Source organism: Triturus cristatus, chromosome 9, assembly GCF_964204655.1.
Source record: "Triturus cristatus chromosome 9, aTriCri1.1, whole genome shotgun sequence".
Lineage (NCBI taxonomy): Eukaryota > Metazoa > Chordata > Amphibia > Caudata > Salamandridae > Triturus > Triturus cristatus.
Genome location: NC_140592.1, coordinates 305,771,391 through 306,059,748, shown reverse-complemented (window position 1 = coordinate 306,059,748; position 288,358 = coordinate 305,771,391). Strand labels below are relative to the sequence as shown.

At 44.5% G+C, this 288,358-nt stretch overlaps 1 protein-coding gene across 2 annotated transcripts; it reads right to left on the bottom strand.

Moving 5' to 3' along the window:
• Nucleotides 1-51,499: 51,499 nt before the first annotated feature.
• Nucleotides 51,500-240,364, bottom strand: LOC146797787 (cytoglobin-1-like). Of its 2 annotated transcripts, none has more exons than XM_085627636.1 (7): nucleotides 240,337-240,364; nucleotides 239,404-239,543; nucleotides 228,668-228,920; nucleotides 142,008-142,110; nucleotides 90,481-90,606; nucleotides 55,521-55,601; nucleotides 51,500-54,627 (listed from the first exon to the last, which is right to left on the bottom strand). In XM_085627636.1, exons 3-7 carry the CDS (start codon nucleotides 228,886-228,888, stop codon nucleotides 54,493-54,495), a joined length of 666 nt encoding a protein of 221 aa, XP_085483762.1. In that variant the 5' UTR covers nucleotides 228,889-228,920; nucleotides 239,404-239,543; nucleotides 240,337-240,364; the 3' UTR covers nucleotides 51,500-54,492. The 2 variants fall into 2 exon arrangements, with proteins under 2 accessions (XP_085483762.1, XP_085483764.1); XM_085627638.1 differs by lacking the exon at nucleotides 240,337-240,364 and adding an exon at nucleotides 240,001-240,197.
• Between the last annotated feature and the right edge of the window lie 47,994 nt (nucleotides 240,365-288,358).

The following is a 288,358-nucleotide window of genomic DNA, read 5'->3' as shown; positions in this document are numbered from 1 at the left end:
GCAACAGAAGCAGAAACAGCCGAGACAGTAGAACCGGGTAGCTGGGCCTGTGAGTGAAGAGTGGGATAAATCTTCTGCAGGGCATATGGGGGTGGGGGTCTAATATCCAGCAATTCTTCCACAAAAGTATAATTTTCTTCTCGGGCTACAGAAGACATCAATATTCAATTGAAACCTCCTATCTTCACATTCATTTCCTATCTCTTGTTTCTCTTTATCATGTGCTACAGCCTACTGAGTCAATGTTTAAATTCTCATCTTTCACGACTCTTACTCTGCTTTCATTCACCTCTGCTTAGCCTCCTTTTGCCACGTTCAAAGAGAATCAAACATAGACTGTCTACTTCTTCTTGCCATCAACTTCTCCTGTATAAAAACAATTTTCTGTTCATCATAAGTGCCCGTCAACGGCCACTGCAACTCCGCGGTGTCCCTTCTATATTTGTGCCATAGTGTACTAAACATAATGGGGCCAAGGCCATGCTTCACATACATATCAAAGTGCCTTCTGGAGGAGCTGGCTGTCTTTCTTCCAATCGAGCAACAACGACAAAAAAAAAAAAACTGCTGATCCCAGGCATTTTCAAAAGTGAGCCAAATTGGTTATGCTGCCTGGCGAGGTGTTCACAAACACCTTGTACCAAAATCGGTCCTCAGACCGTACCAAATACACACCAAAATGGTACCATATCCACAAAGAACCAAAACAAACTCACCTGGTGCACACAGGTCAAACAAATTTATCCTCCACTGCCGACTCTTCGGACCAAGTGGTCAGATCCAAGGGTTTCCCATTCAGGACCCCAGTCGGGATGACCGCTGGGCGAGGCACCGACCTGTCAGACAAACGGCTCAGCTGCTAGTTCAGGACCTCTCTCGTGCAGGGATCCCTGTCCGCCCGTCCGGCCTGACGATGGCCCCTACCTCACCACCCGTCTGCAGGAGGAGAATGGTCACCCAATGGGGTCCCTGTTCAGGTGTCAACTGAAGGAAGTGACCCGATTAGGGCCACCCGGGTCACTCGCGTCCACCTCTCAGCCTTCAATACAAATGAAGAGTCGGTCACACAGTAGAGAATACAAATCAAGTATATGTTTATTCAGGTACACTTGATTGGAGCCACGTCTGCCCAGTCCCTCAGGGGTGCTGCAGAGAGGACTGACATCAGAAAACATGGTGATACATTATGTACGATTCAGAATCCCAGAAGACATGCCCAGTCTGGAAATTTCCAGATGGAGGCAGCTACACAAAGGAGGTACAGAAGAATAAGTTTCGATCCTGAGACCGGGCACTCACTACCTTCAGGCCAAGGTCGTTCTGCCTGCGCCCATCGCTGGACTAGTGGGAGCAGGCCTCTATCTAGTGGGAAAGGTAGGAGCTAATAAGAACAGTGTATTTACTAGTACAGCAGGGCCTAACCTTGGAGAACAGGAAAATTACCAAAGCTGCTATTTGCAGAAACACAGAGAGATCTGTTTCGCCCATGGGTCAAAATGGCGGGCTAAACATAAAATGGTGCCGCAAATGCTAACTTATGCAGAACAATATGTAACAACACATCGAAGACAATTGTATTATATTCTAACACAGTGTCCGAGGAGCAGGTATTCTCATCAGGGAGCCGCTGGACAAAGTGACAGTGACGATTTCCACGTTTGGACTTAGTCACTTTTTTGGAAGTCTAAAAACCCAGAGTAAAGAAGGTGAAAGGTGTACCCAGGGAGGGCTCCACAATGCTGCATACTCCTTTGGTGAAAGACAGCTGAACAGGATATGCTGGGGAGAAAAACACAGCAGGAGCTGCTGTGCAGTCAGCGATGCACCTTGGGCTGATCAACAAGCAGGTAGTTCCTAGTCTCTACTTGGTTCTTAGGAGCAGTTTTAAGCCAAAAAATGCTTAAGTCCAAGTTTTGGGTTGTGGCTGTCTGGGCACATTTTGCACCACTTTCAAGGATCCAGCACAGGAGAGGTGCCACTTGGAGGGTCAGGACTAACTCAGGCTGGGTTTAGGTGCGGGTTCAAGATGGTTTGAGCCTCTTCTGTCACTGAGGCTCTGATCAGGAGGCCAGACAACTAGCCCTTGGAGTCACTCCGATAGTCCTGGGTTTAAGCAGTGGAACAGGCCCCAAACACCAAGGCAAGTCTCTTAAGACTCAAGGCAGGCTTCAGGCAGCAGAGCAGTCCTCCCAGGTGCAGCAAACTAGTCTTCTAAAGACAACAGCAGGCCACAGCAGCAGGCAGTCTTCTGAAAGACCTTCCACAGGTCCAGAAAGTGAACTGAAGAGTGGGTCCGAGCATTCTATTTATATACCTGGTGTCTTTGAGGTAGGAGAGGTTTCTAGAGAATTATCTTTGAAGTGCTTGGAGTTTCTTGCCTCCCCAGCCCTTGCCCCAGTCTGTCTTTAGGAACACTGAGGTAGTGTGAATTCCTTTGTTTAAAGGCAGGGCACAACCTATTGAAATGCAAGTGTGGCAGTTCCCAGCTTTGCCCCATCCTACCAGTGATGGCCCATCCAGGCACATCTCATCCTTCTATTGTGTGGCTGTGTGGGAGGAATATACAAAGTCCAACTGCCAAATACAACCAGTCATTTGACATGACACAGGAACAGGCTGCAGGCAACAAATAGGGCAGGGAAATGCCAAATTTCTAAAAGCGGCATTTTCAAAATTGTAACTTAACATCCGACTTAAACATAAAAGAGGGTTTTAAATTACAATTTCTCAGACATCAAATATGAATTCCCTACCTGCTCCCAATCAGAAGTTAGCATCTATTAAATGTAAAAGGTAACCAAATATTAGCCTATGGAAGAGGTAGACCTCATAGTAGTGAAAAACGGATTTTGTGAGTTTTTCACTACCAGGGCAGGTCAAATCTAAAAGTACACATTCAAACTATTAATTACAATGCACCCTGCCCTATGTGCTGCTTAAGGTCTACCATAGGGGTGACTATATTTAATAAAAGGGGACTTTGAGACTTGGTGAGGGGATTTCTTTGCCAAGTGAAATTGGCAGTTTAAGACTGCATTCAGGCTGCAATGGCAGACTTGGACATGTTTTACGGGGCTATTTAAGTGGGTGGCACAGTAAGTACTGCAGCCCCACTAGTAGCATTTAATTTACAGGCAGTTGGTATATGGTATACCTCTTTTCTATATACGTAAATTATATGTGCCAATCGGATGTAATCCAATCTTACCATATTTTAAGCTCTTTAGCACCTTTTTAGCAGTGGTAAAGTACACAGAGTCCTAAGGCTAACAAAAACAAATTCAGCAAAAATAGGAGGGGTGAAGGCAAAATGTTTGTGGGTGACCCTGCAGAGAGAACCAAGTCCAACAAAATACACATCTGAAAGCATGTCCCAAGGCCTCTCTTACAGCGTATATACACATTACACAACTTTCTACCCCTTGGTGGCCATGTTTTTTAACCTCCAATTGGGAACAAACTCCTTTTGGTTGTGGGAGGGGCAGCAGGAACTTTTACTGTTTTCTGGGCACCGGCAAAGCCCTGAATATTGGAGAGATCCAAGTTGGGTTCCCTAGCGACTCGAAGTGCCTTTGTAGGTATGAGGTGCAGCCATTACCACTTTCAGCACCTGGATTTCAGCTTTTGGAGAGGGGAGGAGGTAGAGGGAAAGTGGAAGGAGCTGTCTTTTATGTCTCAGACCCTCATTCTCACCGCTCCTCTCATTTCGCCAGCTGTTGAAATAAAACTGGAGATAGAGATTGAAAAGAAGGGATGGGACAAGGATTAAGACAGTTGTTGGTGCACTCAGAAGAGATATGAGAAGAAGGCTGGGAGGGTTAGTAAGCCCCCCATTGCTTCCACCCCCATTCCAGGCAATCTCGCAAACAAGGAAGTGGGGAAAAAAGGGAGGGTCTGGGAGACCCGTAGACTTTCTTTTTTTACCCCCAGGTTATTAGGATGGGGGTTTGCGGGGAACATAGGAGGTTGAGAGGGGCTCAGAAGCCCTTCATAGCAGGCTTCTTCCTACCACTCACCCAACACCAACAAAGAATCTGACATGCCCAAAGGCAGGGGTGCTCAGCAAATTTTTCTGATGACGGAACTCCCTACCACCTTGCTGTCATTATCACTGTTGAGTTTCAGTGCATGTGTAAGGTTGGTCTGGCTATGCCTTCTCAGTTCACTCACGGCTTGACCCAAACCCAGCAGGGCAAATTGACAGCACAATGGAAGATGATCAAGGAAAACCCACCCCCTAATAGTGAACATTTCTCTGCGAAAATATCAAGAAATGGTTTTAAAAATCAAATCTTCAACTCATCTGCCACATTCCAATGGTGCATTGGGAATGGTGGTGAATTTGCATCAGAAATTCAAAAGCACTCATACACATCAGCATGGGGGTTTAGAATACATTTTGTTTTCAGAGGTACGAATGATGATGAATATGAACAACTAAGGAAGAAACTTCAAGAATGATTTCTTGCAGTCACCTCAATGTTTTATTCCAACTCGGAGGGGGTGCAAAATTGCCAAGTTTTTCCTCCACACTCTTGGTCAAATTTCCTTCAAAATGTTGCAAGTTTCAGTATTTTAATTGGAAACATTAAACTGCAAAGTAAATGTAAAAGCGGTATTCTAAAGTACTTGGTTGCCACTCCCATGATTTCTGTGACAAAGTAGCAATCTACTTTCAGGACAAAGTCCTTAAGATCTTCCACGACTTTACCCCTACTGGAGATGATGATTCTGTCAGTGTGGGAAGCCATGGAGGATGGCGTTGAACCGATTACTGGTGAACTCCTACAGGTCACCAGGAAGAGTGTCCTGTCCTCTTTTCCACAAATCTTGGTCCAATAAACTAAAGAACTTCTACTTGGCCTAAAACCCGAGGCGTCCTTGGACCCCGCATGCCCTCTACACTTAAACTGGCACCTGATCTAGTAGCCAACTTTCTGTGCAAGGTATTCAATGGAATACTTTCATACGGTAGCTTCCTGGTATTTGGAGGGAAGCCATTGTTTCCCCGCTCCTTAAGAAACCCAACTCCGACCCCTCTGAACTGAAATTTTAATGTCCTATTTCCCTTCAAATCTTGGAGAAACTCATCAACAACGAATTGATGAAATACGCTGAATCCTAGGAAATTTTAGATCGATCCCAGAATGGGTTCTGTGCCAGCCACAGCACTGAGTCTGCTCCTATTGCGGCCACGGATTGTATCCAGTAGCAGGTTGATCAGGGTGGTTCGGCGGTGTTGATCATGATCGACCTGTCGGCAGCATTCAACACCGTCTCCCCAGTGCGCATGGTTGAGCGCCTGTGGGAAGTGGGGGTTATGGGAAAGGCCCTGCAGCTTCTCTACTCTTTTATGACAGACAGAACGCATATCGTTAGCTGCAGAGGCTTCAGAACTAAGGGGCAGATTTACAAGCCCCTTACGCCACTTTTGCGTCACTTTTCCCATGTTAAAATGGATGCAAAAGTGGCGCAATGGGCTTGTAAATCTGCCCCTAAGTCTTTCGGCCTTCCTTGTGGGATCCCCCAGGGTTCCTCACTAAGCCTTACCCTTTTTAACCTCTATGTGACTCCTCTTGCCGAGCTGGTGAGATTTTTCGGATTCCAGGTGCTCTCCTATGGGGATGACACACAAATCATTGTCTCCATCTCCAATGATTTGCAATCAGTCGCAGAGAAGTTTAATCAGTGTATGTCAAGCATTGTTTGCTGGAGGAAGAGCAACTCATTAAAGATCAATGCAGACAAAATAGAGGTGCTAGTATTCGACTCACAGAACTCCATCTGGTCCAATGCCTGGTGACCTGGAGACTGCGGGCCCCTTCCTGTCCCGGTAAGGACAGCAAAAAATCTGGGGGTGATTGTTGACAAGGGTTTAACCTTTGATGCCCAAGTCAGCTGCAGTCAGCACCTGTTTCTATATTCTAAGAACTCTGAAAGGTGCTGCCGTATATTCCATCTGAACTGCACCGGTCTACCACCATTGCACTGATCACCTTCCGTCTGGACTACTACAACGTCCTGTACTTTAACATCAATGCGGTATTACTGAATAAGCTCCAGGTGGTACAGAATGCAGCGGCAAGACTGATCCCTAACCTTCCTAAACATCAGTCCACCATGGAGGGGATTCGAACCTTGCACTGGCTCCCCATCAGGAAGCGTAATTTCTTCAAGGTCCTGAGCATGTTATACAAGGCCATGCATAGACAAGGTTCGCCCCAGCTAAAAACGATGTTTCAATGGTACACCTGGAGGACCTTGAGATCATCCACACAGAAAAAACTGGTCTCGCCCAGAGTTCGCAGGTCCAGATGAGGCAGCCGCTCCTTCCTTGTTTCCGCCACCAAGCTCTGGAATTTGTTGCCCCCTTCATTGCCAATGCAGACTCTCTGTCGGTGTTCAGAAAACTTCTGAAAACATGCCTATTCTCTTCTTAATTGGCTGATAGCGCTCCTGTCCTTGCTTCTGTCTGCTCAGCGACTTGACACCATCGGGTATAGTGCGCTTTACAAACACCATCCTATCCTATCCTACTGAGAAGTCTTAATACTCTTCCTGCTGAAAAGTTCTAGTAATCTCCCTTTCAACTTCAAGAATTGCAAGCACTCATTATATGAGAAAACCTGCCTATTTCAAGCAGTGAAGCCTTAATGAAGTTTGCAAAGTTTAAATTCCAAGAAAAAGAACGAAAAACACGCACATTAATCTTTTTTTCTAACGAATATTAGGGACACAAATCTAGATAATTGACACCAGAGGGCAGTGATTAGGAAGTTCTCCCTCTGATGGATATTAGTTTCTGAGCTCAAAAGTATACTACTAGACCCCAATAAGAAATTACGAGGATTAAAGCGCAGAGATACCGCGTGGCCAAAAAAGATCAATTCTCTGGACCTAAATGTTTCAATTCCGAGTTCATTCTCACAGTAGAGGGAATAGAAATGCAAATTCAATTTTACCAGGTGAAACTCATCTAGGTAATCTCTTTTTACGGCTCCCATTTATCACCTGCTCTGAGCAGTTGCTGGGGGAGGAGGTGGTCTAGATTACATGCCCAGGAGGAGGTAAAGTGGGGGCAGAGTATGGAGCTGGCAGGCCAAGCAGATGCGGCCCGTGCAGGTAAGAGCGGTGGGGGTGTGGGGCTGGTTGGGGGAAGATTTCGACAGACGACCACAAGGGAAAGTTAATTATTAATTCAAATTTCCCTTGTGGTGCTCTGTTGAATCCCCACTAAACCGTCCCACCGCTCTTACCTGCACGGGCCGCGGCTCAGGCCAAGCCTAAAGTGAATTCCCAACCAGGTATATCAGGCTCAGTGTTGCTGCACCCAGGATACCCAGATGCAGGAGCACCGGGCCAGTTATGATGGAGGCTACTGCTCCGCCTCACTTGCAACCAGTGCCCTAATGCTAGTTTGTGCCCTGCCGTCTTTGGCGTTTTGGAGGATTAGCAGCTTTACGGCTTAAACAGTGTTCTCCCTCTATTGTCCCCAGGTGTACTTTACTGACTGACAGGATTGGAGCTGGTTGCTTATGCCCCAAACCTGGGAATGAAAAGTAAACTCCATCTTTATCTTCATTTGTTCATATTTATTAGGCTAGGTCCTATATATCATTTACCACAATATAGTCCCATTGGGTGTAGATTTTCTATTATTAATTCTTATGGGATGCTATTTTTGTAGTTGATATCTAGAAGATAATTGGCCCGATTCACAAAGGTAAACTGAGACGAAAGTCCTAGTCTCAGTTAAACTTAAGACCAAAACTTAAGTTTAACTGAGTAAAAAGTCTACTCGTAAATTAACTTTGTGAATACCGAAAGTCGTAAAGTTAGACTTTCACCTTAGTTTACCTTTGTGAATTTGGCCTAATATTTCTATCAGGTGATATTTTTGCCACTATGTTCTGGTGCCGCAACCTCCCCGACACAGCATAGGCACAACTCCTTCCCCTCCTGAGAGTAGTAGTCTCATGAACTTTGGTGTTGTAAAGCTCCCTGTAGTCCCCTTCTTAAGAGACTGGTTGTGGCAGGATCCATTTTCGGCACCTGGCAGTCATTCACCATAGCTTTCTGGCCTGCATTTCTTGCTCTAGACATAACATATGATATTCAAGTATATCAATCCTATTTATTTGTGTTCCCTTCCTAGTACCTTCATTTGAATCTCACAAATTAGCATCAATAGTAGCGTTGTTGTTTTTATTTTATAGAAAGGCCCCTTTTCATTTAGTTCTTTTGCTGCCACTAAGGCCTCTATTACAGGTGACCTGTAAATCCCAAAAGGGTCTGGTAACCGGAGTTACAAGTTTTCATTTTTGATTTGACTGATTTGATTTTGAATTTTCTAAACCATGCGCATGCCCGCAGGCGTTTGGCGCTAGCATAATACTATGTCCTGCATCCTGTGTTCCGCCATGCCAATGGCAGTAAATGAACAGTGGCATATGGAAGCTGAAAACAGCCAGGTTTTTAGCTGCTTTCAAAAGCCAAGAATATTGGCCAGGCTTTTAAGCCACATGGGCAGTCTATCCTAGAGATTGCAAGTGGAATGAACAAAACTCGAGCCACCCATGTAACTTTCTTGATTCTGGGAATAATCCAGCAGTGGCGGATATAAATGAAGGGTGATGGGGTGGGAGGCATTCAATATTAAGAAATAATAATAATAAAACGTACCTTTTGCCGCCGGCCGCTCCAGCGTCTTGTCTCATCATGCCGCCTCTCCTCTTCCAATCTGCTGGTCCCAGCAGCCCCTGGGATAGACTCCCTGTCCAATCCCCATGCTCGACAGACTCCCTGTCCAATCCCCGCACTGCAGAGCAGCACGGGGATTGGTCTGAGCAGGCAGAAACGATGCCCTGCTCACACCAGGGAGTCTGTGGGGTTTCTCCAGCCCGGCTGCTCAATGCAGCTGGGCTGGAGAGAACCTAAGTGCGCATATGTGCACTTAGGGAGCGGAGTGCGCTAGCACCCCTCCTCCCCCTCCCATACCTAGGCCCTGCCCCTCCCAACAGCGCTGGTTGATAGCCAGCAAATGTAAATTAAAACGATGCAAAAACATTGTTTTAATTTACATTTACTGTCTCTGAACCAGGCAGTGGGGTGACGCTCCTCCGCCACTGGAATGATCGCTGATCTTGATGTGGCAGATCGTAATGTTTTTTTTGCTGAGCACCATCTAAATTTGCTATTAAGATACTCTGGTCAGGTTCAATGTGGTGCTTTGTATGACAGGCATAGCGCTTTGAAGGCAATCCTTTTCTTGGCAGGGAGCCAAGGATGAACTACCAAGTCATCCTTATGGACTGATGTTTAGGAATTTTCTTGAGCAAGAGACAGGCTGTGTTATGCAGTATCTGAAGCTTGTTTAATGGACTCTATTTAATGCCCAAATGTAGGGCATTACAATAATCAAGCCTAGATACGACTAGGGAGATGATCACAGGTTTTTGCACATCAGCCAGCATAAAGGGACACAGAGATTTCAGCTACTGAACCTCTGTGTAGTAGAGGGGGGTAAAACATGCGGTAACCAGCACAGAAACACCGACTCCTCCATGTTATTTCTCAAAATACTATAACCCCTGTTACTTTCCCAACCCAAGATTTACAAATACCGCAGTAAAATAAAATTTGGGCTGGGATGCAACGAGGATAATTCAGCACCACTCGTAATTGAGGCCGAAGTGTCTCACTGGGATTGGAGCTTGCCCAATAATGGTTATTTGAGTTGGGAAGAGTTGAGAAGAAAAATGTACATGTTGAGCACACAGAAAGTTAAAGCCTTTGGGGGCCTATTTACGAGGACTTTGTGTCACATTTGCACCATGCAATGTGGTACATGCACAATGCAAACCTTGAGTTAGATTTATGAAGCCACGCACGGCCACTTTGAGTAGATCTGGAGTAAAGCAATGCAGCGCATTACTCTGTGTAAGGAAGGAGTTCCATGGGCTTTGCATGGGTGTTCTCAGTTCTCATGCAATTTTCATGGTTTTTACATATTCCCAGATTTACCAGAACTGGTAAACCTGGGAATGCGCCAAAAAAGATACGACTTCCCAGAAGAGGCATAATGAGGAGAAATATCTTCATTCCTCCCATGTTACTGCCTCTTTCTACGTCTGCTGCATTCTGCCGTAGACATAGAAGGAGGAAAACGCCTCTCAGGGTTGTTTTTGTGCCCCTTCCTGCACAAAAACCATCCATCTTACAGTGCAGTCACCTTTACACCATGGCGCAAGGGTGCCTGCGCTGGCGCTAGGCAGCCAAAAGGGTGCCAGCACAGGGAAAAGAGCCGGAATGCAACTATTGCCTTAAATACGGTAATTTCTGCCCTTTCTCCGTCATGTAGTGCAGTGCAGCAAGGAGACTTGCTCCGCTGCACTGCGTGACTTTTTCGTAAATAGGCCCCTGAGTATCTTCTGTACCTTTACAGGCCAGAGTGAAAGGCAATCCACTAACTGGGGATGGACAAGGGTCAATAGAATTAAGTTTGTGCGTAAAAGTTGTAATTCATAACTGTAATATTTGGTCTTTCACTCATTCAGACACCCAAAAGATTGTCTACCGCTCCGTTTCTCACTGCACAAAACGTTTGTAGGATTAGTCAGCCACAGAAGAGGTAACCCGGAAGCACACTAGGCTGCTGTTCTTTTTCACCCACTTATCAGATCTACGGATTTATAAAGAGCCCATACATTCTGCTTGGCTTATATCAATGGGCAGAGTGCCCCCTACTGGAAACGTTGAATATTACACCGTATTCCTGATTTAATTTTTCATGCATACATGTTGTTATTGCCTATGTGCTTTTATAGACATGAGCTGTCTCCTGTTGCACCTGGGAAAATGAAATGCAGGGGTACAGTGCAGCTGTTGGCAGGCAGCAATACTTAAATATATAAATGGTGGTACAGATCTTTCAGCAGTTGCAGATTTAATTGAAACAATTACTGATGTCTGGTGTTAGTTCAAGCTTGTCTCCTTAAGAACAACACAGAAGGGAGATTCTCCCAAAGATCACCACTAGAATGCTTCCAGGATTCATTGACATAATTTAGGCGTCGCCAGGGTTTGAAGTTGTGACCCCTGGCCTCCCCATTGCGCAGAGGTAGACAAGTCACTGAAAACTTGAGCTAGGTTGGAGCCTGAAGCCTGCTTCTGGTTCAGCTTGAGATCCTGTTGGCGCCTTGAGCCCATAACGAGCTGAACTTTCATATGGCTTCTGCTTGCCACTTTCGCTCTGCCCTCACACACAAAGAGATAATATTAAAGCATTACCATTTTAACTTTAAAAGTGAGACAAATAGATACCCATTTAGTGGCTGATTTGTGCAAAGTGAAACCACAAAACCTGGATTAAGGCTTCCCCGTTTAACCAACTTTTGTGATTTTAGGCAAAAATTGTATTTTACCAATCCTCCTTTTTCTTCACTGTCGCAGATGAAAGCATCTTCAAATACGTGAGTTCACAGTATCAGCAGTACTAAGATCTATTGTGTTTGATTTAATAGCGTATAATGTTGCTCTAACTTTAAGAATCTGAGCCACATACAGGGTTCACGTGACAACTGCCTTGCCTTTTAGGGGTATAATTACAAGGAAGTGGCAGAGTGCGGCGCTAGCCTCCTTGGCTCAACGCCGCGCTCCACCACTTCTGAAATGCAGGGCTGCACTGTTTATACAAGAATACGGTGTAGCCTTGCGTTTCCCCCTGTGCTGGCACTAATTTAGCTGCCTAGCTCCAATGCAGGCACCATTGCACTATAGTGCAAGATTGCCTCCCCTGAGGGGAATGATTGTTTATGTGCGGGAAGGGTCCCTTCCTGCACATAAATAATCTTTGAATGGTGTTTTGTCACTTCTATGTAGTTGCAAAACGTAATATTTTTACATGATTGTTTATGTGCAGAAAAGGACACCTTCCTGCACATAAACAATCAATGGTGTTTTGCTGTTTCAATGTGTGCCGCACAATGCAGCAAATATGGGAACAGCAAACACGAGGAGAAATTAAAAATTTTTCCTCATTACACCATGGTAAGACCAGGTTTTCTCTGGTCTTAATTTTGACGCTGTCCCATATTTACGCCACCCTTCTAAATATGGGGCAGCGCCAAAATCAATGGTTGTTGCAATGGAACGCCACCACAACACCCATTGCTCGCTCCTTACACGCTAAGTATATCATGAAAGGGTGCCTTATTCACATGGCGGCGTTCAGCCACGTTGAGTGGCTTAATGCTACCTTGTGAATAAGGCGAAGCCCCTATCGCCACCACAACATCGAGAAAAGTGTTGATGATAGGAGCTTGTAAATATGCCCCTTATTTTACTAATGACATTGACACCAGGGTGGGGTCTGGGGCAGGAATGGCTCTAAGTTCATGTTTAAAAACAATCCCTTTTAATAAGTACTTTTCAATGCAGTGCCATAAAGTGACGTGTTAATGTCAAAGCTTCCACATGTAAACAAAATCACAGTGTTTTGCATAATTTTAAAGAGACTCCATCCTATTTTAAGTGATATTTGTTATATAATTTACATGGCAAACATTTTCAGGGCTCGACTCTCTCACAGGCTCTAATAGCCAAGCCGGAGCCTTGGCTTAGCTCTGGCTCAGCTCGCCCTGTCAATTTGTTGGCTTCCGCACCTCTACCAGTGCAACCCCTGGCACTGCCTTTTCAACCCCTGGCATCAATGGCAGCGAAGGCAATACCAAGTAGAGAAAGGAAACAGTATTGTGATGTGCATTGTTTACTTTCCGCAGTTTCAACTGTGACATCATACATTAAACTATTAGATCTGAAAAACAAATACATGCAGCAGTTCAAAGTATATTCTACTAAATGAAATAAAGAAATTAAATAAAAAATATACATTTTTAAACATGATGATGCCGATTTTAAATATTGCGAAAGCAGGGAAAATGATGTGAATAAAAACCTCACCTCTGTAGCTTAGTGAGTGATATTGCCTTAGAAGTGATGGTAAAAGAAAATGTAGACAATGCTAAGGAATACTTTATGTCAATAACTTTTAAACATGGATAGTTGTAGGTGCATTTGAAAGCAAGAATTATATTTCTCAATATAGTGCGTAAAGGATCCTTCCTGAAATAATTTACTTGGCAAATCAATGAGTAATGATGATAAATTTTTTCCTGCATCATCATTCTCCAAAAATGTGAGCCGCGCCCACCACCGGCACAAATCAAGCACTTAATACATCCTGCTTCAAACAGTAAAACGAGTAAAATTAATCAATGAATACTAATGTCCGAAGATTCCTTTCCCACTGTTCCATCCTCGTAAAAGGGAGCATCTGGGGTCTTCTTAGTTTGACATTTGAATTTGATCCCTTCTGTCCCCTGTTGCACATGGAAGTTGCACTGACACTCTACAAGGTGATACCCAATATATTGTTTGGCTGAAACTGTATATGGTGCAGAGACTGAGTCAAAGTACTGTTGAGAGAGGCTGTTAGATCCGAGGCGAAGAGGAAGAGTGAGGGAGTTCGTGCAGAGGCTGTTCACACGTGTGCACCAGAGAGGAAGTGACGTCTTCTTGAAGGTGCAATGCATTGGAGCCCTGCATCGAGGTGTTCGCCAATCTTGGACCAAGCAAGTGCAGCTGGGAAGTCAGAGGAGGGCTGGGGGTGTTTTCTTGCTAAACCAACGATTGGGTGCCATTGGATTTGGAAAATATGCATACAATCAATCATTACTACACTGATGGGGAAATGGAACAGGCATGAGGAAACAACCCCCCCCCCGTTTAAAACAACCACGTACCGCCCTGTGGTCATGGATTCAAGGTACAGTGACCCCTGTGAACACGGCAGCTCGTTCAACTTGTTTCAGACTTGGTGATACATCAATTGATATTATAGTGGACACTGTAAGTGGACACTGTATATGAGCGTATCAGAGACCTTGTAGATACAAATTTCACTGCACTTTGGAAACACTTAGATGGCTTGGAGTCTTTGACAAATAAACTAAGCACAAACACCAAGATTCCATAGATTGACCGTCCAACAAGGGGAGGTTCCAAATTGCAGTCTTCTAGTGTAATGAGCTCAAACCAACAACGGCACCTATGCCCGCTCCCTCTATCAGTGCCTGTGACACTTGTAGCAAAGCCAAGGAATGCTATTTATCTAAATCCCTTCCCGCTCCAGAAAAAATCATTGCCCATAGGATGCGCTAATAGTTCACACCCGCAAACTCGCCAAGCCGATTATTTTGCAGCTACCATAAATCCCGCAAATAAAGCCACTCCAGGGTGTAACATTCAGGGCGTGAGCACAACCGTTATTATTGAAAACCATGCTAGCGGGATGTTTGCTGAGGCCAGGAAAGAAGCGCTTAGCCTACCACCGGCAGAATGTCCCTATGTCTTAGTCTTAGGAGGTGTTCCTCCCCTAAGAAAAAATCAGACTGAGACATGGGACCAATTGTGTAATAAAAGCGCTGATTGGCTTGTCAAACATAAAGTGTTTAGGGTGGCAAACATTAGCGACATCATAATGGTACGCAGGGTAGGGTGAGTTGGATCCTCACCAAAGAACATTGAGGGATACTGTGTTGTCATTAATTTTCGACGACCGTCACTGGTAAGATCGATATTAATGACACAGGAACTCATTAGTACTATCCCAACTCTTATCTGGTCACTGCCCCTGGGCTTTTTCTACAAACTGACCCGGGGCCAAACACCTTTGCTATTCCCCCGCACATGGTGCATAACAGGTTTCCCACCCTTTCTGGATTAGACAGCCTGGACTGACTGTTGCCTACCCCAACATCAGTTGAGCCCGTTCTCACTAGACCTACGCCCAATTCCTTAGGACATGACATCTCAGAACCACATTACCCAAACTTACATGTGCTAAGCTGGAATATTGCTGGCCTAGCTTCTAAGATAAACTCTGTAGATTGGGTAAACATAGTTTGAAATTATGATATCCTCATGTTTCAAGATACCTGGGCTACAAGGGATTTATATTTAGAATGGTTTGCTTGTTTTAACATCATTGTGCCTGTTCCCAAAGTAGGCTGCCCATCTGGCGGTCTCTCCATTTGGGTCAATATTTCTTCAGGCAGCAGTGCTAAGACTCTTGCCACAAACAATGATAACTTTGAAGCCCTGATCTACACACGGGGGGCTTCAATTTGTTTCATTAAATTTAACAATAACGACTTTCTGACCACACCAAATACGAATTTTATTAATTTGTTTAATTTTATTTCTAATCTACAAAGTCAAAAGACGGCCCACAACTTAGCTGGAATCTGCTTAGGTTGCCATTTCAATGCAAGGATCCCCAGGGAAAATGAAGTAGTTACTGTTCCTTCGGTTTACGTGCATCCATGTAAAAGGGGGACAGAACTGCTGGATCACTTGTCTAACCAAAACGTATTAAATGTGATGGAAATTGTGGCGGTATATCATGACGATACCTGTTTCTTACCTACATATAGAGGTCGTGGTTGTGCCTCAACCATAGATTATGTTTTTATATCGGCCTCATTAGAAGACTTTTTATTAAAGGCTGAGGTCATACCTACTGTGCAGGGCGACCATAATCCAATTTCGACTACAATCAGATTTGCCCCATGACTGGATTTTGATAAAGAGCTTGGGGCTAGTAATTTAGCGCCCTCGACTGACAATTTGAGAGTGATTTGGAAAGGCATTGATAACAATTTGTTTCCCAAAATGATAACATCATACCCATCACTCATCGATATTTGTGTGTCATCTATCGACCCCAACCCAAAGGCAATTAATGCTTTTAGTCATCTATGTGCCGGCATTAAACAACTGATTTCCAGGCCCGCATTAGACATTACCCAGAGCCAAAAATGGTTTAACAATGCTCGCTCATGAGCAAACAGAGAGCTCCGTGCAGCACTTACAGTGACATCAAGGGATGCAACCCTAGTTAAGTCTCTGAGGCGACATTATAAACAAGTGGGCAGGTAACGAGAAGATGAGATCCTAAAAGAACGCTGGGACAATCTTGCTTGTGCTGCTAGACTTAACAATGGAAATGGTTTTTGGGCAGCAGTGAAAGATATGAGATCTATGGGTCTTAAACTCACCCCCTTAAGCTGTAACATAACTAGAGAAGCTTGGGAAGCCCACTTCTCTAAGATTTACACAGCCACATCCAAGAGTGAGGACCCCTTTAACCTTCATGCTGCTTCGCGGATTCAGATATCCGTGTCAGAAATCGAGGATGCCATTCACCAAAACTTAGGTAACATGGCCCCTGGCCCTGATGGGCTTTCCATTGACCTTATCAAGCATAATCCGGAGTTCTGGGCGCCCCTTTTACTTAACGTTTTTAATAACTTAACAAATTCCTTTATACCCAGCACATGGTCCACCAGCATTATCGTTCCGATTTTTTAAAAAGTGGACCGATCCAACCCTAGCTGTTACAGACCAATCTTCCTGATTGATAATACACTTAAGATTCTCGGGAGGATCCTGTTTAACAAAATCAGGTTTTTGGCAGATATCTTAAATAAGTGCCAGATGGGTTTTTAGAAGTAAATTGGGAACTGTGGAACAGTGTCTAAACCTAAATTTGATATTTGGCAAATATACTGTAGCTCGGAAAACTCCCATTTCCTTGGATCTTATGGACCTCACCTCAGACTTTGATTTTGTCAACAGGTCACGCTTGTGGTTGGTCCTTTTAAAGTATGGGTTGGATGAAGTTCATTTTTTACTTTATTTGCAGAGGGACTTAAAGGCACGGGTGAGGATCGGTAAAGACGGGAAGGTCTTAGGGGACATTAATATTGGTAGAGGGGTCAGGCAGGGGTGCGTACTGGCCCCTCTCCTATTCATTTGATATATTAATGATTTACATACTATATTGTCCGAACTTACCAACGACGTCCCGAGAATTAATGATAATATACTCCCCGCCCTACTGTATGCGGCTGATGCGGTCCTAACGGGCCGCACACCGAACGCACTACGCACTTTAGTCTGGGGCTTTGTAGATTTTATGGCTGGTTTAGATCTTTGCATTAATTTTAAAAAATCGTTTATAATGACTTGTGGCCCCAAAAAGCACCTTATTAACTCAATTACTTCTGGATCTGATCGCTTGTTACGCATTTACACTTTCCCATATTTGGGGTTAGTATTCTCTAGCAACGGTTCTTGGGCAGCCCATGTGGCTCACAGTAGGAATACATTTCTAAAGAACACCAACTCAATTTTGTGCCTCCTGCAACCTAAAAGAACTGAGGTATTGCTATCTAAAATAAAAATGTACAAAACAGAGTGCATTCCCACCACAACATACGGCGCTGAAGTTTGGGGCTTTGCAAAATGTAGTAGTATACAGGGAGAGGAAAATAGGTTCTGCAGGAAACTTTTGGGGGCCCCAATCTCCTCCTCACATTATGTTTGCCACAAGGAATTAAAACTGTTTATATTGAAAACTATATAAGGGCTCGCCCCGCCATATTTTGGCTAAAAGTTTGCAAAATCCGGCAGCGACCTTTTTTTTTTTTTTTTTAAATTTTATTTTTAGTTTTAAGCTTAGAACACAACAGTACAGTTGGACATCCATGTGGTAATTATAACACATCAAGATATTATACCATATACAGTCTGCTGAGGGACATAACAGCGATCACCACTGACATATATTATTCAAAGCTGCCATCAATTCTGGTCCATTCATCAACATGACTCAGGAGTCCATCATATGCCATTAGCAGATCAAACCATAAATACAGTGTCCTCACCTATCCACAGTAGGGGGGGCATCCCCCAAGCACAAGAGGAGAGTTATTGCGGCCAAAACAAATTAAAAAAAAAAATATTCAGACTTCACATCCCCCCGCTCACGAACCGCCCACAGTAGAAACGCCCGTGTCGTCCTCCCGCTGCTGAAGAAGGAAAGCCTGAAGCGGGCCCCAGATGTCCTTAGGTCTGGAGGCAGTTGGCTGTGTCTCAGCATAGACCGATAGTTGTTCCTGACAGTACACCAGATCTGTTAACCACTCCGTAAACTTCGGAGCTCGGCCTCTGTCCCACCGGCAAGCCACCCTGCACTTGGCCAGTAGCAAAGCAATTGCACAAAACGTCCTATATTTATTGGGGATTTGCGCAGTGTAGCCTAGCAGTGCTATCAACGGATCCCTCTCATGTGTACTATCTGTCATTTTGTCAAGGGCGTCATAGATCTGCATCCAGTACTTCAATATAGTCGGGCACTCCCACGCCAAATGTAAAACACCCGCCCCAGCCTGGCCACATCTGTCACATCTATCATTATTGGACAATTTCAGTCGATATTTTTGGGCTGGTGTATAGTATAAGCGCTGCAAGAATCTGTAGTGTATCACTTTCAGTCTACAGCTAGCAGAAATCTGCCGAGTTTGTGTGCAGGAGTACAGCCATTGTGCGTCCGTCACTTCCCATCCCAACTCATCACTCCAAGACAGACGCGCCCGGCTGCTAATACTTTGGTGTTGTGTTCGCATGCTACGATACAGACCTGCCACCAAATGCTTACCATCTGGAGAAGTGAGCACTAAATGCAAGGGGACAAAATTCTTTGGTTCTCGGGGAAAATCAGGAAGAACCGCCTCCATTCCCTGCCGCAGGCGCACATATAAAAAAACTTCAAGGGGCGTAGGCTGCGTTGCCTGAAACAGATGCTCTAAAGATCGGAACACACCTCCGTGAAATAGGTCCCCCACGTACCGACATGCAATCTCCGGCACATATTACGAAATCCCGTTTCCTGCAGCAACGGCATATCAGGGTGATATACCAGCGGAAGTCGCGAGGAGTAAAACAATGGGGGCGACTGAAGCAAACACGCCATACGCCTCCAAGCGGCCAAAGTACTGGTGATCGTCGTGGGCGGTGTCCCACGCGTGCTCGGTGGTGCATGTATATATCCATTGAGTGGGATAGGTTGCGACAGCCAATCCTCAGTAGCCACCTGCGGCATGTAAGCCGCGGGTCGCAGCCAATGGTATGCGTAATGTGCTTGCGCACATGTATAATACATTTCGAAATCTGGAATATCAAATCCCCTCTGATTGTAAGGCTTTGTGAGCACGGACCATTGAAGTCGTGCCTGCTTGCCTCCCCAAAGCAATCGTAGTAGCTCAGTACGCAGAGTTTTAAAAAAGAACGTCCCAGGGTGGTAGGGAATATTGAGGAACAGATAAAGAAATTGGGGAAGGACAATCATTTTAATAAGGGAAGCTCTACCTGCGAACGATAAGGGTAGCGATATCCACCGCGTGACATTGCTGGCTAGTCTCGTAATGGCCACCCCATAATTCAATCTGAGCGTGTCTTCCTTATCCCTGGTCACTTGTATGCCAAGATAGCGGAGGTCAGAGGCACACCACTCTAGTGGAAAATCCAGCTGGAACTGAGGAACCGCGGCCGTAAGGGGAAATATCTGCGACTTCCCCCAATTAATATGCACTCCGGACAATCTTCCAAACACCAAGAATTCTCTAAATAAGGGATTTATGTTTTGCTGGGGATCCCTAATGTATAACGTGACATCATCAGCGTACAATGATATAAGAAGCTGATGCTGATAACACCAAAATGCCTCATCTTGGTGTTTCTGACGTAGCCGACATGCAAGCGGCTCAATCGCTATGGCGAACAATAATGGAGAGAGCGGGCACCCCTGCCGGGTGCCCCTCGAATAGGGAACGAGGGGGATATGTGACCATTTATCAGCACCTTTGCAGTGGGTCGACAGTACAGCAACTGTACCCATGAGATGAATACCCTGGGAAATCCCATCTTTTGTAACATACCGAATAGATAATCCCACTCCCAGAATCAAAAGCCTTGGTGGCATCTAAAAATACGGCAGCAAGTGGGAACTCCGGGGCTACATTCTGTATTAGCGAAAACAATGTGCGCAAATTATGGGTGGTCGCCCGCCCAGGGACAAACCCAGACTGATCGGGGAGAACGATCCTATCCATCAATAACGTTAGGCGATTAGCCAAAACCTCGGCCAGAATCTTAGTGTCGCAATTTAGGAGCGATAGGGGTCTAAAGGAGTCACAGGATTTGCTGGGTTTACCCGGCTTCAGCAGTGACGTTATCAGCACTTCCCTCATTGATGTTGGGAGCATACCGACCTCAAGGGATTCCTCACAGACTTCCTTAAGTACCGGCGCCATAATATCTATATAACTCTTGTAGAATTCCACAGGGAGGCCATCCAATCCAGACGCCTTCCCGTTCCGCAGGGACATAAAGCATCCCTGATCTCGTCAATCTCGAACGGCGCACTCAGGAATTCCCTATGTGTATCACTGAGCCAACACAATGCTATATCTCCCATAAACGCATCTAAGTCCGCCGTGCCCTGATGCTGTGCGGTATATAGGGAGCAGTCCCTCTGTCAATTCACTACCTTAACACCCGATCCTTGGTGAAACATCAATTGGATATTTTTTTACTCCTGACTACGGACAAACCTGATGTTCTGCTATTGACTGAGACATGGCTTACCGATGATTCTGCCCCGGATAAACTCGCTGCACTACCTCCTGACTACTACATCATGTCGGCTAATAGAGGCCCGGGCAAGTCAGGTGGCAGTGTGGCCGCTATCATCCACACTGACCTCTCTTTTTGCTCTCTGGAGTGCCTATCTCTCATAGACACGGATAACATCGTGATTAAACTAGAGTCAGCTTATGACTCTCTGGTCTGTGTCCTATTGTACAGACCACCTAAGCTGATGCCTTTCTTCCCAATGACTTTGAGTGAACAGATAGCTACATTAGTGACAGAACATGCTAGGGTTCTCCTGGTAGGAGACTTCAACTACTGGTATGGCGACCCCAACGAAGGGTCTCACTCTGTAGAAATGTCTGACCTACTTAAAAATCTCAATCTATCTCAGCTTGTCCCCTTCCCAACTCACTCTAAGGGCCGAATTCTGGACAAAATTTGGGCTGCTAACCTGAATATCACCATCCCATCTGTGTTACCTTGCATCTGGTCCGATCACCATCTACTGAAATTTCAAATCATGAGATCGGCCCCTCCAAAAGCCAAAGTACGAGAAGGAGGCATGGCTAGAAAATGGAACCGCATTAACAAAGAAGATTTTTTCAATACCTTAGGAGACACAACTCCAGTTTTACATCACAATGATGTTAACATTCTGGAAAAAAAGGTATCCAGGTGGCTTCTTGAGGCCAGTGATAAACATGCCCCTTCCAAAAGAGTTAAATTATTGCGTCAGACTGAAACAAACAGATGGTTTTCAGATGATCTTAAAGCACAGAAACTGACGGTACGTCAATTGGAGAGACGATGGCGCCAACAATACTCTCCTGAAAAAAGATCTCAGTACATCATTGCGCATAAAGATTATAGGAAAAACATTCTGACCGCCAAAACTGCTTTTTTCTCTGATCGCATCCTAAAGTCTAATCATAGCTCTAAAATAATATTCTCTGTAATAGACGAACTTTCAAACCCGGAACGCACCCTAAGAAAGGCCGCTCCTTCCCAGGAACTATGTGATTCCCTGAATGATTATTTCATTGATAAGATTACTCTAATAAAAAGCAGTATACCGTCCCACCCCCCCCTGCAGAATGCCCCGGCTCATCATTGTAACAACAGCACCCTCAACACTTTCCCTCCGATCAGTGAAGAGACCTTCCTGTCTCTTTTAAAGGAAACTAAATCAGGTGCACCCGCGGACTGCTGCCCACCTCATATTCTAAAAGAGTGCTTTGCGATCCATCCTGGCCCGGCCCTTGCCCTACTGAACAAATCTATTACATCTGGCACAGTTCCCTTAGCTTTTAAAAAAGCCACAGTGGTCCCCCTCTTGAAAAAGTTGGGAGCCGACCCGGCGCTCCTCGCCAACTATCGTCCCATATCCTTGTTACCTTTTTTGGCCAAGGTATTGGAGGGTTATGTAGCTAGATGCCTCTCCAACTTCTTGGAGATGTATAAATATTTGGACTCCCATCAGGCCGGCTTTCGTCCCGCGCATTCTACTGAAGCCGTGATCCTGTCAGCTATGGATAGTCTACGTGACTTCGCTGATAGAGGGTGTCCTCGAGCCATGGTCTTGCTGGATCTGTCTGCGGCCTTTGACACGGTCGACCACAACATCTTGGTCGACCGTGTCAGGGGGACTGGAGTCTCAGGCACAGCGGCGCGCTGGAGCTCCTCTTTTTTGAAGGACCGCTCTCAAGCAGTGCGCCTTGGCCAATTTTCTTCTGCCTCTCACATTACCACCTGTGGGGTGCCTCAGGGCTCGGCCCTCTCCCCACACTTATTTAACATCTATATGTCCCCTCTGATTAAATCACTGAAAGAGAGAAAGGTACTGGTCCTTAATTATGCTGATGATCTGCAGCTTCTCCGCAGGGTTGATGGTACCAACGATTCCGTCATGGAATTCCAGGATACTATGTTGTTCATCCAAACTTGGATGGATCTGAACCATCTGAAACTTAATCCTGGGAAAACTGAGATAGTCCTTACCGGGGATAGCTCTAAGCATTGGGGCCCCCAATATTGGCCTTCTGCACTCGGTCCACCTCCCATCCCCTCCAGCTCCGCCAAGACTTTGGGGGTACTTTTGGATAGCGGCCTATCCTTAAAAGCCCAGGTTGGAGCAGTGGTGTCCAAATGCTTCTACCAACTGCGTAAAATTAGGAAGATTCATCGCTTTCTCACTCATGAAGCTATGGTCCAAGCTATGATTTCTACTGTACTATCTCACTTAGACTATTCCAACTCGGTCTACTTGGGAATGCCCCATAATCTGTTCAAACGCCTTCAGCTGGTCCAAAACCAGGCAGCCCGACTGATATACCACCAACCTAAATGGCAACCTGCCTCTCCTCTCTTGAGGAAATTACATTGGCTTCCGGTGTCACGTCGCTGTGCTTTTAAAACTGGTTGCCTTATTTTTAAGGCTTTACACGGTACCAGCCCGGAATTTATTAACAACATCAGGTGGCGAGCCCCTACTCGCCACCTAAGATCCACCCATCTTTCTCTTCTTACTATTCCAAACTTCAAGAGGGTCCGTCTTGGAGGTCGCAGGTTTGCCATTCTTGCTCCCAAGCTGTGGAACTCTTTCCCTCTTGAGATCCGAACGTACATTGACATCCTTCCATTTAGGAAACTCCTGAAAACCTGGCTGTTTAGTCAGGATTAGCTTCCGCTGCCTTGTCAAGCTGTTAGCACCATGAAGCCAACCCGGCGTACGTGCGCTTTATAAATCCCCACTAACATTAACATTAACATAATGTAGTATAATGCGAGGTGAATGTGTCAAGGATTCGCAGAGTATCTTGAGATGTCTGACCCCCAGGCATTTCTATTTCTAATATCTGCGTATTGGTACACGGACATCGTGTAATTTCGGCTAATGCCCTCCCGGGGCGCTCACCCTCACCATACCGTCGAGCCACCCAATATCGCCCTTTGAACTTGACCTCCCTGGCAGCAGTGTTTTCATACTCAGAAAGTTTTTCCCTGAACTCTGCATGCACCCGACCTGCTTCCCCTCGTATCATCCGTTCCTCCAGCCCCTTTAAATCCTGTTCAAGATTCTTAAGCGTACGCTGTAAATCACGTAAGCCGCCAAAACTTTTGGAGATACAATACCCCCGAATAGTAGCCTTAAAGGCCTCCCAGATAATCTCTATGCTATCTACTTAGCCGTTGTTACGGAGGAAAAAATCCCGGATTTCTTCCCTCAACTCAGCCTGAAACACTGAGTCTAGGAGGGCGTGCGGCTGCATCCGCCAAGTAGGTCTAGGCCTGTCATAGCCAGGAGGCACAATAGTAAGACATACAGGGCAATGATCGGAGTAGGTCCTTGCCAAATGTGTGACAGCTCGTATGCTTGGCCCTAGTCCCCGAGTCAAGAAGCAGTAATCAAGCCTAGCCCAAGTTCCAGTGCGAGATGTAAAATGAGTCCCTTCCATCACCTGTGCATGAGTGTGACGCCATCCGTCTATTAACCCTCCCTCCTCCATAATACCCTGTAGCGCCTCCCTAGATCTAGTGTAATGACATGGAGCAGGATTGGACCTATCCTGCATAGGATTCAAGGCGACATTAAAGTCTCCTCCCCATACAATGTGAGTAGTCCCTAAAGCAACAATCTTCCCCCACACATTGGTAAAGAATTCAGGAGTATCAACATTGAGGCCATAACAGTTAACAAGCGACACCGAGTCTCTACCCAGTCTCCCCCAAACTATTACATACCTCCCCTGCGGATCTGTCAACGTGCCACCTAATACAAAAGGCGTCCGCTTCTTAACCAGAATGGCAGTACCACGAGCATATGATGAGTAAGAGGAAAAGGCCCTAACCGACGCCCATTTCGATGCAAAGGTATTGGGGGAGTGCGGATTGATGTGCGTTTCCTGCAGCAGTGCCACTTGGATCCTCTGCCTATCCAAATAGGCCAATATCTTTCTGCACTTTCTGGGATCCCCTAACCCCCTAACGTTCCAGGACAAGATCTTCACTACGGAGTCATTCTCCTGAATCGTCATAGCAGACTAGGTTATGTGTGTAGCAACCCTGCAACATGAACCAGTCCCTCATAGACCTGCAGTATTCATCGCTTGTCCTGTCACATAACGCCATCCAGCATCGTCCAAGCTGTAACAAAACACCCCTGCTTCCCCTCCCCTCACCCACTGAAGCACCCCAACTATGCCAGTACCAGTCATCCCACCCCCCCACCCTTCAAACATCCCTGCAATCATACATCCCAAAACAAGCCCATACCATGGAGGAACTGGGCTGAAGGAAAACATACATCCAACCCACAAACTATGCAACTTCTGGGGTATACCCGTTTCGGGGGTAGCTCTACTAGGCGGCCCACGAATACCCCTCGCCCAACCAAGAGACCCGCAGCAGGTAGCAAGTCTCCACACAGGTGAACGGTATGTCCGACTGACTATCACGTCCATACATTCTCCAGGTGCACTGCCTCCAACGTAAATGTCAGCACATTACAGTGACAATGAACCAAACATTATCAGGAGCTCCAGCTGGGTCACGCTGCGAGCAGCACAGCCCCCCGATGCCCATTCCCACCGCCCACGGGAGCTGTCATTCCACATCATCCAAAGACGCCCCTGAGGGCCCACCACGCTCAGATGCCACCCTCTGTCGTGTTTTTAGTGACTTGAGAAAGTCCTCCACCTGCTGCGGTTTCGTATAGATTGTTTGGGTGCCCTGATAAGTAACTGGAAGACGTGCAGGATACAGTAGTGCATAGTCTATCTGAGCTTGTCTCAGCTTCTGCTTGACCGCAATGAATTTACGCCGTTCCTCCTGTACATGCGTGGTAAAGTCAGGAAAGACAGTGAAGGTCACCCCGTTATAATTCAGTTGCTTTTTTTCCCTGGCCACTCTCAAGACCGCATCTCTATCTCTAAAATTTAGGAGGTGCGCGATAATGGGCCTGGGCGCAGTCCCAGGCGGAGGTCGGGGGCCGAGGGCACGATGCGCCCTTTCCACAATAAAGTGGGAGGACAGGGACTCCACCCCTATCACTGCAGCAAGCAACTGTTCAATGTATTTCTCCATCTGGCCCATATTCGTACTTTCTGGTATGCCCAGCAAGCGGACATTGTTACGGCGACTGCACGCTTCAATTTCCTCATTTTTAGCAGCGATCAGCATCAGGAGCTTATCCATCTGGGTCAGCGCGCTTTGCATTTGGGCCGTGGTGTCCTCCGTTTCTGAAATCCTCTGCTCCGCCTCTTTAATCCGAGTTTCGTGGCCATCGATTTTGTGGACGATAGCATCCATACGACCAGTGAGCCCGTCCATCTTCTCCACCATTGTTGCAAACCCCTGCCGCACCTCCGATAGAATCGATTGCACGTCGCCGCCGAGCCCCTCCTGCTGATTTGGAGACATGGCATCTGTTCCGTGCTCCCCGTCCGCCATTTGCTGGCGAGCGCCCTTCTTAGATTCGAAAGTGAGCCTCTGTTGGCGCGCATCCGACTTTCCCATCTTGCGACTGATACCTAGGGCTAGGCCCAGCAGCAGGGAACCTTCAGTCAGTAATATGGCCCACTGCACTCGCTCTCGGGCGCCTTCTGGTCCGCAATCCCCCTATGTAGGCAGACGACAGGGCTGCTATCAGTATAGTGGCACTGAATCTCTCCTTTCTATGTCGCCACCAACTGCGTTAATCCACATCGCCCGCTCTGATCTGTTCCGTGTCCCACCTCCTCCTTCATGCCAGCAAGGAACCACGGTTCAAGAATGCCGCTATGCACCTTCCCACGTGGCCGACGAGCTCCCGACCAGTGGCGCAAGGTGATCAGCAACGCTCCACTCTTAAGGGTGCTCTGGGTGCCCTCAGCCAGTCCGTCTCGCACTCATTCGGATGGACGCTGGGCTTTTCCGTAGCACCTCACCAGCAGCTGGCATCGACAGCAGTGGGTCACTCAGGGCAGGGCCGACAGGCGCAGCAGCAGTGATCACAGTGCAGTAGGTGAGGCCAGGGCCCCCCAGCACCCAAGCAGGTACACCCCTACCAGTCTCGCAGCCTCCAGGTAGGATCAGTCGACTGTTGTGCATCACAGCCAGCAGCCACACGCCGTTAATGCCGCTACATGCGCCAGTGGCAGCAACCAGTCTGAGGGCCCCTCTGCTCACATCGGCCGTTAGCAATCACCAGCCGCTCCAGGCCTCAGCACGCATCCAGCCGGAAGATCTCTCACTCGCCCCCTCACACTGCGCGGAGAATACCTGCAGTCCTGCACGGGCGATGTGGCAAAGGGGGGGATTCACCCAGGGCCGGCTTTCAGCTCCTACATTCCAGGATGAACGTGATTGCACTTCCGCGGCCCGCCGGCCTCGTGGGATCCCCGGTGCTTGCGTGCCTGCCGCAGCCACGCCCATGCTCCAGGCCACTTCTGCGAGACTCTCGGCCAGCCGCGACTCGGCCGCTGGTACCGCTGTCCCCCGGGTTACGGCACACCGATCGTGAGCCAGCCATGTGTGCTATGCCTCAATAGTGTTTTTGGGTCAGAACAGCACCGGAATGCAGAATAAATGCCGTATTATGCAGTCGGAGTCTGGGAGCCTCACCTAACGGTGGCCATTCCAGTCGCGCGCCACCTAGCGCCCCCCAAAATCCGGCAGCGACCTTAACGAGAGACATAATAGCTGACTGCCTTAAATGTGATAAGGGCGGGGACATACCTTGGCTTGCCGCTGTTAGAAAAAGTTTGATCAGCGTGAATCTCAAACATATCTTTTTAAATCCAAGTGACTTGGAGGGTATAAATAAAAAGACCCTTCAAGAGGCTCTATATGAACAATATAGTAACACAAGACATGCATTAGAACTCTTGAAATCGTCAGTTACAAGGCATATATCTTTGGTGGATGCTAATTGCCCCCATCACATTTGCCAGCCAGTTATCTTTTAAAGAATATAGGTCACTGGGAGAGAAGTTTGCTCTTCCGCCTTAGGGTTGGCACCTTAGAATATTCATTTTGCTTCCCTATAGGCTTTAATATCAATCTTGAGCAAACACCCTGCCCCTGCGTCAACTGCAGCAATCAATCAATGTTACATTTTTTAGTCTTTTGTAATTTTTATCAAACATACACTAAACAATTTTTGATCCCTTTCTTCAAGGCAAATGCCTTCACTGATTATAGAATAGCCTACATGGAAATTCTAAAGCTGCAGAGGGATGATTTGATTTTTTGTGTAAGTTCCTTTTTGAAAGTGGCATTTCGCTCACGTGCCTCAATGAGCACCCCATAATATACCTGATTGCACTTAATTACATCCTGCTGCTAATCGATACATATTATATACTCTTATTTCGGATGGCATCCTGTAAGAAACTGCTGCTCTGTATACTATGTTCTTCTTTTTACAGTTTGTATCTGAATGCACTTTATATACTATGCTGCTATTTGTTTACATCTGATTGCACCTTAATTTATTATGCTGCTGTTCGTTAAACATTTGACTGCACTTTATTATACTATGCTGCTACCTGTCATGGGCCATTTTTCCAAAAGCTTTTTATGAAGTTGCTGATCTGCATATCATGTCCTCTTTTATGATATATGTATCTTTAATGTTGTTTGATATATACCACAAGCCCCTATTTGCTGACTGTTTTTATATTGTGTATTGTTTGCAAATGTATGTATTTCTGTTGGTATTTTGACCTGTGCTTTTATGGATATTTTATATCCGAATAAAGATCTATTGAACTGAATTGAATTGAAACAGAAGAAATCTGACACTCATTGAGACAAGATGATTCGGTTACATGCTTGTTGTGATCAGATTCTCGTGTGCTTCTGTGATAAATATATGTATTATTGTTGGGCACTTGTGTGCACTAAAAATATATTTAGGCGCTACTGTGTATGCCTTGTGTGTGCATTCGCCTGCCAAGGTTGCACATGCATTGAGAGCCTCAGATGTAGTGATTGTGCTGCAAGTACAAACTTCTAATGTGGACCAATGACATAGGGGGTTAGCAGGTCTACCTGCTCCAACTGTTTTTTCTAATCTGCAAATGGTTGGAAACTTGAGGGCATATTATCAAGGGCTGGCGATAAATATCGCAAAGCGCACTTAGCGCTTGCATATTTATCGCCGAAAATGGGCTCTAAAGCGGCAATAATATTATCGCCATCCCTTGTTGATATGTGAGTGATTCACAAATCCACCGGCTGTGCAACTGCATATTCACAAAGATGTACATTTCCAATGTAGTTTTGTAGTAAGATAGCTTTTGTGACCCATTCTGGCTTGCAAGGAGATAGCATAAAAGGGCATTTCCATCCATTTGTGAGCCACAATGTTTTGTATCAATGACTTGAGACCGCAATTTTATGTGCAAGCGATTGAAAATTCACAAACGCCTGACTTGAGATAGTAAAGAATTTGCATTGTGGAAGATGTTGTGGGACAGTATTTAGAGTGAGGAAGACAGCTGTCTAGCAGATCACTGCATTCTTTCCCAATGTAATTATATTTTTAAGCAGCCCTTGTACCTAAAGGGACCATGGGAATTAATAAATGTGCTTTTGAAAATATGTGCGAACCCAGTGATTGAGGAGGGTGGTCCCTCTTAGGCTACCATCGCTGCAAGCCATCTTGCTGCGCAAAGCTGCATCATTTGGAAAGTGCAGGGATGCATTGTATTTACAGCAATACGACGCATCCCTGTGCTTTCCCCTGTGCTGGTGCACAATTGGCTGCCTAGTGCCAACGCAGGCACCTTTGCAAGCAAGGGTGGCTGCGTTGCAGGGATGATTGCTTTGTTACAGAAAGGGGAACCTCCCTGTACAAAAACAATAATTCATAGCGTTTTCCTCCTATTTATACTGCGAAATGCAGCACACATAGAAAGAGCGAAAAACGAGGAGAAATAAAGGTACTTCTCCTCGCTGCATCACTATAACACCACCCCTGAGGAGGTGTTAGAACTTGACGCATTCCCAGATTTACTAATCCTTGTAGGTGTCCCTTCCGGCACAAAAACAATCCTGCATGCATGGTGCAAGGGTGAGAGAACGGGCAGTAGGCAGCCCATTGTGCGCCAGCACTGGGAGAAGGCTGGAATGCACCTTATTGGGATAAATACAAGACGTTCCTGCCCTTTCCCTGGAACGTTAGTTTTTGATAAATATGCCCTTTAATTCACAGTCATTTCCTGAACTGAATATTTTGAATTTGAATGATGTGCCCAGTAAAAAAGTGCCTAAGGTTGCTTGTGAAATTTTTGGATTAGTTTAGGTCTTCTATACCAGAAGGTGAAAAGTCCAGAGTATATTACAGCATTAACAGAAGAAGCAGACAATGGCCTTAATTGAACTAAGGTTAATTGGGGTGGTCATCATAGGGAACATTGCATCGTGTTTTGATTTGTATTCCTCTATTTAATTATAACTCAGGATAAATACCAGGAATACCAGTTGCTGAAAGGCAAATATCAAAATCATGGTATTACCAGGAAGATTTCAACTAACTGCAATAGCCTTTTACTTAAATCGCCATAATTTAAACGAATTACAGTAGCTATGGAGACTGTTCCAGATTTCCAGATAAAAGTATTTGAATACATTACTATTGTATGCAGCTTATTTGAAATAACAAGTTAACCTTGGTATGGACCCTGTAAACAATAAGAAATGTAAAAGGCCTGATGTAGATAAATTGAGTCTGATTTTGGTTTTAAGGGGTGACATCGATAGATGAATATTTTTGGGGAATTGGCAGAATTTCAACACATCACATGGACTTACATATGGACAACGCATACCTAAAATATTGAACTCCTTGTTTCATATCACTCATTTCTACATTTTACCACAGTCACAGAATCTCTTTCTGAGATTAAGTAACAGTTTACTTTCCATGTATTCCTGTACAAGAGGTTCCATTAAACTGCCACTAGATGGCAGTCAGAGCATAGTTCTCACTCTGAAGGCTGGGCGCTTTTGAATTTAAAATCAGAAAATCCAGAGGTTCCCTTCAACGCTGCCACCTCTACCCACCGATAACTGAACTTGCATTTTAATACGAAATATCAGTATCTTTGAAAGGGCACCAGCATAATGTGCAGTTAAAGAGCAGAGGAAAGAAAAAGAGCACCTGTGTTAGTTCTGTTTTTATTTTAACATATTCATGAAGTAGACTGATGATGTTACTGATTTAAGATGTCATCAAAAATGTATTCTGTCTGCCTCTAAACAGGGCCCTCGAGCGGCGTGGACCGCTAGCGAAAGACACCCACACTGAAGGAATGATGCTAGTAGCAGCAGGACATAGTCATTCATCTGATGGGCAGTTAAAGGTATGAACGCTTGTTGCGGGTGTGTCCCAGCTGTTTACACTGAACGAATGATGCTGGCTCTGCAGGACATAGTCATTCATCTGATGGGCAGTTAAAGGTATAAAGGTATGAATGCTTGTTGCGGGTGTGCCCCAGAACGAATGTTGCTGGCTCAGCAGGACATAGTCATTCATCTGATGGGCAGTTGAGGGTATGAACGCTTGTTGCGGGTGTGTCCCAGCTGTTTACACTGAACGAATGATGCTGGCTCAGCAGGACATAGTCATTCATCTGATGGGCAGTTAAAGGTATAAAGGTATGAACGCTTGTTGCGGGTGTGTCCCAGAACGAATGATGCTAGTAGCAGCAGGACATAGTCATTCATCTGATGGGCAGTTGAGGGTATGAACGCTTGTTGCGGGTGTGTCCCAGCTGTTTACACTGAACGAATGATGCTGGCTCAGCAGGTACTCTGGCACAGAGTACCTGCACTTCTATTTTTTCCATTTCAAGCACTGGTCCCAGCTGTTTACAGTGTCCAGTCTCCAAGGGCATCCACCGAAGGGCAGTGCCTAGAGGGGTTGAGGTCAGGCCACTTTGCCGACACCTGCAATAGCTCGCGCCCAATGTCCAACTTGTTCAGAACCATGCATCAGAGAAGGCGGAGTGATACCAGAGCCATGTAGTGTTCATTCTGATGCTTGACATCTGAAGGCAACTTTTGAGGAAGCCAGAAATGTGTTGAAAGCTTTTCTGAAGCCTCCTCTGAATCCATTATCTTGAGTGGAACAATGCCAAGTTCTTCCCTGTTGCAAGACGGCTGATGAGCCGCTTCCAGGTCACTTATTGGACACTTGGGGCAGGTGGCTCATGATCAAGGCATCCTCAACAATGCATCAGGGTACCAATGTGATGAGCAGATTGAACATCGGTGACCGAGCTGGTGCTTGGGAGTGGCAAAGACGATTCTGGAGCTGAGCCTCATGGCACTGATGGTCTGCCTGACTTCAGCCAGTTGGTGAGTTACTCAGTAGGTCATATTGGTAAAGCATCCCTGAGTGGAACTGGCGGAGTCGTGTTGTCAACAGTGCAGTCACCCTTATGCACGGGTATCTGGATGTGTTCCTAGATGGATGAAGCAAGACAGTCCATTTTGTGACACACAGGGAGGTGGAGTTACAGTGTAAAATGTAACACTTGTAATTTGTTTAACTGTTACAAACGTTTTACCTTTTTTACTATTTTGATACCATGCCCATAAACAAAGGTATTTTTTTAATTGCAACACGTTCCTCTTTTGCACTGAACACTATGCTGCTACTTGTATGCGACTGTTGGCTGGCTGGTGGTTTCTTGGTAGTAGCGGGATTAATATCATATGGGTCTATGAAATGCTTCGTATGCATGAAAATCTTCAGAAAAAACAAGGTGATGGAAGAAATGCCTGAGTCAATCTCCACCACTGATGATAGGTCTGGTCCTATTCCAGACCACTGTTTTTCATCCACTGTGTCATTCTAGACAGAGACCTACCTTATGCAAATCAGTCTTGGTATTGCTCCAATAGTAAAAGTCCAGCATGGCATACCAAGCCATGTCCCCCCCAGATGGGAGCACAAGCAACTCCAGATAGTTTCAACCTACTTAGGTCTCATCAGTGAGGTATAACACGAGTCCTATGGCACAGTGAGCATGGGACCCACGTCTCAGCCACTGGTGTTCAACCTGGGATGCATTTCATGCCACTGAATTTTGCCCACTCTGCTACTCTAAACATAGACCCACTTTATTCAAATCAGTCTTGGTCCTGCTCCAATAGGAATAGTCTAGCACAAACTGCGAGGCCAAGTCCCCTCCAGATGACAACACAAGTAACCCCCGAACAGTTTTGACCTACTTACATGTCATCAGTGAGGTATTGCTTGAGACTTATGGCACAGTGAGCACGGGATTCACATTTGGGTATACCCATTGCAACTTAGTGCGTCGACTGCAAAAACAAGATGATGGAAGGAATGCTACAATTTACCGCAGCCACTGGTGATTACTCTGATCCACATTCCAGAACATAGTTTTTCGCCCTCTGTGCCATTCTGTACATAGACCTGCCTTAAGCAAATCAGTCTTGGTTCTACTCCAATATGAATCATCCTGCATCAATAGGAACAGTCCAGTCCCAACTGTCAGGCCAGTTCCCCTCCAGATGGGAACACAAGCAACCCCAAATGGGTTTTGAACTACATAGGTCTCATCGGTGAGCTATAGCTTTGTTCTGGTGTCACAGTGAGCACGGGACCTACATCTGGACAAACCAATCAAATGTATGTTTTCTACTGCAAAAATGCCGTGGCATGGTGGGAAAAAGAACGATGGGTTGGAAAGCTACACCAAACGATTGCTAGTGGTTAGACCTATTGCAACCATTTCTCTCCTCACCTTTTTGTGTCTGAAGTAGAACATTCCTCCTATTACCTTTAGTTGTCTGATGTAGTACCCAAAGAGATAAAGGTATACCCAGATGTGGGTCCCTTGCTCACTGTGCCATTGGAACCAAGCTACACCCAACTGATGAGCCCCAATCAGGAGAAAATCAGTCTTGGGTTGCTTGTGCACCAGTACCTGGAGGATCTGACCTGGCATTTTGGGCAGGGTTGTTCCTGCTGAAGCAGGATCCAGACTAATTTGCATATGGCTGGGCCGAAACTGAGGTTGCATGATGGGCAAAAGAACGATGGGTTAGAATGCTACCCCAAGTGATTGCATGTGGTTAGCTTATTGCAAGCACTCCTCCCAACACCTTTGGTGTGTCTGATGTAGAGTCCTGAGTGGCAAGGTTATGCCCAGACATAAGTCCCATGATCACTGTGCCACTGGAACCAAGCTAAACTAGACTGCCAAGCCCCAATCAGGGCAAAATCAGTCTTGGGTTGCTTGTGTTTGGGTTAAGGAAGGATCTGGGCTGGCAGTTTGGGCTGGACTGTTCTTATTGGAGCAGGGTCAAGACTGGTTTGCATGTGGCTGGTTCAAAACTGAGGGGGCATGGTGGGCAAAAGAACAATGGGTTGAAATGCTACCCAAAGTGATTACCAGAGCTTAGAATTATTGTAGGCATTCCTGACATCATGCTTTGTGTTCTTGATGTAGCGCCCTATGTGGCAAGGGTACACCCCAGATATTGTTACCGGACTCACTTTTCCACTAGACAAAATCTACAGCCAACTGATGTCCCCAATAAGGGTGAAACCAGTCTTGCGTTGCTTGCAATTCAGGGAGCACATGGTCTGGCAGTTGGGACTGGACAGTTCCTATTGGTGAAGAGCCAAGACTGATTTGCAGATGGCTAGGTCCTAACTGCGGTGGCATGGTGAGCAAAAGAACAATAGGTTGGAATGCTGCTGTGAGCAAATGCCAGTGGTTAGACTTATTGCAAGCATTCCTCCCCTCACTTTTTGAGTATCTCATCAGTAGCTAATCTTGTCATGGACAGAGGCTATATGAAACAAAGGGTTAAAAGTCTAAAGCAGCTCATGTGGCTTTCTAGAGCAGGTCACTTGTCAAATCAAAGTGTGGTGTTTTTCTGCAGATTATTGCCTGAGCCTTAAATGGGACCTGCAGAATGAGGGTGAAAGGAACAATCGTTTCATGTTTGCTTGGTGGTCCCCTTCTCTGCTGAGGAGAATGGCACTTAACTTTAGCCTTTGACATTGCTTCTGTTGTTTTGCTTGTACATTCTTGTGCTGTGGTTTCCTTGGGCACAATCCCTTGTTCCTTTGGGTCTACGCTCTATTACCCGAGGCCGACTCTCACCTCAAGGAGAGGTGTTTCTGTTTCCACAACTTAACTCAGGAAAGTTCGAGTATTTCTATTCCAGATCTCCTTCCCCACTGTTCCCTTCCTTTCCTTCCCTCGCTTGATCCGATCAAGATTCTGTGTTGTTTATGTGGCAGAATTGAGACGATCAAGAGGTGGACCCTATTCGAGCATCAAAGCGCCTCCGAGGTATTCGCAGATGACAGAATAATCTGCCCACATTTTCTAACCTCCCAGTCGATTAGCTGCTTAAAATATGGGCACCTTAGATGACGTAATAGCTGCCTTGCACTTAGTACAAACAGAGTTAGTAGCATCAAGAGATCAAACTGCAGCATTGCAAGAAAGGGTGGATAGGTTACAGAGGAATCCCTTTGATGCAACAGGTAGTCGTGCTCAGGAAGGGTTTACATGGTCAACGAGGGGTCCCACGATGGCATCGGCCCCAACACACTACAAATGCCAGTTCAGATACCATTAGCAGTCCCTGAAAGGTTTAATGGTGATCCTACTAAGGTGCAGGTGTTCATGACACAGATATTATTGCATTTTTCTTGTCGTCCAAAAGTTTTTGCCACGAATCAAGCCAGAGTAGCCTTTTTGATTTCCTACTTGGTTGGTGATGCGGCGCAGTGGGTGGTTCCATTGGTCAGAAAGAATGATGCATTATTGTATGACTGGGATGGTTTTGGAACGGAGTTTGAGTGCATGTTTGATCGCAGAGCCTCCACATTCATGGCTGATAGAGATCTGTTGGAGTTGAAACAGGGTCACAAGTAGTTGGTGTGGTATATAACTACATTTCAGAGATTGATTGCTGAAACCAGATGGCCAGAAGAGAAACAAGCCGCTCTGTTTTACCAGGGTTTAAAAGAAGAGTTGAAAGATGTTCTAGCACAGATTGATCCTCAACCCACCTCTTGTCTTGATTTAATAAACCTGACCTTGCGACTAGATCACAGAATTAATTAACCTAAGGGGGACTAAAAGAGGGGGGAGTATCCTTCTCTTCGGTATGATTAAGGCATCACACAAGGGGGGAGAGGTCCTGTTAGTCCCGAACCTACGGAGATACGAACGAAGAGAGAGAACATCGCAGGAAACTTGGTCTGTGCTTGTATTGTGGCAAAAAAGGCCATTATGTGAGGAGTTGTTTTTCAAACCCAAGGGGAAATATAGGGGGAAGCAAAAGATCTCTGCTATCCCCCTTAAGGGATTGGAAAACTAATACGCCCTGGGCTGGTGGTAGGGTATCCCAAGGGCAAGGTAGAAATCACTTCTGCGCATCAATCAGTTTGCTCCTCCAAGGATCACTTCATTTAAACATCCAGTTGGTTGATGGTCTAGTTCTCATGAGATAAAGGCATTATTGGATTCTGGGGCCACGGGGTTATTCATGGATGAAACACTGGTAACCCAGTTAAGTATACAAATAGAAAGGAAAACAGAGTTGGAAGTCGTTTTTGCAGTTGATGGGAGATAGCTTGAATCTGGACCCATACGATGGCAAACACACGAAGTAGAATTGACATGTATGGGGTCTCATGTTGAAAGAATTTCATTTAACATCATCAAGGCACCTCAGTATGGCCTTATATTAGGGCTCCCTTGGCTGCAAAACACAATCCTACCATAGTTTGGGTGAAAAAGACAGTCGTGTTCGAATCACTGTGTTGTATGCGCTATTGTGTAGGACAGATGCCTTTTCTGGTGCAAGAGTTGGTTACAGAACATGTAATAGCTACAGCCGCTGAACAAGATATTGTGCTGCCTGTGCAGTATCAGGGGTATCAAGGAGGTGTTTTGTAACAAGAAGGCAGAAAGACTGCCACCTCATAGACAATATGATTGTCAGATCGATCTTGTCCCAGGGGCTGTAGTGCCATGTGGTCGCATCTATGCTCTTTCGAAATCTGAGAACGAGTATCTGAAGAAATATTTGGATGCATATTTGGCCAATGGGTTTATCCGCCCATCCAAGCCCCCCGCTGCTTCTCCTTTGTTTTTTATATCCAAGGCGAATGGTGAGTTGAGATCTTGTATTGACTTCAGAGCACTTAATCTAGTGACCGTGAAAAACCGATATCCCCTTCCATTGATCAGTATACTTTTGGATCAGGTAAAGAACGCAGTCATTATTACTAAACTATACTTACGTGGGGCTTACCATTTAGTGAGGATTAGACATGGTGACGAATGGAAGACCGCCTTCCGCACCAGGTACGGGCTGTTTGAATATAGGGTGATGCCCTTCGGCCTCTGTAATGCCCTGGCGGCCTTCCAATATTTCTTGAACGAGGTACTGAGAAACTATTTAGACATATTCACCATAGCCTATATCGATGACATTCTCATCTACTCCCCCACCACTAAGATCCACTGTGAGCATGTGAAACTGGTACTACAGGCCTTGCAAGAGAACAATCTTTTCTGCAAACTCAGCAAATGTGAGTTTCATGTTTCCCGAGTTGAGTTTTTAGGGGTGATGTTATCTGAACAAGGGCAAGAAATGTCAGAAAGGAAAATCAAGGCGATACAGGATTGGCCCATTCCTAATACAATCCGAGACATACAGTGTTTTTGGGGCTTTGCCAAGTTTTATTGTCGATTTATTGACCAGTTTTCTAAAGTGGTGTCACCCATAACCAGTTTATTGAAGAAGAAAAACAAATTTGGGTGGACGGAGGAAGCTCAACAGATCTTTGCGCTATTAAAATCTGCACTCACCTCGGCCCCCATATTGGCTCATCCTAACCCTGAGAAACCTTACACAGTAGAAGCAGATGCTTCTGATGTTGCCTAAGGGGCGGTGTTATCCCAAAGATATGCGGATAACGGGCTATTGCACCCCATAACTTATATGTCTAGAAAACTCAATGACGCAGAGCAACATTATACGGTGTCCGAAAAAGAACTCTCGGCCATAAAGCAAGCGTACAAAGAATGGCGTCATTATTTGATGGGAGCTAAGCACGCCTTCACAGTATACACTGACCACCGTAATTTACAACACATGAAGTCAGCTCGAGTTTTGTCTCCCAGATAATTACGATGGATGCTCTTCTTTGAAGAACTTCAGTTTCTTCTCACTTTCAGACCAGGGAAGGACAATAAAAAAGGCTGATGCATTGACTAGACAAGACCTTCCAACTTCACTCACTGATAACCCAATGCAAGCCATCATCAGCCCTGAAAAAGAGGTATGTGTGTTACATACATATCAATTTCTACAAAGGGTGAAGTCTGAGGTAAAAAGCCTTACATGGAAAGTTTGGTTGGAAAAACATAGCTACTGGTGTTTGAACAAAGGGATTCCAATGAGAGGAAATCAAATCTTAGTTCCTTCTCTCAGGTTACGTAAGGAGGTGATGGGATGGTATCATTTTACTCCTGCTGCTGGTCACAATGGGGTGGAAAAGACCTTAGAAAGAGTGCTGTGGCAGTTCTGGTGGCCTACAGTTCGAATGGATATAACGGCTATGGTTTCAAAAATGTGAGATCTGTGCCCAAACGAAATCAGAGTGGGATAAGCCGTATGGTTGTTTACGTCCTTCACCAACTGCTGTGAAACCATGGGAGCATATCTCTTTGGATTTCATCGTAGGGCTGCCTAAGGATCAAGGGTGTACTACGATACTGGTGGTGATAGACAGTCTCTCTAGATGGGTAATTTCATTACGTGTAGTCACGCTCCTTCATCTGGAAAAGTAGCTCAGCTGTTATTATCTAACATAGTTCGTTTACACAGGCTCCCCCAGGTAATTATATCAGACAGGGAATCTCAGTTTATCGCACAATTCTGGAAGGTGTGGTGTTCTGCCTTGAATATATCAGCCGCTACCTCCACAAGTTTCCACCCACAAACCGATGGGCAAACTGAAAGATTAAATCCGACTCTTAAACAGTACCTACAGTGTTATGTGGATACTAACACCGAATCATCGGTGGAATGGTTGTGGATTGCAGAGGTGGCCTATAACAGCGCTCAACATAGCACGACTCGATCCGCACCATTTTACAGCACATATGGGTTTCATCCTCGGTTCATACCTTTCGTGCACCCCCAACCCATGGACAAACTCCCTGAGGTACAGGAGAGAGTGAAATTCATAAAAAAACCTTGATCAAAACCAGAAAAAAGGTAGTCGAAGCTAAGGTCAGGTATAAAAAATATGCAGATCTCCATCGGAGAAGAGAACCGAGATACAGGAAGGTAGATGCAGTATGGCTGTCCATTAGGAATCTACGTGTCCGAAGGTATAGCATCTTTAACCCACGTTCCATTGGTCCATACAGCATCCTTAAGGTGATCAACCCAGTTGCTGTTAAACTGGCTTTACCTAAACACTTAAGAGTTCACCTGGTCTTCCATGTTTCGTTCTTAAAACTATCGCTCACCCCAGTTAAGAGGATACATGCTCCTGTTTAGGTTGATCAAGAACTAGAGCATGAAGTGCAGAGCATTCTTGACTCCAAATTAATGGGGCGTAAACTATGGTATTTGGTTCCCTGGAAAAGGTATGACCCGGAGGAGAATTCCTGGGAACCTGCTTCTGGGGTTCATGCCCCGAGATGTGTTTGGAGATTTCATGCCCATTTCCCTCGGAAGCCTGGCTCGTGACAGCGTTCCCGAGGGAGAGGGATGTACTGTCATAACATACCTTGTGTCTGCATGAAATGACGTTGTGGCTTCCCCGTTTCGGGATGGACGAAATGAGGAGGAAGCATTACAGGACCACAACTCCCATGAGTCCATGTGCCACTTCTTGTTCCGGGTTGAAGGACGGCAAGGATTTTAAGTCAAAATCCTTAAGATGCGCTTTCGCGGTCAGCTCGCGGCAGATTATTCATTCCTGCCGATCGAGCATGACCAGTGTTGGAAAGCCGTTCCTGCGGACCCGTAATTGCCTGTTCTGCGCTGGTATTGTATCTTGGATGGTGCACAGTTGCACCTCGTGTATCTTGCAACTTTAGACCTTGACATTGCTTCTGTTGTTTTGCCTGTACATTCTTGTGCTGTGGTTTCCTTGGCACAATCTCCTTGTTCCTTTGGGTTTACGCTCTATTACCCGAGGCCGACTCTCACCTCAAGGAGAGGTGTTTATATTTCCAGAACTTAACTCAGGAGAGTTTGAGCATTTCTATAAACCTCAAGGAGAGGTGTTTGTTCTGGGTTAGACGTGGAGGAGTCTGCATTATTTCTTGGATATCATTGTGTTTTGTTTATTGTGACTTTGCTTTTTCGTCCTCTGCATGGGTGGGAACAACCCTGCAGGTGTTACTTTCAATGGACATGTTAACATGATTTATGGTATATGAACACAGATCCATTGAGGTTCTAATTGTACCATATGTTCTCTATTGCCAATTAACAGGGGAGGATCTCTGGTGAAGTATCTTCTCTTCCCCTGTGACGTTTGGCATTTTATACCTTTTGGTAGGTACAGGTTCTTCCATAAGGTTTACAGGATTAGTGAGACATTTGAAGGGTGTATTTATTATCAACATTTTGTGCCTTCTGTGTATTACAGGATTCAATTTGCAGGGTGCGTAAAGGGTTGTAAAAAGGACGTATTGCAATATAGCCTGCCTTTATTTTCTTTACAGGTATATAGACATCCTTACTTCTGCTTGCATCGTGTGGTATTGGTACAAATAGCTAATGTGTGTATTTCTATTCCAGATCTCCTTTCCCGCTGTTCCCTTCCTTTCCTTCCCTCGCTTGATCCGATCAAGATTCTGTGTTGTTTATGCAGCAGAATTGAGACGATCAAGAGGTGGACCCTAATTGAGCATCAAATCGACTCCGAGGTATTCACAGATGACAGAGGCAGAGTCTGCGCCCCATTGGCCGATAGAATACACCGCGGAATATGGTGCTTTCCTTAGCCCTACCAAGACTGAGCTTTGGCTGTGGTCAGCAACTCCACCATCAAACACTTACAGCATTAGGGTCAAAGGGATATTTTAACGACCTGCCCTAGTTCTTTTTCCCAAATATACCATATCAATAACACAAGGAACTGGGGGTCTCGCAATAATGCCACCAAATGCAAAAAAGCAGATAGAAGAAAAGTGAAAGAATAGGAGTATTGTGAAAAACAAAGAACCCTTGAACAGAGCTTGGATTCCCATCAATTCTCTCCGTGACCAGTATTATCATCTGGTCATCCACCCAATTGAATGATATGTCTCTTGATCATAGAGAATATCATCTTGGGAAAAACTCTCTCACTTGGGTCAACAAGGGAGAGCCAGACACAGTGAACAAGAAGAGCATTTGTTTCTATAATTAGTGATCACGAAGAACTTGTCCAGTGCAGAAAATAGTGAGTGCAATATTTAAAATAGAGTTGTTTGGAGAAAAACAAATTTTATTCCAAAAATCCCCTCACACTCATTAAAAACAGTGCAAACAGCAGTGTTACCAAATAACTGCTAGCTATTAAGGTTGACATGTTTCAGCCATATGGCTAAAAATGCCCAAAGCTTTCTTTAGGACGTACGTTAGTCAAAGATTTGCTACTGCATCGCCACACCAACAAAAACCCTCTAAAAGTGTCCAAAGTAAAATGTATAATAAGTATTATCACAAAAAAGGTTGGAATCAATACAACCTTGCTTATTCAGATCCTCCGCTTCAAGGGGTGCAGATGGCACCCGTCTTGATCGGGGACTAGACCTCGACATGTTTCAGCCATATGGGTAAAAATGCCCAAGGCTTTCTTTAGGACGTACGTTAGTCAAAGATTTGCTACTGCATCGCCACACCAACAAAAACCCTCTAAAGTGTCAAAAGTAAAATGTATAATAAGTATTATCACAAAAAAGGTTGGAATCCATACACCTTGCTTATTCAGATCCTCCACTTCAAGGGGTGCAGATGGCACCTAAATGAAACAAAACAACAATCACCAATACTCCTAATTAGTTCACTTATACAAGGACCGACAGGCCTCTACATTCTTTGTCATACTTGACTTTCCAGCTAATTGTCTGGTAATGCCAGTAAACATGTATGCATATTCTGCTTACCCGTCTTGATCGGGGACTACACCTCACTTCACCTCACCTGGAACCTTTCCCAGGAATATGATGCCCCGCTCTGAAAAACGGAAGGTGATAAAAAGAGGGTCCTTATCTCAGTTACTACCTCCCCTCACCAACAGTCTCCCCACTTCTATTTAGATCATATTGAATCTTAGTGTTCTAGAGATACACACCATAGTTATGCAGAACCAATCCTACCATTCAAAGCACTTAAAAAGCAAAAATCTTGCTCGGTATCTTCCTCTGAGGCAGTGTCTCTCTTGCTAAGTAGCGAACCATGCCTTAGACAATTCTACTGTTTACATGTTATCCTGCCAAGAACCTATAATGGCAGTATCATATAGAAAGGACTATCTTTGCCTAAGATTCCCAAACAAAATATTGTTTTTTAAAAAAAAAAGGTAGAATTCCAACTAATTCAAGCATTGTCTGCCCATGCCACGGCATGAAACAAAAAAGAACAGAAAACAAACCAAACGCTCAGGCACGTGGGGAGACTAAATGAGAACGCCGTTTTCCTACCTGTCCGTCGTTGCCTCCGGCATCTTCTGAGTCAGGGATGGAGGTAACGATCGGTACAGAAGCCCCACTTAAATACTACTTAAGAACACACCTGTTGCCCATGAACAAGAAACCGGCTCACTTCGATGTCGTCACCGACAACTACAAAATGACCTCATCATAATTAAAACTGTAGTTCTGTTAGTATAAACAGCCCTCAATTGATTGGTTAAAATGACGCTCCTTACGTAAACTGCAACTTAACGCTCCCGATACCTAGGAACTACAGAATGGCGTCATAGGAGTCGAAATGGTAGATCCATCAGTAGACTTGGTCCTACCTTGACAGATTCAACCCAAATGCCCACTCACTATACACGGCATACATATCATCGTTGATATATCGAGAGCTCATCCTCATTACTCCCTTTTGTTTTGTTGACTCCTCTCAGGATTCTAGCCAAATCTTGCCAGCGTACCGTATTGGACTACAAAGTGACATCACTGCACCAGGAAACTGTAGTTCTGTCATTCACAAAGTGTCTGTACTGTGTCACCTAACACGTTCCTCAATGTGAAAATTATATAACTGATGTTATTGATGGAGAATTACCCTCCGCTGTCATATCTCCAGTCACCATTTCTTCATTTGGGCGTTAGTCATATATTAAAAGTACCTCCAACCTAGGTGTCTCTCTCGGGCTGCACTCAATCCTTTGTACCCATAGTCAACTTTTGATAGTATTGAGCCTTGCTCTGGCGGCAAAGAAACAAAGCTACATCTATAATAGGCAATCTTAATAATTTGCAAAATAATGCCGAGCCAGACTGTATGGAATTATGAGTGTAGCTGTTACCACCAATCTGAAGAAATTATTATTGGACCACATAAATTGAAAAGACTATAAGCTGGTCCACGGTATGTCGTCATTCAAACCTTGTACATCACTGTGAAGTCTGAAAACCCATTTCTGTTCTTTAATGAACAAATATCTGGAGACATCACTAATGTGTGCTGGTATAAATGGTTTCTCCAGCACTGTCCCGTTAAAGTCTTCTACTCCATGATTTTTTTCAACAAAGTGTCTGGTTAGCCTCTTAGTGGTTTTCTTGCACCTGAAAGTGCTCTTATGTTCGAGCATCCAAGCCCTAACTTTCGGGGTAGTCATTCCGACATATTGAATTCGACATGGGCATGTTAGCAAATAGATCAAGTTATTTCTATTGCAGTTTGTGAAATTGGACTGGACCCATGGTCTATTTATTCCTATGTCTATAGTCTTCGTATGTTTTGTCTGAGGACAAATTGAACATACCCCACATGGGTGATGGCCTTCCACTGCCGGAAGATCCCATAATGTTCCTACCGTCCTCTTAGGTGTAGATTTGGGACGTGTATGTATCAGTCTATCTCGTAAATTGCCAGCTCTTTTGAAGGCAAACAGAGGAGGGGCAATCTTTTCATTACAGCAGTTCAAAATCCGCCAATGCCTCTGAATGCTTTTTTGTATATTGTTAGCCAACATGCTGAACGTATTGACAAAAGTCAAACGATCCAATGCTGGTTTTTTAACCGGGGGTTCCAGAAGGGCTTCTCGATGGTTATTCATGGCCCGTTTTAATGATCCTTTGACAAGTTTACGGGGATAGTGTCTTGCTATCAACTGTTCAGTCAGACACTCAGCATGTTCTTTGAATTAGCTTACAGTTGAGCAGTTTCTTCATACTCGAAGAAACTGCCCATACGACAAATTATCTCTTAAAGCTTTGGTATGTTGACTGTCATATCGCAGTAAAGAGTTGCGTGACATTGGCTTTCGGTATAATTCACTCTCTAAGCCAGATGGAGTGGAGAAAATGGACAGATCTAAAAAAGCCAGTCTTCTCTTGTCAATTTCTACTGTGAATTTCAAAAATTAATTCCTTGTATTTAACCATTGATGAAATAGAAGAATTGAATCACGATCACCGCGCCATACTACCAACACATCATCGATATATCGCTTCCATAAGCGAATCAACGTAAAAAAAGGTTTGATGGAACTACCATTTCGACTCCTATGACGTAATTCTGTAGTTCCTAGGTGTCAGGAGCGTTAAGTTGCAGTTTACGTAAGGAGCGTCATTTTAACCAATCAATTGAGGACTGTTTAAACTAACAGAGCTACAATTTTCATTATGATGAGGTCATTTTGTAGTTGTCGGTGACGACATCGAAGTGAGCCGGTTTGTTGTTCATGGGCAACAGGTGTGTTCTTAAGTAGTATTTAAGTGGGGCTTCTGTACCGATCGTTACCTCCATCCCTGACTCAGAAGACGCCGGAGGCATCGACGGACAGGTAGGAGAACGCCGTTCTCATTTAGTCTCCCCAGGTGCCTGTGCGTTTGGTTTGTTTTCCGCTCTTTTTTGTTTCATATCGTGGCATGGGCAGACGATGCTTGAAATAGTTGGAATTCAACCTTTTTTAAAAAAAAAAAAACAATAAATATTTTGTTTGGGAATCTTAGGCAAAGATAGTCCTTTCTATATGATACTGCCATTATAGGTTCTTGGCAGGATAACATGTGAACAGTAGAATCGTCTAAGGCATGGTTCGCTACTTAGCAAAAGAGAGACTGCCTCAGAGGAAGATACCAAGCAAGATTTTTGCTTTTTAAGTGCTTTGAATGGTAGGATTGGTTCTGCATAACTATGGTGTGTATCTCTAGAACACTAAGATTTAATATGATCTAAATAGAAGTGGGGAGACTGTTGGTGAGGGGAGGTAGTAACTGAGATAAGGACCCTCTTTTTATCACCTTCCATTTTTCAGAGCGGGCCTCATGTTCCTGAGAAAGGTTCCAGGTGAGGTGAGGTCTAGACCCCAATCAAGACAGGTAAGCAGAATATGAATACATGTTTACTGGCATTACCAGACAATTAGCTGGAAAGTCAAGTATGACAAAGAATGTAGAGGCCTGTCGGTCCTTGTATAAGTGAACTAATTAGGAGTATTGGTGATTATTGTTTTGTTTCATTTAGGTGCCATATGCACCCCTTGAAGCGGAGGATCTGAATAAGCAAGGTTGTATTGATTCCAAACTTTTTTGTGATAATACTTATTATACATTTTACTTTTGACACTTTAGAGGGTTTTTGTTGGTGTGGCGAGGCAGTAGCAAATCTTTGACTAACGTAGGTCCTAAAGAAAGCCTTGGGCATTTTTACCCATATGGCTGAAACATGTCGAGGTCTTGTCCCCGATCAAGACGGGTGCCATCTGCACCTCTTGAAGCGGAGGATCTGAATAAGCAAGGCTGTATTGATTCCAACATTTTTTTTGATAATACTGATTATACATTCTACTTTTGCCACTTTAGAGGGTTTTTGTTGGTGTGGCGATGCAGTAGCAAATCTTTGACTAACGTAGGTCCTAAAGAAAGCCTTGGGCATTTTTACCCATATGGCTGAAACATGTCGAGGTCTTGTCCCCGATCAAGACGGGTGCCATCTGCACCTCTTGAAGCGGAGGATCTGAATAAGATAGGCTGTATTGATTCCAACATTTTTTTTGATAATACTGATCATACATTCTACTTTTGACACTTTAGAGGGTTTTTGTTGGTGTGGCGATGCTTTAGCCGATCTTTGACTAACGTAGGTCCTGATGAAAGCCTTGGGCATTTTTACCCATATGGCTGAAACATGTCGACCTTAATAGCTAGCAGGTATTTTGTAACACTGCTGTTTGCACTGTTTTTAATGAGAGTGTGAGCGGATTTTTGGAATAAAATGTCTTTTCTCCAAACAACTCTATTTTAAATATTGCACTCACTATTTTCTGCACTGCACAAGTTCTTCGTTATCACTAATTATAGAAACAAATGCTCTTCTTGTTCACTGTGTCTGGCTCTCCCTTGTTGACCCAAGTGAGAGAGTTTTTCCCAAGAAGATAGTCTCTATGATCAAGAGGTATATCATTCAATTGGGTGGATGACCAGATGATAATACTGATCACAGAGAGAATTGATGGCAATCCAAGCTCTGCTCAAGGGTTGTTTGTTTTTGACAATACTCCTATTCTTTCACTTTTCTTCTATCTGCTTTTTCCGTTTGGTGGCATTATTGCGAGACCCCCAGTTCCTTGTGGTCGGCAGCTGCCTGAGGAAGGCAGTGGTGTAACGAAATTTGAGGGGGCCCACCTGCAAAGTGCATGAAGGGGGCCCCCTCCGACCACACTCAGGAGCTCTGCTAACAGGGTACTAGGCTGAAGGGGCCCCCTGGAGCTCGGGGCCCCCCCGCACCGCGAGGGCTGCGGGGGCCTTTGTTACGACCCTGGAGGAAGGACAGCTTCCCAGAGGAAGCTTCTTCTCCCTGGGCGTGTGCATTGGAAGCTTTGGGTGGTCACTCACCGCACCTTTGAAGGCCATATCGGCATGCATTGAGGGCTCAACTTAATTTAAGTGTCATTGGACCAGAATTCTGAAGCCATAGCACAAAGCAAGCTTTAAAATGCTGAAGGTGCTGTGGCAGATGCAGTCTAATCTACTCTTTACCAGTGAAGTGTGTGGCACAAGTATACGCCTCACTGTTGAAAGACATGGACACTGAGGTCTTGATTTACTAACACTGCGCGCCGGGTCACAGAAGTGATGCAAATTAGCACGAAGGGATGAATTGGGTGTTCCAGGAGAAAACTTGTTTTGCACTGGTAAATAGGCCTAAAGGAAAGCAAAGTAATGCTAAGGGCTACATTACATCAAGGGGGCATACCATGGGTGTTACATGAAGTGGTCCCAGTCCAAAACATGTGGGCTTTGAGGCAAGTCCCTATCTACTTACAATAGTAGATAGAGACTTGCATCAAGAATAATGTCTTCTGGAGGAAGGAGTAGCAGTGGAGGAAAGTTTTCTTTTTTCCAAACTTTTTCAACTTTGCATGTGTGCAGTACTGTTTAGTGCACATGCAAACTTGAAAAGGTATTAGACATTCTAAGCATAGTATTCTGTATCGGAGATTCAGTTCAAAATATCTTCCAGGACAAAACCTACGCTAGACTTCATTCCCACACCCTTGCACTATAGTGCAAGAGTGAGTGCTGAGCATACAGCCTAAATCTCACCCGTGCAAGGGCAGAGGCAGGGCCATATAGCAGAATATGTATTGCTGTTCTGCTCTCTCCCTTTGGTGCAACGTAGCACAGCAACTTTGGTTGTTCCACTGCATTGCGTCACTTTTTGAACATTTCCCCATGTTTGTACGTAACAGGATGGGAAACGAGCCCCCAAAGTCTGATTTTATTAGCATCATCAGCTGACCTGGGTAAACGTGTGGAGGTATGGGTTTAAGGAGATAAGCGACAGTTGTCAAGAGGATGGGGCAGTCCATAGTAAAGGTGCGGATGCTGAATATTGACTTCAGAATATTGTAGGATGCTAATATCGTGGAAACAATAACAAGGGACAAAATATGGAAAGTTAAGTATGTATAGCTTTTCTAAACACAACTCCACATAAATGTACCTTGACAATATACATATTTTCATGTTACATAGATGTGGAGTTAAGCATAGCAAACCTATACTTGCCTATATTCACTTATTTTTCAATATTTTGTCCACAATATTAGTATACCACGATATTCTTGTACTCAATATTTCAAAGTACAAACCCTAGGAAATGACCTCAAGGACATAATATTGATTTAGATTATTCGGTTCCCTTATTATCTAGCACTTTCCTCCTAATAGACCCTCTTACCTCCCCACCAGTCCTTGCCCTCACTCTGCCTTATGCACACCACCTAGGCTTTTCAGATTTTAGCACTTCATTAGCTCCAGAGTGGATGCTTGGAGGAGGTATTTATGAAAATAAAGGAAACATGAACAATAATTACTGTACAGTGATTTTACTGGCCTTTGCTGTCCTAATGCCAGGACCATTGCCAATCTATGTTGATTCAACTGTCACTTTATTAAGGTTATTAAAATACCACTTATCTTTGAAAGTGTTAACCACCAGTTCTTTTTGTGTGGGTCAGGCAGGCACAGACAGTTTTCTTAAGAGGAACTACACAGTCACACAGAGTGGCGCATGACCATTTCAAAGGCTTTACATGAAAAATAAAGTCCTTTTTTAAAAACATATAATTTGGTAGTATTGCTCCAAGGCAGTTGCTTCATACATTTATTAGAAATAATTCTGGGCGGATCAGTACCAAAATAACTGAGGCAGACAACTGTGCTGAGCATTGTGTAAACCAGTGCAATAACCAATACCACATTAAAAGGTTTTGTAAGACGAGGTTGTAAGATATTGGTTTAAAAATATTTAACAAATAATTAAAATAAATCTGGTCAAGGAAAGGCAGAAAAGATTTTAGAAGCTGAACTTTTCACACTTGCAGTATGGATTTGTAATGTTTCTCCTGGCACTCTACATGATTTCAGTAAAGTTGAGCACATGCCATATAAGACTAAAGGACAGCCTGCAACACTGACAATGTGCACAGTAAAATGTTGCAAGACTGACAATGTGTCTAGTGAGATGCTGTCCAGTGAGATGCTGCAAAATTGATAATGTGCCCAGTGAAACCCTGCAAGTCTGGCAGTGTGCTCAGCAAAATGCTGCAAAATTCATGTTGTAGCCAGTGAAATCCTGCAAGACTGACAATGTGTTCAGTGAAATGTTGCAAAATTGATAATGTAGCCAGTGAAATGCTGCAAGACTGTCAATATGCCCGGTGAAACCTTGCAAGACTGACAATGTGTCCAGTGAAATGCTACAAGACTGAAAATTTGCCCAGTGAAATGTTGCAAGGCTGGTGGTGTGCTCAGTGAAATGCTGCAACATTGACAATGAGGCCAGAGAAATACTGTAAGACTGACAATGTGCCCAGCGAAATGCTGCAAGTCTGACAATGTGCTCAGGGAATCGCTGCAAAATTGACAATGTGGCTAGTGAAATACTGCACTATTGGCTGTGCCCAGTTAAATGGTGACAGTGTGCCCAGTAAAATGCTGACTATGTGTCCATTGAAACACTGCAAGACTGACAATGTGCCCAGTTAAATGCTGACAATGTGCTCAGTAAAATGCTGACAATGTGTCCATTGAAACACTGCAAGACTGACAATGCGCCCAATGGAACACTGCAAGACTGACAATGTGCCCAGTGAAATGTTGCAAGGCTGGCGGTGTGCTCAGTGAAATGCTGCAAAATTGACAATGTGGCCAATGAAACACTGCAAGACTGACAATGTGCCCAGTGAAATGCTGACAATGTGCCCAGTGAAACACTGCAAGACTGACAATGTGCCCAGTTAAATACTGACAATGTGCCCAGTTAAATGCTGACAATGTGCACAGTGAAATGCTGCCAGTCTGACAATGTGCTCAGTGAAACACTCCAAGACTGACAATGTGCCCAGTTAAATACTGACAATGTGCCCAGTTAAATACTGACAATGTGCCCAGTGAAATGCTGCCAGTCTGACAATGTGCTCAGTGAAACACTGCAAAACTGACAATGTGCCCAGTTAAATGCTGACAATGTGCCCAGTGAAATGCTGCCAGCCTGACAATGTGCTCAGTGAAACACTGCAAGACTGACAATGTGCCCAGTTAAATGCTGACAATGTGCCCAGTGAAATGCTGCCAGCCTGACAATGTGCTCAGTGAAACACTGCAAGACTGACAATATGCCCAGTTAAATACTGACAGTGCTCAGTAAAATGCTGATAAGGTGCCCATTGAAACACTGCAAGACTGACAATGTGCCCAATGAAACACCGCAAGACTGACAATGTGACCAGAAAAACTATACACGACTACTGACCAGTGAACCCTTGTGCGACAGACACAGTGTCTTGTGAAGCTGCATATATGCACTCTTCTAAGACTAAGTGGCACTTAATACAGAGAATGTGCTCTGTAAGACCTTATTTGTGCCATGTGATACTGAAATTTGATTAATCATGTGACATTTGTGGTTGTGAATAATGGGACACATGGTGCCATGATGGTGTGCACCTGGAATTGTCCACCCTGGTCCTGTGAAATTAAATGTGTTCTGTGAGTCTGAGATTGTGCCCTATGAGACAAGAAGAATACCCAGCAAAGCTAAATGTGTTCTGTGACACAGGGAATGTGAACAGCGAGACCGTCAAATGTGCAAAGTGAGACTTTAAAGATGACCTTCTGTGAGGCTTGGAGGATGCCTAGTGATCCTGAGAATGGGCCCACTGCACCTGGGAAGGTGCTCAGACATGTGGTGCATAATGTTAGGAGGCCCCAACAATTGCACGCCAAAAACAAATATTGTGGTCTGTGCACTGGGAATGTACACTATGGGACAAAAGTTTACCTCTCTGTATGACTTTAAATGTGCCAACTGTGCATGTTGCCTGTGAGACTGCTTGTACCATATAAAATTGATAGAGTTTTTGTGAGAATGTGAATCTTCCTCACGGGACAGCAAATGTGTTATGTGACACTGTGAATGAAACCTCGATATTCCGGTTTTAAGTCATGTAAGATGGTGATTGAACCTGTGAGACTCTGAATGTGGCTTGTGAAACTGACAACCTGATGAGTAAAACTGTGAATATGTCATTTGAGACCGTTATTGTATATGTGAAACTTATAATGTAACTTGTGAGACTGCAAATGTTTCTGTGCCAGTAAGAATATGACCTGTGAGACTAGGACTCAGGTGCGTGTTAAAAACAGAGAGGGGGAAGTGTGTGCATGTCCTACTGATTTACTTCTATAGCATGTGAGAATGAGATGTGGCCTTTGAGACTGTAATGTGCAGAAGTGGTTCCTCCAAAAGGGCGTAGGAGCATCGCCTCGCCTGTTGCGAGCACAGCTGGCAAACGCAAATAAATACATTGTCATGATAAAGCCAGGTTTTTTTTGCCTCTGGTCTGGATCATGTGAGTGTGAGGGCAGGGGGCGGGGCTGAATCCTGCGATTGCAGGATGACTGCTCCCCCTGTCAGTGCGCATGTCTGATTGGTCAGCTGTCTTGCGAGGGCCAGCCCAACATTTCCACTGTAGACACAGCAATCCCAGGGATGTGAAACAGCCAGGGGATTGATGGCACAGGCCCACAGCATCAAAATGAGCGCAGAGTTAACCTGCTACAACCAATCCTGGAGCTGCTCTCATGCTGAAAATGGCATGAGAGCAGCTCCAGGATTGGTTGCATCCACGTTCCACTGAGCAGGATTGGAAGTTCTTCCCTTTCCTGCTCGTGGACACCACCATCGCCAGGAGAGAAGTGCAGCACCGGGCAGGAGCAGCATTTATGGTGAAATGTGCACCATTGCGCCCCACCATATTTATGTATTGCTGGTTATTTGCCATGTCGGAGTGCAGAGTGAGAATTTGACCTGTGAGTATTCAAATGTGCCTGGTTATAAGTAGCTGTGCCCTGTTAATTCACTATCACATCACCCCACACTGAGAATGTGCCCTCTAGGTATGTTGCATGTACGTTCCCTATGACATCATCTATGTATGTTCTCCATCACTTTGGATTGCTGAAGTTCAGGGATTCTCCTTCCATTGTTAAATCTACACCCTGTAGATAGTTACTCAGCCCTTCATCAGGCACCCCAAAACCACGTAGTGCTGTGTATTTCATTATTCTTGGCAATTTAAACAATTGTCCATTATATAAAATGACACATTTCTGCATTTGAGAAACAATTAGTGACCTGAAGCAGAAGACTGTGTCATACCAGTAGATCTTAACCTGAGATCTACGTCTGTTTATAAAATAAAATAATATTAGCATGTTAATAATGTAAATATACAAGAAAAGTGAATTTGCACATTGAAAATTTAAAAATGCTCTGTAAAAGTGAAGGAATTTGAAATTATAGGCTAAAATTAAGTTGTATGCTTATCTTGCTTCATGGGACCAGCACAAATACAAAAAAGTGAATCTAGTGTGGATGATTGGTAGCCTCAATAAACACACTGTTATTTGACGACAAAAATAGTGAATGCTTTAGGAGCAGAAAAGGCAAAGTGAAATGTTAGAGACTAGCATATTGCTTTCTCTTTTAGAAATAAAACTACATTTTGTAAAGCTCCAATCTAAAATTTAAATATTTTTACTTTTGCATGTTTTAGTTTGTTTATAAATTAAATTAAATCTTCAATAATTTGTGTATTTGTGGATGCATACTTGTTTCAGTACTTTTTGCATATTATTTTGAGGTTCAAATTGTAAAAATTGCTGAGGCGGAGATCCCAACTAGGGGATCACAGAAATCAAAAGGTTAAGAACCACTTTCCTAGGCAGTGCCCAAGCTCTTCCTGCCATTGGTGTCTTTACCCCAAGCTAAGATGATCTGAAGACCTCCTAATGGAAGACGGAGAGAGTTATCTTCTTCACCAAAGGCTCAGGTGCCATGGGATCAGCCATCTCTACTGCAATGACAAAACAGCCCAACATCTGGCTGCATTTTTCCAATTGCCTTATGTTCTGACCTAATTCTTAACTCCAGGTAAACCACAGCTAAAAGAAGTGCATTGAGGGCCAAAATAATTCACAATGTTAGCTAGTACCAATAGGTAGGTGATTCTAATGACGAGGTCCTATTTCCTGCACTTCTCTGTACGACCTGCCTTTGATAGGTTTAAGAAAAGCCATCCTAAGGATGAAGAACATGTCTTTTTCACCTGTCCCGGGATAAAGGTTTTCTGGGCAAATATTGAGTCCATCTTAGAAGATATTCTGGGAGTCGCCATTGCATTAAATTCTGTATTAGTTCTATTGTGGGTGGATAATACCACACATAGCACATTGAGTAGGGATCAAACCAGTCTCATCTTTTATCTGATATTGCTAGCCAGGAGGGAGATTTGTAAACATTGGATTGACCCATCACCTCCGAGTGTAATAAATTGGATTAATGCAGCTAAATGGATCTGCCATCTACATATGGAAGGCACTCCAGGAAAGATGTCTGCTGTGTGGGGTGAGTTTTTCAGATGGTCCGACCTAGAGGGAAGAGCCACAGATAGAACATAGTAGCCAATGATTACACCAATGACACAGTTTAAGATTATAGCCCAGCAGGCTGGATCAGTGCGGTAGTAACAACGTGAATGCAAAAGACCGAGTAGCGGTTCGAAATGGTCTGGTGGTCTAAGTATAGCGGACACTGTGGTGATATGAGGACAAAAAAAAAAAGCCATCCCAGAAAACTTGAGATTTTGCTACAACCTTTCTCAAATAATTTTTGGCATGGCTACTCGTGTTTCTTTGCTGTGACTTTATCCTGATAACCAGTTTGCTTACTCCTTTATGCTGCTATCTAGTCTGCTTAGTCCTTTTAATTAGCCCAGCTCCCCTCATTCCAGTTCACCATGATGGACCATCAGAATACATGGACTTTTGTCCCAGGGTCAGGTGTAGAAATTCAAGAGCCTTTGCCATGTACAGGAGGCAACTATGTTCTCTTCCTTCCTATTCCATCCTTCGCTCCCACAAGCTGCTTGCAGATGATGTGGTGTGCTATTGTTACATGAGATGGCTGCTTCCTCAAAGGGATGTGCTGAACAAATGAACTCTGGAATTATTTGCTCATTCAAGTGTAACTTTGTCTTCCCTGAGTCCTTGGTTGACTGTAACCTCCAAGGACTTTGGAGACCCCAAGAAATTGGGCAGGTTGTCTTTTCTGAAATCACTGAGCCCTGCTGTGTGTCCAGTGAGCACCTTCATTACCAGATCCCATGAAGCTGAAGGACAAAGACTTGCTATCTTACAGTATGACCTTGCGTTACTGAATAGCCTAGCTTAAAACTGATGTTGAGTCCTTGGGCCAGTATATAGACATTAGAGAATTGAACAGTTGTACAACTGGATCGTGTCTGAGCTGACCAAGCAAAGCACGGGAAGAGATACCATGAACCAGGAAGCTGGTGTCTTGTAGACTAAATCCAGTCATGGGCAGAGTCTGTACATATGGCCAAGATTCTGTGGAAGTCTAGACAAGAGTCACTGTGCCTTATCTTTACCGACTGCACATCTTGTTGAAGTAGAGAGAGGAAATTAAGAATTCATATGTCTTCAATACATGAAGTCCAGGATTTCCCATTTGTGTCCTCATGGGGTTAGGGATCCAGAAGATATGCAGCAAAGCCACTAAGGCATCCTGCCCTGGTCTATGAAGATAGTTTGAAACTTGACTTAAAAGGTAGAAAGAGTCCTGCGTAGAGCTTTGGTGCAAATTCTCATTTTCCAAGAGACAAAGTCAGACGCTGTTCTGAGCAGTGCTGGCAACAGGAGATCCAGACTTCTGTGAATAAGTTGTTTGGTTAACACCAGTTGTCCGCTCCTCTTCATTGTATCCCCACTTCATCACTGCCGTGAGGTACCGGAACAGACTCTAAAAGAGGCAATAAGGGTCAGGACAAGACCGGGATCGAAGGGAGATAAAAAATCTGACAGTAGTGAATGTAAAGGTGATTGAGGAAAAATTGAGAGGAAGGAAGTGAGGTGCATTAAAGAATTGGTGGAGGGGGAGAACATATAAAAGGGTAAAAGACAGAGAGTAGAAGAGGATGAAGGTGGTATGGAGGAATGGTTGGGGAGGCAGGACAATGTAATATGAGAGAGGGGTGAGAGGAAGTAAGGGGTAGGAATAGAGTGAGAAAGAATGGAGAGGTAGATTAAAGAGAAAGGAATGGAGGAAGACAAGAAAAAAGGATGGGGGTAGCGAAGAGTGGGCAAAATGGAGTAGAATAAGGAACAGAGTAAAAGAGGAAGAAAAGAGGGAAAATAGTGGAAGATAAGGGCAAAGGAAGAAAGAGACAAGGTCACATAAAATGAAAGCGAATGAGAGAAAGTAAGACTTGCAGAGGTTTGTAAAGAAAAGAGAAAGGCAGAACATTATACCAAGTGAGAAGTAGCACCAGAGGAGAGATAGACTGAAAGAGGGATGAGAAGACATTTTTAAAGAGGATGAAAGTGGAAAATTGAGATAGTGATGGATTGAAATATGGAGAGAGAATGACAAAAGAAGAATGATAGAAATACAGTGACAGAATAAAGTATTGAAAGGGGTACTAGGAGGTTCAAACAGTGAGAGAGGTTAATGGGAAAGAAATAAGAAAGGAGAATGAGAGAAAAAGAAGGGATACGATGGACAAAGACATGTGAGAACAGGAGCAAGATAAAGCAGTAAGGAAGTAGATAATTAGAAAGATTATCAGGTAAAAGAAAGCAAGAGATTCACGATAGAGAAAGCAGCAGCAACTCCTGAACTCCTACTCCGCTTACCTCCCAGGCCTCCTGAACCTCAGATGTCCATCTCTCCTTCAGGATAGGCTTCACGGCGCTAATAAACTGCACACCTACATACTAGAAACACAAAGCAAGGTGTTAGCATGACCCTAAAATTACACCAGTTCTCAAGGTACATTTAGTCCTTCATGTCAATGTGAGCAAAACAGGTTGTGGCATTTACTTCACATGATAAACGTCATTATCGTACAACTCGCAATTCCAATCCCTGTGCAAACTCTAATTTGCACAGGGAATGGGATTTAGCCATTAACCTAATAATAGTAACAAGGGCCTTAGGGTTGAAGTATAAAAACATTGTGCAATTGCAAATTAAATATGGAGCAGAAGAATATTCAGAATGGCTGCGGGAGGGATTAGGAAGGAGTGGGTAGATGGCGGAGACTTCAAGATTAGGGGAGGGTTACAGAAGTGGGTCTGCCAAGACTGGTTTCCAGTTCAGAGGTGTTAAGCATAGGTCCAGGAGGACTGGATCCATGCCAACCATGCATATATTTTTAATTAAGATCAATTCAATGTACATGACATGAGGTGGTCCTTCTGGAAGTTTGTTCAGTTCTCCAGCATAAGAGCTGTGGTGCAACTGTTATGCATAGGTGAGGCCTCCGTGTCTAGTAAAGCGGATTCATACAAGAAGGAGGGATAGTGTTCTCCGACAGTTATAGTGGAGATTGGCTCTGGCACACCGCTATGGCCGTCACCTACCCAGCCGGACTTCGGACATTTGTCTAGTTTTCTTCCCCGCTGCTGTCTCCTTCCTGTGGATTACCAGCTTTCCCTGGTCTTTCTGATCCTGATTTTCGTGTTCGTTAAACCACTCGTGTATTGTGTATTTATTCATTATGTAACTATTGTGATACTTTTGCAACTTGTAACATGCTGTTCCCTTATGTAAAGCGCTCTGATACCTCCGGGTCTAGCCAGCGCTATATAAAACTCAAATAAATAAATAAACGATGGACCATTACTAGTCTTGTTCATTGGTCTAAAGATATTGTTTTCAGGGTAAAATGAGGGCTGTTACAGAAATGGCCTTGGTGGATCTTTGTATAGCTATTTCGGGCAGGTGTACTAGTGAATCTGGTGTTAAGGTCATTAAAAATCATCTTATGAAATGTTTCCATTGTAGGAAACAAAACTATACATTGCCAAACCTTTGATCTTTCAAAATGCGGCCATTTTGTACGTTATAAGTCGGTACCACTTCAAGTGTTAGAAAAGAAAGGTGTAGAACTCACAAAGGAAAGATCTCTTGGTAGTTTTCATCTTAGACAAAAGAACATTGCAAGTGAATTTCTTCAACCCACTAGAATGCTATATTGCCCTCTGAAATAGAAGTACTCTAACAAAGTTATGGTTTAAGGAAATTCCACCCATGCTGCCCCGGGAACTGAAGCAATATTGAGACTGAGTTTCTCTTCCTTTCTCTCCAATGTCCCAGTACAAGCTTGGTATGACTACTGTACAGTATTTGAGTGCAATGCAGTGATTATAGACCGATCTTAATTCTTCGGGCCACCCAGGCCAAAAGATTCAAGGGCATACGAGCCCCCTTCTGTCACTCTTGCACTACGCAAGTGGTGCAAGAGCGATGCAATTGAAAAATTAGATTTATGAAGAAACGCAAAGCTACCTTGCGTGGCCCTGAGCGGCTTCATAAATCTCGAGTAATACAACGCAGCGCAGAGCAAATCACTGTATTGCATTGCTCTGTGCCAGGGAGGTGTTTCCATGGGTGTTCCCATGCAACAGCGATGGATTTTGACACATTCCCAGATTTAACCAGAAGTGGTAGACCTGGGAATGTGCCAAAAACCTACACCTCCCCAGGTGAGGTGTAACGAGGAGAAATATTTTTATTTCTCCTCGTTGCTTCCTCTTTCTATGTGTGCTGCATTGTGCATCAAAAAAGTTTAACAACAATGTCGCATCCGGGTTTAATTGAAACTAATATATATGTAGGTACATGACATTACAAAAGGGGAAACAAAAAAAAGAGGGGAGACTCCAAGTGATTTGTTGAATGTGCTCATGGCACCATATATTTCAGACATAAATTACATGACAGTTATAGCAGCACTGTTAGCATAAATGCAACGGCAACCCTAATGTACTCTGTGCACGTTGTGCTCGTGAAAAAAGGTGACGGCGCAAGTGACGAAGTGGAGAAAACAGCGATAGGCGCAAAAAGATGAGGTGATATAAAATATATACAAAATAATTGGTTCAACACAATGATTATTCAAGATAATTGATCAGGTTTTAGAACAATTTCGTTAACCAAAGTTGAGTGTGCGCCATAGATTTCATTGAAATAATGGTCGACTGCGTTTCGATCCTAGTAAGTCAGGATCATCTTCAGGACAGGGTGGGCGATTTGGTGAGTGCTGTGGCACATGAAGAGAATTGGACAGGTGAGATAAGGAATGAATCAAGAGGTATGGCGTGTCCAAGAGCGGGAGGCAGCGTAAACGTACGTCTGTGTGTATTTGGGTAGTCCGCAAGTAAATCGACGACGGGATCGTCGGAGGGGTGCAGGGTCAGAGCCCCGAGCATCTGCAGTGAACGCGTGAGGTGCCGACACCGCACACGTCCGTGGTGGACCGGCAATACTCGCCTACCTTCCCTACACCGGATTAATTCCTGCACGCCTCCTTACAATACAAGGACGCTGCCCGTTTTCACTGCAGAGGCTCAGGGCTCCGACCCTGCACCCCTCCGACGATCCCGTCGTCGAGTTACTTGCAGACTACCCAAATACACACAGACGTACGTTTACGCTGCCTCCCGCTCTTGGACACGCCATCCCTCTTGATTAATTCCTTATCCCGCCTGTCCAATTCTCTTCATGTGCCACAGCACTCACCAATTCGGCCTCCCGGTCCTGAAGATGATACTGACTTACTAGGATCGAAATGCCGTCGACCATTATTTCAGTGAAATCTATGACGCACACTCAACTTTGGTTTACGAAATTGTTCTAAAACCTGATCAATTGTCTTGAATAATCATTGTGCTGAACCAATTATTTTGTATATATATCACCTCATCTTTTTGGCCTATCGCTTGTCACTTGCGCCGTCACCTTTTTTCACGAGCACAACTTGCATAAAGTCCATTAGGGTTGCATTTGCATTTATGCTAACAGTGCTGCTATAACTGTCATGTACAATTTATGTCTGAAATATATGATGCTATGAGCACATTCAACAAATCACTTGGAGTCTCCCCTCTTTCTTTTGTTTCCCTTTTTGTAATGTCATGTACATACATATATATTAGTTTCAATTAAACCCGTTTGAAACGTTGTTAAACTTTCTCGTACTTACCCAGATCTCAACCTGTTTTATGGGTTATACTCCTGTGGTTTCTACAGCATTGTGCATCACACATAAAAAGAGTAAAAAGTCTCAGGGGATTGCTTTTTGTGCAGGAAGGTGCGCCTTCCTGCCCAAAACCTATCTTGCGTGCAACAGAGTCACCCTTGCACCATGATGCAAGGGTGCCTGAATTGTGGCTAGGCAGCCAAAAGGGCATCACCGCAGGCGGAAAGACATGAATGCGTTGTATTGACTGAAATACGGCACAATCCTGTCCTTGCACTGTCAAGCAGTGCAGCGCAGCAAGGTGACTTGCTGCACGGCGTGACAACTTTGTAAATATGCACCCCCGGGTCTGATTTAGAATTTGGCGGACATTTACTCAGTCACAAAAATGACAGATATCCCATTAACCTTATTGCAAGTGCCACAGGATACAATGCACCTGTAGTAAGGCGGAAGAAATGTCCATCACATTTGTGATGCAAACTGTAAATCAGGCCTCAATCTCCAATTCTATATCCATGCAATGTCTGGGAGTGAATATTTCCAATTCCGACTCTTGTAGAGGATCATTCAATTCAACCCAGATGAGGTTTTAAGATCAAGCTACAATCTCGTTGTTGTCTCCAGGCTTGACTATGGCAGTCCCACATACCCGGTATCCCACAAGCGCAGACCTCTTATTTTTACATGCATCATGTCAAGCGGTCATCACGTTTCACACCTATTTAAGAACCGCTTCAACCAATTCTCATTCAAGCTAGCTCAATTTACTAGTAAGCTGTTACACACTGCAAGCCCTTTCTTTTCACCCAAAAACACAAGAGCACGTTAGAGGTCAACTGTGTCTCCACAATGCTGAATCGCTTCTTCTGAAACCCCTGGCTATCAAAAAACAATGCACCTTGGCCCAATCCTATCCTGACCGTGGACCCTGACCCTGCATTTATAAGGGAATAGAAATAGTACTCTGGCTTACTGCTGTTTTAGTTTGAGCAGAAGTTTGATTTGTGGTGAACTATGCTAGCGTAAATTTCCACGCTATAGTGTGACTGTAAAAGTGGCAGGGTTTTAGGAACTGGTTATGTAACTGGTAAGCTCTGACCAGTGGCGTATCATGGGGAGGGGGTCTGCCCCAGGGGCATGAGTTTTGAGGACGGCAGCCATCCCCCCCGTTGTGACCTGTGGCCGTGTTGGGGAGTCACAGGCAGGAATTGGCAGCAACCCCCCCCCCCCGCCGCTCTTACATGCGGCCGCCATGGGCGTCAAATGCAGGGAACGCCACGGGCGACTAAAGGTCTAGCTACGCCACTGGCTCTGACAGGAATGTCGGCATATTGTGCCTTACATGCATGGCTTCTGGGAGTCGAAGTCCCGTACTACTAAGAATTCTGGGAAAGATGAATCCACCCCCCTCTCGCCCCTCCCTCCCCCCCCCCACTCTCCTGCCTCTAAGCCCACGTATCTGACTGACTAAAATAGGCTGAAAAAACTGGCTAGAAGAAATACTCTCTTGGTCCACTGCGGGGATGGTTTTTTAGGTCCCGCCTGAGCCAGCGCTTTAGCGCTGCTCTCGTGAGAGTTTTTGTAAAAGGGGGATTTGGAAGTGCAAACCAGTGCTTTCAGGCCGCCAACTACAGTGCATGTGCGCCGGGCGCGCGCACCATTTGGCAGCCTGCGTGATCATTTTGCGGCCGCTTTGATGTTCTCAGTGAGCCGCGCGGCCACTGAGAACATCAAAGCGGCCGCGAAAGTGTACACCATTTGCCAGCCTGTGCCTCTCTCCCCTTAGACGGCGCAACCTACCCCCTCCCTTATCCCACTTCTTGCTTGTCTCCATATATATTCTTGTTATAATTAAGCACCACGGCAGGCAGCTTGCTCTTAGTCAGCAACAATAACGGCCCGCCTTTCTTTTTTTCAGGCGGGCTCGCACAACTTCCTTTATTCCCTCCACCCCGGCAAACAATTATCCCTTGGATGGCTGGCGTGTAATCTCTGACCGCCCTCTTTTAACAATTCTGCCTGTACTTTAATAAAGTTTGAAGTTTGACTCTTCTTTTCTTGTCTGTTTCAGACTAATGCCCTGCCCCTCCCCCCCGCTTTACCTCTTACCGGGGCTGTATTCCTATTGTCTTTCTTTCCCTCGCCAACCCCCTTCTTCCGGATCTGATCGGGTGAGGGCACCAGCGATGAGTGCCTGACTGCAGGCGTGGACACTACTGAGCAGTGAGGCAGTTGCAGGATACCTCTTGGGTAGAGGCGCCTTCTCCCCACCTCCCGTTATGCATGTTTCCATACCTGCTGCAGACAGTTGCAGGACTCGGTGGGGGTTGCAATCCCTGGCTGTGGCTGACAGCACATTTAAACAAACCCAGAGCAGCTGGCATACAACCCTGTTAATTAATCGCAGGCCAAACGCTTTCCCTAGCCTGGTGCATATTTTAATAGATAACATCACCTATTGACCTTTCTGATGCTGCTTCCCACTTACAGCTCCCATCCCCATGTGCTTTCGAGGTTATTCTCCCACCCCTTCGTGTTTTTTCTTTTTTTTATTAAAAAAAAACAAAAAAAAACGCTATTGGTTCCCAACTCAACACTGCACACATCAATGGTATTTACTAGCTCCGCTCCTACTTCCAGCTCCTCCACGCCTCTCAACAGTCTGTCACATTTGTAAAAAAAAGTTTTTAGGAAGGCCAACAGCTACAACTTCCTAACAGGCCACTCCTTTCTGAAAACACACTTTCAAGTACCTTTTATCATTCTTTTTTTTAGGCTTTGATATCCTACAATAATTCACTAAAACAAAATGGTCACCACATGGCAACAAATGCGCACGTATATGTCATTATGCTGGGGTTTGCTGTGTGTCTGTGTTGTCTCTTTGTTGATGGCCTACAGAAACGCCCTGACACGGGAGATTTCCGTGACAGAACAGACAACAGGCGCCATTCGCAAGTGTTACAAATACAGTAAACACCGGCGCCAGGACAGAAACAATACCAGACATCCTTACGAATTCAAGTTGCTACACCGGTTCCGGTTCAGCTTTTAAACACACATTAGAGTCGCAGATTGGAGTGTTTTGCTAACGATATACATGCAGAGAACAATTTAGGGACTTTAAAACACGCACTAAGAACTTTGTAGTAACTTTGTCTTGGGACACTCCAGACAGTCCTCGTGTTTTACGTTTACATGCTCCATGCTCCATCCTCCAGCTCTATTTATTTTATGCCATTTTATCAAGCATGAACACTACCTGGGGATATTATTAGAGGGCTTTATATGAACTACACTTACTTTACACAGGACGGAGCTTTTTATGAGTGACAGGGAGAATCAGTGAGTTAATGAAGATCACAGGATGGACAAACTGCTGCCACTGGCCACGGAAGTCCAACACTCATACAGAGTGCTTCCACATTGGATGTAAATTCGGGAGCTGGGTTAAGGGAAGCAATTTTCGCTCACACACAGAGCATTATTATGCACATCAGCAGGCATTGAAAGCGCAGGAAAATGTTGAGTTCCTTAGAAATTAATAAGGTTACATGGTGTCATCCAAAACGCCACCTTTCTTAGAGGGCCTGCTCTAATAGGAGTCAAGCAAGGCCTGCTTTTGTCTGTATGAAACTTGCCACTCTGACAATTATACATAAATGTCTACAACTTTTTTAAAAACTGCAGTACTGAAACAAGCATTTGCAATGCAATAGTTCTCGCTTTTGCTAAATTTTAAGATATTGCCATTGTTCATGACAATGCCTTTTTAATCTATTTTATAAAACAAACACATAAAGTCATGCCATTATCATTTACAATGCCAATAGCTAGTATTGCATTATTAATAGCAATGCCAACTGCTCACACTTTCCTAATGCGAGACCTATTGCATTGCAAATGCTTGTTGTGCTTGATACCAATTTTTCACTATGGAATGGGGAATAATGTGAGGTAATGGTGTTTGAGACCCATATTTCCACACAGAATTCTTGTTTGCACACTTTTGATGCTGTGGAAATTCCTCTAGCTGATATCTGAAGAATCTGCAAGAATAAAAACTCGGGTGGAAGTACAACATCCACAGTACCAGCAGTAACTGGTGAAAAGTGAAAAATTGGACACATAAGGCATTTGTGCTCAGGTTTTCACTTTGCACTGACTTCATAATAAGACCATACGTTGGCACTAACCTTCACTATCCCTTACTGAGTTGAAAAACCAATAGCTCTCAACCAATTATTCACAAGAACACAATCATACTTCATTATGCCAACCTCACAAACAAAACCCGCTACAGTTCCCTATTTCATGCCCTCTGACCTCACCATCGGCACTCCTCTCACCATGGAGAACCTCAGTGGCATCTTCACCTCAACCAAAGACACTCATTTGAGGATTGCTTCCAGCCTCGTTTTTCATCAAGTCATTCACTAAATATCATTAATATACCACTTGTCTAAGGTGATTTCCCACCTCGCTATAAGAAGGATTAATCCGCCCCATCTCTTCTGAAAAAAAAAGTGCCTTATGTATCTTAATGATCTTTCCAAGCACTTCCCACATCACCCATCAAGCTGACAGCAGCATAGTCCTAGAGATAGCAGCAACATTTCATTTACTAACAAATGGAGAGGAGTTGGCCTAATGGCTAGGGCACTCGACCTCGGACCTGGGGAACTAGGTTTGAGTCTCCGTAATGACGCTGAACATCCTGTGATTCTGGGCAAATCACTTAGGGGCATATTATCAAGACAGGCGATAAAATTATCCATGTTAGATGTGAAGGACATCTAACCTGAGCTTCAATTGGAATTCCATAGAGCATATTATCAAGCCCATCATCGCCGTTTTAGTGGCAGTTTTCTGCCGCTAAAGCGGCGATAATTTTATCGCCTGTCTTGATAATATGCCCCTTAATCTCCCCGTGCCTAACACAAAAAAATTAATGTGTGTCCTCATGCAACTTAACTGGTGCTATGTAAAGCGCTCTGATATCTGATTGGATTCGGGTCAAGTTCGCGCTATATAAAACTGCATAAAAAAAACATTTACTAACTCCTCCTTCTTCTTCACTAATTTAGATTGTACCTTAAAGTGGGCCTAACCAAAATTGAAAGTACAATGCCGCAATTCACTCAATTTCAAGATTTTCACATCATGCTTGTTATGTAAAATTCCCCAAATTATGCCATTATACCCCTTCGTGTAATTATACACCATTTGAGGTAAAAAATATTGTGAACGCGCCTTTGCAAGTTTATCATGAAAGCACAGGAACAACAGGAAACAAGCGGCTGTTGTTTGAGGTGCTTTTGGTTTTTTGCACTATTTTTTTTTTTTTGCATGAATCATCCTCGCAGTAAATATTGACACAAGGAAGCATTTTGCAGCAAAATATTTTGTGAAGTGACACATATTGCGTTATTACCTTTAATTCCGTATAGTTTTGCAGAAATGTTTCATGATTATGCAAAAAGAAATTATGTGAATTTCGAACACCCTGCCATGGATGTCAAATGCCCTCCAAGCAAGTTGATATGTTTATTGATTTCCAAGCATAATATAAAGTATGGCTTTGAGTACTTAATGCTCTGTGCTGCACTGCACATACTTTCGAATACATCATCATTTCTACCCAAAACATTTTGACCACAGATGACAAAAATAAACCATTCAACAGTAACACAAGCTGAAAATAGGGTACGTGTCATATGCCTGTTGGCAGATAATTCTCCTGCACAAGCTATTTTAGGGTAAATCTTATAATAGCAGATAGCGTGGCTTGACAGCAAATTTAATTGAAATACATTTTTTTATCCATTGCGCTTCATTTTCCAGCTATAGTAAGTGTCAGGCGTCGTCTATGAAATCTAAAGTGTACATACACGTTTAATTATATTTCTGGATGTTATCGTCTATAGTGCTTTACCGTGGGATTTCAGTTGATCGAATTCTATAAAGAACTCATTACGTGGATGCATATTGGGAGTATTTCCCTCATTTTGATGTTTAATTCTAGATACTTGTAAATCTGTCAGCTTCCACTCATCCCAGAGGTAAACAACGTTTACCCCGAAACTTTTCCCCCGCTTGGAATCACAACGTGGCATTACAACGACCGCATGTGATTCCGCATACCATTACTCCGCAAGTCGGAAGAACGACTTGCGGGGGGGAGGGGGGGGGGGATGTGTTGGATTTAAAATCCAACACCTTCCCTAGTGTCCGCACAGACTGGAGTTGGAATAGTAAATTATTCTATTCCAACATCCAGCGGCCCCCCTCCGCAAGTCGTTGTTCCGACTTGCGGAGTAATGCTATGCGGAATCACAACGCGGTCGTTGTAACGACCGTGTTGTGATTCCAAGAGGGGAAAAAGGCGGCGGAATAACGTCGTAGATTCATCCCAGCAGATCACGGAATCACTGTACCAGTCCCAGGGTATTATCAAATTTCCACCGCGTGTGTGTTAAGTGGTTTGCTAAGAGAACTACCAGATGTATACATTTACATTTAGGTGTGTCTTCCTTGGTCATTAAGAGTAGAAAGTAAACCTCTGAGATATGTAAGCCCATTTCCCCTTTTGGATTGTCCATAGTATCAATAGTAACTTACCAATTACATACAGCCGCCATGCAACTCCAGAACATGTGGCAAAAGCCGGAATTCTGAGTCAGACATTGGGGGCATATTTGTGAAGCATTGGGGTGTGTTGCCTAACCTCTCAGGAGATAATGAAATGAAATTAAATAAAAAATAAAATTAAATAAAAATTGAATTTATAAAGCATATTAAACCAGAGGGTATCTAAGCGCTACGCCCGAAAAACAGAGCGCCTAAGCACAGAAAATCCTATGATAAGAAAAGTCATGCTGTTTATGTTTTTAACAATTTCTTGAATGAGGCAAAGGAGTCAAGTCTAGTAATGTGGGCAGGCAGGGAATTCCATAACTTGGCAGCAGCCCAGGAGATGGACTGACCGCCCCATCTGACTTTCCGGAACCTGTGCATGGAGACTTTCCTAGCTAAAGCCGATCTGAGTGACCTGACTGGAGTGTACCAGTTGAAGAGGGAAGAGAGATGTTTGGACTCTTTGTGATGGAGAGAGAAGAAGACTAGGAGAATAGCCATAAAAACAATATGCTTCCTCAGAGGAAGCCAAAGCCACGCTCTAATGCCATCTCTGTCAGGCACTTGTTTGGGAGTGTTAAGAATAAGACGCACTGACACGTTTTGCACCACTCGTAGCTTGTTAACTGAGGAGGCATTAATATTTAGATAGAGCACATTGCAGTAATTGAGTCTGAAGGAGACTAAAGCAATGGCCATGAGTGATGCAATTCAACTAGAATAAAAGGAAAGACCTTCCAAAGAGTCCCGATTGTGTGAAAGAAGGTACTTGTGATACGATTAACCTGTGAGTCTAAATTCAGGGAAGTGTGGAAGATTACTCCAAGATTTTTGGCCACTTTAACAGGCATTGGTAAAGGGCCACATCCCTCAGGCCACCAACACGTTTGTTTTGTGTAATTAGTTGCATTAAGATATCTTAAATCATGCATTCCTAGATACACTGGGCAGTTAAAATCCCTATCCTGGTTCTCTTTTTATGAAGAGACGATCAGTTTCTTTTTCTCCCCTATTGTATGCAATAGGTATAGTACTCTGTGTCTGGGTGAATTACAAGAGCTCCGTTTCCAAGGTAACTGTACTACATGTGATGAACTCGTAAGTTAGGAACTGTCCTGCTTGAATTAAATGTTTGCACCGATAATATCAGTAAATAATCTTATACTGCCATTCTCATATAAGTCACCAACTCTTAAGATCTTGGTCCTAGGCCGCACTGCCTTTACTATCGCCTTTACTTACGTCTTGTATTAAGGGTGTGCCACCACAATGGTAAGCCAGTAGCATATAGTGTGCTAGTGTCCCCCTCTTCATTCCTCTAACAGTGGCAGGCTGTGTGAACTAGTCCTTAGTGTCCCACATAGTCAGCCTCCTGCCATAGTTTGGGTCAGCTACCATTGTGCCCCATTTGCTCTCCAATGATCTAGTTTTTTTCTGTCTTAGAATCCACCATCCATCTAGACACCCATTGAAGATGGGCCACTAATTCAAAGCTCCCAATCTTCCCTTCGCAGTCGGTAAATGCAGCATACACGAGGTAACTATGCAACGTCCAGAGCCCCAAATGAAATCCATAAGAAGTGAATTGTGTTCCTCAAATAAGGACGTAGGAAATACCACATCCAAATTAGTGAAACAGTATAGCAGTTTCGACAATACTGCCATGTCAGAAAGAGCTATTCTCCCATCACAGTCAATGGCAATTTCTTCCAAATAGGGATGCATCTCATTAGACCTAATTTAGTGTGATCTGTACTTTGCCAGAGATAACTTCCTTCTCATTGTGATATTTGTGAACCTCTGCATACCAGCATCTGTCCAGTTTCAGTTCGGGGTAGAGATTAAAGGTTCAATTTCCAGGGGTGCTAGCTTTCAAACCCAAACATTAACAACTTGTCCCTAGTTGATGCGTAGACCTGACAAATCACCAACGTTTTGGAGAATTTGCATTGAAGGCACCAGTTGATGTACCCATTTGCCTCACTGCATAAGCTAATGGTAGCACTGCCCATGCAAATGAAAGAGTCAACAGGGGGTAACCTTGTCTAGTATCCCTCTGAACCCGTCAGCATTACGATATAGTCCTTCCCTGCAAATATGAGTTGTGGTATCAGCAGCAGTTTGACCCAGTTAGTTTGTCGCTGCCCATGCCACAGTCCCTATTGCCTGTAATTTAAATTTTCCATTTCAGGGTGTTATCACTTTTTCCACTAATTTCAGGAGGCGGCCATTTACTGAAGATGTCTCAAGCACATGAAACAGGTGATGTATGTTTGCCCATGTGTTCTTCATAAGTATGTGCCCATTTTCTTTGGGGTGATCTAACCTTTTAGCACCAGACTTTTAGCCACGATCTTGGTGAAGATTTTGTAATCTGTTTTCAGTATGGACAGCAGATTATAGGACTTTCTTTTCAAGAAATCTCATTGGGACTTGGGGTGAAGCATGATTATCTCCTCTTCGACACTACTGTGAAGCATGCTGACTGAGCTCCATTAAACTCGGTGTCGTGATGTCAGTACAGGTGACATGGAACTCAACTGGGAATCCACCCAATGCCAGAGTTTTCCTCTTGGCCAGTTGCAAGATGGCCCCTTTTATTTGTGTATATTTAAGGGCACATCCAAACCTTCCCTATGCTCTGGTGTTATCCCGTGTTTGACTGTTGAACCCACTTAGTGGTTTGTTTTTTTATGTTAAAAAGATTTCTAAAGTGCACAGCTGCCTAGGAAGGGGCTTCACAGTGCTAAATCACTGAGATGGCAAAACCAGCAGAATAGCACCAAAGCACCGAAAAGAAGAACAAATCCAGCCTAGGCTGAGAACAGCCAGGTCTTTAACTGCTTCTGAAAACTTAGATGATTCTGGATCTTTTTTAGCTTAAGAGGCATAGAATTCCATAAGATCGGAGCTAGGACTTGAAGATGTCATCCTCCCGTTTTGGATCTTCTAGTATGGGGCATATGTGCAGGGTTCAGATCTGCCAAGCGTAATGCTCTAGTAGGCAGCTATGGTTGCATCAAGGTGGCTAGACTGGGTGCCCCTTGCTTGTAAAAATGTTTGTGAGAGATACATAGAGTTTTGAACCGAGTATGCATCTTGAGGGACAGCCAATGAAGATTTCAGCAGAGCCGAGAGGCCAAACAACATTTGGGAGAGAAAACGTAATCTAGCAGCTACATTTTGGACAACCTGGAGCCAATTCAAGACAGACTTTTTGGTGCCCAGATATAGAATGCTGCAGTAATCCAGGCGTGAAATGATAAGAGATTGTAAAATCAATTGGCAGATTTGTCATGTGAAAAATCCCATGATCGGTTCCAGACTTCTCAAAATGCCAAAGCAAAATCCGCTTAGAATTCTGACTTGCGTTTCAAAAGATTGCTGGTCATCAATCCATACGCTTAGTGTTTTTTATCATGCATTTGGGTTCAGGAGGGGGACCTAATGTTTTTGCCCACCAATGATCTCCCCACAAGTGGGTGTGCATGCCGAACAGAAGGATCTCAGATTTATTAGCATTTAGCTTTAAGCGGTTGCCATGCATTCAGCTGGCAACAGCTGTTAAACAGTTTTTACAATTGGCACTACATTTTAGTGTACAGTTGAGAGTAGTGCTGCAAGAAGACCCAGTTAATAATTTAACGTCTCATTTACGTCCCTCCTTATCATTGTGTTAGGCAGTCCATATGAATCAGGTCTATCCAACCACGCCAACAGATTACCTGCTTTTTTTCCTCATCATGCTAACTCACAATGTAGTGTAAACCAAATGTTTCATCTTCTCAAGTACTCATACATATTCTACATCAGTCCAATTTGTTGACGTTGTTCTCTGCAACAGCAATTGAAGAGTATGAGCAGATTATTGAGTCCTGCTGCAAGCGTTGAGGGGCTGCCAAGAGGCCAGGGCAGGCTATCTTTTCATTTAAAAGCCATCTTACTGCTTTGTAATCGTGCTTTATTGTCTTCACCAATGTAATTACATACCTATGCGAAGACCATTTTGTTAGATCTGATGGCGCTGCATTTAATTTACTGGTACATCTCCGTAGCGTATGAGAGAAGAAGAGTTTGCACAAGTCTATAACTGCAAGCTCGCTATGGAGCATAGAAGTGCCTCAGAGGTTACAGGAAGAAGTACCATCTACTCTGGGTTAGACTTTAAACTCATAAGCAGACTTGAAGATTGTCTTGGTATTGTGTTGTTACAGAATTGCTTACCTGCTATTTTCTAGCCCACCTAGGACTGGAGAAAGACCTGCCTTACCTCTCCACTTACAGCACTGAGCTTGGAGGCTTGGGCTGATCACATGATTTATATGCCAGGAGCCCCCACAAGGCTTACCCACACTATGAAACTTCTTCTCCAACAGCATCCTGCCAGAGAATCTAGATAAAGGGTGGCAAGATTAAGGACATCTCCCTAAGTCATCTCCCCTCTGTTTGTGCATATTAGGGCATTAAAGGGGCACCATGTCATCTCTTTCGACATCAGCCTCCCCCAAAAAAGAAAAACTATCAACAGTAAAGACCCATAACAACAACAATAGCTAAAAATATGGGAAGAATTACAAACCTTGCAACATTGCACTCACACCTCACCAAAATCTCACCCAAATATCACCAGTATCATCAATGCCTTGGACAGGCAGACACTACTGGGGCCTTCCACAGGAAAGAACTGCGAGGAAAGGGTGTCTTGGATCAATGGAAAGACAAAGAAATATAAAGTTGAGTTTGGTGCTCGACACCGCAAATGGAGAAAATCACTCAACAAGAACAACAGAATCCATTTACTGCATCACAATATGGTATAAAAAAGGCAATTAGAGTGAGAATGATGCTACTGATTTGCACACATAGCCAATTTTGAATGTCATGTACATGAATTACACAGGGTTCTTAAAGAAAGAAATCACACAGAATTCACCAGTTCCATTATTCTACACTTAAAAAGCTTGTGATGCTATCTCAAAAGAATGTTGAGAATCTGAAAGACCACTTCAAGAAAAAGATAGGAAATACACACTGTAGAAAATACTAACAGAGCAAGCAGACCAGACAATCAACCATTGTTCATCATCCTTCATACAGCCACCTCTCTCTGAATCTAATATGCTAATCAAAGTAAGTAATCCAACATGATCTTCAGCAGAACCTGTTCCAGCAAAAATCTTCAAAAGCTGATTTTCTAAATGCATGTTCTGTATCCTCTGCAAGGAATACTATAAACAATTCACTAAATATAGGCTCTTTAACACCTGACCTGAAAACCTCCTTCAGTTGACCATTCCTGAAGAAAAAAAATCAAAAAATCATGATCCATCAAAGAATGACAACTATATGCTGTTAACCAATAGACATTTTCTAAGAAAACTGCTAGAAAGAATACTTTCCCGAGCTCTGGGTCTTTGTGGGGGAGAATAATCCAATTTCAGACCAACAGTCAGGGCTCAGAGACAGCACTGGATGCCTCTGACGATGACAGCGGACAAATACGGAGTGGCTTTACTATTAGTGTTGGGCCTATCTAGAGCCCTCGAGTACCATTCACCATCAAACACTTCTACAGAGACTAGAACAACTCAGCATGAAAGGAAATATGCTAAAATGGATCACGTCCTATTTCAAAGACTGGTAACAATGTCTCCTTTCCCCCTGCTAGCCACACTGTGGCATCTCATAAGGTTTGTTCATCCCTCCACTCTTATTTAATCCTTACCTCAATGCACTAATGGACCTCATCAGATAAGTCAGTCTTGCATGTTACAAGCAACACAAAGACCATCCTAAAACTGAAGAACCCACTTAACAAATGTGCTTAGAAAAGAGTAAAGACAAGTGTCTCCTTGCCGTTAGTGAATGACTGATGAACGACCATCTTAAGTTCAACTCTCCAAAAACCAAGATCATGACCTGTTGTCAACAGAACGATCATCAGCCTACATTGATACGGCATAACCCGTTGGGGGCCACACAAACAACATCAAGGAAGTGACAAATCTTGGAGTACCTATGCACTCCTGCCAATCTATGACTGTGAGTGGTAACTCTGCTAGCACTAATGCACACCTTCTATTACTTAGGTTATTAGCAGTTACTACAACCAATTCTCCTCTTTGGAATTTCACGGGTTAAATATGCGAACAGTCTGTATTTGGGCACTCTCTGCTCTACTGTATGAAAACTAAAGAGCATACAAAACACTGCAGCAAGGGTGTTATTAGACCCAGACAAATTTTTTAAATATACTAGCATAATTTTGAGACTTTTGCATGACATTTTTTATGTGATATTCCCGAGATTGTGCATTATGCCAGATTGTGCATTATGCCATTCACATAATTAAGACACCAGCAGCTGTTCACTTGAATTGTATTTTTCTCACTTTGTTCGCGTTGAAATACAGTGCTAAATGATGGATTTGAATTTGGCATCATTATGCTTAATTTTCCAAAACTTTCACCTAATTTCATGAAAGCAAATTACTGGAATTTGGCACATCCCTAATTCTTACTTCACCTGTGCCCACGGGAGCTCCTAATGCCAGTGCTCCAAGCACTACATTCACTACAGATAGCAAGACACCGCATTTAGAGCACTGCAGCATGCACAAAGTAATCCAAGGAAAGGTCCCAGAGTACATACAATCAAAGTTCCTTAAATATTCCCCAAACTGGACATTATACGAAAGATTAACACCTCAACTGGTCCAATTCTGCCCATCAGAGGATCCTCGGTATGTGTACAGACTGGTCGGTCTTCCAAACTGTGAAACACACAAGAACATTTAAAAATCAGGAAAGAAGGGGCTGATCCAAAGAAAAAAAGCTACTGGACAACTGGATTCCCGAAATCATCATCTAGTTAAAGCCATGATCATTACAGAACACTGTACCTGAGAATAGGCATAGGCCTAGGAATGTTACAATCAAACCAGTCATGAATGAATCTAGCACAATATGTGTGAGAATGACCAAAAGTCCAGGTAAGCCACCTTATGATTCTCTCCTGGCTGAACATGATCAATTCAGGCCTGCCAACAGTGGCACAGAAATTGAGTAAGAATTACTGCTGCACAAAGCAACATTAAGATTTCTTCATGACCGACTGTGATCAGTGCAGGCCGGCGCATAGATCGAAAATGAATCTTCGCTATTGGAGTTTTAATAGTCAACAGCATTCATAAGGCCCAAATACCCTGGTAGGCCTAATAAAACACTCATAATAGGCCAGAATTGGTTTTGAGACACACTATATGATAATGTATCTTATATAAATGTATCATGTCCAAACACTTAGTACCAATAAAAGACAGGCAACCAAAGGCTTTAGAAATCCATAGTCCCTTGTTACACATCCTGAACAACAGAGCTCTCAACCAATTTGGACATCTCCTAGTCACATAAATAGACCATCTAGTTAGATCTCTGCCTCTTTTCCCTTTCCTCCTTCCTCTGCTTGTCCTCTTAGTCTTATGTTATATTATGTTATGTTAGTTGCACTTTTAGAGCACACGGTTACCCTCGGGTGTCCTGGCGCTAAGCACTGCCTGCTGGAGAGAGCAATGGGATATTCTACTGATTAAAAAGCCAAGTTTTCAACCCCTTAGCAAATGGATTGAAAGAAAAAATAAAACAATGAAACAGCGACTGCTAACTGCAATTATATTTTGCGTACCTTTCACACCTCCTGCTCCATCACACTGCTAGGCACTGCATCCCGAGCAAGATAAGAGCATCTCTTGTCACTCACGCACAACACCAAAATGCTTCCCCACAGACTTACAACAAATTGAGCACCCTTCCAACCACAGACTTTCCATATGGTGTAGCGAGTGTGCTCATGGTCACTAGAATTATGCGATTTTGCTGCTGTGGCATTTTCTGCATGATTATGGATTTGCAGCAATTGTCACATGAGCTATATTCTACGGCATAAGCTCAGATTTTAACAAACAAATGTTGTTTCTAACAAATGGATCAAAAGTTACTGACATGTGGCAACAAGTTGCTGCGTAGTGGAAGGCCCTTTGCACAGGTTCACTAGGGCTGTATGATGGAACAACGCTCGTATTCATCATGCATGCTTTTACAACGTGTACAGTACCACACATGGCCCACTACCAGGCATCCCATTACACACATACTATTACAACGGAAAATGCCCCGATTACTTACCGGTAATCTTCATTACTCCAAGTATAGTATTCCTCGCCACATGACTAACGTAGTGAGCTTCAGCTCCACACCAGAACCCTCCAAAGCAATAAAGTCAGCCACCAATGCCTCCCATCCCTTCCCAATATGGCCGACCCATTACACCCTTGACCTCTATAAGAGGCAGGCCGGCCCAACCCTTCAGCCTGAAACTACCAAGCATAAACATGAAGCAGATAGCCAGACAGGGAGGGAGGGAGGGATGGGAACTCATGTGGTGAGGGAGACTATACTTGGAGTAATGAAGATTACGGTAAGTAATCGGGGCATTACCTCCTCGTAAGTCTTCTTCGCCACATGACTAACGTAGTGAGCACATACCAAAGCCAAGCGGCTTCATGGAAACTCACAACAAACCAACAGACCAGAAGGCGAAGGTAAGGAAGCAAGCAAATCCAAAAGGCCAGACGAGTGGAAGGACCACCCAAGAGAGAGGCAACCACGAGCCGAAAAAAACAGCCAGGGACAGAGAGACAATGGAAGGGCTGAGAACCCGGACCCCCGGGACATACAGGGCCACCAGAAAAACTGCCCAAACCAACAACCGAAGGAGGACAGAGAAGGCCCAGAACCAGACCGTATGGGGCCACTAAGACCACCCAACGGACAGCCAAAAGCAAGAGGGGAGAAACCCAGACACCGGACCAAAGGAACAGAGGGCAACCCAACCACCGAGACCGAACAAAAAGCCACAGCAGGAAGAGACGCAGTCCGTCCGAAACACAGCAACACCGCACAGCCGACCAGCAACATCGAGAGAGTGGAACTCACTAGAGGACAGAAGCAGCGGAACCAGACGAAACAAAACAGACTGGTAGGAGCCGCAAAAACGGAAGGAGGTGCAAAAATAAACCAGCACTTCAACCGAACAACAAAGAAAACGATGGTCACCAACACCCCACCAGTAAGGAGACAAACAGGTGGGACACGGACCCCAGTCGCACAAAGGACCCCCCGGAAGGGAGCGCGACACCAACGAGACAACCCAGGAAGGGAACCCAACTGGCCCACAGCGAAAAGCATAAAGCCCAGAAGGACGCCCACGGAGCCCGTCGAGCGTAAGGGACCAAGGCCAAGCCACCAGAAAGGAAGCAAACGCCCACCAGGGGCACCAAGCGCAGGAAAACCAAAAGAACCCGGCAGGGAGGGAAACGCAGTACGGAGGAGCGAGACCACCCTGCACAGGAGCCAAGTAAAGTGCCCCCGTAACAGACCACAAGCAGGAAGCAAGCAGCCAAAGCAAGCACCCAGGAGGCCATACAGCCGGCCAACAACCAGGCCCGACCCAGCCGACCAAGGAAGAGCCGACAGAATAGGAGCAGACAGGGAGGCAAGGGCACAGGCACAAACATACCAAGGGCAGAAGAGCCGGGCAAAACAAGCCCGAACAATGTCAGCACCGCCAGGAAGCCAAACCGAGCCAGCAGGCCCCAGTACCAAAACCAAGGACAAAGAAGAAAAGGAAGCAAACACCACACAGGAACCATAGGCCCCACCCGGGGAAGGAGAACCGGGAAACCCTAGCAGCCCCGGACAAGCAAAAGCACCGCCCGAACAGAAACCAACGTGGGAAACATCGAAAGCAGCGGCAGGAGACAAACCTATGTCCAAGAGAAAAGCACCCAGGCGAGCACCACCAACAGGTCAAGCGCCCCACCCAGGCCAGACAAGCCCAGACCCCCTTAAGCAGAGGGCCAGAGGAAAGCGCAAAAACCAGGAACCCGGAAAGAAGGCAGAGAGAGCCACCATCGGGGACCCAACTGAGACCGGAACAAAAGCGACCCAGTCAAGGACAGCACAAACGTGCCAAAAAACCAAAGGGGCCAACCCAGTAATCTCCCGGAGAACAAGGCCCCGAGACAAGCCAAGGAACGGCCAACAGAAGCCAGATGAGAAACCCGCTCGGACCAAACGACCCCGCAGCGACTGGGAACCCAAGCATGCCCCCCAGCCCCACAGACTGGAAAAGGCCGCAACCACCCAGCAGGGGGACACCAGAAAGGAAAGGCCGCAGGCCACACCTGCAAACAGGGCGGAAAAAAGGGAGCAGCACGCCCGACCCGTGACCAAAAGGAAGGGGAAGGAGCGAACACCACCAGCCAGACCGGCCAGAGAAGGGACATCCCCAGGAAGCAGAAGCAAAACCGGACCCCATACGGGGACCCAGGGAAGAAAGGAAGGTGCCAAAAGCAGCCCAACTCAATAGCCACACAGAAGCCAAAAGCCCCAGGAAACCCCAAGTGGCCGAAACCAGGGACCAACCAAGCCAGACTCCGCACAACAAAGGAGAGCAGGCGGGACAGGAGCAGACAGGGCGGAAGGACCCGAGGCCCAAAGCCAGGGAAAGGGAACAAGCTGGCAGGAAAAAACACAGCCAACAAAAGCCACAGCCCCACGACACACACCTCAAACGTCTGTAATATGGGGAAAACAGCCCACCAACGCAGCACTCAGGAGCAAGTGAAGCGGAACGCACGCAAGCCCCTGGGAAACCAGGAGCCGTAAAAAAAAGGTGGCCGTGACGGACCACCAACACAAAGGCACACATCCCAACAACCCCAGAAGGAGGAAAAGAGAAGCAAACCTGCCGGGAACTGAACCCAGGACCAAGAGGCCAACACAGGCTGCAGCAGAGGATGCGGACCAATAAGCTAACATGGACAGCTGCACTGAACGCGGACCAAGAGGCCAACACAGACAGCTGCGGTGACCGCGGACCAAGAGGCCAACACAGGCCGCAGCAGAGAACGCGGTAGTCCACTGAGCCACCAGAGCCGGCAGCGAGGTGGGGCCAAAGAAAGCACCATGGCCAACAGCAATGACTGAGAACACAAGCAGTGAAACAGCCGGACTCCACCTGCGGAAGCGTCAACGATTGAAACCACCAGCCACGGACACCTACACAGAAAAATGACAGAAAGGAGAGTGCCAAATCCTCCCCCACCGGAAATGCACAACAACCCCCCGAAAAGCACCCCAAAACAGCGAGGGAGCAACAGGCACGACGGCAAAAGAGACGAAGGACCGCGGTCCTAAGAGGCGCAGCCCCCAGAAACACAATGCCGAAAAATGCAAAAGGGCACAAGCAATTGCCTTACGGCAACAAAAGAGGCGCCATGCAGAAAGCCCCGCGGGAAAAGCCTAGATCCAGACCCACAGGAGGATAACCGAAGGCACCAGAAAGGCAGCCAAAGGAGCCTCACCGCCCCGCAGGACGACCCGCCAGAAACCCCGGCCGGAGCCAGAGGAGGCCGGTCACAAAAAACGCGGAATGCACGCCCCACCCTCCCCCGCAAAACACAGAATGGTCCGCCGTGCGTGACCTGGGCGGGAGAAAAAGGAGTGCTGCCACCCGCCCGTGCAGGATGACAGAGAGGGAAGTGATGAGTGGAACGGCGCCGGGAACAGCCACCGTCCCGGACGCTGACATAGGAGGCAAGGCCAGGTGCCCAAACACGGCCCCTCACGGTAAGCTCCAGCTCGCTACTGCCCTGCGTGACCCGGGAGAAAAGGAGCACCGCCACCCGCCCGTGTAAGACCCACAAGCCTGGGTGGACAGAGAGGGAAGCGATGCATGGAACGGCACCGGGAACTGCCACCGTCCCAGATGCCGACTCAGGAGGTAAGGAGTGAGAAGGGATACAGAGGCAGCAAAACCGCCCGTGAGCACACAACCACAGCGAGCGCACATGGAGGCCGGCCGATACTACGGGCGCAGAGCGCGACCTGCGGGATAGAAGTCCATGCGTGCAGGGCAGGGCTAACGCCATCAACTCCAGATGGGGGAAATTGCAACTGCATCCCCGTGAACCAGGCAGGACGCCTCCACGGCCGCAGGGGAGAAGGCGGGCCAGGAAGTCAGAGCCCGACACCCCCACAGCTGCCCCCTGTTAACCCGTGGCTCACTACAGCAGAGCCTAATTGCCCCCAAGCAAGTGGAAAAAGGGGAAGGAAGGGGGAGGATCCCCACGCCCATGGGCCCGCTAGAGCAGGGCCTCCTCCCAGGGACCCAAGCTCCCTGCTAAAGCAGGAACACACTTACCTGAACGCGCCACGGAGAGTCAGCGCAGAACTAAAAAAACGGTCTGAAGAGTTGGGCCCGCCCGCGCCCGCCTCTTATAGAGGTCAAGGTTGTAATGAGTCAGCCATATTGGGAAGGGATGGGAGGCATGGGAGGCTAACTTTATTGCTTTGGAGGGTTCTGGTGTGGAACTGAAGCTCACTACGTTAGTCATGTGGCGAGGAACACTTACGAGGAGGTAATGTATCAGGACACATTGATTGACACATGGCATACACTAACCATGCATACAACTTCCACTCAAACCTTTATAACGAAACTGTGGTAGGCGGCAAACATGCACTCTTGCCACCGAACTCACCTCTCATGCCGATGCACCCCCACTTATCCATCATTCGCCCTTCTCAAAGTCCCTACCACTCACAATCTCCTTTGACTTACCTAGCCAAGGCTGGTTTGTTCTATTTTTACCCATGCCTCCCCATGCCTTTCTCGTATATACTATCCTGTATTTTGCTTCCATGCCTCTCTTCAATGAGTCTCCACGCTCCTTTTATGCCCTTTAGGTCCCTCCCCATAATTACTGTTGTTATATTCCAGCATAGCTGTTATCAGTGTGACTTGCTGTCTCAATGTGGCCTGTAGAGAGGCTCTGCCTACCCTCTTGTTCTTTTGGTGTACGCGGCCTTAGCCGTTTGTGCAGACAGACAGCTCCGACTGATGGAACAGCGGCCCTGTGCTGATGACATAGCGGCGTCAGACACTCCACTCAAAGGAGACAAGCTTGGTCTTTCTGCTGTTGCTACCTGCCTTCAGTGGCCCACTACACATCTTTTATTCTTTCTGACCTGCTCCCACTTCCTCCACCAGTGACCAGTGCCTACTCAACCATCTCCATACGGCTGCTACAGATGTGGACGCCCGAGGTGAGGGATCTGCTAGCCATGTGACCTCACTTCTTCCATTGCTGTAACCCTGACTACCCAGTCTGCTCCAATATTACTGCCATTTCCAAGGCAGCACTACTCACTGGGGCCACAAGATCAACCTGCCTGGGGCGCCGAACCAGCAGTGCAGAAGGAGACCGCCGCCATTGATAGTAGTGTCTCACTGTCAGTCTTAACGGGTGTGCGTGTACGTCTTCATTGCATGGTTGGCCATGCCCCCACAACACTAACACTAACACTAACTTCTAACCCCTAAACTTGAACACTATCCCCCTAAAAATCAATTTATACCACAGAGCCATTACCACGCATATATATATGCCTCTATCATTCATGGCCTTACAACGAAATTGGTTATAAAGGCATGCGTAATAAATGCATACTCGTGGTAAAAGCATGTGTGCTAAAACATGTGTGCTAAAGGCATGCGTGCTAAAGGCATTTGCGTGGTAATGGTTCAGTGGTTACGGTCACGTGTGGTTATGAATGGGTTGTAATGGCTAGTTTCCAGTGATTGGTCACCTCACCGTTGCTTATTGATCAAAATAATTTTGTAATACTATCACAAAATGTGCAGCACTATGCCGCATAATTTTCATTTTGCCACAGAATTTATTCATCCCTCCCACATAATTTGATCCTCCCCTGTTGCCTAATTCCAACGTCCTGAGTATGCTACCTGCCTACTAATGAGGTTTGGCACCATGCAATGGGGTATGAGGAGCTACATGAATGCTAAAATGCAATACAATACACTTAGCCAGTCCAACTTCTGATCTAACTTACCAAGTCCTACAATTCGATGTGGAATGCACATGAATGGAAACAAGACAGCACTATGCATTTACGTAGTTACATGAAATAAATGCGGACCTTTTAAGGGTATTTCAAGAAATATCTATTGCTGTCCCACACAGTATTCTCAAAATCATAAAATATCCTAGCTTAATGAGCACATCTACATTTTAATGAAGAAGCTCAGTTTGAGGAACTAATTGCCCTTGAGTCCCTCAAGGGAGCTTTCAGCTTCTCTGTCTCACAATGGGTTGCACAGCCAGGGAGCCCCGCACATGCACACTGCCCTGAAATGTGTCATCCATCAGTAAAGCTCTTCTTTCCAGAATGGCTTGACTTCTGTGCTTTCTTTAGCAAACAGAGGTGTGTTGATATCTCAGAGGAACTTGAAACCCAATGTAGATTCAAAAACTTTCTTCCTATGTCTTGCTGAAGGGGCTGGGATCATGCTTCGATGAGAGGGTTAACCTGCAAGTGAATCATCATCATATGATCCAAGCTGCCCTTGCAAACGCTTGCCTCCTTGAGTCCGTCAGCCCGCATCAAGCTCTTCAGCCTACATGCCAAAACTAGTTTTTGGCTATTCCTTTAGATTGGGGCTTGTTGGACTGACTTTATGTGGCAGTCACAAGTTGAAAAATATAAGTTCACAAGTAGTGTGATTATTTTGAAATACCCCTCTGGTATCTCAGTTCAAATGCATCATCGTCATTTGGAGGATCCGTGCCTACCTGGCACTCTTGTGTGTGCACAACAGGTTAAGGGCCTTATTATGAGTTTGGCGGTGCGGAAGTGGGATCGCTGTGCTGAACTCCCTCACCGCCAGACCCATGTTTGAACCGCCTGCCAGATTAGGAGTTTTCTCCTGCAGTCCATACAGTGCAGGTACTGGGGTGCAGGCACACACGGGGCAGAACATGTGCCCCCCTGCATGCACCCCTTGGCGCAGAGGCACAAGGGGGCCCTGGAGTGCCCCCTTTGTTTCCTCACTGCCACACTTTTCATGGCACAACCATGAAAAGTGTGGCAGTTAGGAAGCTTGTAAAATGCTTGCCCTGCCAAGCATATTGCGGCCTCAACCGCCGCACAGTGGTCCCAGGGCAGTCCAACCACCCTGGTCGTAATAGGGCGGTTGGAAGACTGCCACTGCCACACCCCTGCGAGTGTGGTGGGACGTGGACTCGTAATAGGGCAGTACGCAAGACGCGTAATAGGGCCTAAGATGTCGGTTGTGCAGCCTTGATGGCCATTTTCATCCTGAGCAACTTATCTGAGCCATAATACATGGGTTCTTTTTGACTCTTATTATAGCGTCATCATCGTTATATTCATGTTTTATTTTCTTTCTTTGGTTTTAAGCAACAATGCCTGAATTACTTATGATAATTCCCATTATCCCCTATCTTGAACCTCCTTGCACCATCGGTTGAATATTGGGGCATTTGCCTCCTATTAGACCCTACAAAAAACATGGGCTTTTGATTGCGTTGTTCTTATAATGTTCCACCTTTCTTAACCCTCACCCTCTCATGGCGTTTAGCCATAAAGGAGGAGACGGAGATATGTAGTTACTAGTTATACTAAAGAAGGCCACCTCCTTTATCTGTACACTGGGGAGCTTGGCTGGGATAAATGAATGGTGGGAGGAGTAAGGGTGACAGATAGGGAGTAATGGAGATTACCTTCAGTAACCCTGTCATTATGTTCTTTTAGACTTTTATATAGTGCGAACTAGACCCGAGACAATGGGTATCAGAGTGGTTTACATGAGCACCAGTTTCGTTAAGGGACACATTCATTTTTTTTTTTTGGGCACAGGGAGATTAAGTGATTCGCCCAGAATCACAGGATGTTGCCATTGCCTCCCCGTCCTACTTCCTAGCACAATTCATTACTTTCCAAGGATATACCCAAGCCCAATTAGCTGTAGGGGAAACCTGTAATAAAGAAAAATAAACAAAGACTTAATTTCATAGTATGCAAAAAGTTTACTTAGTTTGGGAATACATTATCTAAGCAAGCAAAATCAATTAAATTATAGTTTACAGATTGCCCACTTGACAAAGAGATCCCCCTAGAGTCAATGGTCGAGAATTAGCCAGAAACGCAGGCATATAGCTCCATGTAGCTGCTCTACATTGATCCAAAAGGAAGCAGTCACTCCCCTGGGTAGACTGACCTTGCATAAAAGGAGGAAGAGATATACCAAACTCAACCTAAGACTGTTATCCCTGATCTGACATCATGAATGAGAGTAGATGTAGAAGGTTTGAAACCTGTACATCCAAGAAAAAGGTCTCAAAAAGAGATCCCCAGTCCTATCCAAATAGGTCAGATCTACTTCATGAACATTGAAACTGTCCAAATCCAAGTCAGCTTTTCACACTCCGGTAAACATTACTTCCACGTTTAATAGAAATGAAGAGAAGACTTTTGAAAAAAAAGAAGCACCAGGATGTCAGAAACGGTCCATTATAACTCCCAGCTAAAGAGCGGAACAGACTAAAGATCCTAGCACCCATTCTCCCAAGGGAGGTTATAGCAGCTAGAAAAATCACTTTGAAAGTCAGTAAATGTAGAGATATGTATCTTAATTAACAAAAGGGGGAGCCATAGGGCACAAGGCACCAGAGGAGGATCCCAATGTGAGACTAATAGCTTTTTGGAGGGTTGATAAGAAACCGCCCAACCTGAGCAGGAATAGTTGACTTTGAGAGAAGGAGGGAAAGAAGAGGCGAGGGAATGAAAGGAACCATGCAAAAAAAGCCCACAGTCAACTCTAATAAGGGAGAATACCAAACTGTATGTACTCTGTTAGGAGCTCATAATATAACTTGCACGCCGGCTTGACAAACTGTTAGTAGGGGAAATGGAGGGAAAGTGTACAAATGGCCCTTAGGCCAGGGAATCATTTGATCATCCACCCAAAGCCAGATCCTAAACCAAGGAGCAGAGCACGAGAACCCTCCTGTAGACCCTAGAGACAAAAAAAATCCAGCCACAGAGTGGTGAACCACAGACGTATTTCCTGAAATGCCTCTGAATAGACAATAATCCTTTGAGGTGGGGAGAAATTCTGTTCAACTGATCCGCCCTCAAGTTTATTTCCTTCCTTAGATAAACCACCTTCAGGGGATTATACTGATGGCTCTACCCATCTGACTATATAGGCTCCACTAGAGACAACGCTGTTGATTGAGTCCCTCCCTAACATTTTACATGTGCCTTGGACACAGTGTAGACTGTCCTTAACAAAACCCCTCTGCCACAGAATTGGTGAGAAAAGTCAAGAGACCCATCTTGATGGCCTCTAGATCTCTCCAATATGAACGTCAGTTTCACTCTGTCATAGGCCCCGAGGATCCAGAGACGCCAAGTTTGCTCCCCACCTTCATTGCGGGGATTGGAAGTTAAAATTAGAATTGTCTTAAAGACCTGAAGAGGCGAAGCAAAGCTAAGGTTTTGAATAGAAATGTAGGAGCAGTGGTTGACATCTCTAAAGAAATTATAGAGCACAACCGACCAAAAAACAATAACGTCATAACACAAACGAAAATTATAACACACCAAAACGAAGCCAGTCATCAAAACGTAAGGCAGCACAATAATCACAACACAATAACACAATACAATAAGGGAACACTAAAACCAAGCAGCATAATAACAACACAACACAACAGCACTACAACACAATGCAAGGCAACAAATCTACACAAATATTCTTATCGCACATTGCCATCTCCACAAATCTACTTTCATAACACACTAATAAAAGGTATTTGCTCTAAGCGCTGTTGTTCTTTCAACGACAGACACATAATAGCCACAGTCAAAAGTTTAGGAACTCTTGTTGCGTCTTTTGAGGTTCCTGGAGGATAAGTGGGGGATATAAGAAAGGTGACCTGTCTTCGGATTACTCAAAAGTCGTTATATTAAATGGCAGATGGCGACGTAGCCATTCCTCGTCCCAGGTTCTTCCACTGAGCGTCTCCCTCTGTAGACCTGCAAGATGTCTATGTGTGCTGGACCAGATCCAATCCGTGTCACCAGTGTTTTCCAAGGGGGATCACATACAGATTATGGTGCATATACATCACAATTGGTATGTTGTGCCTAGGCACAGGGCTCCATCAGACCCTTTTCTTACAAACTATAAACTCATGAAGCACACAGTTTGGTCCTCAATGGCCAGGTGTAGATGTTGAGTGAAACGTGAAATCTTCCAACTGAGGTTTGGAGCATCCAGGTTTGAATATTGATGGGGACAAGCATTCGCTTTTGACACTGGATATGTCATCCAAACAAGAAGATTGAGTGGCTTTTTTTACAAGAAGACTTGTGAGAGAAGAGCTTGTCAGCAGGCAGCACAGTCATGAAGCTCCCGTGAGCTGAGGCCACCAGTCGTCACTCGCAGCACCAGCCCGGAGCACAGAGTGCGGGGAAGGTGGACATCCGCAGCTGTCAACTGTCTTTCTGCAACTCTCACAACTCTGTTGGGACAGCCTAGTGTAGAGACTCCCCTCCTGAGTTCAAAGGTTATATACAATTTGGGTTGGGTGGTGCATTTGTGGCAAAGGTCGGAAAATAACGGATTTTCTTTTTCGAGTTTTTACTCTAAGATTTTCCAATCTGCTCCTTGGACACCCGACCTCTGTGCATCCAGGTGGAGAAATACCTTCAGTTTTTAAGTTTGACTTTGTTTAATTTTGTGATTGTTTTGTGAACAGTAGTCAGCTTTTTGAGTGTCTTTATTCTTCTGAAGAGAAAAGGCGTATGTGTCTGTATGTCTGTGTGTTCTATAACTGAGTTTGCTTTGTGAACAGTACTCACCTTTTTAGGTCTCGCCTAGCAACGTAGCGCTTGCGCTGCTCACTCCCGGCGAGATCTATTGTTGTCGCTTTAGCTTGCGAAGTGAGGGTGGAAGCTCCATCCACGCTTCTTAGTGGGGCGCCTGCCAAATCTGTGCTTTCTATTGGGAGGGTAGCATGTTTGGTTCCCTCCCTATCTCCTTTTTGCCGTGCCTGCCAGGACAGGGCATGTGCACGTGCACGGCGGCTGTTTTGCTGGCCCCGTTTCAGGCAGTCCAGTCATGAGGCACAATGAGCGCATGGCGCGATTTCACTTTATGATTTTTTAAATTTATTTTAGCTCTGGCAGAGGACTCCACAGACCAGGCTGCTGGTGGACGCCTTGTTTTCTGTATTCGATGATACTGATATTTTACAAATTACTAAGACGGCGTACATTGTTCTACTGAGTTTCACCAATCCGCTTCCTCTCTCGATATTCCTCCGTGGCTTAGCAATAGGCTGCTGCCAAGCAAGGCGCCTGGACGCGCACTCCGGTTCCTTTGACGGACGTCTCCTTGACGCTGCACAGACACTTTCTCCCGGCAGGGAGCTGTGGACGCACTCGTTTCTCGCCGCCGCGTCCAGAGTCCCTTGAGTCGGTCTTCTCCCGTAGCCATGTCAGTGTGATGTGTGCCGCCCCCTAGCGCTCCGTGCCCCATGCCTCCACGGCCGGTGCTCATCTCTCACCCTCCGATCCCCCAGAGTGTCCCCCCATGCTTCATCCCACCTCCCGGACCCTGCGAGCCTGCCCTGCCCCAACACTCCTCTGGCCACTGCCGGCTTTCGCACCACTAAGTACATTCTGAGCGAGTGGGCGGTGCGGGGCGCAGGCGGCATGACTCCAAGCGGATGGCGGCGGAGACCAAGGCGAGGTCCCAGCGCAGCCAGGCCGGGGTGACGTAAGCCCTGGGCGAGGGGTTGCAGGATCTGCACTTCTGGTGCTCCGAGCTGTGCCGCGAGATTGGGGACCTAACATCCGAAATCGACCTGCTGCTGGCCCAGAAGAGGCGGCTGGCGCGTGCCCTGAATGCCACTGAGACCCCGGCCAGCATCGGCAGCGACAACCTGCAGTGCCGGAAGCGCCGGCTCGGGCCCAACCTGGTGCGAGATGAGGTGGAAGTGGAGCTGATTAGGGTAGGTTTATTAACTACCATAGACAGGGTAGACACGTCATTGATGGGCATCCAGGTGTAGGTAAAACTCTGCAAGGACTCAAGACATCTGGACCGGGCACATTGTGCTCAGTAGAGGGTAGAAAGGAGGCCCACTAAAAAAACATCGATTTTCAATGGTGTCAAAGCAATTTCACTGATATATAGCTCACTAAAGCCTTTTGAACGATGCTATACTATGTTGGTTGTATGCTAGTTATATTATGGTTGGAATGGACCGGCAAGTATACAGTTGACTACGTCATCAGTGAGGCCTGAAAGAAGGAGGCTGCCTGTCATATTTACTTTGTTAGATGCAAATTTGTCTCTAAGCTTTCTCGGTTTTCAGTCCTATTATCATTCGGTACTAAATTCTCGAAACAGGTTTAATCACTCAAATGCGAGGCTTCCGTAATCATTTGGCGCAATAATTCCAACTTATATTGAATTCACAATTTCTGTGGTGACATCATAAACCTTAAGCTCTCGATTTTTGTCAAATTCCCATCACTCTCTAATTACTTTTCAGATCTTGTCCTTCTTCAATCTTTTCTGACACTAAAATCGGTCTCTGGCAGTGCTGCCAGCTCCTATTGAACACTTAGCCACATATTTACATCATAGCGCTTCACAAACTACTGTAGCACAATCACGTCCTCTCTCCTAGGTTAGACTTCGACCTTTCCTTCTGTACGGAAATAACAGCATCGCAATCAGCACCTTAGAGCAAAATAAGTATAAAACGTATCAAGAAACCATGACATGATACTTCATCACACCTACATAGAGGACGATGCTCCCTGCAGAAATAAACGTGTGTGTCAAAAGCAAACAACATCAGTGAGCGTGTGTCCAACGCCATGTAATGGCGATTCATTTATGCTCTTACTTCAAAGCATGAGCCAGGCGCAAAGTACTGGAGGACATGGAATCCATTGTTTGCCGTGATTTTTAATTTGAGAACGATTGTAGTGGGTCAGGGTGTAATCTTCATTAAAACTCAAATTACACATCTGAATGCACGCAGCGCTGTAAAGCCTCGCTGAGCTGGTAAATCATGGCGCCCCCTCTTTATGCATCTGTGGCCTGCTCCACTGCAAACGAAAACACATAGGTAAAGCACACTCACATTTACAACGCCAAAAGCTCTTACTCTCCCAAATGCGAGACCTATTGCATTGCAAATGCTTGTTCTGTATGTTGACTTTGCTGAAGACGAGAGTTGGCATAACCTTGTACTACCACACGGGGTCAGAGGAGAGTTTGTTAAAATGATAGCGAGAGAGTGGAGAGTGGGGAGAGGGGAGAATGGAGAGGGGAGAGTGGAGAGGGGAGAGGGGAGAGAGAGAGCGAGAGAGAGAGAGAGACGGCTGCTGTATGGCGTGAGGGGGGGGGGGGAGGGATCACTTTAGACTGAGGTTATTTAAGAATGTATTTCAAGTGACAAATTACTAACAGAAACCCCGAATATAAATAGGTCTTCTTAAACTCAGCACTCATCTCCCGAAGCTATAAAAAGCAGCTCAAAACTCATCTCTTCAACTCCCTGCCTAAAACTTAGTGAATCATTCCCACACTGTACCAACTAGTATCCTTCCAAGCTTGGTTTGCACTAAGTAATGTTGCAGTGTATTCATACACGCTCAGTCCAAATACTCGGGTAAATCCAAAAATACAGACTTGTGTGCAAAAACTACTGGGGCTAGAACCATAAACCTACAGTAATATAGGTAGCAATGTGCTATGCAAGCATCTTAAAAACTGCACTAGACAGCACGTATTCAATGCTTTCAATAACATGAGTTGCTGACCATGTGGGGCTCATGCAGACTATATTATGCCAATGATGGAGCAGGGTCAAGGCTGATTTGCATATGGCTGAGTCAAAACTGAGGTGGCATGGTGGGCGAAAAACAATGGTTTGAAATGCGGCCCGAGGGATCGCCAGGGCTGAGATTAATGCAAACATTCCATCATCACTTTGTTCTTTGATGCCCTGAGTGTGATGGGTATGCCTAAACGTGAGTCCTGTTCACCAGTGCCACAGGACTCAAGCTATACCTGGCTGATGAGTTACTACTAAGGGGGAAACCAGTCCTGGGTTGCTTGTGTTCCGGGTCAGGGAGGACCTGACCTGGCAGTTTGGGTTGAATGGTTCCACTTGGAGCTAGGTCATGGCTGATTTGCATATGGCTGGGTCAAAACTGAGGTGGCATGGTGGGCCAAAAATGATGAATTGGAATGTGCTCCGAGTGATCACCAATGGCTGAGATTAATTCAAGCAATTCATCCATCACTTTGTTTTTTGAAGCCCTAAGTGTGACGGGTATGCCTAAACGTGGGGAATCAAGCTACACCCGGTTGATGAGCCCACAATAATGATGAAACCAGTCCTGGGTTGCTTCTGTTCCGGTTCAGAGAGGACCATGCCTGACAGTTCTGGTTGGTCTGTTCCCATGAGGAACAGGGTCATGACTGATTTGCGTATGGCTGGTTCCACAATGCGGAAGCATGGTGGGCGAAAAATGATGGATTGGGATGCAGCCTGAGCGATCGCCAGAGACTGAGATTAATTCAAGCATTTCATCCATCACTTTGTTTTTTGAAGCCCTAATGATTGAATTCACATCAAGTTTTTGTGTTACCGACCAAGGGACGCTTAGTTCCTGAAAATATGGATGGCCTTACAGGGGGTGTAGATACTTTAAAGGCTATACCTACAACAGAGGTTTATTCATGGCCCCTGGTAAACTGGGGTTAATACGCCAGAGGCCGCACCCGCTGTCCAATATCCAGCCTGGGTAGAACTCCTTCGATGGTGGCGTCACTGGGTCCACAAGAGCTACTTAAAAACTTGAGTTCTTCCAAACAGGCCCACGCCAGTTCGGAGGAGTTACCATATACAGGCATCGGCTTGCATCTTAAGAGTGTCGGCCAAAGAGGTCTTGATGAGAAATCGACTCGGTACTATGCACGTTGAGCATATCATTGCGGTTGACATTTTCCTGATTAATAACAGCTGTCAGCATTTTGTCTACAACATGGCACAATCATACTGTACACACTGCAGAACCCTTCTTCTCGCTGGAATAATGGTCAGTATAAGCAGCGGCGGCTCCTCCGCTATGGTGGAGGAGAGTTGCCCCACCTGCCAGCAGCCAAAAAAATGAAAAAACGATAATAAACCTTTGTTTATTATTGTTTTTTTTTTCTCTTGGAGCCGAGGCTTGGGCACGGGCCGGGGTGATGAAAGGCTGGTGGAGGAGTGGCTGCACTGCTATTCAGTGCACATGACGGTCTGGCCGGCAGTCTCAGGCGGGCCAAGCAGTCATGCGCACTGAAGCTCTCTCCAACCCGAGCTGCGTTGCCGGGTTAGAGAGAGCAGGCACAGGCTCCCAGTCTAGCTGGGAGTGCAAATCATTGGCGCTCAGGCCAACTTGACGCTGCTTTCAGCAGCATGAAAGCAGCGTCAGGATATGTCTCAGGGTACCCTGGGAGCCTGCAGACGAGGGGGCGCGGCGCAATGATGCGGGTAAGTGTTTTCTAAAATGTTCTTTTATTTGGCTCGTCTGCCCCTACAGCCCAGCCACCCTATCAACACACCGGCCGCTACTGATAAGAAAACAAGAAGATGCTGCTCATGTGTTATGAAGACAAATTTACCTAGAGGTCCCTCTAGTTTCAAAGAATGTCGAAGCTCAGAAAGTATTAAATACTTAGGAAGTCATGGTGAGGCTCCGGTAAACCCGATTTGGCCAGTAATGGGCATCACCAGCAGAATCAGAATTACAAGACCCATCGATACTGTGTTAATCTGTGCAAAAGCAGGTGGAATCAACGGCTGATATACCACAGAAAAAATAGGCATTATCGACGGTATCAGAGCAATTCTTAATATGAGCCAGTGATGCCCAGTGCTTTTTGCACAGGCACTTAATTGTTGAGACCAGCACTTATGATTGGACACCGCATGGTGGCGCTGTTTGTCTACTTTTTTTGATGAGCACAAAAATTCTTTCATAATTCAATATACATGACTAATACCTGCCACCCAATGCTATGAAAGCTTGGGCGACAGGTACTAGCCATGCTATTGGCAGCGCTGGCAGGGGCAATTGGCCGTATAAGCTGCAGTGGCCTACTGACAAGGGCCCTGGCACTTATGTTTTTTTTTCAAATTAAGCGATGTCTGGAATTAACAGTTCCCTACGTAATTTCTTCATTTTGAAAGGGACCCTTAGGGCCCCCTGTGTAAACTTTGGTAACTCTGCCCCCCGAATTTACTCATAGGCCCCACTCTAAGACATTAGTAACTCTGGAGGGGCAGGGGCCACTTAACGAGACCTTTAATGCAGTGTAAGCTATTGATCTTACTGGCTTTAGAGCCTTCCAGAAAAACGAAGAGAGATTATTAGTATATGCCTTTATGGAGCTCAAGAACAGACCCATGGATAGATTTCTTGTAAATACAAAACAAGCACCACTCTTACCGAGTACCAGCAACACTTGGAAGGACGCTTTGTAGAGGTGCACAAGAGCCGGTGACGACACCTTGCAAAAGCTCGGTGTGTACGGGGAGGGGGGGTATAGCCCATACTCATCCACAAATACACACAACAATCAAATGATGGAAGAATCGATTGGTTTTTGCCCATGGTCATTACAAACAAATTCACAACCTCGAACAGATTATTCAAATTATCAAAACAAATGAGGGTTTCACACACTTGCAGCAAATGTAGCACTTAAAGTTCATTACCCTTGCCTCAGAAGCATGTTCTGTAACTTTGCCATCCTATAACAATTAACAATTGTATATGTAAGTCACATATGTTACCTTGCCATCAACCCATTTGAAGGGAACACTTCATGTAACAGTGGCATCATGCAGAAAGAGGGAGAGGTCAGTAAGGTCAAAGGGTAACCAGAGGACAAGGTCAGGAAGGCTGGAGGTGTTGGGAGCGAGGGTTGTTTGCTTCACTTACCTCATAGTATTTGGGGGGAGCGTTGTATCTGTAGTGGCTTCGGCCGAGCTCAAAGGCCAGCAGCTCTAGCTTGTCCTCCTGTCCCAGGCGGGCCACACTCTTCTCAATGAAGGACATGACCCTGCGGTTCAAAAACACACAAGGCAATTAAAAGATGGAGGAGAAAGTGGCCTTATGAATGGATCCGACCAAATTCCACTTTCCACTTCATACAGCTGAGAATGTTGAAAGAGTTTGCAGATGACGTCATCGGGATAAGACATCTGATATATTTTGTTTCAGACTTATGCCCACTGAGATGGTGACCATGTGTTGATGTTTTCAGGAATTTTCTGGTCTCAGTCCCAGGTACTGAACGGTGACATGAGGGCAAGCAAGGAGCCCTGTCTATTACACACCCACAGTGCTTAATTTGTAAAATATTAAGTGCCAGGGCTCTGACCAGGAGGCCACTGCAGCTTCTACCACCCATCGCCCTTGTCATTGCTGCCAAAACAACTACTAACCATCTCTCTCACATGAAACTGGGACAGTTCAGATTATTCAAGGTCCCCAAACTAAAGGAATGGCTGGGGAGGCAGGTATTAGCACTTTTAATGTGTATTGTATTCCCAAACTACAGCTGTTCTGCTCATCTCTAAATTAGATGAGCAGAGCCACCGTGTGGTAGACTGTTCTTAGTATGGTGTTAACCAATTAAGGACCAGTGCTGAGCACCAGAAAGCACCGGCTCAAATTAAGCACTGCACACCCAACTTAGTTAAAGGGATTCATAAACCGAGGCAATGACAGGGCAAAGGGTGGAATTGAGTCTTGCAGATCGCAGGTGCGTGTTAGAGATAATCCATCGTAGGAGGTGACATGGACATCATATAGGGGTCATGGGGTTGCAGCTGTGACCCCTGGCTTGCCCCTTGCAACCCTTAACATTGCCTTTGCGACCCCTGGGCCCAGAGGTGGCAAAATCAGTGTTAAAACACAGAGGCAGCAGAACACTCCTTGTTTTATGTCAATTGTTCATACTTCTTATATTAATATTATATAATTTACTATTAGTGTAATAAAAAGGGAGGACTATTAGCTGAAACAGGATCTTTGGTGCCCACGTATGTAAGTAAAAAACTGCTTTGAAACTCATGTTGTGTGCATGCTTGAAGTGAGAGTGTGCTTATGTGAGTGTGTCTGTGTGTATATGTGAGCATGTGCCAATGTGTAAGCATGTGTGTCTATGTGTAAGCTTGTGTGAATGAGTGATAGTGAGGGAGAGTCAGTGACAGATAGTAAGTGGGAATGAGTGCCTAAGTGTGAGTGAGTCAGGGGGAGTGACGAATGAGTGAGATTGAGAGAGACTGATAGTAAAAAATGCATCAGTGTAAGGTAGTGTTAGAGAATGTGAGTGAGTGAATGTAAGTGAGTGAGAACTTGGTGTCGTGCTTGTGAGTCTGTTATTAGCCCTGGCACACAGAAGGCAATTCTTGTCTTACTGAAAACCCCCCTGCAAAATACTGGCACTGGCATGCATAGTTGAGGCAATTCTTAACATGACAGACTCCAGTGACAGAAAAGTAATTCATGGCATGATTGGTACCCATAGTAAAATGCTGGTACTGGCATACTAGAGGTAATTATTGCATGTGGGTCACCCGTGTCAAAATGCTGGCATACTAGAGAAAATTCAAGAGATGGAGGAACCCATGGCAAAATGCAGATACTGGCACATGGAAGGTAATTCCTGGCATAAAGTAGGACAGACTGTCAAAGAGAGGAGCGTTTTCCTTAAGCTGGCAACATGTAGACACCCCCCCCCCCTTTATTTCTATTGTCTCTGCACCTTCAGAGATAGCACAGGCTGACAAGAGACTGCCACACGTCATGCCCCACATCTCTTTACAAACCTAGGGAACTGAGATGAGTGGGATGCTTTTACTTGGATCCGTTAGCATCTTGAATTCAAGCCGAAGCAAAATTCAGTTTAAAAAAATCGTTCAGCCAGCACACAAGCACTCGGAAAGACCATTTAGTAACAGAAACGATCTTGGAGCATGTGGCATGCCCGTTTCTTACTTTTTTGCTGCACTGTTCCTTCATGCCATCTTTACCAGTTCTACCATATGTTTTTAGCAATGCCAAAGACGACCTGTTCAACAGTGTAGATGGATCAATTAATTGTCCTGCCCACGAGGATCATCAGTTCTTGGTGGGCAGCACCCAGTGTGTGGTCAGCACATACTATTGGCAAAGTTGCCGCTGCGTTTTAATTAGGGCGTCTACGATTGCCCTCCATCAACTGTGAGCGTTTATCTGTCTCCATTAGCGATGCCTCGGTCGATGTATAGCAATACGTCTTTCCTAATTGTCCTATCTGCTATGAAGTTCAGCCACTGATTTAATCTTTGTAAGTTAATTAGTCTCTCCACGAACCTCGTAGCTTGTTCTGGGCGCTAAGAAGAGGACCAACTGATAAGAGATAGGACTAGCGATCGCCATGTTGGACGGAAACCAGCTCAGCACCTTCTCTAAGGCGGTGGAGCGTCGCTCCATTGTTTTTAGCAGTACAAAATGCAAAATAAAATGTTAATGACAAAGGTTATTATCGTTTTATTTTTCCTTGCTCCCTTCCTGCAGCCGAGCCAGGGGCGGGTCCGTCCATTCTGACACAACACGGCTGCAGGAAGGAGGAGGAGTGGTGGCACTGCTTCAAGTGCGCATGACAGTTTGGCCGACAACCTAAGGCCGGCCAAACCGTCATGCTCACTTCGATCTCTTCACCTGAGCTGTGCTGTACAGCCGTGTTCACAGCAAGCACAGGTTTTTTAGTCCCTTAGTGAGTGCCTAACTAGGGTGCTCACACCAATCATGGCGATGTTCCCTTGCTGAGTAATTCAGTGTCTGGATTGGCGTTGTGGACCCTGTGGCATGCTGGGAGTGGAGAAGCAGAGGCCAGAAAAGCATTGACGATGCAGATGGCAGGTAAGCATTTTTTAAAATTTGATTACCCTGTTTCCTTGCACTACCTCCCGTGCTGCCACCCCTTGTGCTGCCTACCCCATGCTGCCCTACTACTTTAACGCCCCAGCAGCCGCCACTTAGCAAATTTCTTTTTCTTCTTGAGACTAAGTAGATTCAGTGGTTGGTATATCCTTTCATGACTTAAGTTTGCAGCTTTCTGAGAGTGGCAAAGCTTTCCAATAGTCTCCAAGAGTTGATGCCTCGGAAGAAGATGCCCGCTGGAACAGATGCAGTCACTGAAACACACAAATTATTCTATGCAAACAGTGCAATTTTTTGTTTATTTTTCAAAAACATTTTAAGATGTGACTGCGTCCAAATCAGTTTTGGCCATGTCAATAATTAGGGAAGCATCAGGTGTAGTTAGTTTTCCTATGTTAGAGTAGAGACCTTCATACAGTCAATAAATAAATGAATAATAACTTCGTGTTTTTTTCCTCTGCTTCTCTTTCTGCTCTTTGCGCCTATATTGCGTGTTTGTGTTTTTTTAACAACTAGGGTAGGCATAACATATTCAAAGTGTGAATTACACAGCATGTGGACCATCATAATTGCAGAGGTAATATTGCACAAGTATATACATTCAGACAATTTATGATCAGGCTGGAATTATCAAGAGACCTAGCATTCCTGCATCATTCTTCTTGCGTGCAGTAAAAGGACTGGATAAATTTCATAACATTAGATCCACAATGCAGATGACTAGTCTTCTGAGGGCGGGGATAAGTTACACAAACCAGACCTACTGACCACATTTAGCCATGGGGCTTATTTACAAGCCCCTTGCGCCGCCGGTGCGTCACAGTTAATATGGCACAAGGAGCTTGTAAATAATCCTCATAATCTACACTCACTAGGGCCTTCACACGCACTGCACCCAACGGCTAGGAAAAAAGATGTCTGCCAAAAAGTCCCATCATGGGTGCCGATCGGGTATTTCAGCGACGACCCGATGAGGAGCAGACCCAATGATGAAGCAAGACACCTAGCTGACTGGGTGTGTGAGGGTCTTTTTTTCGAAAGGAGGATATCTTTCTCCTGCCTGAAGTGAGCACATCCGTGTTCTCTACACACACATCTACCTGCACTACACAGTAGGAACGGCATACCACTTTGTTTTGTATTGCGTTTGGGCTTGTATGCTGGACCTAGTTAAAATTGTCCCTGAGTCCCTCTTGTTCTTGGAAATCTTGTAAATAAGCCCCCATATCTTTGCCAATCAAAGGGCCTGTTTCAATTCCTGGTTCAGAAGGAGCCCGTATTTGTTGCACATTTAGGTGCCGATCACGATCCGGTAAAAAATTCCCCCGTGCGACTCGTATCCGGTCTTTTTACCGTACGAATCGTACAAGTGCCGTACGAACTGGCAATCACGATTCGCATGGTAAAAAGTCCATACGAACCGCATTGGGAATCATTCCCCACACGTCCTCGGGTCGGAAAATGTGTCCGACACGTCCTCGGACGATTTACCGTACAAACGTGAAAGGTGAAGTCCGACCGAGGAATCACGATCCATCCCGTGCGTCCTAGGCAACAACCGTATGGACAAAACACCGTCCGCACCGAACTCCTATAGCAACCATGGAGACATGTGCCCGCATACGCGCCCAGCACTCCCCCCAGCCCCCGTACGTCCGACACGTACCCCCCGTGTATGTACACCCCCACCCGTCTAGGTACACCCCAGTACGTTCGAGTCGTACCCCCACCCCTGTACGTGTCGTACCACCGTCCATGTACACCCCAGTACGTTCGAGTCCTACCCCCACCCCTGTACGTGTCATACCCCCGTGTACCTACACCCCAGGACGTTTGAGTCCTACCCCCACCCCTGTACGTGTCGTACCACCGTCCATGTACACCCCAGTACGTTCGAGTCCTACCCCCACCCCTGTACGTGTCATACCCCCGTGTACCTACACCCCAGGACGTTCGAGTCCTACCCCCACCCCTGTACGTGTCGTACCACCGTCCATGTACACCCCAGTACGTTCGAGTCCTACCCCCACCCCTGTACGTGTCATACCCCCGTGTACCTACACCCCAGTACGTTCGAGTCGTACCCCCACCCCTGTACGTGTCGTACCACCGTCCATGTACACCCCAGTACGTTCGAGTCCTACCCCCACCCCTGTACGTGTCATACCCCCGTGTACCTACACCCCAGTACGTTCGAGTCCTACCCCCCACCCCTGTACGTGTCGTACCCCCGTCAATGTACACCCCAGTACGTTCCGGTCCTACCCCCAACACAACCTCCTAAGTACGGAGCGCACCCCAGGCCCCAACATCACAACCGCATGTACGAGTCGTACCAAGCCACACACAAGGACAGCACCGTACAACCAAATGGCCCATGTACACACCGTACACACGCTCAAAACGCACGTACACAACCAGGAAAAACCAAAAAAACACAAGAATACACTATTCGAATGGCACAAAGCCACTAAACATGGCCAACAAACACTAAAAAACACACCTTCACTGACCTGCAACTGCCAAAAACAAACAGAGGCCCAAAACACCACCACTCCTTATAACACACCCACCCAAACTTCAAACACAGCCACACCCACCAATGGACCAATAAAAAGGGCCCACACACACAAACCATGAGCCTTTGCAACAGACTCACTGCTGCTAGACACCACAGACAACTTACAGCACCTTACTACAAGCTTCACCACACCTTACACTTGCACATCTCCACACAACCACCTTCACAAACACACCCTCATCACATTCACACATACACACACCTGCACACCCACACACCCACAACCATCCCCCCCCCACCATCCACACCCCCCCCCACCATCCACACCCCTCACCATGCCCACTACCAAGAATCCAAAGTTCAGTAACCGAGAGTTGGAGGTTCTTGTTGATCAAATCCTCAGAGTCGAGCCACAGATCTTTGGAACATTGGTCAGAAACACCAGCCTGGCAGCAAAAACAGCCATGTGGCAGACCATCGTCGATGCTGTGAATGCTGTTGCGGACACCAGAAGGACCAGGCAGGAATGCCAGAACAGGTGGTACGATCTGCGGAGGAGGGTCCGAGCCAAGAGGCAGGAGGAACACGACCAGGCCAACGCCACCGGAGGAGGGCCCTCCCGCAGACCCGTACACTACCATCCCTGGGATGAGAGGGTGATGGCCATACTGCCGGTGGAGGCAGTCGAAGGATTAGAAGGACTCCGAGACCCGGGTGAGTACACAAACAACGCACCTCACATGGGGGGAACGGCATCCACAACCAAAATCACTAACAGGCACGCAACCACCACAAGCCATCGCATGACTCAACCACACTCCATGAGCACGCACATGCCACTGCTGCCACCATGCCCCATGCACCCAGCTGGACAATGTCAAGTCACAGGCCACAGAAGACAACAACACATGACACGGTAACCCGGATGGCGGGAGGCTGGGCCCCAAAAAGCACATAGTGCAACTCAGAAGCAGACAACAATTCACTCTACCCATATGGCCTAGGTCACAGCCAGACAAACAGTGTGTCCCAACACAGGAATGACTTGCCAGCAAACGGCGGACGCCTTGCATCAACACATGGGGGTGAAGGCACTGTTTTGCACATGACAGCAGCTAATGAACAGCCAACATTGTGAAAGAGTGGCAGCACACACCACCACAGCAGCAGCGCACAGACACACATCACACCCAATGGGTGCCTGGAGATCAGAAACAAACTCACATCAACAAGCCAAGGGCCACTCAAAGATCTGCTAACAGTGTGTGCCCAGGAAGCTGGGCCGAGGTGACAGAGGGTGACACACGGAGGGAGGGAGAGGGGGACAGAGAGGGAGGGAGAGGGGGACAGAGAGGGAGGGAGAGGGGGACAGAGAGGGAGGGAGAGGGGGAGAGGGAGGAGGCTGACACACGGAGGGAGGGAGAGGGGGACACAGAGGGAGGGAGAGGGGGACAGAGAGGGAGGGAGAGGGGGACAGAGAGGGAGTGAGACGGACAGAGGGAGGAGGCTGACACACGGAGGGAGGGAGAGGGGGACACAGAGGGAGCGAGACACAGGGAGAGCTAATCAGCCGTGTTGCGTGTGTGAATGTCTGCTCGTCAGCAGGTAGACTGCGTGCATGTAGACAAGGGTGGCCAGTGCCAGAACCCCCCCTCTTCACCATGGCAAAACACAGGGCCATGTCACAACCTGTTCACGAGCACAAGGACAGCTACCTGGATCATATAAGTGTGTGGATCCACTCCATGTGCACATGTACAGTGCTACACGGAAGGCGCCAATGCATGGCTCGCCACACCTGCCCACTCCACTGCTGACTGCAGTCACACTTGACGCAGCAAGTAAGACTGTGCCACACATAGTTAAAGGGGCCAAAGTGGTGCCCAAGGGACACACCCATGCACAAGTGCACTGTGAGTGGAATGGAAGACAGATCCAAATTCCAAGAGGAAATGTGCCAACGTTGAAACTGATGAAACATGGAGGTTGCATGGACCAAAATTAACATTGTCTCTCTCACACACAGGTCAACGTCGTGGTGCACCCCCCAACACTGGGGGGGAACACTCACAGGACCTGGATCTGCAGGAGCCCGATCCCACCGGCAGCGACCACTCTCACCACTCTGTGGACGACCCCGACCGACCTGGCCCCTCTGGTGTCCAACCACCTGCAGCACCTGCGTCAGGTACAACTGTGCCAACCACCACCCCCACTCCTGCCACATCCCAGGAGACACCCAGGATCCCTGCCCCAACACCACAATGCAGCCAGGCTGGCCAGGAGGGACACGGTGTCCCGGGCACCCAGGAGGAGGCAGGCGACAACGCTAATGCCACCCCTCAGGGGTCCCGGAGACCCCATGTGCCCACAAGGGCAGGCCAGGCGCAAGTGGGCAGGGGTGGTGGGAGTGGAGGACGGCGGAGGCGCGAGCCTGACCAGTTGGCTGGGGATCCGGCATTGTCCCATGTCCGTAACATCCTGGACTCATACCGGCAGGACACCACGGGCATGGCCCAGGTTGTGTCCGTCCTCGAGGGGATCAAGGCCCAGCAGGCCCAGCAACATGCGGAGCTACATGCCTGTCTACTGGTACACCAACGGAGGATGGAGGACAGACAGGCTGAGCAAGTGACGGCATTCCAGGGGATTCACGCTACACTCCGTCGGATGGCCGACAACATGGCCGACCCTCCCTGTGCCAGAAGGCGGAGAATATCACCACCCACAGGGAGGGATCATGAGGAGGAGGAGGAAACATCCGACGGAGCATCCCAGACGTCGTCACGGCCTGCTGCTGAGGTTCCCCGCAGGAGGCCGGGTCGTCCACGGAAAGGACCGTGAGGGTGGCTGCTACATCACCATCTCCCAGGACACCTGGCCTGGCACCTGGCCCACTGGAGCAACAGCATCACAGCATCAAGAGACATTCTCTGCCACATGGCCCTGCTGGTCACTGGCTGACCAATGTTGACAAAGACTGTGGCATGGACTCTGAGGATTTCCAATGGCAAGGACCCCAACTCCCCTACTGAACTTTGGATTCAAACATCCCGGAAAGACCCTCACTTTGCCCCCCCCCCCCCCCACTAATAAATCACACTATGAAGAGTAGATGCCTGCTGGTAGCATTATTAACTAACATGTGTCTTGTAAAGTCTAAACATGCCTGAGTCATCTTTTGTCTTCAACCATCCACACCCTGGGGCCTGAGTCTGGCACAACACCCATGGGTCACAGTGTATTAGGCAAGACAGACATGGAGCACCATACACACCCGTGATGGGCCCGACCAGCTGAGGGGGTTGCCGAACAACCGTGCTGACACACACATTGAGTACAGCAACAGTCATGCGCAGTGGTCAGGGATCCAGTCCAGTGTCCTGGGGGGCACCCAGGTATGTGTAGACAGGTGGCAGAACCATGTCCTGCAAGCCGGAGTCCGGTGGATGCAGAGAATGGGGGCCTGGCCAACGTTGGATGCATGGGGATGGCACATGTCACAATACCAACACAGTCATGGACATCATGCCCAATACACAGCCTCAGCCCACACACACAGCTTGCATCTTGCAACTCGACACATTGACACATAGCCACAATCAGGGAATACCATGCCAGACATGCAGGATGCACCGTGGCAACACACCAGCATTGACTGAGAAGAGGCACCTTGGAGGCATAGGGACACCTTTATTAGTCATGTATTCGGGATTGCAGAGGCTACTCGAAGTACACATGAACACATCATGTGGAGTAACATGTGTGTCCAACACTGGCACCCCCCTTCTGCAGCACACATGCGTGTTTGCCATGGAACTGGCACACAAGCGTCGGCTAACAGCTAAATACCCACAGCTGCACACGGAGAGCCTGCCATACACCATAGATCCGCTGATGTCGAAGTCCCACACCATGTCAAGCCAATGCTAACCGTATGTGGCCGAGGGCAGTGTCACACACATTGATGCCATCATCACAATCCCCTATCCCATCACTGATGCCTGTCAACCAGGCAGACCATCTATTCAGGTGTACACAGCTGCATGTCGTGTCCCATGGGGATGCGACATGGCTGCAGAGGAACAACACATCGACAGGGGCAGTGTGCATACATCGTGAACAACTGCCACACCCAATACACCCCAGATGCATCCCTTACCCCATGGAGACTTCCAAACGTGTCCGTGCCTGTAACGCTGAGTCAGCCCACGATGTCATGTCCATGAGGAATAGCAGTGCCACAACAATGCAACCAGCAGACGGCATGCGCAGGTACCTGGGGAAGAGAGACACACAAGAAGTCAGTCACAAAAAGCACAGCCACTTGCATGTGCATTTACTCGACACATGTATGGATGACAACATGCTAGGTCATAATTATGACTGGGGAAATACTACCATCACTGCCACCATCACTCCAGTGACACACCCACACACACCTCTGACTCACGTGCCATACATGCAGGTGGAGACACACATCACAATGCATGCCACACGGGGACCAATGCGTGCACACTCAGACACTGGTACTCACCACTAAGCAAAGAAGTCGCGTATGAGCCGAGTCCAGATGTCCTCTTGCGGCTCCACATCCTCCACATCACTAGCCCCATTGCCAAGCCCTTCGTCCTCCACGGGTGGATGGTCCTCGTCATGTTGATCCAGGATGAGTGGCACAGCTCTTTCAACTGCCATGTTGTGCAGCATGCAGCAGACCATGAAGATCTTGCAGACCTTCGCCGGGGCATAAGGGAGTGCACCGCCGGTCTTGTGGAGGCACCGGAATCGGCTCTTCAGCATGCCAAACGTCCTCTCTATCACTCACCTTGTCCGGCCATGGGCGGTGTTGTAGCGGAGCTGGGCCGGCGTGATGGGGTTGCGGAGAGGTGTCAGCAGCCAAGGCATGTTGGGATAGCCAGCGTCCCCTACATGGGAAGCACATGGTCATCGTTAGAAGTGGTGAAGCGGTCGTGCTGGTAGGCTATGCAAAATACAGGACAGACAGACTGTACCCACCAACAACACATGCCAGTTCGTTGCGCAGCTGCATCATCATATCAGGCATCCCGCTACGCCTCATGATGTAGGCATCGTGTGCTGATCCTGGAAAACGAGCACAGACATGTGAAATCACCATGTTGGCCTGACACACCACAAGGGCATTGATGGAGTGGTAGTGCTTCCGATTGCGGTACGCCACCTCCCGTGCGTGTGGTGGTACCAAAGCTACATGTGTCCCATCTATGGACCCAATGACATGGGGCATCACTCCCAGGGCATAGAATCCACGCTTGACCTCTGTCATCTGTTCAGGGGTTGGGAACTTGATGAAGTCATCCAGGTGAATCAACATGGCCTCTAAGAAATCTTGCAGCACACCGCTGAACATGCTCTGGGACATGCCACCAACATGAGCTATGGTATATTGAAAGGTACCCGTGGCAAGAAAATGTAGGGCAGCCATTACCTTCAGCTGGGGTGTCAGTGCCGTGGGATACCTGTGCAGCGGTTGCAGGTGTGGTGCCAGTCTCGCCGTCAACTCCAGAATCAACGGTTGGGTGAAGCGGTAGAGCCGGATGCTGTCATTCTCCTGCATGGCAGCCAAGTCTGGAATTATCCGGGCAAGAGGCGGCGCTCTGCAGTAATTTGGAAGTGACAAGGAAGAGTGAGTGCACTACAACAACAACTCATGTGTACTGAGCACATGTTAATCTGGCAATACACACATGCTACATAGGGAGTCAGGTATGTGCTACATGCCCAGGACACGTATGGATGCAAGGTGGCACTCCTTCCAAGACCCAGCTACACACGGAGATTGAGAACCTCCCCATGCCACGCCATGGGAATAGCTGTGTCCCAGTGCAAGTGAACAGCCAGACGCAACACAGGAGTGACATACACCCACACATCAGCAGCAGTAGGATGCCGATTGCAGAGACTGGTAGCGGAACACTGGAGCCACAGGTCACATGACATTACACCAGGACAGCCCACACACCTTGCCATGAAGGTGCACATGTAATGACTCACCACACATTCCTTGTGAGGATGCTGACATGTCCTTGTCACGCTACTCCGTGTCCCATGCATACATGTGCACCTCACATCCGATACCACATGTGGCATGGTGTGCGGAACAGTGTGCAATGACAATCTACACACAGACACATGTTGGTTGCTGCAACGGCTGCAGCTTTTGAGGGTGCTCCAACATCAACCTGATGGGAATCCCCCACACATAAATGACATAGTCACATTGTGCACTGTGGGTAGTGACAAGTCAGGTGTCATAACCCCTGTACCGGGAATCAGGGGACACTTCCGTGTGTTGGTGTCCGTGCCATGCCAGTGACGCTCACCCCAAGTGCGCAGTACGACATGCACACATGTCAAAGGAGTCAAGGCCATGGCTGGCACACATCGCACCATCACACAGTACATCTGTAGACATCTCATCATACATCTGGTGCCTTCTCAACTCAGGAGTGATGTTCCACATCACAGGCCGTCACACCTGTGCCCCACACATGTAGTGATGCACAGACGATGCCTCGATGTCAATGAATGGACAAGTATGTCCATCCATGGACAAGTATGTCCACCCTATCCCTACCTGTGTGCCGCCTGTCACCACTGTGATGTGTGAAAACCGCTGTACTGCTGCGAAGATGGCCTGTGTACGTTCCCATATCACTATGGGAGTGCTGCCGTATGTGTACCCATCGTGATGGCGAGCGTACAGGCATGTGTACGGCCCGTACCACGACGAGTACGCATACGTGAGGACACCCATAGTGATAGGGAGCGTACTGGCGTGTGTACGGCCCGTACCACTATGGGTGTCCGCGCGTATGCGTACTCGTAGTGATAGGGAGCGTACTGGCGTGTGTACGGCCCGTACCACGACGAGTACGCATACGTGAGGACACCCATAGTGATAGGGAGCGTACTGGCGTGTGTACGGCCCGTACCACTATGGGTGTCCGCGCGTATGCGTACTCGTAGTGATAGGGAGCGTACTGGCGTGTGTACGGCCCGTACCACGACGAGTACGCATACGTGAGGACACCCATAGTGATAGGGAGCGTACTGGCGTGTGTACGGCCCGTACCACTATGGGTGTCCGCGCGTATGCGTACTCGTAGTGATAGGGAGCGTACAGGCATGTGTACGGCCCGTACCACTACGAATACGCATACGCGAGGCCACCCATAGTGATAGTGAACGTAGTCACGCGTGTACGGGCCGTTGCAATGCATTTGGGGTGCCCTAGGGCCCCGGAACGCACCGTACCTGTGTGTGAAGCACCAATTTACATAGGGGACACGTGAGGGACAAGTATTAAGGCCTACATGCATGCTGGTTGTCATGGAGACCAAGTTCAAAATTCGATTTTCTTCTGGAAGGTGAACAGCAGAAGTCAGTTGGAATTACAATACTTTGTTGCAATGTGTTTGTGGAGCTGACATCATGCAGGAGAATGAAACCGATAGAGAACACACAGACTGCTAGGTTTGAAGGGATTGGTGGAAACATAGGATGCAAATGTGAGTGACCAATCACTCTGTGCTCATGTGCATGATACTGGGCAGAAAGGCACATATAAGGCAGCCAGGTCCCATGAGGGAGTACTTGCCTGCACATCTTTGCATTCGTCGACCCAGCTGCTGCTACTGATTCCCTGGAACCATGTCAAGGGCTGTGGAGAGGACACAGCCATTCACCCTGGAGGAGAACATGGCTCTGCTGGATGTGATCCTCCCACAGTACTCCATGCTGTATGGGCGACCAGGGTATCAGGTGAGTGCATAGGCCACTGGCACAGACTGTCCCTATGTTGTGACTGTGACTTCTGGCATTGTGTCCTGGTGTGACACACATGCCATGTACTGTAGGGGGGGTCCCAGGGGGGGGATGCCTGATGTCTCCCAGCAGTGCCCTGAGACAGGAGGGGTGGGTGTGGAGTCCTCACAGCAGTGCCCTGAGACAGGAGGGGTGGGTGCCTATCACTAACAGCAGTGCCCTGAGACAGGAGGGGTGGGTGCCTATCACTAACAGCAGTGCCCTGAGACAGGAGGGGTGGGTGTGGAGTCCTCACAGCAGTGCCCTGAGACAGGAGGGGTGGGTGTGGAGTCCTCCCAGCAGTGCCCTGAGACAGGAGGGGTGGGTGCCTATCACTAACAGCAGTGCCCTGAGACAGGAGGGGTGGGTGCGGAGTCCTCACAGCAGTGCCCTGAGACAGGAGGGGTGGGTGCCTATCACTAACAGCAGTGCCCTGAGACAGGAGGGGTGGGTGCCTATCACTAACAGCAGTGCCCTGAGACAGGAGGGGTGGGTGTGGAGTCCTCACAGCAGTGCCCTGAGACAGGAGGGTGGGTGTGGAGTCCTCCCAGCAGTGCCCTGAGACAGGAGGGGTGGGTGTGGAGTCCTCCCAGCAGTGCCCTGAGACAGGAGGGGTGGGTGCCTATCACTAACAGCAGTGCCCTGAGACAGGAGGGGTGGGTGTGGAGTCCTCACAGCAGTGCCCTGAGACAGGAGGGGTGGGTGCCTATCACTAACAGCAGTGCCCTGAGACAGGAGGGGTGGGTGCCTATCACTAACAGCAGTGCCCTGAGACAGGAGGGGTGGGTGTGGAGTCCTCACAGCAGTGCCCTGAGACAGGAGGGGTGGGTGTGGAGTCCTCCCAGCAGTGCCCTGAGACAGGAGGGGTGGGTGCCTATCACTAACAGCAGTGCCCTGAGACAGGAGGGGTGGGTGCCTATCACTAACAGCAGTGCCCTGAGACAGGAGGGGTGGGTGTGGAGTCCTCACAGCAGTGCCCTGAGACAGGAGGGGTGGGTGTGATGCACAGTGTGAGCCTTGATCATTGATTGTGACATTGCCATCATTCCACCTGTGTACCCACTATGGCACGTACTGCTTTTTCCCTCACCAGAGGATGATGTCCCTATGACAAAGGTGCAATGCGTTGGCTGCATGACATGCCTTGTTGTAACCAGCTAATTTGTTCTCATATGTCTCTCTGTGACATGTGGCTGGTGTATTGATGTGGTGTCACTTGTTCTTCCTCACAGGTAGGCGCCACTGCCAAGGAGCAGATCTGGCTGACCGCCGTCAGTGCCGTGAGGGGTGTGGATGGTCGGAGGCGGAGCCTGTCCCAGGTGAGGAAATGCTGGCAGGATATCCGGTGCTGGACGCGGAGGATTGCACGGCTCCTGCTGGGGGACTCACCTGAGAGCCACAAGAACCGCGGCCGCTGCCGTCTGAGCCACCTCCACAGGCGTGTGCTGCCGGTGGTCTTTCCAGACCTGGAGAGGCGCTTACAGGCGATGCAGCAGCCGGAAGGGGGTAGGTACATGTGCGTTTGTTGTGTGTCACCGGCATTTGTAAGGGCACAGTGGCATGAATTCACTGGCAGGGTTTAAAGGTGCTGTGCAGATCCAGTTTGCCCCAGTATAGCGCTGCGCCCCTGCCACCCTTCCCCTCCTTGCAATGTGTTTCCTGGTCTGTGTGTAGTCACTCCTTCACAAGGTAATGTAGGCTGGCGCTTTGTCCACGAGAACAATGCCTGTAGCATCATGTGTGGGGGTGGTGTGTAACAGGTTTTGGGACCTTGGCTGTGCCCTGTCAAGTTCACTGCATGTGGGTTCCATGTCAGTTGCCACTGCTGCTGGCTCCAGACATGGTAGTTGGTCTCTCATGTGTCATGCCTTACAGCGCGCATGTCCTATGTAGTGGCCTGTGACATGATGTGCACGAGTGTGCGATACGCATAGTGCAGGGATGGTGGCGTGTGTTGCAGTCATTACCATTCAGTAGCATGGAGTTGCGTGGCCACTACTGTCCCCTGGGGCACCTTTTCCTCAGTGTTGTATGTGTCATCATAAACGTGGGCACTCTCAGTGTTTACAGCGTAGGTTGTGCTCTGTGCCATTGTCCCCTGGCACCATGTGTATAGACGTGCTATTTTGTACAGGTGTCCACTGTGCAGCCTGACCTGATTGTCCTTCTTCATACTCACAGTTGCCAGTGCCTGTGTGTCTTGTTATACTCATCTGAGGATGGGCACTGGTACCTCATTATTTGTACAGGCGCACCTTGGCTGTTTGGCTTCCAATCTTGCATTTTGCCGGCCCCTGTGTTTATCACCCAGACTATGAGATGTTGGTGCCACCTGTGTCTCAACAATTTGCCTCGTGTAGGGAGTGGTTGGGGCGGGCAATGCCTATATGTCAAATCCTGATTTCTACTTGCTGGGTCTGGGCAGTGTGTGATGTTTGTCTGGACACACACGCAAGGTGCAGTGACCGAGTCATGTTGGGCATGTTTTCAGCATTACCTATGCAGCATGTGTCTCAAGTTCATGGATATGGTCCCTGGTCATCGGTATTTTCACCAACGCTGTGTGGTGCAGATGCAGTGCTGGATTGTCCCCAGGGCCTGGGTGCTATGTCAGACTCCGTTTCCTGTCTTTAGCTATTGTCTCATGCTCTCCATGGTATTTCAGTGGCATGGTGGCTCAACCAACTGTGTGTTTAATGCCCTACATCGGTACCTTGTTTAGTGGATGTTAGGGATCTTCCTTTTCAGGCTATGCAATGTTACCTATGTAGATTGGACTCATGTGACTGATGTGTACAGCTGTCTGATTAATTTCTGTCTCTCCACCCTGCCCACAGCATCGTCGGGGGACACAGAGGGAGACATGGACACAGGCAAGGCGGAGGGACCGAGCACCAGTGCCAGCCGTGACATCGGGGCTGGCACATCAAGTGGGACAGAGGTGGAGGATAGTGCGGCCGAGGACCTGTCGACTGGCACGTCAGAATACGAAGCTGACAGGTCCGAGGAGGATGTCTCCGAGTGGGCGGTGGCTGCACCAGCAGCTGACAGCGGAACAACACCTCGCACCGCCCCCTCAGTTCCCATCAGCCGGCTCCCACTTGCTCGTGTCCCTTCCCAGCGTGCCCGGTCACCGCATGTCTCCTTCATGCCAGGCACCGCACCCCCTGCCCCTGTCTCCACTGCTGCCGCCAATGCCGAGTCTGTGGACATCCAGCGGCAGCTGCAGGTTGATCAGGCTGCGATCCTTAATGTCCTCCATGCCCACGGCAAAACCCTCACCAACATCGAGGCATACTTGGAGGACATTCATTCATCGCAGGCTGACCAACGCAACTTGCTGAGGTCCATAGACTCCACACTGACTGCAGCAGTGGGTCTCCTGCAGCGCGACCTCCCCCCACCTACCCCTGCCCCATCCAGACTTCCCACTCCCATGCCTGTCCCACGTACACCCAGACGTCGGCATGCACCCACATCAACAGACACAGGCACCACACCAGCAGGGAAGGTCCACCGCACTCCTCCTGACACGCACACACAGGGTGAGGTAGGCACACCCAGTGGGTCGGGGGGCAAACGTGTGACACGCAGCCATAGTGGGAGTCCGCATTCCACCCAGTCCACTCCCTCCAAATCCCCTTCCCTCAGCTCTCCTGGCCACATCTCCCCCAAGGACTCCTTCATGGCCGCTCTGTCCCTGAGCCCCACAGTTACACCACCACGCAAGCGGTCAAGGAAGTCCTCGGTCAGGGTGGTTGATTCTCCCCCCCTGTCTCCACCCTCCCCCGGTGGCGCTGCGACCCATCCCTCTGACCCCCCCCCCTCCTTGGGGCCTGAGGTTCCTTCGGGTGCAGGGGACTCCCTGGAGGACCTTGCTAAGGTGTGTAGTGCCATCCTGGCCTCCGCCTTTTGGCCCTGACCCACCCCCTGTGGTGGAGTCCTCCATCCCTGCACCGACAACGCCTCCCCTTTGCCCTGATGTCCCTGCGGTGCCTGGTGCTTCCCCCCCCTGATGTCCTCACCAGTGTAGAAGACGATGCCATGTGACTGTGCAGGCAAGGTAGGGGACACGCATCCCACTGTGTCCCCCATCCAGCTGAGAATCATTGACTGCCCTATGGGCTTTGTGAATATTGAACTGCCTGCGATCCACGGACATTGTGCTCATGCTGAATAAAGCTTAATTTTGTATTCATTATCACACTACTGCTATGCTGGTATTGGTGTTGGTGGGGCTGCTACATGGTTTTGGGTGGTGTTTAAGGGTTTGGGTGTGTGGGATATGTAGTAGTGTGCTGCTCATTGGGGGGACCCTGGGATCTGTGTGCCATCACAAGGTGTTAGCTAACTTTCTTTGTTCATGTAAGCAGTTACTGCATGGTGCAATTGTCCCAGGGTGTATTCCTTCCTCTGTGTACCCTGATTTCTTCCCTGCAGGGTGTTCCCAATGTTTAGCGCAGAGCTGTGTCTACATGAGCTGTGTGTGTGACGGAGCCCTTCTACTTTGGCCATGCATGCAGGGCCATGTCTCCACCTGCAACAATCGTGGCATCCTTGGTGATCACTGTACTTGTGTGTGGAGTCTGTTGAAATGAGTTCATGGGGACATGTTCCCTTGTAGGCAGTATGCATGTGGGTACTTCCAGCCTCACACACATGTGTTACACCCCTCCTGTCTCAGGGCACTGCTGGGAGTGATGGGCACACACCCCTCCTGTCTCAGGGCACTGCTGGTTGTGATAGGCACACACCCCTCCTGTCTCAGGGCACTGCTGGGTGGACTCTGCACACACACCTCCTATTTCTGGATATGAACGCTTGGAACATACACGGTGGGGGTACGCTCCATGCATTCGAGGTGAGGGTACGAGTCTAGTTACACTGGTGTGGTGGGGGTACGGTCCGTACATCCGCGGGTGAGGGTACGAGTCGTACTTACACTGGTGTGGTGGGGGTACGGTCCGTGAGTCCGCGGGTGGGGGTAGGAGTCGTACTTACACTGGTGGGGGTGGGGGTACGGTCCGTACGTCCGCGGGTGAGGGTACGAGTCGTACTAACACTGGTGTGGTGGGGGTACGGTCCGTGAGTCCGCGGGTGGGGGTAGGAGTCGTACTTACACTGGTGGGGGTGGGGGTACGGTCCGTACGTCCGCGGGTGAGGGTACGAGTCGTACTAACACTGGTGTGGTGGGGGTACGGTCCGTGAGTCTGCGGGTGGGGGTAGGAGTCGTACTTACACTGTTGGGGTGGGGGTAGGCTCCATGCATACGGCGGTGGGGGTAGGAGTCGTACTTACACTGTTGGGGTGGAGGGTACGCTCCATGCATACGCGGGTGGGGGTACGGGTCGTACTTACACTGTTGGGGTGGGGGGTACGCTCCTTGCATACGCGGGTGAGGGTACGGGTCGTACTTACACTGTTGGGGTGGGGGGTACGCTCCTTGCATACGCGGGTGAGGGTACGAGTCGTACTTACACTGGTGGGGTGGGGGTACGCTCCATGCATACGGGGTGAGGGTACGAGTCGTACTTAGACAGGTGGGGTGGGGGTAGGCTCCATGCATACGGGGGTGGGGGTAGGAGTCGTACTTACACTGGTGGGGGTGGGGGTACGGTCCGTACGTCCGCGGGTGAGGGTACGGGTCATACTTACACTGTTGGGTTGGGGGGTACGCTCCTTGCATACGCGGGTGAGGGTACGGGTCGTACTTACACTGTTGGGGTGGGGGGTACGCTCCTTGCATACGCGGGTGAGGGTACGGGTCGTACTTACACTGTTGGGGTGGGGGGTACGCTCCTTGCATACGGGGTGGGGGTAGGGTCCGTACATATCCGTCCCCACGCTATGTGATGCTTGTGCGGGCCGTACCCAGGCCTTTGCCACGTGGGTACGATCTGTCCCGCCATTGTTGGGGTGACGTGTGTGTGGGCGTGGTACGACTCGTACCCACGCTCTTCAGGCGTGGGTACGGGACGTACCTGTCTGGTTGTGTTGCCGGTTCGCGTTGTGACGGACTTCCGTTGTGGCGGTCGCTGGCTTATCAGGACACGCCCCCACCCCCTCGTAGTGACCAGGGCATGGGAGTCAGGTATGTCCAGGCCATGTGTGCTGTGTGACTTTGGTGGGGGTTTTGTGGCCTGCCCTGGTCCTGCCACCCCCACCCCACCCCACTTTCCCCCCTCCCTTAGTTATTCTGACCTTCTGCGGCGTCTGCGTCGTAACCTGTAGAGGAGGTGGACTGCTATGAGGGCAGGGATGACTCGTAGGTTCGGGTCCATGTCTGTCCGTCGCGTACTGTTCCTCCTTGATCGCGTCGTCCTGTCTGTCCGTCGCGTACTGGTACTCCTTGATCGCGTCGTCCTGTCGCGTACGGGTCCTCCTTGGTCGCGTCGTCCTGTCTGTCCGTCGCGTACTGGTGGTCCTTGTTCGCGTCGTCCTGATTTCCCGGCAGTTTTTGGCAGCCGGAAAATAGTCACCGTGCGGGATGACGTCGGTGCGAATCGTAATTCCTGGGTCGTGAATGGCTGGCTGCGAGCGTCCCGACGTCAGGTCGGCGCTTTCCCGGATCGCATTGGTAGGTTTTTTTTGTTCGGTCGGGCTTTTTTACGACTCGTACGGAAATGGTGTACCCGTGCGAATCGTAATTCCTTGTTTGTAAAAATTGACGACCGGGTACGCGTCGGACGGAGATTATGCTCCGTCCGACGGTTCGTACCCGGTTTTTGCAGGATCGTGATCGGCACCTTAGTCACGCTAGCATCGCAGCTGGCTTCTCCCCTGCACAGACAGACAATGACGCCGCCATCTTAGGACTGGTCTGTATGATCTCACGTGCGAATGGTTCCACTGAGGGTGCACATAAAATGGAGCGAGAGCTAGCCTTGCCTCCTCATTTGCCAGCTGCAATTAAACCGGTTTGATGCTCTGCCTTCCTTCTGTTTTCAGAAATGAAGTGCTAAAGAAAATACCTTTCTGACTGGTACCGCATCTAATTTCTTACTTAGATTATTTTCCTAGAAGTAGTTTACTGGCACAGTTTACAGCAGGGAACTGTTTAGAGTTGCCATACATGAAATACTTAGAATTTTTTTTAGACATGGGATTTATGACATCCACCTTCCACCATCCCATATCTCCTGTTAGCGCTGCCTAACACAGAACTAACTACTAACCATGAAACCCTACAAGTTGGGAGAGGATGTGGCGTAATGGCTAGAGTTGCCGACTTTGGAGCTGGGGAACCAGGTTCGAGTCTCAGCGTCGGCTCCACTTCCTGTGATTTTGGGTGAATCACTTAATCTCCCTGTGCCTACTAAAAATGAAAGTGTCCTTAACCGCGGCTCAAGCTCTTGTGTTGATATTTAAGTGCTGGTGTTGAGCACCGGAACGCTCCGACTCAAATTAAGCACTGCTCTCCCTCTATTCCCATTTATTGTCAGCAGCCAAGGTGAAAATTTGATGCAGATCACGTCAAGGCCATTTTGACCTGTTTTCAAGGATCACCTTAAAAACACACTTCTGATCTGGAGCCTCTCCTGTGATGCTGTTAACCCTCACTCCGCCCACCTGAGATTTCAGTCACAGCCTATAAATGTGTAAGCATATGGCTGGGTCCAAACTGGAATGGCATGGTGAGCAAAAACCACGATGGATGTAGGCCCAGATCTCTGTACTGGGGTGAATGTGTGACATTGTTCTGCATTCTGTTCATCAATTGTTCTTTTTGCATTAGTCATGGGATGTCCAAGCTCAAGAAGACACTGACCTACTTGACCATGATCCCTGTTCATCTTTCACACACCACTTACAATAAAAAGTCATACAAGGCACAGATTTTGAAGGTGATTGTTATAAAGAAGTACAGGGGTCCATTGGTTCATGTAGGATACTTCTTTAATGGTAGCCTAGTTCCATCACAGGTGGTCAGGGTAACAGGAGGAAGTAAGATAGTACAAGATTAGCCCCACCAGGAGCAAGCTCCATTCAGCTCAGCCTGAGTACACCAACTGCCAAACTCCTCTCCAGAGAGGCACCCAGGCATTCCATGATGTCATGCAACATTCCATCACCAACAGAGCTGTGCAGTAGAGAAAAGCTAACAAGTAATCTACAACACATCCTCTTCCCTTAGGGAACAAAAGAAGTAAAGTAAGATACCCCATAAACCTTAGGCAAAAAGGTGCAGCAATAAAGTACACCTAACCTTGGGAGTAATGCACGAGGTATCACAAAACGACTGGCATGAACAGACATATGTTAAAGATCACAAACAACATCACTACACGCCCCATCCCCCTCCCTTAGGGAAAATAATGCAAAGCACAGATGAAAAACACAATGCAACAGGAAAGACGAACACCCACCCAACCTCCCCAAAAGTGGGTACACCCAGGGAAAACACCCTGTAACCAGGTGGATGTAAATACAGACCCTTGAAGAGAACCAACATCTCCAAAAACAACAACAAGGATTAGGCTAGAAGACATGCTGACTCGTAAGATCCACCAAGAGTAACAAAGAGATCTAAACACAAAACTGCACACTCAAAGTCCTCCAAACATGAAACCCTTGGCCACGAGTTCCATGGAGGTGGACTTTGACCGTAACCCAGTGTCAACTAGAAAAGAAGAGCCATTGATAGCGCTGGAAATTAGTCAAGCACGCCAAAAACACAGAGTACTAACCCTTGAAAAAAAACAACCTCCCCTAAATAGGGTACACCATAGGGTACACAGACCCAAGAAAACTAGAAGACTAAAATAGAGGCATTGCCTACCCCCACAACCTCCCCAAAGAAATGGGTACACTCTACGTACACAGACAACAACTTAGAGACATTGACAACCTACAAACGCAACCTGAACCACAACCCCTAACTAGTTTACACCTAGAAGGGTACACAGGATACTAACCCCGGAACACCGAAAACTAGATTAGAGGCACAGACTACCCCCACAACCTCCCCGAATAAATGTATATAGACCGAGAAACTACTGACATCAACTACCAGCACAACCTCCCCAAAGAGACAGATACACTGCATGTTAAACACTACGCAAAATAATACGACTACACCTAGGTAGGGTACACCCACAGAGCAGTCACCCTAAAAACTGACATGAGGCATTGACTACCACCCAAAGACAACCTAAGATACACCACAGAGTACTGATCTTGGAAAATAGCTCATAGGCATTGACTACCCAGAAACAACACCACCTCCCCTACGTAGGGTGCTTGCCTAGCGAACTACCATCTTACATGAAAAAAAAAATGTTATAAAGAAGTACAGGGGTCCATTGGTTCATGTAGGATACTTCTTTAATGGTAGCCTAGTTCCATCACAGGTGGTCAGGGTAACAGGAGGAAGTAAGATAGTACAAGATTAGCCCCACCAGGAGCAAGCTCCATTCAGCTCAGCCTGAGTACACCAACTGCCAAACTCCTCTCCAGAGAGGCACCCAGGCATTCCATGATGTCATGCAACATTCCATCACCAACAGAGCTGTGCAGTAGAGAAAAGCTAACAAGTAATCTACAACAGTGATGCTGCTCTAAACTGAAGATGCCAAATTGTTGTGCCAATTACAGCATTTACTAAATTCTGGCACACTTTTTGTAGCAGATGTTAATTTATAAGTGCATGGCATACGGTTATGAGATTCAAACTGACAGCCCGCCAAGCGTGTTCTCACCTAATGTGGAGAGAGGTAGAAGCAGACCGAGAAGCAGCTTTGCTTGGGCTGATACTCCACTTGAGTTTGCAAAAGTAAAAATCTGTATCCTTCCTTAATTTATATCAGTGGTTGCGGACTTCAGAAGGCATCTTTTGGGGAAAGGGACTTGTATTTACTCATCAGACTTTCATCCATTTGAAGCGTGAGAAAGCAGATAACGTCAAAAGACAAAGGAAGAAAAAACTAGGAAAAACTGTGACAAAGGGAGAAAGCAGGGATGAAAAAGATCCTGCAAGAGTTAGATGAAGAGACATGAAGGATGGTGGAAGAAAGAGACAAGACGTGAAATCAAAACTATGCATTAAGGCAAGATGTATCAACGCTTTTTGCGTTCGAAAACGGGCCGATTTGCAGAATCGGCCCGTTTGCGAATGCAAAAATGCGTTTTGCAATGTATCAATATTTTTGAATCCGCAATATGGGTAATCATAATTATTTGTGATTACCTAAATTGCGAATGCAGTTAGGGAATCGCAATTTGTGTTTTTATAAATGCAATTCTTGTAGCTATCGCAAATTGCGAATTTGCACTTAGCGATCGCAAATTATCACCAACTTCTAGTTGGTGATAATTTGCAAATTCCTAGGGAAAAAAGCACGTTTTTTTTGCATTTTCTAAGTGCCATGTGGCGCACATACATGCCCTTAGGGCATGTAGGTGTGCCACATGTGCACACTTACCTTTTTTGGGGGTGCATCAGGGTCGCCTTTTGGCCCCCCTATCACCCTTGAAATTGCATTCGCAATTAGCGAGTATCTATGTGGTACTCGCAAATTGCGAATGTCTTCCCATTCTCCAATAGGTCTCTAGACCCATAGGAATGAATGTGAAGGTATTCCGTAATAGCGAATTGCAATTTGCGATTCGCTATTAAGGCATATGTAGAAATCGCAAAAATGTTGCCAAAACCTACATACATTGCATTTTGCAATTCTTTAATAGCGAATCGGTAAAATTCGCTATTATAGAATCGCACAATGCAATCTTGATACATTTGGCCCCAACTATTTATTTTAAGATTTGTAGAGCTCGACTGTTATCCAACTAAGGGCGATCCTGGTTCTGGGGCAACACTGGCAAAAATCTGTTAGGACTACTGTACAAAAAAAATACAAAATAAGCATTGAAGTGTAGAAGGGAAAAATGTGAATTCATTCTTGCTCTGGGGTGAAAAGCACATCAGACAGCTGGAATCCGGGAGTCCTGTACTTGGTACACTTAAGACATGATCAATCAACGGAAGATTATGGTTGTCCTAGGTAACGTGTACCTCCATAACCCACAAGGGAAGATTTAAGAACTTTCACAGCCATCAATATATGAGTAAAACCCCAAAAATGCATTAAAAGATAGGGAAAGCCAGTAAACGTTTTTAAGGTACATATTCACCTTACCACTTCAAGGTCTAAAAATTACTAAGGAGAAGCAAAACCTGCCCGCCTCGGCTAGTAGCTCGGAGCACACAAGTTTGCCTTTGAAATCTAGGACATATTGGATAGTGATCACCACTATGATGAGCCCAGAAGGAAATTCAATTTTATAATTCTCATTGGGCTCTAATTAGGCATGAGTAGGTGAGGCCCTTGAGAACATTTTGATGCTTGAAGACTGCACATGGTTCCACCTATTATAATTCACCACAGCCTTATACGTGATTTTTTGCCATATTTGCTACACACAGACAATTACTGAGCCGTTTGTTCATTCAAATACCACAAAAGGCATTACACACGCTCTACCCCGAAGTCGGGCAAAGAACTCGTCGACTGATGGTTTGATATAGGACTATCCTTTCCCAACGCTAATGTTGAGATGTTTGAAAGGATTCTGCCACCTGTCTGGATCTCTTCATGCTAATGATGATCCGTTTAGGTCAACTGGGCTTTACACATAGAAGGCAAGTAGGTGCCATTACACAAGTAGCATTGGTAAAGCATATAGGCAACCTATGGAAGTGAGAACGCCCTAAAGCATCTGAAAATATGGTATGGTACAAAAATACAGTGGATTAAACATTGTCTGACAAAAAATATTCTGTCATAACTTATTGTCAAAAATATCACCCTATTGAAGTCACTGAGAGAAAACATTCAACCAAAGCATTTAGGGCCTCATGTAGGTAGCGTACCAGTTACCACTTCTTAAATACCGAGCCGTACCGACTCGGTATTTAAGAAGTGGTAACTCGTATGTAGGTAATGAGTCGGTAATTTTTACCGATTCGTTACTAGTCGGTGATTACCGAATCGGTATTTACCGATTCGGTAATGAGGCATACCTTCCCATTGATGGGAAGGTATGCCTCATTACCGAATCGGTAAATACCGATTCGGTAATGGGGGGAACACATACAAGGGTGGCAGGGTGTCACATTGACACCCTGTTGCACCCCTGTTTCGGCCATGTGTGCACATGTGGCACACATACATGCCCTAAGGGCATGTATGTATGCCACATTGCACACTGCTACGCGGGTAAAAATGCATGAATACATACATTAATTATTTACCACCAACTAAAAGTTGGTGGTAAATACCGACTCTAAAACACACCCACACACTCCCCCTACATCTCGATTTTGCTGTCGGAATTTACCGAATCGGTAAAATTACCGATTCGGAAAAGTTACCGATTCGGTAACATTACCGATTCGGTATTATTACCGATTCGGTAATTTTACCGATTCGGTAAATTCCGAAAGCAAAAATTGTCCCCCTACATACCATTAGCCAAAATACCGGTCGGTAACGGTAAAATTACCGAAAATCGTCCGTTACCGACCGGTATTTGGCTACCTACATGAGGCCCTTAGTGTACAATATTTAGACATGATATTTATGTCAGATGATGCTTTTGTTAACGATATTCTGACATTCATTCAAAAAAATGAACAATACAAAAAATAAAGTAACCTTTATCTGTAGAACACATTTTTCAGATGATTTTTGTCAGCACTCACTCCCCGTTGCTAAAAGGCTTCTCGCTGACCGATTTTAAATGAAAAATAGTCCCCCATGAATTCCACTGGAGGCGGTAGGACATACCCAAGCAGTCCACATTTAAGCTGCGATGCTAAAGTTTTGCTGTAAAGTGATCTATAATTCCATTGAGGATTGCTAAATGTTATCGAGCAAAATAAGCCAATTATTGGAGAAGGTTGTTCTAAATTTTGATTTGAAGTAATTATAAAATGCCCCACGATTCTGGGATACACACATTACTCAGCCAAGCATAACACCTGGACTAGATTAGATTTTTGGTTACTCTCCCCAATCCCCTTCACATGGTACACTACAACTGTGATACTCCCTAGGACCTACTCTGATCACGCCCCTGTCCTGCTTAAGCTTCGCATCCCCAGGCCTGAGGGACATGAACGTCAGGGCGCTAAATGATGATCTATTTGACTCTGAAATTAGAGAAGCCATAGAAGACTATTTTGAACTCAACACGGGGTCAGTAGACACATGGGCTCCCCATACACTACCGAGAAAGAATGACGCCGGCTGGCATTGTTAGAATGTCGTGAAGCTGCTGAGAGAGAATCGCACTTCCTCAGCAAGTAAGGCAAGGGTGAGAGACCGGGGCGCACATTAGCAGAACTGCTGAGACCCCCATATTCCGCATCATATATCACTGAGGTCCAATCTGACTCTGAGGCTACTTTAACAGACACATCAGATATGCGAGACACATTCCTGGCCTATTATGATCGACTGTATACTTCCAAACTAGTGCACACCTCAGCGGAGCGAGACAAGTATTCTTCTGAGATTGCGCTGGTGTAAATGGATAAATACATGCAAGATTTCCTCGCAGAGCCATTTTCAAAAGACAAAATAATCGACGCAATAGATGCGCTAAACGGTTCCACTGCCCCCGGCCTCAATGGCTTCACGGGTGACTTTTATAAACGTTATAAAGATATATTGGCTCCGAAACTCATAGAAGTCTACCATGATTCTCTAGAACGGAACCAGTTACCTCCTACGTTGTGAGAAGCAGTGATCGTCCTATTACCGAATCCCAGCAAGGACCCCTTGCACTGCGGGTCGTATAGGCCACTATCACTATTAAATTCCGATTACAAAATACTGGCGAAGACGATCTTGGTGCATTTCGCACTGTTGTTGGACAAAAGAAATTCCCCTGTTCAGTCGAGGTTTGTCCCCCACAGGTCTACTTCCCGAAACCTGCGCACTCTTTTCGCAGTCCTGCACAAAATCAACCCTGGTACACCGGCAGCGGCAGTTCTCCTGGATGCGGAAAAAGCGTTTGACTCCCTAGAGGGGCCGTTTATATGGACAGCTATGCGTAGGCTGGGCATGCCCTTTGGGTTCGTCAGTCTCACGGCGCTGCTATACTCGGGCCCTACTGCCAGATTGCGCTTAAATGGCACACTCTCCCGCTCCTTCACGTTATCCCAAGGTACCAGACAGGGCTGTCCTCTGTCCACGCTGGTTTTCATCCTAGCAATGGATCCACTCGTTCAACACTTTCAGGAGCGCCATCTGCACAGAGGGATCCAATTTAACACAGGGCCACTATTGGCATCCTTATACGCAGATGATATTATTTTATATGTTCATGACCCCCAACACAATTTAGCCCCACTCATTCGGGAGATCATTAGATTTGGCGGCTTCGATCAGATGGGAGTGTGAATACCCATTGACCTGGTGTTCGGACTCGGTTAAATACTTGGGGATCAACATACACTTAGTCACCACTGAAATCATACTATCGAACAATGGCACGGCAATTCACACACTAGAAAAACAGGTGGCCACTTGGCTCAGACTCCCAATCGAAATTGCTGGGCATATCGCACTGATTAAAATGATTGTCTTGCCCAAATTCCTATATTTATTTTGTAACATTCCTATTCCGTTACCGAACTGATTCTTCAAATCCATAAACACCCACCTTATTCGGCTGACTTGGGGTGCAAGCGCCCCAGGGTTCGATGGGAGGTCATGACACTCCCATACCACAGGGGTGGCTTGGAAGTTCCTAATTTTCAGCTGTATTATTTGGTCGCTCAGTGCAGCTATGCTCATGCCTGGTTCCACCCCGACGTCAGAATCCCCTATTTACGACCTGAGGCCGATTTAGTCCTACCGGACACACTGAACACAGTCTTGCCCCTAGGCTATCCTCGCGACCCTCTAGCCATCCAGATGGTCTCCACTACCAGCTGGGCCTGGATAAAATTGGTCAGGATCCTGGGATTGCCAATTCTGTACTTCCCGAGTCTACAGATTCCGAATCCACGCTGGATACCCATTACTAGGGAGAAGATAGTGCAGCACACTCTTTCTCGGTTTGACATGACCACTATGGGGGACCTTTACATTAATGGCCAAGCTTTTTTTGTCTCCGATGGAGAAAAGTTCAACGAGGTATCATTCGTGGACAAATTTGTGCTTACCCGACTTTGTGCCACCTTACGTGCCAAGATTCCTGGCTTCCCCGTCGAACCTAGCCCGTTCACTCCCTTATCCACATTCATAGATAGCGACACTGGGGTCCATCTGATTTCCAAACTATACAGATCCTGTACCGAGATTATTCCAGTCAACGATGCTAATATACGGGCTGCTTGGGAGGCAGATCTAGGTCACCCAATCACTGATGACCAATGGGCCCCGTGCTGCCAACAAACTAAGGTGGTCTCCCTGAATAGCCGCCACAAACTCATCCACTTCAAATTCCTGCGCAGAATTTATATCACACCTGAGGGGACACACAAAATAGACCCAGACAGACCCCACTGTTGCCTAAAATGTAAATCCCAACACGCAGATTTTTGCGCACCTTGCTTGGACCTGCGACAAAATTAGCATGTATTGGACCGAAATACACCACACACTCGGGGAAATGATAGGCCTAGACCTAGTCCCCATTCCGGAAGTGGCCTTGTTAGGATACGTGAAAAACATTCCAAAGTCAGTCAGAAAATTCGCAGCCCTGAGTTTACTACTGGTTTAAAGGGAAATAGCATTAAAATGGGGGCGAAAGGCTGTGCCGACACGCAGAGACTGGCTCAAATGTTTGGCATATTCCAACCTCAACTACGACTTATACGCCTCCACTTTGCCCAGCACGTCCCACCCACGAGACATTTGGGGCCCTCTTAAACAATAAATTGCAATGACACACTCACATCCTTCCACACGGCTGGATAACAGACTGGTACCTGAGGGCATTGGTTGATCCGCTGTCACCTACACGAGAAATTCAGAACTGTGGTATTTCAATTGAAAATAGGAATGTTTCCCATATTATGCACTGACTGTACTGCAGGTTATGTTATGTTATGTTACAGGCACTAAGGGGCATATGTATCAAAATCTCTATTTGCGATTCTCAAGTAGCAATTTTTTGAGAATCGCTATTTGGGAATCGCAAACGAGATGTAAATAAAAATTTGCAAATTGTTAGCGATTCTTTGGCATTCCTTAATTGGGATTCACAAATTGCGAATCGCAATTAAGGAATACCTTCCCATTCATTCCTATGGGCCAGGAGGTCCATAGGAATTAATGGGAAGGCATTCTCAATTCGCGATTCGCAATTAGAGAATCGCAAATTGAGAATAATTTCAAGGGTGCAAGGGTGTCATAAGGACCCCCTGATGCACCCCTGAAATGAGCATGTGTGCGCATGTGGCGCACATACATGCTATTCTGAGAATCGGCCCATTTGCGAACGGGAAAAGAGCTTGATACATATGCCCCTAAATGCTATGGTGTACGAGAATGCATAATATGTGAAGTTATTCCAATGGTACTAACTATCTAACATTCTGCTGTGATGAATGTCATGCATTGAACAAAATATGTAAATACATTTGTGCTATCATAACTGGCATTGAACTGGAGCTGGTGTAATATACTGTTTTTCATTATGAAACTGGTAAATAAAGTTTTAAAAAAAACTAATTATAAAATGCAATTTGTTTTCAATGAATGGCATACGCAGCACCCACTTCAAACCTAAAAGGTTATTACCCACTTATAGAAAATGCACAGGGAAAAGCACCTTCCTGTAAAAAAATGTCATACTTCTGTTTACACTTTTTGTATCCACCTTAATTAAATCTTTTACTATATTTTCTTTGCGCAACTGATCTACACAGTTTAACATGTTCAATTCTTTAAGCAGTTGCAAGAACATCCCCCAAAGGTGTTTGTCCTTAAACCACAATTCCTTTCCTATTCTATCACTATTACAATGGAGCAGGAACTGATCTTCAATACATTCTTCAACTAGAGATCCAATTTTACATGAAATTGCCAACTTTCTAAGATCTGTCACATATTCCTCAATTGATTTGCTTTTTGTCTGACAAAATGATAATGTTCCAAAATAGTACTCGTTCGTGGCAAGTAATATAGATCTAGTTTCTCCATTATCACTACAATCTCATTTAGTCAACGTGCATTATCCTGATGAGTTTTGGAAGATTCTCCACTAAGTCATGTCCTTCTGCTCTTGGGGTGTGCATTAAAAGAGCCAATGTGATCTCAAAATACTGAACTCCTCACTTTTTATATGACTACCAAGTTAAGAAAACCACATGGTTGATAAGAGAAGATAATATTGATCTCCATTTCACCTTTAATAAATGATTAACAAAGTCGAGCAAAAAGTAACCTTCCCATATCTAGGGTTAGGAAATAAGACAATCTCCAGTTCCCTGAGTGTTATTACAATAACTGGCAACAGAATAGTGCAGATGATGTGATTAACCAGTTGCACATAACAGCGTTTTACAATTGTTATTGCTTTAAATTCTGCAAACTAAACAATAGAAAATCGAAGATTCCTTCATATGCACATCCCACAGAACACAATAGAAAACAGCCCAACTTAATAAAATGGCAACCAATGCAAATGTGTAGTGGTACATTGACGTCTCTTTTCATGTTTGGTTGGGCTTGTTTTTATTTCTCTTCAAAACCTGCTCAGATGGCTACCCGCCACGACTTGATATGGTTCGTGTTGGTCTGTCTATTTTGAAAGATGATTGAGCCAAGCAGTCAATACGCTCACAATGCTCAGTCCCAACTCACTCAAAAGAGAGCTTCACTTCCTACGGCCGATCTGGAACCACCCATTTCTTAATACTCTTTTTATCCAGCATCCTTCCTCATACTGCAGTGTAAGCCGGTAGATCAGATAGAAGATCACATCTCAAACGACTTCATTTCTGATGTGTAGATGAGCGCATCAAAGAGAACGATTTAAGAAGATCATCCACATGGTCCTCATAGCCAGTGAAATGATCTCAAATAACATAGACAAGGTAAGTGTTATGATCAAGACTTTATTGCTACCTCAGCCAGAGCCCAGCTCCAACTGTTTCTCCACCTTCAAAAGGATTTATCATTCTAGCATGCTATGATGAAATCTGCCAGTAGTTACTGGAAGTAGAAAGAAGGTAGATTGCTAGTAAGATCACATATGAAATCCCACAAACTCCTTACTTCCCTCTATGCACTTACCTGTTCGACATTTTGTCCTTCGATATTATGGTCACATTAAGGGGCCCGTCAATATTTATAATCCAATATTCTCTACTACAAAAGCAGAAGTAATATTGCATAAGTATTACATTGATACAATTTATCGTCAGTCTGACCTAACTATTGTGTTGCTAAAGGGACATGCTTTTCACTTCATAATAGTAGATCTGGAGCCTCTCCTGTGATGTTATTGGCTCTAACTCACACCCCTCCCCTTCCTGTCACAGCCTGTACTTGTGTCTGTCATGGGATGTCCCAAGTCCAAGACACTGACTTACTTGACCATGTATCCTGTTCAATTCTCAGAAACTACTTACAACAAAAATAAAATGAGCAAGGATTCTGAAGGTGGTGCTGCTCTAAAATGGAGATGCCAATTTGTTGTGCTAATTACAGCATTTACTGAATTTTGGCGCACTTTTCATAGCAGATGTTCATTTCCAAGAGTGCAGCATACTGTTATGAAATTCAAATTGATGGCCCGCCAAACGTGTTCTCACCTAATGTGGAGCACAACAGAGGCAGACCAAAAAGCCGCTTTGCAAAGATTGGCACATCACTTTAGTTTGCAAAAGTAAGAGCCTGTATCTTTGAATATCTAAAACAGTAGTTGCAGGTGGTGGGATCGGAACTTATTTTTCATCGCCAGACTGTCCTCCACAGCATGAAAAAGAAAAGCAGATCGGGTCAAAGGAATAGGGCAAAGAGGGAGAAAGCAGGGCTAAAACAAAAATCCTGCAAGAGTCAAATAAAGAGACGGGAAGTGTCGGATGGTGAAAGAAAGCGGCATGACGTGAAATCAAAACTAGCCATTTACTTATTTATTTTGGATTTGGAGGGCACTACTGCTACCTAAGTCATCGTGGTCTGGAGCACTTGACAACAACGGCAAAGGGTTCTTAAGGAAAACTCGAAGTCATACTTTGCACTTAAAAATACCCATTTTTTACAAATGATGTATTCATGTGTAGAATGGAGAAAAAACTTGAATTCACTCTCGCTCTGTTGGTGAAAAGCTCACCAGATAGCTGGAACGGAGGAATGTGGTACTTGTTACTATTGAGACTTGCAATTGGCTAGACGAATCGGAGGATTCCTGGAATGTTGTCTGGCTTCAAGTCAGACTAGGGTCTGGCTGGAAGCCAGAAGCAGGCCAAGCAAAAATGTTCAAACCAGCCCCTCCTCCCTGTCTATCAATTTCTTTCCATTCTCTATCTCTTTCCCTCTTTCTCTTCTTCTGTCTTTCTCTGTCACTTTCTTTCTGCAGCCTCTGTGTCTGCTGCCGTAAACAATGTGGTGCTAGAGTTAGAGGCAATCGGCCATCAACCTTCAAAAAGCAGCTTTCAATCCAGTCCCTTGAGGAAATGCCCATTGGGTTGAATGGCCAGTCCGGCCATGAGTCTGACAAACATCTAAACTTCTATCTAAGGCATACGGTTGAATGAGAAAAGAGGAGCCTGATAATGGGGTCTGAGGTCTGTAAAGAAAGCTGAAAACACGAGTAGAGCCAGAGGCAGATGGAAGACCTGGAACCTTCTAGATCTTTCTAATTGTTATTATCCCCAGAAGACATTTGAGTCACATACTGAAGATGACAGTTTTCAATATTTTCGATAAGCCATGCCATTTTCCAGCTGATCTTCAAATCTTGTAAGGAGGATTCCTTCATAGATGTAAATGATGGGTAGCCCAGGATAACAGCATCGACCCCTCGCCTCTCCTTTGGCACTGCCTTGCCATCCCTGGGCTCAGGAGACATCGATGAAGTGGGAGAAACAGGAAATGAACAGGGCTTCAGGATCCCTCTTTACATTCTGTGATTTACACTATGTGCTCTATGCCTAGCACCCAACCAGCAAGAGTTTGTCGAAGGAATTGTCCAGAAAATATATATAAAAAAAAAAGTTATATATCTATATCTATCTATCTATCTATATATATATATATATATATATATATTCACTGAAAAAACCATAGGTTTCACACATGTTATAGTTAGCGGAAATTTTACTGATAAAAAACCAATGAAATTGCCCCGTTATAGTTAGTGCTGGCAACTATAACTCACGCGACCGCAATCCTCTGCTGATGCTAATACTGTATTTAGACACTTATTTGCCCATGTCTTCTTCCATACATTTTTAGCTATACATATATTACAAATATTTTTTTTTATAAAGACACATATGTCATCAGCAGAAGATTGCGGTCGCGTGAGTTATAGTTGCCAGCACTAACTATAACAGGGCAATTTCATTGGTTTTTGATCAGTAAAATTTCCGCTAACTATAACATGTGTGAAACCTATGGTTTTTTCAGTGAATTTGCAAGGTTTTTTAAATGCTAATTCCTAACTATAACAAGTGTGAAACCTATGGTTTTTTCAGTGAATTTGTACGGTTTTTTAAATGCTAAGTTACTTTACGCCATTCGAGGCGTGCGCGCCCACTTAACGCAGTGCGTTCCGTGCACGGTTTTTATCAACTTTAAAAAGCCCTGTACATTTGGTGGCCTTCGGCCACCAAAAGCACAGGGGGTGGGGTCAATGTGGATAGTGTTTTTTTTATTTCGATTTTATAATTTCATGTTGCCAAAATATAGTTTTTTTACTGATGTAATAAGCCCTGTACATTTGGTGGCCTACGGCCGCCAAAAGCACAGGGGGTGGGGTAAGTGTGGATAGTGTTTTTTTTATTTCTATTTTTTACCGTACGCTTACGGTAAGCGTACGGTAAGCGTACTCGGCGAAATTGCCGAAAAAAAAATAAAACCGTTTTTGCTCTTGGGGGATGTTTGGGGACTCCCTCAACATGACTATGTGGGAGGGAGTTGTCAAAACAGCCCCGTAACATGTTTTTGGGCATCATGTTTGATAAATAACACTCAGTGCGAGAGACAAAATGGCGGACGCCGCTTCCTGGTTTCGGCCGATTCGAATGTTTACTAAGATCTAAGAGCCAATCAGAATCGCGCTCGCGCACGCCACCGTACGCGTACGGTAAGCGTACGGTAAGCGTACCGTAAGCGGGCTCAGATATATATATTGATTTAAAGGCTATTTTCTCAGAATCTACTAAACAGATTTACACCAAACCTACAAAAGGCACTTCCTTGACATAGGGACTACCTCTCTGCCAAATTTCTAGTAATTCTGTTCAGCCGTTCGGGCTGTAGCTCGTTCTAAAGGTCCTATGGAAAAATGCATGGGAAAAACGCGTTTTGGGACCCCCCTTTTATCTCAGCCCCCGCTTGACGAATCCCCCCGAGACTTTCAGGGTAGGAGCGGAGCGTAGCGCCCCACCTATTTTGAGAAATTCGCGAGGATTCATTGACCGGCGCCAAAGTTATTCAAAATAGAATGTTGCGGATTTCCTATGGAAAAGGGGTCCTAACTATAACTACCTACTGGCGACCGCCAGTAGGTAATATATATATATAAAATCCCTGCTCCCACAGGAAAATGGCACGCACACGAAGATTGCAGAATTACGGCTTCTTTAATGAAATGAGCTTCCCTCGACCCAGCAGCCAGGAGAGAAGCGTTTCGGCTGTGACTACAGCCTTTGTCAATCTCAAAATATATACATATATATATATATATATATATGTGTGTGTGTGTGTGTGCAAATAGTATATGTACATTTACTATTTGTAACTCCACATCCACTTACATCATTGCGTCATTGCTCAGGTCCTACTTATGACCACGTTTACACATTTACAAACTCAATTTTCAAGCCACCAGTAAAACTAACCTAACCAAACAAACAAGAATTAACAATTCAAACAGCAGACAAAGGATCAGCGGCGGCTCCTCCACAATGGCGGAGGAGCGTCTCCCCACTTGCTCAGAGCCAGCAGCTGCAAAATAAAATAATATTTTACAATTGTTTTATTTTTCAGCTGCTGGCTGAGCCAGCATCTGCAGGGAGGGGTGGAGCCAGGCCATGGGAGGGGGGAGGAGGAGTGGTAGATGTGCACTTTTAAGTGCACATGTCAGTTTGGCTGGCTGTCTTAGGCCTTCCAAACTGAATTGCACAGCTGAGTTGGAGAAACAGCACAGACTCCCTGTGTCTGTGCGAGCATTAATCCGGCCCACTCAGGCCAATCCCCACGTTGCTCTCATGCTTGAGAGTGGCTCGGGTATTGGATGGGGAGTCCGTGATGCTGTCCCAGGGACGGCAGAGGAGCACGAGGCAGCCAGCAGCTCCAGGTAATTTTTTTTTTTTTTTATAATTATCAACCCTCCCCTGCCGTGCACTCCCCCACTTCCCGCTGGCCACCTCTCCCTCCTCTCTCACAACCCCTCCACCCGTTGGCATTTGTCTGTATTGGCTGCCACTGCAAAGGAGGCGCTTTGATAGTTTTGGATACTACATACAACATATCTGGAACTAGGTTTTAATTCCCACTAATACATTTAAAAAGATTTTGGATGACATCCTATTCAAGCAGAGGAATTCTCGTGGATCAATACTAACACCAAAAAATTACTGACTAATGCTTTCCTATGTGGACCCCGGATTTACATTTTACCCAAAATTCACAAGAGATTACAGGACCCTTCATTCGGTCTGATTGTGTCCGGCTGCGGTTCTATTCATGAAACTATCGGCAAATACATGGATAAATTTTTACAGCCACTAATACAATACACTGCTTTGTACATCAGAGAAGCCATGGATTTCTGACAGAAATTGAACAATTTCTGTCTACTATCTGACACTGAACTATATTTATGTACAAGTGATGTAAATTCACTATGCACTTCGATTCCTCATAACATGGGCTTGGAAGCAGCTAAATAGCTACCACTTAATGCAGAAGACATACAGGCTAATAAAGTATTTCTTTTACAATTACTAGAGTGTGCCCTCTATCACAGTTACTTCAAATGCCAAGATATATTTTAGTTGCAAATCACTGGTATTTCCAATGGCTTTTCTAGAGCACTAACTTATGCAAATGCATTCATGACAGTTGGAGGAACAACATGTTTACCAAGACAAATCTTGGACAGATGGGTTGGTAATGTGTGCAAGATACATAGATAACATTTTCTTGATTTGGCGTGGCACTAGACAGACAGTAATACCCTCCATGGAGTTCGGGTTGTCATACAACAAAGTATAAGAGGGAAAGGGTGTGTGAGACACTTCTACACACATTGGGGTGCTTTACTTCATTGCCAAATACTGTTACACATGTTTGTGTTTGCAGTTTGTTTGTCTTGTACCCGAGCACCTGTTTGCTGTGGCACAGAATAAATATATGGAGTGATCAGACTTACGAAAAATAACAAATGGGGAGGGAGTAAAGAGGTATTTGGAAAGAATCAACCTCCTGTTCAACGTTTTTATAAACAATAAGGGCCATATGTATCAAAATGTTCTTATGCGAATCTCAAATAGTGATTTTTTGCGAATCGCTATTTGAGAATCGCAAAACCCTATGTATGTAGGATTTGCAAATAATTTCACGAATCCTACATATTCCTTAATTGCGAATCGCAAATTGCGATTCGCAACTAAAGAATACCCCCCCATTCATTCCTATGGGCCTAGAGGCCTAGAGGCCCATAGGAATGAATGGGAAGACATTCTCAATTTGCGATTCTCAATTAGTGAATCGCAAATTGAGAATGCAATTTCAAGGGTGCCAGGGTGTCAAAAGGACACCCTGTTGCACCCCTGAAATGTGCATCTGTGCACATGTGGCACACATACATGCCCTAAGGGCATGTATGCGCGCCACATGGCACTTTTAAAAATGCAAAAAAGTGACTTTTTCAAAGAAATCGTAAATTACCACCAACTTGAAGTTGGTGGTAATTTGCGATTTCTTAAGGAGAAATCCCACAACTTGGGTGCTTTTTACATCGCATGTAACGAATCGCAATTTGCGATTCCTTAAATGCTTTCGCAAAATAAGGATTTGTAAATTTTGCAATTCCCTATTTTACGAGGGCCTTTTGGGATGATACATCCCAAAAGGCTTTTTCTCGTTCGCAAACGGGCCGATTCGGAGAATCGGCCCGTTTGCGAACGGGAAATGGGCTTCATACATATGCCCCTAAGTGTTTTTAAAATACCCCTCACACACTAAGAATCCCTTAGTGTCATGCTTCATCATAGGGGTCTTCCCGTCCCTCTACGGGGCGGGGCGGGCTACAACCTATGAATACGTGGGAGTACTTTTTTGTGAAATAGGCTATGTGTAGTGTGGGGGTGAGAGTGGTAGGGTCTGTGAAGAATATGTGATGAGCAATAAAAATTTCCTAGCTAGTGAGAAAAAACAAATGTTATTCACTTCCCTAGCTGGAAATATAAAAAAATGGGGATACGTAGGGGGTATGTTGTAATGAAATGCCCCCTACTGGGTCAACATGATTCGTAAGCCGTCCCCACGGCTTACTCGTCAGGACCTAATATGATCCCTACTGCACTCAAAATATCTTACTTTTTTTTTTTTAATATATAACGTATGCCTATTTTTCAAGAACCGACATGCAAAATTGGCATGTCAGAAAAAGGGGAATGGCCCCTTGTAGACTCAAAACCAAATTGGACATAGCCACTATCTCTCCTATTAGCATACCAATTTGGTTTTGAGACTACAAGGGGCCATTCCCCTGTTTCTGACATGCCAATTTTGCATGTCGGTTTCCATTACCCTGGATAGGACAGCATGAATCCTACACACAGGATTCTGGAGCGCAGATTGCCTCCTTTTCGGACGAACCCGTCGTTTGCACTCGTGTCCCTTTAACTTGGGGACGCAGGGAAGGTTCACCTTCCACTTTCCCGATATTCCATTTTTGCTCTACCCGTGTCGCTATCAGGTCGGAATTATCACCGGTATTGTGATTGCCATGATCTTTTGCCAAACATACAGCCCTGAAGAATCACAATTGTACCACGTTGTGACGAAACAAGTGTCAGCTGGTTTGTTCATTCTGTATTGATTTGGATTGATATAAAATCCCCATTTATGATACTCCTGATGTCGACCTTCATAATTTCAGCAAGAAGAAATTTTTAACTTTGGTTTTGACACTAATACCACTATCCTTATACGTGTGCACAGGACTTTGTTCTAAATTCCACAGAGTGGCAGTAGGAACTGAGAAAGCTCTGACCACTGACAGATTGTGGAAAATTAGGAAGAAGTTGCTCTGCTGAATTTACGTTATGAGTAGGCTGATACCACCTAAACCATTTGATTAACATTAAACACGTATGTTTGACAGTGCTTCATGGACCTGGTAAATCTATTAGCAGATAAGAAGCCAGGGCAGTTCAGCCAGCCTACGAGTTATGAGGTGTCATAAGTTAACACCAAGTAAAACCCTGCCAGATTTATTGTGAATAAATTATCATCTATGAAGTGAAGATTTTGGTAGTCCCAGGTGAAGTGTGCTACAATAGCTCGCAAAGGATGACATAAAAGCTTTCACAATCATCCCTGTTTGTTGAAAAGCAAAAAAAGCATTAAAATACGTGGGAAGCTAGTTGATGTATTTAGGATACATATGCACTATACTACTTCAAGATCAAAAAATTACTATGGGGAAGCAAAAACTCTCAAACTTGGCTGGTAGCTCGGAGCACTCTGGGTTGCCTCTTATATGATAGGATAGCAATAAGCACTGTGATGAGCCCAGAAAGCTGATTCCATTTTAGAATTTTCATTAGCAGCTATGTAGGCACTATGGGGCAGATTTACAAGCCCCTTGCGCCACTTTTGCGTCATTTTTAACATGGGAAAAGTGACGTAAGTGTGGCGCGAGGGGCTTGTAAATAAGCCCCTATGTAGGCATGATGAGGTGTGATTGTTGTAAACATTTTGAGGCCTAAAGATTACACATGTTCCGGGCCAATCAGAATTCCAATAAGCCTTTTACAGGGCTTTAATTCATATTTGCTACAAACACAGAGTTACAGAGCAATTTAATAATTCAAATACCAAAGACTGCTCTCTGACTGAAGCATCAATTTCACTAACCCCTATGTGGGGCAAAGACCTCATAGACTGTGGGTCTGGTATATGAATATTCATTCTCAATACTCATGTTGAGATATTCACAAGAATGTTGTCAATTGTATTGATCTCTTCATGCCAACTGGGATTAACAAACATACATTGGCAAAGCAGATAGGTTTGATGTTTGGGTGGTGTGCAGGTGAGCCGTGCAGTGTACAAATATTAAAAACCCAATCGCTTTGCCAATGTTTGTTTGCCTGGCAACACTAGGAAGTGAAAGCAGACAAAAGCATCTGAGAAAATGGTATGGCACCAAAATATCCTGGACTAAATATTGTCTGACAAAAATATTGCGTCATAAATATCAATGTCATCTATCACCCCATTCGAGTCACTGATAGAAAACATAAACCAGATGCATTTTTACAATATTTTTACTATATTTAGACATATTTATGTCAGATGATGTTTTTGTTAGCAATATCATGACATTCAACGAAAAAAATGGATGATACAAGAGTATGTTTTTTTCAGCACTCACTCCCCAGTGCTGCCAGGCAGCTCTGACTGATTTTAGGTGTAAAATAGCCCCTCTTGAATTCCAATAGAGGCATAAGGACACACCCAAACAGCCAATTGAAAACTAGGAGGCTACAATTCTGATGTAAAATGACCCATCATGTGATTGACAATCTCTAAAGCCAATGGCTAAAGATTCTAGAGCAAAATTAGCCAATGATTAAAGGAGGCTGGCCCAAAATTCCTTTACGTAATTCAAGAATATAATATGTTTCCCATGAATGGCTCAAGCACCATCCACATCAAACCTAAAAATATGTTACCCATTTGCAGAAAATGTGATGAGCACAGGGAAAAGAATAGTGCAACCATCACTGAATACTGAAAAAGCTAATTGACAGCATAAACTGGAAGTTCCTTGAACATTTACTTTGTTACAAGGGATTTGGAGATGCCTTCAAGCCATGGATGCTTGCAAGTTATCAGACTCCAGGAACAAATATCAAACTGACAAACGTATTACTTGACCAGAAGACAATTAGCGAGAGACTTAAAGGACTACTCACTTGTGCCAATATTATTTGCCCTCACTATTGAATGAAACATTACGTTACATTAAAAAAAATAAGAAATGCATTGAAAAAAACAAAGGTTAAAGTAATGGTATAGTTAGGGGTATTTGTCAGTGACAACATTAACGTTTTGAACTAAATAAATTACAGAAATTCACCAGTTATAGCTAGCAGAGCTAACCATAACTTGAGCCCCGCCATGCACTGCTTAAGACATATTACATCACTCATTAAATTTTCTATGACATCATTGGTGACAACTCAAATTACATCACTGATGGCATCATCCAAATTAGTGTGTTAGTTTGTTTTACAGTTTACATAGTGATGGGTAGCTAAATATTACTTTTCTACCTAATGTTGTACAGCCTGTGTACAGCTGACAGGTGTAAATGTTTACAAAGCGAATGTGCTCCTAACGCAACAAAGGTGTGTAGAACTATTAAATAAAGAAATACTCAGATTTGTAGAGCGCAGCTAATCACCCGTGAAGGTGTACAGGCACTCTCCATAGGCATGGGGAGATTGAGTGATCTGCCCAGAATCACAGGATGTTGAGCCGAAGCCAAGACTCGAACCTAGATCCCCAGCTCCAAATCACGTTATAAATGTTTGCAGTGGACAGTAACCATGTGTGCAGGTGACAGTTGACAACGTGTGTCAAGCATGTTCCACGCACATTATTAGGCCCTGCAGGAAAAGTCTGCAACAGAGCAAAGATTGTACATACAACATACTAATTATTGTAAGCAGCCTTGAGTTATTAAACAGAGGTGTCTCAGCATGACAATTTCTACATAACATAGAAGGCTGTGCACCAGGTATTAAGCTACGTACATGTGCTTGCTTTGCGACACAAGATGAGCTTTCTCGAAAATGTTCATCACAATATGAAGGCTGCAGGTAGTATAATCTTTAGCACCTTCAGACATTGCTTAGTTATAATAAATAGTATCTTTTTTGCCAAGTGTTGCATAGAGTGTACCCTGCTCCTAGTGGATACTTTTGAATACTCTGTACTGTATTTCGCATGAGAGTCTCACTGTCTGCAAACAGGGTAAACTCTCTTCATAGAGTGAATACTGTTTACAGTTCCCACTTCTCTACTCCTATCAACGGCATTTCTCAATGTAGGTTCGGTGACTGTCAGGGGTTTGATCTAGATAAAAGACGTTCATAGCTGGGCATTTGTTTTGGAACAGACGTTCAGTATTTTTAGGAACTTGGCTTTCTATGAACAGTTGTGTACAGATTGAACACCGTACGGAATGAGGGTTTCCCATATTTCTGTGGTTGACTGTTATTGTGTGAACTACACTACCCGTGAAGTGTATGGTATGTGGTCAATGTGGCATATAACCCATGCTTTCTACACCAAAATGAGTTGTTTCTATGATGGCATTAATGATATCTCATATTCTTCTGAGATATTTTGTACTTACTTTCAGAGCTCTAATGCTATACGCATTTATAGAGCAATGTGTACAAAAGAAGCTTGGATGAGGTCATCTGTGATGTCATCAATGTTGTCATTTGCTATGTCATCAGTATTGTCACAAATGATGTCATAGAAAAAAGGGCCAGCTTTAACACTGGTGGCGCCTGGTGCGACAATTTCTGTCGGCACCCCAATGACCCCCTCCACCACGAATTCCCTCACCACCACTTTTGAATAGTGACCTTGAATTATCCACAAACACTCTTTCTGAGGCATTTAATTAGTTATATAGCATCACTCATACCAGTGTAGGGTGTCAGAGCACTTTGCATCGCACACACATTACGCAGAGACAATCAATCACACATGTGTAAATCAGTGTATAGGAAATGTTACATAGGCAGAGGACCACAAGGTATATGTGTGACATGTCATCCATACTGGTAGGCAGTATAATTTAAGAGTGCTTGATCTGGAGAAGCACAAACTCAGAATTGAAAACAGCACACCATAGTTGGGGGTTCTCTTTGATAATAAGAATCGATTTCTACCCAAAAGAACCCTTTCTGCAACATTAATCTATGTTCTAATCTATTGTTTGCAGTGTGCATGCAGTTCTTTGATGACAGTTAGTAATTTACTGTTATATATTAGGATTTTACTTTATAAACTGCAAGTACCAAAAGAGTGTCTCTTAAAAAAGCAGAAACCCACTGACCTATTTACATTATATGCACTTCGTGATCTGCATGGTACACTTTCTTTGAAACAGGAATATTAACCAGCTGTGCTATTTTATGATTAGCCAAAACTTCAACTAGAAAAAACTCCGACCACTCTCCAGGAAAGACCTTAATCACCAGAGTTATTTTCACTCTTTATTGTTGTCTGGAAATTGCTGGAGGTAGTGTTTGAGGCAGCAGATGCTTTTAAAACCAAAAACAAGTTGCAAACTCGGCGCCACCTGAAGTCAGCACCCGGTACAGTGGCACCAATCGCACCGCTCTAGAGCCGGCCCTGAGAGAACATGTCATGAGTGATGAGGTCATAAGCAGTGCATGGCGGGGGCACATGTTATAGTTAGCTCTGCTAAGTATAACTGGTGAATTCCTAAGTTTTTTATAAGTTCAAAATGTTAATAGTTGTCACTGACAAATTCACCTAACTACAGTGTTACTATATATATATATATATATCATTCAAACCTTGTTTCGCGGTTGATCTCTGCCTCTTGAGTGGTGGCGGGCTGCCGGCAGGGTCGGGACCCCTTCAAATCCAGAAAAACTATCAATCCTTCCTTGTTTAAAGATTGCGCCGAGCCCCAATTCATTTCCTTAGCGTGCTTTATTTAAAGCAATGACAAACACTGTCCCGACGCGTTTCAGAACCTTAGTTCCTTGGTCACGGGACCAAGGAACTAAGGTCCTGAAACGCTTCGGGACAGTGTTTGTCATTGCTTTAAATAAAGCACGCTAATGAAATGAATTGGGGCTCGGTGCAATCTTTAAACAAGGAAGGATTGATCGTTTTTCTGGATATATATATATATATATATATATATATATATATATTTTTTTTTTTTTTTTCTATACATATGTTTTTGGGGTTCTCCTCAGCAAACCCCCCTTTGCAAAAAATGGTTTTATTATTTTCGCATTTATTGGGGCTAAGCCACCCAAAGACCCCTATTTTTTATTCCTTACCTCCCTTTACCACTACCCACCCTCAACTTAAAAACCTGTTATTAACCATAACCCTTACTCATCCATTAACGCGAAAAGCCCTTAATAGCCCTTACCTTTACCCACCCAAAACCCTCAAATTAAAACCTTGAACTATCCCGTATCCATACCCACCCATTAACCCTGAACCCCTTTTGTTAAATGACATAACTATGATTCTAATCAAATCATAACTTTATTTGGTTAACAGATAATCATAAAAGATAGAAGATCACATAAATAGACAAAAAAATCTTTTTTTTATTTTTAAAAAATACTTTTTATTAGGTTCCCCGCCTCACCCCCGGGGGTTGGAGCCACTCTTGCAATAAATCTGTGGTGGTGCCATACATTAAGAAACATCATCATGCATATAGAACATACAGGAAGCAAAAACATAAGAGAATCCAAAATTATAGGAGAGAAAAGTATACAATACACAGCTTTGCAATTGTTCACAACAGAACTGAGTTAAATCTGATGATTTTCCTACTAAAAATGTTTCAAGACCGTCGCATCCCGCCTAAGACCAATGTAGGTGGAACAAGATCTTTTGTGCTATTTTTAATAATAGATGTCCCCTAGCCTTAGCAACTGACATCTCTAAATTTGCCGTAGCAAGGCCCAAAATTCTGTCATTCTAGGTGGCAATGGACTGATCCAAGCCCGGGCAAAACATATTCGTGCACAGACTATTATAATTGAAAACAGAAAGCTAAGGTTATTATCGGACCCTGTCTTATGACCCAATAGAATTTATTTGCTATTTTCTATTAAATTACGCTGTGATATATTTGTGTGTAAATACACAAAAATATCACGGAGTAATTTCAAAGAAGAGGACACACACTAAAATACAATAAGACCCATGTTCTTTACAATTTTGACCAAAGATCCATAAAATTCCACTCATAAGAAAAGGTCACACAACTTCGATCCGTAGGTTTTAAATAAATGTTAAGGACCCTATGCAGACGATAACGATCTTAACTTGATAGCTTTTGCTAAAAAAACATGCAACGTTAAAACACACAATTTAATTTGGAAGCATTTGTAAAAAGGTCAGTGCTGGCTCGATCCGAATAAATGTTTTCCCCCTCAGCAGTGCTAATACATACTTATGTCGCAAATTTGCAAGATGATCACAAAACATAAGTGCAAAGTGTCCTGATCGGAGGATGAATCACACATACTGGGCCCTAAATGTTCAAGTTGCTTCTGCCCCTATGGAATTGCTAACATATGATAGATCAGGTTTACCCTGAATCTCGTCAATAAAAATCTGTGATTCAGGTTTGACACGATCAACAATTATGGTTCCGTGGACAATGTTATTTTTAATATTTCATGTCCTTGTACCATTGGTTTGCACACTTCTCTTGACTCTCTCCTAGCCTGTGACAACCCCATGAAGAGCGTTTGTGACCCAAACCAAGTCAGATTTCACAACAGATTGAGGAAAATCAAATAACTCTAGGCGGTCCTCTTCCTCTCTCCAAATTCATTCAATCTCTCAGGATAACCCGATTAAGCCCTGTCTCCTCATTCAGCCAAACTGAAAGCCATCTCATTATGGGACGCAAAGCTATCAGATCTGTAATGTGTTCCATACCAACTTCCTCCTGTAGAACAAAAGAGGGGGTTGATTGTGGAAACGATAGCAAGAGCTTCAGAAAGCTATTCTCTATTTCATGCAGGATTGATGGATCTTTTTTACCCCCATATATCAGTGCTGTAAACTGATGGCTGAGATGCATTTTGCTTGGTAGATTTTCATAGCCGCCAGTATAAGCTTTTTGCTCAGTCGAATGCCAAAATCAAAAGAGAGTTGAGACGGTTCTGGCCATCGGATTTCTTTTGCAAGCAAGGAGCGGGGCTATGAGCCTTTACTATCAAACAAAACTCCAAGATAGGTAAAAGACTTCACCCTGGTGATTTCAGAATTTCCCATACCAAATTTGCGAGTTTTAGTAGGCCTTGAGCTTACTATCAGAATATGAGATTTATTCAAATTACTGTTTAAGTCCAAATTGTTCATTAAAGTCACAAATTAATCTAGTAAATGTTGAAGTCCGATGGTGGTTCTAGCTATAAGAACCACGTATTCATCATATAACAAGGGTCTGAAAAAGTTGCAAACCTACTCAAGGAATATATAGGCTACCTACACTTAATGTAAGTCCCAAGTGATTACTGTATTAGGTGAATAGCAGTGAGGCAAGAATACACTCTTGCCTCACTCCCACATATATATGTATATATCAGATGAAGTGGAATACCTCTGGGGTACTGAAAAATACCTCACCTAACCATCTGTGGATACAATAAAATCCAGAGACAGCAATACTTGCTTACAACACAAATACACCCTTTACATTCCTACCTCCAGCTTATGTTGGTGCCCAATAAAGCTGACACACACTTAATCTGGTCTTTCAATAGATTACTCTTTTATGGTATCAAAAGAAGACGCCATGTCCTTCTCTGTTACATTTTAGCCTTTTGTTAAGTTATGTTTTCCTTTTACCTTGGAAGGATCATTCCCGGTGGGTTCTCAGGGCATTCTTTTCATGACAAAGTCCGCTAATGCATAATTCTGTTCTCTCTGGATACCTTCAGCCCTGGTCTTGCACACTCGTTTGTTGGTACTTTCCAAATCTAGGATACATTATCCCAGCGCAAAGTCAATGTGCATAGTAAAGTGTCCTCACCTGGTGTGAGATCTGAGTCACTAGATGTTCAACCTGCTCATTGGCCTTTCCTATGCAACATGGGAGCCATTTGAGAAGCCAGCCCATTGAATTTCTGTTGTACATCAGAAACAGCTTCAGGCATGACTACCCTCAAAACGCTCTTTATATAGCAGCTTCACTATCTTGGAAGTGAACTCAATTGCTACTATGTGCATTTGGAGAAAAGCCAACTATGTCACCAATTTGGTTATGTCACTCTGCCAAATGGTATTTTAGGTGGTTCGACAGATTGTGTCAAAATAGTTTAAAAGAATGCTAAAAACCACAAAAATCAACACGAAATCTTCACGCGGCCAGTTTCATATTATGGATCCAGCAGATGTGGTTTTTAGACACTTCAAAGAAACGTCCTGGAAAAGAAGGAACTAGAATTTTGTGTCGAAATTGTTCTTTTTTAGAAGACAGACCTGAAAATGGGAGAAAAAGGGATGGTGATAGAGGTATGCGCGATGGGTCAGCGCATATCTATAAAAAGGTAACGTTGGAGATGGTACAGGAAGTGAGTAAGAAACATTGATGGGCTATTTAAACAGTGTGATCACTGTGTAAAACCCAACATGGAAAATAAAAATTATGAAATTGAACAAATTCATCAAGTTAGCTTTGAAAATCTTTAAAAAACTGTTGTCAAAAAAGATTCTGAGGAAACTTGATGAATGTGTTAATAAATTTGGTATTTATCAAGTTAGAGTTACGCACATCTCTCCCACAACCACTATTGGAGCAATCAAAAGGGATGATTTACTTACAACACATCAACACTAGGACCCTAACATTAAGAACAACAGATAGGTGAAAGAGTATCCTATGAAATAAGGGATGGCGATAATTGTTTATTCATAATAATTCATAACACTACCAACATCCAGTCTCCATAACACAGTGGACCGGTTAGCCACCCGAGGAGATAGAACACAAGATCATAAATAGAAATATAGCAGAAGATTGTCAGAGAAGGGGGAGGACTGTACTAAGGGAGCAAATGAAGAAATTCCAATGGAACATAGTACAACACACCTACATCCAGAAGAGGGGAAAAGACTTATATTATAACAATAGAAGTATACAGGTAAAGGTAAAGTGTAGTACGTAAAAAAGCCAGTACATTTGCACTGTAGAAAACACTCTAGGATACATTAAATAGTCATTAAACATTAGGTGGGCATTTTTTACTCTAGTAGGTTAGCGGACAAGATTTTGAGTTACCTGCTCATGACCAGGTGACAAAAATGTTGGCCACCCCACCGGAATCGAGACTCTGCTCATATAGTTCATGCTGCGAGTCCTTCTGCTTCCAAGAGTTACCAAATTCAGACTGGCTTTCACAATTTTATTTGGACAAGAATGAATAGTAATCTTTCCACGCAATGCATCATTTATTTTGATATGTACCATATTTCCAACACATCATATCACATTTTTCACACGCTGGAGTCGATCATAACCCACTTTCCACTTCATTTATTTCCTTTTATGTCTTTCTTAATTAGCCCCATCTCCACTCCAGTTTTCCATTTGAACCCAACCCTATTATAGCCATTTTGATACCATCATTCCTTCCCTTTAAAGGTATAATTGAGGACACATGTGAAAGATTGTGGAATGGTATTGAATGATGATTTGGGGCACTATTCACTTCTCATAGTTGCATGCAGGGGCGGCTTTAGGGCGGTACCAGCAATAATTAATGATCTAACAGCACCTGCTTCAGAGATTGGTATGCATCCAGCTTTCAGGCAGCAATAGAAATGTCAAGCTAACTCTTATGATTAATGTTCCTGCTTCAGAAAGAAATCAGAGTTTTGTCTAGTGGCACTTTTGACTCGCCATAAAGAAGTGCGGAGGGTTACTATGCCTGCTACAAAGAACAAGCACAGTACAGATCAGAGATCTGTATTTTATGTGGATAGCTGAGTGGATTAGTAAAGCCAGCCTTTACCAGTGGTTTAAAACAAATGAAATGTATGTGAGAGAGGGCTATGAAGAGAAGGTACTTTTGCAAGGTGGTAGCGAGGGAATCCAAGGAGGAGGTCATGGAGGGCACCATAAAAGATTGTCGCACCACACGCCACCTGTGCTACAGCCAGCCCTGGTTGCATGCATTCTTTAAGTCTCCTGTTTGCTCATTCTACCAGTCTGCTTGGTCTTCCTTCCTTGCAGTGAGTTATACGGATCTCCTTCAGAAACTGATTGATTTTCTCAGACGTGAACTGCGCCACGTTGTCAGTTATTAATATTTCTGGGATACCATTGCTAGGGAACATTTCTCTCATTAAAGGCGGTGATACTATTCACCACCATGTTTGCAACCAATGGGAGTGGTAATGATTTACAACTAATGAGAATCTATCACCCTTGCCCAGATCATGTTTATGGCTGGTTATGTCAAGTGTTAGCTTGTTTAGGGTTTAGTGGTTGATTTTTACTTGTGATAATGTAGGGTCAACTATAACTTTCATTTTATTGCGTGGGGCACAGCCGAAACAATTTTTGTTTATTCTTCTTCTGCTGTGGAATCTAGGTGATCTCACCAGTATTGTGACCAGACTCAGGATTTATTTAGGATGTTTCCTATGTGCACTTCATGTCCCGAGTAAATTATAGTATCATGTAGTTTTCCTGTGGGCAAATTATGTCAGCTCAGTTCCATTTGCCTTATATGTTGCCTAATTCTTCTCTAACCTCTGAAAATGGTTTCTTTAATCTGAAATATCTTTCCTGTTAGGCCCGCCATATTTGATGACGTATTTTATGTTTTGTAAGGGTCTGGTCTTCTTTCCAACTATCATGTCATTTGATTTGGTCTATACACCATCTAGTGTTAGGTTGGTACCACATCCTCCATAGTCTCCTCTGCATCATCTGAGCTGTCAACTTTCATGAGAGATACCCAATCTGCTGCTGTATTTCTTAGGCGTTGAAAATATCCAATTCTAAATGTATATCCTGCAAGACCACACAGCCATCTTACAACTCTCATAGCGGTTTTGTGAGACACGCTGCTCCTAAAAACATGGCTTTATGGTTGGGTCTTATCTCAAAAAGAAAACCCCACAATAATAACCTAAAATGCTTGACAGTTCAAAAACAAGCTTGTGCTTCTCTTTCAACTACTGAATAATTAAACTCTGATTATTTCAATGCCACTGAAGGAAACGCCACTGTTTTTTCCTATCATTATCTGGAAAAGGATTGTACAAAAACCTTTGGTACTGGCGTCTATCAACAAATATTCCTAAATTTTGAGTATTTGGAAAACCCCTTCTTAATCTTGTCAATTGCTTGACAACACTTTACCGATAAGACTTGCTGTGCACCTTTTTTTCAAAAAGTTCACCAAATACTGGCAACGTTTTTACCAATATTGAATAACATTCGGCCAAATCATAATTTACCTTATTTCATCGTTCTTGCTGGATGAGGGTGCGTTTATGACTGTTCCATCTAGATCATGTTTGAATTTGCTGTTGTCTTTAAATAACGTTACATCCACATAAGTATCCCATCCCACTCCTATTTGGCACTGCTTTTTCTTTAAGGTCATTTCAGCATCCTCAGTCTCAATAGTCTTTACTTAGGTAGTATCAGGACTAGTAAAATCTTCACTAAAAACAAGAACATTGTCCTGAAATCATAAAAAATTGGTACATACACACACCACCTGTTGCTTGATGTGCTAGCACACCATGGACGCCGACGACAGGCCGAACAGCATAGTGCAGAATCTCTATACTTCTTCCAGTGTTAGGAAAATGTAAGTGTGTGTGACTGGTTGTAACTCGACCTGGTGGTAAGTGAGTGAAAGATCGATGCAGCTTAGTCAGTTGGCAACATCAACAGGATTAAGAAACTCCTTTATATTAGGGAGGGGATAACATTGTAATGCATATGTTAGAGCTAAAATCCCTCAGATCTACACACATCATTATCAACATAGTTCCATAACACAGCTGACAGATGGGCCATTTGAGGAGATATACCCAATACCATACATGGATAGGTACCGAAAGAATGTCAGAGAAGACTCATGATGTTGAGAGTAGAAGAGAGGGGGCAGGGCAATCGAGGACAGGGCTGTAGCAAGGAAATAATGTGAAGAAATTCCAATGGGACAACAAGAGTATTTTACAGTTTGGCTGATTTAACCCATTTCAAGAGAAAAGCCTCCCAAAAATGGAATAAAAATAGAGTACTCAACAATCACAAAGTAGAATTCCAGCATTAGCTCTTCCCGGCCATAATTAATTCCATATTTAAGTCCACTTGAGGATTTCAAGCTATGAGGGAAACATTGTACATCTGGTAACCTTCCTCCTTCACATTTTGCGAATTGGGAAAGGGCTCAGAAAAAGGCGAAACGTGGTACTCAGTGAACAAGACAATGGTTCTGCATGTTATGGTTGCGTCGAGCAGGAGGCTGTCGGATCATATGCGATTACTACACCCAAATGAGCAACTCTCCATGCACTAATCAGTAATTACTACGTGTAGAGTTACTGTCCCAAAAATCTGAGACTGAGGTACTAAACAGCTAGAACTCGCTGTTGAAACAGAGAATTCCAGCATATGTTCACAGGAATCTAGACTACGTCTATCACCCCGCTACAGAGTTCAATGATGAGCTATTTCATTCTGTAATACACAATATTGTTACCTCCTTTTAAAGAGATCATTGTTAAAAAAAAGAATGCATCATGGAATGAAACAATGCTGGGAAGGTGGAATGGTTCGTGGCCAAATTAAATTTGTAAAAATACGATTAGCGTTAAGTTAGTCAAGACATAAGGGGCAGATTTACAAGCCCCATGCGCCACTTTTGCGTCAAAAATGAAGCAAAAGTGGCGCAAGGGGCTTGTAAATCTGCCCCTGACTCTGTAAGAGGGGAATAAGAGAGCCGCTCTTGCCTGAGGCCGTGTGCCTGAAGCTCCTTACTCATCTTCAGCTGCTGAAGGTCGTCAATGTCCCGGAACAGGAAGAAGACATCTTTGCACTCTGGGTGGGTCTCGAATAACCTGAAGACGGATGAAAGGACTGTTAAGAACCTAATATTAAACATTTGTTGCCAAAAGCATTCCTACAGAGAGACTAAGCCATACCATAACTCGTAGAACCCAGAAGCAAATGCCCTACTTTCAACCAACATTAACTGTAATCCCCGGCCCGTCCTGAAGATGGAGCACTTTGAACTTAAAACCTGCCTGTTGAACAAACCTACCCATAATCCTTCCTCCCTAATTTACCTATGTAATAAATGAGGGCACAGTTTTATGAATAATCCCTCCCACACCCAGAAATGTTGCTGAGCCCTGGAGTCAGGACAAGGAAAATCTTCTTTCACACACCACACCGACAGTGGGAAGATATCCTTCTCCATGGTATAGCGAGGACATATAGATCATCTGCAATCTGTAATGTTAAACCTATACAAATTTACAAACAAAATTCGCACACAGGTGCGCACACACGTTTGCACACAAACACAACAGGCATACACACAGCCATGCAGCACAGACACATACACACACACAATACATGCACATACACACAACACACACACATAAAACACACGCCCAAAATAAGTGCATGGACTCGAAGTGTTTCTTTAGAGTCTGGTGCTGCTGAATGATAGGGATACCAAATACCCAGGTTCCTAACGTTGATTCAGCCTCTTCCAGTTCCACCATCCTACAGTTCCTGTCTCTATTTTCACTCTTGAAGGTTCTTTTTGTCTCTGTTGTTGTTTTCCCATTTTTCACTACCTCCCTATTTCTGCCTTTTCTCTTTTTCTTGGCCAAAGTCTGATGATGAACAATAAGCCCCAGTCCCCAACAATGAGCATTTGTACCCGCGGTCTACAACCACTGGCACACACTGTTACACTGGAAGATGTTGTGTTTTCATCTATTTAGACTAGGTACTCATTTCAGCTTCAAAATAACTATAAGGTTTTTGCAAGGAACAAGCAGATGTACCAACCGCACACCTCCCTGAACACACATGAGGATGAGGAAGTCTTCCACTGTACATCAAAGGACTGGGGGAATTTGGAGATGTAGCTGATAGAGCTATCACCATTCTGCGAAAACACACACTGCCCAGAAAATATGGGGAAAGAGAAAAACCAGGAAAATGTCAGCCTGGTTTGTCATAAAAGACACATCTTGCTGCCTCATCACAAGGGTGGACGGAGCCTAAGGAGGCGTGGCATAAAATAGTAAGGATATACTTTCAGAGTTCTTGAGCTATTACTATGAGGTGCGACCACCAGTAGACAACACCTTAATCGATCAATGCCTGGATGGCGTAGCTGGGACACCACCATAGCCAAATACCCTGTGCACACCTAATGGTAGAGGAAATAACAAAGTTCACAGATGGATTGGCTGGCAGAAAAGCCCAAGGCACACATGGCTTATCGGCTGAATTTTATAAAACCTATACAGAGATATTGGCCCTACCTCTTGTCAGTATATGAATAGGCGCTGGAGGAGGTTGTACTCACACAAACCATGCACTAAGCACTGATAGCTGTCCTCCCCAAACACTTTAATGGAACTGCAAAATGGCAGTTCTATAGTCCACTATCCTTACTGAAATATGATAATAAAATCCTAGTAAAGATTATTGCTAAAAGACTGGAATCTTCAATGGAAAAGACCACCCTACTAAATTAGGCTGAGTTTGTGCAGGATAGATCCACATCAAGTAATGTATGCACCCTATCTGCAATATTTTATCAGCTGAACCTTGAACTTAAGGTAGTAGATGATTTTGTGGATGCTGAAGAACCCTTTGATTATTTGGCTGTGGTGCCTGACAAGGTCGCCTTGTTTCTCTTATGCTATTCAGTACTGCAATGGAGCCATTGGCGTGATGGTTGAAAGAAGGACATATGACATGGGATTTAACCTTCAAGAACTGTGCAGGTCACAATGTATACATATAATATACCCAAGTTAGAATCTATCACCAGTTATACGTGAAATAAGATTTGGAAGATATCCTAGGGTTTCCATATATTGGGAAAAGTCAGAACTCTTCCCGCTAACACAAGCAAGAGAGAAAATACAGACTTAGACTTCCAGTATGTTGGTGTGAAGAGACAGTAAAATATTTAGGGATAACATTGCACAAAGACTGTGAGGTTATAATCTGACATAATTACAAGTCAGTGGTGGAAAAACTAAAGTGCATCATAGTCATCTGGATCAAACTCCCACTCTATAAACCAGGGAGGATATTCCTAATCGAGATCGTGGTCCCAATAATTTCCCATATGTCACTTTCCCAATACTCCTGAACAAAAACTTCTGCAGCACACTTACATCATTGCTAATTAAACTGGAGTGGGGTTTTAAACAAGCATGACTGCATTGGGAAAACCCATCTTGCCGCATGAGAAGGGAGGATTTGATGTACCATATCTAGAATCTTACTGTCTTTGCTGCCCAGGAACACCACATGAGTCCTTGGTTTTACCCAACACAAACAAGGCCACGCTTGGCTAGAGCTTGAAAAACAATAAGCAGAGGAACTCTACAAATTCAGCTTCTGCTGGGATAGCCCTGGCTGAGAAAGGAGATGATGGCTGTGACCACTACTTGCCGGGCCTGAAAAGGGATGTGCCGCAATGCTGGTTTGAAGCGACTACACTAGCCGGTCCTCCCTCTGTTACTCACTACTACCACTGACAGAAGAGCGGTCGGTTAAAAACTCTCAAAAGATAGTAGGAATCCTTCATCTACATCACTTACAGAATTAAGTTAGAGTCATAGCCCTTGAAAATACACATCAAACTGACAAATCAAATCACTAGACATCTTTGCATATTACAGATGGAGATATGCTGCACACACTAAACTAGCAGACTTCCCTGATGGACCTTTAGACCCCTGGTTCAGATCATACAGCCTCCAGTCTCGAGATGTTGATTAGCTAGACTACTGGGAATGTTGGGAGAGTGCCGTACACAAACCACCCAAGTCTCAAAGAATTAAAGACATGAACTGGTAAAGTCTAAATTTTACATGGGGCTTATTACACACCCAAGAAACTACACAAAATAGACTCCAGAATTAACACCACAATAAGTATACTGTTGTGCCCGTCTAGAGAGGGAAGCGGAAAAAAGCTCAACAATTCTATTACAAAGTACAAAATGCTCCCATTAAAGTTAAAAAGGAACTTTATTCTTAGATACTGTGAAAGCTTCTCATCCACTACAGCTGTTCAGAGAATCTCTCTCACAACAAAGCCTACCTGTCATTCCAAATGTCATTGGAATGTTGGCAGACACCATCTCTAAGGGAAAGGCAGAGAGGCAGAGGGACAGGTGAAAGGGTACACATGGGGAACACATTATAAGGGACTTATTACAAGAGAAGACTTTTTGAAAAAATTACAACACTTCTCCCTCCTATAATCGGTAGAAGGCAAAGCTTAGCTGTCATTCCAACTATCATTGGAATGTTGGCAGATACCATCTCTAAGGGAAAGTCAGGGGTGCAGAGGGACAGGTGAAATGGCACACATTGGAGACACATTATAAGGGACTTATTATTACAAACGAAAGCTTCTTGATAAAATTACAACAAACTCCATGCTAGGTGTATTATAATGATATGTACTAGATAATGCACACAATGTTACGATAACATGGCGAATGGAGATGCAATGGTCTCGTTCTAATCACACTCGCCTATACCTTGTGAATTTGTGTATCGAGACAATGCAACTGACTGGTGTCAGTGGTAAAATGATATTCCAATTACACAAATAGGTGGTTCAATGTAGCAATAAATAATACAAACACTTCCACTGATTACATTTGAATGGTGGATAGGGTAATTGTTGAAGAAGATATACACACTAATGAGTGATGATCCTTCGCTGTGTATTACATGTAAATGGTGGAAATCAATAAATAATGATTCCAAAAAAAAGATATGCATGTCAACCCCTACAGCAAGGATATTCAGAATGTCCCAAAGTATGTACTGAGCTTTAGGGCAACATCAATGATAGTAACGAGATATATAAATATTCAATAAAATAAAATGCAGACAATCCCTTATGATGATCAAGACTGTAGCATAATGGAGTCAAATTGTTAGTTTGTTACTTCAGATTCACCCATTGGGTGGGAGAGTCTCCCAGTGGCGTAGGGAGGTCAGGTGGTACCCAGTGGGAAAAATTTCTTGTCACACCCGGTTTGACAAAATGGCAAAAATATGTGCTTAAAACACATATCTTTGCCATTTTGTCACCCCCCTCAGTAATTTCTTGTCACCCCCGACTTGACAAAATGGCAAAAATATGTGTTTAAAACACATATTTTTGCCATTTTGTCACCCACCTCAGTGATGAGACCCGGGGCGGCCCGCACCCACCGCACCCCCTTCCTTCGCCACTGGAGTCTCCCCTTCAATCGATAATGCAAAATGTGGCTCCTTATTCTGCCCAAATTGCTTCACACTCGAAAAATTTTATAAAACCGAAATATCAGACATCACTGCTCAGTTGGTCAACCCAGGGACTAAAAAATCAATTGGTAAGTGTCCTTTACAAATATTTAATAGCCCGCTACTGGAACATTACTTGCACTGCTCAGTTTAGCTTTCAGTCAACCATAAAACTTGTTCAGTATATTACTCAATGAATGATGCTGTGTTAAGTTCATAGGGCCAGATGCATCATGCATTTTCCTCCTCACAGATGGGCCGATTCGCAGAATCGGCCAGTTTGCGATCGCAAAAAATGCATTTCTGGTGCAGCAAACCCAATTTTGCAACCTGTTACCGAATTGCAAAATGCGTTTGCGATTCGCTATTTGGAAGGGGCGTGTTTAGGGCGTCCCTTCCAAATAGTGAATCCTAACGGTATGCATTAATGTTTTGTGACTGTGAATATGGTTGCAAAACATTCACATATTACCACCTACTTCAAGTAGGTGGTGACCCATTCGCAAATGGGAAGGGGTCCCTTTGGGACCCCTTCCCCTTTGTGAATGTTAGTAAAATAATTTTTTAAGAGCAGGCAGCGGTCCTACAGACCACTGCCTGCTCTTAAAAAATGAAAGGAAAACAGGCTGCATTTAAAAAAAAAAAGATTTGCTATATTAAAAAGCATCCACAGACATGGTTGTCTGCTGAGCCCAGCAGGCCACCATCCCTGTGATTTTTGCGATTTTTAGGGGGTCGCAAATTGTGACCTACCTCATTAATATTCATGAGGTAGGTCATTTGCAATCCCCTAGGAATTGCCAAAAGTGTTAAACACACGTTCATGTATTCCGTTTTGCGATTTCCGAATTGCGAATCGCAAAGATTCGCAATTGGGAAAACGCAAATCAGGGCCTTCATACATCTAACCCTCGGAGCAGGGCAGTGGAGGAGTGGTTTGCCCACTCCTAAGTGCACATGACTGTTTGGCCGACCCTTTCGGGCCGCCAAAACAGTCATGCTCACTTTCCCTGTTCTCTATGCAGGCTGCATTACAGCCTGCGGGAAGAACATGCCCAGGCCCCCGTTCCGTGGCTGAGCGTCAAAACAGGACACTCAGACCAATCACAATGCTGCATTGCAGCGTTGTGATTGGTCAGGGGAGCCTGGGTGCTTACCAGTCACGAGGCTGCATTGCAGCGTTGTAATTGGTCAGGGGAGCCTGGCTGTGCTTCCTGTTCCTCAAGTCAAGACGAGGAGAGCAGAAGCAGAGACGCGGCACCCGGCGGCAAGATAAGTGTTCAGTTTTTTTTTATTGCGAACAACCCCTCTTCCGCGTGCCCCCGGGCTACGTCCACCCGTCCCCCCCACCCCAAGCCATTCCGGCTGCCACTACTTTCAATCCTGCCAATTTATGCACACAGAATGCATGGAGGATCAGAGCAAGAGTGAAGACACCTGCCACTAAAGAGCAGTGTGTGTCTAAGGGCCCGATTCATATCCTACCTTATAGTGGAGGGAACACTCAATATCTAGCAATATTCCTTCTGTAGAAATTCAGAACAGTTCAAAACATAGTTTTCAGCTTCTGAACCAAATATGAGGAGGGTGTCACTTTCATTTTTCAAAAAGACCATCTTTATTCATTTTTATCAAAACTGTACAATACAGTCAGCCCAGCCAACGCATTTCGTCCTGTCGAGGACTTCATCAGGGATTGTGCTTGTACATGTAATGATCCAAAATAGCCTAGTCCATGTGAATTTGATAGCAATCAGATGTGCAATAATGCCAGCACCAAGTGTATGTCTCTCGTCTCTTATTGCACGCCTTTTGGATATGACTCGACAGACCCCACTAGGGAGTGACTAATCGTTTTTAACATATAAGGACTGACTTAGTTTGGACTACTGCATTCATAAATAACAAATTCCCACTAGGAAGCGCCTGATTGCTATCAAATTCACAAGGTCCTCACTTATGGCATTTTAGTGTAGGGCAGTGCAGCAAGGCACCTTGCTGCACTGCCCTAAGCCAAAGAGAAAGGGAAGGAATGCACAGTATTTAAGCAATATGGTACATTCTGACTTTTCTGCCTGCGCTGGTGCTGTTTTGGCAACCTAGTTCTAATGTAGGTACCCTTGCACCGTGGTGCAAGGGTGCCTCTGTTGATTGTAGGATTATTTATATACTGGAAGGGCCACCTTTCTGCACAAATACAATCCTGCAAGGCGTTTTCCCCTTTCGTGTGTGCTGCAGAATGAGGAGAAATAAACATATTTTTCCTTGTTACGCCTCACCTCGGAAGGCATACAGAGTTGACGCTTCCCCAGGTTTACATCACCTTGTAAATATTGGGCAGCTTCAAATTCTATGGTGTTGTGAGGGAAAACCCACCACAACACCCAGGGAATGCCTCCCGGGCGCAGAGTAAGGCGACACAGTGATTTGCGCTGTGTCGCCTTACTCATGATTCAGGAGGCCTCTCAAAACCGCGCAGGGTGACTTTGCGTGGCTTCATAAATCTTTATCAGAGCTCTGCATCACACATGTGCCACTTTACGTGGTGCAAAAGTGATGCAGGACTCTCATCAATAAGCCAGTTTAAAACGTTTTGCTTTCAGGCAAAAGATCAAAATGTTATCTAAAGTAAAGCTTTTTTATGTGTGCCTGTCCAGCCCTGGTCCAGGAGGGAGAATCCGCTCCAGATTTTTAGGATAACCATCACCTATGTAAATTAGTTCAGGCGAGATCAGATGTGGCTATCCTTAGGTATGGTCGGCCACTCCAGGAGCTAAGATCGAAATCCAAGGCTAGAAACATGTTTGAATTTCGTTCTCTATTTGGTTTATGTTAACGTAGGGCATTTCATAGGAAACTGGATCTAATGTACTTGTGTGTGCAATAAAAGCAGACATTTCTTCCAGAAGTAGGCCATAATTGGAAGATCTTGAGGACATGGTCAGTAAGGATCAGCAAGGGCGGGCTTCACCGCTGGGGAAGACACACAGGCCCACAAGTGCCTGCTCCTTATGTTTTCCAACGCTTGCAAAGTAATGTAATAAAGCCGAAAATCTGTTCTCGGTTTAGCTGGTGGCCTGGAGCCCATCCATCCTGTCTGATGAGATTAGACTGCCCTGTACTTGCATTTTAAATCAATTGTGCTATCTAAATGAGATTAGCAGGGGGCTTGAAAACAGATCCTCAAGCCCAGGGCACATCATGCATCAAATGCAAGATCTGATCTCAGAAGGGACGGTGCTCGGGGTGAGTTGTTGATTGCAGAGCCAAAACTGTAAAATGAAATGCCTCTAGGCGCTAGGGTGAATAGAAAGTGCCTATTTAGTGCTAATGAAATGTTCAGAAATTAAAGATCTGGGTTTGTACAGCCTAAATAGTAGTGTCAGCTGCACACACTTATTGTACTTGGAACCGGCTCATAAAATCTAGACACTCCCCTGGTACTTGCAACAGGGCTGCAATTTTGTATGCTTAGTTAAGGACACTGAAGATTCTCCATTTTACACATAACATAGCATAGTATAGTATAGGATAGCATAACATAACATGAAAATGAATCATGCAGGACTATTTTCACACACCCCTGCCTCAAACATAAAGGTCCCAAGACTGGGTCTCTGCCTTCACTTGCAGACCCAGTACCTGGGCTAACCCTATAGGAAATGCTCCTCAAACAGACAGGAAGTATTTACTACTATACTGGATCTTATTCTGAATGGTTGCTTACGTGGTATTATTAGAGAATACTACTTGTCAAATCCACTTGTTGTAACATATGTGTAAGTGTCCAGAACAAGAGAGCATATTATTTCTCTAATCTGTAGGTAGCTCATGTTGTGGACACATGCACATGGAGCAGCTTTATGTTGGCTTCGCCGCTACATGTTTGGCTAGGCCACATATAGTCTATTGTTTGCCTTATTTATTGCTGTGATGCAATGTTAACAATTGAGAGATGGTGCACTGAATATATAAAGAAGTGAATTCATTATGTGCTTTTGATCGGTGTGTTCGTACTAACGTTTTTGTTTGCAAAAGTATCTGGTTCGCTTCTAAGGGCTTAGATTGACCGGTGATGTGCTATAATAGCCCCTGGTGCAGTGCATTTACTAGAATTTAGTGGACAATGAATCCTATAATGTGTGGTTACTAATGATTAAGGATTTCATATTGAATCATAGTTCTCACTTATAGTTACTTGAATATTTCGAATATGTATTGTTACCCCGCAAGACATTACCCTGCATTTTATCACACCGCATTTTTTAAACGCAAGTGCAATTACTACGCGATACCATCGCCCCGCAAACTTTCACTCCACAAATGACTTTACCACACATGCCATTACAACGCAAAGGCATGCAGCGTGGTGAAGGAATAAACTGTGTAAAACTGCTTTACCTAAATATATATATCAGGAGGCAGAATACATACCTGGTATGTTGCTCGCTAACCCATTGGGGTAAGAGACACTGTTAGGAGCATAAAGGGTGGCTCCCACGAGGGGTTTAAACTTCTTTGAACTAACGTTAACCAGAACGCACCAACGAACACGCCCACTGAGGCAGGACTTAAAGCCATGCTGCGAGTGCAGCGCTACTGATTGCCTACCTGATCTCCTTTGCCCAACCAGTGAACAAGGGATGAGTTTTCCTGAAACGCGCATGGCATCCACGGCGTACTGACTGTTTGAACTGCTGTGTGTGTAAATCTACAGTCTGCCAAAAAAGAGTTAACAACACGCAGCGTGTGGCGTTTCTAATTTGGAGTGTTGCATTTGGAATATTTAGCAGCCGACTCTGGTCGTGGAAATGCCCCCCGCGGACCAAGCGGGTCCACGGCACCGATGAGTGAAGTGGTGCCAAAGGAGCAGCGTGTTCAATTGGCGGACATTAAGGAGGCAGTATCCATACCTGGTATGTTGCCCGCTAACCCATTGGGGTAAGGGACACTATTAGGAGCATGAAGGGTGGCTCCCACATGGGGTTTACACTTCTTTGAACTATGTTAACCAGAATGCACCGACGAACACCCCGACTGAGGCAGGACTTAAAGCCATGCTGCGATTACAGCGCTACTGATTGCCCACCTGATCTCCTTTGCCCAGCCAGTGAACAAGGAATGAGTTTTCTTGAAACGCGCATGGCATCCAGGGCGTACTGACTGCTTGAACTGCTGTGTGTGTAAATCTGCAGTCTGCCAAGAAAGAGTTAACAACACGCAGCGTGGGGAATTTCCAATTTGGAGTGTTGCATTTCGAATGTATATATATATATGTATATATATTTTATATATTTATAAACATATCTAAATTATTTTTTATAGAAATATTAAATATATATATATCATTTTTTATTTTTGTTAAATTCCCACAAAAACCCATATATGTCCATTCGTATACCAAAAACTAAACTTCCCCCAAAATTGTTAAATTACCTATACCACCCCAATACCCATACCCACTTAAATCTTAAATTACGCTTGGCACCCCAAAACCACCCTTTACCCTAATATTACCCTGCGCACCCCAAAACCCAAACCCACCCTGATCCCTAAAAATACCCCTGCACCCCAAAACCCTAACCCACCCTAACCCCTAAAAATACCCCTGCACCCCAAAACCCAAACAAACCCTGAAAATTCAAAATACCCCTGCACCCCAAATCCTAAACCCACCCTGTAGCCTAAAGATACCCCTTCACCCCAAAACCTAAACGCACCCTGAACCCTAAAATTACCCCCTACATCCTAAAACCCTAACCCACCCTGACCCCTAAAAATACCCAAGTACCCCAAAATCTAAACCCACCCTGACCCCTAAAAATACCCCAGCATCCCAAAACCTAAACGCACCCTGAACCCCAAAAATAGCCCAGCACCCCAAAATCTAAACCCACCCTAAAACCTAAAAATACCCCCTGCACCCCAAAACCCTAACCCACCTTGACCCCTAAAAATACCCCAAAACCCTAAAAATACCCCAGTACCCCAAAACCTAAACCCTCCCTAAACACTAAAAATACCCCTACAACCCAAAACCCTAACCCAACCTAAACCCTAAAAATGCCCCAGTAACCCAAAACTTAAACGCACCCTGAACCCTAAAAATACCCCCTACACCCCAAAACACTAACCCACCCTGACCCCTAAAAATACCCCAACACCCCAAAACCTAAACGCACCCTGAACCCTAAAAATACCCCCTGCACCCCAAAGCCCTAACCCACCCTGACCCCTAAAAATACCCCAACACCCCAAAACCCTAAACCCACCCTAAACCCTAGAAATACCCCAGTACCCCAAAACCTAAAACCACCCTAAACCCTAAAAATACCCCAACACCCCAAAACCCAAACATACACTTAACCCTAAAATTACCCCTGAACCCCTAAAACATATACCCCTACACCCCAAACCCAAAACCCTATACTTACCTTATACTTACATATAAAAAACATATGCTTTTACCATTCATGCATTTACAACGAATTTCGTTGTAAAAGCATGCGTGATAAAAGCATACAAAATGTAATGCAATGCTTTGTAATGGCATTGCGGAGTATTCGTAGTTGCGTTGTCATGATATGCGGGGTGATGGTATGCAGGGTAAAAGATTCGTTGTAATGGTTGTTTACCGAATATTTCACTTTGTAACCTTAATCATCACATATACATGTAAATTCATATGCCGGTTACAGAATGGTTATTTTTCTAACTTAGCATGGCTAAAGGCCTGAAGCTTTTGTGGATTTTAATGTTTAACATTCAATGTGAAATTTGTCTGCTTCATTGTTTTTTTCTCTCCTCTGCAGATGCAAGGCAGGCTCCATCAGCTAGTGATAAGGCTATTGTCCAATCTAGTGATAACAATGTACGGAATGGCTACATTGGCAAGAAAAAATATGTTAACGAGGATGGAGACGAGTTTCACGGCGGGAAGGAGTGCTCTAGGTCGATTGGTGTTCCAAGAGACTGTGGGAGAGAAGAAGAGTAGCCAATTGTTACTGTGGAGATGGAAATGCACTGTAGACAAGGACGTGGAGTTTCTTTGAACATTTTTCGGCAATTGGTATTGTTTTGCTAGTTAGGGTTCAGATGCCTTTAGATTACCCAGAGGTACAGACCTCACTACTATATCTCTGAGTGTGGTTTTATACTAAGCACTTGTCTTGACTGGAGTACTTGTAGTGAAGTCTCCAGTATGCTGACACCATTCTTTGACTAACAAGGGTTTTCCCTTCCATAGGGTAGAGTAGGATGTTTAGAAATTCTTAAGTTTACTCATAACTAGGCAGGAAGATTGAAATCTACAATTCAATTTGCAAATACTGTTTCTTATATTCTGCATCACTGCTACTGAGTTTTAAGTATGTTTCATGTTGCTTAGACTGAATTTCTTTAAGAGATTCTGACTCATTTTGGTGTTTTTATATTTTTATAATATGCTTTTGAGACTCATTTATATCAATTAATTTTTGAGTCTGTAATAAATTAACGTAACTTTCTTTATTAGTCTTGGATTTATTGTGTGACCTAACATGTTACACTGTTAATATATTTGTAGATTGATGTTTAATTCCCCTCTAACCTCTCAAGATACTACAAGATTTATCGACCAAAGAAGCAGATTTGTTTGAAGGGCCCAGGGCTCCATTACACAAATGATTTGTTCTAACAAACACTCTAACATTGAACCGCAACTCTGACAGAGGAACCCTCAGATACTACAGCACCTGAACTGCTATCCCTCTGTTATTGTCACCCCTCTATTTCTATTGGGGTTTGTGTGCACACTGGAAACGCACCCTCTGTCACAATGCAAGTCCTAAAAGAACCATAATCATGCAAAACAAAAGCACAGGTGCACCACACGTTAATTACAAGCTACAAATGTACACAGGTATGATTTGTATACAGTTTAGTTCTTGTGCAAAGTTTCTTTTTATTCCAAATTTCTTTTCTTAAAACGTGGTCATATACATGAAAATTTCCACATTGATACAGCCGACGCGTTTCGTCCTACTGGAGGACTTCTTCAGGGCATGAAGTAGCATTAAATGGGATGGTCACCATCGGTTCAAAAGATCAACGGAAAATCCAAAACGAAGCTGCAAGGGGAACTACCTATCTTATGTTCCCCCTGTAAGTCACAGTTATGCCGATAACTAAATAAACTTCAATCTATGACGTCAGGTGAGATATCTTTAATAAGAATAGAATCTCAATAAAACGGCGTACATATCATTTAGGGACTTGCAAAACTGCTGACGGATGCCCGATCCATTTACATTAATATCATATCTCCAGTCCCCAACAGAACCATAAACTGTAAGTTCGTAATTTGTCAGTTCTACTGCAGTGTACATATGCAGGGACAATTACCGATAATAATTATCCGAAAATTCATGCATAAGTTTTAGCATTGTACAGACACTGACCCCAAAACAATCCATGGTGAAAAAGCTTACTGTTGTGGAATTTGCAGCCATTGGGGTTAACAAACAGACTTTTATACACACAAGAAGCAGGGAGAAAACACTCAATAGAGACACAGAATGCCCATACAGTGCCTCACAACACACAACTCGAGGAGCCTCAAAACCACCTCGGAATTAGTCAAAACAAAATAAGACGCTCCTAATAGGGAAGATATAACTAGACACACTTTAACAGAGAAGCTACCCAGCACTCCCACATGTTTCCTAAACAAACTGGAGATTGTAAAGATATCCCATTAACAAACATCCTCCATGTTTTCCATAATAAAATGCTCTGAGACTACAGCTGCATTGAGCAGGTATTGTCACAACTCAACAGTAGTCATCAGCAGATGCTGCAGAACATTAAAGAAGTAAATATTCAGGCAACTGGCAAAGCATCTGTAATGATATTACAAGGAATTATTGTTTTAAATATACATTGTGAGACACAAATATGTCAAAAACATTGTAAAGTCAAAAAAGATCAAGGTAGAGAATATAGAAAGTAAGAATATATATTTGTAAGTCTTAGGTATCAGTTTGTAAATATATTTGTATATATGTTTTTATTATTTAGATCATTTGTATTCGTTTTTGTGTGATACATTGCTTTAGTGTACTTTTTGGATAAAGTAAAACAAAAAATCTGAAATATATTACTGTATGTCAATATTTTAGTGGGTTGTTGGATTAGTGGGTGGTTATGTGGGAAGTGTTTCGAATATTTATTTTTCAATTGATTATGATTATTTTTATGCTTTAATGTATTAATTAGATCATTAATTGTGTATTTGGTGTTATTTAATAAATCATTTTAAATCCTTCGTCATTTGGTAATTGGTTAATTGATTATGTTAAATTTGTTATTGTTTATTTAATAATTTGTATATGGTTTAATTACATTTAAGGTTTTTGTGCAATAATTAATTTTACACAGTTATTAATTTTAAAAATAACATTTACTTTTTTGTTATGAATTTAACTTGTTTTTGTAGTTGTTGAAACTTTAGGGAAATTATTAATGAAGCACTTTCAATCTATTTCTTTCATATTTTAAATTGATAAAATGTTTTAAATAAGTATATGTATATTTTATATGTTAATTTCATGGCTTTAGTTTGTAATAAATATAAATGATATAATTTTACAAATAATAATTAGATGATTTTACAGATATGTTTATATGTTTGTCTTATTTGTAACTTATTTTGTATAAATTTTGGGTAGGAAAAATTAATTAACTCTGACACCTTCAAAGAAAAAATACTCTCTATACTGTTGCTTAGGTTGGAGTCGAATTTTTTAAATTATTTTATAGCATACATTTGTATTTTATGCCAGCAAGCTATGATTTTTAAATAATTTTTATATTGAGTATATATATTCAAAATGTGATATTATTTGTAATGTATAGTGAATATAGCCTTATAGCCCGCCGTAGCGGGCTATACCGGCTATTAAAGGCCCGCTGCAGCGTTAAAGGCCCGAGCCGGAGGCGAGGGACTTTAACAAAATCAGCGGGACTTTAATAGCGGTATAGCCCTGCTACGAAGGGCTATAAGGCTATTAGAACATTCTGCCAGTAGAGGGCAGAATGTTCTTACAAATTAGACAAAGGCTTCTCGAAGCTCGAGGGGATTTAAATCCCCTCGAACTTCGAGAGACTTTTCTAAAACATTGGAATGTTGCTCTGCGGGCCTTTACCGGCCCGTAGAAGCACGGAGTACTCCATTGTCTACAATGGAGTGCTCCACATTCCAATGTTCTAATAATAGTTAAAGATTCGATGAGCGTAGCTACTTTTCAACAATATTGTTATCTTGTATATTTTTGATATCAGTATATTTGACTTTTCATACATAGAAAGTACTTAAAGTTATATTTGTGTCCTCAATATTTTTTTACTCTATTTATGTCACCACAGATTTTGTTGAGGATATTTGAGCAAACCACCACCACACCATCACCCTGATAACAGTGCAATTCTAGGCAAGAGCTTTGCCTGTTAGTGGTACATAAGTTCTCCTCAGATTTCCAACTGGATTCTTGTGTAAGTTGCAATTCCTGACATTTGGTTAAAACGCGCAACGCTCTACTGCAATTGTTATTAGGTTCACTATACATAATTTCTTATTGGAAAATAAATCAACAAGCCACAATGGTTTCCCTGCAGGTGGTCCGGAAAATTCAAGATATTTAGTTGCAATGAAAACAGGAAATACACTCAAGGGAAGCAGGGGAAATGCTGCTGGTTACATTAAAATCCAAATTAAGTCAATAGACACCATTAGGAGTTGTTAACCATTTCTGAGACAACTGGAATCAAATGGAATTTTCTTCAGTAAACTCCGATGTAATATGGGAAGGATGGTACTTTCTTAGTTTACTAATGACAAGTAACTGCTAGTAGAATATTTAGAATTGCTCAGTACACCTATAGACCTCTTAGCTGGTCAAGCCCTACACCAAGCTCTTTGATAGGTTCACTGGAGACTAGTTTTAGGAATCAAGAGGCTCATTAGGATGGCGAGCGGATTTGATCCGTCCGCCTCCGTAGCGGTGATTGGGTCCGACCGCCATGCATGCAGCGGTTTCACCCATCCAATTATGATGGGACTGCCACTGCTGCGGTTGGATTCCGCACCGTTAACATTGCGGCGGTGGCTGCTGACAGTAGCACTGCGGCGATGTCAAAAAGAGCATGTTGTGCATTTCACTGCACTACGTGGCAGGCACTACACTGTGCCTGCCACTTGGTGCAGTGAAATGTATGGGGGTACCATGCCCGGTGAACTCACAACCCCCCAACAGCAACTGGCCCCGGAAGACATTCTCTGCCAGCCTATCAATGGTCAACCGCCACAGAAAGGCTGGCTTCCGCTGGCATCATAATTGTGCCGGCGGAGCCTGCTTGGCTCCGCCGCCATTGTGAGCATGCTGACCGCTCCACCGGGCAATCGTGACGATTGCTACCGGCGGAAAAGCGTCGGACGGACTTTCCCTCCGCCACGGTACCCACCACCATCCTAATTGGGCAGTGGGTAAATCCTGTGCGATTGCGGAAGGACCGCCACCGCCGGCCCGGCGGTGGCAGTCCTTCCGCCATCCTAATCAACCCCCAAATGTTTGCTGATGCACAGTGCAGTGACTGATTACTAATACAAGACCTGCACCCATGTCAAGATTTCCCTCACTGCTTTATGTATTTGTTAACTTTTCCACAGCATTCTACACTATGAATCTTTCTCAATTCTGAACAACAATGACTAATTGAGCTCTACCCTATTGACTGAGAGAAGTTCCTAGAGACGGACAAGATGTAGAGCTAACCTGTTCTAAGCACGGGTAGATCCCTCGCTTGGTGGACTCTGCTTTATTAGAAAAAAGCAGCAGTGTTAGGAAATGTTATTCTGATATCTGGTGCTCTTATTAGAGATTTGGTGCTTAATCTTCGCTGCTGTTAGAAAAAAACCTATTTGTAAAATTACATCTAGCATAGATGGTGGCCCCATTTGGTTTGGTCATGTAACAACCAACCTGGATGTCCTAGAGGTGAAACCCTGGAGGTGTGCCTTAGAGCTTGGACATCACTGCTCTCTGGGGTGAAACCTTAGCAACTGTACATTATTATCCATGTGATATAAAATGTGTGCGTGCTCACTCCCTTTTGGCATTTGTTATAATGTTAGGTATGCACAGTGAAGTGACCAGCTTCACAGTAGATTGGATGCCGGGAGACTCGATGCCGTGCGGAAGGGGTTGGTACCTTGCTTTGGCCATTACAGTTTGAGACGTCCTACTATCATGCAAACCCCACAAAATGTGACTTCAACTCTGCCACTAGCCGGAGGACAAATGTAAAAAATGCTTACTAAATGGATGTTTGACCTCAATGTGGTAGGCAATGTCCATCACTAACCAGTTATCCATGCTATGTAAGGCTGACGTTGAAACATGTAATCGTCTTGTGTTCTGATGGTCATATTAATGATGTTACCTACTACCATGTCACTCTTGTTCCTTATGTAATTTACTTCGCTCTATTGTAAAGTGCTCTGACACCTCTGGATAATGTACACGCTAAATAAAAACACATATATAAATAAATAAAATTACGTCAGCTTACAATATTTGGGAAATGTTTGTTTACAAGCTGTTAAAAGATAGTCAGGGGATTTCTATCTATTATGCAGACCTTAAGTGGGGCACAGGGTAACTTCTCGTCTGTAGATGGCATGTCAGGCAGTGCTTAATTTGAACTGGTGGTGCAGGTGGGGACCACCATCACTCATATTTCGAGACTTGCACTGACCCCAGAACAAGAGAACCTACAAGAGTGAGATAAGGTGGAAGGGAATGTAGGGTGGTAGAAGGAAGAGGCATGAGGTAGGCTCAAGACTACTCAGTCTTGGTGTGCCGCAATCCTGACCTTCAGAAGCACACGCCAAGGGCTACTGAGCAAAACTTTGGACTCCGGCCCTCATTATTTTACACATTAAACACTGATTCCTGGCATAAGCGTGATATTTGATGTCACTCTTTAAAGGTCTTAGCTAACCAAATGGAGATCAGTACAAATTACTATTTTGTAAAAGCATTTTCATATATTGATAGTTCAAAATATATTATTAGGTTATGGATGTATACATGAAGCTTGTATTTTTTATTCTTTTAATCCAAAATAACGTTTTTAAATATTTTCATTACATTTGATAAAATACAAGTGGAGCAGTTAAAAACACATTTAACTGGTAATTAATCCTCATCAGGGAAGTGTGAATAAAATGTCCCGAGTAGGCGCATCAAAGGCTGAGATTAACCAGATTTTGACTGAAAGGAAATTACAATCAGATTTGAACATGTGAACAGCTTTATTGTATGCTGTTTCTGCAAAGGTAAAATGATGGCATTTAGGGTGAAGGACTTGGCATAGAGATTGATCTTTTTTCCAGGAGAACTGCAGGCAAATCCTTGTAGCTTTGACTTTTATATCAGATGCGACTTTTAGGGCCTCATTACGTTGTCGGGGGAATCACTTCCGCCCGACACCTCATTGGTCATGGGACTGACAAACACCCGGTCGGCGGTCCTGATCGCTTTATTAGGATGTCGCATTCCTACATTTTACAATGGGAGCATGCAGTCCGGCTGTAAACTGGCCGTAATGCATGTTCCCATAATATAATAGGAGGTGTGATTCATCCCTGCACCCCTTGGTAGGCACCGCACCGTAATCTGCCCCTAAATGTCACACTGTTGTACCTGTTAGTTCTCTAGCCTTTTGTCAGGATTCAGGGTAAGATACCACACAAGAGAGTTGGAAAACATGCTATACGGAAGAGATGGAGAATGGGGCAATGGAGACTACAATCAAGGAGGAAAATAGCTTTCAGGGTAGGGTCTAAAACAAGCAGCCCCCGCCATCAGAGGGCTGGTAGTAGACTTCCATTTCAGAGAGGGCAGAGCTCTTTAAAGGGTTTGCTTTTTGTATTTTGACTCAGCTGCTGATTTTTGAACTTGCTCTAGATTTCCACTGTGAGTTTCTTGAGTCGAAGAGAAACTTGTTTTTGACCTGGATTCCCATTTCCCCTTTCAGTTTGGTGACTATGATTAAAGCGTCCGGTGGAGTGCAGGCTACCCCTCTGCAGTTCTTAGGCAATTTTCTGGGTTTGCTTGGAGTCTAGTTACAGTGTCAGCTCACACTGGGTAATTCGCCTCACATGTTTCTATAGTACTTACCTTTTCTCAGAACCCTTCTTCCATTAGCTGATACTCACTGTCTTTTGCTTTCTCTCTTGACAGTGAGTTGTCTTGTGCCTCTATGACTCAGTGATTTGATATCTCAGAATGTCCATTTCAGGTCTTCTACCAACATCCAGCTGGAAATGAGGGCTCTTTCTTTTTCTAATCCCATATCTCCCTTTCCCATTTTTAGAATCTGGCGTTACCTTCTTTCCTGGAATGTGATACAGGTATTAGTACCACCTATCAGAGGATAAGACAGGATTAACTTCCCTGTCCTTTATGTTTAAGTTTAATAATAAGTTTATTGTCAGGCTACTTAAAACCATTACAATCTGTAATAGCATCGTCAATATTAAAAAAGTTCCAGATTACAAGGTATTGATACATCTGCTGATAGAGCGTAACAGACGATTATCGTAAGAGCGAGATATGTCAAAAGTACCTCAACTGACTTACAAACATTTTGCATGTGCCACTAGAACCGACAGCTGCTCTGATGACTAAAAAACAAAGTGCAAAGTAAAGTATAAAAAAGAGCAGAAAACTTTTATTAGCGGGAATTAGGCACAAAAGCGTAATACGCCCACCAGGACCTGGCGGCTGTGGTACACTGTGCTACTGTTGATTATGCCAATAGCAACAATTGCTCCAAAAACTGATCAAAGCATGAGTACAATATGTAGAAAGGCAGCAAAGCGTGATGTTCCCTGAGGGGGCTAGGTCCTTGCTTACTCAAGCTGCTTAACAGAGTTCATAATTATGTGGAACGTAAAGTGTATTTGCAGCGCCTTTCTTACAGTACCAGAAGGCTTCTTATGCTAACTTGACTGTGAGCAAAGTTCAAGAAAATCAAGTTCTTAGCCTCGAGACAGCTGACTGGAGAGATTTGCCAAGACATGATGTTGGCTGGTGGAAGGGCCAGGTATGTGCTTGAACTGGCGGCTGGAGCCACGCCAAAAGTTGTTATCCTCAGGCTTAACTTCTTGGCTGCTAGGGCCATGAACTTAACCAGCCGAATGTTTAGATTGGTATGGTTAGACCTGAGGGCATCAATGATTGCCTGCCGGCATGTACAAGCTCTTAGTGTATTCCATTCCAGTCTTACATGTGCTATGCACTCCACTAGCATGGCAGGGCAGCTGCAAACAATGTGCTGAAGAGATTCTTCATACATACAGCAGCCCCTGCACAACGTGATTTTCGAAGGTCATCACCACCTGGCCAGGTGTTTCAGCTAAGGCCACTGCTCAAGCCTGAGGTCCATGAAATTCAGATTTTTGAATTTTGAATACGTACAGGCCAAATAGGATTGGTGATGCCCTAGCTGACAGGAATTAATGAGAGCTCAAGCATGGATGGGGTTCGCTAGGCCATCCATGTCGGCCTGACGTGAGAGGAGACGCACTCTCCTTTTGATATTTGTCTTGAAGGCGTTTTGACTCACTTGTGTGGCCCACAGCTCTACTGTGTTCAGAAGACTACAGCTGGCCTCAAGGTGTGTGGAGTGTGCTTGTCTGGAGCCACCTGATTGAATCTCATCCCACAGTAGGGCCTCCAAATTTCCTCTCCAAGCAAGCTGAAGTCTGTAGCAAAGGTTTAAAATGCTCCTGCCTTGCTAACCGCTGGTCAAGAAGGCCGAATTCCAGTGGGACTTGAGCGACTGTTGAAGATCCAGACCATGTAGATCTTAGTAACCAGCTTGTTTAGAAGCCTGCCTACTCTCCACAACAGAACTTTATTGCCATAAACCAAAGAAGGACTCACTTTTGCACTCAGAACCTCCAGAAGTGGGTCAAGGCTCATTCCCCACAATGAGCTTGATAGTTTTGAAAAGGTTGACAGGAGGACGAAGACCTTGGTTTCCACAATCTCCATATGCCGGGCGAAGGAGTACCTTGCATCAATTGTAACACCCAAGTGTTTGTAAGTCTGCTCCTTCGTGAACTTATTGTCATTGAGGATTGCCAGCAGTCCATCTTGTTGATTTTCCTGCCCAGAATTTGAATCTTGAGTTTCCATAGAATGACCCAGGCTGTTGGCACTGGAATAAGAGATAGCTAACAGATTTAATGAGGTGCAAGACTGTTCAACAAGCCCAGTTTGGTTCATCAGGATTAAGCCCGTCGACTCGGGCAATTGACACAAGTCCTCCATTAGTAGGCTAGCGAAGAACTTTGTTTCATTCTCCGGAAGCGCAATCAACCTGCAATTGATAAGATAGAATTTAAAGCCATCTTTAGAAATTGGTTGAATAATGGCGCCACGCCAAGAGTCTGGTATTAGAGTGTTCCTTAAAAGGTAATCTAATAGTGGAGTGAGACTACCAGCCCAGAAGTGGATGTCCTACTTAAAAAGGGCCTGGGGAAGACCATTTGGCCCAGGAGCGCCTTCTGATCTGGCCTTCACCAAGATCAGATTCATCTGGCGCATCAGTGAAGGCAGGTCTTCAGTAGAGGGAGTGAAGCAATCAGGACATTAGCGTCTAGTGGGACTGACAGCCTCTGTGATGCTTATTGGGCACAGCTTGTTCCCTTGCTGGATGGTATGACAGTCTAAGCTTTCTACAGAGTCATTGGGCATGCAGTGTGCCAGAAAGGTTGACATTGGTACTGCCAGCTCTGGCCGTACCATTCACTTGTCAGTTTATCAAGACCCAGAAATTCTTGGAGTTACTCTTTTACTTTCATGCAAGAGTCTCGTCCAGAACTGATCTTGCGTCTGGTCTTTTCGGCCCAAACTGCTTGCTTGAAGTGTTTCTGCTGCAACTTGAGCCCAGTCACTAGACCTTTATTGCCTGTATCTTTGTGAACTGCTCTCAGAGTGGCGTTCAGGGTTTTCCTTTATTCAATCGGAGCGTCTATGGACTATGATTGAGGGCAGCGAGCTCCACTGGGCCCTAGAGAGGTGGTGTGACTCCATCTGCTGGCTGAAAAAGTGAGAACTAATTAGTTTTTTAGGATGGAGTATATTTCTTGCTGTGCTACAGCTGGCACAGTCTGCTGCTTTATAAGAACCACAGGGTAGGATGTTTCTTTCGAATCTCCACTTGGACGAATAACAACTTGCTCATACTTAACAATGATGAGACCTAGGTTATGGTGCTGGGCAAGGACACACAGCTTTGGAGTCCACAACATTGGCCGGAGTCCCTGGGGCCCCTTCCAGGGACTGTCACCAAAAGTAGAAAACCTGGGCTTTTAGTTGGATGAAAAGCTTTCCATAAGGCCTCAGGTGGTCCAGGTGGCCTCCCCTTGCTTTGCTGAACTGGGTGAGAAAGATTATTTCAATGATTCCCCACTCAGCACAAAGAACAGTGATCCAAGTTCTAATACTTTCAAGAGTAGACTATGGCAATATTCAGAATTTAGGAATTGACAAGGCCTCCATCTGCCTCTTACAGGTAGTGCAGAATGCTGCTGCCAGACTCTTGTACCGGCTCCCAAAAACATGCTTTCGCTTCACACCTCCTCGGCGAGCTTCAATGGCTCACTGTTGAAAAGAGATTACAATTTAAAGCCTTGTATTTTATGTACAAGGCCAGAGCTGGATTAGGCCCACGGTATATCCAGGATTTGGTAGTACTGTACCAGTCTACACAGACGCTGAGATCACTCAATCATGCCTTGTGCACCGTGCCTAGAATCCTCTTGTCTCCCATGGAAGATCGTTCCTTTACAAATTTGGGCCCAAAATTGCGGAACGCCCTTCCGAAATTCTTGAGACACTGCACTTCACTACTGGCTTTTCGTAAGAACCTGAAGACATGGTTGATTTAATCCAACAGTTGGACATCTCTACCTATGCTTAGTGCTGGGAAACCCTGTGGGTAGCTGCGTACTTTGTAAGTTTATATAATCATAAATAATTTCATTGTAATAGAGACCCACGGAAGTGTGATGAGGTGGAGGAGAGAAGGCAGGTAAAGTAAAAATCTGGGATAAATGGAAACTCTATTGTAACCTGAGGACAGGATGACAGGTTCACCTAAAGAACTAGTCTGTGTTAATACAAAGTAATGGAGGGACCAAAGCTGAGAACACATGCACACTCACTGTCCCAGCTGAAGGATTGCCTCAAAAAGGTCACATTCCAAGACACAAATTGAGATGGGAGGAGTGCATGTCCTTAAAGGGTGGTCCAATACCCAATACCAAGGTAAAATCCCAAGGAGTTATTTGAATCAACATATGAAGAACGTTGCTTTGTAAATCTTTCAGAAACATAGCCCCTAGTTTTGAACTAGGCGCTATATAGTTTTACACCCGGAGAGTGACACTACAAATTGCAAACTGTAATCTGTCTGAGTCTGTAATGAGTCAATGTATCTTTCATTATAGTACGCTACAAAGGATGACCATCAGTTCAGATCAAAGGCCTACATGCTGCTGAAAGGAATTCCAATACTTTTTGGAAAAAATGGTAAGACAGATAGGCTATCACCTAAATATTGATATCAGTATTACAACTTATTTTTGGAATATCTATATTTTAATCACCTTCTCTACATTTGCTTTACCGTAACACAAAGATCATCTTTTCTTACTCCTTTCAGGACTTTACACAAAGAAATTATCTCCAAAACTGTTTTGTTTTCTCTCTTCATTCTTATAAAAAAGTCAAATATTCAAAAAATCATACTTATACATTAAAATCAATTAATATATATATGTATCAATACACCTTCGTAAATTTAAAAAAAACTGTTGATTTAAATATAATCAGGCAACTGAATCTTTCGTACCAAGATTAGGTATATCCTCGTTACATCTTTAATCAAGTTTGATGAATAATAAGATCATTGAAACAGAAGTTAACTAATTAATCAGCTAAAAAGGAATTTAATCACAAATTTCATTAAAACATAAATAAATAACACCAATTTAGAGTTTTTTAAACACCTGTTGCACAGGAGACTAGCTATAGATTGTGTTTACCTTTAAATGGATGCTGTTAGACATGGAATCTTTTGGCATGGTTTGCTCCGTCTTTTTGCTTTTGACCTTCTGCTTTTGCGTGTGTGCTGACTTTTGATTTTGCTGGCTTTAGGGATCTGGGCACTTCCCCACTGCTAACCAGTGCTCAAGTGCAAGTGCTCTGTGTCTAAAACTTGATAATAATTGTTTTCTCCATGATTGTCGTATTTGATTTACTAGTAAGTCCCTAGTACAGTGCATCGTGTGCACCCAGGGCCTGTAACTCGCATGCTACTAGTGGGCCGGCAGCACTAATTGTGCCACCCATATAAGTAGCCTTACAAACCTGTCTCAGGCCTGTACCTGTGGGGGCAGTTTTTAAACTGTCATGTCGACCTGGCAAGTGCACACACTTGCCAGGCCCAAACCTTCCCTTTTATTAAAGGTAGGGCATCCAATGGTAGGCCACAGTAGCTCCATGGGAAGGGTGCAGTGTATTTAAGAGGTAAGACATGTACTTGTGGGTTTTAAATGTCCTGCAAGTGAAATACTGCTACATTCGGTTTTCACTAAGCCAGCGGTGGCTCCTCTGCAATGGCGGAGAAGCGTCGCCTCACTGCCTGCCTCACAGCCAGCAAACATAAAATAAAACAATGTTCTTGATTCGCTTTATTCTTTATTTGCAGGCTCTTAGCCAGCTCTGTTGGGAGGGGCGGGTCCGAGGCATGGGAAGGGGAGGACTGCTACATGCACTCCACTCCCTAAGTGCTCATGTGTGTTTGGCCGGCCAGCTCAGGCCGACCAAAACACACATGCGCACTTAGGGTTCTCTAGCCCGGCTGCATAGAGCATCCGGGCTGGAGAAACCCCCAAAGACTCTCTGGCCTGAGCGGAGCATCTTTCTAGCCCGCTCAGGCCAATCCATGTGCTTCTCTGCAGCACGGGCATTGGATAGGGGATGCTGGGACCCAGGAAGAGGAGAGGTGGTGCGAAACTGGAGGCTACCGGAGGCAAAAGGTACGTTTTTTAAAATGTATTATTTCTAGAACCATCCCACGAGTGATCCCCCCCCCACACTCCGTTGTGGAGGCCATCACTGACTATGGCGTGGTCTATTTCTACCACAGGTTAGCATTGGAGCTGTCTGGTAATGTCGTACCAATGTATCTTCCAATTGGGAATAGATATAAAATTGGAGTTTAGTGTCTCTGAACAATTTAAAAAACATATCTTTTAGAGAAGGTGGTTTTTAGATTGCAGGTCTGAAAATGCCACTTTTAGAAAGTCAACAAGAAATGGAGCGAAATTTCATTCCAAGCCGGACGCACTGCACAATCCATATTCCTCAATGAGAATGCCATAATTTTATCCATGTTAATATCAAGTTTATTCAACTTATTTCAAACTCTTATAATGCTTGTTTCCTTTTATCATGTTACATGTGAGGCGCTTATGTATCATAAGCTTCAAATGCGGCAGATATGCCCATCCAGGCCTTTTTCCACAGCATGGCACATACATAATACATCCTTAGTGATTGATCTTGTTTACCCAATGCATTTCGGCTTTTCCGTAAGCTTTCGTCAGGGGTTCACCACAAGTTTTAAAAAAACCAACGTTAAATTGTGAATTCAAACTTCTACATATACACAAAGTAAAACAGGTCATCGAAGAAAATCATCAAAAACAGGAAATATACTTTGTTTTTACAATACATTCCATGACCAACGTTTTCCCTCTAAGTGCGTAACTGCACGCTTTCAACAGGTGCCCTAGGTAACCTCTATCAGAAACTTAACTCTTCAGTATTTTACCATATTCTAATCAGGAACCCACCAAAACCATGACCCTTAACCTCATGTTAAACCATATCGCCTGTTAAACATTCCCCATCAACCAAACGATGTAAACTATCCCCCATACCTTCATTCTCTATAAGTATGATCTCCTTCACAGCGCGATACCTCTGCGTTTTAGAAAGTCAGCATTTTCTTACTTAAGCATTCTGTGCCTCTGCTTGTCCCTAAAATACATTTCTGGGTTGGTTGACAGTTGGGATTTGTGAATTCACTCTAGACAGTCATACACAAAGGGAGCTGCGGTGTGCCCTGCATATCTTGATGGCCCATCACCAGGATGATGAGCCTTCCTGAGCTAGAGTGGTGGGAGGAGCTGACACTTGCACCTGAATAGGGCTATGCCTGTACCCACACAAGGAAGTCTCCGTCCCCTGTAGCATTTCTGGTGCCAGGACCAGGAAGGGCAAGATCTTGGGCACCACAAAGACCTTTCTTTGAACTCTCCCTACTTCAAAGGCTAAAATGGGTATAACTACTGGACCTCTGACACCATAAACTCGGAACACTTCTGGACTCGGGACGGTCTGCCAGGAAGAATAGCTGTTGGGCTGCCAGGAGGGACTTTCACTTTGCTGTGTTGGACTGCTGATTCTGTCCTGGGAGTGAGAGAACTGGACTTTGCTCTCTACATACTGCTTTCTACATTTTCTCCAAGGTCTTTAGTTGAGTTTACTTCCTGTTGGACGCCTCAGGTCCATCAAAGACTTCACCTGTAGTAACTGGGCTTGTCTGCTGAGAGCCCTGCTTGCCATGTGGTGTCAATTCCAGTTCCTGGGCCCTTGGAAGTGAGATCCGTGCTACAAGAAGAAACCAACACCGTGCAACTTTGGAACCAGCGCCTGTCTGCAATTCTGACACCGTGCCGCTGCCTGCACAAATGCCAGGGTCCTCGCTAAACGCAACGATGGCCACTTACAACACAGACACCGACGATGCCGCAGCGCCTTTGAAGAGTTGCCATGCACCACATCACTGTAGTTCGTGACGCCCCACTCCGACTTGGCTGCCACAGCTGGGGCCTAGTGGCTCGACCTCAACACCGCAAAACCGGGGCCTCGCAGCTTGACCGCCAACTTCATCACCGATACTACACAGCAGTAAGGAACCGAGGTACTGCACCTGCAACCAACAAATTATCTCCCCGGGTGCCTTGCATTATCCCCAGGCATTAGCGGCTCAATGACCCTGCACGGCCTCCAGGAACCGATGCATCACTTGGTACAGTGACGCCTCACCTCCTTTGCGCAACGCACCGTCCCGAGCGCCAGCATGCCAATGACCCTGCACAGCACTAAGGGACCAAAGCATCACCTGCTTTCACTACACCTCACCTCCCCTGCGCCTCGTGCCATAGTTGATTTTGGTGAAAACAAGAACAAGGGGCACCCTACTCATTAGGAACTAGGGTATGTCATGTGTAACAGAAACAACAGTTCCAGCCTTTGTTGTACAAATCTGATAAAAAGAATTAATTTGAACAGAAAGTCTGCAAGGCCCTCTTTCTTTCTTTCTGACATCACCTTAACCCGTTTTTGTGATTGCAATTGTGCATTTGATTATTATTATAGATTAGCCTAACTTTCTGCTCGAACCGTTGTTTCCGTTACACATAGTTGATTTTGGGACATATCCAAGGTATTGTGCTGGGGTCTGCTTAACTCCTGTATCTGGCCCACATTCCCAGGTGGACGGACTGAACTTGTGGATTGGTCCTGGTCAAGCACGACCCTATAGCCCCAGTCGAAACTATTGTTTCCTAAGAAATAGAACTTTGCTTAATATTGAATGCTTCATAACTTGACTTGTGTATGTTGGAGTTTTGTGATTTTTGGTCTCGTTTTGCTCAGATAAATATTGGCTATTTTTCTAAACTGGTGTCGAGTAATTTTGGATTCTTTTCACTATGTTACTGGGTGTGTGTGTGGGTGTACAAATACTTTACTCATTACCTCTGAGAATAAGTGTGACTGCTCTTGCCAAGCTACCAATGATGTGAGCACGAGTTATTCTTAGTGTGCAGACTACATACTCTGACTATAGGGAGGCTCCCTGCTTAGACTGGCCACAAACCACTGCCAACTACAGACCCCGGTTCTAACATATACTATAAACACATTTTGATCCTGAAGAAGGTAATATTTAGTATCCAAAACTTTGTTAGCAAAGTACAGAGACAATACCAGATGAATGGTAGCTGTCAGTTTAGAGACATGAATTTACATGCTTAGACATCTTAAAAGTATTTTATTAATACAACAATATGTTTTTTGTCTCTAACCAGGGATATGATATTCTTTCTTAATGTATGAATGAATATGTTGCCTGATAATATGTAGCTAGACTGATTTGAAATGTATTAAGATGTGTCATATTCATAAATTGAGTATTAAGACACTATAAATATAAGGTACTGCCTGAAAGATTGAACTGTTGGGATATGGAAGTAGATAACCTGGTGGACCAGGTTTATGACCCTTGTGGTCGATCCCTGAGTTTCTCCGCTACCATGTCTTGTCTTGATGGCCGGGTACTTTTGTGAGACACTGCCCCATCCAGGTACTTCATTTCATAATGATTACCAGAGTGTGGATACCTACTCTTGTACAATACTATTGTATAGACTGTGACATTTTTTATGCTAAGTACTGTTGGTTTGTGGCCTGGACTGTAGTACTGTTGAAGCTCCTTTAAGAGGCGGTTGATGTGGGATAGAATGGAGCGGTCATCAATTGACTTTGGTTGTTTCTTCCACTCTTAATCTCTTCTGTGTTCGCCCATTTACCAAGTTGTCTGTGTTTTTCAGGTATGTTAGATTATGTAATGATATTTATAAAGTGCAGTATGTCACTCATACTGGGATATGCTGGTGCTTGTCAACAAAGACAAAAACAGAACAAACGCTTCATAGAAACTCCCAGCACCAATGAGGGGTCAGGTAAGAAGACTGTAGGAATAGCCATCCAGGTTTTTAAAGACTTTCTAAACTTGAGACAATTAGATTCTTTCTAGAAAGCTTGGTCGCCAGATCTCAAGTAATGAGAAGGATGATATCACTTAAATCGGTTGGACAAAACAAAGCGCATGGATGAGGAAACTGCCGATGCTCAAAGAATAAACAATGCACTCTTTGACAGGTAGCCAGTGAAGGGAAACCAGAGGTCTGTAAATTACATATCTGGCTCTTAGACTTAATACCAGCTTTGGCAGCACAATTTAGAATTGATTGGATCTTATGGATCAGCCAATCAGGTAACACAAGATATATTGCATTACAACAATCAAGCTGGGCAGACATAAATGCATTTATGTTTGACACTTGAACCAAGAAGGAAAACAAATGAAGAGCCATCTTTAGAGTTGGGAGCTGAGAAAGACATGAATTCACCAAAGATTTGATCTGTTTGTGTAATGTTAAAGCCATACCCAACATAATTCCATGATTTTTCACACAGGAAACTAGAGTAGGTTTCAGATTCAGTGAAGCAGGCCAGAACTAAAGACTCCAAAAAGTAGTGGCTCTGAGATATCTGTTTTGTTGCCATTCAGCTTACCTAGGATGTTGCTGTAAGAAATCAGATGTATTGTTGATGGGGGTGGAAACCCTTCTCAATCAACTATGACAATCCTTGTCAGGGTGAACAACATAATCCACTAGATTAACCTGGTTTAACCCTGTGCTGGCTTGGCACAAAAGCAGTCAGGCTTAATTTAGAAGAACATAGCGGGCGCTACAGGGAAGTCAGGCCAATCAGTGATGCACCTTGGGCAGATCGGCAAGCAGATAGGTCCTGGTCTCGTGTCAGGTCTCAGGCAATTGTTGCTAAATAATTTTAAGTTTCAGATTTCGGTTGTAGAAGCACCTTCAGTACCACGTCCATATGTCCAGGACTGGTTAGGCATAACCTGGGGTTCAGGGCTCACTGCAGGCAGAGACCAGGTGCAGAATCAAGGTCTCAGGCACCTATTATGTCCCTATATAGAGGGATGGAGGATTGTGCCCTCTTAATATGTCAAAATGAGTCTGGATAAATCGTCAAACGTCTTCATATGTTATTCGTGCTTGGTTTTTATTAGACTTTTTTCGTGAAGATGAGAAACAGACTATTGAAAGATAGCCGACATGTGTTTCGCCTTTTTTTTTTTTGTTCCGTGACCGCAGAGACCAAATCAGCTTCCTTTCCTGAGAAACACGAAGATTACTTCTGCTTATAATCAAGCTTCGCCTTGAAAAAGCCCACGGTCAATGGACTACTAGGGCAAAACACGTGTCGGCTATCATTCAATAGTCTGTTTCTCATCTTCACGAAAAAAGTCTAATAAAAACCAAGCACGAATAACATATGAAGACGTTTGACGATTTATCCAGACTCATTTTGACATATTAAGAGGGCACAATACTCCATCCCTCTATATACCTATTTTCACAATGGCTCTTGGGTGTAGCCATTTACGAGGAATGTGCCACCTATAAACCATGGGCATTTAAAGCTGTAGCACCAGAAATCCAGAGACTTCCACCCACACAGCTACTCATACCTATTATGTCCCTGTAGCTCACACAGACCAGCCAACTAGGCCTAGGAGTCACTCTGGTAATCATGGGATCCAGCACCAAGGCAGGCTTCAAGCTGCACAGCAGTCCTCTGGTAGCAGCAGGACAGCCTTAGCAGGTACAAAATAGGCCTCAAGCAGCAGGGCAGTCCCCTGAAGTACAGGGTAGTCCTTCTGGGGTTACTCCGCAGGTTGAGGAGAGTACTGAACAGTTAGTCTGAGGTCTCAACATTTATACGCGGTGCCAGCCAGTGGGGGAAACTTCTAGGCTATCCCCCATCTGGTTCTGGAAATGTCCTTCCTTCCCTTGCCCATAATCCCAGTACCCTAGAGTGACAATGGCTAGTGTCAAGTTCCTTTGTGAGTGTGCCGGAGACAGCCCTTTGAAATGCAAGTGGGGCAGGGAACAGCTCCAACCCACGCATCCTGTCAATATCTATTCCCCCTTTGTCTCACTCTCTGGGAGCAATACACAAAGGCCAGCTGCCAACTATTCACAGTTATGTGACCAGGCACCATTTGGTTGGGACACAAAAATGGCAACTTTCTAAAAATGGCATTTTAAGAATTGTGACTTAATCCGATTTTACTATTAAAGAGGATTTAAAATTACAATTTATTTGAAATCAAACATGATATTTCTACTTATTAAATGCAATAAGGAAAACTAACGTTTTCATATGGGAGAGGTAGGCCTCACAGTAGAGAAAAACGTATTTGAATGTTCTTCACTACCAGGACATGTAAAACTTGAAAACACATGCCCTACCTTTTAAATGCACCCTGCCCTATAGGCTGCTTGGGCCTTCCTACCACAGGAATGATATATACATAAAAGGGAGTTTTAGGCCTGGGAAAAGGTTTATTTTAAAAGGTTGAATTGGCAGTTTAAAACTACACACAGTCTGCAATGGCAAGCCTTGGACATGCTTTAAAGGGCTATTTAAATGGGTGTCACAATAAGTACCGAGGGCCACTACCAGCATTTAATTTAGAGGCCCTGGGTACATGTAGTACCACTTTCCTAGGGACTTACAAGTACATGAAATAGGCCAATCAGGTGTACACCAATTTTACCAGGTTTTAGGGCAAGAGCACAAGCACTTTAGCACTACTTAGCAGTGGTAAAGTGCATACAGTCCTAAGGAAAGCAAAGTCAGAAAACAGGAGGGTTGAAGGCAAAACGTTTGGGGGTGACCCTGCAAAGAGGGCAAAGTCCAACAATTGCACATCGACTGTTCAACCTGAGATAGGCAGGAAATAAGTTTGATTGTAGTGTCACTCAGACCATATAAAAAAGTAGTGAAACCTGAATCAACCCAGTCAGCAGAGCCATGTGAACATTAAACAAAAGCAGGGACAGATTTTTCCCATGGGGATTCCCGCAGTGTAATGTGCAGACTGACAAAGAATAAAATGCCAGATTTTATTTAGAATTATGTATCAGATAACAAACTGCTAAACCAATCCCACGCATGGCCTATGATACCGAGATCCCCCAAATACTCAAGAAGAATCAGGTGGTTCATGAGATCAGGGCTGTCAAGAGGTGTCGGATTATAAATGCTGCAGGAAGGTTGTATCTGGATACTTCTTGACTAGGACCTTAGAGGAGTAAGACCATAACTCAGAATAATGGATATTACTGGGAAGTAAGCATCCCTCCCTCTGACCATTTTTTCTTAGTACTTATATTTATGCTTTGGTAACCACCACGTTTTAGTAGATGGTGTTTTTGATTTCTCATTTCCTTTTGCAAATATGCATGAACATATTAGAGAATTTATGTCTTGCCATTCTTACATCCACAACACCTTTTAAATTGTGATAGGCCAAAGGCTGTCTAACACCTTAAAGCAGAAGTCTTCAAACTAGAGGTGGCTGAATTGATCTCAGGGTTGGGCACCAGGCATAGGCCAAGAGGAGGATTAAATTGAAAATAGCACTGTGTGTTAGTGGAAAAACAGAGTGAAAGTGAGACACTTCATAACTGGCCATCAGTAACAACTTCTATTACTCACTTTCTGGCTAGGAGTAGATATTAAATGGGGTGGATGTGTCCAATTAACTCTTAACCTCCCGACCCCCCTCATTCCTTATAACAGATCACAATGTGGATACTTTAACAATTTAGGGACACCAGGATGCCCATAGATTATTGCCAATCATGCATTTGATGGCATTTTAAACAGGATAGCTGAACATAACTGCAATGTTTGAATTGTTAAATATGTTTAGAGCTGCCACAATTGTAGTATAATTGATAAAAAATATGTTTGTCATTATATAGGACCTCTATTATTGCTTTTTTAGGTCTCGCCTGACCCAGCGCATGCGCTGGTCTGGCGAGACTTATTGAGAGGGCTCCAAAAAGTGCTACCAGGCCAGCCTAGAGCTACAGTGCATGTGCGCGGGCGCGCGCACCTCGCTTTACCGCGATTTCTTTCACTTTGGCGGCAGCATTGATGTTTTATCTGATCGCGATCACTTTCACTTTCGCGGCCGCATGGCCGCTTTGCATAGCCAATATGTCTCGCTTTTGGGACCTTATAAGTATTTAGTTATGCAACTGTTGCATAGCTAAACACTTATAAGGTCCCAAAGGCGAGACCTATTGGCTATGCCAATGCTTGTTTTAAACGAGGGAAGGGTCACACCATTAAAATTTTTGAATACCACTGCATTCAAGAGGCCCTATTTGGGAAACAGATTTGAGGCAGCTGCAAGGCTGAGATGCTCTCCAGGGAGGATTCTGATATTGCACTTGCTTTCACTCTCTCAGTTGTGGCTTCTGACACCTTCCAACCTGTCCCATGCGGCAACAGCTCCAGGTACCTTTCAATTTAAAAGGCATTATTCTCAGATCCAACTTCATAGTCAGGAAACGGCTGGCTGACTGAAGCCCCCCCTCAGTCAGTGCCCCAATCCACTCGGTCACTGTGCACATCTACCGTCAGCAGCGTGCGTGGCAAGCAGTTTTTGGAACAAGAAGCTAACTTAATGTGTGCTATTGATTGTCTGTGGACAGATGGTGGTACATATGTACAGAGATACTCGGAAGAAGATGCAGTTTCCTGTTAATTACAAATCTGGCATCAAAACGATGACAATTATGATAAAGTAAAAGGATTTCCAGACATTATGGCAGAAGTAGGAGTGCATACAAAACAAGCATTGGCAAAGTCAACAGATGTCACCCTTGGAACCTATTGGCGTTGGCAATGTCTTTTGGTGAATCTGTACAGCATTGGCAGGCCTGTGCAACATGGTCAAAAGTGGGGGGGAAAGACAAAATGGTGCTGGCACCGTGTTTTTTAATACCTCTAGATACGAGATGGATCAGTACATGAAAAAATGAAAAATAAGTAGCATGAAAGCTCTTTTTTTAAGGCCGGATAACAGCAATTTGCTGTCTGACGTTTCCCAAGAAATAAACAGCAGGCATTGAGGGCAATGAAGAAGCAGGTGGGGAGAGCAACGGGGAGTGGGCAGTGAAGGTGGAAAAGCAGCCCCCATGAGACAGCAACATGACTGAGGGAGAGAAGCACACAAGAGAGCTTGCAACATGAGGGAGACAACAATACGGTACGTGGGGTGGGTATTTGGCTGGAAGGAAGCACACGAGAGAAAGAGCTGTAAAACACATGCACTCTCATGGAGTGCTTAAGCATAAAGAAAATAGTAGTTCCCTAAAAGTGAGAAGGAGAAATATAAAATAAAGCCAGTCAGAAAGATGGTAAAGAAGCTGTGCTCTTGGGGAAGGACAAACACAAGATGGACAAGCTGGAAGAAATGAAAGCAGTTGAATAAGAGGCAATCGAATGAGAGTGACTATAAAGACAATCAGTGGTAAGCAATGGGTGGGCTCTGGGCAATGGCCACAGACTTATTAGCTTTGGGTGAACATACACACATCCCATTGGTTGCCCTTCATGACAAACGGGAAACTGAAGTAAGGAGGATGTTTCATGACAAGGAATGGGAAAGAATACTAGCTCACCACTCAACAAAATCAAGAAATGCCAGGTTTAAATGACTACAATGTAATGTTTTGCATAGATCATATCTCACACTGTCTAACATTCATGAGTACTTTCCGGAAGCGAATACCTTCTGTAACCTGCTGATGCAAACATGATGCACATAATATGGTCCTGCTCGTCTTTGTACTCCCACAGGTTTACACCCACAGCCTAACTTGCTCAGGTCATGGGACATACCGCTTTAATCAGTGCTTAATTGTAAAAAAATAAATGCTGAGGCTATCGTCAGGAGGCCACTATAGCTTACACCACACATTGCCCAGGCCATGCTGCCAATGACAGTACCTACACAACCACTAACCTACAAGTGGACCAATTAGGACTATTTCAGGCCTCAAAAGATATAAGAATCGGCGGCAGGTAAAAGTCATTTTTAATGTATATTGAATTAATAATTGACTGCTGTTGTGGTCATCTCTAAATTAGCCAGACAGCGCCACCCTGTGGCAGACTGGCACAAGTGCTGGTGTTGACAATTAAGTGAAGGTGCCGAGCACCAGAAACCACCGGCTCAAATTTAGCACTGTCTTTAATACATGGGTGACTGGGACATTTCCAAAGCACAAAGAAAAATAAATTATTAGCAAGATTCCTGGACTTGGCGTCACAATTCGCACAGCAGATGATAACACACCACTGAAAGGCCAGTAGCCCTTCTAATACTTCTGAATGGAGTCAAGCATTACTAGTGTGGTGTGAAGTAGAAAACAAAGCGCTTAGGAGATAAGGTATTTGTGGGCTTCACAAACTCAACTTATCTCAAGGGTGGGACATGCTTCTATTTGGATTCCAAGCATCCGCCAAGGAGGACACCTTCTAACCCTATAAAGGACACTGTTTGTAAGCAAGATACGGGCATGATCAGTATGAACTAAGTAGTTGCACACTAACACCTGCTGATAGGCGACCATGTTTAGCTACAGCCATGCCAGAATATTTCCATCGTCAAATACTGTAAATCATGTAGCAAGACTACAGTTGCTTATCATGTTGTCATGTGCATTACTGTATAAGTGTTGTCTGTAAGTGTTCTCCTGCCATATATTACTCCGCAACGACCTGAACCAGCTGGACTAATAGTTTATGCTTTATATTTTTGCATGTGCAAGAGCAATATCGCCAACATTGTTAAAAGCAAACAATTATAATTTCTTCTTCATATAGGGCCTGATTTAGAGTTCAGTGGACTTGATGTATATCCCGTCATAATGCACGTGTAATACGGCGGACAGATCTCCGTTTGTGAAAGAGTAACCCGTCAACTGAAGTCAGGCCTATACTCTTCTTAAATGTGCATGTTTTTCATGGATATGAAACAGACAATATACACACTCTGAAGCCTCTACATTTTCTGTAATAGATGTTGCCTTGTGGTGCACTGTTAAGTGTTAGTATTTGAAAATTCAATACAAAGATTTTTTTTAAGTAATGGGTGGGCTGCAAGCCCCTGTACGTTCTTGGTAAGCCCACACTAGGTCGTTTGCATCCAGACAGCTTTTGCTGTCAGGTGGTTCGACCTAAACTGTGAGCCACGGTTTAATGGGTATGGGATTGGTAGGGGGCAGGGTCTAAATGTGTCTCAAAAGAGCAAAATATTTTGTAATAGTTTTATTGGCCTTTTATTACAGGTAACAGTGTATAAAATCTAATGCACACAATCTTAACTGAAAAATAAATGTGGGAAAAGCTATTTTCCAACAGGAAAGCAGATTTAGCCAATAAACCACTGCAGATGTATGTGTGTAATCGGAGGTTGCAGATTTGAACACCGGTTGGTCCACCGGGGAACAGTGGTATGTGTTTATAGTGCTATGATGTCCCATTTTGTGACAGAAAGCACAGGTAATATGTGAGTTGGGCAAGGTATTGGTTGTGAAAATACATTAAAATGATTTCTTCATTAAAAATGTTAACATCTTGCAGTGGGCACAATCCTATTAGTCTTACATCCTTCTTTTCCCTGCCCACACATGTGTTCACGGTCTGGTCTAACAAGTGAGGCCTTTTGGGTTGCCGAGTGTGGAAGGGAAGAGACTGATATGCTACTAGGTTATAAACCAACATTTCTTTTAATGGAGGCCCCACCCCCAAATGGAATTGAATGTCACGTTTTAGAACAAGAGTGGGTAAGTCACTTCTCCAAAATGTTTAACCCTAAAGACCAACTCGATGAACCCCACATGGAACCAGAAATCGATCCACTCTTTTTTGATGATGCCTGGCTAAGTGAATTTATTGACCTAACAACAGTTGCCAAAGCCATCCAGAGCACTGTCCATGGCAAGACCCCATGCCCCGATGGAGTTCTCATTGACTGCTAAAATCTAAATTGAGATTCTGCGGCCCATTAGTGACCAACATCTTTAAAGCAGTTGTGAACGGGGCTCCAATTAACACCTGGAAGGAATTCACTTTAGTTCCTATATTCAAGAAAGGGAACAGGAATTGCCCCACATGTATCGGACGATTTCTTTGTTAGATGCCGCAGTAAAAGCTTTAGGACGGGTTATCTTGGAAAAGCTGGAAGTATGGGCAAAAATGAATTTCTTCTTTTCAAAGGCACAATATGGTTTCTGCCCAGGTTTGGGGACCATTGAGCAGGAACTTAACATATCCCTTATTACGGGAAAATATGTCAAGGCCAGGAGACGTTCATTACAACTGGGGTTTATGGACCTCTTCTGTGCTTTTGATTTGGTGGACCGCAGAAAGTTGTAGTGCTTAAAGGAGGCAGCTGGGGTGGACCCACCGTTGTTGAAACTTATTAGGCGGGTACACTGGGAGTCCGTTATATGCAGCAGGCGATTGTACACAACCTATAAAGGTCAGGTAGGGCTTTAAAATTGGCATCTTTTTAATTTTTATTCTATATCAATTTTTCAGACAAAGCCCTGAGCTTATGCAGTTCTTTTATATGCGGATGACATGGTTTTAATTTCACAAAGAGTAATTGGCCTCCAGAAACTTTTTTATGGTTTTAACAGTTTTATTAAAAACTGAAGTTTAAAAGTAAATCACCGGACATCATTTATTTTAACTTGCCCTGAAAGAAACACCAAAACAAAATATTTTTTGTTGGCAAGACCCTGGTCACTAAGATTTAATATTTCAATTATTTAGGTATCCTGTTTGAAGCAAATTTGTCATGGGGCAGCATGACTAACCAGAGAATTCAAGAAAATGGGAGTAGTGTGTGAATCTATCTTTAGATTCACAAAAATATTGGGGCACAAGCCAATTAAAGAGATGGTCCAGCTATATAAATCTAAATGTCTGGGAGTGGGAACATATGGAGCTGGAATGTGGGGTCATGAAGTACCAGCTAGAATGCAGGCCATCGAAAACGAGTTCCTCTGCAAGATACTGGCCATCCCCTAAATCGACCCCAAGCTTTATCTCCCACAGTGAATTGGGTATGGGCTATTTGGAAGACAAAGTTAAAATGCCCCCCCCCTTTTACTCTGGGTTAAAATTTGGTGTACCCCGCAAGCAGGTTTTTCGAGAGACTTTCTGAGCGATTGCCTGAATTTGGACAATAGATACTTTATCCCTTGGCTGGCATATGTCAGGAAAGCAGGAAAAGTAGTAATGAAATGGGCCTGACCAATCTTTTTGAAATTCCAGATAGTATTGTTGTGTAGTTCCTATAAACCTATATAGGATCTGCGCGTTTAGACAACATACACTGTGGGCTTGGTGTCCAGACTGATTCTGTGACACCCCCACCGTGTATGTTCGCCTGTACACCAGCTAGCTCACAGTGCCACTAGAAACTCCTCTTACCAAGGAGAGAAAGGTTCTTGGCAACTATCGAACATGAGAACCCTGTTCCCTCAGGATCGTTGAAACAGTGTATTACTTTTCGCTCAGTCACTCGTGCTCACTTCGTTCCAGAGAGATACACAGAATAAATGATGGGAAAGTTTTTCAATAGGCATTTATTGAATCAGCGTCATTCTAGTGAAAAAATAGGTGTGCTGAAACAACCATAAGACAGTACCAGATATATATGATTATAAGCACTAAAAAAGTAAAATGTTTGTAGATGTCTACCATCCTGCTAAAATAATGAATACAGGCAAGTATTTAAAATACATGACAATAAAATGCGTACTCCTACGATGCGACCCTAACTAGATGTACCCAAGTGTACGTGAGCATGTATGTAGATGTAAAAGCCAAGAATCCCACTAGGATAAAGTCAACCCCATTACCTGAAATGAGAGACTGTTGGACCCCATCTTGTTCTCGAGATGAACACCCTTCAAGGGATGTCAGACCACTGCGAGCAGGAGTGTCTGCATGAAGGAATCTCAGCGTCTCGCATCAGAGTGTCGGCATAGAAGTCCTTTTCTCCCCTGACTACCTCAGCAAGATATGGTGTATATATACCCAAAGTGGTACCCTCAGGGGTTCTACCTTGCTGTGTCATGTCAGATTTAAGATGACTGAAGGAATGACCCTTGTACATAGTTATTATGCAGCGGATGGTAGTCCTGCTGAGTTTCCACGAATCCTCATGCAGAATGGCTGAGGCTAGTTTTCAGGGAAAACCCCACGTCCTGTATGCAGTACCGTAACTAGGTAAAAGGTCAGTCCCAAGAACCGTTATGTGGTGTAATGGTAGGAAAGAATATAGGTGAAAGGTGAAGTTGCTACCTGAGCCTATATAGGGGTACCTATATGAAACATAACAGTATCGGTCCCCAAACTAAGGCCATAGTTATGGAATTATCTCTCATGATGAATGAAGAGACTAGAATAGTAAGACTAACCCATTTAATTTCAGTTCTCAACTATTTGCCAGTTTCTACAATGCCTGGGATAAAGCAGTATCTAATCTGGGTGGTAAAACAAGAACACAGGGTTTACCTCATGAAGCTCAGGTTACATTCAATTCATTGCTTGGTTGCTCTCCCTAATACTGGCTACTGGTTTGAATCTTTACTCCTTGCCCCAAAGGACAATGCACTTTATGCTTTTTTGCACTCTATATAGCAGCTTGTGAAGGCGGTTCTTACTACCACTTTTAAAGTGCAAGCACTTTACATCGCACCAAGGAGTGCTGATCTTTTTTAAATGCTTAAATACTCCCACAATTTGTTTCTCTGTCCTTCATTATATCTTGTCTGCAATAAAATGGAGGAGGAGGAATGCTTCATAAGAATATTTTTTTTTTTAGCCCTGATGAAATTGTTCACAGTATTTAAATGAATGTTATCCTCCATGGGTGCCCATAAAGCAATTATATATTATTTGCTAAATGTATACATGAATTATATTCCATATGATGATCGTCAAAAACCATATGATGTACAATGTATTTTATATCTGTGTTTTTATGGTCATTGTTATGACCAAATAAAGACTATTGAACCGAACTGATTTGCTGATAGAAGATAAATCAAAAGTGATGATGAAAGGAAAAGGTGACAATTGGTCTGTTGTCATGTATGACACAGTCTGCCAGTCTGACTTTTTAGTCAGCACAACACGTTTCTATGTGATGTGCATTTCCATAACTACCAAGTTTTCAGTGTGGCATTCCATGTTTTCAGGGTGCACATGTGTGACTTGCGTGTGACACTTTCAATGACCCTATGGTGAATAAAAGAAAACAGTTATAACTAAGTAATGAGATAGATATCACAAATTATCCAATTCTGCACAATCTAATGATATAGGCATGACCTTAACATAGCCCAGAGTGCTCTTAGCAAAAGTCCAGGACTGGCTCAAGATATCAGTAACAGAAAATAATGGAGCGCCTGGCAGCTGCTCAGAACACAACTCACACTGATGGGGCAGATATACTATTGCGTTGCAAACAAATGTAAACAAGGATTAATCCTTACCAGATTGGAGAAAATATAAAAAGTATAAACTCGTTTAAATGTATTTAAAAAAAAAACACTGTAATTATTCTATATTTATTATTTTAATGTTTTTTAAAGTGCTGGTTTATTGCAGATTGTCACTTCGTAGCACTTTAGTGCACTTAATGTGAACAAAGATTACAACTCTCAAGTGCATTATGCGGGAATTGGTTGGCTCAATGATTTGGGGTTATCTATAGCAAACCCTTATTGCTTATTTTATTGACCTTATACAGATATAAAATATAGTTGTTCTTGCCTATATGTGAAGCTCTGACCTTCAGGTCACTGGTAGATCTATGCAGCAGGGGCTCAAAGGGGGAGCTGTATTGCCATAAATGCGCCCAGGCCTAGATTTACTAACACTTTGTGGGGGTTTGTGACACAAAAGTGACCTAACCCAGAGCTAAGTATTGTGGTGGGATTTATTTTCCAACACAAATCATGATTAGGGCTCCCGGTTTTATGATATTTATTTTTTTGATATTTCCGTCTGTATTTATCCATATTTATTTTTTGCTAATTTTATCTGTATTTATTCATATTTATTTTGTGTTTTGGGGAGAAATTAAGCTGAAATTAGTATATTTCCACATTTATTTAACCGATAAATATGCACTCATGCTTGAATGCCTGTCAGGTTTCAATGCTGTGAACATTCACAGAAGATACATCAATGCACTTATATGAAAATCTGATCAATTTCAGTATCAACCTTGTGCATATCTACTGGTGTTAAATCCTCTTTACTAAAATTCCTTTCTTTTTTAACCACTTACCTATTAATCCATGCAGCTATTGGCCTGGCAGTCATGGCAGACAGTATTTAGAATTACTCCAAAAGCAACCCGATTTCCGTTTTTATCCACATATAAAAATAAATACAGACAAGAAAATAAATGTTTTCGGTCTGTATTTATGTGTAAAAATCAGTAAAAACGGAAAACAGGGAGACTTAATCATGATTTGTATTGAAATGTTGCCTAAGGTAACGCATAGCAGCACTATGCACTATTTGAGCTACTTTGCATCAAAGGCGCTTACCATGAGGCAGGCATAACAGTGGACCAACTGTATTTGTTTACATTTCCTTGTGTACCGCACTGTACAGCACACATACAAAGTGGGGAAAACAATAAAAGAATAATTTCTGTACTGGAAGGTTTCCCTTCCCGTACAAATCCTACACTTGGCAGAACACACACCCTTGCACCATGAATTGGTTAATGGCCTCCTAAAGTGCACCAGTGCTGGGGGAGAGAAAGACAGAGCCATATCTTGGTAGATATGGCCCTGTTTTCCACACTCTCTCTGATACAGTGCAGCAATGGCAAAACGTATTAAACCCGTCTGGAAACGTCACGCACCCTGACCATGTTTGGGTATGTGGCGCAGCCAGGTACCCAGAACTGCAACAGGTGGCAAGGACCCGGTGTCTCTCATAGGTGCATCTTGGGGAGCAGTAGTGGCAGGCACAGAAGGTGATGATCAATGGAGCCTGGAGGAGATGACAGCAACGTGCCCCCCCCCCCCCTCTCAGTCTCAATTACCCGTCATCACTGGTGCAACGCAGGACTTTGTTGCTCTCCGCTGCAGTCACACTGTGGGCTATTTCCTCTGAGCAGGAAAACTTGAAAAAACAACAACTGCGGACTGCTGGGACCCTGGCCCATGGAGGTCCTGGATGCAGCTAGACCTCACCTATTTGAGTACATGGAAGTTAACCTCTCCCATACTGCGTGGTTCAGACACACTGATAAAACATAACATGACGATTCGTAAAGCCTGGGTTCAACCCTAGGGACATTCTTCATGCTAAATAACAGAACTTTATTGTTAACAGCACAGTGGTACTTATTTTCCCAACCTGGAATGAAGGTCTGAATAGACCAGCCGCGATTGGAACTTGGATTGGATTGGATTGGACCTTGGATTGGATAAGATCAAATAAGTATGCCTGGAGTGAATGCATTAGCCCACTAACTCCCTGGACCTGGTGCTAATGCTTTTTCTGCACCAGGTCATGGGCAGTAGCAATCCCAAGGTTGGCAGACTGAGCTGTGGAATGAGTGTAAGGCTGTTTCCTAGGCACCACCCTAACGTCCAATGAGATCTGAGATGCAATCACCCTCTGTTGGCTTTACTAAGAAAAGCTCTGCTCTGTGTCATTGCCGGGCCTGTCATCTTAGGGAAATTTGCCAGACCCACCGGCACAAGACATGAGGGAACACGCTGAGCTGATTGCTTGATAACCACCAGTACTTGCAGTAATGAGTGTCATTTACAGTAAATGTGTGAGTTTAACAAATGATGAGTGCAGTGGGTAATTTGTAAAAAAAAGTTAAGTGCTAGGGCTCTCCTCAAGAGTCAGCTTGCACCAGCCCATTTCTCCTGTTAGCAGCTCCTAAAACAGAACCATGAAAATGAGGAGAGGGTGTGGTGTAAAGGCCAGAGCTGCCAACTTCGGAGTTCGGGAACCAGGTTTGAATCTCAGTTCAACATCCTGGGATCCTGTGCAAATCACTTAATCTCCCCTGCTTACCATAAATGAATGTGTAAAAGCGTCAGTATTGATGAATAAGTGCTGGTGCTGGGAAAAAATGGGGGGACTAATTCAATTGAGGAACAACAGGGGCTGGAATTCAAAATACAGCAAGCACAGACAAGAATTCCCCTGAGACCATAGATACGAATATATTCACTTATAGCCTAGACACAGTACGTTGCCTACGCTTGAGTTCCACTACGGAACAGTATTGCATAAAGAGAATTTACACGATTGTGAGTCTGGATGTACAAAAACTAATTGCCATCACAAAAGACATTTTATCAAAAAATATTTAATATTTTTAATTCAATTATTTATGAACATTGCCACTTTTTTGTTCTTTTTTTTAAACTTTTTTTGAAAAGAAGATTTTTTTCTTCAGGGAAACAACATTTTCATTGTCACAAGAATCAAAGCAACACATAGTGTATTATCAAATCATAATTAATACATTTACAAACAGTGAGATTTAGACAAATTCTTGACATCTTTTGGTCCTAAAATTGGAGAGAACAAATATACATCAAACATCGGGAAAGCCATACATAATTTTTTCCTCGATTAGATTTCAATTCAATGGTCCAAAAGGGGAAAGGTCAGAGGTAGCATTTGTATAGGTTAAGAACAGTTATATCACAGTTAATTCAGTACACTTTGACATTTCATAAAGTCTCCAAACGCTTGTGTCCTGTTGCAACTCTTAACCTCGTGCAAAGGGAAAGGGAAGAGTTGTGTGAAGTTGAGAAGGTGGGGTTAAACCAAAAGGTGAGCCGACGCGTTTCGACCTTCAAGTGTGGGGACCACAACGATTCCAAGGAAGGTCTTCCTCAAGGCTATACTGCTTTATGTAGGACACTGAAAAGATGGGATAGAAGATATCGCTTTCAGAAGAAACCAATTCGTTATAAAAATAGGCGGCAGCCGCTGCCTATAGTTTTTAATCTGTTGCCTGGATATCGGCGCGTCCGTCAGAAAATGGCGGGTATAATCACCAGATTTCTTCGTCTAGCGCACACGGCGCAAAATTGCTTTCTCAGTTCAACATCCTGGGATCCTGCGCAAATCACTTAATCTCCCCTACCTACCATAAATGAATGTATAAAAGCGTCAGTATTGATGAATAAGTGCCGGTGCTGAGCATCGGAAGCCACCGGCTCAAATTAGGCACTGGATGAGTGACATTTGTCAGGGCTGGAATTGTATAGCACCAGGGCACAAGTCCTAAAAAAAGAAGTGGGGGTACTAACCTAGTTAGGCAGTATGCAAGTGACATCACAGCGCGCAACATCTCAGCGTATAACATCACAGCGCATGACATCACGGCGCACAACATCACAGCGCATGACATCAAACATGGCATCACAGGAATTGACATTAGGAAGTGGAATCACAAGCCACGACTTTATAGGAAGTGGCATCACAAGAAGTGACATCAGATCTTAAGCCCTCACATATATTTTTAGCAGGTCTATCATGAGTACATTTGAGCACAATTTGAGTATACATGCAAACCCTCCTGATTTAGGCAGAAGATTCACAATTTTGCAAGCTACACTTAAAACAATGTTGCCTTTTGTCAGCGTAAAGCTACCTTACCCAAGGATTGAACAAACTAACTCCACCGTCAGCCTACTCAACCAGTGATAATATTCCATATGCAGCACATTTCGAAGTAGATGTGATATCTTTAGCTGCCTACACTCTCCAGAGGTGAGACCACTCTCCTATGCAAAGCATTCTTACTCAGCCTTACCCACCTGCACTCATTTTAGGAGATTGGGGCTCACTTTTCACCAACAGACCATGAATCAAAGCAAGAGAGAAAGACAGAAAGGGAAGGTAGGAGAGAGAGAGATAAGAAAACAACGATGAATGCATAAAAGGGACTGAAAAAAGAACCTGCAAGAATAAGCAATTTTAGGGTAGTGAAAGAAAAAGGTTATTGCGACCTTGGCATTCAGCAATAGGACCCTAAGAAAAAGTTTGCGCATTTTTTTCTCCCAAAGCCATGCAAAAACTATTCTATGAGGCTATTTCCTCTTTGTATGTGTGCTGCAGAATACAGCATACATGCAAAGAGGAAATAACGAGGACAAATTGACATATTTCTTCTTGCTACGCCAGCTTCAGGCAGACTCACCAGTATGGTGCACACCTATATTTACAAGTCTATGTAAATATGGTTCTGCGTGGGGGGCGCAGCTTGCCCGGGCTCAAGATGGCCGCGCAGTGAGAGTGCTCTGCTGAGCCGTTAAACAATCCCTAAAGAATACTGCTTCTGTTTAACAAATAACCAACTTGGAATGAGGCGGGACCTGCCCGGAACGAGAGCTACTTGGAGAGCCGACAGACAACCACCAGAGACGACTCAGCATGACGGAAAGAGCAGCCGAGAGCAGACCCCGGTTCCCGGCCTGGAGGAAGTCGTTCGGGACAGATGTGCCTGGGGCGTGCAGAGTCTCATTGCAACGCCAGAGGTCTAGCCCTGAAAGCCGGAGGTTAGTCACAGCTGAAGCGGCGTGCTGGAGAATGGTCCTGCGAATGATCAAGTCACCCGCGGTCGCCTGAGCAGCGACGCGGACGAGCCCAGATAGCACCGCGGAAGCAGTTCCCCATTGGAGATGAGCAGCGCACTACATGTGCACAAGGCATGGACTGACCCTTCAGTATAGCAGGGAGCCTGGAAGAGATTGACTGGCCCTGGAGTGTCGGACTGGGTGTGATAGACGCTGGTGGCTTAGGAGACATTGCCCAGCCCTGCGACAGTGGAGAGAAGACAGAGATTGAGCCTGAACGCCCCAACGGTGAGCCCGTGCCACGGAGTGTGCTAGACGAGAGCAGGCAATGAGTTAGTGGGGGTCTCTTGGCACATCTAGTGGGCGAGGGACGCCACTTTACCAGCAGCGAGAAGGCGTCAAAGGCACTACGCGGCATAGACACTTAACAATCAAGCTTAAGGCGGCCACCTGCATAGACCCAGCGTCCAGTCCCAGTGAGTGGGCTAAGAAGAGATATATGCAGGACACCGCATCGGCGGACAGTAGAGAGTGACTTTACCTGTACAGCAACACCTGTAACTGCCGCTCCAGTACTTAAGACCCAGGCTAAGAGTCAAGTGGGCGGACAGCCGAGTGGAAGGCCGTACCTGCCCAGTTCTACCAAGAAAGCACATGAGCATACTGGAGTGCGCACCATCAAACATAGACTGCACCTGCGGTTGAAGGCTAATCTGCGCCGCCACGAATAGGGCCGAGTTTGCAGTGCTTTAGGAGCGCAGATACGGCGGTTGAGGAGCACGGTCTGGTGGCTCAGGAGGGGAGCTTACCCCCAGAAAAGTGCATGCAGATACAACGTGTTGCAGATGAGCAGCTAGACCCGCTGACCAGTGTGGATATACTCCGCTGCGGGGTTGAGGTGTGGACACAGAGAGGGGGTCGATTGCACCTGAGCTTCCACATAGTGGAGCAAGAATACGACCACTGGAAGTGTGCGGAGCACAGACCAAGAGAGTAACGCCCCAGCGCTCTACGCACTACCCTCTGAAGCGACAACAACAGACCTATCACGCCATATTTCGGCGCTTGGGGAACAGCAGATATGGGGAATGTTGACAAATCGCATTCCAAGATCAATTTTGAGCAGCGTAAAACAAGAGGTTAAGAGGCGGAAAGAGACCAAGATGCGGATCCCACCACAGAAGGAGAAGAGAATAGTGATGTTGATGTCAAACAGATGTTTGTAGAGCTACAAAAGAGCTTATCAGCTATAGATGGGAAAATTGATTCCTTAGTGTATAGAATGGACCGCATCACTGAAAGGCTGGATAAGCAAGCCGAATGGTTGAATATGACGGAGAAGAGAGTGACAGAGGTCAAAGAAGCACCAACAGAGACGGACACTACCCAAAAGCAAATGGCAAAGATTCTCAATGTACTGCAAGACAAGGCAGAAGATTTAGAAGCCAGATCGAGGTGGAGCAATATACACATAGTGGGACTTCCGGAGTCGACCCCGATGGGCAACATGGAGATATATACAGAGAAGTTGTTGGTGACCTTATAAGGCAGAGACACATTCTCAGACATGTTTGTGGTGGAGCATGCACACAGGTCTTTTGGTCAGCGGCCCCCGCCTGGGGCGCCACCGTGCTTTATAATAGCCAAATTATTGAACTATAGAGACCGGAACGCAGCACTAAAAGCAGCTAGAGATAGAAGAGAGTTGCAGTATGAGGGCTCCATGATATCCCTCTATCCAGACTTCACTATGAGAATGCAAGAAGCGCGGAGACAATTCGCACCGCTGATGAAAGAGTTAAAAGAGCAACAACTGGAATACGCCATGTTATATCCTGCCCGGCTGCGAGTAAACATGCAAGGCAAATCAAGAATTTTTACGGACCCTAAACGTTGTAAAAAGTGCTCAAAGACAATGTTAAGGCATGGAAACAGCGTCACAATGCTGAGGCGCTGCAAGAAGAGGAACAGGAACAACAGGAGTAGAAACTGCCCTGCAACACTGAACTGATATTCAGGTTAACTTTTTCATTCACGGCCACTTCTGGCGAAAAGGGGTTGTAATAATGGCGAGCTGCGAGTAGTAACTAATGTGGGATTGACAAAGTGAACAATATGGTAATTGAACAAGAGGCACACAGTAGAGAGTGCCTTAACAATGGGCTGGGGGAGGACGTATTTGTACCATACCATTGAGCTCCAGACACTCATAATGTTGAATTTCAATTGTTGGGGACCAAGGGGTGGGGGAGGGAATGGGACATGTTTATCGCATATGCCCAGTTGTGGGAGGCATTTCGTGGGAGTGGGGTGTGGGCAGGGGGGGGAATGGTCAGATTGCAATAAGGCACCAAGATGTTTAAGATTTTAACGGAGGCGGACAGAGCAGGCCGAGCGTGTGTTGACAGTTGGACAGCACCACAAGATTAGCGAAGATCTGGAAACTACATGTATGCATGGCAAAAAACCACCTGAGTAATATTAGTCTACTAATGTGGAATGTGAGGGGTCTAAATGACTTCATGAAACTTAGGAAAGTGATGGCCTAAGTAACTAGGCATAACGTAGACATAGCACTATTTCAGGAAACTCACCTGCCTAATAACAGTCATATGCTTACGCCATGAAGATATTAGGGCTCCTTCCACGCTTCAGGTTTCACCACTCATGCTAGAGGGGTAATTACGTGGGTTGGCCGGAAATCGGGATTGCAGCTCGACAACCTTGAAACAGACCCGGAAGGTCGATACGTCATCACCAGATGCAGGGGTCGCGGATTGGATGTGGTGATTGTGAATGTGTATGGGCTAAACTATGATAATCCACAGTTTTATGTCACTTTAGGCAAGAAGCTCAGTACATACAACACATTACCTATGATTTGGGGGGGAAATTTTAATTGTATAATGGATCCAGAGCATGACCGCGTGGCAGAAATACGAACAGAGACAGAGGAGACAATAAGTGACCCCATAGAGGTAGGTAATAGATTTAGCCAGTACTACTCAAATCTATATAGCACCAGAGCACACGCAGGTAAGAAAGAAGTAACAAACTATTTAGAGTATATCAAGTTACCATGGCTACAAAATGTGCACAGGGAGTACCTAATGTGGCCTTTGGAGGCGGACGAGGTGCTAGCAGCACTAAATACGATGAGAGCTGGGAGTGCGCCAGGGCAAGATGGGTTAACAGTTATGTTTTACAAATCGTTTGCAGAGCACTAATCTGGCACCAAAGACGCTTTTTGAAGAAATGGGAGGGACAGATGCCACTGACAATGGGAGAGGCACTGATAATAACTATTCTGAAAGCAGGGAAGCCCCCAGACGAGTGTGCGTCGTACAGACCACTCTCGCTCTTGAACGTTGACATGAAAATGTTTGCTAAGGTCCTAGCCAGTCGACTGGCACCTCTGGTGCCATTGCTAGTAAAGCCAGAGCAAGCAGGCTTTGTACTGGGAAGGAACTTACTGGCACATGCATCAACAATGCCATTTGCGATTCCTTATTAGCGAAAAATAAGGATTCGCTAATAAGGAATAGCAAAAGGCAATGCATGTAGAAATCGCTTCAAAATAGCGATTTCTAAACATTCCTTAATTGCGACTCGCAAATTGCGAGTCGCAATTAAGGAATACCTCCCCATTTATTCCTATGGGCCTAGAGGCCCATAGGAATGAATGGGAAGACTTTCTCAATTTGCGATTCTAAATTAGAGATTCGCAAATTGCTCATGCAATTTCAAGGGTGCCAGGGTGTCAAAAGGACACCCTGTTGCACCCCTGAAATCTGCATATGAGTACATCTTGCACACACACATGCCCCAAGGGCATGTGTGTGTGTAAAATGGAACTTTGAAAAATGCACTTTAGTGCATTTTTCAAAGTTTTTGCAAATTACCATGAAGTTCAAATTCATGGTAATTTGCTCCCCCTATTAGCGAAATCGCTAATATTTTTACTTTAATGCATTGCATTTAAGGAATCTCAATTTGAGATTCCTTAAATGCAATCGCTATTTAATTAATCGCAATTTAGAGATTACTTAAATTGCGATTTTTGCATTTGGGATCATGCATCCCAAATGCAAAAATACCGGTCGCAAAGGGGCAGATTCTGAGAATATGCCCGTTTGCGACCGGTTTTTGCTTTGATGCATCTGGGCCTTAACTTATAACGTGAGGACAGTGTTTGGTGCTATACAGCACACAAAACCGGAGACAAAAGCGGTGGCTGTCTTCCTTGACATAGAGAAGGCATTTGACTCGGTTGAGTGGGGCTTCATGAGCCAGGTGTTGCGTAGGATGGGCCTTGGAGAACTCTATCTGCAACTGGTAGGAGTACTGTATAGGGAGCCTACGGGCAGAGTGAAAATAGGAGATGTGGTGACAGCACCTATCGGGATATCTAGAGGAACACGGCAAGGATGTCCCCTGTCTCCGCTGCTATATGCGTTAGTAGCCGAGCCGTGAGTGTGCGCGCTTCGGGAATAACACAGTCACAATCAATCAATCAATCAATTACTGCATTTGTAAAGCGCGCTACATACCCGAGAGGGTCTCAAGGCGCTGGAGGGGGGGGTGCTACTGGTCGAAGAGCCAGGTCTTGAGGAGTCTTCTGAAGGCCAGCAGGTCCTGGGTCTGTCGTAGGATGGTGGGGAGAGTGTTCCAGGTCTTGGCGGCGAGGTAGGAGAAGGATCTGCCGCCGCCGGTGGTTTTTCGGATGCGGGGGACTGTGGCGAGGGCGAAGTTGGCTGAGCGGAGGCTTCGGGTGGGAGTGTGGAAGCTGAGTCGGTTGTTGAGGTAGGTGGGTCCGGTGTTGTGCAGTGCTTTGTGTGCATGGATCAGGAGCTTGAAGGTGATCCTTTTGTTGACGGGAAGCCAGTGCAGGCCTCTCAGGTGGAGTGTGATGTGGCTGCGGCGGGGGACGTCGAAGATGAGTCGGGCCGAGGCGTTCTGGATGCGTTGGAGTCGTCTCAGGAGCTTGTTTGTAGTTCCTGAGTAGAGGGCGTTCCCGTAGTCGAGTCTATTGGTGATGAGGGCCTGGGTAACGGTTTTTCTCATGTCGAGGGGGATCCATTTGAAGATCCTGCGGAGCATACGGAGGGTGTTGAAACAGGACGCGGAAACGGCGTTGACTTGCCTGGTCATGGAGAGAGTGGAGTCGAGGATGACCCCCAGGTTGCGTGCGTGGTCCGTGGGTTCCGGGGCTGTGCCAAGTGACGTGGGCCACCAAGAGTCGTCCCAGGCTGATGGGGTGGGTCCGAGAATGAGGACCTCCGTCTTGTCTGAGTTCAGCTTCAGTCTGCTGTCCTTCATCCAGTCGGCTACGGCCTTCATTCCTCTGTGGAGGTTAGCTTTGGCGGTGTGGGGATCTTCGGTGAGGGATATGATCAGCTGGGTGTCGTCGGCGTAGGAGATGATGTTGAGGTTGTGTTGTCGTGCGACGTGGGCGAGGGGGGCCATGTAGATATTGAACAGCGTCAGGCTGAGGGAGGATCCCTGTGGGACGCCGCAGATGATCTCGGTGGTTTTGGAGCGGAAGGGTGGGAGGCGGACGCTCTGGGTTCTGCCGGAGAGGAAGAATGTGGTCCAGGCCAGGGCCTTCTCCTGGATACCGGCGTCATGGAGGCGTGCTGATAGGGTGCGGTGGCAGACCATGTCAAAGGCTGCTGATAGGTCCAGGAGGATGAGGGCGGCTGTTTCTCCTTTGTCCATCAGGGTCCGGATGTCGTCAGTGGCGGCGATGAGGGCGGCCTCGGTGCTGTGGTTGCTGCGAAAACCGGATTGGGAAGGGTCCAGGATGTTGTTAACTTCGAGGTAGCGGGTCAGCTGTTTGTTGACAATCTTCTCGATCACTTTTGCCGGGAAAGGGAGCAGGGAGATGGGCCGGAAGTTCTTGAGGTCCTTGGGGTCCGCCTTGGGCTTCTTCAGAAGGGCGTTGATCTCGGCGTGCTTCCAGCTTTCTGGGAAGGTTGCTGTCTCGAAGGAACAGTTGATTGTTTTCCGGAGGTGGGGCACGATGGTTGCGCTGGCTTTGTTGAAGACGTGGTGAGGGCAGGGGTCCGATGGGGATCCGGAGTGGATGGAGTTCATGGTTTTGATGGTGTCTTCGTCGCTGACGCTGGACCAGACGGTCAGGCGACTGGTGCGAGTGGTAGTCGCAGGGGTGGTGGACTCGGTGGTGGGTGCGGGGGGGTCGGAGTTGAAGCTGTCGTGGATGTCGGTGATCTTGCAGTGGAAGAAGGTGGCCAGAGAGTCGCACAGGTCTTGAGATGGCGGGATGTCGTTGGTGTTGGAGCTGGGGTTGGAGAGTTCTTTCACGATGCTGAAGAGCTCTTTGGTGTTGTGTGCGTTGTTGTCTAGGCGGTCCTTGAAGGCGGTCTTCTTGGCGGTCCTGATGAGCTGGTGGTGTCTGCGGGTGGCGCTCGAGGGCTGTGTGGTTGTCTGGTGTTCGGTCGTGGAGCCATTTCTTCTCCATCTTCCGACAGGTGTGCTTGGAGATCCGGAGGTCCTCGGTGAACCAGGCGGCTTTCTTGTTGGTGTGGTTGGTTGTAGAGGTCTTGAGAGGGGCGAGGGTGTTGGCGCAGTCGTTGATCCACTGTGTGAGGTTGGTCGCGGTGGTGTCTGGGTCGGTGGGTGGTCTCAGGGCGAGGGCGGTAGTCAGTTGGTCCTCGGTGACCTTGCCCCAGCAGCGGCGTGGTAGCTGTTGGGTGCGGTGGTGTGTGGTGGGTTTTCTGAAGGTGAAGTGGACGCATCTGTGGTCGGTCCAGTGTGGTTCGGTGGTGTGGTTGAAGGAGACGTGGGGGCTTGTGGAGAAGATGGGGTCGAGCGTGTGTCCAGCGGCGTGAGTAGGTGTCGTTACGAGCTGTTTGAGTCCAAGGTTGGCGAGGTTGTCGATCAGGGCAGTGGAGTTGGCGTCGTTGTTGTTCTCGAGGTGGAAGTTCAGGTCCCCGAGGAGGATGTAGTCCGTGGAGGCGAGGGCGTGGGTGCTGACGAGGTCGGCGATGGTGTCACTGAACTGTTGGCAGGGTCCGGGAGGTCTGTAGATGAGAGTTCCTCTGAGGGTGGTGTTAGGGTCGGTGTGGATCTGGAAGTGCATGTGCTCGGCGGTGGTGAGGGTGTCATCGGTGTTCGTTGAGATTTTGATGGAGTCTTTGTGGATGATGGCGATTCCTCCTCCCACTCCGTTGGTGCGGCCTCTGCGGGAGATCTTGTAGCCCTGTGGGATGGCTATGGCGATGTCTGGTGCTGAGGTAGCGTTCAGCCAGGTCTCCGTCAGGAAGGCGACGTCAGGGGCGGTGGAGTCTAGGAGGTCCCAGAGTTCGATGGCGTGCTTGCGAGCGGAGCGGGTGTTGAGGAGGATGCAGCGGAGGTGGTTGGGTTCTCTGGCTGGTGGTGTGGAGGGTTGGATGCTGGTGAATCTGCAGTTCCAGCAGGTGAAAGGCCCCTGGGTGCGTTTCGGGGTGGCCCGGTAGCAGGGGTTGTCTCGTCTGGTGTTGAGTGCGTGGAGGGTGCTTGCGTCGTAGTGCAGTCTGGCATTGCGAGGGGTGCGGGGTCCAGGGGTTCTGGCGCTGGGTGCGGTCCAGGCGCGGGCGGGCGCAGACGGGCTTTCCTTAGGCGCGCCTTCGGCGCGCCAGTGGCGCGCCCGCTGCGCAGCCTCCATATGAGGGCAGAGGGAGGGAGGAGCAGCTGGGAGGTGGGAGCGGGGCGGCCAATGGGAGTGAAGGGGGCGGGGCCGCAGGGGCTCAGCGGCGGGGGGAAAAAACGGCGGGAAAAGACGGCGGGAGAGGGACAACAGAGCACAGGGGTACAGAAAGCAAAACACAGGGGCACAGAATGAAAAAACAAAGTGGCACAGAGTGCCAAGCGCAGGGGTACAGAATAAAAAAGGGAGCAAGCAGTCAGGCGGCAAAAGCGGCAACGGAGGTTCAACCCACAGGGGGCTGCGTGGCGGATTGGGGGAGCGACCTGCCTGGTGACAGGGTCAAAGGTCGCTCTCTACCACTGCTTCGCGGCCTCCATATGAGGGCAGAGGGAGGGAGGAGCAGCTGGGAGGTGGGAGCGGGGCGGCCAATGGGAGTGAAGGGGGCGGGGCCACAGGGGCTCAGCGGCGGGGGAAAACCCGGGGGAAAAAAACGTCACAGAAGAAGTAGGTTCCCTGGATATAATCTAATGCTATCAGCATATGCCGATGACACACTACTCTATATAAGAGACCCGGAACTTAACATGGCACCAGTGCTGAGGGAAGTGGTACGATATGGGGAGCTTTCGGGGCTAATGGTCAACTGGTCCAAATCCATTATTTTCTTGTTGACCCCGGCTGCGGCACCATTTGAACTTGAATGCCTACTCCAATGGACCACAGAACCGGTGAGGTATTTAGGAGTCAAGGTGCACAAGGACTCAGACATAGTGGTCACGAAGAACTATGGGAAACTGGTAGGCGACCTAGAGGCAGACGTAGAACGCTGGATACGGCTACCCGTGTGTCCCTCATGAAAATGATTGTACTGCCAAGGTTTTTATTTTTGTTTGTCAACATCCCCATCTACCGCAACACTTCTTTGCTAGAGTGAAAATGTTGTTGATCAGACTGGCATGGGCCAGTAAACAGGCTAGAGTCAAATGGGACATTCTGACACTACTCTATGCTCTGGGGGGACTGAGTGCCCCAGATCTTAATGTCTATTATAGAGTGGCGTAGTGCTCTCATGTGCACGCCTGGATACATGAATCACCGGGCCTTCCTCACCTACAAATAGAGAGGATGGTAACTGCCCCTATGCTCCCCCAGCTACGATCCCTAAAGCCCCCACACGAAGAACGGGTGTGCTGGACTCAGTAAAGGCCACAATACATGCGTGGCATTTTTTACTTAAACAGCAGGCTGGAGTGATACTATACTCGCCCATCACTCCTATAGGGTGGTGTAGCTGGCTGCCGATATGCAGTGAACAAGCAGTTGGTAAAGCCCTTAGCTCAATAGGTATACAAGAAATAGGTGACCTGTTTCGAGATGGAAAATTACGCGAATGGTCAGAGATCGAGACGCAAGATCCAACAAGTACTCTGCTAGTAAGATTTCAGTATCACAGGGTGCGCCATGCAATGAAAGCCCAGTTAGGGGACGACTTACAGGAGCCTCCAGAGGTAGAGGCATTTACATATATGCTACGCCCAGAATCCCCAGTCAAGATGCACTCCAAACTGTAAAACCTCACCATAGGATACCGCAAAAACGTTTACACGTAAGCTACACTAGAGTGGCAAAACGACCTGGGAGAGCAAATAGATGACGCTGTATGGAAATACTGCTGCAAAAGCACCAAACGAATATCACTGAATGGGAGGCATCTAAATGTTTGCAGTTTAAATGTCTTGACAGAGTGTATTACACACCCGAAAGGCTGCAACAATATGGGTTAAGAGACTCAGCGGGCTGCAATAGATGCGGGACTACACCAGCAGGGTTTATACACTTTACTTGGCACTGCGCAAGAATAGTGCAATTTTGGGAGCAAATATTTCGTAAGCTCTGAAAATTAATTGGCTCAGAGTTGACTGAGGACCCTATGCTGGCTTTGTTAGGATACTTTAAAAAGTTACCTACGGGGGTAAGGAGATTGGTGGACATGGGACTACTACTAGCAAAGCGTCGGATCACGATGGCATGGGCTAGGTGTCCACCGCCTAAAATCACATACTGGGAAAAGGATTTGACGTACTGTAACACGCAAACAGAATTATATAGTAAGTTGCTGCCCCCGAAAAGTCACCCTAAGAACTTCTGGACTCTATATCGCACTTACGAGATGACAAAAGGAGAGACAGCCCCTACGTTAGATGACCCGCCATGAACTTCAGGACAGTGTACATAACGTAAGGTTCAGGAAAACCCAGCAAGTGGATGGTGGGGATCAGGATAGTTGGACGAGCGAATAGTACAAGTTACAATGGGTAGGCGGGCTTTATGGTATATTAATAACGCAATAATCGTTGTAGAAGTACTGCCAGGGGTGCTATAATATAATGAATAGCCAAATGCGAACTGCAGCTATATAGATTACAGAAACAGGGGTGTTGTCTACTGTTAATAGACGTGTGTCTTTGTAAGAACTATTGATAAGAACATGAAAGGTGATATAGCCCTGCCTCAAAAAATGAATGTTAATTAGATGGTGTCGTTCTCATGTAAAACCAATAAAAAAAATAAAAAATATATATATTTTGCACTTGCACTTTCTTCATAAGGCACTTTTATCTGGTAAAGAATAACGCCCTACAGTCCATAATTGCTCTGACAACATAAGATCGACACGACCTTGACAAGTATCAATACCATACATCTTTTAACCAGTAATATATGCTCAGTTTGCACATGTTTGATCATCAAAGGTGGTCTTAAAATAACTCTTGGACAATGAGCACTACTCTGGACAACCTTTTAATGTAAACCAATTTTAAGAGAAATTTTAGAATCAGGTATTTTATGGGGCATTTAAGCCGGGACAAACAACATTAAATATATATGTTTGCCATCTTTGCACAGTACAATCTACAGGTATTTAGAATGATATGTTTAGCTTTGCACTGTTATGCTATTTTGCACATAGTTGGCTGTATTAAATTTACGTATAATTTTAGAAACGTAGATGGAACAGTCCGGGTCAGTGGAATTGTTGAGAGTATCTATTTTAGATATTTGTATCTTTGTCAGGGCATTCTAAGGGCATAAAGCACTGTCACTTCAAATGAACTCGGGAAAAAAATGGGGAAAAAAATGGTTTAAAAATCATGTGATCCACGTTGAGCGCGTCATGTGATCAAGGCCCTTCGGGGCTGAAAAGCGTAATGGCTGCTTCACTTTTTGCTGAGGAAAAATAAATAATTTATATCGCTGATTGTGTGGTCCACGCTCCATCTGTTGCACGATTGAAAGACGAAAGTGGAGTTCAAATATATATATATACACACACACATATATATATATTCACTTAAAAAACCATAGGTTTCACACATGTTATAGTTAGCTGGACATTTCACTCGTAGAAAACCTATGAAATTCCCCCGTTATAGTTACTGTAGGCAACTAGAACTCACGCGACCGCAATCCTCTGCTGATGACGTCAGATATTACATCACTGTATTTAGACACTTATTTACCCATGTCTTCTTCCATTAATCTTTAGCTATACATATATTACAAATATTTATTTTTCATAAAGACACATATGTCATCAGTGATGTAATATCTGACGTCATCAGCAGAGGATTGCGGTCGCGTGAGTTATAGTTGCCTACAGTAACTATAACGGGGGAATTTCATAGGTTTTCTACGAGTGAAATGTCCAGCTAACTATAACATGTGTGAAACCTATGGTTTTTTAAGTGAATTTGCAAGGTTTTTTAAATGCTAATTCGTAACTATAACGTGTGTGAAACCTATGGTTTTTTCAGTGAATTTGTCCGTTTTTTTAAATGCTAAGTTATGTATTAATTTTTTTTTTTTCAGGTTTTTCACCGTGCGCGCACCGTGAAATGATTATTTTTTTTTAAATCGCGAGGTGCGCGCGCTGTGGGCACTCACGGTTCACAGTGTGTGCCGTGCGCGCGAGGTGCGCGCACCTCGCAATTTAAAAAAAAATTTTTTTTAAGTTTTTTTCTCCCTTGGGAGCCCTTCTGTGACCCCCTGACCAAGGCTAGGGGGTCAGGAACTGTCCACTCTGCCCCCTTTTCACGTTTTCCTCCTTTTTTTTTCACCCCCTCAAACTGCGAGAGACAAAATGGCGGCCGACACTTCCTGGTTTCGACCGATTCGAATGTTTACCGACATCTAACAACTAATCAGAATTGCGCTCGCGCACGGCAGGGTGCGCGCACAGTGCGCGCACGGTGCGCGCGTATAGATATTGATATGCTTTTAAATGCTATTTTCTCAGGAAATACTGAACAGATTTACACCAGACCTGCAAAAGGCACTTCCTTGACGCGTTTTCCCAATGCATTTTCCCATAGGACCTGTTGACGCAGCTACAGCCCGAACTGCTGAACCGAATTACACCAAATTTGGCAAAGAGGTAGTCCTCAGTTCAGACTCGTGCCTTTTGCTTAAATTTCAGACTCGTGCCTTTTGCTTAAATTGTGTAAATCCGTTCAGTAGTTCCTGAGAAATTTAGAGTTAAAAAGATAGATATATCTGGGTGCAGCCTAACCACACATCTCATCGTGAGATCTGATTGGCTGTCAGTACTTCATCCAAGAAGTGTTGGCAGCCATCTTGGGACCAATATATATGATAGCACCTCATTAAAAAGCATTGCAGTTAATAGAAGGTTTTAAGACTTTAGTTACATTATAAATCATTTGTTGATGGTACCATACTAATTTTAGGAATTGTTGTGGGTTCTAAGGTGATTTTACGATGTGAAAAAGCCTTCTGCTGTGATATCATGAATCATGTTTGAGAGAAAACTATTTTCTCATGCTTTTCCCACAGAGGTTTGGAGGTGATCTATAAGCTAAACTGAGAGCATATTTTCTGTAAATTCACATTATCTTTCTCAGTCATGTGAGAATGAAGTCTGACATTCTCAGTAAAACATGTACATCCAACAAGGCCAGAGACTGTCAGTTGATTCCTTTGTGTTCTACTGCAGCTTCCCAGAGTGTTCTAAAGAACAACTAGAGCGCTAACAGTCCTACTTATGACAAACGTATGGCACACCTGAAGCCATCTTGGTTGGAATAAAGTGGTAACTCTTAAAACATTTAATTTAAAAAGGAACAAAATGAGGGGGTTCATTTTGCCATAGAAAGTATGATTAGTGCTGCAGAAAGAATAATTAGGGCACATTTTGAGTGACTTCTCAAATCCTCTTCTATTTCGTTAAAAAATTCTGACATGCAGACTGAAACATGCACTTTCAATACCAGCAGCAGACTTCCCTGGTGAGCAGTAGCTTTACTACAGTGATCTAATAAGCAACTAGAGTGCTAACATTCTGAATTTATGGCAAATGTGTGACACATCTGAATGCCTTCTTGATGAAATCAAAGTAAAAAACTGAAAGTATTTCCTACTGAGGAGACTGTAGTAAATGAGGAAATTAGGAAACATCATAACAAATAAGTCTCCCAAAATGGCCACCAGAGACAAAAGAGCCCAAATGTAGCCCAAATATCACCCAGATGTAGCCCAAGTATAGCCCAATGACAGAATGTCCCAGAGTGTTCAAACGAACAACTAGAGCGCTAACAGTTTTACTTATGACAAACAAAAGTATGGCACACCTGAAGCCATCTTGATTGGAATAAAGTGGTAACACTTAAAACATTTAATTTACAAAGGAACAAAATGAGGGGGTTCATTTTGCCATAGAAATTATGATTAGTGCTGCAGAAAGAAAAATTAGGGCACATTTTGACTTCTCAAATCCTCTTCTATTTCATAAAAAAACTCTGACATGCAGACTGAAACATGCACTATGAATACCAGCAGCAGACTTCCGTGGTGAGCAGTAGCTTTACTACAGTGATCTAATGAGCAACTAGAATGCTAACATTCAGAATTTATGGCAAATGTGTGACATATCTGAAAACCTTCGTGATGGAATCAAAGTAAAAAACTGAAAGCAATTCCTACTGAGAAGACTGCAGTACATGAGGAAATTAGGAAACTTCATAACAAATAAATCTCCCAAGATGGCCACCAGAGACAGAAGAGCCCAAATGCAGCACAAATATCACCCAGATGTAGCCCACATGTAGCCCAATGACAGAAGTGTGCAAAACACTTATTTTTTGTGTATTTGCAGTTTTATATAGTGCAGACTTGTCAGGTATTGGAGTGCTTTACATGAGCATTGGTTACATCACACAGGATCAAATTCATTTTGGTTGTAGACATGGGTAGATTAAATGATTTGACCAGAATCACAGAATGTTGAGCTGAATTAGAAACTCCAAACTGTTTCCCCAGTTGCAAAGTCTGCAGCTCTGGAAGTAACACCACATCGTCTCCCCTAGGTGCAACATTTAATCAAGTGGTCAACTGGATAAAAAAACATAAAGATTACAAATAATTTCAAAGTTCTTTGTCGCTATTTGAAAACTCAGAAAATATGTTCTCATTTTAGTTTTTTAGAGCACTAACCATACTTTTGATGCAAATAAGACCCTCTCATATATGTAATTTCTAAAGGAAATGCTCTAGGTATTACAGTTTTATTACATCAAGATGACGTCAGGTGTTCCACACTTTTGTAATAAATATAGAATGTTAGCAATCTAGTTGTTCATTGGGATACTGTTGAGAGGCAGAGGCCAGGGGCACGGACTCTGAAAATTGAAGGCAGGTAGGAGAGTGCAGAGGCAACAATATGACCACACTGAGCAGGCAGGAAGGGCAGTGGCAGCACAACAGACTATGGAGGGCAGTGGAAAGGGGGGCAGGGGCAACAAACCAACAATACAGGAATGGCAAGAGAGGCTGTGGCAATATTATAGACCATTGTGGGCAGAAGGAAGAGGCAGTGGTAGTACAACCATACATGCCAACAGACCCGTTTCAGCTAGGAAACGTCCAATGTTTTTAAGCTCAAATGGGCTTTATTTGATCTGTCTCCTGTCTACAATCTCCTCTTTTTCAATGTAACTCAAAGGGGAAAATCAATACCCCAGTTGTTTTTCAAAATCTCCCTCTTACCAAGTTCAAAATGTTCGCAAGTATGGTACATTAGATCATGGTAGGCAGGAGGAATTGGGGTAGGGACATGGACTCGGATAACAGAGGACAGGAGGGACATGGAGAGGTGCACTAAACTGACCCTACAGGGCAGGCATCAGGGTTTGCAGCAGCACAATACACCACACAGGGCATGCGGGACGGGAGTGCAGCACAACAATCCATAGAAAGCAAGAGGGAGGGGACAGGACCATGCACATGGACAACAGAGAACAGAGGGGAAAGAGGCAATGGTAGCTAGCTGACCATAATGGACAGACAGGAGAGAAAGCTGCAGCATAACAGACCATAAAGGGCAGGAGGGACGGATCAGGGGCATTACAATGGAACAGACAAGCCAGGAGGGAGGGAATAGGGGTCTGCACATGGAAACAGAGGGCTGGGGGCAAGGGGGCAGGGTAAGAGCAGCACGATGACCATGGAGGTCAGGCAGGATGGGCACTAGAAACAAGACACACCATGGAGAGCAACAGTGAGACTATGATGGAATACACACAGACCATGGAGGGAAGGTGGGAGGGGGTCAGGGGCAGCTAGCTGACCACACAGGGAAGGTGGGAGGGGCCATGGCAGCACAGAAGATCATGCATGGCAAGCGGGAGGGTTAGTGGCAGCACAATGGCTATGATGGGCAAGAAGGAGGGTGCAGGGGCATGCACAAAGGACCATAGAGGATAGAAGGGAGGGTCAGGACCTGGGCACAGACAAGAGAGTTCAGGGGAAGGGGCCTCACAACAGACCGGGAGGGCTGGCAGGAGGAGCAGTTGCAGCACAACAGACAAGGGAGGGCAGAAGGGTGTGGCAGTAAAATGGACCATGGAGGAGAGGAGGAAGGGGATAGGGGCATGGCATGTGGACAGGCAGGGTAGAGGTGGCAAGGAGAGGTTACAGTCATCTGACAATGCTAGGCAGGTGGGAGGGGAGTGGCAGCTCAACAGAACACTCAGAGTAGATAGGAGTGGCAGGTCCATGGAACATGGTGGGCAAAAAGGATGGAGCAGGGACATGCACAAAGACATCGGAGGGCAGGGGGAAGGAGAATAGGGGCAGCAAGCTAAGCACAGAGGCTAAGCAGGAGGTCAATGATGGGCCATAGAATTGGGCAATGGAGGGCAGGAGGAGTGGACTGGTACATCATGCTAAATGGAGGGCAGTGGCAGCACATCAGACCATGCATGGCAGGAGGGAGGAGGCTAGTCCAAGGATTCAGACAACAGAGGATAGGGAGGAGGTGGATGGGGCAGCGAGAGCGAGAGATAGCACAGGCACTAGCACGTGCCATGCGATATGCGCCTTGGAGTGTAATATGCACAGGGCAGTGTTGTGTAACCTAACTAGTCTCTAAAGTTGTAATATAAAATATGTGCTGGGGAGTGTAACCTTGCATATGCACTGTGACAAAGATATTGATCCCAGATTGTAATATGTATGGCATAGCGCTGTGCGTTATAACATAGGCATCGAGGAAGGCACGTTAGATGGGGCAATATAAGCCGTGCGAAGGCAAGTGTGGCATGACATATTCATGGGGTGGTGTTACAGTGCACATGGGCTAGAGAGTGTCATAGCATACGCACTAGCTTGTGGAATACAACACAGAGGTGTGTGGCACTCAGCGGGCACTGGTGGGTGTAACACAGCATTGGGCTCAGCCAGGAGCACACTGTGACTCTCAAGTGAGGTTCGTCTCCTTTCCCGAGAGTAAAATAAAAAGTATTCCACATCCGGCGGTGGATGTGTGTTTTATTAACCGTGAGGGGGGTTTCTTGCATAGTTTGGTCGAATTTTTGTCGAATCCCCTTTGAATGGCTTGGTGTGCGTGTGTATTAAATGTGCCCGTCAATAGCTACCCATGTTTGTATAAATAAACGACAAGGGTGTCTACTTGGAGAGTACCCGCCGGCGGGGGTGCCGGGATTAGGCACGGTAGGGCGTCAGACACGTCAGAGCTTCACTAGCGGTGTAAATACATTCCACGTGGATTCATTGTATGCATAGTCACCTTTTAATGAATATCATGCAAATCGTCATGGTGATAGGTACATACGGTTTGTCCAGCATTTCCTGAGTGTTTCTATAAATATATTTTTTTTTAAAATAATAAATAACAAAGGCCGGCCCCGGGGGATGGGGTCCCCGGGGCCATAAGTGGCCTGAGGAGGGGGGAAACGCAGCCCCCCTCCTAAAGATTTTTTTTTTAAAAAGGCCATGACCCGGGGGTTGGGGTCCCCGGGGCCGATTAAGGCCTTGGGAGGGCCAAATTTATTTTTTCAACAAAAAAATTTAGGGTGCAGGCCCTGGGGGATGGGGTCCCCAGGGCCAATAAATTAGAAAAAGAAGGGGGGCCACACAGCCCTCCTTCTTAAAAAAATTAAATAAATAAAATACCGGCATCGCGCCGGAGGCCACGCCCCCTCCTTGCAGCACTCTGCAAACGCGCCCCCTGGCCAGTTGTAAGTTGGGGAATTAATTCCCCTTCAATACTGAGGGTCCCTGAGGGCCAACTAGCCCAACAGGTATCTCCAGTATGCGCCAGGGAGCTGCATTGCAGACAGGTGTTCTGAGGCCACGCCCCTTTTTACACCTCTATGTAACGCAGCTCTGTGGCGCTTACTGGAGGTACCTAGTGGGCTAGTTGGACCCTAGGGACCCTTAGGATTCAAGGGGACTTAACCTCTCAACTTAGAACGGCCACAGGGCGCGTTTACACAGTGGTGAAGGGAGGGGACGGGGCCTGAGGTGACGTGTGCAAACACGCCCTGTGGCGCGTTTTAAGTTGGGGAAATAATTCCCTTTCAATCCTGAGGGACCCTGGGGGCCAACTAGCCCACCAGGTGCTTCCAGTAAGCGCCCCTGCTCTACGTTGCAGAGAGGTGGTGCAGGCCGTGCCCCTTTTTACACCTCTCTGCAATGGCGCTTACTGGACGTACCTGGTGGGCTATTTTGCCCCTAAGGACCCTCAGGATTCAAGGGGACTTAATCTCCCAACTTAAAAAATGGCCACAAGGCGTGTTTACACAGTGGGGAAGGGAGGGAAGGGGACGGGACCTGAGGTGACGTGTGCAAACACGCCCTATGGCGCGTTTTAAGTTGGGGAATTAATTCCCCTTCAATTCTAAGGGCCCCTGGGGGCTGACCAGCCCACCAGGTGCTTCCAGTAAGCGCCACTGAGCTGCGTTGCAGAGAGGTGGTCCAGGCTTGCCACTTTTTACACCTCTCTGCAACGCAGCTCTGTTGCGCTTACTGGAGGTACCTAGTGGGCTAGTTGGACCCTAGGGACCCTCAGGATTCAGATGAACTTAATCTCCCAACTAAAAACGGCCGCAGGGCGTGTTTACACAGTGGTGAAGGGAGGGGACGGGGCCTGAGTTAACGTGTGCAAACACGCCCTGTGGCGCGTTTTTAGTTGGGGAAATAATTCCCCTTCAATCCTGAGGGACCCTGGGGGCCAACTAACCCACCAGGTGCTTCCAGTAAGCACCACTGCGCTGCATTGCAGAGAGGTTGTCTAGGCCGTGCCCCTTTTTACATCTCTCTGCAACGCAGCTCTGTGGCGCTTACTGGAGGTACCTAGTGGTCTAGTTGGACCCTAGGGACCCTCAGGATTCAAGGGGACTTAATCTCCCAAATTAAAACGGCCACAGGGCGTGTTTACACAGTGGGGACGGGGCCTGAGGTGACGTGTGCAAACACGCCCTGTGGCGCGTTTTAAAAGGTAGTTTTAATCCCCTGCCCTATTATATACTAGGGGCTTACAGAGGAGGTCATGCTAATCACAGGGGGACCCCAACGCATAGTGTTCCCTAGTGTATGTAGGTGTTTTCACTGTATTCTGAGTGTCTTTTAACATAGCACTGGCTCTAGGACTGGTTAGTCAGACTCAGTTACCACCAGTATCCGTCTGAAAAAGTATAGGGTACAGGATGATTTTGCAACAAGGCTTCTTTCTGCTCTTCTGTTTGTTCTTTCTGCACGTTATCCTTCTTCCTGCACTTTTCTTCATCTTTGAGGACTTCTGTTGCTTCTTTCTGCATTTCTTTTTTTCTTTCTGTGCGTTTTTTCTTCTTTCTTCACATGTCCTATCTCTGTAGGCATAGTTAGAAATTAGTATTTAAAAAGCTTTGAAATTCACTGAAAATGTCATCTGTGATGTCATGAGTGATGTCACTGACCATGTCATGACTGATGTAATATGTGACGTCATCAGCAGTGCATTGTGGGCGCGCGAGTTATAGTTAGCTGAACTAACTATAACGGGTGAATTTCAATGGTTTTGTACGAGTGAAAAGTCCAGTAACTATAACGCCCCTGAAACCTATGGTTTTTTCAGTGAATTTCTAAGGTTTTTAAAATGCTAATTCCTAACTATAACGTGCCTGAAACCTATGTTTTTTTCAGTGTATATATCTATATATATATGGAGAGGTGTGGCTCACTGGTTAGAGGCGGCAGATCCGCAAGCAGAGAATCGGCCAGGGACCAGGGTTCAATTCCCGATGCGGCAGAGTCGTGGACCAGGGTCAAAACGGACTTGATAATTCTCGCCTCGGTACCTACTCTAACCAGGAACACACTCGGCAACTCTGGGCATTAGCTTGCCTCATCTCCACAACGGCCCCCCACATTCGCCAGGGATGCCTGGTTTCACCTTGGAGATACCCAGGAGGGACCATCTCACAGGGATAGCCAGGACGGGTTCCCCAGCGGTCTACAGCGCCACGACGCCTCAGGGCAGCAGTGCGCTTTACAAGACACATACATTTACATACATTTACATATATATATATATATGGTTCTGTTTCAAAATCCATCGATGGATGCACAGAGATGCCCTAGCACCACCCACATAATGCCCAACTGACGCAAAATAGTGCAAGGCAGGGCAATATGTGGTACTGTAAATCCCAAAACAGATTTTAGGTCAATGTTGTGCCAGAAAAGTGACTGAGCCCTGATGCACAATCTGGGCCTCAACTTATACATTTATTTTTATTATAAAAACTCTGCCACAAAGAAAGTGGCAACAAGAAGAAAAGTGACAGTAAATCTGTTCTGGTTAATTGGTTGCAAAGACTGTATTTTAAAATATTTTATGGGGTTAAGGCACCTGTTACCAAGATCTGTGTGTTCCAGTAATTCTGAATGAATAATAATTGTAAGATAGCTCTGGATGGAGGTTAATGCACTTGCTGGATAGATCTGTGTGTTGTCTAGCCTCACTCTTGACTCAAAGTAGCATAGAGGGTTAATGCAAAGCACATCATGTAAAATGCAAATTATAGATTTTATTTTATGTAGCTAGGTAAGTGGGTTACTGCCTTGAACACAGAGATCCTTATGTTACTTTCAGTTGCAGTGTAAACCTTTTAATATAGCACAGTGAGCTATGGAAGCTGATATGTGACTTCTACGCCTTGTAATCCCCGACTGTTTATGTAACACATCCTGTACAATGATTTACAAATGCATATGATTTATTGTAAATGTAATATGTAAGTGTGATGTCAAGTGTTCTGACACCCCGCATTAGAATGTGTAGCGCTATACAGGAAAACATAGTGGTACTTAAAATATTTAAACGCCTCCTTAGGGGTAGTAAGCGCTATATAAATTACATTTATTATGTGTAAATACTGGGAAAGACCAGCACATCTGACATTCTTACAGTGCAGGCATATCTCGTAAATAGAGCCTGAACAAAGTGAAAAGCTGCATTCCTAAAGTATGTGTGAAGTGCTACCAAGGTGTGAGCCTTTGTTTCATCTCTGTTGCAGTTGCTTCTAGGTGTGAGGCTCCTGACTGCTCCCAGCCAACAGACACAAACAAAAGGAGTTCTGATGACACCTCAAATTGGGCCTTTGTTATGGGCCCAGCAGGAGTCTGAAATAAGAACGCCCCGTCCCCGCCTGCACATTGCTGCTTATCGAAAGCAGACAACATCCTGCAGGCGCTGCCGATTGTGTCCCGGTGTTTGAAAATTACACTGGGACGAATTAAGCACATTATTCAGTGGGGCAAATCGCGGCAGGCATGACTCAACGGTGGGGTGGGGGGGGGGTGAGGTGCATGGCTATTTAATTTTAAATAAATCTTTTAAAAAATGTAACTTACCTTTGTGGCCCTCTCTGGTCTGGTCCTGCATTGTCCCGCGTCCTCTCCCCCACACAGAAAGCAGCCAAGCAGGCAGCCTCCCTTCCCTCTCCTAAGTCAATCACAACATTGCAATGGCAGCGTTGTGATTGGCTGCGACGCCGACCAAACAGTTAGCACCCACAACAGTGGACAAGCCACTTCTCCCCTGCCTGGAGCAGGACCACCCACCCGCCCGTCCCCAACCAAACCCTTCTGCTTTCTCGCAGTGCGAGAAGCGGAAACATAAAATGATGTTCATAATACCATTTTATGTTTCTGCTTCGCGCACAGCGACAAAGCAGTGGGGCGATGCTGCTCTGCCCGGATTGAGGAGCCGCCCCTGAGTAGCGCCCAACTTCTCGGCAAGGTGTACGGCGTCCACCCTGTGAAAATAGAAGTTGGACCTCGTCCACTCGAGTGTACCCCCGACTTGTGCCCTGTATAGCACATTTCTGTCATTTGTATTGTCCCGTTATGCTTTCTAAATCAGAATCTTTTACATATTTATTTTATTTGCTTATTTTTGAGAATTTATGTAATGTGGTCTTGGCACAAATACATCTGAGCACTTCACAAGAGAGAAAGCAAGAAATACTTATAGGTTAACAAACATTATAAACAACCAATTAGCACGAAGAAAACATATAGAACGTTTTGTATCCAGAAACACAGTACCAGGCAAGCAGTATCACTCAATCAATAATCCATCAATCACAACTGTACAAAATTCCAAAAAAAGTCAAAAAATATACCGTAGGGGGGAGGAGCCAAGATGGCGACCGGAGCAGACGCTTGAGCGCCCGGCTCCGTCGGTCCGTGGCCTCGGACTACTATCCTGATGCCCATCCTCGCCGATTTTCGAGGTGAAACGTGTGCGAAGACGCGCTGACCGTGCTGCCGCTTTCCCGGGGTCTCAGCCCGCCCGGATGCCCGAGTTCTGTGTGCTTTTGTCTTCGGCACTGAAATCCTGCGCCATTACGGCCTTTGCTGGCCCCCTGGAAGCTCCGCAGTTACCGGACCAGCGAGCGCTAACCTGAGCCCCGCGGTCCCGATCTCCCCTCGCACCACGGATCGCTGCCGGATGAGCCCGGAGAGGGACGGCCGGACGCCTTCTGCACCCTGTGCCGGCCGGGCTGGAGCTGTGGGGTGGGCCCCGGTGCGGCGTGTCTCCTGCCCCGCTCTGATGACCGCGCTGTGGGATGCTGCTGCCCCCTTCGCCTATTGCCTAGCCAGCGGCGAAGGGAACCTGCGAGAAGAGAAGCGACTGTCGGCCGTTCCCGTTGCGGCGTAGACCTGAGGGGAATTGACTCCTTGCCACGACCCCCCCCCCCCCGCGGCCATTGCAACGTATAGCGGCAAAACATGGCGCTGAGTGCCTGCTCGAGGCTGGGGGGTGCTACTCCGGTCTCGCCCGCTGCCCACTTCGCCCTCCTTCTTGCGGACACCAGCTCCACGGTGCCGTCCCGGATTGCTGCCGCTGTGGGGGCCCAGCCTCCGCCGACATGCGGCTCCGTTCTGGCTGCCCTGCGGGACTTCCAACTACAGATGTGCGCTGGCCTGCAAGCGCTGAGTGAGCGGCTTGACCCCATACTGTCGGCTGCGGGTCGTGAGCGCACAGTTTGTCATCTACAGGGCGTGGGTCTCCCGGTGCTTTTATCCACTTGCGGGGACGCAACGGCGGTGTATGACTGTGCTACACTGATGCCTTCACCTGGCGCTCCCGGCGCTCAGGGTACACCGCTCTACACCTCAACTGCGGACACTTTGTCCCCCTGGTCATGGCTGCCTGCTTCATTGTTGCCTGCCTCGCCGCGTCCGCTGGACTATCCTGTTGAGCGCTACCTAACTGCGTCGAGGAATCGTCCGCGGTGGACCGCGGCTTATTTTTTGTGGAACTCCTGTACCTTAATTGCCAGGTTTGGATTTTATGTGGTGCAAAGAGGGACCTCAACCGATGGTCGGCGGCCATTTCGTGATCCTACTTCACCATCCTTTCACGAGCGGCCATCTTGTCTTTGTCTGCTCGGGACACGGGGCCTTCATGCAGGGGCTGGTTTAATCCCACGCCCGCGATCGGGCCAGGGCTAGACTGACTTCTATTGACAGGGTTTATGGACGGGCTGGCCTGGGACTGGAACTGTATGTCTGTTTTGCGCGCACTCATTGCGACTTGTATCCATTCGCTTACACTGTGGTGCCATGGTATCTTCGCATGCCGTTTTTTGGAGTAGTGGGCTCTCAGTGTGTGGGGGCCATGACTGGCTGATGGTTCGGGGCGCTCTGGTGTCCCGTGGGCTCCTCCCCACCTTCTTTTCTGTTTTCTTATTTTCTTTACTCTATTCCCACTTTCTCTCTTCTCTATATTTCGGGTTCATTGGGCGACAGGCACTATGTCGGGGGGGGGTAGGCCGTAGCCTCCGCATTGGTGTAGGGTGGGGGGATAATACTCTGTTCTTAATTAGTTCTATGGGCCTTTTTTTTCTTCTATGTCTCTGCGCTCTACTTTCTTCGATTCGGGGTCCGGGTGTGGGGTGGATCAAGTGGGGGCGGCTCCGGAGGGGTGCGTACTTGCTCATGTGACTATCCTGTTATATTTCTGCACCGCCTCACTGTTTGAGTTTTTAACTTCCATTGTTGTTCTTACTGATGTTGCTGCTCTCCCGTGTGGTGAGGCTATCTTGCGGACTCGAATCTCCTTTGTTCTTATCCTTCATTGACTCTTTTCTCTGATAAAATAACCTAAAAACTTAAAATTAACCTTCACTTCTCCTTCCCCGGGTGTCAAAGATATCTCCAGTATGTGACTCATAACTCGTTGTTAATCCTGACCATTGACGCACGGGGGATGTAATGTGGATATCAGTGCTTCATTGTATCGTGGCCGGCCTGACGGTTGTAGGCCCGTATTTGTTCTTTTAAGATGCACAAATAAAGGTTTTTTAAAAAAAAAAAAAAAAAAAAAAAAAAAAAAAAAAATATACCGTACACATTATGAAATACACAGAAAAACAGCAATAAAATTCATACAAGTTTTCACATGACAATCTACGCTTTAAACAGTCAGCACCATCAAACAGAGATAGCGAACCTCCACTCTAGAGTACAAATCCCCCTAAAAAACAAAAATATAAAATCTAGAACACTGAAACAAATTGTCAGTTAGGAAACAGATGTCATGTTATAAGTGCATCTGACAGAAAACTGGTAACAGACTGACACAAAATTGTCTTCCAATAGCTGCAAAAACATTAAAGCAGGGCATACTTGATTAAAAGGGTAAACATTCTTAAAAAGCAGATCAAAGCGCTTCCTGGCTGTACATAAAAGTCACAAACCATGATATAATGAAGTGTGTCTTGCTTGGACACTAAATCACAGCCACAGGGTCTAGAATTCATATACCCTTACTCCTGCCTCTTGGAAAGGCTAAAAGTCAATGTAATTGATTCAGTCTGAACCTCATCAACAGAAAGCGATGCTTAGGTATGCTGACCCTAATAAGATAAGGTTCCATCAGCTGAACTGTCTTTGCAAGAGCTCATTTTAAGAAAAGAGGTCCCTGCAAGGCTCAGCCCAGAGAGCTGCGTTTGCTAAAGGGCTTAAACAAAGACCAGTGTTGTTTGCGGTCGGTGCCAGCACTGAAGGGCTCCAAAGGCTGTCCCGCCTGTAATGTGAAGACATGACTACTAGGGAACAGGGGGCTCTTACAGACGGCGCTGGAAAGTGTCATGGATGGCACGAGCGCTGCAGCGCTTGAATAGTCAGCCCTATGAGTGGCCCAGTTATCATCAGGGTACATTTGTTCTGCAAGCTTTAGGCCATGATGTTGCAGAAGTCGGGGAATGTCGTCATTGGCTAATGAAGTCAGTGACTGCCCTTCACCAGCTAGTATCTCTTGCTTGCCCATGGGCGAGTGGACTTGGTAATTGGCAGGTGCAGCAATGGAAGCTTCATTCAAGCGGTGTAGGTCGTTAGGCCAGGGCTTTAGGTGTGATGGAAGAGGTGTGGGGTTCCTAAAATTGCGTGTCCAAACAAGCGTACCTACGAACCATTTACACGAGGGATTCGACTAAGTAATTAGGGGCACTGCTTAAAACGTGCAGGGGGTGCTTTGTGTCTCTCTGTGAGCTTCCTGTTATTGCATCCAGACACATCACACAGACATGCTCCTAAAACAAAGCAAACACAAGGAGATGATGGACAGAGCACTGAAACTTTTCAGACACTCACCCCCAGTCACAGATCTGGGTTGAATCCATCATCGTTCTTTAGCTCACTTCGCCACCCCAGTTCAGACTCAGCTATATGCAAATCAGTCTTGACCCTGTACCGCATGGGAACAGTCCAGCCCGAATTGCCAAGCCAAGTCTTCCCTGGACCGGAAACAAGCATCCTGGAATCGGTTTCGGAGTAAGACCCCTCATCAACCTGGCTATCTTGAATCCAGTGGCAAAGTGAGCAAGGGACCCACATCTGGGCAAACCCTGCCAACTAAGGGCGAACAAAGCAAACACAAGGAGATAATGAACAGAGCGCTGAATCTTTTCAGACACTCACCCCCAGTCACCGATCTGGGTTGAATTCTTCATTGTTCTTTAGTTCACTTCGCCACCCCAGTTCAGACTCAGCTATATACAAATCAGTCTGGAATCCAGTGCAAAGAGAGCAAGCGACCCAGACATGGGCCCCTTGCTCACTTTGCCACTGGATTCAAGCTAGCCTGGCTGATGAGAGGTGTTGCCCCGAAACCAGTTCCAGGATGGCTGTTTCCAGTTCATGGAAGACCTGGCTTGGCAGTTTGGGCTGGACTGTTCCCATGAGGCACAGGGTCAAGACTGATTTGCATATAGCTGGGTCTGAACTGAGGTGGCGAAGTGAGCTAAAGAATGATGATGGATTCAATCCAGATCTGTGACTGGGTGTGAGTGCCTGAAAAGGTTCAGCACTCCATCCATCATCTCCTTGTGTGCTTTGTTCGCCTTACGTTAGCAGGGTATGCCCAGACGTAAGCCCCTTGCTCACTTTGCAAGTGGATTCAAGCTAGCATGGCTAATGAGGGGTGTTACCCCAAAACCGGTCCCAGGATGCTTGTTTCCCATTCAGGGAAGCCCTTGCTTGGCAGTTTGGGCTGGACTGTTCCCATGAGGCACAGGGTCAAGATTGATTTGCATATAAGTGGGTCTGAACTGAGGTGGCAAAGTGAGCTAAAGAACGATGATGGCTTCAACCCAGATCTGTGACGGGGGGTGAGTGTCTGATAAGTTTCAGCGCTCCGTCCATCATCTCCTTGTGTTTTCTGTGTTTGCCCTAAATTGGCAGGGTATGCCCAGAAGTGGGTCCCTTGCTCACTTTGCCACTGGATTCAAGCTAGCCTGGTTGATGAGGGGTGTTACCCCGAAACAAGTCCCAGGATGCTTGTTTCCGGTTTAGAGAAGACCTGGTTTTGCAGTTCGGGCTGGACTGTTCTCATGAGGCACAGGGTCAAGACGGATTTGCATATAGCTGGGTCTGAACTGAGGTGGCAAAGTGAGCAAAAGAACGATGATGGATTCAAACCAGATCTGTGACTGGGGGTGAGTGTCTAAAAAGTTTCAGCGCTCCATCCATCATCTCCTGGTGTATGCTCCTAAAACAAGCCAGACCTGTTGGTTTTGCCAATGCTTGTTAGCAATATCAAATAAATGAGTAAAAGTGATATTGTTGGCAAAATAGAATTGAAAATGTTTTAATTCTGGAAATATAAAAATGTGAATTAGATATGGAAGGGGGGTAGTGGTCTTCAGTGTCACAATCGATCCGGTTCTCCCTGTCACACACTTATTCCTGCAGCCTCTCTGTGCCACACTTTCATGACTTTACTCCCGGCATCTTTATAAAATCCTCCCTCCCCATATTTCACACCTCATCTTTCCTCTTCCACACCTTTTTCCTCTCTCCCTTTGCACATATGTTCTTGCATCTCTTCACCGCCCTCCACTACGCACAGCTGTAAACACTTCATTTTCTACTTCCTCCCTGTCGATATTTCAACAGCATATCGTTTTCACACTTTCACTTATACTCACAAATTCAAGTGCCACATATCACTCCAGCTCTGTGTGCACTGCAGAGGAGCCAAGCATTGTAAGGGCATGTATTTTGAACACCTCAGCGACCCACTGACATGCATTGCCTGAACCTGGCACTGCTGAGTTCATCTACAGAGCTTTCAATCGTGGCTTTTTTTCTTTTTAAGAGTTTTATATAGCGCGAACTAGACCCGAAACATCAGGTATCAGAGAGCTTTACATGAGCGCCAGTTTTGTTACAGAAGGACACATTAATTTTTGGTAGGCACAGGGAGATTAACTGATTTGCCCTTAATCGCAGGATGTTGAGCATCGTTGCTGAGACTCGAACCCGGTTCCCCAGCTTCGAGGTCCACCACTCTAGCCGGAAGGCTACATACTCTCCCTCCGGCGTATTAGAAACATCCATCCACAAAATGTAGCTCGCATACACACACACACAAACAAATACTCCAGTTCACAATACGCACTATACAAGATTAAAAAACTGTATTAAAAAACAACAAAAAAACAGCATCCTTGAAAATGCAAATACTCTTAGGGAAGTGAATTACGGAAAACAAATATTGTAAACAGGCGCCACATCATTCACAATTACAATTTTACATTTATATTAAGATAATAAAAATACCAGCCAATAGATGAATCAGATAAGGTACAATCAAATGCTAAGCTTACCGTTCAATACAATTAAAACATAGAGGGAAATATCAATGTTTTAGAGCTTTCTTCATGGATTCTGATCAACAAATAAGGTGCAAATGCTATAATTGTGCATAGAGGTACTTTAGAAAGCACATAGCTTTTACCAAAAATTGAATATAAGTATCAGGGGCTTTATACTTGAATACCAGCTAAATATAAAGTGCAAGTGCAATAAAGTGCATGCATATATTTAAAACAACATATATAAAGAAAATTTGCAATTTTAAAATAAAATTTCATGCCTTTTTTCCTCAATAAATTGACAGCAAACATTTATCTACTAACACTAAAAACAATTTCCTGAGAAGTATCAGTTTTTAGTATTCTTGTCGCATTAGAACAAGACCTGATTCCCAGGTTGCGACAAATGGGTTTAATCCATTATCGTCTTGGGATGGCATATGCTGGGCAGAAGAATAGTATATGATCTTCGTTTTCTTGTACATCGGGTTGACATAAGAGGCAGTGAGCATCATTGTTGTCACCATTTCTCCGACCCCATTTTACTGTCTCGGATTTGACTTGCAGGACACCATGGCGAAACTTCATGTACAGTGATTTTGCCAACTGAGGTTAAATTTCATCTAGAAATTGCTCAAAGGACGGGACGGATCTTGTGAAAAGGAACTGAGACGTCAATCTACCAATCTACCAATATCTGAATTGTGAGAGACACTGTTTTGCATATGTGCCCAAAATCTTGTTTTCAATATTTTATTTAGAGGGCAGTGTCCATAAACAGGTGCTGCCCAATAATGGTTCAACCCAAGTTTATAGAACCATGTACACACCTTAATATCTCTTCTAGCCCTTCTTTATAACTTGCAAGTTCTGCAGTGGTCCACAATAGCACCCAAAACTACAGCGGTCGCAATATGGTCAATGCATTTTGTTTTCAAATCCATAACAATGGGGATAACTGGTGTGCGTGCTGGTAGATGTAGCAGCATCCTAAAAAACGTATTTTCTTTCCCTGCAAACGTATTCCTGCAAGTGGCCCCACAAAGTTTTGCTCCCTAGAGGGTTGCTGATTGCGCCCTGTATTTATACACTTCTAGTGCATGTGACCCTGCCTTGATTACACTATTCTGATGTTTTTTTAGTAGAGGTGCTGAATTTTGGAACAGAATGGTCTTACTTTTTTGCAGATGCGGGTACCAAGTCAATTTGGTATCGAATCACAATATTCACTAAATGAGTCTAATAGATTTTGGAGTTCCTTCGGGGTTTGCAATATTAAACTAGTGTCGTCCGCAAATAGCTTCAGCGAGTCATGTCTACACCCCAGAAGATGTTTTGGGGCATCATTTGCATATAATGAAAAAAGGGTGGGTGCCAGTACACATCCCTGTCTTACACCCCTCCTTATGGGGCTTGCCTCAGTAAGTTCTCCCCTGGGCCACCATCTAACTTTTGCATAATTATCTTCATGTAGTCTCACTATCTGTGTAAGGAGTTCCTCTGGTACACCTTGGTTTTTTTAGGGAGCACCGGAGCAAATCTCTAGTCAAAAGCGGCCTTCAAATCTATAAACGCTATATACAGGTGGGCTTTCTTTAAAATCATGCATTTCCACCCCATACAAAGAAGTCTAAAAGCCTAGTCAATTGTACTGATTCTTTCTCTCAACCCAGCCTGATACTGTGATAAAATATTGTTTCCCTCTGCCCAATCATTTAATTTTGATAAAATCTGCTTAGTATAGATCTTGTGTAGGGTATCAATTAAACTGGTCCCTGGCTCTCGCTCATATTACTCCAGTGGTTCAGTGGTCCTCACAGTTCTCCACCAAGTCATCACATGCATCATCCCAGAGCATGTGCACCTTCTGTGCCAGTCCATTACGGATATTCCCCACAGGCACCCTTACAACTTCCATACTGCATCATCACTCAGGCACTCTGAGACCCTCTCTAGCTCTCAAACACTCAGAGCCCTTTACACCTTCTTCACCAGAGCATCATGGAAAGCATCCCTAGACCTGAAAACCTTTTGTATCTGCATCACTGACATCACCAACAGGGATCATAATGGCATCTGTGTCTGTGCATCATTGAAACTTCTCGACCGCCCAGACTCTTACATTTCTCAATCTCTGCATCATCCTAGAGACTCTTAAACCTTCTGCAAATGGAGCACAGGCATGTCCCAGGGACCATTACATCTTCTGTAGTGCATAACCGATATACCACCTGTGACACCTACAAGCTTCAGTACAAGAGGATTTGTTATAACACCCCAGAGCCTTTCATGCATCCTGTGCATAACAGATATCACTACCTATGACCCTAACAGCTTCTGTACTTGTAAGTCACTGACGCATAACCAGGGCCAGCCTTAGCGCTGGCGGCACCCAGTGCAACAATGTATTTGGCACCTCCCAATGATCGCCTTTTAACGGATTTCCTCACTACCACCCTCCAACAGTGTCCCTCATCTCTCCATAGCCCCTCTCGCATATGCATTTCATTTGCTTTATAATGCTATTCATAACCAGTGGCGGATGGCAGCGTACTGTACATCAAACACACTATACGGAGACAATGATTCATATGTGTGTAAATCAGTCTATAGGAAATCTTACATAAGACAATGAGGATTGCAATGTGGAGGTATCACGTCACCCATCCTAGTAGGCAGTATATTTTAAGAATGATATGTCTGACTAAGACAAACCTAGGTTTTAAAACATACCATAGTTCTCAAAGGTTATGGTTGCCTCTTACTGTATTTCTTAGACAGGTCTGTACTACTGTATTACATAATGCTCCTACAATATCTGAAAATGTTTATCCTCCATAATTATTTCATTCTCGGTCCTTTTTGATTTATAAGGAATGTTGTAGTTATTCAATACATGTTGTAGTTATATCCACTTATATTGGATATAGTCGAGAACATATTTTTTTCTTGCCATTTAGTTCTACTTAGGAACTCTCCTTGTTCTTCCCTCCCCCCCCCTTCTTTTCTCCCTCCCCTCTTCTTCCCCTTCCCCAAATCTACACAGACTTTAGTATCTTATATGAGATTTTCTGTTGGTACATGGTTGCTCATTTACCATTCATATTCATGTAATACTATATATTATTATTCTGAATAAATTCTCTTGAACAGACAAACATACCATAGTTGTTGGGGTTGGCTTTACTAATAATGTATTTTTTTACCAAAACCAACCCTTATTTAGCAACATTAGGATAATGAAAGACTGAGGAAAAACATAATGTTCTAACCTATACCATGCAGTTTGCATGCAGCGCTTTGATGACAGTTCAGAGGTTACTGTGTTATTTTAGGATTGTAATTTATGATCTGCAAATAACAAAAGAATCTTTGTGACAAAACCAATAACCAACTGAGCTATCCACATAAATACAGTTCTGTGGTCTGCATGGTATATGTTTTTTGCAACAGGTGTATTAACCCATTGAGCAACTTTATGAGGAGTCAAAACTGCCACCAGACAAAACTCCAATCTCTCTCCAGCAGAAACATTAATCATTAATCACCAGCATTATATTGACATTTTCGTTGTTGCCTGAAACCTGTAGGACACAAGGAATTCTGCAGCAGGTGTTTTTAAATAAATACGTTTTTTCCTAACTCAGCACCCCCTGAACTCAGTGCCAGGTGCGGCTGCAACGGTTGCACAACCCTAAAACCGACCCTGTGTATAACTCAGTGACTCTCATAGCTTCTGTCCCAGTAATTTACTAACATCACTACAAAGCTCTTCAAGCATTCTGTACCCGTGCATCATTGATGACATGCTCAGAGATCCTCGCACCTCCTGTACTTATGCATCAAGGACATAGCACGTAGACTCCCACACTTTCTGTACCAGCAGATTGCTAATATTACCGCCAAGACCTGATACGTTCTCTATATGGTTGTTTTTACATATACGAGAGGGCCTTCAGTTTCTCTACCTATTGTATTGTATTGTGGTATATAGACTTAGAGCTTACTACCTCAGTTTGTGGAGCTGATGCACTTGTTGAGGCTAGTGGCATGCTGCACACTGTGGGGTGTGTGTTTGGAAGAGTGATGTTTTTGCCTTGAGCCGATGTGGAAAGAGTTTCCATGTTGTGTGTGATGAACACTGAGGTGGGGTTATCGTGTTATGGAACACAGCATTTAGCAGTGCGATGGATGAGAAAGTGTGAGGGATAGACGTGCATTTTTATGATATGTTTCCTGCTGGCAGCTCTGATTGGCTCTGCTGGTCCCTTCATGGTGTCCATAATTTACATTTTATGTTTTCAAAACGATTTCCTAACCTAGTTGTCTCAGGAGGATGTTCACTCGGTGATTTATGGATCTACAAGAGGTGACAGGTGTCAATACAGAGTGAGGGGGATAAGAGATCTGCCTGGATCCACTGTGTTACAGTCCTTCCTTTATATGATTGCCCATATGAGATTACAACTGAAGATATTTGCCAAAATTATAAAGAGATTGTTAACTTCAGTAAGTATGGCCAGTTACTTAGGGATAGTTCATGCTGTTCTATAAGGTAAAAAATGAGTTAATTAAATGTTGTGATGTGGGTAAACTGGGGATCTCAGGAGGCCCAGTATTTGTTTAGGCTTTAAGTCCTATTCCATCTTAAGATCCTAAAATTAGGATCAGCTTTACCTACCAGACCTAAGTAGCATGAGCGGCTCGCGTAGGCTACCCTACTTTAGAGTTCCTCTTAAGTGATTCACACAACAGCACACATCCTTTTCTACATGAATTAGATCTGGTACCCTATGTCACATGGAACAAACTTGGTCAAGTGTAGTTCCCACAGGCAAGCCCTCTGAGTTAACCATTTTGTTCACATGGCAGGTTTCTACAGTTAAAGTTAGCAGCCTGCTGTAAAAGCTTGGGAGAACCTCAGCTCTCACCAGTTGTAGTCATGCAGTACCTTGAGCAGCAGAATGCTAGCCACTTCTTCAAACTCTGTGGGCCATCTTCCTCGGACACTGCTGCTGGCACTGATGTAAGGCTTTCACCAGAAAACCCACACAATGCACATGCTACAAAGAATATAAGGTCACCCACTGTAAAGACACTTCCACAATCAATTACTGAGCTATTAAAATATGCCACAATGATATTAGGGCCAGAGTTTGACCATTAATCATTAACACCCTAACAACCACAATTAGAATCCCCCGGCCGAGACAATGCTCAATTGGCACTACATTTACATCCTACAGCGAATAAACCTCTACAGTAGATTCATAATGCATAAAATCCGAAGAGAAATTTTCTTGCCCCAAATAGGATGCTGCTGCTGCCCAACATTTTAAACTGTTCCTTATTTTTGCCCACATTACCCTTTTATACTTCTCCAGGTCCCAGATTTACGATTACCATTTAAGTCCACGCAGTACCTCTACAACCGAAGGCTACATGTGCAAAAACCAGTACCATGGGGGCAACTCCAGAATGTGTGCAGTGAAGTGCCTTTTACTCATACTGATGCAACTGCAGAAGTGCTTCCTCATTTGACACTTGGGTTGAGGTTTGCATTCATCTGCCCTTTCCTCATATTAAATGGCTGCCTATGTAGTCACTGGGCTGGATTCACAAAGGTAAACTGAGACGAAAGTCTAACTTTACAACTTTCGGAATTCACAAAGGGCATTTAAGAGTAGTAAAGTTAGACTTTTATCTGAGTTTTGGTCACAGTTAAACTTAAGACCAAAACTTAAGTTTAACTGAGTTAAAAGTCTAACTTTACAACTCGTAAATGCCCTTTGTGAATATCTAAAGTCGTAAATTTATACTTCATGTCAGATTACCTTTGTGAATCGGGACCATTGTTTTGAAATCTATGCTGGCAGCAACCAAATGAAAGCTATCCCATCAAAGTAAAGGTAACATTACTTCCCTATAATTTCATTACTCTGAGTCCATTTTTTTCACTCTAGTCATTACTCCATGAGGAGTGTCCACCTCCTCTGACTGACCCAGCATAGTCCTGATTTCCTTTTTGATTCCCTAAAAAAGGACACACCTTAATTTATATGAGATCACTCCTCCCCAAAGAATTCTACTCTGGAATATTGAGCACGAAAATAGTGTTGACAAAATATCAAGTGAAAAAATATCAAAAGGTAAGTGCACATAGGGAAATAGAGATTTACTATTTCTAACTCCACGTCTATATACCCTGATGATATACTTATCATTAGGGAACATAGATGTGGAGTTAGGTATCAAAAGTCTATACTTACTTACATTTCTATATTTTGTCCCGCAATATTCTGTCCATGAGATTAGTGTCCTATGATATTCTGTGGTCAATATTTAAGATCCACACCTCTCCAACGGAAGCCATATCATAATTAAGCTACTAAATAATATTGTCTTGCACTTGCTCCACCCCCAGGGAGACTGGGGGATCATAATGACTAGAGCAAGGAAGAAGGGACTCAAAGCAATTGAAGTAACATTTGGGCATTTTAGTATTGAATCCCCATTTACTTCCTTGCTGCAGTCATTACTCTATGAGGCATGCCAAAGCTCCACATTTTGCAAATCACAAAATAAATGGAGAATCATGCCACCATGTGGAATTTATTCCATTGTATCCCGGCTCCTGTGAAACATGCGCTGCAGCCAACAGTACCTTTGAACCAAAGTCACAATAATTTGTTCCATCACATTGAATTCTGTAATGTTTCACAAACGTAGAAGGAGTTGGCATGGAAAAAGCCCAGCAAATTTCCAAAATGGAAGCCCCCTTGGACCTCGACCTATGTAGCCACCATAGTTCTGTTCGATTTCCCTGGAACTCTTCCTGGACAAGATCAACTCTTCCTGGACAAGACACGTTCAGCATATGCTGGCAGAATATTAAACCAAATGCAGCTGCTCAGAGAAGGAATAGAGAGTTTTAATCTTTTCCTCTCTGGACCAAAATTCACAAATATAGAAACAGCTTTCCTGAAAGCAGACACTTTTTCTAAATAGATGAGAAAAGCCCTCTTAACATGCAAGGCATGAAGAGTTCCTTATTCTGAAGACAAGGAATTAGGAACATGCTCTGTATCTGTGACTCTATTTTGGGAACAAAAGATGAACCATGTCTTAGAACCAACTTGTCTTGGAATATCCTTTGAAAAGGGGTTTGCATGATAATGCTCCCAATTGCCAAGTCGTCTTGCTGGGTGATTTCTACCAGAAATAACACTTTCCACATTAAAAACTGCAAGGAAATTGATTCTGTGGATCAAACGGGGGAGTTTTAAAGGGATGTATGTCGTTACAATGCACACTTTTACAACGCATCCACTACAACGCATTCCATTACAACGCAGCACACTACAACGCATTTTTAAAAACTACCTTTACAACGCATTCCATTTCAACGCATACTACCTTTACAACGCATACCATTACAACGCATAATATTACATTGGATTTAAGGTAAGTATTGGACAGTATAGGGGTAAAAATTACTATTCTTACTCCAGGTGGTGCAACAGTAGGGTAAGTGTTGGATAGTATAGGGGTAAAATTACTATTCTAACTCCAGGGGGTGCAACAGTAGGGCAAGTGTTGGATAGTATAGGGGTAAAAATTACTATTTCTAACTCCAGGGGGTGCAACAGTAGGGCAAGTGTTGGATAGTATAGGGGTAAAAATTACTATTCTAACTCCAGGGGGTGCAACAGTAGGGTAAGTGTTGGATAGTATAGGGGTAAAAATTACTATTCTAACTCCAGGGGGTGCAACAGTAGGGTAAGTGTTGGATAGTATAGGGGTAAAAATTACTATTCTAACTCCAGGGGGTGCAACAGTAGGGTAAGTGTTGGATAGTATAGGGGTAAAAATTACTATTCTAACTCCAGGGGGTGCAACAGTAGGGCAAGTGTTGGATAGTATAGGGGTAAAAAATACTATTCTAACTCCAGGGGGTGCAACAGTAGGGCAAGTGTTGGATAGTATAGGGGTAAAAATTACTATTCTAACTCCAGGGGGTGCAACAGTAGGGCAAGTGTTGGATAGTATAGGGGTAAAAATTACTATTCTAACTCCAGGGGGTGCAACAGTAGGGCAAGTGTTGGATAGTATAGGGGTAAAAATTACTATTCTAACTCCAGGGGGTGCAACAGTAGGGCAAGTGTTGGATAGTATAGGGGTAAAAATTACTATTCTATCTCCAGGGGGTGCAACAGTAGGGCAAGTGTTGGATAGTATAGGGGTAAAAATTACTATTCTAACTCCAGGGGGTGCAACAGTAGGGCAAGTGTTGGATAGTGTAGGGGTAAAAATTACTATTCTAACTCCAGGGGGTGCAACAGTAGGGTAAGTGTTGGATAGTGTAGGGGTTTTAATGTAATATTATGCGTTGTAATGGTATGCGTTGTAAAGGTAGTATGCGTTGTAATGGAATGCGTTGTAAAGGTAGTTTTTAAAAATGCGTTGTAGTGTCCTGCGTTGTAATGGAATGCGTTGTAGTGGATGTTGCGTTGTAAAAAATGCGTTGTAAGTGTAGTGCGTTGTAAAAGTTGCGTTGTAAAGGTTGTATACCGTTTTAAAGCATTCAAAATCCACCCAATCTGGAACCAAACTCTTAACTGATATTCTCGCCAGGGAAAAACCTTTCAGTTTTCTCAAAAACCAAGACCTCTAGATTAGCTATATCTTCCCAGGGGTCCCTTAGAGACTTAAAGGCTGTCCATTGCAACCTAAGTGTTGCAACTGCAAGACCTAAAGTAAACTCTTCCTGAAGAAATGTTTCAATCTTTACTTCTTTGCAAGACAACGATTCATAATCATTTCTTTTCACATTGTTTTTTTTTGTAAAGGACTTTCAATGGTGATCATATGAAAGAAGCAAGGTTGATCTCCTTGAAGACTGCCGTGCCACTGTCAAGTCGCTTGGAAGCCCATTTTTCTGACGCTCTAACCTACCGAGTTCCAAGCCGTCAGACGTAATTTGGTGAACAGCCTCTCACTGACTTAGCTGAGGTGGCGAGAATGGAAGTATCCATTACTGCCCCCCTAGCGAAGAAGAAGGAACCAAGACCAGTAGGCCAAAAAGGCACAACCCTTATTACCCTCGCTTTTTGTCTTGATTGTCATCAATATTTTTAAATCAGGCGAGAAGGAGGAAAACCATACAACAGAACTCGAGGTCACTGGCAAGGCATTACATCCACTGCCCAAGCTCCCTCAATCTTGAATTTTGTACTAAACAAGGAATAGTGGTAGTTCTCCTTCAATACAAACACACCCAATTTGGGAAAACCCCTCCTCCGACAAATTCGATGATCACTTGAGGATTAACGCAATACCCCTCAGTGGATGGAAGCATCCTGCTGAGCCTGTCTGTAGTTACATTTTACAGTTCTTTGATATAAATTACTGTCAGAGAACAAACATTCTGTTCTGCCCAACCAAAAATCATTCTTTTTTACACACTGTATCACAATTCTTTATTGTTTTTCACAGAGTATAAATGAGTACAGTGCTACCTGTGCATGGGTAACAATATGTATTATTCTAAAATAAAATATTGATCCGTAGAAGGACAATAAGGATAATAAGGGAAAAAAGGGGCATAACGTTCAATTTCAAATCTTTCATCGCACCCACCCCACAGGTAGGGGAAACAACAGTGAGAATAAGTAGGTGTATACACCATGTATGATAGATGTCCAAGCAATAGGGAATCAAGCAGTTAATCAGTATAGGTCTTTCCAGTTAGTTCCTCTTCCAAAAATCCCCTTTGTTAGCACTGTCAGAGATGTCAGTCGGATTCCTTCCTGTATGCTCAGACAAGACCTGGTTGTAAAAGTGTCTTCCTATCACTAAACTGGATCCCTGATTAAGAGGTGACAATTTCAGATGAGCTAATGTGACCGCCTCCACTTCCTTCCAATTTGAGGAGTATTGTTTGACTAACTGAGACCAACTCCCCTGAATTCCACAGATTTCAAAGTAGCCCCCAAACCATAATTGCTAGCGTCTGTTGTGATGATCTCTGCTAAGGTGGGTGGAGACATGCACACTTTCTTAAATTATTTGGATCTAGCCACCATTCTAGCTCCCCCTTATACTCTGATTCAGGGGAATTGGGTCTCTAAAGTCATAGAAGCTGATTTCCAAAATTTCAGACCATAACGGACTACAACACCCATGTGACACCTTGCTGAAGATACCACCTCCATGGGTGCTGCTATGTCCCCAAGTGAAAATAAGATTATAAAGCTCCTGGAATTTTCAGAACTACCACAGAGATCAGTTAGAAAGACAATAAACACAATATCCTTTGGGAGAAGTGGTCTGGTGTGTCTTTCTTTAGGAAATCAAAAAGGAAAGTTGGACTATATCTGGTTCGTCAGAGAAGATGGACAATCATCATAGAGAAATGACTGGAATGAGTAACTGGACAAAGAGGGAATGTAAGTTTCTTTGAAGGCACCGCTATGACACAACAGACAAACACCCATCACAACAGGAGACAGAACTTCCAAAAATGCAACAAAATAGAACATCGTATATATGCATCAACACATATAGATCTAGCAATCCTGCAGCACCCAGCAGCATGCTCCACTTAGAGCCCATATTCACATACATTAGATAAAACATCTCACAAACCAACCAAGCCACATAAGTGCTTCGTCATGTTGCTCACACAGGCAATAGCCAAAAGATATGTATCAGAGACACAACAGGGGATAACAGAAAAGTCTGTGTCCTATGACATTGAAGAAATACCTCTGGTAGCCCTAAGGTGAGTATTTTCCCCTATGAACCCTTTTATCAACAATTGTTGTAAGGAACAATAGCACCCCAATATGTCCACGTGACCTTGGGTATAAATGTGGCAATTGAAAACAAATGTTCACTTGAAACCCATTTATGAACACAATCTAATTGCACTTACTTCTGTACATGCTGAATCTGTAGACAGAAATTTAAGATATAAGAGACATATTATTCTGTAAAAACGTAGGGTCTGATTATGAGTTTAGTGCAGGGTAACTAGGATGTGCAAAACTGGGATTCCAGCCCTTGTCTTTGAGACCCAATATGTTCCTGGTACGTGCCTCACAAATGGCTACACCCAACAGCCATTGGAAGAGAGACAATGTGGTTAGTTGATGGAGGTTCATACCCTTTGGTTAAGCAATGATTTGTTTAGGAAAGACATTTTCCACAAGATGTGTTGCGTTGGACAATAAATAGTTCCTTTATTGTCTTGTGTGCACAGGTTAACGATGTCAAAGAAACAGCCGACACATGTTTCGCCCAGTGGCCAATCGGCCAGGGGCTTTTTCAATTGGCAATCCTTCCCGGACCACAGAGATTGAGGGAATCACAGAGACCACGTTCTTGAATTTCTACTTGATTGACTGTGACGATTCAGACAGACTTTTGCCTTGAAAAGCCACTGGCCGATTGGCCACTGGGCGAAACACGTGTCGGCTGTTTCTTTGACATTGTTAACCTGTGCATACAAGACAATAAAGTAACTATTTATTGTCCAACGCAACACATCTTGATTACGCGTTTGGCGGCCCAAAGGACCGCTGAACCAGTGGTGGAGGAGCGTTGGATGTCGGGGACCACCGCACCAGGGGTCCAGCCACAATATTACAAGTACGGTGGTCCGACTGTTTTGGGATCTCCGCAACTGCCAGGGATCTGCGATCACTGGTGGTGATGCGGCGGTGTGAGGCCGCAATATGCTTGGCAGGACCGCTGTGGTCTCGCCAAGCATATTCCAAGTTTCCTCACTGCCTGTGTTCACGCCATGAAACTGCTGGCAGTGAGGAAACTCAGGGGGCCCTACATGGCCCCCTGGTGCCTCTGGCCATGGGGATGCAGGCAGGGGGGCACATGGTGTGCCCCCCGTCTGCATGCACACCCAGTTCTTGTATGGCATGGACTTAACAGTCCATGCAGGAACCTGCTTTGGCATTCCCTTTGCAGTGCCATTTTCAGAGGCACTGCCATGGAAATGCCAAAGAATTGCCCGCCAGACAACGAGAATACTCATAATCTGGCGGGTGGCTGGCGTTCGAGTTTGGCGGTGCGGGACTGTGGCATGCTGCTCTGTACCCGCACCTCCAAACTCGTAATGAGGCCCTCAATCTTTTCTCAAATTCAAGTGACATATACAAACAACCAGAATTTCATTATTTCATTATCCAATTTTATTTAAAGACAGACAACAGAAAAAAAATCCTGGTCAATTAAGATAAAGTGAAGTGGTTTATAAATGAGTTCCAAGTGAACACTTTTATCAACAATGGCAATTTGGCATTTGCAGTAATTTTCAACCAAATCAATGTTTGTGCTTAGAATGACAACAGAGTACATTATATACGTCTTTCCATTCTTTGTAGCTTAAGTGCTATCTTTTGAATACTGTACAAAGGAATAAAACTAGGGGTGGGCGGAATTTGCGAAATCCACTTTCGCAAATTATTGCGAAAATGTTAAAAATTATCGCAAACACACGGAAATATCGCGAAGATGCGGAAGTTTTTTTCCCACATGTTCGCGAGATTTTCTGCATGGTTGCGGCTCGCCAACTTACCCATGTGGTTGCTCGCGGGTGCGGCCATCTTGTTTTCAGTTGTCTCGCGGTGCATGATCGCGAGAAGAAAGACGTGATCGTGCGATGCATGACATCACTGCGGGCGCGAACTGTCGCGAGACAGCGCAAATGGCTAAAAACAATACAAAATCTCATGGAGAACGCGACCGGATCAAGAAAACTTGTCGGCGAACGCAGGGATTCAGGTAAGGCGATCGCGCGCGTGCGAGAATGTATTATTTTACAGCGCGAGCAAGAACCAAATTATCGCTAAGCTGCGGAAATGTTGACATTTTCGCGCTTTCCGCGAACGCGAAAATGTCAAATTATTGCAATTCCCGCGAACGGAACGAAATTTTAGCCCAGGCCTAAATAAAACGAATAAAAGATCATAAATCAACCGTCTTAAATATGTGGAGAACTGATATGGTCCATGTGGATTTTATGTATTCTCTTGATGGATGTCTAGTATGAGGGGGGAGAAGTGTGGCATACATAACACATGGCAATAATGGTTGAGCATAGGACAGGAGTACACTGTCCATGCAATGGGGTTTATTAGAATGTGCTGAGATAGTGGAATGAGAATGTTGCAGAGGGGGTGGTTGACAGCTGGAAGGGAGCTATTGCTGGAGGTGGCTGAGATGTCTTTGAGTAAAATCTTTTCTTACCTCAATCCTTCTCCTGTTGTTCTTGAAGAGGAACATCTTAGTCCCTTAACCTACACTGGCACCTCTACATCTTTGATTTTAGCACATGGGGCTGTCACGCTGGCTGTAAATATACATAAATAAAATGATAATAACTTTAAGTTATTATCATTTTATGTTTCCTTTGCGGGCAGGTGTGTGGGCAGGGCTGCTCTGCTCACAGAGCAGGGCAGGAGTGGTTTGCCTACTCCTAAGTGTACAATGACTGTTTGGTCGGCCATCTGGGGCTGACCAAACCAGTCATGAGCACTTTCCCCTTCTCCATGCAGGGAGAACATGCCCACCTCAACAGCGCCTAGCTGAGCTCCGTGTCACAGCGCTCAGACCAATCACAACGTTGCCGCGTTGTGATTGGCTTAGGGAAGGGAGCCTGGCTGCCTGCTTCCTGTTCCTGGCGTCAGGAGCAGGAGCAGGACCAGAAACGCAGAACCGAGGGGAAAAGTAAGTTCATTTTTTTAACATTATTTTTGTGAAGCTCCCTCCCACTATCGCAACTCCCCCTCACGCCCATGCATGACACCCTCGAGACTCGCCGCACCCGACCCCACCCACGAGCCATGCCGGCCGCCACTTGCAGGGCCCCTCAACACATGTGTGAAGGTACCTGCCAAAGTGCCTACCATCTCCTCCCCTGTAACTAGCAGCTTCACCCCGTACCTGATAAACATGATGATGCCCACTCTGGCGATGTCCTCGTGCAGGACCTTCCAGGAGCACTCAATCAGCTCCCTCTGAGCACCAGAGATGGGAGAGACTTCCGGTTGTGGCCTGCTTCTGCCCACTCCACCTGGGATGACTTCGGAGTCGGCCTTCGAACTCTTCCCTTCAGGGACGGTCTTATCAGGAGCCACTCCGGGGCCTGAGAGTGCGCACCCCATCCTGTCCAGAAGCAGCACCCTGAGTCGCTGGGCTGTGGAGAAATCATAATGTCACGCAGCTGATAGCATAGCTCAGTTGGTTAAACATACTCGTTGCAGAGATCTGTGTGTAGCTTTCTGATCACAGGCTCCTGGCTCATTAAGATGGCTCAGTGGGTTGACGTGCCAGTTGCAGAGATTTCTGTGTTACCTACAAGTCAAAAATTACATTTAAATAACGCTTACTACCCCTTTCAAGCATTGAAGATCCTAGTAAGATGCACTTACTTCTTACTATGCACCTACTTCAAGGATATTTGTCTAACCTGCGCCTGCAGGATAAACAACGATCTCTGAGGTTTCTGGTCATCTGTAAAATGGGTCAGAGGGCATGGACTTCAATCTACTAAAATGCTTGGGAGTTGGGATAGCTCAAATGACCTCACACACCCTTTTGCGCCTTGATGACATCACAGGGCTCACCTTGTCCCACCCACAGCCCATGAAAAAAACATGCTTGCTCATGTGGGGTATGAAGAATGAAAAGTAAATAAAGTAAACAGCTCCCAGAAAGCTTTGTTTAGTTTCTGTTCCTTTAACTCAGTTAAACCATCAGCAAGGGTTGCAAGCCCAGGGCAGTGCCTAGGGCACCGCATGCAGGGTAAGCCAGAGATAGCTTCGGCTACACCTGGGCTGATGTGCCTGCCTGAGGGTACTGTGTGCAGTTGGAAGTTATAAGGTCTGAATATTATCGTCCAGCTCAGCCTTTTACCACCAAGAGACTCAGTACATGCTTACCATTCGGTACACCTCTTATTCAAGGCGTACAGTGTGTGACAGTGGCCGACAAAGACATCCCTAAATTTTACCACAGTAAAAAGAAACTGTGGCTCCTAAAAAACTCAAGAACTGTGCAGCGACAGCACAGTGAAGGGAGATAACACTGCCTTTATTTCTCCCGCCGCAGATTCCTGATGAAGGTGCAAAGCTGTGACACGTACCCCACAGCTTCCCTCAAGTAGTCACACTTGTAAGCGCGGCAGTAGCGCCTCTGCATTTCTCTTTTCGCCAATACCCTCAGATGAGGAGATGTACAAACATCTTGGGCTTTTCTTAGAATTTAAAAAAGAAAATTGAGTGCACAATTAAACGGTGGGAGTGCTGTGGTAGAGCAGCTTAACAATCCTCTGAGGCTTTTCCCTATGTGTGCTGCACAAAGAAAGAGGGAAAAACAAGGAGAAATAAACATATTTCTCCTCATTACACCTCACCTGGGAAGATGTATCATTTTCAGGCATTCCCTGGTTTAGTAGACTTAGTAAATCTGGGAATGCGTCAAAATCCATGGGTGGATGGTTGGGAGCTCCCATGATCCACTCATGGAACGCCTTTGCAGGGCAGAGTAACGCAAGACCGAGACTCGTGCTGTCTTGCATTACTCCAGATTTACTAAGCCACACAAAACCATGCAAGGTGGGTTTGCGTGGCTTATTAAACCTCACTGAAGCACTTGTGTTGCCTTGCGTGACCCAGTGGCAATGCAAGGGCTTCGTAAATCTGGGTCTAAATGTCCGTTTTGAGTAAGATGCAACTGCTTAAAATGTCCTTCACAAAGTTGAGGGGGTGTGGCTTGAACATAAAAATGTACATGTTGACTTTTGCTGCTCTAATAAAGCCATGCTATCCTTTCATGAAGGTGCAGTTCCTCAAGTTGTTAGTAGGTATTTCTCACTAGTAAAATGCAAAAGCATTTATATTCTTGCATTAAGCTGCAGGTCCACTAGTCATTACCAGGTGTCCCTATGGAGTCAGATGCAAAAGCATTGAAATGCTTAAATGAAGGTGCAGTTCCACTAGTGTTTACTAGGTGTCCCTCACAAATCAAAGGCAATAGCTTTGTAGTTCGGACACAAAGCTGCAGTTCACTAGTCATTACTAGGCGTCCCTCACAGGTCAAATGCAAAAGCATTGGTAGTCTTTTATGAAGGTGTTGCCCTGAGCTGATTACGAACATTGGAACCCTGCAGATAGTTACCTGCTCTCCCTGCTTGTCCTGTGGTTGCTGCTGGCTCTCATTTCTCCCGCCGCCGCTTTGCTGACTACGCGGCCGCCGAGAGGAGAAAAACTTCAGCCCCCAGAATCCCCAGCCCCAGGAGCAGGTGACGCTAATCACGCGCCCGGAGGTCCTATAAAAACAAGCACACCTCCGGGGGAGCGGGTGTTGCCCTGAGCTGATTACGAACATTGGAACCCTGCAGATAGTTACCTGCTCTCCCTGCTTGTCCTGTGGTTGCTGCTGGCTCTCATTTCTCCCGCCGCCGCTTTGCTGACTACGCGGCCGCCGAGAGGAGAAAAACTTCAGCCCCCAGAATCCCCAGCCCCAGGAGCAGGTGACGCTAATCACGCGCCCGGAGGTCCTATAAAAACAAGCACACCTCCGGGGGAGCGGGTGTTGCCCTGAGCTGATTACGAACATTGGAACCCTGCAGATAGTTACCTGCTCTCCCTGCTTGTCCTGTGGTTGCTGCTGGCTCTCATTTCTCCCGCCGCCGCTTTGCTGACTACGCGGCCGCCGAGAGGAGAAAAACTTCAGCCCCCAGAATCCCCAGCCCCAGGAGCAGGTGACGCTAATCACGCGCCCGGAGGTCCCATAAAAACAAGCACACCTCCCGCGTCGCGGGACGCGCGCGGGCGGACGCCGGGCTAAGCCCGGGCAAAGGGCGGGCCCTCTGTTGCCCTCAGTGGCCGAGGTTGGCCGGGCAGGGCCCTGTCATTTCCATATTGCTGCTCACAGCATGTACATTCTCTACAGCTATTGAAGGCGATAAAACGGTGAGGGTGATACAACTATACAACTATTGACTGGTCGCATATATAAACTATACATTGACAGTTGATTCTTAGTATATCATTGGTTAATTTATTGTGTATTAGTTTTTGCTTTTATCCTTTTACTTGATACAAAATGACAGCCAAAAAACTACGCTCTGGAAGAGTCTTAGGGGGGAGATCATGTATTAAAACTAGGTCCAACCCCCTGAGGAATAATTTTGAACATAGTCTACAATTGAAGGGACAGATGCAGTTGTTTAAACTATGGGAAAAACCAGAGAATAAATATATGGAAGTTCCAGTCACTACTGACAATGAGACAATAACTACGACGGAACCGCAGATAGAAGCAGCCTTCGACACTAACTCTAGGTCAGCTACGGAAAACGTTTCTCCCACCTTACTCCTGACTAAAGATGTAGACATCCTAGCATGTCCTCCCAAAGGAGATAATTCAGTCTTACTGAAGGCAGATTTGAAAGGTTTTCAGTATAATACTCCTAAGGTTACAGAAGAGAAAGTGGAGGATATAAAAGAAATCTCTATTCCGTCTAGTATTGATCTAGAATTGTGTGGTCGTTATATGGGTGAGAGGGTTGTGAAACAGCCTGATCCTTGTATTTCCTTAAACGGAGCAACGCCTTCAGGATTACGGCTATATAGTAGCACCCCCTCTATGACATCTAATGATATTTTTTCACTGCAGAGCGATTTGAAATCTCCTCAACTTAACCTATCAGGTATCTGCTCTCTTACTGCACCTGAATATATAAAAAATGAAAAAACAATTTCTGATTCTCTGATAGCACTTGAGCATCTGCTGACCTCCATATTAGGTTTATTGAATAAATTTGTTGGGAGCACTGACTGTATTATGGATTCAGTTACTGAAATATTGAAAGTATTAACTGCCAAAAATGCTGTGAACAGGTCTATTTTTCCTATCGAACCTATTGCTCAGAACGTTATTGATAGTAACATTGCATTAAGAAAAAATGTATCTGCGGGGTTGGTATTAAAAGTAGATATTCATGAGCCCTCAACCTCTTCTTTACCAATCTCTGCATCTTTGAGGAAAGAATTAGAACCGATTTTGAAGGAAGAACAATCGGCAGTGGTTAACCCAACCGCTGGAAGCGAATTTTTTCCTATTTTTATTCAGGATAAAAAAGAACCTGAAGGTATTGTGGTGACTACTGGGACAGTAATAGAAAAAAGCAGAAAGATTAAAGGGAAAAATAGGAAATCTGTTCGCAAATATAAGAAGAAAAGACAGAGGAAAATTATCTTTCAAGAGCATGTAAATACAGAAGTAACTGATGTTATAGAAACTCTAGATAGTTTAATACAGGAGACTTCATCTATTGAGGTTGCTGGTGGCCTCACCGATCCTCTAGCTGAAGGCCCCCCCGGTGTCAGCACCTTGGATGGAGGACCCCTTTGTTCTGAGGCTGGTGGGATAGAACCTCTTGAACCAAAGGATGAAGTTACAAGTAATAGGCCTATTGAAAAAATAGTACTTAATCCATCGGCATCTACTTTTTGGCCTTTAGCGCATGTGACCACTAATTCATCTACTGTAACACTAAAAACTTCCAACCCATGTGTGGATACTTTGTCACTGGATTTTCTCCCCTTATTCGATTTAGACCTTAATATGAACAGATCATGGTTGCTGAATTCCTTCAAGGACATTGAATGCTTAAAACTTATTTTGTCAAGCGACATTGATTTGGTTTCAATAATGGGGTTTGAAAATGGTCCGCGCGTAAGGGTAAAATTCTGTTAAAAAATAATTGCGAATCTTGTCCTCCAACAAGCGGAATCATTTCAACGTAGAGGGATTGATGGGCTGCCCTTTATTAATAATGGAAATCATATGTTCTTTAGAAAAGGAGCTTCTGAGCTGGGACTTGGGCAAGAAGACCCAATTATTCAAAATAAAGATCTAAAGATACGGGTTTCTAGAGGAAAGCGTATGGTCTCTCAGGTACCTTCTCCCCCTGAAAATCTTCTTATTTCCATGACAGAAGATAATCAACACTGGAATTGGCTTCCTGGAGTTTTATCCAGTAACACATCGAACAACTTAAGACCGTTTCTACATCTTTAACAGTCAATTAAAAATCATATCCTGGAATGCTGCAGGATTACATAATTGTCCTCAGAAGTTTGATTATCTGTTCTCTCTGAATGCAGATGTGCTATGTATTCAGGAAACATGGTGCAAAGATTCTCTTTATGGGGGGAAAAATTATTTTGTATTCGAGGCCCCAGCCACACCCTCAAAAAAAGGGCACGCGAAAGGAGGAATAGCCTGTTTTTTATCAAACTCATTACAATGGCAATTTTCCCATTATAAGGACACTAGTAATCTTTTTCAATCAATTACTATTAATAATTTAGTGTCCACAGGTAGACGGTCCTCTCTTGTAATTCTTAATGCATATATCCCACCTGAAGAGATTTTTAATACCGTTCTGAAGCGAATGTTTTCTTATGTTAAACAACTACTGGAGCTCGATCACCCCCCATATATATTACTTACGGGTGACCTAAATAGTAAACTGTCCACTTCGAGTATAGACTTGTTTAGAAGTAAATTTAAGGAAGAAGCATACAATATACCCCAAGCAATCTTTCCTAGTAAAATGAAAACTAACAAAAGAGGAAAGATATTACTTGAAGAACTTAGCTATGTAGAGGGGTTAATTGTAAATGGTAGGATGCCCTCTGACACTCCGGCTAAGTTTACACATAATTCCTTTAGGGGTGAATCTATTTTGGACTATGTAATTACGGATTATGATTCATTTTCTTATGTTCAGGACATGATGGTCTCTCAATCTTGTTTGAGCGATCATAATGTGATTAATATAATAGTTTCATTACAAACCCCAGATACTGAATCATGGTCTATAATTAATAAAGGTGTTTCAATTCATTGCAAGTCTCGAAGGTGTTTCTGGGACCCTTCCACTATGAAAGACGTACAAAATATTCTTGCCCAAACCTTACTTGATCTAGATGATTGGCAGGGTAGGGAATTTTCATGTTTTGAAACTCTTAAGGAAACCCTTACCATGAGAGCTAGGAAATTAAGTAAACCTAAAAAGCCATATCTCCCTCCTAGTTTATTATTACCCCTAAATAAGGAAATAAATAAACTCGTAAGGCAACAGTTCATTAGTAGAACTAAGGAAAATGAGTATAAGATAGCCTTATTTAGAAGAAGGCGAGCTAGACTTAGAATCAAATTAAAAAGTGAAAAAGAAGATTCTCTCTGGATCAGGTTAAGAGAGGCATCGGCCTTTAATAAATCTAGAGAATTCTGGACCCTAATAGGGAAGGGATGTGGGGTAAGAACTTCCCCTATCCCTATCTCTATTGCCGAAAATGTCTGGATATCATTTATATCCAGTTTGTATGCTTCTAATAATGTAGAGGGGGATAGCTGGGATTTAGCCCTAAATAGTCAGCCTATTATAGAGCTCCCATCTGAGAAAACGATCGCTTCGGTGATAAAGAGTATGAGTGCGTCCGGAGCTATGGGCCCGGATGAGCTGCCCATGTCTATAATAAAGCAAGACGTTACATCCTGGAGTAGGATTCTCCTTCCAGTATTCCGTGCGTGCTTTTTACTGAGATCAGTCCCTAATTCGTGGAGGGGAAGTATATTAATCCCGATATTCAAAAAAGGAGAGCGGGATAGCCCTGGGAACTATCGTTTAATTGCTCTTTTAGATTCGATAGGGAAAATTTTTGCAAAATGTCTTTTGATTTTAATCTCCGAATGGATGGAAGCGAATGACATCCTACCTTTGGAACAAACTGGATTTCGTAAAGAGCATGGTACACTTGATAACTTAACAGCATTACAGGTGATTGTCGATAAATATGTACGTGTTCGCGGTGGTGGAATATATGCGGCATTCATTGATTTCTCCACAGCGTTTGATAAGGTCGACCGACCAACCCTGTGGAGAAAACTCGCTATTCTAGGGATGCCGTTATATTTGCTCGAACTTGTAAAAGCCCTCCACTCGAACACGTGGTGTAAGGTATTACAAGGTGGAGAAAGAGGTTTGTCTCAATCTATCCCCTCACCTAATGGGCTAAAACAAGGGTGCATATTGGCCCCTATATTGTTTTCTCTCTATACGGCAGACCTTCCTTCTTCCATTTCAGTGTGCGGTGGGATAGCCCCGATAATTGGAGGATCTCCTGTATCAATTCTAATGTATGCAGATGATATCCTCATATTAGATTTAACTCCGAAGGGCTTGTCTAACCGCTTATGTGCATTAAATCAATTTGCAGAAGCAAATTTCATGAAGATTAATGCTTCGAAAAGTAAAATCATGTGTATTTTTGGAAAGAAAAAATGTAGGTCTGTAAATTACGGATGGGCCATAGGCGGACATAAGCTAGAGGTGGTAAAAACCTACACCTTTTTGGGTAAAATAATATCGGCAAACTTAAGTGAGAAACTCCATACAGATCATAACTCGCGTAAAGCATTAGCCCATGGTATGGGATTATGCTCCTTGTACAAGGCTACAGGGAAGAGACACCTTACACTATTTATGGAGGTATTTAGGGCAAAGATCCCTGCAACTTTATTGTATGGGTTAGAATTAGTAGAGTTAAAACACTGGGGATTTTGACATAGAATGGAAGGAAAGATATTAAGAAGAATTACTTCCATTAATACAGCTTGTTCTGTATCCTCATGTAGATTGGAGTTCGGACTCAGAAGTTGTTGGGTACAGGGGCTGATAGCTCTGGTAAGGTGGGTAGCTTGCATAGCTAGAGGTAAAAAGGATTCCTTACGGGAAGCCATAAAAAATGAGCTTCTGGGCAATTTCAATGAGTTTTCCCTGTTAGTAAAAAACTTTAGAGAAGCAGTAATTCTGTTAGAGCTGGATGTAAGTACTCTGTTCCTACTTACTCCCTCCGAACTAAACTCTAAATTAAAAAGTGCATCTTGGGAGCTCAGTTATAAATTGGATATGATTGCCCAACAAGGAAAATCGGAAAGGCAACTTCTTTTAAACACATATACATTAAAGCTGCCACAACAATACCTCACATGGAATATCCCCCACAGAGTCCGTAGGTTATGGTACCTGTTAAGACAAGATTTGCTTCCACTAAATCCACTTTTAGCTAAATGGTATGGTGTATCTCCTATATGTAATCTTTGTCATAATGCTGTACAGGATCGTAATCACGTTCTGTTTATCTGTCCTGTTTTACGCCCATTGCGTTACAAATGGTTGAAACCTATCTGTTTACAATTAGGAATTTTAAATGTAAACACTTTTTTTCATGCACTTTACTGTCCTCCAAATGAAATGTTCTGTTTTAAAGTTTTTAACTTTTTTAAAGGTTTTTTAAATATTTATTGAATGAAATATAGAGAAATATCTGTCAATTGTCAGACCAGTGTATATGATGTATCTTCTTCTCATCTGTTTGTCTGTGATTTTATTGTAAGTATTGTTGTATAATTGTGTCTTTATTTTATGTGGCCCTCTTTGAGAGCCAAAACATAATAAACTTAAACTTGAAACTATGAAGGTGCAATTCCACTAATCGTTACTGGGTATCACTCACAAGTCAAATACAAAAGCTTTGCAATTCTTTAATAATGCTGCAGTTCCAAGTCTTTACTAGATGTCCCTCTAAACTTCAAATGAAAAAAGCTTTGGAATTCTTACTCGAAGCTGCGGTTCCACTAGTCGTTATTAGGTGTCCCTCAAGTCAAATGGTTGTTTATGTACAGGAAGGTCCCCCTTCCTGCACATAAATAATCATTTTTCTTAAATGCTGTTTTGCAACTTCTGTGTGTGCGGCATTAAGTACACATAGAAGTTACAAAGCAACATTTAAAGATTCTTTATGTGCAGGAAGGGGGAACTTCATGCACATAAACCTTCTTCCCCTGCACGCAGACACCCTTGCACTATGGTGCAAGGGTGCCTGCGTTGGCGCTAGGCTGCTAAACTTAGCGCCAGCGCTGGGGGAAACGCAGGGCTGCATCATTTTCTTTTACATATGGTACAGCCCTGTGTTTCAGAAGTGGCGGAGAGAGGCATTAAGCCAAGGAGGCTAATGACACTCTCCGCAACTTCCTTGTAAATATGCCCCTTGGTGCAATCTGACATTAGAGGAATTGAGTGGGGTGCAAGCTGGTCTCCTCTGCAGTGAATTTCCATCTGAACCAAAGACCTCCACACTGTGGGGTGGGCCTCCTCGTAGGACCTAATTAAGGGGGCCAAGAGGAGCACTTGTTGTGCCTCTGGGGAACATAGACAAACATCACGGTGAAAACAGTGCTGTGTTTTTAGTGAGAGAAGACAGAGGGGCAGGTAATCGATAACCAGTAACGTATTGTGTCATTCATCACTGTAGGTGTCAAAGTCGGAAGCCCACAACCCCGCCCCCTCCTTTCTGATACATGACACACTGCGCATACCTTGACACTTTAACTGTAGAAGTCAAAGTTGGAGGGCCTCAAATACCCCCGCCCCCCTTCTCTGACAAAGGATGGTAGATACTTTTAGATTTGAAAAAAACAAGCTGTCAATAAAATGTTGGCAATCATGTATTTGATTGGATGTTTAAAAGGGATAACTGAACATAACTTCAGTGATGATTTATTAGATATGTTTAAACTGCAGATTTCTGAGAATTTTTGAGAGTATAAGTTCGTCGTTCCTTTGGGGGCGATATTTTTTCACATGAGGGTGTCACTAAAAACTTTGAAGACCATTGAGCTAAACCTACTAAGAAAGGTTTGCGTGCACTGTTTGCATTAAGAGACACAGTTACCAGTGTGAGGTCAGTTACTGGTTCAGAATTGGGCTACTCCAACTCACCGGTGCCAGGGAGAAGCTGCAGGTGGCACAGAATTCGGCCTCAAGAGCACTGGCATACACCCCGTTCAGACGCCATGCCTACCTCAGTCTTAGACATTCGATTGCCTCCCTGTGGAAGCCAGGCTGAGATTTTAAACTTGGGCCCTCACTCAAAAATCCATCTGAAGTACAAAATTCAAAGAGAATGACATTAAATTAAATGCATTGATTATTAAAGTCGGGCAGAAAGAATCTTTTAATGATGCCCAATGTCAAGAGAGCTAGCACATGGCGTGCTCTTTTTCTTGGCAAGCATCTTTGATGTTCAGTGATCTGCCTGGGTTTATGAAATGAACTGAACATGTGACATGTGTCATGTCACGGCACAACAAATCGCCGGGGTAGCACAAAAGTTTTGTATATATTTGTCACCAGAGTATTCGCTTCACTCAAGGTTCTATTGCCCATGCAAGAAAAATCATTTCTCCAAGGTGCAAAACACAAAAAATACTTCACTGTTCCATAGTTGTCGGGCATTATATAGTGCAATAAGTGCACAGCAAAAGATTCGTGCCGGGGAACCACCAATAACTTTTCACCAACATCTGTAGATTTTGTCAAAGTCAACAACATGGCTTTAGGAAAAATGTGAAAGCTGGTTTACTTAATGTCAAATATGTGTACATTTCCCAACTTTACAGTGCTCGGAAGCCCTGGTTGGGTCGCAAGCGCTCTACGAGAGATGTGACGTCGAGTCTGATGGCTTTGTCAGCAAGGAATTATTAGTTAAATCAAGCTTAAAATGGGGGTGCGGTGTAGAGTAGAGTCTGGGGAGACTTACCTGCCTGTTGGTAAATTCAGATGCAAGGCCTTTGACGAGAGAGCACCACAGAGGAAATCCTAACCAGTGAAGTAAGTACCGAGGTCTGGACGGGAGTCCGAAGCTGCAAAAACAATCCTGGTGTCTGGTGGTGGCGCCAGCTGTGGATGTGAACAAGAGAGATGTCAGGGCCTGGTACAATGCCCCTCGCCTCTCTTTCTTTCTTTCTCTCACTCACTCTCTCTCAGCCTCTCTTTCTAACTTCCCCAAGCCCCTCTCTGCTCTCTCTTCTCTCTGTCATCCCAACTAGACTGTTGTCTTCTTTCACTGTCCCCATTTTTTGATCCCAAGCACGCCCCTCTCTATCTTCACGCTTCCAACCCACCTTTTCTCTCTATTCTTCTCCCGTTTCCCTCTACCGGATTTCTCTCTCTCTGTCTTTTCTCTCGCTTTGCGCTGTCACTGTGTTAGAGTTTCTTCTCTTTGCTAGTCATCGGCGGTCTTCTCTTTCTTCTTCCACAACGCCCTACCCCTCTCCCCCCCCCCCCCCCACCCCCAAAACTCTCCCTACGTCAACTGACTTCTTCCGATGGTTCACGTCCAAGTGGGTTAATGCACCTGCTACCGAAGTTGCGTGTAACGTCTCTTTGACGGGATCGACTTCTTTCAGCCTTCATCATTCCAAGGTCGATACCACATCCGTAAATGTCATGTTGCTATAATACATCTCTTCATACGCTGTTTCTTGAGCTTTATAGCGTGTTATTCCATCTTCCTATACTTTCCTGCTGTATCCTCAGGTTCCTCCCGTTTCCCTCCGCCTCCCTTTCTATTTTTGCTGTCATTTTCTCTCTTTTGTTTTTGTCTTCTCACTGTTTTCTCTTTGCACTTCTCCTTCATAACCCTGACCCACCCCCTCTCTCCCACCTTCTCTCACGTGCAGGGGCTTCTTACCTATCCCATTCCGTTATCTTTCCTTCTCCTACTGATTCACTCCCTGGCAGGTGGATCACATTATGTACCGAGACATCCCGCCCCTTCTCTGCTGGGTCCTAAAGACCGCCGCTTGCTGCCAGCTGTCAACACGTCGCGTGTCATTTTCCTTCTGCCTCTTCGTCCTTTTTTTTTTATGACAGGCTCGGTCCTAGCGGGGGGCCGGGCCCTCCCAACAGAGGCCTTCGGCCCACCCAACGGAAACAGCAACAAGGGATTCCATTTGATTTTTGTTAGTTTCACGTGGGCCTGCTGTCTGGTTTTTGCCTCCTCCACACGCTTGCAGGACAACAAACAATTAACCTGAATGCTTCGTGTTGGTGTGACAGGGTAGTCACAGTGGGAGTGCAGCAAGGCTATTATGCCGAGGCCATGGCTTCAAGGGGCTCCGCCAGCAAAGGGTTCCATTCAAAAGAAAAAATAAGCATTTGCAATGCAATAGGTCTCGCATTTAAGAGAGTTTGAGCTATTGGCAATGCAATAGCTTAAACTCTCGCAAATGCGAGACCTATTGCATGGCAAATATGTGTTTGTTTACTAGCTCCCATGCTGCGCTTTCACATTCATGGAGGCCGTGCCCCTTCCCTTTGACAAGCTGCGTCTAAAGGAAGGTGTGTGGCCGACATTAAAGTGAAACCGCGGCATGGGGCGCTTTGACAAAAAAAGCATCTATTTGTTAAGCTGACAAATAGATGGTTTTTTGTAAAAGCGCCCATGCCAGGCTTTCACTTTAATAGCGGCCGCGCACCTTTCTTTGGGCGCTGCTTGTCTAAAGAATGGGGCGCGGCCTCCATGAATGTGAAAGCGCCGCATGGGTGCTAGTCAACAACAACAAAAAAAGATAAGTAAGCGTGCCCACTATACTTAAAGCGGACTGCGCTGCTAAAATAAAGAAAGAAAGAAACGCAGTAGCTATACTTAAAGTAGACCACCATTAGTAAATAAAATAAAAGCAGGCGGCGTGCTGCGATGTAGTAGGTGGAATAGGGGCAAATCATTAAGCAAAATAGTGCTCACAGCCAAGATAAAGCAGACCGTGTAACAAGACAAGTAAAAGATCCAGTTGTTATGGGAGGTAGCAAATGCAGACAAGACGGTATCAAGGAGGGACAAACAAGCCTAAAAACGACTCTGAAGCCAGTGTTTACGAAGGACAATGACACAAGCCAATTAACCCCTTCAGCGCTGCGCGGATTACCGCGCTGTGCTGAAGGTTCTATTGCGCGGGCGGGGCCATGACTGAGCGGATCCGTCATTCGCACAGCGCAACCGATGCGCATGATGGAACCGCTCCGTCATGCGCATCGAAGGGGTTAAAAATGTGGGCAGAGAGTGAGTGGGGCTTCAAAGCCATTTTCCAATATTGCATGCCTCGCAGTAGCGCATGTGCTGCCCAGGCTCGACCTAAAAAGCCTTCTCTGTTTGCATTGGAGCCATTAAACCGCGGCTGCCGTACCCTTTAGGCTACAGCCAGGGTATAACCTTCAGTGAGACCTTTACTGAGACCTACAAGTGCCCAGACCCAGCTGTAGGTAAAAACGTACTGTCCAATGGCCCCTGGCTTTAAATGCAAAACAATGACTGATTTCTCAACAGTGAGGGTGGAAGCCTTTGCCATGTCAGTGAGTGACGCAGTCACTCTCCACAAATCACACGCTTAATTCAATCGTTCCTTGTTTAAGCATATTTTTTTTCTCCAGATGGCTGTTTCCGTAGTTTTTTAAATTTAACAAATGAGGCTTGTGAAGCACATACTGTGAATTGAGTCTGGGTGAATTTGTGAGTTCAGGGTGAGAATGGCTGTTCATTACTGGTCACGATTGAGAGCCCTCAAGTTGAGCCAGAAAGGCAGAGCAAGTTTATGACAATGCCTGTCTCAGGTTCAAAAAGGTTTTCAGATTTAATGCCCATGCAATAATTGTCCCCTCTGAAGAGTACACAGACTGATAGACACATATGCACAAATTGTAATTGCCATTTTATGTGCAAGTATGTAAGTAGGGGATATACACAGTTGTAAAATACTGATAGCACCAACAGAAAAGAAAATTCAGTTTTTACTGGTGAGGAGCAAGAGAGAGAGGGAGAGAGAGTGGGCATGGTGAATGTGAGATGAAACTAGAAATTAAATGCAGAAGGACAGACTGAAAAAGTAGTGATGAAGAGGAAAGAGATGTGAGAGATATGCAGATGGTGGATTCCAGAAAGATGTGGAGGAGAAAAGGGCGTAAATGTTTACCTCAGTGAGCGATTGCACAGGAAAGTGGTGTTAAGGGGAGAAGACTGAACTGGAAAATCCAAAAAACACTACCTCAACCACATACCTCAGTAATGTTTAACTCACAGTCTCTACAGAATTGAAACATTTTCAATTGTAATTACTCATGGAATAATCATTGTTACACATTTATTTGATAGTGCTAACAAGCATTGGCAACGCCAATAGGATTAACTTGTTTCTTTTAGGCATATGATTTTTGTTGTGTGATATATCTGTAAGCACAGCTGAAACTAAGGGGGATCCAGCCGAATCTCATATCTGAAAGCTATTATTGACCTCTGTCTGGGGTGGGTTCAGTGAAATATGCTGAATTTGTCCCTGTGTAACTTGCCCACACTGGGACACATTCAGCAGCGCCTGTGCGTCATCTGCTTTTAGTTTGGAGCAGCAACAGGCAAGGGGTGAAGAGGAGTTCTTATTTTCACTTCGGTCTGGGCCCAATACAAAGGCCTTATTTTAGGGCCAAAAACCCTCCATTTGTTTGAGTCTCATCCAGGCTAGTAGGTATCTAACTCTAAGGAGCCAATAAAATGAAACAAAACAAAGGAAACACAGCTCGTTATCACGTCACAAGTTTTTAAGAGAAACAATGATTTGAAAGGAAATTTTTTACTTTGTTCAACTCTTGTCTGTAAGATATGCATTTATTGTAAGATTGTCAGATGTATCAGTATGAGTAATAACACATATATAGATTTAAATAGCACTTACTAATTGAATATTTATATTTCACCTATTTTATTGTGCTGCTTATCCCAATTTAGGGTGTTAGGGCACTTTACATCACACATATATAGAAACAATGAATCATTCAAATGCGTAAATCAATGTACAGGAAATGTTACATAAGACAATGAGGGCTACAAGGTGCACAAGTCACATATTCATACTGGTAGGCGTTATATGTTAAGAGTTATTGATGTGGTAAAAAAATGTAAGGATTTAAAATGTAATACAGTGGTCCAGGGGTTCTCTAATCTAACAAGACTTAATTACTACCCAAAGAATCCCTTTTTAGCAACCGTATGATTTTGAAAGATTGAAAACAGCCCAGTAAGATTTGAAACTGTGCCTTACAGTTTGTTTGCAGGTTCTTGATGCCCATTCATAACTCACTGTGCGATATTAGAAGGATTGTAACTTATGAACTGCAAGTAACAAAATGATCTGTTACAAAAGTAGTACCCAGTGAGTTACCTCCGTAAAATACAAATCTGCGATCTGTATGTTGTGTTTTTCTGTGCAGCAGACACTTTAACCCTCTATGCTATAACTGTGGTTAGACAAAACACAAAGATCACCATCAAGTGAATTAACCACCAGAGTTATCTTACCATTTTATTCCATCAAACCTGATGGGAAAACAAAGCTCTGTAGCAGTTGCCTTACTCCATAAGGTATTTTAAAATGCAGCTTGTTTGTGACCAGCTAAGTAATCCAGAACAGATTTACTGTTGCATTTGTCCTTGTTGACATGTTTGCACACCTTCCAAGTCACCCTCTTTCTGCTGCCAAACTGTGACCCATAATTTATAGGAATCCAGAGTAAATCTTTCAATTTCTAGCACTGTCTGGATGCAGTCGTGATGCAATCGTGAAGTGCACATAACTAATATGGATTTCACCACAATATATAGTAATTATTTTACCCTGGCCTTAATGTAGCTCTATGGTCTTGCGGCTTCTATCACTCCTGGGTGCATTATACAAAGAGATCCACTCGTGGTGCAAACGGGCTTCTATAAAGTGATGTACTGGTAGTCTAACAGTACAATCCGGGTTTGGCTAATTTTGTGCCAGGACTCTAACCAGTCCCCCCTAAGCAGAAACATTCTCTTGTCCCGCCAGGAAAAGAATAATGAATGTCAAAGCCAATGGTATGCAGATCACGAGTAGTTGGAAATGGCCCTTTTTGCAGGGTTATCCCCAAATGTTTTGCTTCTTCCTCCTATATTTTCCTGACCTGTTTGTGTTGGTTTTAGGACTCTGGGCACTTTACCACTGCTATTCAGTGCTAAAGCACAGATGCTCTCTGTGTAAATTGTTTTATGGATTGGTGTTTCCATGATTGGATATTTGATTTACTTGTTAGTCCCTAGTAAAGTGCTCTGAGTGTGCCAGGGCCTGTAAACAAAATGCTACTAGTGGGCCTGCAGCACTGATTGTGCCACCCATGTGAGTAGCCCTAAAAAGGTAACTCAGACCTGCCATTGCAAAGTCTGCGCACAGTTTGCAACTGCCATGTCGACTTGGCCAGTGCACACACTTGTCAGTTCCTAACCTTCCCTTTTCTTACATGTCAAGCACCCCTAAGATGGGCCCAAGGTACACCTGTGGGCAGGGTGCAGTCTATGTGAAAGGTAGGACATGCCCTGGTGTGTATGGCATGTCCAGGAAAGGGCTGAATAGACCTGGCCTGCGATGGGGGAAGGGGGAGGAGATTTCCTTGCACCTCAAAGGGCCTGGTCTGCCTCTGACAATGCCGTCTCCACCTCCTACCAGGAAATCACACCAGAGAAGACAGAACTGGTTATGGCTGGGCACAGACACTCTCTGCCTAAGAGATCAAAGGATTTGGGGATATAAATATTGGGGCCCAGACCCCTGAACTTTAGAACTCTTTTGGATCAAGAAGACTGCCAAGAAGAAGAGCCGGAGAAGCTGTGAGGAAGAACAACCAATTTGCTGTGTGCTTTGCTGGACCTGCAGTGGCTGCTTCTGTCTTGGGCAGTGAAAGGACTGGGCTGAACTTTCTGCAATCTGCTTTAGAGAATTTCTCCAAGGGCTTGAGGTAGAGCTTCCCCCTGTTTAAGAAGTCTCAGGAACTACAAAGACTTCAAGCTCTTCTGCCCTCAGCACTGGGGACTGTGTGTTTTGTGCTGCAACAGAAGAAAAGCAACTCGAGGACGTCTATGACGCCGCTGCCGACTTCGTGTCTTGAAGGCTCCGCAGAGGGCACCGCCGCAATGCCGCACCGTGACCCTGGACTCCCCAAAGCTGCCTGCTGATGCCACAACCGAGCCGCTGCTCACACCGTGACCTGTGGGCACCGCACTCCGCACCGCCTTGCTTCACGACGACGCATTGGTATCCCCAACAACGATGCTCCACGCCGAAATCGACGCCGCTGCTTGCACTGTGGTTCGAGGGCACCGCTCATAAAGTTACCCGACGCACCGCCCTCATCCCGCACCCCAGCCTTGGCCTACCATCGCCGACGCCATTGACTCCAGTTCGTCAGCCGATGACAGCGTTTCAGCAACGACGACGACGCTGCTTGCCCCGTGACCTGCCAGCACCGTGACGAGCACCGCTTTCATCACGCACCGCGACCCTGGTCTCACCAATGACCCCATCTGACACCGCTATCGAGCCGCTACTCGCACCGCGACCTGAGGGCACCGCATGCTGCACCACAGCACTTCGCACCTTAGCACCCGACGCCTGCCGACGCCAGCACACCTGACTTCATCAGAGAAGAGATCGACCTGCAACGCGTGTGACTTTGAGGGCCCGACAACTCCTGCACCGACCTCCGAACCGACGCCTGCGGATGCTGTGTTTTCTGAAGCTCAACGAGAGGTCATCGAGGCCCTGCATTTCTAAAAGGTACTGTTTGCATGTCTTCCTGACACCGTAGCTGGCCCGCGACGCCGCGGTCAGCCGAACTGTTTGGATTTGTTTGCTCACAACGCCGTGATAGCCCCGGACGGAGCTATCGACATCAAGGTACTGTGTTTCAAGCGTATTTTGATAATTGAAGATTTTTGAGTACTGTATTGTGGATTTTTATCGTTTTAGGTCTTGTCTTAAGTATATACCAATATTGGATATTTTTCTAAACTGGTGTGGTGTCCTTTTGTAGTGCTTACACTGTATTACTGTTGGTTATGTGCAAATGCTTTACACACTGCCTCTCAGATTAGCCTGACTGCTCGTGCCAAGCTACCAAGTGGGTGAGCAGGGGTTATTTTAGGAGTGTAACTCCCTTTCCCTGACTAGAGTGGTGGTTTCTGCCTGGCTTTGGCGCATGCCCTGGCCTGCCAAAAATCCTATTTCTAACACGAACAAAGACTTGAGCACTCGTAAAAACAACACAGTTGACACTCGATGACTCTCACATTCACTTTTGTTTCCTGTTTACATGCTGCTGTGACACATTGGAAGCACATTTTCACGGCACTCATGCAAAACATGAAAACTCTACACTTTGGATAAAACCACAAGAAATCCATCAACATCCATGGTCTGTACGACTGGCTCCTACTAGTATTCTACTTGAAAAGTGCTTTGAAGCCTCAATGACAGGTGCCGGAAACACTATGGAAATACTAAACTACTAAATGTTTATTCATGGTAAGGATTTATTACAGGTGGTGTGTCTGAAAAACGAATCAGGCTGGATCAGAGTCAATTGCATGTGGGGAAATACTTAGATTATAGTCACTCAACATGTGGATGAATCAGTCTGAGCTCATTCTCATGTTCATTGATACCACCCTGTTATAAAACCACCCTCTTTTCTAAGCACATTTTAAAATCATTCTCTGTTGTGCCTTTTCCTCATATTCTAACATGTGGAGGTCATTGCCACTGCTCCAAGAACTTTATATGCACCATGCCTTTCCTTTAATAAATACTAGAGAGCAACTACAAGTCTCATGAAAATTGTTGGTTATATCCTATTGTATTTTAGGCAATGTGACTGACCCAGTATGTATTACATTGCAACATTAACCAATTTTGTACAAAACTCATGAGAGGAACCTGTCTTCCCCTAACTATAAAATCATATTTTTTTTGATCATTGCTACTTGCCCAAAGTGTTTTAAAAAGCTCCATTTGTCATTCATGCTTCTAAAACCTCCCAAACACAACTCCTAACGCTGCGTATACGTTTCTTCAAATACTCTCAACTTTTGTCAAGTAACACTACAATATTTATTAAAATGAACCATTTGCTTTGGATGTTCAAAGACACTTTGGGAGAGAATTGAGAATAGGATCCAGCAAGTCGTCAATTACCAGTGCCCTGCGAAACCATATGGATAGCCTTTTGTGTGGATATCAATTTGGTGAGGAAGAAATATGATGGTTTCACATCATCCATCAACAATTTAACAGCTGGGTTTGCCACAATACTCCACTAGAACCAATGAAGAGAATACAAGCTCCCATCACAAGGTAGTTTAAAGTCAAACACAGAACAAAGTGCGGTGGGCACAGCCATCAGTTGTACCCGCTTGATCTAGCATTACAAAATATATGTTACTGTCACTTAATAGACATGTCTATATTCAATAGAGGCTGTCAAGAGTCTAAACAGATCCCAAAAATCCAGATTTTTACCCGCTTTTCCAATGTATCTTCATGGCCCACCCAGGCTTCTTCATAGCCTTCCCAGATCCAGAATCCTTGAACCAGGGCTGATGACAAGCATCAGATTACAGAAAGTGCAAGTCTTCCTGAACCTGAGGGATTCTTCTTGGTGGGGGAACAATCACCCAATACTGACATACACCTAAATACCTCCAAGAGGTCTCACTGGACCACAATGTCAGTTAATTGAAAAGATGACCTTACACCTTGCGATGTTCATTCACGTATTTGAACTTGACATGAGTCATCAATTTTAAGACATTATGTGCTGACTGACCTCCTGGGTTTCTGAATCTCACGCTATCTTATTTCTGTAAAATTATCTTAGTTAAGGGGCACACGGGTAGTAGATTCTGCCCAGGATTTGCCCATTAGTGCTGCCTTTGTTAATCCTGGTCTCAGGGATCACCAGGCAGAGGTAGGAGCAAAAGCAACGTTTGGCTATAAAAGCCATACTTTTTTATTAGTTCCCTCTTTGCTCTCACCCTAGCACCTTTTGAGCAAATGGGGTGGGAGGGAGGTGGGGAGAAGGCCAGGATGGCAGGGGCTAAGAATGCGACAAGAAATTAACCTGGTGATGTCATCGTGCACAAAAGGAGTGGGATGTCATGTCCATTATCCTTGGAATTCTGGTAAATATACATGCCACTGGGAAGAGCACGATTTGTGAAGGGTATACTCCAAGTTATCCCACAGTTATCACTACATCAAACAAGTGACTACGATAACTCGTAAACAGGTACATGGGCTTAGATTCCATATTTCCATAAAATAAGCCATTGACCTAACTTTGGGCCTGATTTAGAATTTGGCGGACGGGCATTGGATAACAAACGTGACAGATATCCCTCCTACCTTATTATGAATTTATTATACCCTACTACACCTGTATTATGGCTGACGGGGTATACATCAGATTTTTGATGAAGTACTTGCTGGCCAAAGTCTAAATCAGGCTCTTTATCTACTACATAAGATCAGAAGACAATCTAAAAACTGATGTATGTAGTTGTGAATGTATGTATATGGTATTTGTACCTAGCGGGAAGTCATTAGAGCGCCACACTGGGTCAAAGACAAAGATAGAGTGGAGGAGTGATTTGAAGTTCTGTGAGGGAAAGTGGGCTTTTAACAATAATGAAATATTGTTCCTTTCCATTATTCAACAAGCATTTACAATGCAACGGTCTCAGCATTGTTAAAGTTAGAGCTATTGGCATTGCTCATGACATTATTTTTGTTTATGTTTTTGTTTTTAAAACATTTAAAGAAACAGCATTGTTATTTACAATGTCAATAGCTTAATCCCTCTCAAATGCGAGACCTATTGCATTTGCACCCACACACACAAAGCCACCCACACACGCAGAGCCACCCACAGAGCCACTCTCATAGAGCAACCCACACACACACACACACGCAGTAGCCCACTGACCTATTTACATTATGTGCACTATGTGATCTGCATGGTACATGTTCTTTGCTGCAGGCACATTAACCCTATGTGCTACCTTTCCAGGAGTCAAAACTTCCACTAGACAAAACTCAGATCTCTCTCTAGGAAGAACATTAAACACCAGAGTCATCATGACATTTTTATTGTTGCTGAAAATTGCTGGAGGCCAGGAAGGAGGCAGCAAGCGGTTTTAAAACCTTAATTTACTTGCAAACATAATGTCTCCACCCAAAGTCAGCGCCCGGTCTCACCGGTTGCACTGCCCTAGAGCTGGCCCTTCTCAAGGGTCCTGTGACCTAAGTGACAGAGTCACTGTTGTTCTTGGCTGTGCTTCTTCATAGGCCTGCTAGCAAGACTGGAGGTGAACTTCAGTAAGAGAAGAATTGCTAGACAGAAAGAAAGGGAGGAATGAAAGAGGGGGGCAGCTGAAGCGGCAGAGCAGAAGCGGACACTGTATTTTTCTTCTCTAAGTACGAAGGAAAAGACAGAGTCCTGTTACTTCTCTGCCGCCCGTGAACCATGTGAAATGCAAGCAGGAACAACATTGTTACCTTAACGCTTTCACACTCACTATTCAGAAATCAGTGAGTGCTTTTGCCTGAAAGGGGCCTTGAATGGTCCCATTTCAATGTCCATTGCTGATATCCTTACAAAACGTTAGCAGTGGGACGCAGAGCCGCAGTACACATTTTGTTTTCCAATCCACACCTTGCAGTACCTCCAGGATTGGTGCACTAGATGCAAGCCCCGGGAAAACAAAGACACATTGCAGTTGAAAAATGGTACAACTCAGGAAGGGCTGATGTCTGTTTTTGTGCAGTGATAACAAACGCAGAGGACACACTACAGACAGCACTAAATGACTGTTTCATTGGGACAAAACGCAACAACAATAATGTGATTTAATCCTCCGTTAAACTGAAAGGTCAGTGCTGTGAGGAAAACAAACAACTAAGCCGGAGAAAGGCGAGCATGGCGCGCAGAGAGTGAAAAGCAATGAAGGCGACAGCCGTGGCTCAATCATAACGATCGACAGAAACACGTTGAGTTACGGCAATTTTACTGTCAGGCAGAAAGTCACAGCTCTGTGCAATTCTGGTTCTGGCCTGACTTAAGGATGGCCGCCGCCAAGACACAGCCACGCCTCACGTTTACTGTTTGGGAAGAAGCTTTGCTTACTGCAAATATGGCCGGAAATGTACCCTCTGAGAAAACGCACGCGTACAGACCTCAAAATCCCCGCTACCGCGCAAGTACCGATGTTGTAGGCGCTCCAAAGTTAGATCTAAAGGGGGGGAGGCCGCTACATTCTGTGGTCGCCGCATGGCCCCGAATTCCATAAGGAGGCCTTCCAAGATCTCAGCACATCGATGTGCGACCAGGTTAACCGTCAGTACACACCACGTATTTCGGAAACGGACGCCGCGTGCATAAGAAGGGTTCTTGCCCATCCCCCATGCAGCTGAAATGCGCTCTAGCAATACTCTGTGGGGTGTGAGGGGGAGATGGCGGGGGATTGATGTCTACGGAAAGTCACATCAGCAGCAAAGGCAGCAGGGAGTAGGACAAAATGGAGAGAGGGCGCGAGAGACGGCAGGCGGAGGGCGATTAAAAGTGATTAATGCTCGCCGACATCTGTGCTTAGCAAAAACACGTCCACAAATTAGTGCCCAAAATCATCAGCCTGGCCAGGATGTGGCACCTGGGATTCGGTCTTGCCTTTCTAAAGCTCTTCAGACTGCAATGTCCCAACTCGGTGTCTGTTGCCTTACCTGGCGAGAGCCATGAACACCGCCGCCTTTCTCCGAGGTCAAATAGAAATGCCTCGGAGAAACACAGCGGCATTTTCAGATTCGGAGGCGTGTTTTTCTTTCTCTCCTCTTGCCATTGGCTGGAATGTTTACATTCCAGAGGAGAGAAAGAAAGTAAAAAACACGCCCCCGAATCCGAAAAAGACGGGGCTTGTTTGGAGAGACAAAGCTCTTCTCCAATGGCTGACCAGCATTTAAGAGGCCAGCCAATGGAGAAGAGGGGAGAAGAGGGGCGGGTTCAAGCCCCTCTTCTGAAAAACATTAAATCTCGCGAGCGAACATCCGCAAGCGCAGCCTTCACTAGCCGAGACCTAAAAAGGTGTGCCTTCAACCCTTTCTTGAACTGGGGTTGTCTGTTCTCATGCTTTTTCTTTTATTCACTTCTTCATCTCCAGCATGATGGTCTACCGGCTCAGAGTGGTTGGGAGCCACCAAAAATGGCAGGCTTGTGGGCTAGGTAGGCAAGGATGCACTTATCATAATATCAGGTCTCAATATTCCATCGAGAGTTTAATATCCAACAGATATATTTCCTGAAATACTTTAAATAAAACCCTTGCTTTAGTAGCATAGTTTTATACCTTTTCTGAATTTTAAGATTTCAGATCCAATAATGTGTGCTAACATTGTGTTTCGTCAGATATTCCAGGGTCGCAAGGGGCATCCTAGTCAATTATAACCACACTGAGTAGGGGGAAAAGAAGGCTCCAGCACAGGATGGAAATTGTGTCCTGTTTCTAATGAACCTAGATCCGAAACCTGAATCCAGACTTTGTGGATGAGGAAGTCTCACCCAATATAAGTGGCACGATTCATCATTGACTTACTCACCACACCCAGGTAAGATACCACCAGCGCTGCCCGACCCGCAATGCAAGGGAAGCTTTTGATAAGATATATTTCCTGAATAAATCAGGGATCCAACTGTAAAAATACCTTAGGGCAGTGGTTCTTAACCTGGGGTCCGGGGACACCCCTGGGGGTTAGTGAAGTGCACTCAGGGGGTTCATGACTACTTAGAAAACTAAATAATATTACCAGATTAATAAAGTTCACATAAGAAGCATATGTGTATTCAATGAATGCTTGTATCTTTATTGTTTCGTGTATTGTTTTGCAGCTCAAATCATCGAAAATTGTTGGTCCGGGTCCCTGGCTTCCAGTAATGACTCAGTGGGGGTCCCTGGATTCCAATGATTCAGTGTGGGTGCCCAGCTTCCACTATTGGTTAAGTGGGGGTCTACAGATGTCAAAAGGTTAAGAACCACTTCCTTAATGTAAACCTGAAGGATTGTCCTTTATTACTAGGTACCCTAGGTATGGTTTAAAACTATAAGGGGAGATGTTGTGGGTACTGTGGCCTCTACATCCATTTGCCTGCCGACATGTTTCTGCCCATTGGATTGCCATAAAATAGGTCAAGAGATTTCTTTACGCCTCTAGTGGGAAGATCCTTACAAAACACACCTCCATGCAGGTGAGTCAAGGATTTCCTACCTTCACCCGGTGTAATGTATGGCCCTAGGGGCATCCAGAAAGTCTGGATTCAGGTTTGAGTTCTAAAGTCATTAAAAACAGGACACATTTCCTGTTCTGTACTTATTGTCTTTATAGATGTTTAGCTTGGGAGGACTTGCTTTTGGCATTTTTTTCTCCTCCTTTTTATCTCTTTGTGGTTTGATAGATTTGAACAGTGGCTCAGCTGTGAGATCTTTAGTGTCTGGACCGCAGACCATCAGGAATTTCAGCTGCAGGTGGAATACAAAATAGATAACCACCATGGAATGTCTATCCTTTGATGATGAGAACGTTTCAACAATTCTGTCAGCACCTTCAGTGATTGGGGACACGTCACTCACTCAGTCACTTACTCAGTTTATGGATTGGGAACCTCTAAACAAATTAAAAATGACTCAAGTAAAGACTGTACTTCACTGAGCAGTGATGATAAAGTTCTTGAGGTGTAATGAGCCCAGAATCTTCTTTGAAGACAAAGATTTTTACACACAATATTGGCTAGTCCTTATCATCAAGACAAGTAACAGACTGCCAGATGCACTAGTCAAAAATTATTGAATTCCAAAAAGACCTTAAAAAGTTCTCCCATGAGACAACATTTCCGTACCCCAAACAAGGCTATCAAGTTAAAAAAACAGGTTATTCTGACTCATTATCTCGGAATAGTTAATCTCGGGCTCTGACACCATTCTTAATGAAAGGACAAGGACCACTAGCAGATGTGGCCCGAGGTATGGCTATTGACTTGCAAATAACTTCACAATCAAGAATGGGGTTGGCCACACGCCTATGGCTTCTCCACTTTTCTCACCCTTCCATGGTAATTCCAAAACACACCTTTTAAAAAAGCGGCAGGGGACGTGGAAGAGGTAGAAAAAAGCCTGAGGGGTCTCTTGGAAGAAAGGTGCTCAGGGTCAGAATGGATCAATGCAAGATGAACCAACACCAGGAACAAGCATATCTTAAAACCTGGCATAGACATTGTGATCAATTCGACTTTGAGAACCCTTAGTGGGGCTGAGAACAAGATTCTGAATAAAGGTTAGGGTTTTGTTTTAACACCCAATGATGATACTTTCAGACTCAAAATGGAGATGGCAGACTTCTAAGGAAGATTAGATTAAGAGTATTTTTCAATAAATAAAGAATAAACGATACAGGAGATGAGCCTGTGAAGAACGTCGGCTTACGCAATAAATCAACATTCACATCTTTAACACATGAGATGCCCCCTGAAGTAATCGCTTTGGAACAGGCAGTTAATCTTGAACTTGATGTTCTGATGAAGAACAGAATATTCCAGAATGTTACTAGAGAGTGAAAGGAGGCTCTGCACAGGCAAGATGCCTTGGCCAGTCTTCCCAAGGCTATGAATAATGATGAATGCCTAAAACTCCTGAACCACGAACGCAAATATAAGCATCTTAGAAGAAACCCCACCATAGATTTTATGGAGGAGGTATCTTTTTTGGTAAAAAATGGATTAGACAACAGCTGGATTACTAAGGCTGAAGCCAAATTCCTGGTCAGGAAGCAACCCTGAGTTTTGTATTTTTATATACTATCGAAGATGCATATGAATAAATACCCACTGCCAGGGCGTCCTATATATAGTCTCTGGGATTGGCTCAGCATTGGAACCCCTGTCACAATTTTGTGATTTCTTTTCTAGTCAATTAGTGGTTAGGATGTCATTTTACTCTGTACACCAGTAACCCTCCAAAAAGCAGTCTTTGAGAATAGTTGAGAAAAGCCTCAAAACAACTCATTGGGAATATATTACCCTCCAGATTTCATACTTGTTTTTTTACACCTAGCTCTTTCTAGGAATTTCTTTGAGTACAAAGGGGAATATTATTTACAGACACATGGTACTTCCATGGGAGATTACACTGTTACCAGTCTGGCATGCATTTATGTACATGCATTTGAAACAGAATTTATCTATGATGACACAAATCCATATAGTGAAATGTATTTGCTATGGAAGAGCTACATAGATGATTTTTTTCCTCATTTGGAAGGGCACAAGAGGTGAAGTATAAGCATTTCCAAAATGGTTGATTCCATGGACCCTTATTTAAAGTTCACAATGACAATTGGACAGCCAGACTTGACTTTACTTGAACTGAGAAACTATCTGGAAGATGGTCCACGAAAAATAGAAGTGTCTTACAAATCGGCTGATAGGAACAGTTTACAGCAATTTGAAAGTCTCCATCCTTGCTCATTGAGAGACAAACTTCTGGTTGGTCATTTTTTTCAGCTCAGACATAATTGTACAGACAAGACAATGAACAATCAACATGCTAAAAGATTAACGGAGACTTTAAAAGAAAAAACGATCCTAATTCTATCATTAGAAGAGCCAGGAAGAGGGCAGCAAATAATAATAGAGAACAGCTGCTAACCCCCCAGAAGAAGAGTGAAACAGAGAAATTAAAATGCTTAGCAACAGTCTGTCCCGGCTCTCTAAAAATGAAAAAAAGCAGTTAAGAAACATTGAAATATTTTGTACTTGCATAGTTTAAGAAAAAAAAAACCTATGTACGCATTCTGGAAAAGGACGCTTCATTGAGACATTCATGTTCACATACACCTGAAGAAAGAGAACAGAGACATGAGACCTTATACCCCTTGGAACAGTGTCCCTATCAAAGCACATTACCCTTGCAGTAATTGCAGGGTCTGCCGATTCACAAAGAAGACCACAGAATTGGAGTTGGTCTAGAAACACCATGGCAACTTAGAGGGTTCTCCAACTCAACCAATGTAATCTATATGATTAATGGCGCCATAACCTCCTCTACATTGGGAGGACCACACAAAAAGCTAGGATTAGAATCAATGAACACTGGAGCACAATAACTTGTAAAAAAGACAATATTAAATTAATAAAACGTTTCCTAGACAAGAAACACGTTACTGATAATATTAAATAGTTCATTATTGAAAAATTTAAGTCACAGCACCCTGAATATGACCATACCACTGTTACGATTTGTACAACATTGGATATATATAGGCCGAAGGCCAGAAGGAAGGGCTTGAACAATGACATTCCTGGGCCCAGCTTAACAGAGCAACATTATGAATCCCCATCTTGAAAAAATCATGTGCCCACAATTCCCCTCCAAGGTTCTACTTATTCACAGGGACCGTACAAGTGGTGAGACGTGGAGGTAGGGGTGGCAGGGTGTAAATAAAAATGTTTAAACGTACCTCCTGTCTGCGTCACTGCGTCCTCCTTGTTGTGTCTCTCACCTCCTTCCTCAAGCCGGAACAGAAAGAACACTGGAAACACTCAGACTCCCCTGAGCCAATCACAACGCTGCAATTCAGCATTGTGATTGGTCTAAGTGCCATGGTTTGGCGTTCAGACGGTGAATGGGGGCCTGCACATCTTCTCCACCCATGGTGTAATGCAGCCTGGGCGGTGAGCATGCTATGTGCTCATGAATGTTTGGCCGGCCCGAGATGGTTGGCCGGACAAACATTCAGGCACACGTGGGCAGTGAAAACTACATCTCCCCTTCCCTGCTCCTTCAGCAGAGCAGCCCCGCCCACTTCCCAAAGCTGACGCGCCTGCAAAAAGAAAAAAGAAAATGTTAATAACTTTGAGTTATTATCATTTTATTTTTTCTTACACTGCTTAATAGCAGTGAGCGAGGCTCCTCCGCATAAGCGGAGCAGCCGCCACTGCCGAACAGTCTGTCTTTCAGCCCTGTATTGTAATAGTGTGTCCATTCTTAAGCACATGGGTATGAACAACAAATGAGTAATAAGAAGTGGGAGACAACATCATCTCAGTTCCACTGCACTCTCTTTTCAAGAGGTATTGATATTGAAAGTATCTACTTCAATACATTTTTTCTCAATCTCCTTTAATTTTGAGGTTGTCTCTCATTCTTTATCACCTATTGAGCCATTTTGAATTCTTGTTTCCTACTTGATCTGTTCCTGATGTGGCTGTAGTTCATTCTATATAAAACAAATAGGTTTTACATATTTTTTTTTTTTTACAATATCTGGGTACCACCATTTTCTCCACCTTCCTTCACTTGCTATATCTAATACCATTTATGATAACTTAATTAACTTTTCTCTTTCTTATTCATCAACTGCCATTCAGTTGCAGTTTTTACACTTATCCTGCAATATGTTGCTTTATGAAATTTCATATGGCCGCTTACATTTGGTCATGTCTGAGACACGTCTGTGACTAATCAACATTAAGCATAAGACTGCTCTTTTTAATAAACACTTCAACCTTTGATTTTATCTTTGTATCACGAAGAGGCGGAGAGCGCACCACATAACATATGTACCATACATATGTATTTCAGCCTCCCTCCTGTTATTAAACTGGGGTGTTAGTTGTTGCAAAAAGCTTAATTTAGCCTATTTATCTGAATGTAATTAAAAATAAAATATAGTTGAACATAAAATTACAAAAAATATTGTTCTTTGAGGCCTTACCAATGTTACAAACATTTGTATTCAAGTAAATTAAAAGCCTCGCTTCCATCCAAGGCCAGAAATTCAGCTCTGTAAAGTGCCAGAGGTGCTATTTTTGCATGGTTGCAGGAAAAACCTACAGAGATGGTCTCAGGAAAACTCACCATTGTGCACCAAGCTTCCATTTCAAATTTACAGAAAATTCGTACTGATCAACCACCTCACGTTTTTCTACCCTGAAGCCGCTAGCCAAAATCAACATTTCTTCAAGTCCCAATATGTGAATTGGGTTTACATCTCACTTACATTAAAAACAGCAAAATATCTGATTTGACTGGTCGGGATTATCGTATTCAGTAGCAGTCAATTCAGGGCAGAATTCTGGACAAACAATCGACCCAAAAGATTTTCAAGCAGGAAAACTATATTCCTCAAAAGATTGGCTTCTCACTTGCCAGAACTACAAATTAATTACCTAAATATTCCGGTTGAAGGCTCTTAACCCGAGAGAGAACGTGGGAGAATTAAAACAAAAGCTCCTGGTTCTTTCAGACCACCTCGGGAACTGAATGGTAGGCCCCGGGGGAAGCACAGTCGCAGACTAGTCTTCCCACAGGGTCTTTCGCGCAGGGGAGGACCAGGCAGGGTCAAGGGGTGGAGTTAGGGGGTGGGTGTAAGAATGCAGTGGATGAAGGCAGCTTCCTCTTCCTGCATTCTCGGCACCATTGGGAGGGAGAGTTAGCGAAGGCCACCCACCCACCCTGCAGTTACTAGGGTCCGGGAGTAGGGTTGGCGGAGCGTGCCAGTTTAGGACGGGCTGCAGGGTTGGCGATACTTTGGAGGGATGGGGGAGTCAATAGCGGGCGCAACCCATCACTGGGGGGGGGGAGAGTGAATTGATGGGGGGAGATGGAGGCATGAGTGGAATGACAGATGATACTGGGGAGGATGCTAGGAGATCTGTGGAAATGGATGAAGAACGGAACGGGTCATGGAGTGGTGGGAGAAGTGAGTTCGGAGTGGGTGAAGAGAGTGAAGGGATGAAGAGTTGTTGTTGGGGGGGTTTGTTTATTGTTGTTGCTGTTATTTGGTATTGATTATGTTGTGCAGCCTGGTCCTAATAAATGGCCTTTTACGCTTAAGACATCAGCGTGGTCTGTTTATTGCGCGATGCTCAAGCCCAAGTTTTTGGGTGGGAAGTTGGGCTGCACGAGAAAAAATGAATCCTTACCTAAAAGTGGACGAATGTCAGGCTTTTTCAGTGGAGCCACTAATATTGATTCCAACAACGTAAAGTGAAGAATGCACATGAAATTGTCAGCACAGAGACTCTGATTTAGGGGCATAATATCAAGGACGGTGTTAAAATTATCGTCGGTTTAGCGGCATAAAACTGCCGCTAAAGCGGCGATAATTGGCTTGATAATATGCCCTGGAGAATTCCAATAGAAGCCCATGTTGACACCAGAACATGGACATCTATTGGAATTCTCAAGGACATATTATCAAGCCCATTATCGCCACTTTAGCAGCAGTTTTCTGCCGCTAAACCGACAATAATTTTAACACCAGACTAACATTCCCCTTTTTTCTCACTCTAATCGGAAGATATTTGCTCTTCATAGTAGGAGTGATAATATTACCATCAAAATGATAGCTTTGAATTTTGGAAGTTCCCAACAAGATTTTGTCAATTCAGATTAATTGAAATAATATATATAAACTTACATGTTCGAACATAGATAATATTTTGCATAGGAACGTGCCTGCTTACTTCAACAGGGGAATATTATCAAGAAACAGCGTTAAAATTATCGCCGCTTTAGCGGCAGAAAACTGCCGCTAAAGCGGCGATAATGGGCTTGATAATATGCCCTTGAGAATTCCCATAGAAGTCCATGTTCTGGTGTCAACATGGGCTTCTATTGGAATTCTCTGCGGCATATTATCAAGCCCATTATCGCCGCTTTAGCGGCAGTTTTCTGCCGCTAAAGCGGCGATAATTTTAACACCGTGCTTGATAATATGCCCCACAGTTTGCATTTCGAGGCCAACTAAGAGCAATGTGAGTTCCAGGTGTCTCCCGCTTCAAGGATGTTAGTGGGGGAAGCATAACCAATTGAGGTTAACTCTTCACTTTCATATCCTGCACATAATCCAAGAGCTGGGTGACATCATCTTAATTTATTACATACTCTTTATGAGTTATAATGTGTAATAGATACTACAGAATGCTATTGTAAATTACCAAATTATTGTTGCTACCTATCTCAATGCCATAAATGTAAAATCAGCCAGGGTGTAAACTTTGAATGACATCTATTGAGCACATTCTGTCCAACAACGGTTGAGGTTTTAATTTTTTTTTTGTTGTTGTTGTTGTTGCATATTTATATAGCGCTAACTCGACCCGAAGGTATGGAGCGCTTTACAGGAGCACCGTATTTACATTACACATTCAGGCACGGGGAGGTGATTTGCCCAGAATCACAGGATGTGGACGCGAACTCGAGGCTCGAACCCTGGTTTCCAGCATCAAAGAGGCTAGACCACATCCTCTCCCTAAATCTCTGATGTGGTATGGTCATTTACTTTTGAGAAGTCCTCCCTCCCTGTAGGATTCTATACATCACCAACGATATGGCACTAGTCTTTTCTTGCTTATTTCCTAATCGTGTGCCCCTGTCTTTGTACTTCTCAAACCTGTTTTTGTTCGTCAGTGAAGGCTTGAGTTGAAGCCTACCACTTGACTTGCTTCCAGGTGAGCAGCCACATTTTGGGGTAATTCACAAGTTGCACAATTTATACACATAATATGCTTCTAATTCTGATAGAGTGTGATTTGTTGACGGGCTTTTCATGAAATAACTGTTTTTTTTGTAATCTATAACTCTTTCTCTATAGGTGCTGTTAGCCATGGGCCTATGTTATTTAATTGTGGGTCATTGTCACAGGCACTATAAGTATAATACATTTCCCTTTATGTTCACCTGGCTGAGTGACTACTAATATATTCTTTCTGATCAATGCCCGGAACCCCCTGATAGGGTCTTAGGATGGACAGAAACATGTTGACCCAGCTGTCATATTTGGGTTGAATGTTGTCTCTCTCCTCTGATTTTCGTCTACCTGTTAGGGACACCTAATAACATTTTCCCACCATAAGGTATTTTTAATTTCCCCTGTATCACAAGCCCTTGGCACTCTGCACCCCTCACCCACAGCCAGCTCTCAAAGAGGTACCATTCAGATTCACTTAAATCACTCCTAAGGGCTCCTTCTGTCAGCTCCCTTTGGTTGAGGTAAGGAAGTTCTTGCCCACACCATTTAAGTGATTTTCATGGTGTGAAGAGGGACTGGATGAAGACGCATGCCACCTCAGGGTGGGTGAGGGTCTTCATCCTAAATAGGAAATATTTCCTGTAGACTTGAGTTATAGGATTCTAGTTTAGTCATTTTTTCACAAGTGCATCTTTGTGTGGTATAAATGGAAGATGTGATATTTACATCCTCTGCTCTAATTTCAATGTACAATGGACATGAACATCACATTCTCCCACTGCCCCCTCACTCTAGAGCCCTTTCTGCAAAAGCCCCCTATCTTGGAGTGCTGAGGAAGAGCTTCCCCAGGACCCTGAGACTTTTTTGTGAATGATGATCAGCGCATATCGCACCCTGACGTTGTCACTATTGAACGTGAAATTAGAAAGAGCAGTTCGGCTCATTTTCCTTTCACTGTGTTCAATGCATGGGGGCACAGCTCATCTCCTATGCATCAAACAGACACAGGAGGTATTGCAGGAAAGGGCGATTCTCCCCTTTCCAATGACACCTCACCCTAGGGCGTGGGTACGTGCAAACATTTTCGAAAGGGCCACAAAGTTTGGTCTGGGGTGTAACTGAGGGCTGCATCGATGCTAGCAGGGTGGCTAACCTTTAAATAAAGGCTGGCCTGAACATTGAACGTCTTTTTAATGATAGTGCTGAGTCGCGTGAACAGCAGCCCAGTGCTGCTGTTGATCAAGCGGCTGCATGTAAAGGTCAGGAGGGCCACATGCGGCCCCCGGGCCGTACTTTGAGTATCACTGCTCTAGGAGATCCCTGCTTGGGGATCACAGTAGGAGGGCAACTCCGCAGAGATCTATCCACTACACACCAGGGAGTTGAAAGGGGGAGTGCCTCCTGGCATGGGCAAATGTTCCACATTACTCATCAATGTCCCTATCAGTCTTTTTGCTACCCTGGGATGGGCATATTGGGGTACTTGCCCCCAGATACACAGGGGAGCAAAAAGTTCAGTACACACCATGATTTACTGCTATACAAAATTGAATGTTGTGAGGGGTTGCCCATCCTGGCATCAAGCTGCCCCAGCCACCATAAATTCCAAACAGTCTTTCTACCCCTGTGAAGATAGATTGGGGTATTAAACTACAATCTGCCATCCTCAGGGGCAGTAAACACACTAAACATAAGGGTGTATTTTTTTCCAAAGAAGAGTAGGGTGTGGACCTGCCTGTCCTGTCCTCAGGCTGCCCTTCTGAAGCCCAGTCTTTCCACCTTCATGGAGGGCGGCAGATTATGGGATTTACTCCAATCAAATCTGAGCTCACCAGAGTTGGGTGGTCAGAGGAGCGTGAGTGGACTCCAGGTACTAATGATTGTTTAAAAAAAAAAAAGAAGTAGAATAAGGTGTGGGTCGACCACTCCTGCCATGAAACCCCACCCCATATTCCTGGAGCCCAAACGTAATCTTTCTGACCCTCCTGGGCCCCAGATCCGAAACACTGCAGTTATCCTGGCAAGTGAAAGGAAATGTGGATGGCATTGTTTTAACACATGGGACAGCAGATTCAGGGGTAAACATCCCCCATTCTGCCTCCCCCGGTAGCAGAAAGAATATCTGTGCCTGGGGATAAAACTGAATGCCTAGAAGAGCCAGACCATTTCTCTTTTAGATGCCAGTCATTGGTGTCTAGTGAGCTTTCTTCCCTCTACACTCAGACCCACCTCTTACAGCGCCAAGACACCATCAGGCATGGGTTTGCGCTCTCCAAATCACATTTACATTACATTACATTCCTCTTGGGCAGTAAAATTGCGAGTGAATCTTCTGGACTCCCCTGAGGGGGGCTTAATGACAGTATGTTGTCTCTGGAGGGAGGGCTGGTGCCAGCGCCAGGATTGGGAAAGCCCCACACATCATTCTCTTTCTCACAGTTTTTTCTCTGTTGGTCTGATGGGTTTTTTGCTCTGCCCCAGAAAAGGCCAGATAGAGGTTAAATACCTTAATCGGCCAATCCAGGGGGGCAGAAAGACCATGCGACCACCAGGGAATAGATTTTAATAAAGGTGTTGGTGGGAGCAGTCCCGTCCTGACATTGGTTGCCTCCAGCTCTTCAATTCTCCAGGCCGTAGACAGGTATTATGTTGCCTTAGGAGGGCAGATTGGGGCATTAACCACTAATTTGATTTCCCCAGGAGGGCAGAAAGCTCACAAGACTACAGTGAAAAAGTGAGAAAAGGATTGAAGAGAACTCTGGACTGTCTTGACATGGTGCCCGACTACTGAATAACAGAGAGTATTTTGCCACCAGGGTGAGGCAAAATATTACATTCACCCCATCTCTGCTGGCCTCTAAGCCAAAAGTATGCTCAAAGAAACCCCACTTTCTTTTCACCTGCTGTTGCGAATGGCTGCAGTATTTGGCCTCTAGGTCAGCTGACACACAGGAAACCCCACCAACCTTGGCTATTTCTGAAACCTAGAGATGCAGTGGAATCAAGAGTGGTGTGGCCTACTTTGGTCCCAGAATGGCCTGTAAACATCCAAAATATGCATAGAAGTGCTCAATTTCCATTCTCTTTCCATGGGGTTGGCTGCAACATTTCAGAATGAGGCCAGTTGGTACCCAGGGAACCCTACCAACCCAGGGTATTTCTGGAACATTGAGACCCATAAGACAAATCCATGGTGCCATGGCTTGCATAGCTCCCAGCATGTCCTCTTACCTAGAATTCCCTGCAGAAGGCAAAAATATGCCATAAAATAAGCAGTTTTCTCTGTCTTTCTACATTGATGGATGTAACATGTTGGCCTGGGATCAGCTGACACCCTAGAAACCCTAATACAACAACAAAGACCTGGCAACAAAAAACAGGCACTATCTGAACGGTATTTTTATATATGTGAATACATGGGATTGCTGGAAGGGTAATGTATAAATCTATTACTCCTACGTCAGTAGTTCTTGTCATGAACTATCATTAAATCCCCAGTGCCATACAACTTAGTACTTAATATTTCCTAATATGTGAAAAAAAACAGCCACACATTAAAGTCACTCAGCCAGCACCAAGATACAGTGCAGGAAATTAATGAAAACAATGTGAGAAAAAATGAGAAAGTATCTCACGTGTGCAACACCAGAGGAGCTGCTGGCAGGTTCTCACCAGTTTGCTCATGATTTTATCATCATTGATATCTTTCTCATAAAAAAACCTGTGTGTCCAATTTAGGAAAGTGTGAAAAAATGTGCAAAAAGAGAAGAAGCAAACCCCAAAACAAAGCAGAAAGACCTGTGAAGTCTTGAATAAAATTAGGTCTAACTCACGTATATACTTCCAACTTCTTTATTTCATTGCGTGAGTTATCCCAAGGTTAAAAACACAGTCATGTCATGTAACCACATTCAGGAATGGCCAACATGTTTCATTGCCTTTTTAGAATAACGGCAAATTCATCAGGGTGTAAAGGGTCTGCATTCACTTTCCCTGGACTTTTTCTATTTAAGAAAGAGTGACTGCAAATATGCAAAAGGAATAAAAAGAATCAAGGCTGGTAAGTTCATGAGAGACAACTCCCATCTCCCTCTTCAAATACAAGACAGGTAATCTAAATTAAAAACAAAGCAAGGTACTGACCACCTGACTTAAAGCCATATACGTCAATTACCTAATGAGAGCCACGGGCCCGCATACCAGCTCTCAATTAGTTATGGGAGTCTGTGCCTTTTGCACTATTCTTCCCCAATGTAAGCACGTCTGTTGCTCACACCTTCATCTGAAGAGACAGATACATAAAATCAGTACATTCATATAACATGCCAGAATCATCTATCTACGTCCGTTCTAACCAGTGTAGCCTACAATATGCTGATACCCAGGAGCAGGATCTAACAAAACGTCAGCATCGTTCAATACATAGCCCTCCAATGTACATTAAAAAACCTTGCCAGAACATGCTATCACACACTGTACCCAGATTCTAAATCCGATCTCTTCATTTATCGTTTCGTTATAGGGAGATAGTTGCCAATTAAGTCACCTATGTCTTCATGCCAGCTCAGTTATTTACCCTACTCTCACCGTTACCGCTCTTAATCCGCGTGGTCACTCATCCCGGCATCAGCGCGTCTCAGTACGCGTCTTCAATTTAAACAGGCAGCGCGTGTCCTACACTTCCGGGGGCTTGTTGAAAACGAGGCTGTGCACCCGGAACTCAAAAACACTATTCTGCAAGAGGCCAATTCAGCGGCCATCTTGAACTGGCATAACTTATATCCCCTTTGATAATATTACTGATCAGGTGCAGCATGTAAATGAACTCATGGCGCCCCAAAAAGTTTTTAGGAAGAAAAAAACGGTATTAAAAACGCTACAAGCCCATATCAATAACAGCTTTCGTATTTGGAAATCCCAATTTCTATACAATTTGGAGGGCGTGTTCTGCACATTGTCGCTGCCAGGAGGAATTTTGATGATAGATCTCTGAATGCTAAAACCACAAGGAAGCATAGATAATTCTTCCAAAAGCATGAGAAAACAGTATTGACCAACTAAACTTTCTTGATATATATACACAAAAATAGATGTGTATACAGAAGAGAACGCTGTATCAGCTATCATTATTTATCTGGAGATCTTATTCCATTCAATTTGGTCATTAAGACCAGTTTGATCCACCTTTTCTGAATAAATCCAGCGTGCCTCTTTCATTGCAAGTGTTCTCTCAATATAGTTCATGTCACCCATCACTTTTTCTAACACCACCCACTTCACTGCCTTGTAGTTGTGTTGGTTATCTTTATAGTGTTGAACTAGCCTAGTGGTTAGCTTCCCATTCTTGATGGTGCTAAGATGTTCTTGTATCCTCACTTTAATTTTTCTCGTTGTGAGGCCGATGTAATGAAGCCCACACGGACATGTCAATCTATAGATGATATTTGTTAGAATTACAATTGCTGAACCTTTTCAGATACCACCTTCTCCCATTTTACAACTGAACACTCGTTGTCTTTTCAGTAAGTTCACACACTGAGCAACCACCACATGGGTATTGCCCAGGTGGAATAGATGTATTCATTGCTTGTAATGTGGGCCTTGTGTGGACAAGCCTGTCCTTGAGATTCTGCGCCCGTTTAAAAGCAAACCTGGGTAGTGGCATTTGATACTCATTGGTGGAGAGCAATGACCAGTGTTTCCTAAACACCTGACGAATTTTAGTCGCCAAAGGGTCAAAAGTCAGAACCACGAACAGGCACTCATTTTTATCTTTTGTATTCCTTTCCAATAAGGCCTCCCGTGGAGTATTGTGTGCTCTCTTACGGGCTCTATTGACAATTCTTCTCGGATATGCGCGCTGTACCAATCTCTCAGTTAAACTTTCCGACTGTTGTAAAAAATCAACAGTGGAAGAGCAGTTCCTACGGTAACGCAAAAACTGCCCTACCGGGAGACTATCCCTCAAAGCTCTGGGATGGAAAGACTGATAGTGTAAAAACCCTGCCATCTAAGGTAATTTCTAAACTGAGAGATGCAGGGACATTCAGGGTAGTGTAACTTTCTTGGAATTTACATATCTTCTTACTTAAAATGCCCTGTGAATATCAAAGTATGTGTCAAAACACATAATTGTTTCCATTTTTACCTCACAGAAATCTCAGCACTTCCAGCCAGTGGCCAAAATCTTATCACCCTGCATTCTCACACTTTCCTGATAAAAACACAGTACCCTATTCCCATATGTGGTCAGGCCTAATGCACCTCATAGGAATGTAATCTATTGAAGACCACTTTGGCACTACATGGTCCAAGTCGTGACTGGTTTCTGTTAGGGGCGATAAGCCCATCCACACACGTTGGGTACTGTTTTTATTGGGAGAACGATAGTATTACCCAGTTAGACTTTTCTAGATTCCCACAAATTCCATAACTTTCCCTCTCAGAAATATGAGGAAAATCTGTTATTTTATCCAAAGTGTGATGTTTGAAGGGCATTCTGGGGGAGAAAAAGTGGAGAATGATGTCATCCATACCACCCTGGACTTCCCTGATTGTCTAGTTTCCATACATGTGTGGGATTGGTAGGTTTCCTAGAGTTCCAGCTTACCCTGGAGTCAAATTCCACAGCTTCCCACATCCCCAGAAAGATGGAAATTACAAGCAAACATCTTGATGTTTCCAAATTGCATTTAGGGGCTCTTTCCTTTCATGAGTTTTAGGCCCATCCACACAAGTAGGGTGCTATTTGTATCAAGAGAAGTGTGACAAAGTTGGGTGGTAAAACCTTTGTCTATCTCTCCAGATTTCAGAAGTTTCCCTTTTGGAAATCTAAGTGAAATCTATCATTTTAGCAAAAGTTTGATTTTTTAGGGCATTCTGCTTGCTTAAGAAAAAGTGGTGTGATCCACGTAAGCACCATCGGTAAGCACCATCACCTGGACCATGGGTGTCTAGTTGTCAGAAATGTCTGGTGAGTTTTCCTCTGTGCACACTACCTGAAATCCTATGTCTTGCTTTCAGAGATGTTTAGTAAATTTCCTTCCATTCAAACTGACCCTCAGCCCAGTACTGCAGATACCCACAAAATTGAAATTCCAAGGAAAAATCTTGATGTTTCCACATTGAGATCTTTTCTGTCATGAGTGATAGGCCCACCCACACAACTGGGGAGGCGTTTTTCATTAGGAGATGTGTGGGAATGCTGAGTGACAGGGATTTTGTAAACTGCTGCGGATTGCAGTACGTTCCCGCTCAGAAAGGAGCTGAAAACCTGTTATTTTGTCAAATTGTGATGTTTGCAGGGATTTGAGGATAGGAAAAAGTGGTCGGATATATGTAAGTCACACACCTGGGACTTCCCTGTGTGTCTAGTCTAGAGATGTCTGGGTTTGGTAGCCTTGGAAAGTTTTCCTGGGTGCCTGCTAACTGAGGGACCAAATACCTCACCCCTAGAAACATTGAATTTGAAAGGAAAATTATTTGTACCTACAAGTTGCATTTTAGGATCTTTCCTGTTGAGGCCCACCCACACAAGTTTGGGGGGGGGGGGTTATTGGGAGACGTATGGGAAAGCTGAGTGGTAGGACCTTTGCCGATCCCAGCCCGACTTCGGAACAATTCCCCTCAGAAATCTCAGGAAAATCTGGCATGTTAGCCAAAGTCTGATTGTTTTCAGGGAAGTCTGGGTAAGGAAAATAGAGGAGCCATGAAAGCTACAACGCCCTTAAAGTCGTTTAGTGTCTGGTTTTCAGAAATGTTTGAGGTGGTAGGTTTCCATTGGTGATGGCCCATCCTGCGCCCAGATTCCACAGGTACCCAAATCCCCAGGAAGATTGAAATTCAATGGAAAAATCATGATGTTGCATGCAGCATTTTGGGGACTTTTCTGTTGGAGGCAATAGGCCCACCCTACTAAAAATTGAAGTATCCACGCATGTCACACAGCCATGGACTCCTGTGGATACCTCTTTATAGAAAGGCCTGTGCTTGGTAGGTTTCCCTAGGTGCCAGCCTAGTGTCGTGTAGTTCCTACAGTACCCATGCAGGACCTGCGTGTTTGGATAACATAAACTGTAGGATTGGTGGCAAACTAACTGTGAGCACCCCCACAGCGTATGTTATTCTGTTTGCATATATGCTAGCTCACAGTGCCACTAGTGTCTCCTCTTATCGGGGAGCGATTAGTTTCTGGCAGTCTTAAAACATGACAACCCTGATCCCTCAAGATCATGCAAACAATGTACTACTTTTCGCTCAGTCACTCGTGCACATTTAGGGCCATATTCACATGGAGCTATTGCCAAATTAACGGCACTTCATCGCAGCCAAAGTCGTGATAAAGTTACCTCCCCATTCACAAGCTGGTGCTAACAGCCCACAGCACCAGTTTACCCGCGATAGCAGAAGCAAAAACCATCGCCACAGAGGATCCCCAAAACTATCGCTAAAGAGATGCAGAGTAGGCGTTCCCGTGTCGAAAGCCGCGACAACACCACACCTCAACATTCTCAGTGACCAGCCAGATCGGCGATAAGAACACTAAACCGGCGATAAGGCGCGATAGCACCAGGAAATCTACACCTGCTCTGATCTGGTGTTAAGTCGGACGGCAGCCAGCACCATAAAAGGGAGACCAGCCCATAGCCACATCGGAAGTGCACCAGAAGCCATGGAGCCACACATCATAGGGCCCGGACATCCAAGAGGACCACAACACCCACTGACACTACCCTCCGGACCACCCCTCCCTGGCCCCCCCAACAAAGACATGCCACATCAGCTACACAAAAACATGTACAAAATATTCTGCATGATGTCGCACAATCAAACCAGTTGAAATGCATGTGTCGTCACAGAAATGAGCATCACACATTCACTTTCAAAGCAACCAATAAAACTTTATTAAAATGAACACCAAATACAAATAAAGAAGGGAGGTACCCCTTTGTATTTATAGGGACGAGGTATATTAATGGACTAAAAGACAAAAGTCCCTAAATCATTGCATATGGGCAGAGAAAAAAACTCTCACTGGGCCAAATAATTTCTAAAAGTGGTAAATCATTCTGAGAAAAATCTCTTCTTCCAGTAAGAGCCACTATCTAAAAAAGACCTTTCACTAACTATTGTTTACAGTAACACAGTACAGCATATAGTTTCATGAACATACTATTCAACTCAATCACGATTGTAAAAAAAGGCAATTTATTAAAAAAAAAGAAAAATATCATATTACATATTCAGTCAAATATCATGTGTGGGCTTCCTCCCACTATAGGTTACAATCTAATCATAAAAAACGTTAAAAAACATTAAAAACAGTCGACGCAGCGTTTCGGTGTTTAGTTCAGTATATTCACCTTCTTCAGGACTGAGAATTTTCATAAAATCTCAACATAGAAAATATAAGTTAAGAAACCTGACTTGTACTGTGTACCCTACAAAACATTTATACATTGTAGTATATATATATATATATATATATATATATGTATGTGTGTGTATATCTTCTCTCCTTGTTTACTAACACTAATTCCTAATGTATCAATCATCTTTTAGCTCTCATTACTGAAATTGTTCTATTGTTGTATACCACTTCAAGTTCTTATGATTAAGGACTTAGGCGTTAAACCACAGCATTTTATAAAACCAGGGACGGTGATCTGGTCTACATATATTATTCATTCTATACATTCAGTTCCCAATGTCAAAAGTACTCAATCTAAACACATCTATTTCTGAAATTTCTGTTGATAGTGCTTGTTTCGTACCTTAATTGTGCGATAGATTATGTCTCTTCAGTTGCATAATCTTGTGGAGGAACCTATCTCACCACAGTTAGGGCCTCGATGTAGGAGCCTCTAGACAATAAGAAAGAACATACAATATATTTTTTTGGGTTTATCTTAGATACAAATAATTCGTATGTTGATTATACATCTCCCGTTGAATTTAATAAAAATGCATGTACCTATTGGAATGTGGATCCTTTCCTGATATCCGTTAGCGCCACCGTATTATATTTTAAGGTGGAGGAATGTTATTAGTTCGAATTCCTTTATATGAGAGATTCTATAGAGAAAAGAAACGTTTATGGATCTGTTACATTTTAAAATAGCTAGATAAGTTTGAGATATATATTAAACCAAGCTTACCTATTCGTGTGACCTGACTGTCAGAGCAGGCACTTTAATCTTTATCACCATAGCTTTTAGAATTGCTTGTAATAAAGGGATAATACCCAGGGGCTTACAAGTAAAAAATGAGCAAGGTATTTTTATCAGAAATCCCAAGTTTATCGAAAATTGGACATTCATTGCCAACCGTTGCAGTCGGGATTGGATGTTGTTGATTATAGAAACAGCTCATGAGATATTAATCATTGAAAGACCAGAGATCGAGGAAATGGAAGCAAAACTAAGAGAGAATACTTCATTGGAAGATGCTAAAAAAAAGCTGGAGGATATCCAGAATGATATATCAGGATATAGGGAATACATTTTGAATAAAAAATCTAATAAATTCAGGAGAGATGTAACCAAATATAACCTTGAGTTTGTATACCCATATCTACAGAAAGATTTTTTCGATAGACCAAGGGAAGATATGTACAATCGGAATAATTGGCAACAACCAAGAAGAAATTTTCAGAAGAAGAGAGTAACTTTTTTAGACCTCTTTTACAAGTTCAGAATCTGAGAATGAAAACCTACAAGATACTAGGAAAGGAGTTGAACCTACCCCGGGTACTAGTAGGGAATCTTTCTCTTTTTGAGAACAGCGTCAACCCAATCCTGGGCAGTTTCGGGGCAGAGGGCGGGGGAGAGGGAATTTCTACCCCCAGAATCCACCACAGAAACGTCCCTATATGAAAACCAGGAGCCAAACGATGTGGGATTAGAGAAAAAGGCACCAATTATTAATCTTTCTAATAAGACTCTCACTAAAGATGAGATATCTGTCTTAGAGAAGGGTCTAGGATATGCAATTTGCACCCCACTCGATACATTTAATCTTGAGAGAGATCTACAAAATCTTTTTAGAAAAATTCGCTTAAGAGATTTTTTTAACAATAAGGAATGTTCTAATACTTCTAATAACAAATCCGGGTTGAAACCGAAGTCAAAATGGACTCCGTCACTAAATCTTGTTAATAACAAAAATATTGTACTATTTGAAAAGGTAGTTGAGAAAAACATTGATGATCTCCTCAATAAGAAACTTTTCTGGAATAATAATTTAAGCTCTGCAGAGAAAATACCCCTTAATAATTTAGAAAATCGTAAGGACCTGACTATCAAACCGGGCGACAAGGGAGGTAGCATCATAGTAATGGAGACGGAAGATTACAATATCAGGACGCTCTCCCTTTTAAATAACACCTCTCATTATCAAAAATCAAGCAAGGAAGAGTGGAATATTCTCACTGATAAAGTATTGAGACTTCTTGACTTTGCCAAAGATGAGGATATCTTGTGTCTTGATGAATATAATTTTCGAAAAAAGAATAATCCAAAGGTGTCAGCAATATATGGCTTACCAAAAGTGCATAAAGACCTTCTAAATCCTCCAATGAGGCCTATTGTCTCAAGTATTGACTCTTTGATGGAACCACTAAGTAAATATGTGGATAAATTCCTCCAACCACTGGTGGTCCGCCAGACAACATACATTAAAGACACCACCGCCATGATAAAGAAAGTTGAAAAATTAGCATATAATGTTGATAATCAATGGCTAGTGACCTTGGACATAGAGGCCCTCTATACTAACATACCACAGGATGACACCATTAGGATATTGGAGGGTCTCTTGACCAATGGCACCGATGAATTATCATCACATTCCTTATTTTTGGTTGAATGTGTTGAAATCATCTTGAAAAATAATATTTTTCTTTTCAGGACTGACTATTACAGACAAATCAAAGGGACCAGTATGGGAGCCACATGTGCTCCTAGTCTGGCCTGTCTGTATTTGGCAGCTTTTGAAGATAAACATATTTTTAACACCGCAGCTCCATTTTATAAGAATATCACATGCTGGTCCCGGTATATAGATGATGTTTTTTTCATGTGGAAGGGCCCAAGAGAACATCTCACAGATTTCATAGATTGGTTAAACCTTGGGGATATCAATTTGAAGTTTACTTCAAGCATTAGTAAGGAAAGCTGTGATTTTTTAGATTTTAAGATCAAACATAATGCTGGCACATTGTCTGTGGAGCTCTATATGAAACCCACGGACCGAAACACAATGCTACACTATCATAGTAATCATCCTAGTTGCCAAAAAAACAATATACCTTTTGGTCAATATCTCAGGATTAGACGTAATTGTACAGACATGAAATATTTTAACCGACATGCTGATGCCTTAACTAATAAACTTCAAGATAGAGGATACCCTAAGAGGCTCATTAGACAAGCCTATAAAAGAGCTAAATATTATGATAGAGAATATCTCTTTAAATCCAAAAGAAAAGCTGAAACAGAACAGAATCCTCCATTGATTTTTGTCACCAACTTTAGTGGTGTAAGTAATAAGGTCAAAAATATCATAAATAGGAATTGGCAATTACTGAACGAAAAAAGAGATGGAACATTACCAAAACCTATGTTTAGTTTCAGACGAAATCATACCATCCGCAACAGATTGGTACAAACTTACAGAGAAGAGACAGCATGCAAACAACGTAGCATCAATAATGCACCTCTTCCGGTTGGCAATTTTGCCTGCAGTACCTGTAAAAACTGTGATAACATCAACAAGGGCAATGTCATCCATTATAATGGAATGACACACAATATAAAGAGTTTTATTAATTGTAAATCAAAAAATTTGATCTATCTGATTGTTTGCCCCTGTAACAAAGGTTATATCGGAGAAACTTCTCGAGAAATTAGAACTAGGATCACTGAACATAAGTCAGCAATTAGGACAGGAAAAAGAACAGCTCCCTTAGTGGAACACTGGATCACCCACAATCATAAAATAGAGGATTTGAAATGGTGTGGTGTGGAGATTATTCAACTCAGTACCCGTGGGGGTGATCATGCATGTAAAAGGAAAAAAATGTGAGCAATTCTATATGTCATATTTTAATACGTACAAAAATGGCCTTAGTAATAAGGAAGAGTGGGAGAGACTTATATAAGAACCATACAGGAATTATGAAATCCCCGTTAACTTTAGCAAATTAACATACAAATTCTGACTTTGTTCCCCATAATGATCACCTGATGATATAAAATATTTGTATACATAAAGAAACATTTTGTGGGTTAACATGATGTGATATTTCTATCCTAAACAAAAAATAATTCTTCTAAAATAAGCTTCCATCAGCTTCAAGTTCACTTAAGATGACCGTTATAAGTATATATTACACTAACCAGGAGTATACAATGGTTAGTTTAAAATAATAACAATATTATCTTTATAACCCTTTGCAAAAGGTCCTTATAAAAACGAGTGGGTTGGTCCTTTTATTCCAAAAACACTATGCTTATGTAACACATTGACGTGTAGTGCTCGACATTACAAGATGGCCGCCATAGACATGTAGCGCAATAAACCGTAATTGTATGTTGAACGGTTTTCACGCTTTAGTATACAATGATTTTTAGTAATTACGCATGGCTTTTATACAATCCTTAACCGTTCACGCAAAAAAGAAACTTATCTTAATAAAAGGTGTTCACATAACATCCGGGCATTGTGACCATAACTATATCAGTAGACAGGGATCCGGAAGTCATTGAGTGACTGTATCCCGAATATCCGTTAACGCAGGGAGGCCGGAGCCATCTATACAGGTACGTCGAATTGAGCGAGCCGTGAGGCCTTTTGAATCCAGGTTGAGGAGAATATAAACCCAAGTAAATAGGATGCGAGCAGTATATGTAAATCTGGTCATTTTCTTTAGTTATGACATTGTTTGTTTGTAACATACCGCGGTACGGCAACATTTTATATTAGGAATTAATGCTTCACCGTGTTTTGAGTTTAGCCTTAACTTTAACCTTGCCAGTATAGAATAAAACACGGAGTGGACTGTATAGGTTAATAAGAATATTAGACTGTCAGGACGCCGCGTAAATTAATTCATTCTAGAGAATCGATATGAATAATATTTGACTGTTAGAATGTCACGTAAATAAAATATATAAATATACTCTAGAACAGCTATGAGAGTGACGATTATATCTTAGATAGTGGTTTGCCGATATATGGAACCATAGTCTATCTCGAGTTAGAAAATAATGCTTGGTTATTTAATTTTAATTTTTATTTAGGAAAATAACGCTCGCAATTTTGCTTAACAAAGATGTTACTGAAAAAAACCCTACAGATCAACAAAATATGGGGCTCTTAAGATATGACCAATGGGAATATGCATACAAAATGCAATACGTTTGTAAACTATATAAACGGATTAAATGACTCCCAGCAGATACAAGAATATTGTAAATTGTTTCTCACTATAAGTTAAAGATAGGAGAAGCATCTACACGCTTAACAGAATATGGCCACAAAGGAAATTATTTTTGTTTTTTCAGATTTAAAACATTGTACCATGATGAGTACATATCCTTACAAGCAATTCTAAAAGCTATGGAGATAAATATTAAAGTGCCTTCTCTGACAGTCACGTCACATGAATAGGTAAGCTTGGTTTAATATATATCTCAAACTTATCTAGCTATTTTAAAATGTAACACCTCCATAAACGTTTCTTTTCTCTATAGAATCTCTCATATAAAGGAATTCGAACTAATAACATTCCTCCAACTTAAAATATATTACGGTGGCGCTAACGGATATCAGGAAAGGATCCACATTCCAATAGGTACATGTATTTTTATTAAATTCAACGGGAGATGTATAATCAACATACAGATTATTTGTATCTAAGATAAACCCAAAAAAATATATTGTATGTTCTTTCCTATTGTCTAGAGGCTCCTACATCGAGGCCCTAACTGTGGTGAGATAGGTTCCTCCACAAGATTATGCAACTGAATAGACATAATCTATCGCACAATTAAGGTACGAAAAAAGCACAATGAACAGAAATTTCAGAAATAGATGTGTTTAGATTTAGTACTTTTGACATTGGGAACTGAATGTATAGAATGAATAATATATGTAGGCCAGATCTCTGTCCCTGGTTTTATAAAATGCTGTGGTTTAACGCCTAAGTCCTTAATCATAAGAACTTGAAGTGGTATACAACAATAGAACAATTTCAGTAATGAGAGCTAAAAGATGATTGATACATTAGGAATTAGTGTTAGTAAACAAGGAGAGAAGATATACACATATATATATATATAGAGAGAGAGAGATATATCACAATGTATAAATGTTTTGTAGGGTACACAGTACAAGTCAGGTTTCTTAACTTATATTTTCTATGTTTAGATTTTATGAAAATTCTCTGTCCTGAAGAAGGTGAATATACTGAATTAACCCCTTCAGTGCCCGCCCCTTTCCCCGCCCTGTGCCGGCCGTTGCATTAGCGGGCGGGGTCTATGACGAGCTGGACTCGTCATGGGCACAGCGCCACCGCGGCCCATGACGAGTCCAGCTCGTCATGGGCACTGAAGGGGTTAAACACCGAAACGCTGCATCAACTGTTTTTAATGTTTTTTAACGTTTTTTATGATTAGATTGTAACCTATAGTGGGAGGAAGGCCACACATGATATTTGTCTGAATACGTAATATGATATTTTTCTTTTTGTAATAAATTGCCTTTTTTTACAATCGTGATTGAATTGAATAGTATGTTCATGAAACTATATGCTGTACTGTGTTACTGTAAACAATAATTAGTGAAAGGTCTTTTTTAGATAGTGGCTCTTACTGGAAGAAGAGATTTTTCTCAGAATGATTTACCACTTTTAGAAATTATTTGGCCCAGTGAGAGGTTTTTTCTCCGCCCATATGCTTTGATTTAGGGACTTTTGTCTTTTAGTCCATTAATATACCTCGTCCCTATAAATACAAAGGGGTACCTCACTTCTTTATTTGATTTTGAATTGTACAGCTTGTTAGCTGGGGAGCCTGCAGATTACTGTTTGATATTCATACCATTAAAAATATTGGCCGCCCTAATTAAAAATGGACGCCCTAAAAACGTATGGTTTTTCGGAAGAACAATTTAATAAAATTATAAGCGGTACCTCAAAAAACCTCTCTTCAGTCACCACAAGTAACTGTGATGAAGAGAAGTGGAGGGTTTTATGGAACAATAAGAAAAAAACCATTAGAACTGAACTGCATGCCGATTTTTTAATTGAATATTGCAAGAAAGGGATAATACGCAGGGGCTTACAAGTAAAAAATGAGCCAGGTATTTTTTATCAGAAATCCCAAGTTTATCGAAAATTGGACATTCATTGCCAACCGTTGCAGTCGGGATTGGATGTTGTTGATTATAGAAACAGCTCATGAGATATTAATCATTGAAAGACCAGAGATCGAGGAAATGGAAGCAAAACTAAAAGAGAAAACTTCATTGGAAGATACTAAAAAAAAGCTGGAGGAAATCCAGAATGATATATCAGGATATTGGGAATACTTTTTGAATAAAAATCTAATACATTCAGGAAAGATGTAACCAAATATAACCTTGAGTTTGTATACCCATATCTACAGAAAGATTTTCTCGATAGACCACGGGAAGATTTGTACAGTCGGAATAATTGGCAACAACCAAGAAGAAATTTTCAGAAGAAGAGAGTAACTTTTTTAGATACCTCTTTTACAAGTTCAGAATCTGAGAATGAAAACCTACAAGATACTAGGAAAGGAGTTGAACCTACCCCGGGTACTAGTAGGGAATCTTTCTCTTTTTTAGAACAGCGTCAACCCAATCCTGGGCAGTTTCGGGGCAGAGGGTGGGGGAGAGGGAATTTCTACCCCCAGAATCCACAACAGAAACGTCCCTATATGAAAACCAGGAGCCAAATGATGTGGGATTAGTGAAAAAGGCACCAATTATTAATCTTTCTAATAAGGCTCCCACTAAAGATGAGATATCTGTCTTAGAGAAGGGTCTAGGATATGCAATTTGCACCCCACTCGATAAATGTAATCTTGAGAGAGATCTACAAAGTTTTTGTAGAAAAATTTGCTTAAGAGATTTCTTTAACAATAAGGAATGTTCTAATACTTCTAATAACAAATCCGGGTTGAAACCGAAGTCAAAATGGACTCCGTCACTAAATCTTGTTAATAACAAAAATATTGTACTATTTGAAAAGGTAGTTGAGAAAAACATTGATGATCTGCTCAATAAGAAACTCCCATCCTCGGGGGCCCGATCTTTAATCCAATTGGGGGGTTGGCAGCGGAAGAGTTTCCGCTGCCACCCCCGAGCCCCCCCACGCTTCCCCATGACGTCAGCGCGCACAGCGTGCGCCGACGTCATCAGGAAGCGTTGGACGCGCTGGAATTCATTTCTTCCAGCGCGTCCAACGAACAAGGTAGGTGTTTGCCTCCGGTGTGGCGGGGGAGGGGGGAATTGGGATGCCTTGAGGCATCGGGGGAGAGTAAAGAGTATTTCCTCTCCCCTGATGTCTCAGTGCTGGGCATTCCTGATTCACGATTGCGCACAGCGTTGCGATCGTGGAGCAGGGATGGCCCACTAGACACCAGGGATGTGTTGTGCAGTGTTAGGAAGCGACCCCTTGGGCAAGGGTCGCTTCCTGGGGGCGAATATCAATGTTAAGACTTTTCTGCCCCCCCTGGGGGCAGATCGGTCGCATAAGTCGCCGTTTCTGCTCCCAGGGGGGGGCAGAAAAGCCCACTAGACACCAGGGATGTATTTTCTAGTTTTAGGAAGCGACCCCTTGGGCAAGGGTCGCTTCCTGGGGGCCAAAAATTTAATTAAGACTTGTCTGCCCCCCCTGGGGGCAGATCGGTCAATTATGTAGCCGTTTCTGCTCCCGGGGGGGCAGAAAAACCCACTAGACACCAGGGATGTCTTTTCTAGTGTTAGGAAGCGACCCCTTGGGCAAGGGTCGCTTCCTGGGGGCTAAAAATATAATTAAGACTTTTCTGCCCCGCCTGGGGGCAGATCGGTTGATTATGTAGCTGTTTCTGCTCCCAGGGGGGCAGAAAAGCCCACTAGACACCAGGGATGGTATTTTTTGAGTAAAGGAAGTGACCCCTTGGGCAAGGGTCGCTTCCTGGGGGCCCAATTATTTATCAAGACTTTTATGCCTCCCTGGGGGCAGATCAGTCTTGTGTGTAGCCGTTTCTGGTCCCAGGGGGGGCAGAAAAGCCCACTAGACACCAGGGAATTAGTTTAAATAAAAATGGAAGTGACCCCTTGGGCAAGGGTCGCTTCCAGCGGGCAATTCTTTATAATATGTATTTGGACCCCCCGCCCCTGGACAGATTAGCCTGATTTTTTTTCCTGCTGTTTTCTGCCCCACCTGGCACACAACCACATTGACCATTTCTGTAGTTACATAGCATATTATAATGTTTATTGTTATATTTTTTGTGATTTGCAATTGTAATGTTTTTTTTTTTACTTTTTTGTTCTAGGTGAAGGCTTTTGCTCTTTCCAGTTTGCGGTTTCATTACTGGTGGTTCTGCTGTTTGTGTAATTTGTTAAGAGACTTTTTTCGTTACAATGTAAATGTGTTTGATTTCTCTCCATGAATTTCTTTTTGCAAATGGTGTAATAATAGCAGTATATTTGGTTTTTGAGTGTCAAAAACTGTTTGCATTGGTGCTCGATGTGTATTTTGTAGGCCTGGGCGAAAATTTTGTTCCGTTCGCGGAAATTGCGATAATTTGACATCTTCGCGTTCCGCGGAGAGCGCGAAAATGTCAAAAATTCCGGTTTCCGCAGCTTGGCGATAATTTGTTTCTTGCTCGCACTGTAAAATAATACATTCTCGCGCGCGCGCGATCGCCTTACCTGAATCCCTGCGTTCGCCGAAAAGTTTTCTTGATCCAGTCGCGTTCTCCATGAGATGTTATATTGTTTTTAGCCATTTGCGCTGTCTCGCGACAGTTCGCGCCCGCAGTGACGTCATGCGTCGCGCGATCACGTCTTTCTTCTCGCGATCATGCACCGTGAGACAACTCAAAACAAGATGGCCGCGCCCGCAAGCAACCACATGGGTAAGTTGGCGACCCGCAACCATGCAGAAAATCTCGCGAACATGCCGGAAAAAAACTTCTGCATCTTCGCGATATTTCCGCTTGTTTGCGATAATTTTAAACATTTTCGCGATAATTTGCGAAAGTTAATTTCGCAAATTCCGCCCACCCCTAGTATTTTGTTGTCTTGTGAGTAATTTTTTTTTTTTCTTCTTTCTAGTTGGATATCGTTGGTTTTTGCTGTGTCACTGCAGAGTAGGTTCTGGTGAGTGCAGCTGTCTCTTGTAATTGAATTGTATAGTTTTTGAGTACATTGATCTTTGTGATAAAGGTACACATTTCTTTACTTACTTGGTTTGCACATTGTTGGTTGATGTTGACTTGTTTGTACAGTCTTCTATCTTAGTAAGTATAATGGCTAGCCGCAGGATTACTGCTCAGCAGGTTGTTGGTTTGCTGTTTGAGTCTTCCTCTGACCATGGTTCAGAGACTGACTCTGCATCTGAGGGAAAGGAGGCAAGGGACGATTCTGGCAGTGAGTTTTCTCTCCATATGGAGTCATCGGATGATGAAGATACTCTTAGTGCGGATGAAGTGCCTGTGTTAGAGGAGGAGACTGATGTGCCGATAGTGCGGCAAGAGGCATCTGGGCTGCAGCCTGGGGCTGCAAGGCTTCCCGTTGGTGTAGTGCTGCAAGAGGCTTCTGGGCTGCAGCTTGCGGCTGCAAGGCTTCCCGTTGGTGTAGTGCGGCAAGAGGCATCTGGGCTGCAGGCTGGGGCTGCAAGGCTTCCCTTTGAAAGTGATGACCTCTGGGTTGCCCCTGGCATGGTGCAGCCGGCATTGCAAGACTTTACTGGTGTTCCAGGGTGTAGAGTGAATACTGAAAACTTTTTGCCGATACATTTTTTTCAGTTGTTTATGGACGATGTGTTTTTGGCAGAGATTGTTGAGCAGACTAATTTGTATGCCGAACAGTTTTTGAGGGACAACAGTGCCAGTCTTAAGCCACACTCTAGAGCTACCCGGTGGACTCCCATAAATCTTGAAGAGATGAAGAAGTTCTTGGGTTTAACTTTTTTGATGGGCTTGCTAAGGAAGCCATCAATGTCTTCATATTGGTCTACTAGTCCCTTGATGGCAACTGCTATTTTTCCGGCAGTCATGAGTCGTGACAGGTATTTGCTTCTGCTTTGGATGATGCATTTTGTTGATAATGGTTTAGCGTTGCCACGAGATCACCCTGAGTGTGACCGTCTTTTTAAGATTAGGCCTGTCCTTGATCACTTTGTTGATCGATTATCTGAGATCTATGCTCCTGGGAAAGAAATTGCAGTGGATGAGTCTTTGGTGTTTTTCAAGGGCCGCTTGGTTTTTAGGCAATACATTCCGAGTAAGAGGGCACGCTATGGAATAAAGCTGTATATGCTGTGTGACAGTAGGACTGGATATGTCTCTAATTTCAGGGTGTACACCGGTAAGGAATCAAGGATTAACCCCCCTGGTTGTCCGTCCACTTTTGGAGTGACTGAGAAAATTGTTTTGGAACTTGGTAGAGGAATTTTTAACAAAGGCCACCATTTATATGTAGATAACTTCTACAATGGTGTGCGGTTGTTCAGGGAATTGGCCAAAGTGGACACTGTTGCTTGTGGCACAATCCGCTCTAACCGTAAAGGTTTCCCAAAATAACTTGTTTGTCAAAAGCTTGTGCGGGGACAGTGCAGTGCGTTGCGTCGCGAGGAGCTTCTTGCTGTGAAGTTTTCAGACAGGAGAGATGTCTACATGCTGACTACCATCCATGATGAAAGCACTGCACCTGTGACTGTTTGTGGTCAGGTCGCTGAAGCGCGCAAACCTGTGTGCATTTTAGACTATAATAGGCACATGGGTGGTGTTGACAGAGTAGATCAGAGGTTGGAACCTTACGCTGCTCTTTGTAAGGCTTACATTTGGTACAAGAAGTTGGCTATCCATCTTTTCCACTTGGCAATCTTTAATGCTTTTGTTGGGTTCCAGGATTCTTGCCCTGAGTCAAAGATGACTTTTGCTAAGTTTCAGGAGTCTGTAATAGGCAGCCTTGTTGTAGTGGAACAGGCAAGTGTTCCTAGAGTTGGAGTGGTGGACGATGTTGCTAGATTGAAAGATCGCCACTTTCCTGATCACATTCCTCCCACACCCTCAAAAGATTTTCCCAGTAGGAGATGTAGAGTCTGTTGGCGAAGAGGTACGCGGAAGGAGATTCGTATGTACTGCCCCGACTGTCCTTCTAAACCTGGGCTGTGTGTCCCTGCTTGTTTTAGAGCGTACCACATGCAAAATAATTTTTGGGAGCATTCATGAGTGGTAAAGTGAACTGTCTGGTCTGTATTCTTTGGAAAATGTTATTCTGTTTCAAGGTTGGCGTTAGTGCAATGTATTTAGTTGCTGATTATGTGTTTGTAGATTTGTATCTATTTGCGATTTGTTTGTGTTTTTATTTTTTTCTAAAAAAATCCTAAATGTGATGGCGGTGTGTGTAGGCTGGTGCTTGGCTGTTGGTGTGTGTGGACTGGCACTTGGTTGGTGGTGTGCGTGGAATGGTGCTTGGCTGGCGGTGTGCGTGGACTGGTACTTGGCTGGCGGTGTGCGTGGACTGGCGGTGTGCGTGGACTGGTACTTGGCTGGCGGTGTGCGTGGACTGGCGGTGTGCGTGGACTGGTGCTTGGCTGGTGGTGTGTGTGGACTGGAGCTTGGCTGGCGGTGTGCGTGGAATGGTGCTTGGCTGGCGGTGTGCGTGGACTGGTACTTGGCTGGCGGTGTGCATGGACTGGTGGTGTGTGCGGACTGGTACTTGGCTGGTGGTGTCCGTGGATTAGCGATTGGCTGCCGGTGTGCCTGAACTGGCTATTGGCTGGCGGTGTGCGTGGACTGGAGCTTGGCTGGCGGTGTGCGTGGAATGGTGCTTGGCTGGCGGTGTGCGTGGACTGGTACTTGGCTGGTGGTGTGCGTGGACTGGTGGTGTGTGCGGACTGGTGCTTGGCTGGCGGTGTGCGTGGATTGGCGATTGGCTGCCGGTGTGCCTGGACTGGCGATTGGCTGGCGGTGTGCCTGGACTGGCGCTTGGCTAGCGGTGTGCGTGGACTGGTGTTTGGCTAGCGGTGTGCGTGGACTGGCGCTCTGCTAGCGGTGTGTGTGGAATGGCGCTCGGCTGGCTGTGTGTGAGTAGTGACTTTCTGCTGGTCACTACACACACTGCTAGCTGAGTGCCACTCCACGCAATCCATCAGCCTGTGTAGTTGCTGTGTCAGGATTGTGGGCGTGTGAAAGTGATGGGCCCTTGAATGGTGCTGTGTGCTGGTGTGAGTTTTGTTATGTGATGGGCCCGCGGCTGGTGGTGTGAATGGTTTTGTATATCTCACACGTATGAAAGGTGTATGAATGGCCTGTAAAGAGGTTGGTGCCTTGTAGTGGCTTTACAGCTCACGAGCTGTGAGTCAATGGTTCAGTTTCTCGCCCTTTCAATTATTAACAGTGCATTTCATTTTTGTGAAATCACTTGCTAATACAATTGTATATACTGAACCATCACTCACCCTCATGCCAAATCCAACCAGTATGTGTGTGTGCTTGAGGATTAGATGGCTGTGCAGTAATATCTGTTTTTCTGAAGCAGGGTGTACCTTGTCCCTTTTTGTGAATTTTGTAATGTGTTGCTTTTGTGCCTGGTGGTGTGAATGGTCTTGTTTGTATCACGTATGAAAGGTGTGTGAATGGCCTGTAAAGTGGTTGGTGCCTTGACATAGATTTACAGCTCACGAGCTGCGAGTCATTGGTTTGGTTTTTTGTGCATTTAATTATTGACAGTGCATTTCATTTTTGTGAAATCTCTTGTTAATAAAATTTAATACACTGAACCATGACTTGCCCTCGTGCCAAATCCAACCAGTATGTGTGTGTGTTTGAGGAATAGATGGTTGTGCAGGAATCTTTGTCTTTAGTTTCTCTGCCAAGGTGTACTTTCCATGTAAGAATAACCCACCAACTGTAGATATTGTCGAAAACCCATGGGAGTTCATGGTGATGTCTCTCTTGTGAATTCAAAAAGTTTTTTTATCCCCAATGTCCTGCAAACCTCAAAATGTCTGCCACATTTTCATTGCAATATTGTTCCAAAATTCTCACGCTGTAGGAACAAACCAATAATTATGTCTAAACAATCTGGTTTTGCAAGGTGGGTCACTTGGGTTTTTGGCCCGGTGCTCGGCGGCCATCTAGGGAAACCTACCAAACCCATACATTTCTGAAAACTAGACACCCGGCGGCTTCCAGGGAGGTATGGCTTGCGTGGATCCCCCAACGTTTCTTTACCCAGAATCCCCTGCAAACCTCAATTTTAGCTGAAAAAATCACTTTTTTCACACATTTTGGTGTGGGAAAGTTGTGGCATCACCGGGCTCACACAGGGCTCAAAACGTGAGGCGAAATCAACATTGCCTATCCAAAAAATGTTTAGGCCCTTGCCTGTCGTGGGTACTTGGGCCTCCCACACAAGTGAGGCACCATTTTTACCGGGAGACCTGGGGGAATGCTGGGTGGTGGTAAATTTGTGTGAGCCCGGTGATGCCACAACTTTCCCACACCAAAATGTGTGAAAAAAGTGATTTTTTCAACTAAAATTGAGGTTTGTAGGGGATTCTGGGTAAGGAAACGTTGGGGGATCCACGCAAGCCATACCTCCCTGGAAGCCGCCAGGTATCTAGTTTTCAGAAATGTATGGGTTTGGTAGGTTTCCCTAGATGGCCGCCGAGCACAGGGCCAAAAACCCAAGTGACCCCCCTTGAAAAACCAGGTGGTTTTGCGATAGGCCATTTTGTTGTTGCCTCACTACGTTTTGGGCCCTTGCCTGCCGCGGGTACTTGGGCCTCCCACACAAGTGAGGCACCATTTTTACCGGGAGACCTGGAGGAACGCTGGGTGGTGGTAAATTTGTGTGAGCCCGGTGATGCCACAACTTTCCCACACCAAAATGTGTGAAAAAAGTGATTTTTTTCAGCTAAAATTGAGGTTTGCAGGGGATTCTGGGTAAGGAAACGTTGGGGGATCCACGCAAGCCATACCTCCCTGGAAGCCGCCGGGTGTCTAGTTTTTAGAAATGTATGGGTTTGGTAGGTTTCCCTAGATGGCCGCCGAGCACCGGGCCAAAAACCCAAGTGACCCCCCTTGCAAAACCAGGTGGTTTTGCGATAGGCCATTTTGATGTCGCCTCAATACGTTTTGGGCCCTTGCCTGCCGCGGGTACTTGGGCCTCCTGCACAAGTGAGGCACCATTTTACTGGGAGACCTGGGGGAACGCTGGGTGGTGGTAAATTTGTGTGAGCCCGGTGATGCCACAACTTTCCCACACCAAAATGTGTGAAAAAAGTGATTTTTTCAGCTAAAATTGAGGTTTGCAGGGGATTCTGGGTAAGGAAAAGTTGGGGGATCCACGCAAGCCATACCTCCCTGGAAGCCGCCGGGTGTCTAGTTTTCAGAAATGTATGGGTTTGGTAGGTTTCCCTAGATGGCCGCCGAGCACCGGGCCAAAAACCCAAGTGACCCCCCTTGCAAAACTAGGTGGTTTTGCGATAGGCCATTTTGATGTCGCCTCACTACGTTTTGGGCCCTTGCCTGTCGCGGGTACTTGGGCCTCCCACACAAATGAGTCACAATTGTTACCGGGATACCTGGGGGAACGCTGGGTGGTGGAAAATTTGTGTGAGCCTGGTGATGCCACAACTTTCCCACACCAAAATATGTGAAAAAAGTGATTTTTTCAGCAAATATTGAGGTTTGCAGGGGATTCTGGGTAAGGAAACGTTGGGGGATCCACGCAAGCCATACCTCCCTGGAAGCCCCCGGGTGTCTTGTTTTCAGAAATGTATGGGTTTGGTAGGTTCCCCTATGTGCCGGCAGAGTTAGGGTTAAAAAACTACAGCTTGTCACTTTGCCAAAAAAGGGTCATTTTTCACTGCAAAATTGAGGTGTGACCACATTGCGTTTTGTGCCGTTTCCTGTCGCGGGCACTAGGCCTACCCGCACAAGTGAGGTACCATTGTTCTCGTAGGACTTTGGGGAACACGGGGTGGGTGGAAATTTGTGGATCCATGCAGATTCCAGAACTTTCCATCACAGAAAGGTGGGGGAAAAGTGGTTTTTTTGTCAATTTTTTAGGTTTGCAAGGGATTCTGGGTAACAGACCCTGGTGGGAGGCACTCAAGTCCCCCCATCCTGGATTCCCCTGGGTGTCTAGTTTTCAAAAATATATAGGTTTGCTAGGTTTCCCTAGGTGCCGGCAGAGCTAGGGTTCAAAAACTACAGCTAGTCACTTTGCCAAAAAAGGGTCCTTTTTCACTGCACAATTGAGGTGTGAATACGTTGCGTTTTGCGCCGTTTCCTGACGCGGGCACTAGGCCGACCCGCACAAGTGAGGTACCATTTTTCTCATAGGACTTTGGGGAACACGGGGTGGGTGGAACTTTGTGGATCCACGCAGATTCCAGAACTTTCCATCACAGAAATATGGGAAAAAGTGTTTTTTTTGTCCTTTTTTTAGGTTTGCAAGGGATTCTGGGTAACAGACCCTGGTGGGAGGCACTCAAGTCACCCCATCCTGGATTCCCCTGGGTGTCTAGTTTTCAAAAATATATAGTTTTGCTAGGTTTACCTAGGTGCCGGCAGAGCTAGGGTTAAAAAACTACAGCTAGTCACTTTGCCAAAAAAGGGTCATTTTTCACTGCAAAATTGAGGTGTGACCACGTTGCATTTTGCGCCGTTTCCTGTCGTGGGCACTAGGCCGACACGCACAAGTGATGTACCATTTTTCTCGTAGGACTTTGGGGAACGCGGGGTGGGTGGAAATTTATGGCTCCACACAGATTCCAGATCTTTCCATCACAGAAATGTGGGGAAAAAGTGGTTTTTTTGTCAATTTTTTAGGTTTGCAAGGGATTCTGGGTAACAGAACCTGGTGGGAGGCACTCAAGTCACCCCATCCTGGATTCCCCAGGGTGTCTAGTTTCTCAAAAATATATAGGTTAGCTAGGTTTCCCTAGGTGCCGGCAGAGCTAGGGTTAAAAAACTACAGCTAGTCACTTTGCCAAAAAAGGGTCAATTTTCACTACGAAATTGAGGTGTGACCACGTTGCATTTTGTGCAATTTCCTGTCGCGGGCAGTAGGCCAACCTGCACAAGTGAGGAACCATTTTTCTCGTAAGACTTTGGGCAACACGGGGTGGGTGGAAATTTATGGATCCACGCAGATTCCAGAACTGTCCACCACAAAAATGTGGGGAAAAAGTGGGTTTTTTTGTCAATTTTTAGGTTTGCAAGGGATTCTGGGTAACAGATCATGGTGGGAGGCAGTCAAGTCACCCCATCCTGGATTCCCCTGGGTGTCTACTTTTCAAAAATGTATAGGTTTGCTAGGTTTCCCTAGGTGCCGGCAGAGCTAGGGTTCAAAAACTACAGCTAGACTCTTCGCAAAAAATGTGTATATTTTCATTGTGAAAATGTGGTGTGTTCACGTTAGGTTTTGGGCCACTTCCTGTCGTGGGCACTATGCCTACCCACACAAGTGAGGTACCATTTTTATCGGGAGACTTAGAGTAGTTCAGATTTATAAAGCAACTGTTATTACCTATTGATTTTTGATGCATTTCTCCATTCCAAATGAAAGACATTGTGTAAACAAAAAGTCATTTTGAAAAATGACCAAGAATTCTCATGCTAGTATGAGTATTCCCAATTTCGAAAATGTGCAAATATGCACTGTTTCTAAACTCTGTAATTTGTTCCCATTTCAGAAATACATAGGTATCTTTCATACAGATTTTTCCATGTATACATTTTCCCACAATAATTGCTATATACCCGGAACATAATAAAAAACCATTACAAAATGCTGCTCAGTTTTTTACTCTGGGTTCGTTGGGCTCTTGGTGAACCTGCAAGTCCTATATATCCCCACAACCAGGAAGGTCCAGCGGATGTAACGGTACATTGCTTTCAAAGAAATGTCATAATTAGAAGAAGTTACAGGTGAAAACGTTGACACAAAAGGCTGCTTTTTTCAACTAATTTTCAATTTTTCCTATATTTAACTGTTAGTTTCTATAAAGAAAACTTGATGGATCTACACAAATGACCCCTTGCTGAATTCAGAATGTTGTCTACTTTTCAAAAATTTATAGCTTTCCAGGATCCATTATTGCTTTTGTACCCATTTCTACCATTAACTGGAAGAAGGTTGAAAGCACAAAAAATAGCAAAAATAGGGTATGTCCCAGAAAAATGCCAAAACTGTGTAAAAAATGTTGGAATTCTGACAAAAATCTGTCATTCCCTAAAAGCTGGAGAAATGGTGATTTCAGCCCCACAAACCCTTTTTTGATACCATTTGCAGAGAAAAACCCAGACGCTTTCATTTGCAGCCAGTTTTCCCATTTTTCACAAAAAAAACAAAATTTTGCTGTATAATTTCTGGGAACCCTCTAGGAGAATCCACAAACCCTGGATACCCTAAGCGCGCAGTACCCCAAATAGCCCAAAAAAGGCTTAGCACAGGAGGGGAAAAGGCCTAGCAGCGAAGGGGTTAAGCTCTGCAGAGAAAATAGCCCTTAATAATTTAGAAAATCGTAAGGACCTGACAATCAAACCGGGCGACAAGGGAGGTAGCATCATAGTAATGGAGACGGAAGATTACAATATCAGGATGCTCTCCCTTTTAAATAACACCTCTCATTATCAAAAATCAAGCAAGGAAGAGTGGAATATCCTCACTGATAAAGTATTGAGACTTCTTGACTTTGCCAAAGATGAGGATATCTTGTGTCTTGATGAATATAATTTTCTAAAAAATATTAATCCAAAGGTGTCAGCAATATATGGTTACCAAAAGTGCATAAAGACCTTCTATATCCTCCAATGAGGCCTATTGTCTCTAGTATTGACTCTACTCTTTGATGGAACCACTAAGTAAATATGTGGATAAATTCCTCCAACCACTGGTGGTCCGCCAGACAACATACATTAAAGACACCACCGCCATGATAAAGAAAGTTGAAAAATTAGCATATAATGTTGATAATCAATGGCTAGTGACCTTGGACATAGAGGCCCTCTATACTAACATACCACAGGATGATACCATTAG

What these genes read in the sequence shown, in the direction of transcription:
- LOC146797787 (XM_085627636.1), bottom strand. Translation starts at nt 228,888, where the DNA reads ATGGGGTGCGCACTCTCAGGCCCCGGAGTGGCTCCTGATAAGACCGTC. An exon ending in GGCATCATCATGTTTATCAG is followed by an intron (nt 142,111 to 228,667) that starts GTACGGGGTGAA and finishes ATCCGTCTTCAG; the next exon opens with GTTATTCGAGACCCACCCAG. An exon ending in AGGAGCTTCAGGCACACGGC is followed by an intron (nt 90,607 to 142,007) that starts CTCAGGCAAGAG and finishes GTGTTTTTGAAC; the next exon opens with CGCAGGGTCATGTCCTTCAT.